Source organism: Xenopus laevis, chromosome 9_10L (genome assembly GCF_017654675.1).
Source record: "Xenopus laevis strain J_2021 chromosome 9_10L, Xenopus_laevis_v10.1, whole genome shotgun sequence".
Lineage (NCBI taxonomy): Eukaryota > Metazoa > Chordata > Amphibia > Anura > Pipidae > Xenopus > Xenopus laevis.
This window is the reverse complement of record NC_054387.1, coordinates 93,976,326-94,220,118: the sequence shown is the minus strand read 5'-3', so window position 1 is coordinate 94,220,118 and position 243,793 is coordinate 93,976,326. Positions and strand designations below refer to the sequence as shown.

General features: G+C 38.1%; 6 protein-coding genes and 1 long non-coding RNA gene across 10 annotated transcripts; 4 read left to right on the top strand and 3 right to left on the bottom strand.

The window, feature by feature from the left end:
- Positions 1–295: 295 nt before the first annotated feature.
- Positions 296–46,273, bottom strand: nab1.L (NGFI-A binding protein 1 L homeolog). 2 transcript variants are annotated; one of them, XM_018236233.2, is made up of 8 exons: positions 45,062–46,266; positions 30,634–31,465; positions 14,843–14,976; positions 14,560–14,611; positions 10,704–10,823; positions 7,199–7,361; positions 4,206–4,355; positions 296–1,012 (listed from the first exon to the last, which is right to left on the bottom strand). In XM_018236233.2, exons 2-8 carry the CDS (start codon positions 31,450–31,452, stop codon positions 921–923), a joined length of 1,530 nt encoding a protein of 509 aa, XP_018091722.1. In that variant the 5' UTR covers positions 31,453–31,465; positions 45,062–46,266; the 3' UTR covers positions 296–920. The 2 variants fall into 2 exon arrangements, with proteins under 2 accessions (XP_018091722.1, XP_018091723.1); XM_018236234.2 differs by lacking the exon at positions 4,206–4,355 and having other exon boundaries at positions 45,062–46,273.
- Positions 46,274–55,082: 8,809 nt separating this feature from the next.
- mfsd6.L (major facilitator superfamily domain containing 6 L homeolog) lies at positions 55,083–89,550 on the bottom strand. Of its 2 annotated transcripts, none has more exons than XM_018236886.2 (7): positions 89,385–89,550; positions 75,812–77,353; positions 69,723–69,820; positions 64,993–65,154; positions 62,475–62,573; positions 59,573–59,853; positions 55,083–57,122 (listed from the first exon to the last, which is right to left on the bottom strand). In XM_018236886.2, exons 2-7 carry the CDS (start codon positions 77,296–77,298, stop codon positions 56,904–56,906), a joined length of 2,346 nt encoding a protein of 781 aa, XP_018092375.2. In that variant the 5' UTR covers positions 77,299–77,353; positions 89,385–89,550; the 3' UTR covers positions 55,083–56,903. The 2 variants fall into 2 exon arrangements, with proteins under 2 accessions (XP_018092375.2, XP_041433119.1); XM_041577185.1 differs by lacking the exon at positions 89,385–89,550 and adding an exon at positions 88,930–89,365.
- A 190-nt stretch (positions 89,551–89,740) lies between these two features.
- inpp1.L (inositol polyphosphate-1-phosphatase L homeolog) lies at positions 89,741–104,517 on the top strand. Of its 2 annotated transcripts, NM_001089805.1 has the most exon segments (7): positions 89,831–89,882; positions 92,618–92,824; positions 97,518–97,535; positions 97,538–97,578; positions 99,704–99,904; positions 101,236–101,410; positions 103,188–104,517. In NM_001089805.1, coding segments are annotated over 6 exon segments (1,014 nt in total). In that variant the 5' UTR covers positions 89,831–89,882; positions 92,618–92,807; the 3' UTR covers positions 103,750–104,517.
- Positions 104,518–108,188: 3,671 nt separating this feature from the next.
- Positions 108,189–138,433, top strand: hibch.L (3-hydroxyisobutyryl-CoA hydrolase L homeolog). Its single transcript, NM_001097905.1, is given in 14 exon segments — positions 108,189–108,263; positions 111,298–111,340; positions 113,068–113,208; positions 115,922–116,006; positions 117,032–117,112; positions 118,710–118,762; positions 120,978–121,056; positions 122,462–122,607; positions 125,107–125,193; positions 126,409–126,467; positions 129,265–129,346; positions 131,210–131,329; positions 132,495–132,528; positions 138,222–138,433. Coding segments are annotated over 14 exon segments (1,158 nt in total). The 5' UTR covers positions 108,189–108,231; the 3' UTR covers positions 138,338–138,433.
- Positions 138,434–146,797: 8,364 nt separating this feature from the next.
- Positions 146,798–159,457, bottom strand: LOC108701490. The gene is made up of 2 exons (XR_001933187.2): positions 158,246–159,457; positions 146,798–149,144 (listed from the first exon to the last, which is right to left on the bottom strand). It is a non-coding gene; the product is annotated as an uncharacterized LOC108701490 (long non-coding RNA).
- A 3,818-nt stretch (positions 159,458–163,275) lies between these two features.
- mstn.1.L (myostatin, gene 1 L homeolog) lies at positions 163,276–174,121 on the top strand. Its single transcript, XM_018236232.2, has 3 exons — positions 163,276–163,877; positions 171,131–171,498; positions 173,536–174,121. Exons 1-3 carry the CDS (start codon positions 163,514–163,516, stop codon positions 173,914–173,916), a joined length of 1,113 nt encoding a protein of 370 aa, XP_018091721.1. The 5' UTR covers positions 163,276–163,513; the 3' UTR covers positions 173,917–174,121.
- A 13,230-nt stretch (positions 174,122–187,351) lies between these two features.
- LOC108701488 (growth/differentiation factor 8) lies at positions 187,352–212,624 on the top strand. The gene is made up of 3 exons (XM_018236231.2): positions 187,352–187,834; positions 192,000–192,364; positions 210,619–212,624. The coding sequence occupies exons 1-3, from the start codon at positions 187,471–187,473 to the stop codon at positions 210,997–210,999; spliced, it is 1,110 nt and encodes a 369-aa protein (XP_018091720.1). The 5' UTR covers positions 187,352–187,470; the 3' UTR covers positions 211,000–212,624.
- Positions 212,625–243,793: the final 31,169 nt, after the last annotated feature.

Sequence of the window (243,793 nt, the reverse complement as noted above, 5' to 3'; positions counted from 1 at the left end):
ATATATATATATATATATATATATATATATATATATATATATATATATATATATATATATATATATATATATATAGCCAAACGCTTGCACTCTGAGCCAGTCTTGTATTAATGTGGGTGCTAGGTCAAAACATTTTATAAAGTTCAAGAGGACCTGCACTCCAAAGTCAGTGAATCATCATCAAGGACAATGATAAAGACCCTAATGTGGGTGGAAGTTTGAACAATAAATAATTATGATTTCAATAAATCCACTATTTTTTTCCTAAACACATGAGAGAGAGAGATATGTGTGTGTGGGCACTTTAATGCAAGGAGAAAAAATGCCTTATATTGCTGCATAGGAAAAAATGTCAGAAAATTCAGATTCTAGTAAGTTTTACGTACATCTCATTTAAGGTTTTTAAGCATTACTTGCCCCTTTAAGTCTTTTAAAAATAAAATATATATTTTAATTAACATTATTGCGAGCTATTGATCATGCCAGACTATTTCTTTTCCTGTAATCCCAAGAATATGTTTTTTATCCTATGATAAGCAATATGGTTGTCTAAAACAGAAGTAATAAAACAGACATTAAAAATTTCAAGTAAAATGAACCGTATTCACATATATTAAATTGAATACATGTTCTAACACCTATGCGTTTCATACCTTACACAAACACATTTTGTAATCCTAAACAATGAAAGCCCACTTGTATTAGTTTGTGAGCTTTGCCATTTTTGTAAAAGGCATTAGAGGAATGTTTGTCCATCATAAAGACTATATCAGCAGTCCTGTTTCTCTCATTACCAATTGTATCAGTCTCTAAGCTTTGGCTTTATATGTATTGATGAGGCAACACTGGTAACAGTTTAAGGCTTGCTTGTGGTGGTGGTGGTGGTATTATTCATTTAAATTAGAAGATTGTCTTTTCAGCTATCTTGTATCTTCTGGTTCAAGCTTGATGATCTTCCTCTCTGTATTGTTTAAGGCTGTTTGTGAGTAATCCTTTAAGATTCCAATGCTATCTGTAGATATAAAAAAGAAAAAAAATTGTTTTAGTTTATAGATGTCTATAATTATTTTTTTCAAGGGGCCATTAACTCTTTCCCTGTAAGTGAGCAAACAGCCCGACACCCGCCAATGTAGAATCTAGGTTTCCTGAAAAATCCCAAGGCAGCACCAGGTACCCATGGCTTAATATACCCTTCCGACTAGAAGGCAAGATGGAGGTAAAAAGAAAATCTCTCCACTGGGGGTCCTCCTCTTCCCTGTATTAACCCCACCAGTTCTTTTTCATCCTGATTCCTGGAGTTAGGATTTTTGGGAACTCTGCTCCCTAACACTATTCATTTTATTTACATTTTCTCTTTAGGACTTTTTATGGGCATGCTCCAGCGCATCCTCCTATATTTCTTATCCTCATGGTGTAAGGAGACATGCTTAGCACTATCACTAGTGCATCAGCGTTACTATCCTGCCTTTCCCCTACTGCACCACCTTGTACTGAACATTTTTTCCACCATTAGCCCATTATGAGTTTATGACATGACTTTAATGCCTTTAACACTCTGCTTTGTATCAACTCCAATCAAGCCTCATTCCCAGCAGCCCATTACATGCTTTAATTCTGTCACGGGCTTCCTTCCTGATGCACCTGAAGCTCACGTCCCCACAAAACTTTTAAATCTTGTGCCTTGTTTCACAAATCCCCAGATGGTCATTTTACTTTTTACAGACTGTGCAGTTTTACCACAGCCAACAGCTGGAAGATCCATTCCTCCACACTCCACATTTAGTCCATTATATTTTTGGGAGTCAAATTCACAACACAGCATCTTTCTTACCAATACAAGACACTTTTTCGGAAATGGCTCAACAACTGCAACCTACGCCTCTTCTGCACAAGAACATGCACGCGTCTCCTTGGCCTAACACCATCCTCCAAGCCCGCATGACCTCTATGTACGACATATTTCGATACATTTTGTTTTACAAGACAGTCTTTACAAAGGCTTTGGACTATCAAGGTCCATTTATCTGTCTTTTCAGTGCTTTTCCCAAAAGCAACTGGCCATGTTAAGCATTTCTCCAAAAAGCCAACCACATCAGACCACTACCCTTTTGAGCCCTTATGCTCCATTGATCTCAAACTTCTCACATGGAAAGCAGCATTCCTAGTGGGCTTCTCATCAGCTAGTTGGGTTTTAGAAATCAGGGCAATCAGTCTCAAGTCCCATAGTAGCAGTACTAGAAGTTTCCGCCCACGGTCTTACTTTTTTTTTTCTTCTTCTGCAAGGTGTGCTAGTTGCAACTGGTGGAGATGGGTTTAATACATTGAAGAGTTATTCTTTTACTTCCATCCTGTCTCCTAGTTGGAAATGTGTATTATCACATCAATACCCTGTGCTGCCACTACTATTTTGAGAAAAAGATTCATCAGTGAGTATAAAAAAAAACCCTTTTCTGGGTCATACCTTAATCAATAGAAGCAATCAAATAGCATCGGGAGCTTAGAAAGATTAATGTGTGAGAGATTGGTGTAGGGAGGAGGGATTTGAGTTTTTTGAGAACTAGGCTGATTTTACTGCTACATGTTCTTTGCCAGGGAGGGGCTTCACTGAAATGATGATGGTGAAGCTGCTTTGGAGGGTTGGAGGATGTTTTAAACTAAGCATGTGGGGTGGGAGTAGGGTGTAGTGAGTAATTCTGTGGAAGGTAAATAAGAGAAGGGGTTGGGCATAGTAAAAATGAGAGAAAATGGGTGCCGTGATTTAGATGGGGGTCATGGTAAAGAAAGAACAGAAACTGTATTTCAGCAAGTTATAAACTGGTACCACCATTAAATATAAGTTTACAAATACCTGGCTGATAAAATGGGAGAGCTGGAGGTATTGGCACTGGAGGAGAAACACAATGTAACTAGCATAGATGAAAATGCCTATAATTTGTGTCTTTTTGTATAGCAAGAATTTTACTCTCAATATAAAGGAAAAAGTGAAGGTTAAAAATTAATGAGCTGAAACAATATGGGTTTAACTTTTCACATGGGTCAACTTTTGTCAGGCAAATTAATTGTATGGCTACGCTACAGCACACAGTGTTAAAAAGGAATTACAATATAATGTAGTCGCCCTGCACTGGTAAATCTGGTGGGTTTACTTCAGAAACACAACTATAGTTTATATAAACAAGCTGCTGTGTAGCTATGGGGGCAGCCCATTCAAGCACAGGATACACAGTAGATAACAGATACGTTTTGAAGAATATAATTGTATGCTACGGAGATTTTCTGTTAACCGCTGTGTATCCTGTGCCTTTTCCTTTTTCAGCTTTGAATGGCTACTCCCCATGGCTACATAGCTGTTTGTTTATATAAACTATAGTAGTCTTTCTGAAGCAAACCATACTCTTCCTGGTGTGCCATACTCTTCATGGTGTGTCACTCTCTTCATGGTGTGTCAAACTCCTCCTGCCCTATGCTGCCTGTGTGTTCCATTCTCTGCCTGAGAATGCCATACTCTGCCTGGATATGCCATACTCTACCTGCCCTACTCTGCCTGGGTATGCCATTTTCTGCCTGCCCTATGCTTCTTGTGCCTGCCCTACTCTGACTTTGGGAGGTGAACTTGGTGGTTGTTTGTCAGGAAAATGCTTGTTGGGGGGTCCCCAAAGTTTAATTTAATCATGTGCTGGGGGTTGTTGTGTTATCCACAGGGGAGGAGGAAGCATATGAATTTAAGGCTATGTTTTAATATGAATTAAAATTTTCACATATTAGTGATGAGTGATATCCCTGCAGTGAGCACCAACCATTTGTTTTTTGTGTGTTCTGCTACCATTAATGTGGGTATAGTCTTGACTTTTCTTGTGATAACATGGGTGTGGTTTAAAAAATGGGATTGGTCAACATTGGCTTCCATTATCAGCCCTTGGTACCACAAAAGTTGGACAGCACAGGAGCAGATTATTCAAGGACAATACTATCTAACATGACCAGGTACTATCATTCTAATGAAGTGATGAGGGATCTAGGTTAAGTGGAATGTGCACAAACAGTATGCTTCAGTTACCCCTAACAGCCACCCATTGGGTGCATCTACAATGCTAGCAGCTGCCAGCTTGATTATTTTTCTGCCAGCATAGAGATCGTGTTTTCTTGCTGGTTAAAGGCTTAACTGCATTCAATTCTGCAATAAAATTCTGCATTCTTACACTCACCTGAATACTGAGCATTGGTCTCAGAAATGGAATAATGTCCCCTAAGTTCATTGCACAGCTGCTTCCCTAAATGCTGTTCTCCATCTGACATAAGTTGCTGTAGCTGTTGACTCTGATGGTTTGATGTTCGAAGGTTCAGTGGCCGTTCAACTAGAATTAAAAATTAAATGCCACTATTCAAGAAAAATACTCCTTAAAAGATTCTTTTAAGAAATGAAGGCAATATTTTAGGCTTCCTTATTGAAATATAAGTGGCTGTTTTGACTAAACATTATCTGTATTAAAGACACTGGAATGTTTGCATTCAAATGTCAACTGCCAGCTTCGATAAACACAACAAAATGCTTTACAGTGCCCCTATATAAAACCACATACAGAAAGGAGATTTCTTACCAGTAAACTCAATATCCTGAGAGCTCAAAATAAAGGTATAATCACTGTGGGGGTTCTACAATGTTATCCCCCCAGTGATTGAAATCAGTTACCTGAGACAAGGGCCAGTGGTATCGGTAACTGAAAACTGCACTGGCCCAGGGTACTTATGTAAAAGCAGCACACTGCCATCATCTTCTTCGTTCTTGATGTTCTCTATGTTCCGGTCCGTGTACTCAATAGATTAAAAACTGAGAAGCAAAAAGGCAGTCCACACTACTGCGCATGTATACCTGGTCTGGGCCACAAAGAATATTGCAATGTGGTGCTCCTACATAAGTAGGGCTGATGCACTTTTCATCGAACAGTACCCTGACCAGGGATCTCAAGCAAGTGATTATTATGATGGCAGGGGGCTGGGGTGTCTAACATTTGCCAGTGTTTATACCTTCCGTTCACCCTTAAGATACAGTATGGTCATTAGAATTATCCATAAAAAACCCAAGTCCCAAGCATTCAGTTAATAGATCCCATAACTGTACATCCAACTTGTCTGAATGCAGTAACTTACAAGCAATATCCAAAAAACTCCATATTACTGGTCATCAACCACAAAGTCCATATTAAGCAAATAATTGAATTTTTTTAAAATGTTTTTTTTCTCTCTAATAAAGCAGTACCTTGTACTTTATGGTAACTTAATTGCATACATCCACATCTGTGACAAAACAATCCTAGTGAGAATACCCCACAATTTGTGTGCCCGCCTTCCAACTGTGAAACAATCAGTGTAAAGATCCAGTCCTATGGACACTGAAATTACAAAAAATGCAATCGCCAACCCACATGCAGGTTTCTTCAAAAGAAAACCACCTCCTCCAAATAAGATAACGCTCACCCGCATATTAATGGAGTCAGAGAACACACCTTTTATGAGGAAAAACAAACTAAACTACAATGATTTAATTAGGATATATGGTCTGAAATAATAAATTCACTAACTTTAGTTAATGAAGTTATTGCTAGTGACCACAGGACCCAGAACTTACAACAAATTCAAATCAAAATACAATTCATCAACCATGTAATCCAGACTCTGGATCTTCAGTTACAACTAGAAAAGGCCCATGACAATCTAAAATACAGATCCAGAATGAAAGACCTCAGACTCTGGGATATCCTTGACGAAATCCAAACACTGCATTTCAAGACCATTTACCAGGGGTGCGACTTCCCAATTGGCTGTGCACACCAAGCCCCAAGACCTAGACCAAATATCAACACCACTTCAGGATGTTTAATAACACAACTGTACATATTTATCCATTCAAAATGCAATCTCTAGACAACCTGGTATAAGCAGTTGGTATTTAGCCAGGGGTGTTTAGCCAATTCAGTGCCAATTAATTTACAAAATCAAAAATCTAATATAGGTGTACAGTAGCTTTCTCTATACGCTTACTTACTCTAATAAAGGACTTTAATACACATAATAGGACATAGGCAAGCACTGAGGAAACTCTTCAAAAACTCAATGTAACAACTAGTGTTTTGCAAAAAAGGTAAATGAAACATGATCCAAACTTTCAAACATGATTTCAAACTTCCAAACAATTTCCCAGCTGCCCCAAGTCGTGTGACTTGTGCTCTGATAAACTTCAATCACTCTTTACTGCTGTACTGCAAGTTAGAGTGATATCAACCCCTCCCTTTTCCCCCCAGCAGCCAAACAAAAGAACAATGGGAAGGTAACCCCAAGATAACAGCTGCCTGGTAGATCTAAGAACAGCACTCAATAGTAAAAACCCATGTCCCACTGAGACACATTCAGTTACTTTGAGAAGGAAAAACAGCAGCCTGCCAGAAAGCATTTCTCTCCTAAAGTGCAGGCACAAGTCACATGACTGGGGGCAGCTGGGAAATTGACAAAATGTCAGATTTCAAAATTGAATATAAAAAAAATCTGTTTGCTCTTTTGAGAAATGGATTTCAGTGCAGAATTCTGCTGGAGTAGCACTATTAACTGATGCGTTTTGAAAAAACAGGATCCCTTTAATTTAACAAAACAATATAAGAATAATAAACTAGAGAAGAGAAGCATCTACTGGATGCTGTATCTCATGAGTAAAATAGGCTATGTGCATTGATGGTTATTTGAATAAAATATTCAGACCAGAATAGCCAATCCCTTCTATATGTAGCAGAATTAAAATGGTCCAGGCTCTTTTTACTCCTGTATAGTTTCTTCAAGCTACTGTGCTGGCTCCTCTGCCTGCTGTTTCTGTGCTAGCTGAGAAACCTTTGTTACTGTTCTCTCTACTGTTCCTGCACCTGCAGAGGAGGATGTCCCATCCATATCACCCTGATCTCTGGGCCCAAGGACTATAATGCTCTTGCCATCAGGACTGCAGATTTGATTGCCCCAGCACCTGAGCTGGAGGATTATACTAGCCTAAGTGACTTGAGTGGGATAGATAAACCAACTTTATTTTAAAGCTTGAGTGATCATGAAAACTGGAATTGTTTCCAGTGCTTGTGTAACAAAATTGACAAATTATAAAAGGACAGGAAAGCTAAGTATGTGATAACAGTATTCTTTTTAGTAATTTTTTTCAACTTACCTTGACTCTCTGAGCTATCAGAAGCAATGGTTGTTGGACTACTGTCTTCGGAGTTTTTCAGGTAATGTCCAGTAGAATGACACCTTTCTGTATTCTGCAGTCTGTCATATTCTGAGTTGCGTAATATATCCATCTGCTTTGACAACATTTTTTCAAGTTTAGCCTACAAAACAGGGCATGGAAATCAATGAAAAATACAATTAACTATATCAGATATTGCAATTACTGGTTGATGGGGTAAACAAGGGAAAAATTGGCCTACATACCAGATTCATATTTATGTTGTGTTATTTTGTTAACTAATGCCACGTGGGGGATACAATGCTGTAAATGCAAGCTCTGAGGTGATTTTCAGATATTTTATCAAAGCTGTTAAGTGTGGCAAAGCCTTGTGCCTTTGTAGTTTGGCGTACTAAGACAGGGTTACCCATATTGGAATAGGGAGAATATGTACTTTCCAATATGGTTTTCTGGGGTAAACATCTTTGTGGATTTAGCACACATACAATGCATTAAAGGTGTTGATTTTGGAGTAGCTGAATTGACCTCCATATCAGTTTGAATGCACTATTTTGACTCTACATTCCATATGCTATGGTAATCCTATGCATAGTGGGCATGAAACTGAGCAGTGGACCCCTGGCATTCATATTTATGATGTTTTATATTGGTTCCTAATGTGAGAAATGCAATGCTGAAAACTAAAAGCTAAGTAAAGTGAAAAACTAAAAAGTGTAGTAAAAAAAAATATATTTACTCATTTTGGATTCACCCTGCATGCATGCATTTCATGTGTTGTAATACCCCCTTACAAAGGACTGAAGAAAATGGCATAGCGCTTTTTGTTATGAGCAAATAACTAAATTTTTGTCTCATCAATCCAAAACACTTTGTTCCAAAAGGACTGTGGCTTGTCTAAATGAGCTTTTGCATGCAACAATCAACTCTGTTTGTGGCGTGAGTACAGAAAGGGCTTCTTTCTCATCACCCTGCCATACTGATGTTCTTTGTGCAAATTGCGCTGAATTGTAGAACCATGTACAGATACACCATCTGCAGCAAGATGTTCTTTCAGGTCTGTGGAGTGATCTTTGGGTTGTCTGTAACCATTCTCACAATCCTCTGCATATTCCGCTCCAGTATTTTTCTTGGACTGCCAGACCTGGGTTTTACAGCAACAGTGCCTGTGGCCTTCCGTTTCCTGACTACATTCCTTCTTGACAGTTTAAACCTCTGAGATAGCTTTTTGTAGCCTACCCCTAAACCATGATACTGAACTATTTTTGTTTTCAGATCTTTTGAGAGTTGCTTTAAGGATCCATGATGTCACTCTTCAGAGGAGAGTCAAACAGATGCACAACTTGCAATTGGTCATACCACTGTTATCTTTTTTGCTGTGAGTGGAGTAAATTATTATGCAGGCTGAGAGGGGTTCCCAAACTTTTTCATACGACTGTACGTATTTCTATTTCAAAATACCAAATAGCAAGTATTCATATTTACAATGATTTACATTGGTACCTAATGGCTTGTGAGCTTTTGAGGGAATTTCAGAAAATTGCCTCAAAAGCCCACAAGCCATTATGTACCAACATAAATCATTGTAAATATGAATACTTTGATATCTAGTATGCATAGGATTATGAAAGTATTTGGCATGGAGAGACCCCAAAATGAAATAGTAAATACAAATTGTACTGACAGTTATTTTAGTTAAGGCAAAAATCAACATTTTATGTGGAGTAAAAAAAAAATTCAAACCAGAAAACCATATATTTGTGATAATTAAATATTCTTCTGAATCCAAAATTGGTAATATGTCTAAATATTAATCTGTCTACTACTGTCTAAACAACCAAACTTCAAAGCTATGCCTTAATGCTTGTATTTTCCAGGATCACATGCTCTACATATGCAAGGTTAAAACATTCTTAAATTTAATTGGATTCACCTTGACCACCTTGCCACCTGTTTGTTTTTGAACCAGAAAGTCTGATTTTCACACAGGCTTTCCGAACTAAAACTGCTTGTTTGGGTTTTAGCATTTAAATCAGCATTCAGAGTTCCAATCCCTGTCCACCATGTCATTGCCAAGCCCACTTACATCATCACCCAGCTGGCCATAAGCTTGCAGATATATCCTTATGTCTGACGAACAATCATTTGTTGCAATCTCCCGACCTACCACTAACCATTCAGATGAAATAAAGGCAATACATGCAGAGATATTATTGTTAGCCATCAGAAATCTCTAACCTGTCCAGGGCCAGACTGGGGGGCCCAGGTCCCACAGGGGCTGCTGCCTCAGCAACCCCCCTCCAATGAAGTGTCCCGCCGGCCCAGTCCGACCCTAAACCCGTCTGATTGACTAAACAACCAATCACCATGGTACGAAAAATGTTGGGACGATCCACACATGGTCCAAAGACCTCTACAGCCATGCAGCTCACTCAAAACTTCCAGTACAAGAGGCAGTGCAGAAAAGGGGAGTGCAGTCTTTTCAAACTTACAAAAAAACATGGGATCAGACCAAAAAAATTAGGCTCATCCTTGGTTAAGCTGAGGCTGAACCTGTGTGAATCACTGTTAACATCCTAGGTCCATTCACCAATAATTTAAAGCAGGACTTTGACAGGGACAACACTTTTATTTAATACAAACTTTCCCACCAGAAGACTTTAAAGACAAAAAAATGAAATCCCATGTTTACTTTCTTTAATGAAAAAGAAAACTATCTCCAATATACTTTAATTAAAAAATGTGTACTGTTTTTATAAGAAACCTGACTGTATGCAGTGAAATTCACCCTTCGTTTTACTTGCTCTGACAGTTGCAGTTAGGAAACTTCAGACAGTCCGTAACTGCTGTGCAGGGAAACGATCATACTTTCAAACAACGGGGGGAGCCGCACCTTACTTCCCAGAACTCGAGCAGCTTTGTTTGTTTCCCTGTAACAACTATGTAAATTTGTATCTACAGACCCAGCGCAGTCTGTATATTCTGATTATAAATCAATTTTGCTGTATCAGCTTCTGGCAGATATTATTTGACCTGTGCTGTTTTACTCATTTATGACGATCCCTAAGCTTAACCTCCCAACTGAAGCCCAGACCACACTGAGCATGTGCATAGTCTTAGTATTGCAAAGATGTTTAACAAAGTTACAAGAAGACAGCCCCCTGCGCCAACTTTAAAAGCATAGATCATTTGTTTAATTGGGCTTCTGGTGCAGTAAGTTCATGTTTATATTTAGTATACAAAATACCGCATTTTTAACAGTATTCTATTTTAGATTTTAGTTGCCTTCAAAGAGAGTAAAAGTCAATCATAAAATGTTTTGTTATTTTAACCTCCGAAAAGGCATGACAAAATGATATTCACAAGAATTAAATTTCATGATTCCAGGGCATTGAAGCTGTGACAGCTCCTAGGGTCTCCATGCCATATCTAGTACCAAAGTACTCTTACAAAGAAACTGCTTGCATATTAAATACTCTTAACCAACCTGTAAAGTGTGAGCTGCTGTTTCTTCTCCCTTAGCTTTTGCAACAGCCATCTGCTCCTTTAAAGATTCCATTTGCTGGTGAATTGTGATTAGTGTTTCCTGATAATCAGAGAAGTTTTCCTATGGCAAGAAGTTAATTAAAGGTTAATTACATTTTACTTTCAATCTACATTAATACTTCACGAAAAGGAACAGATTATTGCAGATATATTTCTGAAAGTTTAAAGAATAATAGAAAACATATGTAACGTTAAAACTGATAAACTCCCAGCTGGAAATCCACAAACAAACCTACTTAGCCAAAAGCTGTCCACAAAAGTTTGAGAAGATATGCAACCCTTTGCTTGAATCTCCAGCAACTATTATTACCTAAAATTACTCCTATGCACGCTCCAGCTTCCATCTCTGTACTTTCCCTTTGCTTTTTTGTCTGCCTATCCCTATTACCTATCAATAAATAAAAAGTTACCTATTAAAGGGGTTGTTCACTTTTTTCAGTTCAATTGTTTTCAGATTGTTCACCAGAAATACTTTTTTAAATCACTTTTTTATTTCTTACTGTTTTTCCAAAATCTTTTCTTAAAATCTAAAAGTTTGAAATTTAATGTCTCTTTCTCTGGTGTTTCAATCTGGAATCTCAGTGATTCAGGTGTTACAATTTTGCAACATTTAGTTGATACATTTTTCAGCATCATCTCTGGAGTATTAGCAACTATTGTATCAATTCTAACACCTGCCTGTAATGAAAACCTGGGATTCTGCTCAGCAGGGCCCAAAATAAGAAATGTATCAACTAAATTTATTAATTTAAAGCAGTTAGAGAGTTTACCTCCCAGAAGGTAAAAATTACACTTTACACTTCAATATTAGAAAAACAGTCATACATAGAAAATAGAAAGTAAATAAAAAAAAGTCTTCATCTCTGGTAAACTATCTGAAACCAACCGAACTGAAAAAAGTGTTGGAAGGTGAACAACCCCTTTAAAATAAACATATATAACATTGTAATACAAAGATGCAACATAAGAAGATATTTTTAACTAACCTGGAGAATGTCATGCCTTGATACTCTTCTGATTGAAAAATATACAGTACTTTTGCTAATGCACCAGAAAGCCTAAAGTGGGAAGTAATGGGGCACATGCTTTAAAGACAAAACTTGAAGACTAGAAAAAGTGAAGACTAGTCAATACAGTTTGACCTAATATGTTTTGGACTAATATAACAATATTTTCATATACATTTAAAGGGATACTGTCATGGGAAAAAAAAATTTTTTCCAAAATGAATCAGTTAATAGTGCTGCTCCAGCAGAATTCTGCACTGAAATCCATTTCTCAAAAGAGCAAACAGATTTTTTTATATTCAATTTTGAAATCTGACATGGGGCTAGACATATTGTCAATTTCCCAGCTGCCCCAAGTCATGTGACTTGTGCTCTGGTAAACTTCAATCACTCTTTACTGTCGTACTGCAAGTTGGAGTGATATCACCCCCTCCCTTCTCCCCCCCAGCAGCCAAACAAAAGAACAATGGGAAGGTAACCACATAGCAGCTCCCTAACACAAGATAACAGCTGCCAAGTAGATCTAAGAACAACACTCAATAGTAAAAACCCATGTCTCACTGAGATACATTCAGTTACATTGAGAAGGAAAAACAGCAGCCTGCCAGAAAGCATTTCTCTCCTAAAGTGCAGGCACAAGTCATATGATCAGGGGCAGCTGGGAAATTGACAAAATGCTGGAGTAGCACTATTAACTGATGTGTTTTGAAAAAAACATGTTTTCCAATGACAGGATCCCTTTAAATGTATATGAAAATATTGTTATATTAGTCCAAAACATATTAGGTCAAACTGTTTTGACTAGTCTTCACTTTTTCTAGTCTTCAAGTTTTGTCTTTAAAGCATGTGCCCCATGTGCCGTTCTGCAAGTTGAAGTGATATCACCCCCTCCCTTCCCCCCCCCAGCAGCCAAACAAAAGAACAATGGGAAGGTAACCACATAGCAGCTCCCTAACACAAGATAACAGCTGCCAAGTAGATCTAAGAACAACACTCAATAGTAAAAACCCATGTCTCACTGAGACACATTCAGTTACATTTAGAAGGAAAAACAGCAGCCTGCCAGAAAGCATTTCTCTCCTAGGGGCAAATTCACTCACTAAATTCGTTAATTCGCTAGCGTTTGGCATTTTCGTTACTGCGCAAATTCACTAACGAACGCTGGCGTAGTTTCGCTAGTGTTACTTCGCACCCTTACGCCAGGCGAATTTTCGCTAGCGATGTAACTACGCAAATTCACTAACTTGCGCAGTGTACTGAACGCTACCTTTTACGCTAGACTTCCTTCACCACCTCAGACCTGGCGAAGCGCAATAGAGTAGATAGGGATTGTTTCAAAAAAAGTCAAAATTTTTTCTAAGTCCCAAAAAACACTGGCGTGTTTTCTACATTATGGGTGATAGGCTGAAAAAGATCGAAAATATTTTGGGGCTCCCCTTCCTCCCCCCTACATTTCCTGACTCATGGCAACTTACCTAGACAGTGGGCACATGTGTAGGGCAAAATAAAAATTTTATTTGATGATTTGAAGGTTTTCTAGGCATCTGTAGTGCTGATACGTATTCCTCCATTAAATTTGAATTTCGCGCCGTATGCAAATTAGCCTTCGCTAGTGTAACTTCGCTTTACATAGCGAATCAACGCTAGCGCAACTTCGCAACCTTACGCTACCCCTGTGCGCAACTTCGGATTTTAGTGAATTTGCGGAGCGCTGGCGAAACTACGCCTGTCGAAGTGCGGCGAAGTTGCGCCTGGCGCAACTTCGCATCTTAGTGAATTTGCCCCCTAAAGTGCAGGCACAAGTCATTTTTTCAAGAAAAATCTAATTTTCAAAACCCTGTGAATAAAATCAACCTGAAAACTCGATCAAATTCAATTTGAGTTATAAAAACTCGATTTGAGGTTTTTTTCCGAAAAAAACTCAAATGTCAGGAAGGCTGCAAAGAACTCTAAATTGATCCCAAGATGTCTCCCATTGACTAAAACAGCTATGTGTCAGGTTTTATGTGGCGAATAGTCGACTTTGAGTTCTAAAAGGGCCAGAGTATGATAAATTTCAAAAATTTAATTAAATTTTTTAAAAAAACTCAAATTGAATTTTAACAATTCCCTAGTCGAATTTGAAAGTTTTGGCCTCAAAAATGAAAAATTTAATTTTCAATTCAACCCTTGATAAATCTGCCCATAAATGTCTGGTTACCTTTGACTTAATTATACCAAATACAATTACAATTGTTTATCTTCTTCTGTCTCTTTCCAGTGAAAAATTATTGCTGTGTCAGGCAACAATTTATGTTTATTGTCACTTTTTATTCATGCACTCTCCTATTTATATTTCATTCTCTCATTCGAACCACAGACTGGTTGCTGGAATAAACTGTACCCTAGGAACCAGATGCTAGAATTCCGAATTGGAAAGCCGCTGAAGAAATGCTAAATTAAAAAGAAAATTGCCTCAGAATATCACTATATACATTATACTAAAAATAGGAAAGGCGCAGCAGAAGGAGTCAAGAGACTGAAGTACATATTTAGAGAAGGTCGAATTGGCAAATTGATATGGCAGCAAATAACTGAGGAGTAATAACTAGATACAGGGAAGAGAAGCCTCCAACTTAAAAAGATGACAAGGGTTGAAGAAGGAGTAAAAATGTATAGTCTAGAAATAGTGAGTATGGTTTCCAGTTATTTGTTGTTATATAGATACAGATCAAAATGGTCTGTGAACTATTTGAATTGGCATAATGCCTGTCCACATTCTCTTGAATGATTGGGTAACTGTCACAGTACCTCTATTTTAATTCTTTTGGGGGACAGTTCTTCTCGGTCTTCACATTTAGACCTAGGATTTAAAGAAATACCCAAGTTAATGGATGCTATTACATCATAATAAACATACATGGGCAACATTATAAAATATTACAAATATAAACTAAAAACATTGTAAAATCATTTTGCTGAATCTTAGTTAGTAAGGCAGAAAAAAAAAACTTTGCTGATTTGTGGTAGGAGAGGATCATGTTTCCACTTTACAAGGCACTTATATCACTCACTCATTTTATAATTGACTCACTTGGTGGTTCTGTAAGTGTACTTATATGTGACTTCTCGGGATATCTGCCGTGCAAGTGTAAACAACTCATCTCTTCTGGTGAGCAGAGCAATATCCTTCATGCAAAGTTGAGCAGCAGCTTCGTTCACGGTGAGCTACAAAATCAAATGATAAACATAACAGGTTTGTATATTTATAGACTGCAGATGCCTTACATGCATATACAACTAGAAAACTATCCAGAAATTACTATAATGAATGGCACGTTTGTGTGCTCAGGCTTGTGCACAGAAAGTTGCTAGGAAAGCAGGGGGGCTGCTTTACCTACAAGCATCTGCAATGTTTTGAAAATGTCCATTACTGAACAGAAGATAAAGATCAATTACAGTAACTTTCTTATAAAGTTATTATTTTGTGGTAACCCATTTCCCTGCATAAACACTTGGAAATCAAACAATGGGCCAGATTCAATTCAGTGAGAAAAAAGTTCTCATGGTTTATCACAAGACAACTCAAGGACAAGGTTCAATTTGAGGTGAAAAAATGTTTCTCCTAATGCAGTTCCAGTTTTTTTCCCATAGACTTCCGTAGAGTATTCAAGTGATAAACAGTGAGATAAGTTTTCTGAATTGAATTGCATCTCAAATTGAATCTCGTCCATGAGTTTTTACGTGATAAACCTTTTTCTCACGGAATTGAATCTGGCCCGATGAGTGTAATGTACCTGTCAGCTATTCTTCTCAAGATCACTAATTCATTGTTTCTGAAACTCTCCTGTATTTCTTATACACTCCTTATCAGCCTCTCTCTTTTTTTTCTTTTTGGGGTAAAGACTGTAGTTGCCTGCAGGAAATCCCCTCTACCCAATGTCCAAAAATACCTTCCGCTCTGGATCCATTTGCCTTTTTTTTGCATTTCCACTCAATAATCTGGGATTGCCACACATAGGGGCACGTTTACTGTATTAAGGGTCAAATTTTTAGGGTCAAAACTCTCAAATTTGAATTGTGAATTATCCAAACTCAATTTGAGTTTTAATTCAAATTTGGATTTTGAGATTTATCACACTCTGGCCCAAGAACTCAAATTCGACTATTCGCTGCCTAAAACCTGCCGAGTTCATGTATAAGCTAATTGGAGAGGTCCAGGGACCAATTTAGACATGTTAGTAGCCTTCCTGACATTTGAGTTTTTTCACAGAAAAAACTCAAATCAAGTTTAGTCGAATTCGAATTGAGTTTTAGATGTTTATTTTTTTTATATAAATAACACCCAAGTCGAATTTCAAGTACAGGTATGGGACCTGTTATCCAGAATGCTCGGGACCTGGGGGTTTCCGGATAACGAATCTTTCCATAATTTGGGTCTTCATGCCTTAAGTCTACTAGAAATTCATTTGAACATTAAATAAACCCAATAGGCTGGTTTTGCTTCCAATAAGGATTAATGATAATGGATCAAGTACAAGCTACTGTTTTATTATTACAGAGAAAAAGGAAATCATTTTTAAAAATTTGGATTATTTGGATAAAATGGAGTCTACGGGAGACAGCCATTCCGTAATTCGGAGCTTTCTGGATATCGGGTTTCCGGATAAGGGATCCTATACCTGTATATTCAAATTTAATAATTTTTACCTATAATATAGAATGCTCGGAACCTGGGGTTTTCTGGATAATGGATCTTTTTGTAATTTGGATCTTCATACCTTACGTCTACTACAAATAGTTTAAACATGTTTGTTTTGCCTCCAATAAGGATTAATTATATCTTAGTTGGAATAACATACAAGTACTATTGTTATTATTATTACAGAAAAAATTTAATCGTTTTTTAAAAATTTTAATTATTTGTATAAAATGGAGTCTTGTAATTCTGAGCTTTCTGGATAATGAGTTTCTCAATAATGCATCCCATACCTGTACTGTAATATCATATCAGAACATTACAGAACTGTTTGGGCTTTTTGGGAAAAATCCAAAAAGTTTGGGCTTTTTGAGAAAAACCCAGAAAAAAAATTCTAGTGATTTGGGAAAAAACTCAGAAAAAAATCGTACGATTTGGGTTTCCGCTCGATTTTATTGATTTTTTGTCCGAACCAATTAAATCAAGCTTTTAAATAATAAATAAGGTAAATCAAGTATGGGCATGGTTTTTTAATTATAATAATGAGATAAATTCAGATTTTAGTAAATAACCATCTTAAACTTGAATTAGGTTTATCAAGAAAGAATCCTTAAATGGTGGAAACATAATAAAAGTACATTTTTGAAAAATTCCTGTTTCAATAAAGGTTTTTGTTTTGTCTTGCGTTATTTCTAAGGAGACTACACAGATATATATTTCTTTAGTAGCGTTTTAAAGACATTGCATTTATGCATTAAAGGGGACCCGTCACCCAAAAAAATGATTCAAAATCCTATTTTATCACATTAGTCAAGCAAAATGAACTTTAATTACACTATATAAATTATTTGAATCTTGCTTCCTTCAGTCTGGGATTTCAAAATTATAGCAAGCAGGCAGGAGCCATTTTGTGGACACTGTTATTAATACAAGCCTTGTATCATCTCAGAATCTTGTTTGTGCACCAGAATGGGGGACCCTATGTCCATCCCCAATGCCCTGGCTACACAATTACAGTAAATGGTAAAGAGAATGGGGGAATGTGGGGAGAGCAGTGACATCTAGGAAGTGCTGAACGGAAAGTGAAATCAATTGTCTGCCCCGACTCTATGCCACTGGCATAGAGGAGTGGTAGACAATATTTGATTGACAGCTGAGATTTTTAAATGAGCTTACAACAGCTATGAATGCTTTAATAAAAAATAGAAATTGGATTTCATGTTTAGTTTGAAAAGGACTTTTATTATACAGATGTTTGTGTCTGGGTGACAGGTCCACTTTAAGCCTGCTGCAAAAAACTGCAATCTGAGTGAAACTGCAGTAATAACATTTCATAAAAAAATAGTACACAATAATAACACATTTTGAAGAAAAATGCTACTGTAAAAGAATTATTAATAGAGTGACAGAAAAAAAAGATATGCTAGAAAGAAAAGACACATTGAAGTAAGATAAAAGATAGAAATACAGTTCACCATGTACAGAAATCCAGCATATGAATTTGCAAGTATTGTAAAAAAAAAAAAAAAATAGGAATTTTAAAGAATATATATATATATATATATATATATATATATATATATATATATATATATATATATATATATATAAAGAATCCTGAGGACTGCTAGAGTTTGATAGCCGAAACGTTGAGGAATAAAATCACAGCCCTTGTGGCTTTTTTTCATACAAAGTCCTGTGAGTGCGGTCTTTTTTCACTCAATATATATATATATATATATATATATATATATATATATAATTCAATGTAAGACACCTGCACTCTATCCTCTGTAGTTCCTTGCCGGGTGCTCGGTCAAAAGGATATGTAACAATTGAAGATGGACCAGCACTCCGTTTTCTTTATCAAAAGTGTTTATTCAATACACTGTGCATCCAACGTTTCGGCCCGCATTGGGGCCTTTATCAAGGCCCCAATGCGGGCCGAAACGTTGGATGCACAGTGTATTGAATAAACACTTTTGATAAAGAAAACGGAGTGCTGGTCCATCTTCAATTGTTATATATATATATATATATATATATATATATAGGCACAGCAGAAGCTCGCACTAACAGGTCTTATAAACGAGAAAAAAGTGTTTATTTAGACAAAAAGCAACCATCTTTTTGGCTAGATCCCTAGCCTATATATATATATATATATATATAATCCTCGAAAAAAATGGTGCACACCGGAATTTGTTAAAGAAAAGTTAAAAATCCATAATTTTATTCAATACATTAAAAAGTGGCCAATGTTTCGGTCTCCATCTAAGACCTTTATCAAATCAAGTATCCTGATAAAGGTCTCGGATAGAGAACTAAACGTTGGCCGCTTTTTAATGTATTAAATAAAATTATGGATTTTTAACTTTTCTATTTAACTTTTCTATTTTTCGAGGATTATATACCACTGCATTGTTTGGTAGCACCTGGGTCAATTGTGAATGGAGTGTGGAAGGTCAGTTACTTAGACCTGGCCATTTGTTTCCACACAACAGTGTAATATCACAGTTACTCTAGTCAAGCCACTGTGAAAAGGACTACAGCCAGTAACGTAACCGGGTCCCCCGCCCCCCTCCGCGCATGATTTTTAGGCCGGATTACAGTGGCGCGCGAGCTGCCAGGGGCCCTGAGGGGGTTCGGCCCTGGCCCGCTCGCACCCCCTGCTCCCCCGGTAGTTCCGCCACTGACTACAGCTTAAATAAACTGCATGACTCCAAAATTTTATCCTGACTTCTAAAACAGGCATATGTGTTCTGATAGGACAAGAGCATTCACAGTTACATATAGTTACATAGCTAATTTGAATTAAAAAAGGCAAAAGTCCAACTCTTTCAGATGAACCACAATGCATATTTTTACATATAGACATATACAGACATATATATACTCTCACAACTTGATACCATCAGCAAAAATAGAGACAGTACTTAACAATGTAAATCTTAAGGACAAAAATAAACAAATTAAAACACAAAGTGCCAAAGACGGACCCTTGTGGTACTCCACAGACATCACTGGTACAATTAATCCAAATGTTCCATTCACCATCACTTTTTGTAATCTATGCTTCAGCCAGTTCTCTATCCATGTACAATTATTATGATCCAGGTCAATATTTCTTAATGTAATCAATAACTTTCTGTGTGTTTTAGCAAAATCTAGTAGTAGGAACCTGGGGTTTTCTGGATAATGGATCTTTTTGTAATTTGGATCTTCATACCTTAAGTCTACTACAAATAGTTTAAACATGTTTGTTTTGCCTCCAATAAGGATTAATTATATCTTAGTTGGAATAACATACAAGTAGATCACATCCAATGCAAGATTTTGCATAGTATGCATAGTACTGTGATTTGCAATACATTCAAATACTTTATATCTTCAGTGGAGTAATTAACAGGGGAGCAGGGGGTTAAACTGTACCCAGGCCTGCCCCCCGCTAGGGCTGCTGGAGTCTCTGCAATGCACTACAGGAAGACCCAAAGGTAAGATCATGCATGCAGTGCCTGTCCTGGCAGGTTACTCAACTGTATACTTTATTATACTTTATTATACACTGTACTTTCCAAAAGCTTTGTTAACACTGTTCTACAACTGACAGGGCTAGAGTCTCCAGGCTGAGCATGGGATTCCTATGCCCCATGACAGATTTCAAAGAATCCTGGAACATTATGTCATGAGGTTTGGCAATCACAGAGCTAATCTCTTTCAGTACCCTAGAATGAATACCATCCAGTCCTGGACCTTTGTTTCCTTTCACATTTTGAAGAGACCCTGAGTCACTCATCCATCAACAGTTACATTATTATAATTAGGTCCATTAAAAAAGGAACCCTTCATTAACTGGTTCCACAGTTGTGTAAACAAGTAAAAAATAACAGTTCAAAATTTCTGCATTTCTTTTGCTCTCATAAACCAATTTATCTTCCTCTTGCTTAACTTTTTTACTGTTCACATATTTAAAAAAAACTGATTTTATACATGCTTTATTGGCCTCTTTGTACATAATTAAAGTCTTAGATATCCTGGCTAACTTGAACGTGTTAAAAGCATTTTATTTTTCTGTTACCAACCTCAGTGCTAACACTCCTAGCTAGGGAAATATACTGACAAGTTGTTAATGCAGGCAGAAAATCAGTCCCTCCACTGCCATCAGCCAAGAATCAGCTCTCTGCTGGCATCAGCCTTCTCTAGATTCTGCAACCAGAGCCACTGTGTCTGGCCCTGGTGCAGACACACAAAGCTGAAATGCAAGCTCATGCATTTTGGCACCAAAATCCAACCCATGTGCCTACACCTGGGCCGGCTCCAGGTGCAATCACAGGAGAAGGCTTATGTCAACGGCCTGTGTTAATCCGCAAGCAAAATATCAGTCCCGTGTGGCAATAGCCTTATGTCTGCTCTGTCTATGTTGCTTGATAATAGAACTGATAATATAACACATTTAGAGAAGTCTTCCATACAAGTCATGCAGCATTGCTAAAAGTGGCCATCCAGATTCACTTCTTTAATGAGGTTGTCAAAGAGCAATCATGGGCCCAATTTGCCCAATGATCAGATCATCCATTAGGGCCTACAAGACTTACTGAATGAAAACCACATCAGTGTGTCAGCGCACTCCTTGCAAACACTATTTTCAAACTTGCCCTATTGATGATATCTACCCAAGTACAGTCATGTCAATGCACATAAATATGGAGTGGAGGGGGCTGTTTACATATATAAAGAGCTTAACATGTGCTGCGAACTAATGTAGTAGCCAGTACTGCATTCACTAATGTTTGTGATATTTTATGTGTGTGTGTCAAAAAGTTTGTTGTTACAAGCTAGCAAGGCCTCAGGAAACATGGTGTCAGAAGCTGGCAGAAACTTTGGTTGTGATTAAGCCACTAAAGTTCCCAAAAAGGACAGCAAAGCTTATAATATGACTCAGCAACAAGCAGGCACTGGGAAAGAAAATGGCTGCAAACACTTTCCCTATCCCAAGTCCTATGGACTGCACAGGAGATCAGACAGTTAACTGGGAATTCTTCAGATCACAGTGGGAGGATTATGAGGTGGCTACAGAACTTGACAAAAAAGACCCCAAGGTAAGGATGGCTACCTTACGTTCTGTAATGGGGAGAGACTGTCTGCACATTTATCAGCACTTCACACTCTCTGATACTGACAAGCAGGATTTACAGAAAACTCTGGATCCATTACAGAGCCACTTCATGCCTGCTCGGAACATTATATATGAGAGATACATATTTAATAGCATGCACCAAGGCCAGGCAGAGACTATAGACCAATATGTCACTAAGCTGAGACAGTGAATATTGAACATGAGGTGCTAAGAGCAGTGCACACTAACACTCAAAAACTCAAAAGACAGTCCCTAACATATGAACAGATCACAAAATACTAGATCTCTTTCATGGACTCGGATGTCTACCAGGAGAATATCACTTAGAGGTTGATACAACAGTGCTCTCAGTACAACACCATCCATGGAAAGTACCAGCACCTCTTAAAACTGAACTAAAAGAGGAAATTATTCGATTAGAAAAAATGGGAGTTTTAAAAAAGGACACAAGTCCAACAGCATGGATAAACAGCATGGCTGCAGTCAAGAAACCAGGCAAATTACGAGTTTGTATTGATCCTACAAATCTGAATAAGGCACTAAAAAGATCACATTATCCAATGCCCACAATAGAGAAAATACTGCCAAGCTTGGCAAAGGCAAAAGTGTTTTCAGTGTTGGATGCGAAAGATGGATTTTAGCAAGTTAAACTAGATAAAAGCAGTAGCTATCTCACCACATTCTGGACCCCTTTTGGCCGCTACCGGTGGCTAAGTATGTTTTTTGGGATTGCCACTGCTCCAGAGGAGTACCAGCGTAGGCAGAGCAAAGCTGTAGAAGGTTATTGTGGATAACATCTTGGTGTATGGGTGTGGAGACACTGCAGAGGAAGCCACAGTGGACCATGACAAAATCTGATTTTGTCTCTTAGAAAGAGCCAGAAAGCTGAAACTAAAGTTAAACAAACAAAAGTTAAGACTGAGACTATCCTCAGTACCTTACATGGGGCATCTACTGATGGCAGAGTGTTTACACCCAGACCCGGATAAGGTAAAAGCCATTTTGGAGATGCCTCAGCCAGAGAATGTACAAGCAGTCCAAAGAATGCTAGGATTTGTAAACTACTTAGCTAAATTCTTATCACACTTGTCTGATGTATGGGAACCATTAAGAAGGCTGACAGACAAAGACAGTTTATGGGTCTGGCAATCCAGCCATGAGGAAGCTTTGGACCAAATAAAAAAACTTGTAACAGCACAACCAGTCTTAAGATACTATGCTGTATATGAGTAAGTGACAGTACAATGTGATGCCAGTGACTAGGAGCAACTTTATTGCAACAAGGCCAGCCAGTTGCCTTTGCATCACGCACACTGTCCCCAACAGAGCAAAGATACGCACAGATTGAAAAGGAATGTCTGGCTATTGTGTTTGGATGTCAGAAATTTGATCAGTATCTACATGGAAAAAACCTAATCAGCATCGAGTCTGACCACAAGCCACTGGAAAGTATATTCAAGAAACCTCTACTAAGAGCCCCAAAACGGTTACAGCGAATGATGCTGCAATTACAAAAGTACAACCTGAATGTGACTTACAAAAAAGGATCACAAAAGTATATTGCAGACTTTCTGTCAAGAGCACCTTTACCCAAAACCCAAGTGAAATCTGATACCCCAGAATATGAAATACCATATTCTCTACCTATGCCAAAGATGCCTTTTGGAAGGAGCTAGAACAGATCAATTTTGCTGAATATTTAAGAGTATCTGACATACGTTTACAACAAATACAACACCATACTGAACGAGATGAAGCCTTACAATCATTAAAGACAACAGTTCTATCTGGATGGCCTGATCAAATGATCAAAAAGAAAAGGTACCCTTTTATGTTAGGGACTACTGGGGTTTTAGAGATGAAATCACCATGCAGAATGAATGTATAAAGGACACAGAGTCATCATACACAAGACTCTGCACTCAGAGATGATAGCAAGAATACATTCAAGTCATCTGGGCATAGATTCATGCCTTCGCAAAGCCAAAGATGTGCTATTCTGGCCACATATGGGACAAGACATAATTGAGGAAATAAAGGACTGTAACACATGCAATGAATACCTCCGCAAGCAGACAAAGGAACCACTGATGACACCCAAACTGCCTACTCTACAATGGAGTAAATTAGGAATGGACCTCTTCTCATTACCAGGGCAGGATTACTTAATAATCGTTGATTATTATTCAGACTTTAGGGAGATAGATGCAATTTCAGAAACCACCTCCAAAACCATAACTGAATGCTGCAAAGTGCATTTTAGTCGACATGGGATACCTGATACTGTCATTACAGACAATGGACCACAATTTGTCAGCTCAGAGTTCACCCATTTTTTCAGAAATTGGGAATGTGAACATGTTACCTCATCCCCCTATCACAGTCAGTCCAATGGTGAAGCTGAAGCTGCTGTAAAGATAGCAAAAACATCATAAAGAAAGCTAAAAGAGATGGCAAAGATCTCTGGAAAGCCATACTTGACTGGAGGAATACTCCTACTGAAGATACCAGCAGCAGTCCTGTACAAAGACTTATGTCACGAAGAACTAGAACTCTCCTTCCCACTGCTCAAAAGCTTCTGTTTCCGAAGGTGATAGAAGGAATAGTTGATTAACTTACACAGAAGTGCCGGAAAGCAAACGCTTATTATGATAGAGGAGCCAAAGAACTTCCAGAGCTAGACATTGGTCAAACAGTGCATATACAACCATCAAAAAATGAAATCACCGCTAACCAAGGGAAGGAATCAACTTCCGGTTCTTAGTGCAGCCCTCCATGCCGGTCCGGTACGGCACTATAGCGAACAAAGCAGGCACTGAAAGTGGGAAGGAGGGTGGCGTCCGGGAGGTCATCAAAAGCGGTGGAGCCAGAAGTTAAGTTAAAACAAATGAACTTTAATGAAATCCTTAAAATCGACAATACAAGCAGGCAGGGTGAGTGTAGCTTGACGCGTTTCGTGACCAATATGTCACTTCATCAGAAGCTCAAGCACCTCCCCGTGAAACAACAACTTTATAGACAACACCAATAAAGGAATGAATTAACCAATTAAAAGATCACGTTATTGCATATAAGCCATGTATTATATATATATATGTTGTATTAAAAGTATATAACAATCATAGTAATGATAATGGTAATAATAATTATTAATTAATTGTGGGGAATGGTCCAGACATTAGAGTTTTGTTTGGCCAATAGAATCAATATGGGTGTGAAAAATGATATACTGAACTCAAATCCAAATTAGTACTAGAAGATTAGGTCCTGAACCATAAATTAATTAATTGTAAATTAAATTAAATTAGATCAAATCAATTTAAATCAATGCAGTTCATACAGGCCCTCCAAATCTAATAGTAATGATCATAATAATAATAATATAATAGTAATAAGTGCAAAGAGAGAGACATTAGCCGAATCTATGTTATATAATAAATAGGATCCTCAAAAAAGATAACAAAGTATACGTATTTGAAAATGTTGCAACTCCCAAGGAAATGTAGATATCTTATCAGTTGCTGATAACAAAATAGATACAAATATGAAAACCTAAGCAATTGAGCTAAAAATAAGGAACAAAAACGCAACAAAAGAAAAAAGCCAAGAAACAGATATGAACCACCAATGTAACATATATATAGAAGACTAGTAGCTATTACGGCAGGATGTTCTTGATAACGCATAAAAAAGATCAACACGAGCACAATTGAGTAAGGAACTCGAACAAAAATGTTTAGCCAAAAGTGACAATGATAGTCATGATGGTAATTAATTAGAAAAATAAATAAATAATTTGGGCAAATAGCTTAGTCCACAAAACAATTTAGTTCCCATTCTCTATTTAATCCTTTTGGTGCAACCGTGCATAATTTATAGATCCAGAAGGCCTCCTTCCTCAGAAGTGAGGTCTCCGTTTCTCCCTTACGGACCCCCGGAACAACTCTATCTATAACCTGAAAATGAAGGCATAAATTGCCATTATGATGTTCCAATAGGTGTTTAGCAACTGCAGAACTGTGATCACGACGTGATACACAACCCAAATGTTCAGAAATACGTTTCCGAATGGGTCTTATGGTTTTTCCTATATACTGCAAGCCACACTGACACGTAATGAGATAGATAACATTTTTGGTTCCACAATTTGCATAGAAATCTATTTTGAATCTGCGGGGGCCATTGTTACCTACAAAATCCTTAGATGTCTTCATATATGTACAAGCACCACAGCGAGTAACCCCACACCTGTAACAGCCCTTGACATCTAACCAGTGTGTGGGTTTCTGTAACCTTGGATCCACAAATAAACTGGGAGATAAAATAGAACCCAAACTGGAGCCTCTCTTATATGTGAATTGTGGCCGTGAAGGTAAAATATCCTTAAGAATGGGGTCCAATTTCAAAATTTTCCAATGTTTTTCAATTGTTCTGCGGACAAATGAACTATCATGTGAGTAGGAGGTAATTAAGCGAGGGAAACTATCAATTTCGCCTGATGCCTCATCTGGAGGTCTTTCAGGTCTCTGTTTTCTTCGAAAATGTCTATTGGATCTTGTTGTGTTATTTATAGTCAGAAGATCCTCGCGGCTTGTACCCACGGCCCTGTCATAAGCTCTCTTGATATCCCAAAAGGGGTAACCCCTCTGGACGAAACGATCCCACAGGAGCATAGCCTGATCATTAAATGAGTCCCATGAGGTACAGATCCTGCGAAGACGCAGGAACTGTCCTATAGGGACCCCCCGTATCACACTGGAAGGATGACAACTGGCCGCATGCAATAAAGTATTGCGTGTAATTGGTTTGCGGTATAAATCAGTGACTATCCTGCCATTGTCAATCGAAAAGGTAATATCTAAAAATGATATATACGCAGGATTTTGGTCACAAGTAAAGGAAATCCCGCAATTAGTACTATTGCAATATTTTGCAAAGGCCTCCACTGAAGAAACATCACCATCCCATACTATGATCAAATCGTCAATGTACCTGTAGTACTTAACTATTTGGGTACGGTAAGGGTTGCCTTCACCATAAATGAATAACCGTTCCCACCACCCCATGAAAAGATTCGCATACGAGGGGGCAAACCGAGCACCCATCGCAGCGCCTCTCCTCTGGAGGTAGTAGGAACCATTGAACATGAAATAGTTAGTATTCAGGAGATAGTGCAAAGAGCGCAAGAGAAAATCATTCTGTATTGTTGAGTACAGGTTCGTGTGATCTAGCCAAAAACGGACGGCTGATGTGCCCAATATGTGATCTATGGAGGAATAAAGTGCTGCCACATCCATCGTGACCCACAAAAAGGAAGATTTCCAAGTCATGTTACAAAATTTGTTAATACAATCAGTACTATCTTTTGTAACATGACTTGGAAATCTTCCTTTTTGTGGGTCACGATGGATGTGGCAGCACTTTATTCCTCCATAGATCACATATTGGGCACATCAGCCGTCCGTTTTTGGCTAGATCACACGAACCTGTACTCAACAATACAGAATGATTTTCTCTTGCGCTCTTTGCACTATCTCCTGAATACTAACTATTTCATGTTCAATGGTTCCTACTACCTCCAGAGGAGAGGCGCTGCGATGGGTGCTCGGTTTGCCCCCTCGTATGCGAATCTTTTCATGGGGTGGTGGGAACGGTTATTCATTTATGGTGAAGGCAACCCTTACCGTACCCAAATAGTTAAGTACTACAGGTACATTGACGATTTGATCATAGTATGGGATGGTGATGTTTCTTCAGTGGAGGCCTTTGCAAAATATTGCAATAGTACTAATTGCGGGATTTCCTTTACTTGTGACCAAAATCCTGCGTATATATCATTTTTAGATATTACCTTTTCGATTGACAATGGCAGGATAGTCACTGATTTATACCGCAAACCAATTACACGCAATACTTTATTGCATGCGGCCAGTTGTCATCCTTCCAGTGTGATACGGGGGGTCCCTATAGGACAGTTCCTGCGTCTTCGCAGGATCTGTACCTCATGGGACTCATTTAATGATCAGGCTATGCTCCTGTGGGATCGTTTCGTCCAGAGGGGTTACCCCTTTTGGGATATCAAGAGAGCTTATGACAGGGCCGTGGGTACAAGCCGCGAGGATCTTCTGACTATAAATAACACAACAAGATCCAATAGACATTTTCGAAGAAAACAGAGACCTGAAAGACCTCCAGATGAGGCATCAGGCGAAATTGATAGTTTCCCTCGCTTAATTACCTCCTACTCACATGATAGTTCATTTGTCCGCAGAACAATTGAAAAACATTGGAAAATTTTGAAATTGGACCCCATTCTTAAGGATATTTTACCTTCACGGCCACAATTCACATATAAGAGAGGCTCCAGTTTGGGTTCTATTTTATCTCCCAGTTTATTTGTGGATCCAAGGTTACAGAAACCCACACACTGGTTAGATGTCAAGGGCTGTTACAGGTGTGGGGTTACTCGCTGTGGTGCTTGTACATATATGAAGACATCTAAGGATTTTGTAGGTAACAATGGCCCCCGCAGATTCAAAATAGATTTCTATGCAAATTGTGGAACCAAAAATGTTATCTATCTCATTACGTGTCAGTGTGGCTTGCAGTATATAGGAAAAACCATAAGACCCATTCGGAAACGTATTTCTGAACATTTGGGTTGTGTATCACGTCGTGATCACAGTTCTGCAGTTGCTAAACACCTATTGGAACATCATAATGGCAATTTATGCCTTCATTTTCAGGTTATAGATAGAGTTGTTCCGGGGGTCCGTAAGGGAGAAACGGAGACCTCACTTCTGAGGAAGGAGGCCTTCTGGATCTATAAATTATGCACGGTTGCACCAAAAGGATTAAATAGAGAATGGGAACTAAATTGTTTTGTGGACTAAGCTATTTGCCCAAATTATTTATTTATTTTTCTAATTAATTACCATCATGACTATCATTGTCACTTTTGGCTAAACATTTTTGTTCGAGTTCCTTACTCAATTGTGCTCGTGTTGATCTTTTTTATGCGTTATCAAGAACATCCTGCCGTAATAGCTACTAGTCTTCTATATATATGTTACATTGGTGGTTCATATCTGTTTCTTGGCTTTTTTCTTTTGTTGCGTTTTTGTTCCTTATTTTTAGCTCAATTGCTTAGGTTTTCATATTTGTATCTATTTTGTTATCAGCAACTGATAAGATATCTACATTTCCTTGGGAGTTGCAACATTTTCAAATACGTATACTTTGTTATCTTTTTTGAGGATCCTATTTATTATATAACATAGATTCGGCTAATGTCTCTCTCTTTGCACTTATTACTATTATATTATTATTATTATGATCATTACTATTAGATTTGGAGGGCCTGTATGAACTGCATTGATTTAAATTGATTTGATCTAATTTAATTTAATTTACAATTAATTAATTTATGGTTCAGGACCTAATCTTCTAGTACTAATTTGGATTTGAGTTCAGTATATCATTTTTCACACCCATATTGATTCTATTGGCCAAACAAAACTCTAATGTCTGGACCATTCCCCACAATTAATTAATAATTATTATTACCATTATCATTACTATGATTGTTATATACTTTTAATACAACATATATATATATAATACATGGCTTATATGCAATAACGTGATCTTTTAATTGGTTAATTCATTCCTTTATTGGTGTTGTCTATAAAGTTGTTGTTTCACGGGGAGGTGCTTGAGCTTCTGATGAAGTGACATATTGGTCACGAAACGCGTCAAGCTACACTCACCCTGCCTGCTTGTATTGTCGATTTTAAGGATTTCATTAAAGTTCATTTGTTTTAACTTAACTTCTGGCTCCACCGCTTTTGATGACCTCCCGGACGCCACCCTCCTTCCCACTTTCAGTGCCTGCTTCATATACAACCATCCCCTGCTTCAGTAGATAGAAGGTGGCGCAAAGGAATTTGCTTGGAGAAGGTTGCTCCACACTCATATAGTGGAGGCTGATGGTCATCTGTACAGGAGAAATAGGACATTTCTCAGATGCACTAATGAAACAAGTGATGTTAACACTAGTGAGGAGACCACACCAATTACAGAGTCCTCTGAGGACATTACAGACCAGACGTCACCTATAAACCCAGAGGTGGAAGCAAATGTAGAGAATAGGGACACAACAGCTTCCCCACGTTGCACTCGCACTTGAGAAATCAGAACACCTGCAAGATACAAAGACTTTGTTCTGTAATTTAAGAAACTTTGATATGGACAGTTCTCCAGTGTTTAAGTAAAACATACTGAAGTTTGGTATGGTTGTTATATATACAAAAAAAAAAAAAAGAAGGGAGATGTTTACATATACATTTACCCGGTACTGCATTCACTAATGTTTGAGATATTGTCAGTGTGTGTCAATAAAGTTTGCTGTTACAAGCTAGCAAGGCCGCAGGAAATAGGCCAGCAGAGAAAAGCCGATCTGCTGACTTGCGCTCCCTGAATGTACAAGAACAGGATTAGCGCACCAGCGGACATACACAATGGAGTTTGGCGAGAACAAACAAAAATATACAATCTTTTCTTCCCAGGATTAAAAGCAATCCTATAACTGGAAAAAATGTCAGACAAGGTATATTTTCACCAGAGCAGAAAGGCACTGAAACAGCCCAAGCCAATCTCCACTGAGTATAATAGAAAGCTCCTGTCACTGCTGCTACAAAAATGTGAGTACCAGGAGTGACAGGTTGTTTCCATTATGCTCCCTGGGGCCCATGTGTTTCTGTGCCAGCACAGGAATAGACTTTTCTGACATAAGTCATAGAATGACTGTTTATGTAACTAAAAAAAAACTGGCTATATTATAAGTATTATAAATATTTTTTTTCAATGTACAACTGATTTTAACTGGATTTTTCTTTTTCATTAGTAAACAAGAAGTAGTGCAGCAGTTTCTCTGGTGACAAATCTCAATCCGATGGCTAATGATATCAAGCAATAACATTTAAACTATATATAGACCCTCTTTATAATAAATATTCCAAGGATGATTTTAGTTTTCACATGTAGATACCTCGTGAAGTGTCAGGTGTTTCCCATCCTTTCTTTTCGAGTCAAACCTGCCATAGATTGCACTGTACTTGCGGATTTCCTCTTCCCTGTGGGGGTCTTCATCTTCCATTTCAAATATGTGCCCAATCATCTTTGACAGCTTTTTGTTTGTCTTAAGCAATTCCCTGACCTCATTTACATCGCTTTTAGGTAAGGAAGGGAACATCCTCTCCACACATTCAGCAACTGAGAGAGCAGCTGAAGCGTCCAAGGTTTCAGTTGTATCTCTAGGGGATGCAGGAGAACCAAGATCAGCTGGGGACAAACTGTGTTCGCTCTCTGTAGTATGTTGACTTTGCCAGTGTCTTCCTTCACTGTTGTTCTGCAGAGGAGAATTCCCTACTCCATCTGATTTCCCTGGACCCAAACTTTGTACACAAGTTGTAGCTGCACATTTTGGGATCTTTAGGTGGGGCTCTCTTGCATTGCTGTTTCTTTCATAACTATTGGAGTTTATACCTAGTAAAGAAGAGGAGGATTCGGGTAGCTTGTAAATTGGAATGCTGCTAACTGGCAGGGATGTGAGTGGTTGATTAAAAATTCCTGGGTTTGTGACCCAGTCTCTGAGTGCCTTCTGTAGTCTTCTAACATGGAGTGGTTTACTGGCCATTCCAACCAGAGCCATTATCTCAAGAAATTCTTCTTCCCCTGCCTCACAGAGCTGCTGAACATCATCTCCTCCCTGCTGGATAAAGGCATCAAAGTAAGACAGGAGGTTAGCACGCTGTAGTATTCTGTACAGCTGAAGCTCACCAAGGGTTCTTGGCAGAGAGGATGCCATGGCAAATCAGCAGCTGGAATCAGAAAAGAACAAAAACTCTTAAAATTGACAAAACAAATATCTTGTACTATATCATGGACAGCATCACAAAATGATCAAAGATGTGAAGCTCTGTATGTAACAATGTGCAAAATATATCATCAATCTAAATCAAAGATTCGCAAGGTGTGGGTTTGCCACCCCCCCAAAAAAAAGTAGCAGATGCATCCTGAAGGAGGTTTTGAATGGCATATAAAAGCATATTGCATGCAGTACTTAATTTAAAGGCTAGTCATAGGTCTATCCATTTAGAAACAGTGCAAAGGCCTGCACAGTGTGCAAAGATTTGACATCAAAGCCATGCAACAAATTTTTGATGTAAGTATGGAGTGCAATTTTGGGCCCAGTCCTAAAGAAGAAGTACAAGAAATGGACATTGAATTATGAGGAAAGCCTATGAAAGTTACAGTTGCTTTCTCTGAAAAAAAGGCACTTGGAGTACATAAGAGGATATTATCTGTTTTTCAAATAGAAAAAGAACAAACAACAAAAGGTCACACTTATATTTACACTTGAAGCAAAACATATGGTTCTTCATGGTGAAAGCAGTGAGGTTGTAGAATGCTATGATAGGTTATATAAATTTGTCTCATATCAATACTAGAGATGCACTAAATCCACTTATTGGGATTCAGTTGAATCCCAAAATGAATTTAGGATTCAGTGCATTCCTAATCAACGCCTACATCATAATTACACCTAACATAAAAACTTCCCCTTTAAATAATAAATCAGCCTATTCTGTTAGCACAGGATCTTCATTAAAGGGATGAAAAAGAAAGAGAAAGAAATGACCCTTTACATTGCACCTTCCCATCCATATGTTGTGAACAAACAAATGAAGTAGTGATTAAAACTTAACTTTTAATATGACCAATAAAATTATGTCTAGATAACAACATTAAAATGTTGGTTAGGCAGGAGGCTGATTGACTGATAAGCCAGGGATAGGAGGGATAAGGTCACCTGAGAGTGACTGTCGGTTGGAGCGAACCACTCAGTCCTTGCGATTATTTGACGATTAATGCTATTGGAGAGATATCAATTCCCCACATGCCACCCCTTCTCCCACCTTAGGATCCCTCCCTTCAGGTCTACAAACACCCTGCAGGGTGATTGATATGTCGAGGCCTAAAAAGCAGTTCCGTGGGGCGAACATACTTGCTAATTACAATTTACAATCACTTGCCACTAAGGCTGCTTTTTAGGCCTCGACATATCAATCACCCTGCAGGGTGTTGGTAGACCTGAAGGGAGGGATCCTAAGGTGGGAGAAGGGGTGGCATGTGGGGAATTGATACCTCTCCAATAGCATTAATCGTCAAATAATCGCAAGGACTGAGTGGTTCGCTCCTATCCCTGGCTTATCAGTCAATCAGCCTCCTGCCTAACCAACATTTTAATGTTGTTATCTAGACATAATTTTATTGGTCATATTAAAAGTTAAGTTTTAATCACTACTTCATTTGTTTGTTCACAACATATGGATGGGAAGGTGCAATGTAAAGGGTCATTTCTTTCTCTTTCTTTTTCATTATTAACTATTATCTGACCCTGCACACCATCTTTCACTTTGGATGATTGGTGCTCCCCAACTCTCTACCTATTTCATATTTAGTTTTTTCCTCAATCTCTCTTGAAAATCCGGGTGTAGCACACGTCCCTTTGATCTTATTGGTTGTGTTAAAAACCATGGCAGCACCTTTTGTTAATATGCAATCCCGGTTTGAGAAATGGTCTACACAATTATCTGATGTTTTTCTAGTAGACACTGGGAATCAGAGTTCACAATCAGAAGGTAGTTGGAAACACCTGTTATCTGAATACCAGCAATATCAGATCAGATTGACCAAAGCGTGGTGGTCAGTGTCTACATATGATAAATACATAGAAGGGAATATCATTCCCAGGGGTTTGCGAATTAGAACACTCCCAACTTTTGACACTCGGGATGAGAATTTCAAAAAGAGATGGGAGGAGGTGCTACATAATTGCTCTATGCAATTGCTTAACCTGACTCGAGAACACGAGCAGTATGTGGTAACAGATCTAACAACCAAGATCAATGATATTGAAAAACAGTTGTCTGAATATACTCACAATGAATCGTACATATCACGCATGTCTAGAATTAATGTGGAGATAGACCGAGTTGCACAGGAAATTATTGATAGAAAAAAACAGAAATATTTCAGAGACACCACCGACTACGCCATGGGGACAGTTTATAGATGGGGGCGGAAGATGAATAATCGCAATATGTCACAGAGTGATCTCTCAAGATCTGAGAGATCAGACGATGAGACCAGCTCAAATCCTACCAAATCCAATACCGCTGCACCTTTTTTAGGTACAGACAACATAAGAGAATTAGAAGGGGGGGAAGAGAACTCAGAAACAGAGACAAATGGGCCTATCGGCGCCAGAATCACTGGGAATGGGGATGGCACAGGGGGAAGAGAACCCAGAGACGTTAAATATCATCAATCTCAGTGATCATATTCTCTCTGAGAGTCAAAGCTCTGTTTTAAAGAGAGGATTATCTTTTTCTCCCAGTCATGATTCAAAACCCTTCACTCTTTACAAAGATCTCTTCCTGTTTTGTAGAAAACTTCTACTTAGAAAACATTTTTGTAGTGAGTCTACCCACAATGACCAAGTGTTACTTAACCCCTTAATGGCCATGCCTGACCCAGCCAATCCACATGATCTGACATACCATGCATCTGACATTGGGACGGAACAAATAGCCTTCGATCAAGCAGTATCAGAGCTGACTGATTTGTTGGCTGAACAGAGTAATGTTCAGAGATCTTTGAAACCGAAAAGCAAATACATGCCCCCTAGAAATATAAGCTCAGCAGTGATCACTTTTGGTGAATTAGTCATGAGGGATTTTATGAATATACCCAGTCAGGGTTGTGATAACCTTAATCAGGAAGAAAGAGTGGCTATACACCAAATATCTACATGGCAGGATATAGTTATCAAACCCTCTGACAAGGGTGGCAATGTGGTCTTATGGCCACGAGTGATGTATTTGACGGAAGCACTTAAACAGCTCAATGACACGGCATGTTACCGCAAACTAACAGGTGACCCGACTGTGGGATTCAGAACTTTATATAACAATTTGATTTCGGATGGTGTACAGACTGGTCTCATTACTGCAACTGAATCAAAAGCATTACATAATATTGTATCTGTGACCCCAACCTTCTACATGCTCCCTAAAATACATAAAAGTCTAATAAAACCCCCTGGGCGTCCAATTGTATCAGGCAATGGCAATATGTGTGAAAAAGCGAGCCAATTCATTGATATGAAATTACTCCAATTTGTGATCACTCTTCCTTCCTATATCAGGGACACTGGGGATCTGCTACAGAAGCTAGTTGAAGTGAGGGCTGATAATGACACATATATAGTGAGTTGTGATGTAGAATCACTATATTCTTCCATCTCTCACAAACATGGTTTACAAGCAATACGTTATTTCATGGAAACAGAATCGGATTGGGATGGTCAATTTATTGATTTCATGGCAGACTTGACTGATTTCTGCCTTAATCACAACTTTTTTGTGTTTAACGATAAATTCTATTTACAAATAAGGGGTGTCGCCATGGGTGCGGCCTTTGCCCCCACATATGCCAATTTATTTATGGGATGGTGGGAGGCCAACAATGTATTCGGGGACCAGATGGCTCAATACACCCAACACATCTCTCATTGGTTTAGATACATCGATGACCTGATGTTCCTATGGACTGGTACCAGAGATGACTTGAGCGAATTCCTACAATGCCTAAATGATAACTATCTAAACATCAAACTCACTCATACCATCAGCAAGGAAAGCATTGACTTCCTTGATATTACCATCATGATTAAGGAGGATGGGACCATCGGTACTGACTTGTTTCGCAAAGCTACTGCGACAAACTCCATCCTTCATTTCCAGAGCCATCATCCAATGGCCACAAAAAGAGGAATCCCGGTGGGTGAATTCCTCAGGCTACGCCGTAACTGCTCTGACTTTGGTCTTTTTCGTCAAAGGGCAAGGGAATTAACGGCACGGTTGATGGATAGAGGATACTCAAAAAATGTTATACATAAAGCCTACACTAGAGCAGTTAAGACACCCAGAAATTCTCTACTGAGGTCACACAAACGTAATTTGCAAAACAACAGTCAACCTATTAGATTTATAGGTACTTTCTGTAAACAATGGCCCGCCATTGATTCAGTTCTAAAAAAACACTGGCACATTTTACACACTGATCCAGTCCTTTCGACAATAGTAGGACCACGACCTCTGACTTGCTGCAGACGAGCACCGAATCTCAGAGATCGACTAGTAAAGAGCCATTTCTCCAGACAATCCAAGATAATGGTGAATGGAACTTTCATATGTGGCAAATGCAAGGTCTGTAAACATATGCACAATCAGAATCCGGTGATTGACAGATTTGGCAAACGCCATAAGATTACTGATAATTTCACATGTAATACCGACAACATCGTTTACATGCTGACCTGCCCTTGTAATAAGATATACATTGGAAAAACCAATAGAGCTTTTAAAAAGAGACTGATGGAGCATATCCTTAGCATTGATAATGCATTGGATCTGATGAAAGCCCATAAAAAATTACCACCGGTAAGTCGCCATTTTCTTGAAACTCATAATCACTCAAGCTCCGGTCTAAGAGCAATGGGTCTCTCGAGAGTAACACTGGGCATAAGAGGTGGAGATCTCGAATCAGCTCTTTTATCCAGAGAGAGCGAGTGGATATTTCTGATGAATGCTCTTAGCCCCAACGGCCTTAATGAGAGCATCACAATGAATATATTTATCTAACTAATCCGGGAATTATTACCCAATAATACAGGGTTCACATCTTAAGATACAGACTATGCACTATAAGCTACATTATTGTCATAATTTGGTTTCAATGTAATGCCAATAACATATTACCTTTTATTCTATACCCATATGAACTGTCTAATACAGGACCGTTTAGGACAATAATATTAAGTAATAACTCTGAACAAACTTCCTCAAATAGTTAAATGTATCTATCTATTCTTGGGTACAGAGCTTTATACAATGTGTCTGATTTTGCGACTTAAACTATATGTGATACACTGTTGCACTCAGCCTGGGTGCCTGGGGAAGGATTTGATGTTCTGACATTATAGACAGAATTACTCTTGAGAGTATAGAATGTTTCCGGTTTTGGTATTCCAAACTACATTTTAAACTACATATGATACACTGTAGCGTTCCGTTTTTTGGTATTCCAAATTATATATGATACACTGTAGCGTTTAACCGGATGCCTGTGAAAAGAACTGATGATCTGACATTTCAGGCAGAACTGTCTTTGACAGCATCGAACAAACCCTTTGCCTATGACGCAAAATTCCCTTGCGACGCTTGTAAGCTCACTCGCTACTGAGACGTGACGCTAATTACGTCACTGCGCTCTCTGATTGGTCCATTTGAATCTGTACCGGCTGTCTCGCGGTTATAAATAGAAGTGCAATGACGGCTCTCCATAGATGCCTTTGACAAAGCCCGTGACTGAACGGGCGAAACGCGCGTCAGGCGCAATTTTAGTTTTTGGCTAGGCAGGCGTCGGATAGAGACAATGCTCATAGCTTGGGAATAACGGATCGGGAGGGTACGTCTTGAGGGTGAAGGGGTTGGTTATCGGATGATCCGTGGGGCGAACATACTTGCTAATTACAATTTACAATCACTTGCCACTAAGGCTGCTTTTTAGGCCTCGACATATCAATCACCCTGCAGGGTGTTTGTAGACCTGAAGGGAGGGATCCTAAGGTGGGAGAAGGGGTGGCATGTGGGGAATTGATACCTCTCCAATAGCATTAATCGTCAAATAATCGCAAGGACTGAGTGGTTCGCTCCAACCGACAGTCACTTTCAGGTGACCTTATCCCTCCTATCCCTGGCTTATCAGTCAATCAGCCTCCTGCCTAACCAACATTTTAATGTTGTTATCTAGACATAATTTTATTGGTCATATTAAAAGTTAAGTTTTAATCACTACTTCATTTGTTTGTTCACAACATATGGATGGGAAGGTGCAATGTAAAGGATCAATTCTTTCTCTTTCTTTTTCATTATTAACTATTATCTGACCCTGCACACCATCTTTCACTTTGGATGATTGGTGCTCCCCAACTCTCTACCTATTTCATCTTCATTAAAGGGATACTGTCATGGGAAAAAAAAAAATTTCAAAATGAATCAGTTAATAGTGCTGCTCCAGCAGAATTCTGCACTGAAATCCATTTCTCAAAGAGCAAACAGATTGTTTTATTTTCAATTTTTGAAATCTGACATGGGGCTAGACATATTGTCAATTTCCCAGCTGCCCCAGTCATGTGACTTGTGCTCTGATAAGCTTCAATCACTGATTACTGCTGTACTGCAAGTTGGAGTGATATCACCCCCTCCCTTTTTCCCCCAGCAGCCAAACAAAAGAACAATGGGAAAGTAACGAGATAACAGCAGCCTAACACAAGATAACAGCTGCCTGGTAGATCTAAGAACAACACTCAATAGTAAAAACCCATGTCCCACTGAGACACATTCAGTTACACTGAGAAGGAAAAATAGCATCCTGCCAGAAAGCATTTCTCTCCTAAAGTGCAGGCATAAGTCACATGACTGGGGGCAGCTGGGAAATTGACAAAATGTCTAGCCCCCTGTCAGATTTCAAAATTGAATATAAAAAAATCTGTTTGTTCTTTTGAGAAATGGATTTCAGTGCAGAATTCTGCTGGAGTAGCACTATTAACTGATGCGTTTTCCGATGACAGTATCCTTTTAAGAATAATCACTGGTTCAGGTTGCTTTCTTTTATTATGAAACCAGTTAACCATAACTTTCTGAATTCACTTCAAGATTGTAGAATGACCTACTGGGTGGTGTTTTTGGAAGGTCTATATAAACAACAGGAGGAGGAATGGCACAGGCAGGAAAGGCTATGGGCAGAATCATATTAGACATCAGAGTCATATTAAGATATATTAAACCATTATGAATACATTACAATGTGCATACCTCCCAACATTTTGGAAGTAAAAAGAGGGACAAATTTTTTTTTTCGCATGTAGCGCATCACATTTTTGACCACGCCCCTTTCTGTGGTCACACCCCCTAATTACCATGCTCAGTTTACAAAATTTGGCAGGATATGAAAGTTTGAAAATATTTCTCCTTATCTAAACTGTTTTTTTGTGTCTCAAAAGTATCTTATTTGCAACTGTTAGATGTTCTGTGCTCTCTGCTAAAAGCCAATTAAGTGAGAAACTTTGTTTCTTTTTCTGGCTGTTCAGTACAGAGAAAATAGGGACTTTCCAGTACAAATCAGGGACTGCGGGTTGAGCTGTCAAAAGAGGGACTGTCCCTCTAAAAAAAAGGGACAGTTGGGAGGTATGCAATGTGTTCTTTCCAAAAATATATGGTTTTCTGGAGTCAACTTACTGTTAAAGGTTCTTATGACACACAAAATACAGACTTTATGCTTGCTTTGCAGCAGCAAAATATCAGACATGAAAATGTGCATGCATTATAAGAATGTCAGCTGGAAATGGCACAGGTTTAAAGGCCACTAGATCTTCATTGTTTACTCAATTTGTATTGCCATATACGTTATGTGTCTGAGAGCCTTCTAAATTTGTAGGATTCTCCCTCTCTTTCTAGGAGTACTGCACAGGATTCTCTCTCTCCTCCCATAGGTACTGTGAAGAAACTATTACAGTACATTCTTCTCTTTCTTCACTGGGAATTGGAAAATTTTAACTGAAAGTGGCCACGTAAAATAGAGGCAGTTCAAGCTGTTATATGCTTAATTCTGCAGCCTAAGAGCACCTACGGTCTCCAAGCCTGTGTCAGCTTAGTTCAGGTCATGAAAGATGGTCAGGTGGATTATGGTTCTATTACATTTTAAGTACCCCTTTCATTGAGTTTGGCCTATTTAAAAACTCACGGACATATCGAGAGACATTCAAAATTAGGTAAGATCTAAACTCTTACTCAGCGTGGGAGCACACAGCAATTTAACACTCATTTTCTATTTTTGTCTGCTTTTCTACTTTAGTGGGGATATTAAAATTTTTAGACATATTTATACTGCTAGGCAGGCTTCATCTCAACTGAACCCTATGAAGGCCGAGAGTTCCCACTAACCTGTGTGTGTACTTTCTGTATTCAGGTAATCCTAGCTTCACTGATATCAGCTGAGCCAAAAGCCTGGTGTAAGTGATCTAATAATAGAAATAACTCAACATACCACTAAATATAAATTATAAATTGCAAAAGTATTCAGGTAAGTAAACAATAATTACATTTTTGGGTTTAGATCCCAGTTGGCAACATTATTTTAAAAGCACTAATGGAGAAATGTAATAAAAGTTGCATAGCAACCATTAAGACGTTTATTACATTACCAATTGAAATATATAAGCAAGGGGCAGCAGTTCCCATGAGTGGGGAGAATACTGCTAACAGATTCAGAACAGCTGCGTTTGACACAAAACGCCTGCAGCTGGTAAGTTTTAATAACTTATTATCTATTTCTTTTTTTTTCTTTTTTTTTTTAAAGGACCAGTGACACTGACATTTTTTTAGTATATATTATACTTTCACCCTGCAAAGCAATTATTGTACAGTGTATATAAATGTATCTGCTGTGTAGCTATGGGCATAGTGGAGTAGGCCAAAAAGGTTTATGTTTATAATGCAGATAACATATAAATTGTGTAGAATACAATTCTTTTAGCTCTTAGAAAAACAAGATGTTGGCTCAAATGTATTCAATACAAACTTCGTACAGCTGTAAAATTCCAGGAGTCTGTGTAACACTCCTAAAGTAATCAGGATAATTCTTGTAGAAAGAGGAATAAACAGCTTCAAGGCAGTGATTTCAAACTGCAAATATTCTTTTATTTAGCATTATAATACACTGTAATTTAATGTAATGTTTTAGCTCTTACACAGGAAGATAAACAAGAGGTCAAATGCCATCAACTGCTATTATGATAAATGAAAATTATTTGTTGCAAACAGGCCTGGATTTGATTTGTGTCAGTAGACTGGAGCACTTGCAAATGGGTGCTGAAGATTTTGACAGCTTTATTTTATCTCCTGCACGACAAGTCCCCAGTGGCGGGAAAGTAACATAAGAACAGATGGGGGGGGACGACATGTTGGGGTTGATCTGTCTCTGTGAGTTGGGGCTGGACTAGGGACACCAAGTTAGAAATCTGGCCCTTGGTGCAAAGATACAAGGGCTCACTTGTGTCTGCAAGTGCAGTGAATTTTGAGTGCCCTTGCCATGTTTTTTCCCCCACAGTGCAATGTTTTTTCACAGAATACCAGTATCCCTGTGGGTGCAAAGGGGCATTAAATCTGATGCAATAGCACCTCTCGCAACTGTGCCCGATTTGCCAAAATGAATGCAATTACGTGTGCACCTTTTCACAAATAGGATGCAGTGGTGCCGGATATTTTTGGGCTGTCTGACGTAATTTACAGAGTTCGGCGCACAAGTGACTTCTGGAGCAACTGTGCTGCAGCAATTGATGCAGGGCACTGTCAGAATCCTGGAGCAACGCTTAGTCAGGAGGTAGTGGTAGCTCCAGCGTGCCCTGCGTTAACAGGTGCAGCCGTGCCTCATTCGGAATAAAAGGTAAAACTCACTAAGTGAAAACATTATGTAGTGTGGAGAGAATACTTTGATGCAAGTACATTTTGCACCCAACTCACTGTGGGGAAATGTGTCCTATAGTATTGGCAGGAACTCTGAATAATTTTGACATTGTAATGACAAACTATTCTTCTACCAAAAAAAGAGAAAACAACAACTGGGTACACTTGCCTCTTGTGACCAAGTCAGAAATGTATAGGTTTGAAATAATCTCCCCAATACTTCATTGGAGCTTATTCCGATATTAATATGTTGGACAAACTTGGCCAAAAATTCTGCCATCTGACCAGACAAGCAGAAGTTTTCTGTAAAACCAGCTCAAGCTCATTTTTGTCTTCCAACAAGAAGTCTGGAGGCTCATATTCTGTCAGTTCAGAGGTGTACTCCAGTGTTGGACTGACCCACTGGGATACCAGGAAAACTCCTGGTGGGCCCAGGTGTCAGTGGGCCCTCCTGCCTTTAAACATTTGGCCTATTTCATGGTCATTCCCTATTTCTATGAGAACAAAGTGGCTAAATAGTTGGAATAATAGATTATATTATGTTAAGAAAAGAAACTAGGAGAATAGATGTTGAGTGAGAAAGGAAGAAAATAGTACTGAGGGTGGGCACCTGGTCTAAGGTTTTTTGGTGGGCCCCTGGTGCCCCAGTCCGACACTGGTGTACTCTAACATACTTGCTGACAAGGCCTGCTAAAGTGCGTCATAAATGGAACAATTTAGTAAAGACAATGCTCTTGTTTTTCTCATAGCCTGCACCTAGATACAATAAAGACTATGGTACTAAAGGCATTCCTCTCTACTGAGCTCCATAGCAAAGGGGTTGTTCACCATTGAGTTAATTTGTAGTATGATGTAGAGATTGATATTCTGAGACAATATGCAATTGGTTTTAATTTTTTATTATTTAAGGGTTTTGAGTTATTTAGCTTTGTATTCATCAGCTCTTCAATTTGCATTATAAACAATCTGGTAGCTAGGGTCCAAATTTCCCTAGCAACCATGCATTAATTAAGAGACTAGAATATAAATAGGAGAGGACCTTACTAGAAAGATGGGTAACACCATGTAGCAGTAATAATAAGTGTGTAGCCTTATAGAGCATTTGCTTTTTAGATGGGGTCAGCGACGCCTATCTGAAAGCTGGAAAGAGTCAGAAGAAAAAGTTAAATAATTATAAAACTATATATAAAAAAAAAAATAATAAAAACCAATGGAAAAGTTGCTTAGAATTGACCATTCTATTAAGGGCTCTTACACATGAGCGTTCTGACCTGCGCTCCCCTGCGTTCCGTTTTTTGGCGTTCAGCCGCAGGGGAGCGCAGGAATAGACGCAAGTCATTATTTGAAATGGGGCTGTACTCACTCAGGCGCGTGTAGGCGCCAAACGCAGGAAAAATGCAGCATGTTGCGTCTGAACCTGCGTTCGGCGCCTACACGCGCCTGAGTGAGTACAGCCCCATTTCAAATAATGACTTGCGTCTATTCCTGCGCTCCCCTGCGGCTGAACGCCAAAAAACGGAACGCAGGGGAGCGCAGGTCAGAACGCTCATGTGTAAGAGCCCTAAATACTAAAAGTTTACTTAAAGGTGAACCACCCCTTTAGGTATAATGGCTACATATAGCTGATATGTATTAACCCCGTGGCAACATAACCTATTGGTCATAGTGTCATTCATGACAATTGGGACTGGGCAATTAAAGGGAATAAAAGGCAGGTATAAACAGGGATATTGGCACTATATGACCAATCCGCTATGTGCCAAATGCTCATATATTGTTTAATATGGCCACATGGATGGTCAAACAGCATTTGTTTGTCCAGCTGCAGAAATAAGCATATCTGAATGGAAATTGTGTCAGGAGCTGTTTAAAAAGATCATTTAGGTATGCTGACATATTGCATATTATCTAACTGCCGACACACTATGTAGTCTTGTGCATTAGCAGAAAAAGATGAAAAGCCACACCTTCCTACAATTCCAATTAACTGGACTGTCTGCTTAAAGTGATACTGACACTAAACATTTTCTTTTAAAAATATTAATCTACATTAAAAGTTGCCTATGGGTCATCTTGATAGTTTTTTGCCGATAGTTCTGTTTTTGTAAGTAATTGATAATTGAAGTTCCAAAACCTGACTATTTTGCTAACCTGACTGATTCTCAGCTTGTCATTTAGGGTTTCTAATGCTAACAGACTCCTGCTGCACAAATATGGCAGCCCACTCATACAGGAACATGGGGGTAAGAAAGGTAATGTAAAAGCATCACACAAATACTTTTATGGCAAAATTATAAATACCATTCAAAAACAATGTTAAGACAAATACAAAAAAAGGTAAATTTTCTGGTGTCAGTATCTCTTTAAATGAACAGAACAACAGAAGGTGGTCACTGTATGTGGATAGCCTCTAGTGTGATCTATTTGTTTAGTTTGTGGGCAGATCAGTATAGTGGAGTATCAGTCAGTAATGATATGCAGGTCTACTTGATGGCAGGACAGATTTTTTTAAAGTATTTTGCCACTTTAGAAAAATCCCCAGGTATATCCCACCCACTCAAGTGATGTCTCTACCAATGTCAACCCTACTTCTGACATAACTAGAGGGGACAGGTGGGTATAAAGGGGGGATCAAACATTGGGATTAGGTCGATGTGGGTACAGAAAAGGTGGGTTTGGGTGGAGGTGAGTCAGGAAATGTCAAACCCAAGCATCGCCCATCAGTCATTGTATGGCACTCAACATTCATTAGGTTCAACGAATCATGCTGGCCAAGTTATGTTCAATTTCCTTAAGCTATGAACATTATTCTAGGAATAGAAAAGTAGAATACAGTGGGGAGTGCCAATAGGAACCCTTAGACCTCAGCTTAGGCTACGATACCTGTGTGCACTGTGCTGGCATCTTCTGGCACATACAAGAGGTCCATTGCAACAGCTCAGCTCATGAGCCGTATAGCAAAATCAGAAACCTTACTATCTCTCCAACCTATTTTGCAGTGTTTTGTGAAACAGCAGAGGGATATAAAGTGCTCAGAAATGAATATAATCCGAAACACGGGGTTGGTAGATCATGTATATTAAATAAAACAACATTTAAACAAGCCTAGCAATTCAGTTTCCCTGTAAAATCAACACATTCCTCCAATCAACCAAAAATGGTTGGATTGGGATGAGTTCCATGTCATTCTCCTTCCAAGCAACACAGAGGTGTAGAACACACAGGTTCCAGGCAGAGATGGCATTGCTGGCATGATGGACCCCACCAGGAATAACCCCAATTACATACAAAACACAAAAGCCATGTTGCATATTGTTTTCTATTGAGTATGACCTTGATGCACTGAGCTCTGCAAGGATTCCCTGTACCCACACACAGTCACACACCCACAGTGACATGCACACATACACCCACACACACACACACCCACGGACACACACCCACAGTGACACGCACACACAGTCACACACCCACAGTGACATGCACACACAGTCTCACTCACACACACACAGTCACACAATCACCTGGAGAACTTTGTGTGTGGCGCTTGCTCTCTATCCCCACACACTGCAAGTACAGCGCTGGACTGTTCCACTGACATTTCCACACATGTCCATATTCCTACCTCCTTCTAAACTTTTAGTTGCAATTGACTGCCCACATGTAACTTATTCATGGTACTGACAAGGACAAGCGCGTCAATAAATATATGCCTTAACTTTTGAGCCTGACTTCCAGCTATATTGGCAGTGTTGCAAGAAATAGTGCTGCTCCATTCACACGGAACCTGCGTCGGCTCCATAATAATAAGACTATACTTACCGTGCAGCCCCAGCTTCTGGACCCCAGTAAAAACACTACGGGGGACGCTTGTACTTTCTTTGGCAGTAAAGGCACGTGAGGCCCGTGCAGTCACCCCACAGCCACCCCCTCTATGTGACTGGGATATTCCGCTCTTGTGAACTGCTCAGTTTTCTCGGTCTCTCTGCCTGCCTCCCACACGAGCCCCGTGACGCAGATCCTGGCGTGGGAGGCGGCCGGGGCGTGGGTGGCTGCTGCTGCTGCTTGCCTGCTGACTGGAATACCAAACATCAAATCTCACACCGAGGGAAAAGTAACAAAACTGTCACAGAGAAGAAGAGAAAGGGAACGTTTAAGCAATAACGGGGAAAACAATCTCTTGGGTAGTCTGTTTTAAGAACTCTGCCCATTTTGGTTGGGAAGTCATTTAATTTGTAGTGTCCCGCGTTATTTCATATCTCTATACTTATAGCGACCATTTAGTCGCTGTCCGCGACATACATCTGCTGCATTACTTCTCCCTGTTCTGGCCTTCAACTGTAGCAGTTTGTATAGGAAGCAAAGCAAGGTGTGGCAGGTACATGGAGCAGGGAGGGAATTACTATTTAATTACACTCTGGAGCTGGTGTTGTGAAATCTCAGGGGAGATACAGAAGGCAAGAGGTTTTTGATGGTGCAAGGAGAATAATTTTGAGGGAGGTGGGGAAGGGCTGATAGAGGAGGCCTCACAACTATAATGCTGGACTGACTTTGGAGTAGAATGACACAGGGAGATGGAGGAGGCCGACTACTAATGCTGGACTGACTTTGGAGTACGTTGGCAGTTGGCACAGAAGGATGGAGAAGGCTTGGCTACTCTGATGCTGGACTGACTTTGGAGTAGGTTGGCATAGAGGGATGGAGGAGGCCTGACTACTGATGCTGGACTGAGTAGAGAGTAGGTTGGCATAGAGGGATGGAGGAGGCCTGACTACTGATGCTGGACTGACTTGGGAGTAGGCACAGAAGGATGGAGGAGACCTGATTACTCAGATGCTGGACTGAGTAGGGAGTAGGATGGCACAATGAGATGGAGAAGGCTTGCTACAAGGCATTGCCAAATGCCAGCAGAGCAAGCCAGTGACAGGAGGGAGAGCACATGGAGGATTGGAATATCTATAAATCCCTGATCAATTAGAGGACGGAGAACTGAGGGAAGGAAGACACACATTGGGGGTCCTAAAACGGACGCACTAACTTAAGGCTATAAAAAAGTAACAAGTGCATGGCACTTTTACAAAAACATTTTTATGTGGGTAGCATAATATCGTGTAGTTAGTTTCAACCATCTAGTTACCACCTCTGTTGAATAAATTACTCAAAAAAAACAAAAATATGTGCAACATTGAAACTTTCCCTAGAAGTAAATTCTGTCTCCATGCATTGATGGTAAATTTGCCTACAAATGCTGCAAACGTGTACCACATAACAGCACATGATGAAGAAGCAAAATGTATTTAGTATCGGACTGGTCCAATTGCCATCTGGGAGTCAAGAATGAATTTTTTCCCCCTCAGGCAAATTGGAGAGGCTTCCAATTGGCTTTTCTTTTGCCTTCCTCTGGATCAACTAGCAGTTAGGCAGGTTAAAATATAGTTAAAAGGTTGAACGTGATGGATGTGTGTCCTTTTTTCAACCTAACTTACTGTTACTATGTTATTTTATTCAAAAATACATCATCCCTGAAATGAGGGCTACTTATAGCATATAGGTAGCCATGAAACATATAAGGCACATCAGCCAATTCCCAATGCTTTTTGCACTTACGCTGTAGTTCCTTGTTGGAGGATAGTGTTCTGGTATTGATTTGGCATGTACACCATTGATGTACTGATTACAATGTACGTATAAAATCACACACACCATATTATTGCTAATGAAATTGTGTTTAATTCCACAAACAAACAATAATCAAACCAACCCACATGCTCAGTTCCGAATAACACTTTTGCTCTAATGCCACACACAAAATGGCACTCTTAAATCTGAAAGGGGTGGTTCACCTTTGAGTTCACTATTAGTATGACGTAGAGATTGATATTCTGAGACAATTTGCAATTGGTTTTCATTGTATATTATTTGTGGTTTTTGAGTTATTTTGCTTTTTATTCAGCAGCTCTCCAGTTTCCAATTTCAGAGATCTGGTTGATAGGGTTCAAATTACCCTAGCAACCATGCACTGATTTAAATAAAAGACTGGAATATGAATAGCAGAGAGCCTGAATAAAACTATTAAGAATATTAAAAAGGAGGAATAACAATACATTGGGGTCAGTGACCTCCATTTGAAAGCTGGAAAGAGTCAGAAGAAATGGCCAAATAATAACAAAAAAACTAAACAAAATTAATAATGAAGACCAGTTGAAAGGATACTTAAAATTAGCCATTCTATAACATATTAAAAGTTAACTTAAAGGTGGGAATAGGACACCAACCACTAATGTAACAATACACTTAAATTAAAAAACAGTATTACACTTATTAGACTTACCATACTGTATATAAACTGTATGTAAACAGGCATTATTAATTGATACAGATCTTAGCAATGACAAAATGTATACAAATAACTTCAATACAAAGTTTTACATAAAAGCAAACAAAAAAAGTTAGAATTTATTGTAGCCTAATAACTAAAAACTAAAATAACTAAAAATAATCAAAAGGCGGCGAGATCCAGATTGACATTCAATTAACGGGACAGCAAACTATTCACACTGAAAATCTAAAAGGTTTCCAATACATTGATCACCTTGTTTAGATTAGGAGATAACACCAAAAAACACTGTGCTCTGGGGGTTTCTGGGTTGTTAGTTTGCCATTCTTTATAATGTCTGGGGTGACTATGTTTAGTTCCATTCAGGGACGGACTGGGCCAGTGGGACACCGGGACAAAACCCGAAGGGCCCCAAGATCCAGACCTTCTCCCTGTGCAAAGCCTACTGCAGCTTTCAAATTTCATGGTCCCCCCCTCGCACCTGCTAGAAAAAGAAGGTAGGTGCGTGGGTGCCGGAGGGGGGGTTGCGGCTGGGGCCTGGGGTTGCAGGGGGACCCCGAGGCAGCAGCCTTGGTGGGCCTCGGGCCCACCAGTCTGATTCTGGTCCTATTGGTCCCAGTATTACAGGTGTGTTCCCCTATCCTTTTCTCATTTGCTGGCTTTGAAACCCCACTAACATATTCTTTACATTTTTGGCTTCTCTAAAACATGCTCTCAGTTTATTTCCAACCTCTTACTACAGGATCCTCCAGCACCGAATTCCAATTTATTTGTTTTATTTATCTTACCAATGTCATTGTATCTAATGCAATTGTGACAACTCGCCCTGGTGGTCTAGTGGAGGTGCAACAGGGACGCCCACTGCGTTTCGCTCACTTCGGCGATGTCTTCTTGAATGCGCCTCTTCTTCCGGGTTCGCACCACTCATGTAGGCTCAGCTTTATCCTGAAAGTGACAAACATGACGTCATCGATTGACATGAAATTTTACATTTTTAAGGGATCCTTTCTCACTGTTCATTGCCCAACGTAAAATTTTATTCGTAGTTCCTCGGTTCAATTTATGTTTACTTCTGAGTTGTCCCTGCCTGATCTTGACTAAGTTCTGTAAGCTGCCTGTCCCAACCTCTGCCTGTACCTTGTACCGGATTCTGTCTAGTCGCTATATATTTGGTATTCTGACCCGGCCTGTGATCCCTACGCTCTTGTCTCCCGTTACTGCACCACTTTGTCCACCTGGTATTCTGACCCTGCCTGTGACCCCGACTATGCTTTGTCTCTTGATATTGTACTACGCCGTGCGTTTGGTGTTGACCTGGCCATTGATTCCGACTACGCTTCCTGTTCTCCAATTCCGTACCACGAGCGGTTCCCTTGCCTGGCCAGAAATTTCTCCCTGGTCCTCTCACGATAAGGCCTGGCAGCACCTGAGTAGCAGAGGGCTTCTCCTGAAGTGAAAAGGTGGCTGATAAAGGCGAAAGACTGAGCCGGGACCTTGAGGGTTTGTTCTGGGTTTGGGACCAATCGTAAAGGCAATAACCTGAAATCCAACCCCTCTGACGTACCTTTTCACTTAATACAATAACAGTACAATAATAATGTCCTATTCAGGGGCGATCCTGGCCCCTCTGCCGCCTGTGGCAACATTCATAAAAGGAACATCTGATCAATCTTTCTTAACGGGGTAGTTCACCTTAAAATTAACTTTTAGTATGATGCAGACAGTAATTTTCTAAGTCAATTTGCAGTTGGCCTCAATATTTATTTTTTGTTTTGAATTTTCTAGGTTTTTGGTCTGCAAGAAAAGGCCATTTTATTACATACTGTACTAAAATTTAACCTAAAGGCAGTCCACCCATTAACCTATTTGGATCCATTTCCTTTCCCTAAAAACCCAAATTCTAATTGTGCACATACATTATTAAAATCCATTTTTTTAAACAACACCTTTTAGCCCACATACACAATCAAGAAAATCAAGTTATTATCATATCTAAGAGACTATTTCTTAGATATGGTTATAATGTGATTTTTTCATACCCACATATGGCATGTAAACATCTATATCACTGGATTAATTTAAATTTTCCATAATCTGCAAATAACCTTAACATTTAAATAATTTATGCTCAAGGGATCCAGCAAAGCTGTACATTTTCAGTTGATTCAGGCTGCTGTGGGATCCTTGTAGTTACAGTCAATGTCGGAAGTAGGAGCCACATTCACCAATTATTGCAGGTGCTTAACCCATTTATTAAAGGAGAAACAAACCCTCGAACCGGAAAACGAAGCGTCACGTGTGTCATAACGCAGGCGACTCTCATTACAGCCAGCGCAGGAGAAGAGGAAGTGGTTCAGGGAGATTAGTCACCTCAAAGAAGATGCGATTAGTCGTCAGTAGGGATGTAGTGAACTGCCGATTTGGTGTTCGCGAACGCCGTTCGCAAACACCGGCAAAAAATGCGAACGTTCGCGAACAGTTCGCGAACTTCGAACACCCGCTAAAATCGTTCGATTCGAACGATCGAAGGATTTTAATCGTTCGATTGAACGATTTTCATTCGAATCGAACGATCGAAGCATTCGATCGAATGCTTTTCATTCGATCGAATGCTTACAATCGTTCGAACGAATGGAAATCGTTCGATTTTTAGCGGTCGAAGGAATTCGAATGGTCGAACGATTTGTATTCGAATCGAACGCGAGCTCAAAATGCGAACGTCGCGCGACGTTCGCGAACATTCGGCGGACGCGAACGGTCGAAGTTCGCCGGCGAACAGTTCGCTACATCCCTAGTCGTCAGGCGCTAAATCTCCCCGAATCCCTGGTGTGGACTAAGCCTAACAGTCAATAAATATCAGGTGCTGAGAGAGGTTCACTTTTAGGGGCCCATTTATTAAACCACAATTTTTTTTTCTGGTTGAGGTTTTTTGGGGTAAAACTATTTTTTTGTGGAAAAAATCAATAAAGTCGAGTTTTCGGAACGTCAATTATACAATACGACTTGACGCTCAAGAAAAAGAAAGAAGAGGCGATCAGTCGTCAGGGCGCTAAATCTCCCCGAATCGCCTGGTGTGGACTAAGCCTTAGATCCAATATATCTTATAGGGGGGCTCTTTTTGCCTAGAAGATGTATTAGAGCTCATTCTATTAAAATCACCAGATATCCTGTCATTCTACATGCAGGATTTGGCAAAAGGCAGTTATTTTGTTAGATTTAGTTTGTACTAGAATCAGTTATTTGAGTGAACTCTAATACATTTTGTTTGTACTAGAATAAGTTATTTGAGTGAGCTCTAATACATCTGCTAGGAAAGGAAGCCCCCCCCCCCCTATAAGACACATTGGATCATTCATCTGACTCCCAAATGCTGCATGAAGACAGAATGAAGAGAAAAAAATGCTGAGAAATAGTAAATATGCACTTGATTATTTCAGGAGAGATGCAGAATATTTAATTGATTGTATTGAGAAAGTTTCTTATTTCAGTATGCGGAAGCTTATATAAAATTCTCATTTTCACGATACTTCCCCTTTAAGTTATGCATCAGGATAAAAAGTAGTCACATTCTCAGAGATAACCAAATATCCCAGATGGTATCAAATTTGTTGGGGCAGCTTCTGTCAGTTTATGCTAGTTTCTTATACTGTAGTGAGTCATCACAAGTTTTTGTTTGGGATTTAATAAGTTCCTCATTTTCTATTTTTGCCTTCCATATTGCTGCTTTACAACACTTGTAGTATTTATAGGTACTAAAAGAAATGCCTTTTTTTTCATTCCTGTTAACTTATTTACATTTGAGTTAAGATGGTACGGTGGTCTTTAATGCTTTTACATTACTTCTTGATGCAATACAGTTTTAAATGACAATAACTTTGTTTTTAACTGGAAACCCCGTCCCAATCACCCACTGAAGTAAGGGTTTTAGGTTGTTAAAGTTTGCTTTCCTGAAATTTCAAACATTTGTTGCAATAAGAAATTTTCTTTTTTTTATTCCTGAGTTTTAGGAAATCGGGGACGTACCTTTGCATATCTTGTAAGCATGTGCATATCATCCTTATAGGGGCAGATTTATTAAAATGTGAATTTATATTTTGATAAATAAAAACGTACCCACGTTCAATTCATTCCTATGGAATTTTTGGAAGTGTATTTATCAAACGGTGAGTTCTAACTGTCACCCATTGATAAACATGCTTCCAAAAAAAACAAAATGAGTTTATCTTTATTAAAATATAAACTCACATTTTGATAAATCTGCCTCATAGTTTAAAGCAATTTAATATTCTGGTTTAATACAACTGCCTTGACATTTTATGTTGGCAAGTTGATTCAGTGTGTGAAGGATTTGATTACATAACATAAATCAACTATTAAATGTGGCTATGCACCACTTTCCAAACATTTTCAATTAATTGGCCTTTCTCGGTTACAACGGAGACTTCACGTTTTTAAAGACACTCCTATTCCATCTAGGGGTGGTGGTAGGGTACTGCTATATAATGGAACGCAGTGTCAGAATCAGTATCTGTATCAATAGCAAACGAACAAAGAACAAATCACCCAGTGAATAAATGAGGTGAAAATGAACCACTGCTTCCAATAAAAAACAAAAATTTAATAGAAGATAAATCAATTACAGCAAAATTTTTAAATACAGAGCATGTTCTTATCTTCGTGCTTTCATTCAATGTAATCAAAATAGATAATTTCTCTTTAAAGGAATGTCTGCATTTCAAATTACATGTTTTCATTCTAATGCCTTCTTGCCAACTCAACTGAATTAGGAAAACTAGACAGGGTTGTCTTTTTTTTCAACATGTAAAAAAATAAAGCTTTCGTAATGGCTGCCATGAATACAACTAGAATATGAAGCATATGCTTCAGAATGTTTCAGTAATATTACTTTTATGTAATAGGGCAACATGGGTAACAATGTTATCTTTGATTTCAGCCTGTGGTTCAAGAATCTCTCAACTTCAAACATTTTCCAGCCACAAAAGTAAACTTCCATTAACAGGATCTAGTAAGTCATTTAATAGTTTGAACCCTATTCCTTTAGGACACGTGAATGGAGAGAGAGAGGAACTTGTGGGTTCAAAGTGGAATGATTAGAAGGTTTCAGTTAAAGTTTGGCTGTCATATACAGTATACACTTTGCAAGTGATTAAAACCATGGCATGTAAAAAGTATTGCCCTGTATTTCCATACAAAATCAACCAATAGGTAAGAGGTAAAGAGGGGCATTTTAAATGGACTGTAGCTTTAATTAGAATGTACTTTGTGTAGTTACAAGAGTTAACCTTTGTAACTTGTTCCTCGCATATTTTTGGTTATATTATAAACACTCTCCAAGCCCTCCAAGTCATGCACTTGTGTGACCAAAAATCTAAGATCACAACCCCATTTCTTCAAACATCGCCATCATTTCAATTCAATTAATTTCCTGCATGTGTTTTCATCAGAAACAATCCTCCTCGCCCTTAGCAACTGACTCTAGGTAAGACATGAAAACTGAAGCGGTTCCTCTTAGTCTATGTAAGAAATAAATGTGTACTTTGTACATTCCCTTGCTTTTTAATTAATATATCCAAGAAGCGTATCTTCTCATCATAACCTAAAGTAAATTCCAAGGTGGAATGTAAGTAGTTCATATTTGTCTCACGTTAACTTGCCCCTGTTTGTCACCATGCTAAGTGACAAGAATATGTCATCCACAGATCTATAATTTTTATGTACATGTATATCTACTTAATATAGATATTGCAATATATTGGAATGACTGGGTGATTGGCAGCTGTGCTCTCAATCTCAGCAGGGCACCCCCCCTCCAGGTGTAGGAAATGAAGTCAATTAACGAGAGCTGAGAGAAAAGCAAACAAAGAGGCAGAACTTGCTGCTAGGTGCTCTTTATTGCACACCATAGTGTGCAATAAAGAGCACCTAGAAGCAAGTTCTGCCTCTTCATTTGCTTTTCTCTCAGCTCTCTTGTTAATAGATATTGCAATAAAAGTGATAAACAGTCGGGGACAACATTGCTGCCCATTCTTATCCCTTGACTCTGTAGGTAAATGGTTTCACCAAAACAAAAAAGTCATATTAATTCAACAAGAACAAGTGTTCTAGGGCATCCTCCCAACTTCTGTGGGCAGAAAACAAGTAGAAAGAGACTGAATGTCAACTGTGCTTCAAAGCATTCACCCCAACATAAAGTACATTCAATCTTAGGGCTCTTACACACGGCTGTTTTTTCCTGCGCTCCCCTGCATTGCGTTTTCTTCCATTCAGCTGCAGGGGAGTGCAGGAGCGCCAAATGCAGGTTGGGACGCAGCATGTTGCATTTCATCTGCGTTCGGCGCATACATGCATCTGTATGAGTACAGCCTCCTTCAAAATAATTGAGTGCGTCTACTCCTGTGCTCCCCCTGCGGCTCAACACAATAAAGCGCAACGCAGGGGAGCGCAGGCAAAAACGGCCGTGTGTAAGAGCCCTTAAAAAGTCTGTTGTGTTCTTTAGACAGCACTTTATCTCCATTATCAAAGTTTGTCAGTTGTTTTTATTAGTGTGGCTTCTGTCACACAGGAAAGTGACCCATAAGTACTTGCAGTCTCCTCTTGTTGTTGACCTAGTTCTTTCCTGTTTCTTGATGCTGTTTGATAGTGTAAGCACTGAGTAAAGGGTATCTTGCATTCATTATAAGAGATTGATTTTTTTTTACAGAATTTTACATTTGGATGTCATTGAGATTCCGGAGTATCTGAGAGAGTGAGTGCCTCTAAGAAGGTGCATAACTACAGCGGAAGCAGACCCTGCAGCTGCAGGAGGGCGCAGGAGGTATAGGCGGGACCCATGCGGCCGTAATTAATGAGCAATACATATATTGGTAAAACAGGACAACCTCTGGATATGTTGGGGGCCCTAAAAATAATTTGCTGTGGGGGCCAGTATAATCTAGTTACACTACTGCCTCTAAGAGCCTTTATCAAGAGCTATAAATTGGCAAAGCTTTCAAAGCTTTTAGTGTTCAAATGAATAAAGGCAGGTGCACAGAAAAGGTCAACCATTTAGGTGAACATAGATACAAAGGAAGTGCTAGCATTAAAGTAAGGGCAAATACGTGTTACTTGTTGTATGTGCCTAGTTTCATGTATCAAATTAAAGTTCATTCCTTATTAAATTTACATTGATTAGAATAAACATCACAAGCATATCTTAATTTACATATATAGTACATGTTCCTAACTTCCATTATGAAGGGCAAGGACTGACGTTCTATAAAAAATACTAGGATGTTCTAGGATGGTCTGTTTTCTTAAATTGTTGCCTCTCACTATTAACAATCATGTGCTGAATCAAGAATCAATATTCACTGTTATTTCTAAAGAGGCACTCAAACTTGTTTACAAAGATAGCGCAATGTATGCAGCTGCTTCCCTTTGGCTTATTACACTCAAGAGTTTTTCTTCTTTTCACAAAGACACACAAAAAACCTCCCCACACACTTGGAATGTAGACTTCTTTTTATGCAACAATATTTGATTTTTCCCAAAGTTTGAGTTTTATCTCAATATGGATTTTAAGGGCTTTTCTATGTTTTTTGTGCATTGCACTTTAGAAATAGCACAATATTTATTAAAAACACAATATAAAATATATTGTCTTGGAGTTTTTTTTTAAGAATCTGTTTTAAAAAACTACTTTAAAGGAGAACTAAACACTAAAAATGAATAGAGCTAGAAATACTAAATTGTATATAATGAACATATCAGCTTAAAGGTTCAGGTTCCCTATAGTAGTAATGAACCAGGCCTTCAAAGTTGTCACATAAGCACCTCATCTTGGATTTTGGCATGACACTGCACAGAGCTACTACATACTAATAATCTAATCATTCTCATATTGAGACATTTATACATACAAACATATAAACATATAAACTATATATTGAGAATTGGCCCCTAAGCTCAGGTAACTAATGGCAAGACAGAGCATGTGCAGTGAATCAGCAGAAAAAAAATGGGTTGCTACAAGGGCATTTTCATGGGCACAGATCTTAACTGCTAAAGGGTTGTAGTTGCCTTGGGCTGGTACAGAAGCCCAAAACATAATGTACACCATTTCTGCCCTACTTTTTTAGTTAAGCTTTAGTTCTTATTTAATGCATTAAGAAATGAAAAATCACAAAAAGAAAAATTGCATTTAAAAACAGGAATAAAACAGAACAGACATTTACGTGTATACCTTCATAACAAAGACACACAGCACTGATTGTTTTTTTGCATTTATCAAGCTTCATATTGCAAATTAAATGGAAGAATGCCTTTAAATAGCAGGTAATATTCCTGTGCCCAAAACAGGAATATATGCTCATTAAAGGAGAACTAAACCCCCCGTTAATCAAAAATCCCCATCCCCTTTCGTCCATTGGTCCCCCTCACTGCTTTCTCCCTCCTTAGTAACTAAGTGGAAAAAGTATCCCTGTCAAGTACCTTGGCATAATTATGCAGAGTAGCACAGCGGAGCTCTTCGGCGCCATCTTCTGTATCTTCGGATACTCTTCTTTTCCTTCTGCAATCTTTGGAGCCTTCAATGCATGCGCAGTAGGCACGAATACCAGAATGGTCCCAACTGCGCATGCGTGAAAAAGCTCTGTGCTGGCGCTCACTTCCGAGAGGAACCAGAAGGTACAGAAAAGGGTGCCGGAGAACTCCGCTGCGTTACTCTGCATAATTATGTTAAGGTACATATTTTTCCATTGAGTTACTAAGGAGGGAGAACGCAGTGAGAGGGGCCAATGGATGGAAGGGGATATTTGATTAACGGGGGGGGGGGGTTAGTTCTCCTTTAAAGAGAACACCTGGGCAAAAAGATACAAGTGTGACTTGCTCAGCCCTCGAGTGTTACCTGTCGACGAGAGCTCTACTGCCAAAAAAATAAAACAGAGAAAGCTTAAAATCCAGAGGAGGTAAAATTGGGGTTCTACTGTATTAAGTTACAGTAAATCTCACAACTGTAGTTTGGGTAAAAATGGAGGTGAAAACGGGACATACCCAGGATAAAACAAAAAAAGATATGAACAAGTCCTTTCCCAACTGCTTTATCCGGTATTGCTACATTTAAATTCAGTTCATTGTTTGGTGCTTAGCAAATAAACAACAACGGGAATAATTTTCCACAAAACATTAACTTAAATATGGTTCTCGTAACCAGTCGAGACATTATATTAACTTTAATCTTTTCCTGCAAGGCCCACAATATATTATAATAAAATATATATATATATATATATATATATATATATATATATATATATATATATATATTTTTTAATGCTCTGTATCTTCTGTTGGAGACATTAGAGCATTGCTGCATGGAAGGTTTGAATCTATTTCAGTTGGATTTTCATTCCTTTCTGGGCAAGGTGGTTTAACGTGTTCTTGAATATCAGCAGGACCTGTAGCATACGGCTGGACAGCAGACTCTTCATTTCTGACCAGTTTTGGAGATTGTATTATTTGACGATAATTAGGGTTCATGTTATCTTCCTAAACAGAACAGCACAAGGAAAATATTAATGAATATATTTAAATCTCGCCAACTAAATGTCAAACTGTGCAATGTTATGTTTATGCATGACTACATGTAAGATGGGTTACCTTATCACTTGTAATCAATAATTTGATATAGAAATTGTTTACATACAACCAACTCACCACTGTAAAATAGGTCTTCACCACAGCAAAAAAATGAATGCAATCGTTTGTATATGATGAATTGCCGCCCTGGCCTAGACTTTGGAGCAATAAGTTAGCAGCACAAAAATACACAAAAGAAAAAAAAAATACTCATATATCTTCTATCATATTATATCATATTATATAAGTCATAAATTACAATGGCCCATGGTATATATATTTTAAACAAAGTCCCACCACTTATAATACCTTAAATTACTTGGTATTTTAAAGAGCATTTTAAAGTTGTACCGTCCAGCTTCTTAATCTACACAGTAACATGATATGTAAAGGGGTTAACTTTTAGTATGTTATAGAATGAGTAATTCTAAGCAACTTTGCAATTGGTCTCCATTTTTTCTTTTTTATAGTTTTTATAGTTTTTTAATTATTTACTACCTTTCAAATCTTAAAAACAAATGCTCTGCAAGGCTACACATTTGTTGTTATTGCAACTCTTTATTACTCATATTTCTATTCAGGCCTCTCCTATTCATATTCCAGTCTCTCATCCAAATCAGTGCATGGTTGCTAGGGTAATTTGGACCCTACCAACAAGATTGCTGAAATTGCAAACTGAAGTGCTGCTGAATAAAAAAAAGCTAAATAACTCAAAAACCACATAATAAAAAAAATAAAAACATTTGCAAATTGTCTCAAAATAACACTCTACAGCATACTAAAAGTTAATTTAAAGGGCAAGGGCAATTGGACTGTTCCCCCTAATCAATCTATGACATGTGTTTTTACTATTGTTGTTGTTATTATCTTGCTGCTGTAATCATGGAATGGGCCGCATTTGTACAAAGACTGTAATCAACAGACAAAGCCGCTGTATTAAGAGTACCTACCTATTTTTCTCTCTCTATTTTATATGACCTTCTCTTGTTTTTTGTTATGTTAAAAACAATAAAACATTATTTTTAACCACATACATATTAAGAGTGTCTGCATAAAATCTGTATATACAGTTATTGGCTAATATATAGAAATATAGCTGTAGAAGGACAGCAGAAAACATCAAAGACACTTAATAAGGCAAGCCATACAACTGAACAAAAATACTTTTGTGTGGACAGCAAATAATAGTGCAGAGGGGATTATTATTCATTTGTTTGCAGCTTCATCGTGCTTGCTTTATTTTAAGAAAAGCTATATTTCCTGCCAGTTATTTATAGAAAGCTCATTTAACCTATGTTATGAACTAAAGGTAAGATATTACCAGCTCCAAATTTTACGGTGATGTCCTGTGAAATTAGTTCAATATTTGTAGAAATACTTTAATAAAAACAATAAAAATTCTCAGTTTTAAAATCTGAAAGGATAAGACTTATTTTAAAATCCCTAAAAAGACCCTAAACAGTCCCTAAAATGACTTACCTCTCTCTACATTGAGTCGATTCATGAGAACCTTCTAATTATTATTAGGATGTTTTATCCTTGTATGATATGATATGGATGTTGAGCAGCTTCAGTATATCTAACTATAAAGGTAGCGATACATAGATACTTCATTTTCTTATCTTTGCCAGCCAGGAGGCCTCCCACCCACATTTTAGTAATCTTACTCATTTCAGGGAGGCACAAGCAATGCTCACTAGTGCTTCCTTTCCTCAGGGTCGGACTGGGAGGCCCGGGGCCCACCGGGGCTGCTGCCGGGTGTGTGCTCATGCGCCGGGTGTGTGCGCATGCGCCAGTGTGCCGCAAGTTCGCACAATGTTTTTATCATTAAGAAGCTTTTGTCGCAAATGTGGGTGCAGATCTGGGCCGGCGGGGCCCACAATAGCTGGAGGCCCACCAGGTTTTTTTCCCGGTGTCCCGCTGGCCCAGTCCGACCCTGCCTTTTCCAGTCATTGATTGATTAGCTAAATCAAGCCAGCCAATCAGATCTTGGAAATGTGAATCAAAGGGGAACGATATGTGCAATAGAGATTAATACCTGCTCTTTCTCTGCTCTGCTGGTCTCAGATATACCCTGATTTATTAAAAATGTTCCTTTTGATTTCAAATTTAACCACATTGCAAATAATTTTTAAATTGGCCGTAATATATTTATTTTCAAAAACTGTTAAATAGCTGAACATAACTTTTAAAAGGTTAATATTTACTGTAAATGTTGGAGGTATTAGCAAGATGTTAAGTTGTTAATGTGATTTTAATGCCTAACTATTTATTACAAAGCATACACTTCCTCGGCAAAACTACACATTTTGCTCTAGTGTACTGCTAAAACAGCCATTGTATATATGAAAATTTTGTACCTGTAGATGCTGGTTTTCAGGAATCTTTTTGTCTTTGCTAAGTGCCACCATTTCTTTGATTTGATAGAAAACAAATACAAGGACAACCCAAGGAGAGGAACTTATGCCCCATGCAGGCCTACTGACATCCTCTTGCTCCTCTTGGTGCTTTGTTTTCTTGGGAGGAAGTTTGGGTTGGATAACAGGCATTATATCCTCACTCTGCTGTGGGACCAGGTCAATAGTTGCTATTGGAACTGGACTGGAAGGAACGGGAATCCTTTCGGCCAGCATGGATGCATCTAGAGCATAAAACACAAAGGTAGAAAAAAAGTATCTTAGCAATTGAAATTTTACGTGTGTATATCCTTCCTGCTCTCTACGTTTTTGTACAAATGTCCCTCCTGCAGAGTCCGTTTTTAATGGGTCTATGTCCCTCCCATTGTGTGCCTTTTTAAGAGTGTACAAAACTTGAGCTGTGAGCATTTTACAAGTGTACAGTATATTTTTAATTAAAGAATGAGCATTTTACTGCTTGTCTGTTTATATTTCTCCTACTGGCATTTTATCGTTTTCTTAAAGTCACACTATCATAAAATTTAATATAAGCTTCACCTCATGAAAATTTCACCTCATGAAACTTTCTAAATATGATCACTTTAAAAAGCTGTCCCATTAATAATGGTAATAATCGAGATACACTTTTTGTACCTTCCTTTCAGTAATACGTCTCTCTACATTCTCTCTGATAAAGATTGACAGAGGGGTCCCCACTTTCAAAATAGTGTGTAAAAAGGTGTGTGTTAAAACAGCCAGCCCTCTCTCTCAAACTTTTTGGCTTTTGGCGATTCCAATTGGCAGTAACAAGAGGATGTAGTGGCGGGCAGAGATTTCTGGCTATTAAAGGAGAAGGAAAGTCATTAACCACTTGTGGGTGCCAAATGTTAGGCACCCCCAAGTGAATGTAAAGCCCGATCCGGGCCGGTGCAGTTTTCTGCTGATAGGAGCACCGGCCAGGATCGATCCTCTTTCTTCAAATTTCCCACGGCAGACACATGCGCAGTAGAAGTTTTAGTTAAAGTTCGGCTTTTCACTCTAAAGCGCATGCGCAGCCGCGAGAAGAAAAAAGAAGCCGGAAGAGGATCGGCTTTGCGGTGGTCACCAGAAGAACCCGGGCCGGTACAGTTTTCTGCTGATAGGAGAACTGGTCCGGGGTTTCAGGTAAGTAAATACATTCACTTGGGGGTGCCTAACATTTGGCACCCCCAAGTGGTTAACGACTTTCCTTCTCCTTTAACCTGGGAATCTCTATGCACTGCATACATGTCCTGTAATTTACTGGTGCATATAAGCCAATAACCGTATACAAAAGTATCTGTTCTGGCAGGACTCCTTTGGACTTATATCAAGTGCAATGTATTTTTTTCAATGAATGTGAATATCAATGTAAAGTACTCTATGATTATTTGGCTTCACTATTAGTGTGGCCAAAGTCAATGGAATGTTCTCCCTACCCATCCCTTTACATGTGGCAATAAGGCAAGGCCCGCTGCCCCCTGTCTTATTTGCACTTGCAAAAGATCCATTAGCTGCTTAGCAGATCAGCAATTCAAAATATATTTGAGAATTATAAATGCAGTCAGACCCTAAAGTGTTACTTGTATCCCTTCTTAAAATGATTGAAGTTTTTGGGAAATAGTCAGAACTTCAGGTCAATTGGGATAAGTTATTTTTGGCTTTAGTTGAGGCTTAAAGGAGAACTAAACCCTAAAAATTAATATGGTTAAAAATGCCATATTTTACATACTACGCTTATTGCACCAGCCTAAAGCATCTCAATAGCAGCAATGATCCAGGACTTCAAACTTGTCACAGAGTTCAACCATCTTGGAAAGTGTCTGCGACACTCACATGCTCAGTGGGCTCTGAGCAGCTGTTGAGAAGCTAAGCTTATGGGTCGTTGCAAATTTACAAGCAGAAAATTATGTTTGTAATATAAACTGATGCTACAAGGCTTATTATTAAATTCTGATGCTAGTTGCACTGGTTTCTGAGCTGCCACCTATGTATTAATTACTAAACAGCCGTAAACTGTGACATTTCTATTCTATGTGTACTGTGTATTGTGAGTCAGTCCCTAAGCTCAGTAAGTGACAGCAGCACAGAGCATGTGCAGTGAATCAGCAGAAAAGAAGATGGGGAGCTACTGGGGCATCTCTGGAGGCACAGATCTTCCCTGCAAAAGGGCTGTGGTTGCCTTAGGCTAGTAAAGAAGCCCAAAACATAATGTACAACATTTTTAGCCTAATTCTTTAGTTGGGCTTTAGTTCTCCCTTAATAGACACCAAACATGCTAATTAAAATGGTTTAACCTCCTTTATCTTTGTATAACCATCCACTTCACCATGTCCTAGTGATATCCTCTCCAGCAGCAAATTTAATACAATAGATTAAACTCCCACTTTCAGTATGGGGCCATATTTATTAAATCAAACTCATACATGTGCATCATTGTCTTCTAGCTTTAAAAAAATCTCCTAACCTCAGAGATTGCTTAGGAACACTAAACTAACGCCTGCACCATATGTGGCATAGTAGGGGCCATTTTCTTTTTATATGTTATGGTCCTTGACTGTATAATAAATAAGCTGTATAATAATAAAAGTCCTTTTTAGATTAAACATGAAACTTAAATATTTTTTTTTAATTAAAACATCCATACCTGTTACAAACGTATTAAAAAGTCTCACCTGTCAATCATATATTGCCTTAGGCATAAAGTAGGGGCAAGAAATTACTTTCACTTTCCATTCTGCACTTACTAGAAGTCAAATGTGTCTTTAAAGAGTTATTATAGTGTAATTATTTTACACATATCTTTGTGTGTGGTTTATTTTTTGTAACACAAACCATATAAAGGTACCTTCTTGCTTTTGAGATACAACTAGCCATTGTATCAAAGCAAAGAGCAAAAGAATAACCAGACATGCCATTCCTATCCCTCGAAACGTTTCAGCAGCACCTAGGGAATAAAAGAAAACAATTCAAAGAGATACCACATGGACTATATATTGTGACGGTTTCAAATGCTTATTTTCTATGCTAATTTTACAGAGGATAAAATAATATATAATCACATTTAGTGATGGGCAAATCTGACCCGTTTCATTTAACCATAAAAATGAGCAAAACGGCAAAATTCACCAAAATGCATTAAGTCTATGGGTGCCAAATTTTTTGACGCTACAAATTTTTGACACACAAAATTTTTTGTACCCATTACAGTCCATGCACGTAATTTTCGCGGCAAAACTTGTCGCTCATCATAGTCACATTCAGTGGCAGATTTATCAAAGGTTGAGGTGAATTTTCTAATGAAAAAAATTTGAATTTGGAGCTATTTTTTGTGTACTAGGGAATAGTCCAAATTCGATTCGAATTTGAAAAAAATTTAAATTTATTATGTACTGTCTCTTTAAAAATTTTGGCTTCGACCATTCGCCATCTAAAACCTGCTGAATTGCTGTTTTAGCCTATGGGGGACCGCCTAGAACCTATTTGGAATCATTTGGTGGACTTTGAAAAAATCTAGGGGGGAAACTTTGAATCGAATTCGATCGAATATGCTATTCCTTCAATTCGAATTCAATCGAAAACGGACCTATTCGATCGAAAAACAAACCTATTTGGCCATAAAAAATCTTCGACTTCATTTCGGTTGGTCTTTCTGAATTCGAATTTCGAAGTTTTTTCAATTCGAAATTCGACTCTTGATAAATATGCCCCTCAATGTAATATCATACATCATGTCATGCAAATTCAGCTTAAAACAATTTACACTATTATGTTAAGCATATAATAAAACAGTATCTTACATACTTACATAAAGAACATGCTTTTTAAAATGAGCAATGCTAAGATATCTGCAGCCTGATTTTGAGGTGTTGCTTGGACTATTACTATTAAAAGATAGAAACACAACATATGGGGCGCACCATGCACTTTAACAGGCAACAAAGTAGAATCTATCTGGATGACAAAATATTAAAAGAGTGCCAGCATTCATTCATTTAAATGGAAAACATCTTTTTGCAGTGCAGCATGGCAGTGATACATTTATAACATTTAAATGGATGGTAAGTATGTATATGCAGTCAAAGCCTAAAAAGCTACTTATATGTAAAATTCCTGAAACATAATCAAACACTAAAGGGGAATCTCTGCAACAAATAGGCTTTCTTTCTAAAGGTTTTTATTTTATTCATGAATAAAACAAAACAAAATACAAACATGGTACAGTTAAGATATAAGAAGTTTGCAAGCATTGGAATGACATAGAACATGTTTCAAGGAGACTTGAGTCAGTCAGTCATTTCATATTCCAGTTACCTTACACAACTATATATTTGTCAAGTTATACCCTCTATCAGGTATAATTTTGAAAAAATGCACTGGCTATCCCAATCTGGTTAGCACCAGATTTTTTTTCTTTGACCATTTTAAAGGGGAACTATCGCGAAAATAAAAATTTAATATAAGCATTATTGTGCTAAAATAAGAAATTTTCTAAATATAATCAATTACCAATTTCTGAAATAATCAAGTTAATATTTGCTCTCCCCATTTCAGCATCTGTCTCTCTTCATGCAGGAGTTGGAAGTCTGATTTTGAATGACAGTTGGGTCCAATGCAGCGTTTGGGGGGCTCCTTTTGCCTAGAAGATGTATTAGAGCTCGCCATTTTAAAATCACCGGAAATCTGGTCTCTCTACATGCTCGATTTGTGCCAAAGTCGGGTTTTTTTTCAGATTTTGTTTATGCTCGAGTCAGTTATCTGAGTAAAATCGAACACATCTGCTAAAATAGGGAGCCCCACTAAAATATATATATTGGATCGAACGGTCAATGAAAATCTGACACCCAACTCCTGCAAGAAGACAGAATGAAAAGAAACAGATGCTGAAAGTAAGGATGTGAAGATAAGCTTGATTATTTCAGAAACGGTACACAATTTTTAATTGATTATATTTAGTACATTTCTTATTTTAGTGCGATGAAGCTTATATTCAATTTAAATTTTGTGATAGCTCCCCTTTAATACAAGTATACAGTGGAAAGACATGCAGCTAAATACAGCAGCAGCTTCGAGGGGTTACCCCCCCCCTTTCCTGACTGGCCCATGCACAAAGACTGCCCTGTACATGGACTGGGAACAGTCAGGGAAAAAGCCTGAGGTGAGCAAGAATATAGCACTGACTGTAGCCTCTTCATGCTGAAAATCAAATATGTAAATAGAGCAATAAGTGAATAAAAATTGGGCACATATTTGCCTCTTAGTAGTAACTGCTTATCTTGAGTTTCTAGCAGTTTTCTATTCAGAAACGATATTATTTTGTATTATATCTCTGTAAAAGGCAAAGAAACACATTTTTTATGACTTACCGAAGAAATTTACCATAACACCTCCTATCATGGCACCACAACCCCTTCCAAGTCCTAAATGGAGGCCCTGGAGGATTCCTTGTGCAGAGGTTCGAAGTTCAGACGGGACAGCAGCACTTAGATATGAAATGCAAGCTGCCCATATTGCTGCATGAGTCACGCCTGCAAAAAGGCAAAAGATATAAAATTAAATATTTCCATTCAGATACAGATACTTAGATTCTGAGTATATTAGATCATATTCCCCACACTAAACAATCTCAGATTTGCTACTGGCACAGCCATGCAGAACTGAAGGTTCCTATTGCTGAATATATCTCCACCATTTATTTATTTGCATAATGAAAGAAAATCCATTTCTAAGCAACTTTCCAACACATCATAATTCAACACTTTTACCTTTTTTGCTTTTACAAAACATTTTAAATGGTTTAAAAATTGTTGTCTCATGAAAACATTGGAAAAAGCCAACTTATTAACATACCAGGCTGGAGCTTGCCTCTGCTACACTAGATCAAGAATCAGAACCAGTAAAGGACAAAAAATTGTCTATATTTATTTTCTTGAACAAAATATTTGGTTGAAGAAAATAAACCTGTAATGAAAAACTGTCATTTATATATGAGTAGTATTATAGCCAGGGCATATTGCAGCAAATTGCCCAATCACCCAGGAGCCAAAGTGAGACACAACACCTAAGGTGGCCATAGAAGCAAAGATCCGCTCGTTTGGCGACATCGAATAACGAGCCGATCTTTCCCCGATATGCCACTAACGGGCATGGCTATATCGGGGGTAATCTGAACGTTCGGCCCTATGGCCGAACGATCGGATTACGATGAGAGTGCAATGGGCTCCGGCGTGACAGTTGGGACAAAATCAAACCTGTCCGATCTCCGCTGGGCGAAAAATGTCGGTCCGAAAATCGTACGAATCTAGGATCTTTGCGTCACCTCTATTCTTGTTGTTATCATCCAACCTTTAGAGGAATCTGAGTGCCAAAACTGGAAATCACAACACATCTGCCTTATTAGATTGTTATTTAAGTCTGGTGAGTTAAGGTGGCCATAGACGTAACAATTACGATCTTTCTTGGAAAAGATCTTTCCAAGAAAGATTGTTCCTTTCAATACACACGTGTAGAGCTGAATTGTCAGATATACAGGTAGTAACAATAGAATTCTACCTGTATCTGACATTTCAGCACTAATAATTGGCCGATGTTTGGGTACCTTCAAAGGCACCCAATCAAAATTGAGCCGACCGATATCCAAGTCTTCTGCCAATATCGGTTGTTTCTTTTCCCACCATACACGCACCGAATATCGTACAAATATTAGTTTTGTGCGATATTATCGGTGCGTCTATGACTTGTGAGTCATTTGTTATCAGGAGATATCAAGGCTATCCTACAGCTCTGCTCTCTTTTGAGACCCTTGTGGATCTTGCATATATATATTGGGACAGTAGAAGTGTTGGAAAGAAGTTTCACGGACAATCATTCACCCATGTTGTCCTGGACTGCTGGAATATATTTCACAAGTAAAGGTAGTAGAGGTGACCCCCTACATTGTTAGTGGGAGGACACTGATCCTGAACTGGCTCTACCAGTTTTACCAATCACCCAGAATAATTTTGCTCAGTTAAGGCAGTGTCGGACTGGCCCACCGGGATACCAGGAAAACTCCCGATGGGCCCAGGTGTCATTGGGCCCTCATGCTGCTAAATTTGGCCTATTTCATGGCCATTCCCTATTCTTTGAGAACAAAGAGGCTAAATAGAAAGAATAATTGATTATTGTATTAAAGAAAACAAACTAGGAGAATAGAGGTTGATTGAGGAGATGAAGAATATTCGTACTGAGAGTGGGCCCCTGATCTAAGGTTTTATGGTGGGCCCCTGGTCTAAGGTTTTTGGGTGGGCCCCTGGTGTCCCAGTCCGACACTGAGTTAAGGTATCCCATGTTAAAAGGATTGTAAGATCTTTTAGACTGGGCCCTCTTCACCTATTGTATCAGTTACTGGTGGCTATGTATGTAAATCTGTACGTTCAATTTATACACCCATTTATTGTACAAAGCTGCAGAATATTTTGGCACTTTATAAATACTTGTTAATAATAAATATAATGATAAGTAGAGTTCTACAACAGATAAAGGTTCTATGTGGAATATCCCAGGATTAGGGAGCTGACAAAACTGCCCCCCCCCTTTAGTATAGTAAGTAAAAATAAGGTCTTATTTCAGGTGTTTGTGCTGATTAGCCTCACCCATAATTAAAGAGGCATGGTCAAGCAGTTATCTGTATCAGACTTGGGAGTGGGCTGTGTAACTAGGGCTGCTTGGAGAGCTAGGAAGACTGTGTGTATGCTTGTAATGTTTATTTTGTTGGATTGAACTTTGTTCTAATGGTGGGTGTGGATCCTTTCAACAAGCACAGGATTGCCAGTTAGTTCCCCGTTTTCATGTTAGTAGGATTGCCAGTTGTTTTTTCCACAAAGGATTTAGTAAATCAACATGTGTTTTGTATGATTCTGCTGTGTGATAAAACAAAATGAATGAACTTGAATGAACCCCACCTTTACTGGAGGGGAATCAAATTTTTTCCACCTAGTGGGAGTCAGGAGCTTAGCAGGGTTAAGCAGGTGGCATTCAAGTGCTTTGCCCAGTACATGATGTTCAGTGTCTGTGTCTCAAATGTAATATATGGGCCTAAGGCAGGGTATGGCCAAATATATCATCACATTTCATGAATACCTTATGACAGTATGGTTGGATAACATGACATTTCAGAAAATGTGCAGAAGGGTACCAGCTTCTTTCATCTTTCTCCAACAGACCTTACTGCTTGAGTTTATGTAGAGGGTAATAACAATACCACCTTGTCAATATTCTGTGATCAAGTTCTTTTTTCGGCTAATTGGTTTATCAGCAGCGTAAACAAAATAAAAGAAGGTTATGATTTCTTTAGAAGCCACAGATGGGTTAATAATTAGGAAGTGTTCTAGTAATTATATAAATATATATGTGTATATATTTAAAAATAAATAATTTTAGATTTGTTTTATTTTTGCAACAACAACCATTTTATTTTCAATTTTAGCATTCCTGTTTTTTGCATGCTTTGACCAATGGCACCTGGAACTAGAAATGATAGAGCCAAACATGGCAGTCACCAACCCTGCTGCAAAGCTATGCATTTTGTCAGCAGGTACAGTATGTGGAAACTGTTATTTTGGAGGGGGCACAAGGGCTGTGCAGGGGTATGTTAAAAAAAATGATGGAAGTGTTACTTCCCTTTGTCTGAGGCAGCTCCTGCAATGCTGCCCCCCCCCGCGCGAGCATACCTTTTCTGCGCAGGAAGGGGTCCGGGGGGACATATTTGTAGTGCGGAGATGCAGCTCTTAAAATTGCAAGTTTTTCAACTTTCCTCATTGGTGCAGCGCCCCTGTCCCTTTTAAAGGGGTTGTTCACTGTTAAATTAACTTTTAGCATGATGTAGAGAGTGGTATTCTGAATCAATTTGCAATTGGTTTTCATTTTTTATTATTGGTGGTTATTTAGCTATTTATTCAGCAGCTCTCCAATTTGCAATTTCAGCAATCTGGTTGCTAGTAGGGATGCACCGAATCCGGGATTCGTCCAGGATTCAGCCTTTTTCAGCAGGATTCAGATTCAGCCTTGTGCCTGGCCGAACCGAATCTTAATTTGCATATGCAAATTAGGCGCGGGGAGGGAAATCGCTTGACTTTTGTCACAAAACAAGGAATTAAAAAATGTTTTTCCCTTCCCACCCCTAATTTGCATATGCAAATTAGGGTTCGGATTCGGTATTCGGCCGAATCTTTCGCAAAGGATTCGGGGGTTTGGCCGAATCCAAAATAGTGGATTCAGTGCATCCTTAGTTGCTAGGGTCCAAATTTCCCTAGTAGCCAGGCATTGATATGCATAAGAGACTGGAATATGAATAGGACAGACCATAAATAAAAAGAAAAGTAACAAAAAGTAACAAAAAGTAACAATAACAATAAATTTGTAGCCTTACAAAACATTTGTTTTTTAGATGGGGTCCGTGACCCCCATTTGAAAGCTACAAATAGTCAGAAGAAGAAGGCAAATAATTCAAAAAACAATAAAAAATTAAGGCCAACTGAAAAGTTGCTTATACATTCTAAAACATATTAAACATTCATTTTAAGGTTACCCACCCCTCTAAAGTGATTCTATAAATAGGCTTTACTCCGCCATTGAGATTGTAGATTTACAAAACCTACTCCTTCAAACAAGGAATAAACAGATGCTGTGCTTTCAGCCACAAATCATTACTAGCAGATAGAACCTCAGGAATTGGTAAAGGGTCCTGACAGACAAGGCGCTTCGTTGCACAAAAATGCCTCTTCTGGGCAATTACCAGGATCACCTTATTTAATGTATTTTACATGTGTCGATTTAAACAAATTCAAAGGGGAAGGTATTGTCGGGTGCTTCATCATTGTTATTAATTTTGTGAGCCTGTCAATAAATGCACACAGGCAGTTATTTAATTTAACTGCTCTGCACATAAATAGAAGAAGAATAGAAAATGCGCAGAGTGGATCTTAGAACATGTGAGTAGTGCCCAGCCAGCTTCGTTTAGAAGTGCATTATCTGACTAACCCTAATAAGTTTTCAGCAATAAAAATGAATTAGTCACATCCTTGGCAACTTCCTTGTTCATCTGTATTTTTCTTACCTTGTAGCACCTCCATAGGTAAAATGGTCCAGGCATTTTCAATGTATGAGATATACAGGTAACGAGCTGTATTACAAGCAAGCCCAATGTAAAGTACCCTAAAAAAGAAAAAAAAAAAATATGAACATGTAGATCAAAGTTTATATTTAAGAATTCATTATTTAAATATGGAATTGATGGTCAGCTTCCTGGCTTTATAAATCTGTTTCTAGGTCTAGCATTCAGTAAATGACATTTTTGAGCTGCTGAAAACATGAACTGCAACATAAACCAGCAGATGCCTTTAAGTCATTTATTGCAGAAATGTGGCACGAACTTTTGGGGAAAAACCCCTTCTTTAGGTGCAATACACACCTAGAGGTTCATTTTAGTGGTATTAGAGCTTTTTAAATCCATGATTGAACTCTATTTCTCTAAAGTCACAAATGCCATGAAAGTTCTTAAAAGATCCGAATATAGTAAAAATGGAGAAGTGCAGAAACAATACAAAAATCTCTAAAACCTCTAAAATTTGAATTTTTCAGATAATTACTAGCAGGAAAAAAATCCGAAAACCTCAGTCTGAATGACTAAAAAAAAATCCAATAGGATCAGAGCAGCTCTCATTGACTTTTAAATGACTTTGCTTTTACGTGGAGAAGTTTTTTATTAAAGTTTTTCATGGGTTTTTACACTTACATCTCATATTTTTAGGGTTTTAGAGAAATTCTTTTAAAAACTCAAATTTCAATATAGAAAGCGGTAGGAGCCAAATTCAATTAAGAAAGAATTGGAGGACTCCCGCAGGTTTGAAAAAGACTATGCAAAGAACAAAAAAAGAGAATGTTGTGATGTAGGGAGTTGCAGTTCCGCAGTAGTCGGACAGCAATCCCCCACCCACTAGCAAACCAGTTCGGGCTGGTTTGCTAATGGGTGGTGGATTACTGTCCGACTACTGCGGAACTGCAACTCCCTACATCACAAGATTCTCTTTTTTGTTCTTTGCAAAAGCTCAAATTTCTAAAGTTAAATATACTATTCATGAAAAAAAAAGGAAATCCAAAAGCTAGCAAATAGTATCCATAGTGAACCAAATTAGATTAAACACCCTGCATATCATGTGATGCTAAAATGTGACTCATTTAACCCCATCTTGGTCATGTTATCAACAATAGTCCAATACAACCACTGCACACACCAGATATATGATATTCTAAGAAAAATCCAAGTTCATCGTAGCATCTATAATTGATTACCTGTAAATATGTAACAATATATAAAGTATCACATTAAAACTACAATTAATACATTATATTTACAACAAAAAATATAGATATAAATATAAAGTGCACCTTGTGGGAAAAGAAAATCAAATTTTTTTTATCCATGCGGTTTCACTATTCACACAATAGCGGTTGGCTTAATTTAGCACCCCTAGGTATATTGATCTGTTCCATTATTGTCCACCTAACTTAAGTAATAGTATGTTTGTTACAATAAAAATGTTTAGCCACCGATAACTCTGATATATGTTTCTTTGTATTTCTCTGGTGTATAATTTTGTATATTACATTTATGTTCATTTAAAATCTACTGAAGTGCATGCCATTCAGATCTTCCACTTTCTTTTCGTACTGTGGCCATCATTTGCAGACAACCTTCAACAGCCTCCTCTGCCACCTTCCTGACTGACAAGGAAACATGGTGTTCTTTCTTTTGTATTGCTGACTGGGAGATCGGCAATCGCCGTCAATTTTGGTGCATGCGCTTTTGTCGCAAATTGCTCCAAGCGCGCATGTGCCGACATATCTCCCAGTCAGTTTACAGAGGACCCAGAAGATGGATGCCGTAAAGTCCGCTGCCAGAATCTGCGACGAGGGGTAAGTATAGAGTATGGGGCATTTCCTGGGGGGGGGGGTCTACGGGGTTTTTTTCTACAGGGTTTTATAATATCTCTTTCTGAAGTTAACATTCCCCCTTCTTACTATAATCTTATTGCATCTTACACTCTCCTACCTTATCTACATGTCTTAATCAATACATGTGCTATTAACCTCTTTGTCCTGAGCTCAAATCCAGTCTCTCCTCCCTTAGAGATTCATTTGATCCAAATACTCTGGTCAGTAACTATAACCAGATGTTCTCCTTTACCACTGACTCAGGTGCCTTACCTGTGTTGCTGCAGCCCTCTTTGCTCCTTTTTGAGCCAAAAGTGAGGATAGGGCTACCGGTGCCTCCTAAAGCTGCTTTCTAATCCTTGTGCCAGATTTAAAGACAGACTCCAGTTTACCTGTAAAGCACTCTAGTACTTGCCCCCAGGGTATAGTAAATGACACCTGTAAAAGGGCAGTATAAATATGTCCTATTTGAAATACTCTTTAATAGGTCACTTCATTCAGAACATTATAGTTTTTAATTATGCCTAATACAAGGCAATGAATCCAGAATACTGTACAAGACAGGTAAAAAGTTCTGTACAGTCTAACAGTAACTAAGGTTACAATCAACTTGCCATCAGTCCAGTCCATAAACTTGGATTTATTATGTGCCTCTAATTTTATAAAAAGTATGTTAATATTTTCAATAAACATATGGGGTTGTCCTTGCTTGCATTTTCTGGCTCTTGGTTGTATTCATCTGGCTATGCAACAATATTTTCAGACCACACCCATATGCTGTGTTGGCAACTCTGCTATACCACACAGGACTATCTGTTCCATAGCTCCGGTAATTCCAAGCAGTGAAGTGTTGGTAAAACATGCGCAGAACAGTTACTGAAACACCACGGTTCCGCACTTCCGGAAAACTCTGCTCACACGCAAGTAGGATACCGGAAGCAATGATACAGGGTGTTGCGGCAATGCAGCGGGTAGGGTGTTAGGAAGGGAGGGTTTGGGCACTTTGCTCTAATAACTTTATTGCATCTAAGCAATTTGACATTAGAAACTCATTAATGGCACGATATTGATTACAAGGCTTTCAGCACCAATAGGAGTTCAACAACAACTTAAAGGCAGCATAATTACAGATCTCCACATGGGTAACTTTGTGTGCACAGGATCCCAGACCTCTTTCTGTGTCCCTCTATCAGAGCTCCTTGAGAGACTGATCAGCCTAAGGACCACTGATTAGCCACCTGAGGTTACTTACACCCTGCTGGTCACCTTGTAGCACCTCACTCTGCTACACCTATCCACTGCAAAAACGACTTTTCTTCTACAGTCAACTCCACTCTCCTGTGAAAAGAGTGTCAGCTTTTCTCCAACTGGCACCTCCCCTAAATTAAACAATTGTTTTTTTCTCCCCACTCCTACCTGCCCCACATGAAACAATGTCTGCACTGCTTACATGGAATCCTCCTCTCTGTTAGAATGGCAGCTCCAGTGTTACAACCACTTCACATATACAAAATCTCACATCATCCCTATGAAACAATATTAGCTCTACACTCTTGCTGCTATCCCATAAAACAATGTGCGAGTCCTTCTCCTACTGTTCTCTCACTGTCAACTTACTTCTGCAATTTAATATTTGTAAACTGGGCTAGATGTAAAAGAATTATAGCTCTGCTTCTGTTAACAAGGCACATCTGCAAAATGTAATCATCAGTTTCAATCAAATGTTTAGCTTTTCATGCCCTTATTGTCTTCTCCATTTCTCCCATTGTCACCTCAATTCATTCAGTGCCAGCTTTTCAAATACTGCCTCACCCTTCTTTAAACAGAGTCTTGGCTTTTCTACCATTGACTCATACAGTTAGTGAAATATTATTGACTTTTCTCTTACTGCCTCATCCATTTGTTAAAGGAGAAGTAACACAAAAAAGTGCTTATATATTTTTTTTTATGGTGTTAGCAGTCCTTTTAAAATAGTGTTAGCTCATCCCCCACAGCCCCATCTCCTTTTTAAAAGTGAAAATTAGTTGTAGAGGACTACTAATACACTAGGTATGATCAAGAACAAACAGGGGTTATAGTATCCTAAAAACAGAGCTCAAAAATGTTTAACAGAGGGCTGCCAGCAGGCTGAAATTAATGAAGTTAATGAAGAACTGGTAAGAATACTCTAACTTTTATTCTGTGATATGTTTATCTCTCAACTGTAAGTTAGTATCTATCTATCTATCTATCTATCTATATATATAAAAGAAAAAATGAAACCGCACTCCTAGGGCTTTAGTGAAAAACACGTGGTAGGTTTATTTCAACGTTTCGGCTACTACACTCGAGCCGTCTTCAGGAAGACGGCTCGAATGTAGTAGCCGAAACGTTGAAATAAACCTACCACGTGTTTTTCACTAAAGCACTAGGAGTGCGGTTTCATTTTTTCTTTTGTATGCTGTATATAACCAGCACCATCTATATATATATCTATATCTATATATATCTATATATCTATAGCTATATATCTATATATATACCAATTAGAAAATAAAGGTGCACACTGGGATTTGTAATGATATTAAAAATTCATCTTTTATTATTTACATTAAAAAGGAACTGGTCGACGTTTCGGTCTCTGCCTTTCTCAAGACGGTTCCTTTTTAATGTAAATAATTAGAGAGAGTGCCTGAACAGAAATGTTCTAGCTGAAGTACCGTACATTGTCCATAAAATGTAATACTACATCTTTAAAGTAATACAATCATTTAAAAAAAAAAGCTCTCTGCATTCCAAACATTTGCGATACTGAGTATTTCTCCATTGTTAATGAATGCCACGATCAAGCAACAATGCACTGCTGATTAGCTCTCTCATAGAAAGGAATGGCATGGCATGTTAACTGATGTTTTGTTAAACTTGTTCATACCCTAAGGAATGCTGAAATCTGATTGGTCAGATAAAATGGATGTTCATACCCTAAGGCAGGGATCCCCAACCTTTTGAACCCGTGAGCAACATTCAGAAGTAAAAGGAGTTGGGGAGCAACACTACCATGAAAAATGTTCTTGGGGTGCCAAATAAGTGGCCATTTAGTAGCCCCTATGTGGATTGTCAACCAACATTGAGACTCTGTATGGCAGTGAACCTAGTTTTTATGCAACCAAAAGTTTCCTCCAAGCCTGGAATTCAAAAATAAGCACCTTCTTTGAGGCCACTGGGAGCAACATCCAAGGGGTTGGAGAGCAACATGTTGCTCACGAGCTACTGGTTGGGGACCACTGTGTGTGTATTTTGCAAACAAAATTAAGTCATTGTCCTTCTCCTGGATGAGAGGATGGTCCCTGAACAGCTCTGTTGCATTCTGTAACCAAATGAGTTGCAAAGCCAATGCATGTTTTTTTTACACCAAGGTACCTGTTGATGTCCTTGTGGATAACAGCATGGTTCCCGATTTTTTTTTTTTGCATTTTTTTTACATGTTGCATTTTTTTTTACATGTTGCATTAGGTCATACAAAATCCAAACACATAAAGAACCTTCAAAACAGACTTTCTTCTTAAATATATTAATTTTGTTGGTGTGGCATATACAAAATAATCTGAACTGTGCTACATTTCTCCCTCCTCCTGAGATCCAAATGTTGATATGTCTGCTTTTAGCATGATATATACATTGTCATTCTAAGATAATTGACCCTCTTCAATTCATCTTCCTGTCGGACTGGTTGCCATGATAAAAAGGACCCTAGCAAACAGAAAAAAGTCCAAAGCAGAACAGAATTTAAAAGGGAACTATTGCAAAAATAACAATTTAATATAAGCATCACCATACTGAAGTAAGACATTTTCTAAAGATAATCAATAAAAAATCTATAATATTTCTGAAATAATCAAGTTACTCTTTACTATCTCCCTCTCAACAATCTGTCTTTAGGAAGGAGTCATGAGTCAGATTTTGACAGCTGGGTCCAATTTAGCCTTTTGTGGGTGCTCCTTTTGTCTAGATGATGTATTAGAGCTCGCTCTTTCAAAATTACCAGATCGCCTGTTTCTCTACATGCAAGTAGGATTGCCAATTATCTGCCAAAGCTTGGGCTGGTATTAAAAATGTACCAGCAATGTAGTTGCCGATTAATTTGTAATACCCTTAAGTTCAACTCCTGCATGAAGAAATAATAAAGAGAGACAGATGTTTATTTATATTTATATACATACAGTGGTTTCTTACCTTATATGACCAACTATTTCAATCAACTTGTGGCTGAAGAAATAAGCAGTAAGTTCAGATACGTGACTCAAGACGGAGCAGATTCCAAACAATGTTGTGGTCCCATTAAGGTCTTGTAGGTGCCAAAAAAGAAATGTGAAAACATATCCATAACCAAAACCCATAAACCAAGCCACAAAAAGAACGGAGCCATACTGCACTGTGCAAAAAATTTTGATCAAGTCCCGAAATCTGAATCTTTGATTTGTTTCCCTCTGCTGACTTTCATTCTGATTTACTGAAGATTCAGTCAGAGAACATGGTTCTATTGTTGAGCTCTCCAAGTCTTCTCTTCTGTCGTCTTCTTGTTTTAAGTGATGGTAGTAAAAGTGGAATTGTGTAGAAACAATTAGAGCCACTGTCATCAGGACACCAAATACAATAAATGCAATGCGGTAATTTTTATAATCTGGATCCAAACAACCAATGCCATCGATGATCACATCAATATGGGTGTTATCAATGCCTATACCAACAGACAACATAGCCAAGCCCCATCCAAGGGACCCCCACATTCTCTGCAGTCCATACCGATCTCTATGTTTGCCCAAATATTGTAGTGTCACTGTATCCACTATAGTGACAGCCGGGGCACTGAAAAACTCTCCTATAATAACCACTAGCAAGAGTAACAGGAAAATGGTTTCTACATCTTCTTTGTTATACTCTAAAGAAAACTGATCAGCAGTGGGAGACTTAGTTTCAGGCAATGCAACTGAAGTAGTTGTGGTAATTAAAATGGTAGAGGTTGTACTCTGTGTTGTAAAATTAATAGCACTGTCATTATTGATATCTCGAGCGCTACGGTATAGAAGAAGGTAATTTCCATCAAAACCAGAGTATTCCAATATTTCCCTTTTCCTCTTGTTTTGTGTGGAGTTTGAAATAATTCCAGTGATTGCAGAAATGGGCAGTGAGCTGGAGTTGGTAGGATTTACAGGCTCGAGATTACTGCTCACACAAGTCAGTGCTGCTGGTTTCACAAATCCAATTCCCAAATTAAATAAAACCCAACAAAGAACTGAAAACAGGAGGACCATCTTGCCTTTCTTAAAGCGATCTGCAATTACTCCCCAGAAAGGGGCACTGCAGAACTCAATAAAATACCGAATTCCTACAAGTAGCCCACTCTGAGTAGGATTCATACCCAGTTGTTTGTAGTAAACAGGTAACAGCGGATAGAGGGATCCATATGCAGCGTAAAAAAAGAAGTAGAAGACTTTAGAAATAAGAAGATCATTGTTAATTTTGATACAGTGTCTTTCTAGCCAGTCCATGTCCTGTTCAGCAGTAGACATTGTCTCAGCAGCTTGCGGGGGTTCAGTGGATCCAGCATGGTTATGGTCATGGTCATTTGAGATGCCGTTAAAAGGATCAGCAAGTACATACTTCCTTTTTTGGTCCTCCTCATCTTCAGATAATATTGCAACTTTATCTCCTGTCGCCATTGTTCTACAGGACCGCTAATAGCAACAGGATCCGAAATTGGAATGTGAAACAAACCTGAAAATTAAAAAAGCAAATGTTCAAAAATAGTAGTTTGCAAAAATCATGCACTGACTTAACTTAGCAAACGCCATCAAACAAGGATTGTATCTTAGAATAAACTCTAAACTTGCCCATACACTTGTGCATCTTTGTCCATCTGGCCACCCTTACTATGGGCCAAAGAAACCCATCAGTGAGGACTGCATTAATATGTTAGTATGATATAGGTATTCATATTTTGTCAGACTGCAACTGTTTTTTCAATTACATTTCTATTTATGATTAATAAAATATGGGTGCTGAAAACACACCAGAGTCCAGAGTTAATGACAGGGAAAGATCCATTCCAGTCAGCCACTCCAGGCAGACTGGTTTCCCAGTGAAGTAGCTGCCTGGAAATGAGACTACAGCTGTGCCAAAGGCAGAAAAGTAACCGATGCATCTTGGCTCAGCTGAGAAGGAATTAGAGGGAATGTTGGTGCCTTTCGTGTCGGACTGGGCCACCGGGGCTCTGGCCCTTGTGGGCCCAGCCACTCCAGACCTGCTGCTTGCCCTGTAGCGAGATTCAATTGAGGCCTCCACATGTAAGAGGAAGTACTGGGCTCTACTTGGAGGTACCTTGGATGGATTTGCACTGGTGTGGGGGCCTCCGAGTTTTGTGGTGGCAGCCCCGGTGGGCCCAGACATGTAAGTCCGACACTGGGTTCCCTTCTTGGATAATTTGGAGGATTTTGTATGCATCTCAATGGAGTGGGTAAGTAAGGATTTGGTTAAAAAATACTGACGTGTGTGATTGACCTGTAACTGCGTATGACCTGGCAAGACCTGATGCCTGCAAAATGCAGTGAGTTGATATATTTGCAGAACTATGTCTCTATTTTGGGTGCCTGTGAGTGTCACAATCTACCCAATCCACCGCTACCTGAAATTGCTACAATATACATATCAAACACCATATAGTTGCAAAATGTTTTATCCTCCTTAAACTCCATAAGATTTTGGTTAGTCCATCGGGACAACCCACCGTATGGGGAACTGGTAATTTACAATGCAGGATGTTTTGTGCAAATTGAAGAAAAAGATGGCAAACGGAAATTCTTTGCACTTTCCAATCTGTGTCCTGCTTTGTACAACTTGCTGAAGGCCCCTTGGATCAATTGCTGACTGCCAAGAGGGGCAGGAGGGTGTAGACGCGTAGGTGGGCCCCCAGCCGTGTTGGCAGTGCTGATCAGAACTGCATATGCAACTTCTCTGTAAAAGGGCAGATACACAAGCTTCTGTGTGAGCAGTAACTTGGTTGCTTTAAAGAACTCAGAATAAACACTTAAAGGAGAAGGAAAGGTTAAAACTAAGTAAGCCTTATCAGAAAGGTCCATCTAAATATACCAGTAAACCCCCAAAGTAGTGCTGTTTTGAGTCCCCTGTCAAAAGAAACACTGCATTTCTTTACTTCTATTGTGTACTCATGGGCTTCTGTATCAGACTTCCTGCCTTCAGCTTAAACCTCATTGCCCTGGGCAAGAGCATGCTCAGTTTGCTCCTCTTCCTCCCCCCCCTCCCTTCTCTACTGTAATCTGAGCCCAGAGCAGGGAGAGACTCAGGCAGGAAGTGATGTCACACCATGTTAATACTGCAGCTCCTATCCTAAACAAACAGTAAGTTTCTAGAGCTTTTTACTCAGATATGGTAAAACATTCTACAGAATAAATATAGCATTCCAGCTTGCACTATTGCAGCTAATAAATGGCAATAAAATGCCTCTGTAGCTTTCCTTCTCCTTTAAGCATAACATGTCTACAACTTTTATATTAAGAGAACACACGGGAAGATGAAAAACCACACAGGGTTACAGGTCAAACATGAAATTACGTTGCTAAGCAACAATAGACCCTTCCTGCAGTAAGTAATGTTTTGATGCACTGGAACAATCTCTGCCCCCTAACTTTAGCAACATTCAGACTAGCAAATTAGGGAGTGTCAGGAGGTGGAGCCAGGGCGGCACCTTGCTTCAGGTGGCAGTGAGTAGCCAGTAACCCAGGGTGACAAAAAGTTGCCTCTGGTAATTTTAAGAGCCAAATTTCTGTTTTTTAAAATTAAAATTCGTCTCTCCTACTGCAGAGAGTGCAATCACCCCTGAGTGTACCCCTTATTAGGAACCTGTCTTCTTGATACTGCTCTCACTTAAGCCCCCTACAAACATCATGTGTTTTAGGATTTATAAACGTTCCTTACACCTAATAGAAAGTTAAAGGGAAACTATGCAGCTAAACCAGGGGCAGACTGGCCCACCTGTAATCCCACTCCACAATCTCCTCTTGAAAAAAAGAGGGGGGGTGTTTTTTGTTGCACTGTGGAATGCCTAGCCATCCTTTTAAGAGGAATTTCAGCTAGGCAGAGAGAGACAAGCAGCATTGGGAACAGAAGAAAACTTTGCTGTATTCTGCTTGGGTAAGGAGATGCTGTTTAGCTATCAATTTCTGCCGGAATCTTCCTGGCGTGTCTGGGGTTAATGGAGTGCTTATTTTTTGTTGTTGCCTGTAATAGTAGCCCCATAATACAGTCTCATGTGTGTCAATTATTTTCTGGTATACAAACCTACACCCATATACATGCAACATAAAACATCCAAACAAAATATTAATATAATAAATATTAATAAACGGGTACTCAAAATTGATGTAGTCCTTCATAATTTTGCTACAGTCAAAGCATTACAAACATATCAATAAGGCATATAGGGTAACTGATGTCCTTTTTATGCTCTAAGCAGTTACTTAGTAATTTTGGAGCAGAAAAAATAGTTTATTGCTGATGGCGACTATACAGTGGCTCAAAAAAGCTCAAAATGCTGTGTGCCATTGGCATAAAAAGGGAACTTAAGCCCAGACAAAAACTGTAATATAAATACTTTACCTTATATTTCAAATTACTGTATCAGCCCAGATGAACATGCATGATTCTAATAGTTCCCTATCTTTCTCCAAAGCTGGTCATAGACGCAAAGATACTATCGTACGAAACAAAGGTTTGTACGATTTTCGGACCATGTGTGGAGTGTCCAGACATTTTTCATACCATGGCGATCAGTCATTCAGTCATTTGGACAGGTTAAAAGATTTATATCAGCTACCAATAAGATCTTTGCATGTAATGCCTATCTGATGAGATCAATGGGAGTTTGTTACTACTATTTGTCGGACATAACTTTAATTTTTGCTGCCTGTCAATTAATGGCCTGAGCATCGTGTGGTTTGTTCTCTTTACCACTTTATATTCATCTGAATGGGTAAGTTGCAGGTTGGCAAAACTGTAACGGTCGTTTGTTCATCCAATATAGCCTAATAATCTGCACATCTATTGTCAGCTTTACACTGATGCAAAACACGTCTTTTCTGTCCTGGCTGCTGTCAGTTAGCTCACTAAAGCAGAGATCAAAAGACCTACCAAATTAACTATAAAGCATGACCCATTATTCATTATTCTGCGGAGACCTGTCTTCAGCATACTTCTAAGCCGATCACTAATTAGCAAACCACCAGTTCATAACAAGAAAACCAAATCACAATTTTAAACATCTTTTTCCCCATCTTAAATGGTAAGTGCCCTCTTTAAAAAAGGGATTGTAAAAGAAAAAGCCAGACAATTAATTTTTCTCCTATGCTTTGTGGAAGCAAACTATGCAGCCATGAACAGTTTTAAAAATCATGAAAATGCAAACACCTGGGTTTGTAACACAAAACAAACAATGAGATGTTTGCCTTTAAAAGTTCACTGATCATATTGCCAAGAAGGAAGGCATTCTTTCACCCTTTGAGGCAAATTGCCAGAGGTTTTAGTTGGGGGTTTACTGCCTTCTTTTGTATGAATAAGCAGTTAGGCAGGTTTTATACAGACATAAAAGGTTAACTTAATGGAAATCAACTGTTTTCAACTTCAGTAAGTTACTAGTTAAAGGAGACATACTATGTTAAAGGAGACATACTATAGATGTTCACTGGGCCCTGTCTGTGTTTCAAATGAAGGGTGGGTGCGTCCTAATGGTCCCTGCCAGAAGCACAGTAGGACAACCAATCACAGTCCTGCAGTCAAACAAGCAAAGATAGGCTTAAGTTCCCTATCAGGTCAGCCTAGCTGCTGATTGGTTCCTATCCTACAGTGCAGTGTTCTGAGTGCCACTGGCTCCCCTGCACAGCCTGGGAAAGGAGGCAGCAGGAAGTGGAACAGATGACTAGTAGGGTTTTTGCAGAAACCTTTAATCATAAACAAAACATTTTAAAGCACATTTCTTCTATATCAAAAAGAGTTGAATGCACTGGCAACTGATCTTTTGCAAACTTTTGCGGATTTCATTACATTATTCTATTGCATTACCCTATCAATAGATTTAGGCACCCCATGCACTGCTGCTTTTTCCATTTAGCAGTGAAAAAAATCAGGCAGTACAAATTAGAGGGCAAGCTCATCCCTTTAAATTGATACTGACAGGAATTGTATCAGTGTATCAAAAATGAGGGCAACTACTATATTGTTTTTTTTTAATTTTTTTATTAGGAATGCTAAAAATACTAAATCCGTTAACGAAATATTTGGTCAAATACGGAGGACTTCTCCAGTACTACTATTGTCAGAGATATTACCCATTATTAATAAGTAGCTAAGAGATGGGAGTTGGAAGGCTTTGGGTGATTTCTCCATCAGCTTCAGGCCCTTGGCAGGGATGTGTTACACCTCTATAATGATGGTGCAGCTGTTTTGGGGAAAGGATGGCTAGAAGGTTGGAGGAGATTTTAAACTAGACATTGGTAAGAAGCAGTAAGAAATTCAATGAAATACAGGTTGAATGAGGATCTAGGCATAGCAGGAGACACTGTAGGTGAAAGCCGGGGTGGATATGTGGATAGAAATATCATAAGTAAGTGGACTAAAAGTCATATTTATATAACATAAATGCTGGGCCACTATTAAAGGGGGGGTTCACCTTCCAACATTTTTTTCAGGTCATTTGGTTTCAGATAGTTCACTGGAAATACTTTTTTCAATTACTTTCAATTTTGTATTTCTGACCGTTGTTCTGATATCGAAATGTAAAGTTTAGTTTTTCATCTTTCTATGTCTTTCTAACGCAGCTCTGGGAGGGGGGTCGCAGACTCTGTAAACGGTTCTAAACTGATACATTTAGTTGATACATTTCTTATCTTGGGCCCTGCTGAGCAGAATCCCTGAATTTCCTTAAAGGGATACTGTCATGGGAAAAAAATTTTTTTTCAAAATGAATCAGTTAATAGTGCTGCTCCAGCAGAATTCTGCACTGAAATCCATTTCTCAAAAGAGCAAACAGATTTTTTTATATTCAATTTTGAAATCTGACATGGGGCTAGACATTTTGTCAATTTCCCAGCAGCCCCTGGTCATGTGACTTGTGCTCTGATAAACTTCAATCACTCTTTACTGCTGTACTGCAAGTTGGAGTGATATCACCCCCTCCCTTTTCCCCCCCAGCAGCCAAACAAAAGCACAATGGGAAGGTAACCAGATAACAGCTCCCTAACACAAGATAACAGCTGCCTGGTAGATCTAAGAACAACACTCAATAGTAAAAACCCATGTCCCACTGGGACACATTCAGTTACATTGAGAAGGAAAAACAGCAGCCTGCCAGAAAGCATTTCTCTCCTGAAGTGCAGGCACAAGTCACATGACATGGGGCAGCTGGGAAATTGACAAAATGTCTAGCCCCATGTCAGATTTCAAAATTGAATATAAAAAAATCTGTTTGCTCTTTTGAGAAATGGATTTCAGTGCAGAATTCTGCTGGAGCAGCACTATTAACTGATTCATTTTGAAAAAAATTTTTTTTCCCATGACAGTATCCCTTTAAGGCAGCTGTTCTATTTCATATTTCTATTGCTAAGATGCCAAAGATACTGCACCTGGATTTCTGAGCTGCCAGACTAAAACACCAGACACAGGAACAAGAAACTTTTGAATGATTTTGGAAAAATGGTAAAAAATAAGACGGAAAGCAATCTGAAAACAATCAAAACTCAAAAAAGTGTTTGGAAGATGAACAACCCTTTATAGTAATGCAGGAAGTGTGGCTGGGAAAGGGAGACGGTTAGTTAATTGCACTGGATGATGAATATGATGTAATTGCCATTTCTGAAACATGGCTAAATGAGTCACAGAAGTGAGCTGTAAATATACACTATTTATAGAGACAGCAGAAACAGTAAAGGTGGAGGGGTATATCTATATGATTTGAAACCCAGTTTAAAGAAAGACATTGTGGTATAAAATGAGATGGATTAAGCCTTGTTTATGAAAATGTTAACATATTGTAATGCACTAAGTTACTTGTAGGAGTATGCTACAGACCCCTCATGTATGTGAAGAGGCTCAACTATATAAGATAAGGCTGTAAGCAGAGTGGGGCCAGGCGTTGACTGATCACACATGTACAAACTGGCGCTCACACGAATGCGTAGAAGCTCAAAGATGCGGAGAAAGCACAGAGAATCGGTGAGACAGAGGACCAGAATGGGGGTAAGCGACAGAGAAGATATGTGCCTGCCCCCCCCCCAGTTTTCTGCCCTAAGTGCATACCTACTCTGCCTATCCCTAGTTCCGGCCCTGGCTGTTAGTTTGTTAAAGCAATTTATTCTTCAAATACTAAAAAGATAAAAAGGGGGTCTGTTTTACTTTGAAATACAGGGATGGGATCTGTTATCTGGAAACCCATTATCCATAAAACTACGAATAACAAGAAGGACATCTCCCCTAGACTCCATTTAAATCAAATAATGCATTTTTTTAAAATTAATTTGTTTTTCTCTGTAATAGTAAAAAGTACCTTGTTCTTGATCCCAACTATATAAGTAATCCTAATGGGTATTGTTTAAATTATTTTTTAGCAGACTTAAGTTATGGAGACAAAGATTCCTTATCAGAAAACCCCCAGGTCCTGAGCATTCTGGATAACAGCTTTCATAACTGTATAATATTTACTGTGTTTATGACAAGGGTTAATCATTGCATCATTAATGTTACACTAAGGGGGTCACATGCAAGACCTTACTGTCCCATCTGATGAACAACCTAAATACGTGATTTGTGCAAGTAAATGACATTACTCTTGGAAATTTGGGAAATTGCGAGAGTAGGCAATTTCCTCCGATAAGCCAAATCGCCATGTGTAATGTAATTTACTTGCAAGTTTATTGAAGGCATTTTCGGGGACAATCGTTGCCCACAGTAGAGAATTTTTAACGCAGGCAACAATGTGCCTATGTCATTGACCTTAAGGTTAGTCCACACATGGAGATTCGGGAAGATTTATTATAAGGAGATAATCGCCTCTTCTTCTGGGCGACAATGTCCTTGAACTGTCTTCGCATGTCTTCCCATCCGCTATAATGAAAAGTTGCCTGCGCTAAAGCACAAGCGGCGCTTCATTTTCCGAAATCGCCCAAAGTTGCCTCACAAGGTAATTTGTTCAGAGCTCCTTATCTCTCTGTACAAACAATCACCTCTCAACACTAGAGGCAGCAGCTATCGATCACCTAAATTATTAGAGGACTTCTACCGGTAAGTGGACTGGTAAATTGTACTCTGTATAACCAGGAAGGGAAAGTTCTAAAATAACACTCATATCATTTTCTTGTTTAGTGCACAAAATAACAGAACCCCTACATATTTCTTACTAAGCAAAAGGTATGTTCAGAACAAACCCTATTCATTGAGCTCATGTAGAAAAAGGGGTATACTGTCTTTTTAAGGACCACTATATAACTTGATTTAGATGTAAAGAAGTCAATAGGAAGAAACTACAAGTTAGAGGGTCAGAAACTTCTTTGAGAGCACATAAAAACTATAACAAGAGTAGATTATTTTGGTATGGATGTATTAAATGAAACTCAAGAATTCTTTGAAAATGAACATGTGGCCTTAGAACTGGAATCATTTTTATTATAATAGGGCACAGGAGTTGCCTCAATGTGTTCTGAGTGATACATAAAACACATTTCCACATGTCCTTAACCTCTGCTCTCATGAAAAGCCTGCATAAAAACCAGGCCCTGTCAGATAACAAATAAATGAATTAGAGAACAGCTTTTCCTTGCAGAGGTCTGGCCAAAAAGTTAAATGATGCTTAAAGGGAACCCACTGATTTTTCTGAAATCAGCAACTTAAACTTTCAGCATTAGTAAATACCATATGAAGGGTACATTATTCTGTATAGTACCCCTGGCGGAGGGCTGTGGAAAAAAATATTCTAACATCAGTTGCCCATTCGGAATGGAGAGCTGGAAATCGAACTTTGCTTAGATGGGGTTGTAAAAATGTTACGGATGGTTTGAGGGGCTGATAGGGAAGATTAAAGCTATACGGGAAAAGATGCTTGGGGGAGGTGAGGGCTGCTGGGTAATGAGTGCATCTGTATTGTGCACTGGTGAAAGAAGTGAATTCAATTTATGAACAAATTAACTTTATTGATATGGACAGGATTGCTGGAGGAGTGCCCAGTGAAATGGACAGAACTGTGGGGAAGCACACTGTGATATAGACAGAACTGCTGGGAAGCACTGTTATATAAAGAACTACTGGGGGTGTACAAGGTGAGGAGGAGACTTGTAATTCCAATAAGGATTAATTATATCTTAGTTTGGATCAAGTTCTTACTGTTTTATTATTACAGAGAAAAATGAATGGATTATTTGGATAAAATGGAGTCTATGGGAGACGGCCTTTACTGTAATTCAGAGCATTCAGGATAACGGGTTTCCGGATAATGGATTCCATACCTGTAGTACAATTATATAATAATGCGAAGGGCTGCACCATGGGTTAAGCTGTTCAGGGGCCTAGGACTAAAATAATATAGCTGGGGACGAGGCACAATGTCATAAAAATAACTAACATCACAACTTTGTTAGCGGTTTTAAAGGGAATGGAATGGCAGACATTCTCAATGCTTTTTCTAATTTAGTGCGCAATTAAACATGCATATTTTCAGCATGTTCACCCTCACTTCTTCTAAGCTGCAGTTCTTGGTGTGCTCCAACAACCGCCGAACAAATTGCTCAGAAGCATTTGCTGCTGCTCGGAACACCGTCCAATAGGAAGGCGTACATGTCATTGTTGATATTTCCTTAACTGCTGTACTATTTGCTAGCAGGTTGATGATATTTCCCTACTGTTTCCATTCTGACTGCAATGGGAAAGGTAACAATATTGTTACCGCTTGGTGAAAATTGCTGACATTTCATAAACCAGCTTTTCATTGCCAAGGATACTGGTCATTTGACTGTTTCTCTTTTAAACATATCTAAAGCGGTGCATTTAATCCTGTATAATGAGGTTAGACACAGAAGGGCAATTTGGGTGAGAATTCTCTACACAATTCTGTGACAAATATTCCCAAGACCGATTACCTTATTTAGCTTTGTGGGGAACATGTTTAAGAATGATATGGAGAATGTTATTTTCAGAATGTTATCAATGTGTCTCTGTATGTTCAGTTGCTGCTTTACTGATATAAAAAATATGCAGGTGGTTAGCGGATATATTTTATATACAGTGTATGTGCTGGTAACGTGAATTGACTTTATTAGTACAGCGACTTCAGGATCATTAAAGCAGGCATGTTCAAAATCACCTACGTGATTCCTTGTTTAAATGAGTAAAATGATGTTAATGGTTCAAAGAATGTCAGGCTGAATGGTCGGCCCCCACACATTTTCATTTCACCAAATCTGGCCCTCGTTGAAAAAAGTTTGGACACCCCTGCATCAAAGGTTCACCTTTACATTAACTTTTAGTATCTTATAGAATGGTCTTTTTTCTTATTTTATAGTTTTTAAATAATTGAATTCTTCTTTCCAGCTTTGAAATAGGGGTCACTGACCCCATCTAAAAACAACTGCTCTGTAAGTCTACAAATGTATTGTTATTGCTACTTTTTATTATTCATCTTTTTATTCAGGCCATCTCCTATTCATATTCTAGTCTCTCATTCAAATCAGTGCATGGTTGCTAAGGTAATTTGGACCCTAGCAACCAGATTGCTAATATTGAAAACTGGAAGCTGCTGAATAAAAAGCTTAATAACTCAAAAACTAAAATGCTATAGAATGATTAATTCTAAGCAACTCTTCAGTTTTTCTTATTTTATAGTTTTTAAATAATTGCCTTCTTCTTTTGACTCTTTCCAGCTTTGAAATATGGGTCACTGACCCCATCTAAAAACAACTGCTCAGTTCCTATGGTAATTTGGACCCTAACAACCAGATTGCTAATATTGAAAACTGGAAAGCTGCTGAATAAAAAGCTTAATCACAAAACCCCTAATTAATAAAGGAAATGAAAACCAATTGCAAATTGTCTCAGAATATCACTCTCTACATCATACTAAAAGTTAAGTTAAAGGTAAACAACCCCTTTAAATGGCAAAGACACATGGTCAGATTTGGCAAGATTAGTTCCCCGTTGACAAGTATCCTCTTCTTCTGGGCGACTAATCTCCCAGAACTGCCTTCCTGCCGGCTAGAATGGAAATCTCCGGTGGGATGGCACTCAGAGGGCTTGGTCGTCCAGAAGAAGAGGAGATTTGTCGCCTGGTAACTAATCTCCCTGAATCGGACTGACACACTTGATAAAGGGCCCTGCCCAAAACATGTAGTGTGCCTGCACTGCTAATAAAAACACATTGCAGTTTAAAAATACTGTCTGGAGTTGTTTGAATCTGCAGCCATAAGGAATCGAAAACCGGTGCCGGAACCAAGAACTTGTTTAGTATTGAGTAATATTTTCAGACCATTTCCAATTGGTCTTAATTTTGTATTATTTGTGTTTTCTTAATTATTTTACTTTTTTTTTGTCCAGCAACTCTCCAGTTTGGCATTTCAGTAGTTATCTGGTTGCTAGGGTTCAAATTACCTTAGCAACCAGGGAGTGGTTTGAAACCGAGGCTGGTGTATTACTAGGAGAGGGCTTGAATGGAAAACCATAAAATTCTAGCCTCACAGAGCAACAGTTTTTTTTTTTTTGGCTGTTGGAGTCAGTGGGGGATAATTTATCAACACTGGGCAAATTTGCAGTCAGATTGCTGCATTCATTGTTCTACTTGCAGCTGGATTTATAAAGCTGATTGGTTGCTATAGGTAACTGCTCATGGGGCAAATTTGCCCAGTGTTGATAAATGAGCCCCAGTGACTCCCATTTGAAAGCTGGAGAGAGAACAGGAAGGAGAAGGCACATACGTCAAAAACTATATTGAAAAAAATGAAGACCAATTGAATAGCTGCTAAGAATTGTCCATTCTATAACATACGAAAAAGCAAACTAAAGGGGAACCACTCCTGTCCTCTTTCAGTAACATTTCCAGCATATCATTCCCAACTGCCTTTTGACACCTTACTACAATACATTGAGGGAGAATTTTCAGTAGCCTGTGACACTTACAGTGTAGCCATGTCAGCACTACTTTCCCTCAGTAGCAACACATTATTCACACAAAATACAGTACAGTCCTGTCACACTGCGCTACTCTTCCCCTCAGAACTGGCTGCCCCTATTCTCCGGTTATACTGTACCTTGTTGTTGGCAGCAGCTTTGTATAAATGGCAGCAGCAGCAGGCATGAATCGGGTCTGAGTGACCAGCTGCGCTTATTGGCTGAATCAGGCCAATTTACGTTTGCGGAAGTGTCAGCAGTGGTGATGCATCAACAGGTAGTCCTGCACTATTAACAGCATCCATTACTTCTGCCGCTTCACTACAACAGCTTCCCATATTAGAGTTGAACAATTAAATATGGAGTAAACATTATAATTACTACTAATAACATTGGGGCATATGTAGGAGAAGTGCGCGCCTTCCAGCTGTTGTTGAATGAATGATATGATATCGTCTCCCCCTGCTGCTGAGAGTTGTCGCTTGACTTTGTGCACTCATCTAGTCGTCTGCAAACGATTGCAGCTGCCTGCTGCTACAGGACACGCATGCCAACAGATGGGCAGCTATACACAGCGATCGCTCAGGATACTCACATGTAGAACAAGTGGAAATGTTAAAGTCGCTATTCCAGGCTAACGTGGTGCCACCGCTGCTTCATTTCATCAGTCGTCAGTTCTATTACACACCGCCTCCCCACACTCTCAGCTGCAAACAGTAACAAAGTTGCACATCATACTAAGCAAAGGTGTACTACCGGTTGGACCAGTCACCCCTCCCTCTATTCAGAGGCTTGGGCTCGGCAGCAGGTAGAACCGCCCCCTCATTTCTGACGTCAGCGTGTCCCTTGTACTTGCCCCTCCCATTCTCTCTGTGGGAGAGTCGCGTCATAGCCGCTCTCCTACTGGCGTCTCACAGTCATCGGCTCCGTGTGCAAATCAGCCGCTACTGTCACAACACAGCGAGACTGGGCCCGAGGGTGGGGCTTTCTGTCTTGTTTGGCGTTTCATTGGCAGGAAATCTGTCACTTTGCGCAGGAAGTCATCTGTTGAGGAGCAGACACTACGCGGCAGAGCTTCTTACCATTCAGTCAGGTACGGAAATGCAACTAGTCTTTATTATAGGACATTTAGCAGCTGTCCGATACATAGCTTTTTATTTTATTTACGTTTTTTCACAAGCCAACATGAAACAAATGTTGACGCTGACTAATACTTTTTTCATTGGTAAGACTTTTGCCGGCTGGTAATCGCTTATATACTGGCTACTTATCGACGGGGGAGGTTTATATGTGGCGCTTTCTCCCATGAGAATGAAATCGTCAGGACTGTATAATGGCTGCCATAGGAAAGTGACGTTTTCCATTGCGGTGTGAAGTTTGTGCAGGGAACCGAACCACTTGGATCTCTAGCATGAGATTCTCGCTTGTTTAAAGGGGAACTCCGCCTTCCAAACCAAAATTAGATAAAGAGGCCCACATAACACAGAAACCCCTAATATACCCATCACACTTACCTGTTTCTTCAAAAAGTATGAATAAATGCCATTTTCTAGGCTAAAATCCCGCTGGTTAACAGTTCTTCTCCTTCTGCATCATTTTAAATCCTGTCAGGGAAGGACAGCATGCAGGAACTACATAACCCACAATGCTTTGCACTGTGATGTTCCTTTCCTTATTGAAATCACATACGGAACGCATTTTAGGACATCCTGCAGCGAAATACATCTCCTTCGTGCAATGTCCTACTTCTTCGGAGTGGCGCATTGGTTGCTTTTACCATCAGTCATCGTTCAAATCTGCAGTCACACCTCCGTCCTCTACCCTCCCTTCTCAGCCGTCAGTCATACGAACTCCGCCTTCAGCCTTCAGCCTTCCGCCCTCCATCCTCTGCCCTCAGTCCTCTGCCTTCCACCCTCAGTCCTCTTACTGACGCCCTCTTCCCTCCACCCTCGCTGCTCAGCTCTCCCCCCTCAGATCTCTCTTTTCAGCTGACAGTCATATCCATAACTTTCTAAAGTGGTGAGCAAGGGCGGAAGGAAGAGGACTGAGAGCAGAAGGCGGAGGATGGCGGTCTGAGGGCGGAAGGCTGAGGGCAGAGTTCGTATGACTGACAGCTGAGAAGGGAAGGTAAAGGACAGAGGTGTGATTGCAGATTTGAACGATGACTAACGGTAAAAGCAACCGATGTGCCATTCCAAAGGCATACAACATCGCATGAAGGAGATGTATTTCACTGCAGGATGTCCTAAAATGCGTTCCGTAATCACATGTGCAGGGCATTGTGGGGTTTGGAGGATGCAGGCTGAGGACAGATGGCTGTTGATACAAAGTAACAGTAGTCAGCCAGCTCAGCAAAGTAGTCAGAGAGATTAGCAGGAGAGCAGGGGGCTAGGCTTAAAGAACTGTACCAAACCATTAAAAATCATGAAAAGTCTGCATATTTTTTAATTTATGTATATTGCAAAGTTGCTTGAAATTGTTTACTTTTCATAAAGTTCCCCTTTAAGCTTTAGGCCAAGGCCAACGCCTTCTATTCCTGCAGCATTGGATCAGATGTTAAATGAAATGCTTAAATGACACCAAAAAATGAAAGCGTTTTAAAGTAACTAAAATATAATATACTGTTAGCATGCACTGGTAAAAGCTTTGTGTTTGCTTCAGAAAGACTACTATAGTTTATATAAACAAGCTGCTGTGTAGCCATGGTGGCATTTATTCAGGCTGGGAAAAAAAAGGCACAGGTTGCATAACACATAAAGCCCTGTCCAATACAATGATGTTTTAGCCGTTCTGCTTTGTAACCTGTGCCTTTTCTCCTTTTATCAGCTTTAATGGCTGACATCTGACATCTCAGTGCGGGCAGCCATGTTTAGTGTCGCTCATGCACATAATGAGAACTTCTTCCGCCAAGTGCCTAATGCGCACCCATGTGACGTTACATACATGTGCTTAATGAGCAAAAGGTGTGCCATTATTATTAGTGCCACAACATGGGCTCGCAAACCAGGAGTCGGAGGGCAAAACTATTGTTTCCTCCAACCAGAGTGTGGGCTCTATTAGCTGCACTCTCCTGTTCTTCTGCTATAAGAAAGCTGCCTGTTTTTAAATTTATGAGCTAATTAGAACTAATACAGAGTTTACAAAATTAGGTTATATGTCCGCTGTAAGTGCTTTTCAATGGGAAAAAAGACAAAATAACTTTGTCATAAAATTTATTTAAAATAGGTTTTGGTGATGAGAAAGCCACTTCTGCATAGATAATATTAAGCAGCATCTTTGCCAACTATTGCTCCTACTACTTTCCAGGTTTAATCTTCCTCCTGACCCTGTCTGCTTTATTTAACTCATTACCTAAGATCCCAGCCTTTCAACAGATAGTAGGTGCAAATTAAAAAACAACAACAATTTTGTTTAGGAAGATTTTATTTTAATAAAGTACCATAGGTCTCAGTTCATGTTACATTATATTTATGTGATTAACTCATTTGTGACAGGTGCATGTTAAACTATTAATGAATATATAGCGAATAATGTACATGCTGTTGTAAAATATAAGAATATTGTGAGTCACCAAGGAGTTCCATGACCATATAAAAGCACAAGACTGAAAGCTGAGTGGTTTTATACAGGTCATGGAACACTGAGATTACTTCTAATATAACAAAGCAAAAATTACATGACTAAGCACCAATTATAATGGATGACATCACAAAGCACTGTTTTATTATTAAAGATATAATTACAGGATATTAATGGCTCTTGCGTATTACAGAATTTTATTGGGGCTATGTCATTGTTTGATTATATATGCTTATGATTTTCAAGCAGAAAATGTTGGAGATCCTGCAAGAGTTGCTGCGTGCTTCAGAGAAAGCTGCCTGCATTGCACGTGCATGTAGGCAGGAGGAATCCCTTTTTCAGCTTTTAATAGAAGAAAAGAAAGAAGGAGAGAAAAATAAAAAGTTTCTCACGGATTTCAAAACATTAGCTGATGTCTTAGTCCAGGAAGTTATAAGACATGACATTGGAAAAAAGGTAAGGAGCTTGAATAAATAGGGGAAAAAATACTTTATATTATTTGTCGTCCATGTGATGAAGCTAAGTTAGTGCTGATTGTTTTATCACATTTCTTATCTATAGATATTCTTGAACTCTTAAACAGCTGCAGGAACAGAGCCCTTTGTACTACATAGGTCATAAACCAATGGGACCACATTGACTCTGTAAAGGCATATGAAACTTAATATGCAACACTCCACCTGCATTTTGTGCTTCATGGTGGTCTTATCAGTACTGTCCCTATAGCATAGTATGGGGTCTGTATTCTCATGTGCTGAAACACAAAAGCCACTGCATGGGAGCTCTTGTGAAAAAGCCCAGATATATGAGGACAAGCACTTTGGTGCTCCTTCTTGGGCCTGAGAGTGAGAAGACACTACTCTGGAGTTGCCAGAGAATACAGAGAGACACTCTCTGGGGGAATTCACAAATATGTAGTAAACAGAAATTATTGGAGAATATACACCATTTTGTGACTACTGTGGTTTTGTTGTTCTAGAATACTACATGAATGTGGACAAACCTGAAATACAATATGCTTTTGGAGTCATATTCATATTGTAATGTGAAATTCTGGCAACTGCCAAAAATTCCTTTAACACAGCTTTCACAAAAAAAAAAATAGTCATTCAGATTATTGTCAAACCAGATTTGTTTTCACTTCACTTTAGTGAATTGCCCACCCTGTCTGGAGCAAGCTAGTGAGCTGAGGGCTGCAACAACTTGTAACAGTAGCATAAATAGGCTTTTGTTTACTTTGTTTTTGAAATACAGTTAGTTTAGTTTTTGCCTAAAGGGTTATGATTAATTTTCAATGTTGTATGGTGTGCACATGTATATAGCAAGCAATTAAAACTACATATCCATGGGCAATGGGAATTTCTGTTGACATTTAGTGCAGTTAGCTCCATAAATATTTGGACAGTGACACCGTTATATAATTTTGGCTCTGTGGGTTTGGAATGAAACCGTTAAAATGGGAATAAGGTACAGACGTTAAACTTTAATTCAAGAAGTTAAAAAAAAAAAAAGAATTGTCGTTTAGGAAGTAGAGACACCGCCCATATTCAGGAGCTCAAGTAACTGAACAAACTAACACTTATAAATATAATGTAAATTGTCAGTACTTTGTTGAAAATCCTTTGCCAATAACGACTGCCTGTAAACCATGGACATAACCAAATGTTTTATCCTCTCAGAGGCAAACGGGAGAGACTTCAGAACGAATCGAGTAAACCAATTGCTGTGATCTGGCTTAATCTCAGGAAAATGCCTCCCTTTGCATTTTTCGACAATTAAGCCAGATTGACACTAAGTGTTACTTGCAGAGATTTTAATGTTATCCTATGGCACGTAATTTTTTTGCCCATGTTAGCGAAGATTTAACCGTGGGTGACAACGCTTCCATGTGCTATCACCATTATGGAAAGATTTACAGCATTGTTTAGCGTATGTTTTAGAAAAAAACAAGTATTGTGTTCTGGTTCTGTACACATTTAAAATGAACAAATATAATGTTATAAATATATCTGCCCACTCTCACGGTTTTTGAACAGTTATGTTTACACTCCCTCCCTTATAAAGGGGCTATTTCTCGGATTTGCAAAGTATTAGTCCACCAAATACCCCTGAATGAACTGAATTACTTTAGACAGTGGGGACAAGATCTACATGTATGTTTAGACGAAAACATCTGGCTTGATATTTTCCATTATATGATTAAATGTTCCCCAAGTATTTTTATACAGAAAATGTCACAGAAGGTCATGACTAGATTGTACCTAGTACCTCAGAGGTTATCAAAATGGTACCCATTTACTCACTCAACATGCTTCAGGGTTTGTGGTCAGGCAGATTATTTTATGCATATATGGAGGCATTCTCCCAAAAGCAGCTAGATTTTGGTCTAGAATTGATATAATGATTATGAGTGTTACTGGGCTAATACTAAAGTAATCCCCTTCAGAAGCCTTACTTCATGGCAGTGGGAATAAATATTTAAGAACACCAATTAGACACATATTCTCAGCAGCAAAGCAAACCATAGCGAAGGCCTGGAAAACATATTCACTTGACCTAGAACAGGTCAAAACCAGGCTAGATAACTATCTGGTGGTGGGGAGACTCACTAATATAGCCAAGGGTAAATTAGATACCTTTAAAAAGATATGGAATCCTTGGATCCAATATGGAGGGTTGACCTGGGAATAACATATTAGTTATCAGGCCTGATAATCACTAGTCTGCCCTCACCCACGAAGGTTTATCAACAGATATAATCCGTATCAAACTCACACAGTCCCATGGATACAAATACAGTTTATTTGTAATTGTATTGTTTAGGTTTGTCATGATTATAGTACTTCCAAGGTGTGGCTATCAGGGAACACTAACTCAGTCTCTCACCCACCTTGCGCACAGGTTAGAACACACCAGCAGCCAAACAGCAACCAACACCCACAAAACTCATGCAAAACTTGCTGCCACCACTTTCATACTTCTCCCACTGGTGATGAAAGATGCCAAGCACTTTAGTAGGTAAGGGTTAAGATAATTGGAACACTCTTCCTACCAGCAAACAAAGGGTTAACTAGCATACACACAAACTAGCATTTGCATTCAGCATGCAGAGGGCTAAGATTTACATGGTACACACTTTTGGGCTAGGGTCGTTTAGAGTATCAAAGACAAACTTATTACATTTTATGTTTAATATTATAAAAGGTGTAACAGTGCAAATTAAAGGGGAGGTTCACCTTTTGGACTATAGAGCTAATTTCACAGCCCATGTCATAAATTTGTTTGTAGGTAATTTATCTTTATTAGCTAAAATGTTTGCTTTCAGAGATACATACCACAGAAGCTATGGATCATCTCTGCAAAAACTCTCTCAATTCTCTCTCTGTTTTGGGATCGCCGACACACTGTGTAAGAGATGCAGGCTGCCGAATAAGAAAGTTATGGGCTGAATCTGCACTACGCATGCTCTCTCTCTCCTGCTTCCATTGGCTGGAAAGATTCAGCCAATCAGATCAAAGATATGCAAATGAAGCAGGAGAGAAAGCATGCTCAGTGCAGATTCAGTCGTGGACTTCCTTATTCGGCAGCCTGCATCTCTAACACAGAGTGTGTCCCCCAATCACTTAACAGAGGAGAGCACTGAGAGAGTTTTTGCAGAGATGATCCACAGCTTCTATGGTATGTATCTCTGAAAGGAAATAGTAATAAAGATAAATTACAAAAATGTGTTTTTATGACATGGGCTGTTTAATTAGCTTTATTGTCCAAAAGGTGAACCTCCCCTTTAACAAAAAGATGTTAAAAAAAGAAATACATTAAAATATACAGTCACAATCAGTTGTAAAATAAAAAGGGATAAATATAGAAACCTATACTTTTACCAAGATATAGAAGTCCTGGAGGCAAGGGGAAACAAACGGGATTAACTTCCAATCGAAATGGGTCTTCCAAAGTAAACTCAAGCACTGAGTCAGAAGAGCTGACTATTAAGAGTTTTCCAGGCATCAGGTAACTGGTCACTCCCCCACCCTCAAAAATGCAGAAGGGCGTCACCATTAGCAGGACACAATGTTTTTTATGACCTCCTGAGTGTATGGACGGATCAACAATATAATGACCATAACTCCTTATAGGAACATAGGAGAGAAATTATATTATATTCAGTGGCACTAGATTATTTTACTGATTTCATAGAGACCAATCATCACTGCTGTCAGATATTCCCATCTAATAAACCGAGTGCCCAAAGCTCATCATGTTGACAGGGAATTTTAAATTAAACCCAAACACAGCTTCTGATACCTCTAGTATAACAGGTATGGGCTCTAGGAGGATAAATTTATTTGAGGTTATGTTATAGAGCAGGGGTCTCCAACCTGCGGCCCAGCTTAAAGAAGAGAGAAAAGGAAGAGAAGGGAAAAAAGAAAGAAATTAAAAAATAAATGTATGGAAATACAGAGAAAACGAGAAATAACACTTTGTGCTTTCTAAGTCCAGACACATTAACCACCTCAGCCTGTCGTCTTGTTAGGAACAGGCTTATAATGGCAGGTTGTAACAATGTGGTGACCTATGGAGTAGGGAGTAGGGGGGACTCTAGCCATTGCGCAGTTAGTAATAATATAATAATAAGTCTATTTAACATCCAGGTGTCCCAAATAGCTCCATCTGGGTATCCAACTGGTATTGTAGTTCTTTTCTGTGTATTTTCTTTACTTTTACAAATCAAAAGTGTTTGTGTATTTCATGTGTGGCCCCAGACAATTTTTTTTTTCCAATGTGGCCCAGAGAAGCCAAAAGTTTGGACACCCCTGTTATAGAGTGTGCCCCTATGAGGGGCCTTAATGTGAATTCTAAGTACCCCCCTCCTTGGGCTTTCACTCCCCACCTGGAATGGAGTTATCAGCCAGTCGTAGAGCAGGGCACAGGTTGTGACCCCCCTTTACACATGGGCAGTTCCAGACCTTCTTGAAAATAAATATCTGTTTCTGGTACTTGCATAATGATTTTCTGGAATACCTTGGCTGGATTATTTACTAATACAGGCCTGTATCATATCAATGTTAGTTTCCTTCCCTTTCTTGTTCTTGGTGTTCTACAACATTCCTAGCCTTTTTTTTAAAAAAATTCACTTGTTACAATTAATCAGTTTCCAGGTCTGGAAAAAAACATTGCTGGAGAAGAATCAAATACTTTTACGAATGAACTGGGTAAGTTATTGATTGACACATACTTTCTTGCAAAGCCAGTTTTTAGAAGAGCAAGTCACTGGGGATTGTGTGCATGCAGGTAGAGTTGGGCAGTCTTATTGGTTCACCACAGGGCACAGGTTGCAAGTTTTCAGGGATAACTGTTATAGACATTTTATATAGAAGTGCACCTCTAATAATGAACATAATAAAGCAGGTTACATTTTGAGGTTCCCAAAACTTCAGCATGCTCCTATAAAAACCTCAATAAATAGTCAGCATTAATTTAAGCAAAAAAATCTGGCATTCAGTTGTCTATGAATATATTTAGGTCAAAGAGAAGGGACAGTTGTGCTGCACTACAGGAAAAGGAACGTTAAGTATGGATCCGTTTTTTTCTCTTACGTCTCCAAGGCAGCACAAGATATGTAAAGCAGTAGATTTGGAGGAGTGGGGGGGGGGGCAAGATGAAACGTAATGAAAGCTAAACTGAAACTGCCCTAAACATTTAATTTTCCATTAGAAAGAAGTCAATAGATGTCTATGGATTTAAAGATCAGTCAAAGACCAGAAAGCAAGATGTTGAAAGAAGTCCTAAGAACACCAGAATTTGATTATATAGGTAGCTCTTACCACTAATGCTGTCAGAAAGCATGACTTTCATTAGAAAGAAGCTGCACAAATTAGATCTAGAAACCTTTGCTGTACAGAAAGAACATCAGGGCAAGACTAAATGTCTATGAAAACCTAGGCAAAACATGGACTTCTGGAACAATGTGTTCTGGCCACAACGACAGAATACTTGTTTAGCAAAAACCGAAGATAGCATTTCACCCAGAAAACCAAATTAGGGTTCGAATTTACTTTGGTATTCGCCAAAATCCTTCATGAAAGATTCGGGATTTAGAGCATTTGGTGCATCCTTAGTTTGGCACCGCTTTACTTCATCTGGGCTTGGGGAGCTCACCATTATATAATCCAATATGAATTATTTATTGTACCAGAGAGTGCTTAAGGATAGTGTAAATCCATCTGTCAGAAAATTGACCTTGCAAAATAACAATTACCTTAAACAGTCCAGTAAATCCACCAAGGATTAACTGAATTTTTTTTATGTTACCACACCTTTAACTTTATACATTGAATGAAGATCAAATATTGTTATGTCTACTGGACGTTCTCACTATTTAACTTGGCAGTATCTCTACGAAATAAGCCATAGTCATATCATTAGTATAATGAGATAATTGGAGAAAAAAAACAACTTATCTGGCACCACAACAGCATTTATGATACCCATAGAATTTATGAGAAGCAGAGGTGAAGGAATCAACTAGGAAGGGGACACATTGCAAGATTCCTGATCAGAAACTTCCCGATTGGAGTTTTCATTTGGGTTTGCAGGGATTGAACTGACTGAGCCTTTACTGCTGTCTGTTGGGAGAGAGTGGTAAGGATTTGTGCATTTTTAGCAGACTCCTTTAAAAAGGTCAGCGAAAATCTGTTATGCTTCAAGAATATATCTGGCTACTAGAACTGTAAGACAATTACCCTAGTAATGTGTGTATAACTCTGCCTCCGATAGTTGCAGAAGGTACAAGAGAAAAATCAGTAAAGCAGTGGTGCAAGTGCAAATCAACACTAACCACTAGTGGGCGGTAACAGGCTGGCAAAAGGGGAGACCACCATTAGGCTTTTTGGCAGACTTTAAAGTGACTTCACAGATGAGTGATGCAGAGATAGCACAGGAATCATTGGCCGAGAGAAGCTAAATATGGTCAGGAAGGTTGGGTCTATCAGGAGTATAAGTGTGCTGAGGGGAAACAACAATATAAGGAACATAATTGAACAGATTTGCAGTATCGGGCAACTACAAAGAAGGAAACCAAAGACAAATCCTTTCTAAATGAATGAGAGCTTGACAGTCCTGTTTTATATATGTTTTTTTAATTGTTTTTACGATGTACTGTATGCAGTATAAATGAAAAGGGATTACAAATAGGTAGAAATTATTCAAAAATGCAACCTGTACTTTCTTAGATCGTAATTCAACTTAAGTTGTGAAGTGGTGTCTATTTACTTTACTTTATTTATTCCTTCCATAATTTGCTTGGCTTGATCATAATACCTTATTCTTTCTACCTAGGAGAAAAAATTGTAGTTCAGATTTGCCAGACAGAGGAAGAAACTGCCAAGCTCCTACAGACTGTTCTTGATAATAATGAGGCTGCAGCTAAGGCACTGGCAAGAGCTGCCCATCAAGATGTGGAGCTGTCAGTACCTACAGTAGATAATGTCATTCTGAACATTCCTCATAGTAAGATTGGCATGTGGGTGGACCCTATAGGTAAGTTGACACATTTGACAGTAAATTTTGAATTGTATTGCATGTTTTTTAAGGAATTTTAAGGCTCATTACACACACAACTGCAAATTTTTATGGGTCCCAGAATTCACTAACTGGGGGGGGGGTGCCTAACAACAGACCTTTTTTTTAGGGCTGTTATCCTTTCGTTCATTGGTGATCATTTATTATGGAGATAAATATCTGGAGAGATTTCTGAAGATGTTGCCCATATCAACCAATCAGATCGTTGCTTTTGTTTTCTTACTTAGAGGTGGCTGTTTTAATCTAGTTGCTGATTGGTTGCCATGGGCCACATCTCAGAAATCTCTCCAGATATTTATCTCCAATGTTAGTAAACATGCCTTGTCCTGGGAATGCCAAGTTGCACAACAAATATCACAACTGCCAAATATTCCTTCAGGATGTATCGCAGAACGCACAGGATATGTTCCAATGTAAAGAATAAACATGGAAGTTTATATTGTCAGCCTTTAGTCTTTGCAGCTAAATAGGAATTTCCTGCCCATTCCTGTCTGAATTTTCAGTATTTATAGACCCCCACATCCACTCATCCAGTCTGGTGATGTCAGAGATTGGGAGCGATTCAGTTCAGTTTGTCACCAGTTGGGAAGGAACATGCAGCCCGTAACCCACCAGTGAGCCGCTCTGAGTGATGCTTTGTCGGGCAGTATTTGCCTGGCCCACACATAAACCTGTGTATCACTATAAGTCACTGCATTGCAAATGGCTTTCTAGTACACTGAAGTTTATGGACAGACTGTCGTGCAATTGATTCCATGAAAAAAGAGACTAAAGTGAACTAGATAACTTTGTCACAAAACTGAAGCCCGCATCAAGCGCTCACCAACATAACCGCGGAGTCGCTAATGTTAATAACAATGCAGCTTTATTAAAATACACAATGTAATAATAATTTGGCAGTGAGTGTGCAAACTCGTACGCGTTTCGTGCCTCTATACTCCGCACTTCCACTGAGGGTCTGAAGAAGTGCTGAGTATAAAGGCACAAAACTCAGGTTTTTTGTCATTGGTTGTTTTCTGAAATAATGGCACCAATCATGTGAGACATACCCTCTTTATTCCAAAATGTAAATATTTTAAATGAAAGTAATGAATTCACTGCTAAATTTAAATGCTAGGGACTGAAACTAGCTTTTTGCATATATTTTTAGTTGCAGGAATATGAAAGGCACTTTAGATGTGCCTGAATTGGAATTAGTCATATTAGTATTTTATTGTGATACGGTAATCTTTGAAACCTGCTGTAAATATTGCCTGTAACCTTGTTTGATATTTTATTTTTTTTCCCAGATTCAACTTACCAATACATAAAAGGGTCAGCAGATATAAAAGCATGTAATGGAATTTACTCTAAGGGACTTCAGTGTGTGACAATATTGATTGGAGTGTTTCTGACTGATACAGGACTGCCAATTATGGGTGTAATTAATCAGCCTTTTGCCACAAGGGACAAAGATACCCTCAGGTAATCAAACATTTTTGTTAACACCTAGGGGCAGATTTATTAAGGATCAAGTTGTGTTTTCCATGAAAATTTTATGTTTTCAAGGTTATTTTTTTGGACAAAAATCAATTTTTCGGGTTAAAAAAAAATTTTGCGAGTTTTTTTTTTTTTTTTTTTAAACTAAAATTTTTCGAGATTTATTATATCCGACACTGGAAATAGCTCGAATCCGAAAATACACAATCTAAAACCTGTTGAGGTCATGTAGGGAGTCAATGCAGAGGTCCCTTGAACCATTTGAAGATGTTAAGTCTTCATGATCAAGTTTTTTTGTTTTTTTTTTTTGAGGGTTTTGCCTGAATTCGATTACATTTTTTTTTTCCGCAGGAAACCTGATCAATTTGAGTTCTTGGTTGTTAACCCCGAATCGCTGATTCAAGTTTTTTTCCATTAGAATTTTTTTATGTCGTCCATAATAAGAGAGACAGAGGTATGGGAACTGCTATCCATTATAAGAGAGAGAGGGATATGGGACCTGTTATCCATAATAAGAGAGAGAGAGAGGGGTATGGGACCTGCTATCCATTATAAGAGCGAGAGGGATATGAGACCTGTTATCCATTATGAGAGCGAGGCATGGGACCTGTTATCCATAATAAGAGAGAGGCATTGGACCTGTTATCCATAATAAGATAGAGAGAAGTATGAGACCTGTTATCCATAATGAGAGGTAAGGGACCTTTTATCCATAATGAGAGAGAGAGAGGTGTGGGATCTCTTATCCATAATAAGAGCGATAGAGGTTTGGGATCTCTTTTCCATAATAAGAGAGAGAGAGAGAGGTATGGAATCTGTTATCCATGATAAGAGCGATAGAGAAGGGGTATGGAACCTGTTATCCATAATAGCAGAGAGAGGGTATGGAACCTGTTAGCCATAACGGAGAGGTATGGGACCTTTTATCCATAATAAGAGAGAGAGGTATGGGACCTGTTATCCATAATAAGAGAGACCGGTATGGTATCTGTTATCCATAGTAAGAGAAAGAGGAATGGGGTCTGTTATTCATAATAACAGAGAGAGGTATGGGGACGTTTATCCATAATGAGAGAGCGGTATGGGACCTGTTATCCATAATAAGAAAGAGAGACAGGTATGGCATCTGTTATACATAATAAGAGAGATAGAGAGAGGGGTATGGGACCTGTCATCCATAATGCTTAGGACCTGGGGATTCCTGGAGGAGTTCAGAAACCGTATAACAATGAAGACTGACTGTGTGATCCTATCTTTTTCAGCGTTGCTTAGGCTAAGGCCACACTAGGCGATAGCGCCGCGATTTGACTCGCGGCGACTTTTCGCCGCGACTTTTAAGCCGCAATCGCTGGGGAAACTTTTGCGCTGGCGTCTATGGGGAATCGCGTAAAATCGCCAGCGTAAAAACACACGCGGCGATCTTTTTTCTATTGTCGCTCGAAATCGCCTAGCGAGGCAATTTCGAGCGACAGTAGAGAAAAGATCGCCGCGTGTGTTTTTACGCTGGCGATTTTACGCGATTCCCCATAGACGCCAGCGCAAAAGTTTCCCCAGCGATTGCTTAAAAGTCGAGGCGAAAAGTCGCCGCGAGTCAAATCGCGGCGCTATCGCCTAGTGTGGCCTTAGCCTAAAGCCATTTGAGTATTTCAGTATTGCAGTTAAAAAAACTGAATGTATATTTTATGTTTGTTCTTCTGCCTACGTTAAGAATATGACATGGGTCCTCTAACAGCTGTATGACCAATTGTTTTTCTGTTGTCAGATGGAAAAGCCATTTATATTGGGGATTGTCTTACATGGATATCAACATCTGCTCACTAGATGTTTCAGCCAGTGGAGGGATAAAAGACAAGACAAACTGTTCTTCAGAAAATGGTGGTGCCGCAAAGAATTCTTACTCGGCTGTCACAAGTTCTGCTGAAACTAAAGATATACTGAGCTCTCTGTCCACAGTATGTGGCGACAACCTACATTTTGCAGCTGGAGCTGGTTACAAATGTCTTTGTGTAATCCTGGGTTTAGTGGATTTCTATGTGTTTTCTGAAGACACCACTTTCAAGTGGGACTGTTGTGCTCCTCATGCCATCCTGAAATCCCTTGGTGGGGGTATTTTGGACCTTTCCAAGTATATGGAATCTATAAGGAAGAGGAAAATATTTTCAGAGAGGCCTCATCTTGTGTACAATGTGCCTGTAGATGGAGCTGTGGGAGCAGATATGTGGGCTAACGTAGGTGGACTTGTGGCCTACAGATCTGATAAACATCTAGAACATTTTATGGATTTATTTTTTAAAAAACTGCCTCTGCAAAGTGAGCTACATTGAAAGAATAAATTATATTTCTCATTTTTACAGTATTAACTGTATATTCCATACCTGCTCTGTATTTAAGACTTTTGATTGCATTATACAAATAAGGGACTAAAAGCTAAAAAGTAGGTAGATATTTCCCTGGTGTTTTGGGTGTTTTAATTGGGCCTCTGTTTAGGGCTGCCTTTGCGAAATAATGTAAAAATGAGAATATGATGTATTATTTCACTGTTACATAATTGTATATTCCATACTTACTATGTATTACATAATCATTGTTACATTATACAAAAAAAAAGGAACATTGCAGAAAAGTCATCAGAAAGCGCCCAAGTGTTGAACCTGATACATCGGCTGCATTGAATAGATCCTGTTTAGATCGAGGGTGTTGTATAGGACTCATGGAAACTCCTATAGAAAGAGAACATGGACCTGTTTGAAATTAATGCAGTTTTGTTATGTGGTCTATGAAGGTTATTCATTAACATCAAAATGAAAAATTGCCTCACTGAACATGGGCACCTTACTAAGAATTTTGTTTAGTCTTCTACTTAATATCTTTTTTCCCCAAAAAAATCTAATCGGACATTAGAAATAATGTCTTAAGACTCAAAATAATATATAAGGATATATTTACTTAAGTACCTTTTTCTATCTAATGTTTGTATCTCTCTTTTTTTTTTATTGTTTTTATTTATAATTACTGTATAAATCAAATTAAATACAGCAACATAATATTCTGTGTATATGCAAAAGTTAAAATAAAGTGATACCATCGCTGAAGCTGTAGTTTAGACATACCTCGATATCTGTATGATTGCTGCTTGAATATCCACCAAGAATGAAAATAATCCCAGTGATTCATACAATTTCAGAAACAAGCAGGTGTGTAGGTAGGGGAGAAGGTATGTTTCTGTACTAGGGATGCAACAAATACAGGATTTGGTTTGGGATTCAGCCAGGATTCACAGAATCCTTAAAACCACTTGATTTTTCGTCAGAGGAATAAGAAGGTTGAACATTTTAAAGGGATACTGTCATGGGGAAAAAATGTTTTTTTCAAAACGTATCAGTTAATAGTGCTGCTTCAGCAGAATTCTGTACTGAAATCCATTTCTCAAAAGAGCACACATTTTTTTTTTTATATTTAATTTTGAAATCTGACACAGGGCTAGACATATTGTCAGTTTCCTAGCTGTCCCCAGTCATGTGACTTGTGCTCTGATAAACTTCAGTCACTCTTTACCACTGTATTGCAAGTTAGAGTATCACCCCCCCCCCAGCAGCCTAGCAATAGAACAATGGGAAGGTAACCTGATAACAGCTCCCTGGTAGATCTAAGAACAGCACTCCAGGTCCCACTGCGACACATTCAGTTACATTGATTAGTGGTTTATTTTTTATTTCTAAATTACACTGTTTTCATTGCAAATAATTCACTCTACTGTTTAAAATGTTATCCTTGAACCAGCAAATGTATTTTTTTAGATGTAATATTGGTGTGTAGGCAGCTATCTCAGTGCATTGTGCCTGATTCTGAGCTTTGAGAAGGAGCCAGCACTTCACAAAGGAACTGCTTTGAGACAGCTATTGTTTCTCCCTACCCATTGCATTTAACAACCTAGGTTGTGGTGCTATTCTCATGTCTACCACTAGGTGGGAGCAATGCAAACAAATCCTTCAGCAGAGGTGTCGGATTAGTGAAAATCATATCATACTTACCGAGATTTTCCTTTCTTGGACTGGAGCACGGCAGTGGGCAACACTGGGTTAATCTCCCACCGTGCAATGGGACAGGAAATATCAACATAAAAAATTCAGCCATCTTTGAACTCCTTGAGTTTCCCCCAAATGAGGGTGGGAAGCTGTGCCCACTGCTGTGTTCCAGTCCAGGAAAGGAAAATCTCTGTAAGTATGACATAATTTTTACTATTCCTGCTCCTTCCACACGGCAGTGGGCAACAATGGGATGTATGAAAGAAACACAAAAAAAAGAGGGAGAAGTTAGGATTTAATTAGGATTTAATGCAGAATTCAGAAACTGTAGTTCCTTTATTTACCTTTAATCCACTCATGATTATTCATGAAGGGAGGATTGTGTGGCTATTTAACACTGTTGTTAATGGGCTGTTGTACACCTGATGAAGGGCCAGGCAAATGAAACGTTGTTGATCCTCTATATGACAGTATACAGAAGGGATACTTTTTAAATTAAAGGAGACATATAGGATAAGTGAACACTCCCCTTCCCTTTAGCATATAATAAATAAAATATGGTACTGGTTTCACTTTGGCCTAAAAAATATTATCTTTAAAAATGGCCACTATATTGGAGCTCCCTATACATCTGCTATGGTCCCTATCTGAATTTCAAATAAGGGGTGGGCGTGTCCTCATGGTCCCTGCCTGAAGCAGTACAGTAGGAGGGAGACAGCCAATCACAGCCCTGCAGTCACACAGGCTTCTGTTCCCTATCAGGTCAGCCTAGCTGCAGATATGTTCCTATCAGTGTGCCACATGCCACCAGCTTACCTGCATGGCCTGGAAAAGGAGGCATCATGAAGTTGAACAGATGGGTGTGATTTAAAGTTTTTTTTGAAGATATTATCAATAAATAAACCAAAATTTCCAGACACACAAGTTTTGAAAGTACATTTAAAGGGGTGGTTCACCTTTAAAGGGCATGTAAAGGCAAAAAAATAAAATCCCATTTTTACTTTCTTTAATGAAAAAGAAAACTATCTCCAATATACTTTAAATAAAAAATGTGTACTGTTTTTTTATAAGAAACCTGACTGTATGCAGTGAAATTCTCCCTTTATTTACTGCTGTGGATAGGAATTGTCAGATGGTCCCTAACTGCTGAGCAGGGAAACAATCATACTTATGAACAGCAGGGGGAGCCCCGCCTTACTTCCCAGCCGTGCAGAACTCAAGGCAGCTTTGTTTATGACGATCCCTAAGCAGCCCAGACCACACTGAGCATGTGCACAGTCTTAGTTTTGCAAAGATGTTTAACAAAGTTACAAGATGGTGACCCCCTGTAGCCAACTTTGAAAGCATAAATCATTTGTTTGATTAGGCTTGTGGTGCAGTAAGTTCATGTTTATATTTAGTATACAAAATACAGCATTTCTAGCCTTATTCTATTTTAGACTTTACATGCCCTTTAAGTTAACATTTAGGGGCAGATTTACTAAGGTTCGAGTGAATTTTCGAAGTACAAAAAGTATGTAATTTTTTGGATACTTCAACCATCGAATAGGATACTACGACTTCGAATTTACTTCGATTCGAAGTAAAAATCGTTCGAATATTTGTCCATTCGATAATGGAAGTACTGTCTCTTTAAAAAAACTTCGACTTCAATACTTCGCCAAAGTAAACCTGCCGAATTGCTATGTTAGCCTATGGGGACCTTCTACAAACTTTTTTAAAGTCTTTACACATCGAATAAAAATCCTTCGATCGTACGCTAAAATCGTTCAAATTGTTAGATTCGAACGATTTAATCTTTCGACCAAACGATTTTTATTCGATCGTACAATTGCCAAATTCGGTGAAAAAACTTGGAATTCAAAGTTTTTCAATTCGAAGGTCGAATTTCGAAGTTTTTTGTACTTCGAAATTCGACCCTTGATAAATCTGCCCCTTAGTATGTTATAGAATGGCTAATTCTATGCAACTTTTCAATTGGCCTTCATTTTTTAAAAATTATTTTCCCTTCTCTTCTGACTCTTTACAGCTTTCAAAAGGGGGTCACTGACCCCATCTAAAAAACAAATGTGCTGTAAGGCTACAAATGTATTGTTTTTGCTACTTTTTATTACTTTCTATTCAGGCCTCTCCTATTCATATTCCAGTCTCTTATTCAAATCAATGCATGGTTGCTAGAGTAATTTAAACCCTAGCAACTGGATTACTGAAATTGCAAACTGGAGAACTGAATAAAAAGCTAAATAGCTCAAAAACGACAAATAAAAAATAAAACCCAATTGCAAATGGTCTCAGTATATCATATCATCTCTCTCTACATCACACTAAAAGTTAGTTTAAAGGCCAACAACCCCTGTAATAAAGTCAAATGCACCGGCACATTCTTGTTTTTAACACAAAAGTCTCACATATTGTTAATCGATATAAATAAGAGTGAAACAAATTGTGCTGTATAGACGGATGCGAAGTAGCAAAATGAAAACATGACAAATAGAAAGAATATTATCATTTTTGTGCACGTGAATGCGGAGGGACAACAAGGGGGATAATGTAATGTACAAGTGGAAGTGATGAAGGAACTTCCCAAACGAACTAGTCACTGGGCGTGGAGAGCGCCGTACGGTTACAGTTCTAGACACGCCCCTACGTGACGTCCTCCCTCTCCACCAAACCTTAGTCACATGGATTTGACGTCACGACCTGCTCAATGTCACTCCATTGTAACGTGTGCTAGCAAACTAGGACTCATTCAGCACACAGGCACCTTCTGTTAGTACTAATATGAGTTTTGGACGTCTAGAATCGCAGTTCAGGTAGGTTGGATAACGCATTTTCATGAATCCAGAAAAGTATTTTAATGCGAGTGTTACTGAATGATAAAGACATTATAGAAAAGTAAATATATTCCATGTATAATGTTAGTAAAACGAATATTATGTTGACTTAATTTTTTCATCTTAGTCAGTATGCCCCCCACTAGCACTGTTGACATTACAATGTGGCACCTGTCATGCCACCCTACCCCAGCAGCCCTGCCTTTGTTATCATCCTTTCTACAGCAGCCCTGCCACTGTCACACCCCCTCCTGTAGTAGCCCTGCCCCTGTCACACCCTCTTCTGCAGAAGCCCTGCCCCATCACGCCCTCTCCTGCAGCAGCCCTGCCCCTGTTACGTCAACCTCTTGCAGCAGCCCTGCCCCGTCACACCCTCTCCTGCAGTAGCCCTGTCATGCTTACTTCCTGCAGCAGCCCTGCCTCATCACACCCCCTCCTGCAGTAGCCCTGCCCCTGTCATGCTTACCTCCTGCAGCAGCCCTGCCCCATCACACCCCCTCCTGCAGTAGCCCTGCCCCTGTCATGCTAACCTCCTGCAGCAGCCCTGCCCCATCACACCCCCTCCTGCAGTAGCCCTGCCCCTGTCATGCTTACCTCCTGCAGTAGCCCCGCCCCTGTCATGCTTACCTCCTGCAGCAGCCCTGCCCCATCACATCCCCTCCTGTAGTAGCCCTGCCCCTGTCATGCTAACCTCCTGCAGCAGCCCTGCCCCTGTCATGCTAACCTCCTGCAGCAGCCCTGCCCCTGTCACCACTCTCCTGCAGCATCCTTGCCCCTGTCACGCCAACCTCCTGCAGCGGCCTTGCTCCTGTCACGCCACCCTCAATGCAGCAGCCCTACCCCTGTTAAGCCCCCTCGTGCAGTAGCCCTGCCCCTGTCACAGAACCCTCCTGCAGCAACTCCGCCCCTGTCACACCACCCTCCTGCAGCAACTCCGCCCCTATCACACTATCCTCCTGCAGCCACTCTGCCGCTGTCACACCATCTTCTTACAGCAGCCCTTTCAAAGAGTTTATAAAATTCCATTTGTGAAATGATGGGTCACCATCTTATTGGCGTAAAATCAGAACATTTGCTTTAAGTGTATGGTATATGTAGGAGTCAACTAGAAGTCATGTGGCAGATCTTAGTAGCAGTGGAAAATCCAGCTCTATGGCTTCAAAATTCATAACTTCTTGTCAGAATTTCTGCACATTAGTGCTTTTCCAAATAAGCACAGAAATTTAGCAGTATCTTGGGCAGTCGGCAGAATATTTTCTCCCCATGGAATGTCATTTCTGAGGTGTGAGTTTGGCAAATAATTTTGTATTATATTTTCTGGTGCCTATTAAGGGTTGGTACAGGTTGTTTATAATCTCATCCCAGTCATTGGGATCCTGATTGCGTCTGCTGGCCACTATTACTTTACCCAAGGCCGTTGGTCATATCTTTTTGTATTAAATGTTTATAGGTGTTTGAGATATAGCCTGAGCTAAAATGTATTATAAGTGTGTGTGTTGGATTTGTGGAGTAGTAGTTCAGGAGTGTGAACACTTCTAGTTTATCGGTGTGTGTCTAAACTTTAACAGTTCAGGCAAAGGAATTAATCATCCGCAATTAACACTGTGTTACTAGTCAAGTGTGTCATAGCATCCCATGCCATTTTGGTGGCATCTAAACCATTAATAATGGACTAATGCCATTTTTAGCTTCTGTACAGGGCATGGGGGTAATTATTCAATGAAAGTGAAGAATAAGACTTTTGGGGTTGAGACTGGGGTTTCTGTGTCAAACAACTTCTAGTTCTAGTTGAGAGGCCAGGTTGTATGTTTTATATTTGGTTAATGCTAGTCCTAATTGGTCCTGCAGGACATTGAGAGTAGCCCTGAAAACTGTGGGGGTCTTAATTCCCCAACAAATCCAGATGTTCATCTGTGCATCTCTTGAAGACGTGACTTACTTTTGTGACAGGCTGGTTTCTAAACACACCTTTCTGCTTTAAAAATGTGCATTTTAGGCACATTGTATGGACTGTACTATTTGGTATTCCTTCAGAGCACCTTCTGTGGCACACAGAAAACATTAGTCTCCTTCTCTGAGGACATTTTAGGAGCCTTCTCTCCTTGCAACTCTCTGCAATGCTCACTTTCCCAGTCTTTGTGGAACTGCAGCCACCAATCACCATCTCCCAGCTCCTACATAAAGACAGCACTTGAAGCATATTGTCACAGTCTCTTAAAGGCATTACCAGGTTCACCAGCCTTTTAAGCAGGTGTATGTGTCTTTAAGAGGATTGCCCACATTCAAACACCATGTTTAGGAGTCTGTTTCAACTGTTTGGTAGAGTTAACGCAGACAGGGATATATTCATCTTCCTATTTTCTGCTGCCAGAGAACCATCCTCTCTTATACACCAGTGCACACATCCCCACTCTGGCCCCTTGGCTCTATTTCTGACTTCAGTAGCCTCTCACACAGTACTAATGACCAGACCCATGTATCAGATGCCCAAAAGTGTTGGAGCTCTCCAGTTTGCAATTTTTGCAATCTGGTTACTAGCGTCCAAATTACCCTAGCAACCATGCATTGCTTTGAATAAGAGACTGGAATATGAAAAGGACCCGAATAGAAAGGTGAGAAATAAAAAGTTGCAATAACAATAAGTTTGAAGTCTTACAGAGCATTTGTTTTTTAGATGGGGCCAGTGACCCCCATTGAAAGCTGGGTAGACTCAGAAGAAGAAGGCATATAATTGAATTAAAAATAATTCATTCACAAAAATGCTCCTGCCTGCAGTGCCGGCAGAGGAGAGGACATAAAGATTTGAGGAACACCATTGTGTATCTTGGGAAGTCTCAGTCTCTGATGAGTGGCAGTCATGTTGGGGAAGCTATGAGATGGTAGGTTATGTCCAACCAATGCTTTTGACCATGGACCCTTTAGATCACCAAAGAAAAGAGGTTGAAGAGGTGCTATTAGGTAAAGAATCAATGTGATGTATGTTTTTGATAAGCAGTGTGTGTTTGTTTTCCAGGCTGAAGGTCTTTGGCAGACTGCAAGTAATTCGGCAACATTTGGTAAGTACAGGAGTCCACCTTGTATATTTAAGAAATAAGTATCTGAGGATGGTTCTTTTTTGTATAGTCATTATTGTAAAATAAAATAGACTTTGACTATCACACACGTATCTAGCAGCTTTATTTGAGGCTCAAATGATATAAAATAGCAAAGGTGAATAGGGGAGACAGGTAGGGGGAACTTTAGAAAGGCAAAAGCTTACCTTAAAATAAGGATGGAGCACATGTCATAACAAGGTTGAATACTACATTATCTCTGGAATAACAGTATCTTTTCTGTAACTATTGTTTTGTTTGAGCGAACCTTTATACCAGAATTAATAATTTGGTTCCCTTGTTAAAGGGGATTGTCAAGAGACAATGAAAATTGTTTGTTATAGCATAGTATTAGCGATATCTATAAACAGCAGGCTGTCCTGGTTATGATCAGTCCTTGCAGCTTTACTCCTTCCATCTACATCCATCTTACCATCGTTCCTTTATAAACAGGGCAATTTGTTCAATGCTTCATATCTAACTTTGAACAAACAAACCATGATTTCTTGGTAAAACTGTCCCTGGGTAATACCCCCCTTCCTCACTGACTGTCACAAATAGTCCCTGTGCAGTGTGTTCCTTAGGCTAGGTACACACGGGGGGGGGGGGGTGGAACTGCCCTACCGTGGCCAGTAGCCTCCCCTCTCTTCTGTATTGAATCGGCTCAGAGTGATCAGACTTGGCAGGTTTCAGTGAAGAACTACGAGTCTCTTCGTTTTGAGCTGAAATCCGCTAAAGTCTGTTCTCGACTAGCCAATGCAATGTGGAAGAGAGAGAAGGCTACTGCCTGCGGTAGGGCAGAAATCAGCTAATGGATTTCAGCTAGTGGTTTTTGTGACCCTAGAAGAAGGAGAGATATACCATTTCTAAAGAAGATTTTCCAACATTTTCTGCCTGGGTGCAATATTAGAATGATACGTATAACATATGAATATTGGAAAAGAAATTGCGAGATTCACCCTCTCTGGGCACATATGCAACAAAAGGATTGAGATTTTTAAGATAAGAGGAAAAAATCTCTCTCAATGACCTTTAGTGATATTAGTAGTTAAGTAGTTTAGTGTGGTTTAAATGTGAAATGGTGAAAATGTGCACATGACCTATACAAGTGGTTTTTTTTTTTTTTTTTTTGCTTTTGTGCGCAACACACCCAGTGTGTCCCTGGATATTATTCTGGCTACAACCAACAGATCTTTTTTGCTGCTATATTGCAAACATGTGACTTAGCTCCAAAACGGTTGATTAATTGCACTGTATTATATTTCTTAATTTTCACTTAGCTGTATATCACAAGCTTGTGGTTTGTAGAAATCTAATAATTTACCCCCCCCCCAAAGTACTGCTGTCTAATGGGATAATCTGCTTTCAGTTTGCAATCTACCAAACTATCTTAGATCATTTTATCATTGCACTCAACTAACTTCATAAGATCCTTCACTTTTTAAAACCTACTGCCTACAATATGGTGAAATTACAGGAAACCTTTCATTGTGTCATTTTATTGTCTCAAGAAATATGTATGGCTGATTTGGAAAAATATATCCTAATAACCTATACATTGCCTTGCTGGAGAGTATTGTCCCCATTAAGCCTAAGCGTTTTCATCTGTCCACTAATTTGTACTTAATAAGACTTACCTTGAAATATTACATACTGTACATTCTTGAATTTCATTCTAATATATTTTTTAGAGAATGTCTAATCACACAGTGAAAGATGGAGGTTGTCTGCTTACAAAGGCTGGATGTGCAGGAGTAATTACTTTGAACAGACCTAAGGCACTTAATGCCCTAAACCTTGGCATGATCAGACAGATTTATCCTCAGTTGAAGGTAAGTTTTAATTTGTAAACATGATGACACCATTTCTTTTTTGTTCTCTATTATGTGTTCTTAAAGGGGTTTTCAACCCAAAAAATGAATTGACGTAAACTTACTCAGGGTGCTTGTTTAATCACTTTTGCAATTTAGATTAATTTGCTATTTGTAGTGATTTTTGCAATTTTATACTATTTATACCATTGTATTTTGGCCCAACTCAGCGTGAACAACCCAAGGGTCAAAGATACCAACCTCATATGTAAAATGCCAGTTCTGCAACTATTTGGCTTCTGCAGTTTCTCCACTCAAGCAAGACACTTAGGGGGTTATTTATCAAGGTCAAATGTTATTTATACCTTGAATGAACCCACAACTCTAATGGTTTCTTATTTAAGAAAAAACTTGAATGGAAAAAAAACTAAATTCAGTGAGTTCGAGTTACGAAAACCCAAAACTCGAATTAATCACGTAATCGCTCTAATTGTTGAGTTTTTTTTTCATGGAGGCACTGACATCTTCAAATGGTTCAAGGAACCTCTGCCATTGACTCCTACATGACTTTGACAGGTTTTAGATGGTGTATTGACATCACAAAACATAAGGGAGATTGGATAATGACACAAGAAAAAATGTCTAGCATTTTGATGGATACATGATGGATTTTTGAACATTTGGACACAATGGTTAATATACAGATATGGGACTGACAACCCCATTGCACTTTTTAGTATTTAATCAATACTGTAACCAGTCTAGATATCAGTTACAGTAGAAAAGATTGTAGCTAGAAAAGTACTTCAGTTTATATGGGCCAAGACGCCTCCTAGAGTACGCCATACGATTTTAATATGTCCAAGAAATAGAGGCGGCCTTTGCCACATTGGGTATTTTACTATAAAGTAGCCCAGATTTCTCATATTTTAACCTTACACTCCAGAATAGATATCCCTCTATCTCTAGAAACTGCATACACACAACCCTACTCTCCAGCTGCATTGATATGGTGTTTCCCTCAACAGAGACCATTATCAGGTAGTGTTTTGGCGTACTCTAGGAGGCATCTTGGTCCATATAAACTGAAGTACTTTAGTGTCGCTTAATTCATCATGTTTCAATATGCAATAATGGTATACAGGTCACTCACCGCTCCTAGTCTCTGGTACGGGTACGACACCTCGAACCCGCAGCTTTGGGAGGCTTTCACAATCCATACGACACCCTTGCAGTGTGCACTCAACAGATCAGTAGACAGCGGTGAAGTTAATCAGTTTTATTAACCGGATAATCTTCCTAACGCGTTTTGTGTGATCCCACCTATGAGTACGTGTTAGGAAGATTGTTTGGTAAATAAACTACTGATCAGTTGAGTGCATGCCGCAAGGGTAACGTATCAATAGTTTTTTTTTTATATCATATTAAGTGGCATATTAAAGAATCTTATCAAACTGGAATATATATTTAAACACAGACCATCACAAAATGGAGGTTCAAGGAAAGAGATTTAAAAGGGCAATATTTGCTTAAATATATATACCAGTTTGGTAAGATTCTTTAATATACCACTTCATTTGATATAAACTATTAAAAATAAATTTTGGGGGTATAGTTTTCCTTTATTTAAATATTGCCATTTTACCTCTTTTACTTTGAACTGCCATTTCGTGATGGTCTGTGTGCTGCCTCAGAGATCACCTGACCAGAAATAGTGCAGAAACAGGAAGAAGTGTGTATGGTTTATTTGGTTTGGTTGTGTGCACCATGAATCCTAGGATCCCAGGGGGTGGCTCTTAGTTCTTGAAATGCCACATACTACTAAAAAATGTTATTATTATGAAAATTGTTTATTCAGCAGGGTTTTACACATGTATATACATAACAAAAAAGAAACAAGTGATATCATTTGGGGGAAAAAAGCTCCATCCAATCTTAATGCCACAATCCTAATTTATGGTACCAGCCAAAGTCAGACGGTTGCAGTCCGTGCCCACCAGGACTGCAGCATCTTGGTACAACTCCCTGCCCCCCAGCCCTTAACCCTTTCCACAACACCCCTCCACCCCCCCCCCCGCCAACATCTACCTTTTCTCTCTGCTCGTCACGATCAGGGCAGGGGGGGAGGATGGAGGTCAGGGTGTGCACTAATAGATTACGCCCATGGGTCTGGCCTGGGCCCACTGGGTTTCCAAAGGTTGGCTATAACCAACCTATAATGGCCGTATAGTATATATCCTGGGACAGCTAGAACAGCTTTTCAGCAGCTTTGGTGGCAACATTAAAATACCTTACCGACAATTCACAGAACCATAGAAATCAGAATTAATCTCGCTGCATTGCCTGCATCACAGCTGCACTGAACAAAGTACCTAGCAGAACAAGAGAAAATCCCCAAAAAATGTGTATAATAATGCCTTCCCTCTTGTGGAGCTACCAGGGAGAGGCAGGGCTTCCAGACCCACAGAAAGCAGAATAAAGTACATTACATTTCGTTCAACCCATCGGTACCCAACACAGTTCCACCTAAGTACACATACAGCCAGAGAGCCCCAAATCAGACTAAATACATTGTTTCTAGCTGCAAGGTCCCATCTGTATCCCCAGGCTGTTGTTGAATTACAATATTTTTGGGTTATAGGGTGACAGTTTCAGCACCTAATATAAATCTGTTTAAAAATATATTGCCATTACTCAACCAATTAAAGACAGTGCCCTACACAATATCTTTCAGCTGTGGGAAGAAGATCCTGAGACCTATCTGGTAATTATTAAAGGAGCTGGTGGCAAAGCATTTTGTGCGGGTGGGGACATCAGAGGTAAGGATATCTTTTACATTTAATGGATGCTAGCATGAGTGTGTTTGTGAGCCATTTAAGCCTCCAGTATTACCATCACGCTGAGTTAAAGAATAGGTATTTGGCTTATGATGGAACCTAACTGACAAGGTTATCCTGCCTCTGAAACCACAAGAAAATATCTTAACCATAAAATGCTCTTACCTAAACCCCATTATAGCATCAACTGCAAATTGCTTAGGAAAATTCATAAATCCATCAGATATAAATGGAAATGTTAGGCCAAGAGAGTGGTATATGACATCAATGTAAAGTGATACAGGAAAAAAGAGCTTAAAGTAGACCTGTCAACGAAACATAAAAAGCTGTATAATGAAAGTCCTTTGCAAGTTAAACATTAAAACCTGTATTCAGTTTTGGGAGTGTGAGTAACATGTAGGTCCCCATAGGACAGGACAGCAGGTGAGGCAGTGTCTGTAAATTAAATAAATCGCCTAGCGAGGCAATTTCGAGCGACAGTAGAGAAAAGATCGCCGCGTGTGTTTTTACGCTGGCGATTTTTCGCGATTCCCCATAGACGCCAGCGCAAAAGTTTCCCCAGCGATTGCGGCTTAAAAGTCGCGGCGAAAAGTCGCCGCGAGTCAAATCGCGGCGCTATCGCCTAGTGTGGCCTTAGCCTTAAAGAGGAAAGAAACACAGCAACAGGTGCAGGTTGCTTTCTTTGTTTTCCAGCTTTCAGAGTCGGTCAGAGAGCAAACCTGATTGGCCTGTGTTTGGTAGCCTTATTTTAGGGGCCTGTAAGACCTATAATGAAATAAAAATTCATTGCTGCTGCTCTTCTTCACTTACCCATCTGGCAATGCACCACACACACACTGACACTGATGTATTGGCAGATGATATTTTTAAACCTGCTCAAACCCACTGATACCCATAGTACATGGATATTGGTTGAGATCAATGAGCACGATTTGGAGTTTTTTTACTATGATTAAGGGGTTTGTAGAGAATGTTTAAATGTATAACTTTTTTACCCATCATTTCAGCTGTTACAGATGCAGGAAAAGTTGGAGACAGACTTGCACAAGATTTTTTCAGAGAAGAATATATTCTAAACAATGCTATTGGTAAGAAAAAAAAAATGTATATACATATTTATGATCCACTGATCAGCTAGAATCAGTGTTCGTTGAACCAAAACAGACAAGTTATAAAAAACTAAACATTTTTATTTTCTCACTGTCATTTTATTGAAGGGAAGTTGATGTAATGCCAATTTGTCAAAAGGGATTACAATCTCTGCCTGGCAGTTATAGACCCATGTATTTGACATCTGTGGTATGCAAGTTAATTGAAGGCTTGTTAAGAGATAAAATTCAAGATTATGTTCTGGAGAATGACATTATGAGCAGTAATCAGTATGACTTTATGAAGGATAGACAACAGAAAACGGGAATTCCCATTTCATGAAGGATTCGGGATTTGGCTGACTCCCCAAATTCAGTGTATCCCTAGAACTGGTAAATATTTTTTGTAACTATGCAACAAATATTGTAATATTCAGAAGTGATTTTCATTACAGAGAAACAACCACATTAAAATGGTGTTCTTTAGGCTTAAGAAGGTAGAACTACCCTGCAATATAAATAGATAAAATCAATGAAATGTGAAGAACCTGAATGATTCACTCAAATCTAGAAATTATAGTTCAAAGAAATTTCCAGAATGTTGATGTTGTAAGTTGTAGTTAAATGGTCGCAGGTGCATCAGTGGTGAATCAAGTCATACAACATCTAAAAAGCAAGAACAAAGCGGGACGTGCTCCTATAGTGTAAACCAGTAGTATAAATGTATTAATGAAATACAGTTGCACTTACAGGAGTGACGTGTACTGTATCTCAGATCATTCATCAGTGCAACATAAGTTGCTATGTATATTCAAATACTGTACATGTATAGTTCAGAAAGGGGCATCTACCTGTGTGCCATTACCCTAAATAAATTAAAAAAAAACCTCAATGAACTGTTTCTATTATGTACAGGCAATGTGAATTAAAATGTATTGATAGTAAAAACATACACATAAAATACCAAGCACACCTGTAAGCTTACAAGGCTTCAATAACAGCAATATTTAACTTGTTAGAGAGAAACGCCAATGTCAGCATACACTTATGTCTTAATACTGTACCAAAACACAGGCAAATATATATTGTATGAAGAGCTCAGTGGAGTTGGCTCTGTCCTTAGTGCCATGCATTGCTCCCTGGCCCTCTAAGAAATGTCTCCTCTTGGCATCTCTTATTTGGATTATACACACAATAGAAGCACTATGAAAGGTAGTATGATCTTTTAGCCAGTCTGCAGTAGTGCTAAGCCAGTAATTACCTTTACAAATCATCAGAGAACCAAAGCAAACAAATGCTAAATATTCAGCAAACCCAAAGGAAACATGAGAATTGAAGGTATACTGACCCTTTAAAGTTGAATAGGTACTGTTTTATTACTATGGAGAATGTCGCCAAACGAGCGGATCTTTGCTTCTATGGCCACCTTTAGTTTTGAGTACAATTAAGTGAATTTATAGTAGAATTAAGGTATGAAGATTCAAATTACAGAAAGATCCCGTATCCAGAAAACCCCAGGTCCCGAGCATTCTCGATAACAGGTCCCATACCTGTACTTATAATGACATGTAAACGACCTAATGTGTCTCTTCTATAGGTACCTGCAAGAAACCTTATGTTGCAGTTATCGATGGCATTACAATGGGAGGTGTAAGTAAACAATTTTATAATAAATGTATATTTGTCCACTACATATTACATTTGCATATCAATGCAGAGTATGCAAGCAAGAGAAAGTGACATGCCGGGGGTGTGAGATTTGGTGCGATCAGTGACATAACAAAAATCCCATCCAGCTATCCTTCAGGACCCTGAAATAGGGATATGCAGATAGAAGAGTTATGTGCCTAGTGCCCCCCCCCCTCCTAGGTGCATTACTCACTTGCGGTTTGGCGATAGTCTACATAACAGATGACTGATACTATAGCTATTATTAATAACATTGGGATCAACCATCATTTTTACAGGCCGGTAAAATACCGGCCAGGTGGCAACACTAACTACAGCAAAGTGTGGAATGTCATGTGCATTCTCTGCTTGTAAGAAATGGTGATTGTTGGTCAGTACGGGTGTGGGATATGTAACCCTTTTATTCAAAAAATCCACATGCTGGCAGTGCCTTTTATAATAATATACTCTTTTTATTTTCTCTCTAATAGTAAGACTGCTTTGTACTTGATAGGTAATTAACATGAATCTAAGTAAAAGGAAAAACAACTGTTTTTGTATTCTAGTGTCCCATATCCGTTCACTAACTGAGCAAAATTAGTGCCTGAAAAAGTATTTTAAGAAGTTTTGGTCCGGTTTAGGAGACCTTTTTCAGAATTAAAATATCAACTACTATAAATCTGCCTGTCCAGCAAAAGTCTTAGGAGAGTATCTTATTTAAGGTAAGCACCCAGGTTATGCTTCAAAGACTGGAAACAGATAAATAGACATACTAAGACACACACAAATACATACACAAACCTGTCTGTTTATGCATATGTATTTGTAGAACTGGGCAAGATGCCTGGGGTTAGTGGTAGGAAAATCTGACCTGAGAGGTAATTTAGAATTGGATAGAATCAAAGGGTAATTGAAAAAAAGAAGCAAAATTAATTAGATTCTCTCTGAGAATTAAACTACTATTTATAGCCTTTTTTCGGCAGGATCCTATATTTTTGTTAAATATTTTTTCCCGATTCTGTGCTCCTGTGATTCAGGCAAAATTGTCGACACAAATAAGAATGTTATGTATTACAGGTAGCACTTCAGGCTAAGCTTATGTAAAAGCATTAGTATCTTGACAAAAGTTGTGGTAGCCTGAAATAATGCTGGTGAATTGGAAGACAGGCTAAAATATAGGCTTTTTACAGGGGTTGTGCAAGTTCAGTTCAGGTGTTTTTAGATACATAGTACATCAGAAATAAAGAATCATTTTGATTGCTTTCTATTTTTGTTCTAAAATTATAGTTTAAAATGTATTGTTCTTTTCTCTGGTTTTCAGTCTAGTGTCTCAATAATCCAGATGTAGGCAGATGCAGATGAACTGTTACAGTTTGCTACATTAGTTGATACATTTCTCAGCAGCATCATGTCAACAATATAACTGCTGCCTTCAATGGGAAAATTCACATTTGAATTAACTTTTACTATGACATTTAGACAATTTGCAATCGGTTTTCAATTTATTTATTTTTTTGTGTTTTGTTCAAGTTATATAGCTTTAATTCAAAAGCTCTCCAGTTTGGCATTTCAGTGGATATCTGGTTGCTAGGGTATTGTTTACCATGGCAACCAGGCATTGGTTTGAACGAGAGACTGGAATATGTATGGGAGATGAACTGGATAGAAAGATAAAGAAAAAAAGTAACAATCAGTAAAGTAAATTAAAAAGTCAGTAGGAATAGGACATTCTGTAACATAATTAACGTTAACTTAAATGCGAACCACCACGTTAATGAGATTATTTTCAGCAGTTCTAAAGATAAGACCCTTTGGAGGGCCTGAAGAGAGAGAGATTGCAGTGGGACCCAACAGCACCCACTCTGACTCTGTTCTCCTCTGCCCCACCCACTTGATCATCTCTGTTGTTGTTCTTCATGGTGCCATGTATTTTATAAAATGTACTATTCCCATTTACACTCCACTGCATGATGTGCCAACCCATAAGATTTACAGCTGGCATGATATTCTTCAACTTAAAAGCCTCGTAGTTTTTTCTCCATACATAGCGATGATCATTTTGGCCAAACAGTTCTATTTTTGTTTCATCTGACCAGAGAACCCTGCTCCAAAAGTTTAGGTCTTTGTCCTGGTGATCACCATAAAGTAATATGTATATATATTACCTCTACTTATATGCTACTTTTTCTCTTTATAGGGGGTGGGTCTGTCAGTCCATGGACATTTCAGAGTAGCATCTGAGAAGACTCTCTTTGCAATGCCTGAGACAGCAATAGGTTCGTTGTTACTTTAATTTGTTTAAATTTGTTTTTTTTAAGTTTCATAATTTTTTTTAATAATATTAGGGATTATAATGTATAGGAATAAGTCACCTACATAAGTAGGTTTTTTCCATCAATTCTAATGCCTTCTATGTCATAATTATTAAGAGAAGAGTTTCCTTGGTGGCCCATTGTCAAGACGTTACAATCACGGGTGATTATGGGCATCCCTGTCTTGTTATAGGGATGCAAATTAGGGCCAGGAAGAGCAAAAGAGAACTACACACTGGGCTTTTCCTTGTTTGTGTCATGAAAAGTTATGTGATTTTAAGGATTTGGATTTGGTTTGCCAGACATTGGATCCGCCGAATCCTGCTGAAAAAAGTTGAATTCTGGTGGATTCATGCATCCCTCTTCCTAATACAGTATAACCCCCAATTTACGTCCCTGGATTTAATGTTTTCCCGCCTTTTACACCATTTTATTGGGGTCCAGCCAATTTTAATGTATTTCTATGGGCTCCTTTGCCGGGTTTTTTTTCCATCTCCCGCATTTTGCGCTGTTTTTCTGAAGCAAATCGCTTAATTTTCAGCTCAAAATACCTCTTGCTTCAGCAATTAAAAGTTCCCCCGTATCTTGCGATCGTAGACACCATATTGGGAACATCAGTTGCGCCATTATCGCCTACATATTTTGTAAGCCTACAAAACAATGTAAGAGTTGCGCAAGCAGCAGATTCTCTGTGGTCTGTGTGAAATTCTTGTGTTAATTAAATCTAGTTCCCAAAAATACATGTTTTATACGGTTAACATAAAGTATAGAGTTATGACCAATAAAACTCAGGCATTGTGCTATGCTACAAACAACTGAGTATCCCATAAACATTTTCAGGTGTAATGACTTACAAATTCAGGCATTAATATTCTTTAGAAGATATATAAACTTTTAAAAAATGAATGTAAAATTGCTCAGGGGGCTCACTTCTAAGCCCATTTGCAATGTACAGTATTCATTTTTGTTTTGCTTTAAAAGCTATTAATCACTATCATGCCTATATGTTACCTTAACTCATGGGATTTGCGTATGAAAAGTTACATAATTAATTTGATTCAAAAGACATTGCGATAATAGATCAATAGAGGTACAATAATAGAATACAAATTAATACACAATGCATTTAAATTCAGAATTACGTGCCAGATGTTGAGACAAGAGGAAGGAAGTCCCTGCTCTGTAGTGCTACACCCTCATACATTTCTTTCATTATTTCTTACATCCTTACAATGAAGAACTGATGGTTTAATATACATTTGTGCATGTTGTCTGTTTATCTATATTCAATGTTATGCTCTTTGCATACATATTACATAACCTACTTTTGCTATCTGATATTATCACAGTATATCATTTTGTTACACAGGGCTCTTTCCTGATGTTGGTGGAGGATATTTTTTGCCTCGACTTACTGGGAAGCTCGGCTTGTATCTTGCGCTTACTGGATTCCGATTAAAGGGAAGTGATGTACAGAAGGCAGGAATAGCAACCCACTTTGTTGAATCAGAAAAGGTATGTATCTAGGTTGTTTGAAAGTATTTAAAATAATGAATAAAGTTATATATATATATATATATATATATATATATATATATATATATATATATATATATATATATAGTCAACTACAAGAGGTCCTCTGCACTCAACCCATTATCAATATATTTAAGACAGAGACATTTTGTGCATACTGCTACTAAAAAATGCCTTACCCTTTAAACAAAACAGGGATGTTTGTCCATATATTGCAATATATTTAAGCTGGCCAACTACGTCAAAGTCATCCCATATCTGGCCAGTCCTACGCTTAATTTTCATCTGATTCATTAAGAATTCAATTGCTTATACATTTTGCAAAGGGACTAAGTTTTACCTGCAACTTACTAGCTGCTTTCAAAGTAAAACTCCCAAACTTGGCTGCCCTTTTATTAGACACCAGTGGGATCACCTGACTATAGCTGGGAGGGGTGGGAGCTACAACATAGAGCTGGTCACTGCTCCTGTATAAACTATAACAAACAAGGGAAAGTTGTGCTCACCACTATTTTTTAAAATAGTATTTATATATATATATATATATATATATATATATACATACACAACCTTCATGCCCAGAACATACATTTTTATAAGACTGAGAAATAGTTTGTGGTTTTACACTTTCTATATTTTATGGGAGGAATATCATAAAAGTCATAAGTGTAAAACATTTACAAAAAATTGTATTTTGCAAAGTAACCTTGTACATTAAATTCTTGAAATGATGATAAACAGCACATAGCACAAGTTGGTATGGTATTTTGCTGCATAATACCTTTTCCAATACAATGTTTTATAATATTCACTTTAGTCACAAACAAGATAAGGGAGCACCACCCATCAATTGAGAAATCCAGCGGATGGTGTGCAGGGTTAAGGAGATAAATATTGAGAAAAAGGAAAAGAAAAAGTTAACCCTTAAAGTTGCACCACCCCATCCAGGAGCCCAGACATCCACAGAACAATATTAAAACTTAACTTTTACTACTAATTAATTAAAAAAAAAAATTTTTTTTGTATTGGTCCAGAGAAGTATTTAAAACCAGGTTAGACACAGGGAGACCATGAACTCCGATCAGGTAAGGCGAAATTCACCAGTCCTGGGTCAAATATGACACTAATGTATAGAGTCTGTAGCAAGCCACTCTAGTTTACACTGAGTAGCTGTAATGGCGTGGTGTAATACACAACTACGGTGCTTGCCAAAAGCAAAAACAAAACAAGGGTCTCACAACCTGTGAGCAATATAAACGACCTGTCAATTATCCCCTTGTAACATCCACCACCCAATAATTCATGGTCTTGAACAGGTCCGTCACCTATTCACCATCCACCATACCCCCCGTTGTCAGTGAGGAATTGCTACGTCTAGGTGGCATCAAAAGTTGACCCACTGATTAATACTACAGAGTCTATGGCTGTAATTTGTCGGCGTCCATTTAAGCTACCCAGGCAGCGGTTCTGTAGATCGCCCACCCCTTCACCCACAGAGATTCCCTCCCATTCGTGGAGCAAAGCGATAACCTGCAAAATTGTTGATGATTCAGTCACCCTGCCTAACCAAACTAAAATGCGCCTGACGCGCGTTTCACCCGCAATACGCAGGCTTTGTCAAATATTCACTTTACCCTAGTTCAAGTTTAAAAAAACAAGCACAAGTCCTGGTCACTTAACCATATGATTTCTATCAATTCTAAATGAATATTGATAGCTTGTGGACTCCAATAGTAAAGCAAATGGAAATATACTTTCAACAATTCAAGTTTCCATTAGTTAAATCCATAGGAAAAAGCTATAGTGTTTCTACCGTGGTTTTAAAGAACTTTCCCCACTTTACCACAATCATAAACAATATACATCGAACCTGATTCGGTGGATTTATATATATATAATATATATATATATATATATATATATATATATATATATATATCTCAAACATATAATTACAAAAATGCAGCTGGCTTACTTAAAGAGATGCTGTCACCAGAGATTAAATTCTTTTTTACATCTCTCATACTATTGCCTTTGAAAGCTACTTATAACTTTGCCATAAATTATTTGTCCAATACTTTTACATTACCAAACTGACTCACTATGATCCAAGGAGAAGAAAAAAACACAGCGGAGCAGCGAAGGAGTCCAGTAGAAGTATTATAAAATGAAATTTTTTATTTACGATACATATAAAAGCAGATTACAGCAGCAGTGAACCTTGGCTGCCCGCTTAACGCGTTTTGTGGTGTCCTGCCACTTCATCAGAAGCTTCTGAAACTGTCAGGTTTAGGAACTTCAACTAACAATAACTTACAAAAAACAACTCTCAGCAAAAAACGATTTGATCGATTTGATCACCTCAGATTTTCACAAAGCACCATAGTATATTCAGACATGTACCCTTAAGTTTGTTAGGTGCTTTTTTAGCATACACAAATTTATATATTTTGAAATCCTTTCTTTTATTTTCATAAGCTTTCATCCCTTGAACAAGATCTTGTTGCCATGAAGTCCCCTTCAAAAGAGAATGTTGCTGATGTGCTGGATTCGTATCAAAAAAAGGTATTTGTTTATAACATAACTTACAAACTTACAAAGCAGTCTTTTTTTTAATGCTAGCTATAATTTTAGAATAAAGATAAGGACTAAAGTTAAACTAATATTGGTTTAAAGCATGCAATTTTTTTTTTGTATTTCGTCTGTGTAACTTGAAATTTGACAATACACAAGTTCTGTTACCTTCTGGCCTTCAGTGTTAAATCTAGTCCAAGTTGTTGAGAAATATCAGTGTTCTTCCTGCTATTATATTGCATGTCTTTTTTCATACTGATGCACCGAATCCAGGATTCAGTTCGGGATTTGGCCTTTTTCAGCCTGGCCGATATTTGCATATGCAAATTAGAGGCAGGAGGGAAATTGCATGACTTTTTGTCACAAAACAAGGAAGTAAAAAATGTTTTCCCTTCCCACCCCTAATTTGCATATTCAGATCAAGCATGGTTGCTAGGGTAATTTGGACCATAGCAACCAGTTTGCTGAACTTGCATCTGGAGAGCTGCTGAATAAAAAGCTTAATAACTTGCCCCAGAATATCACTCTCTACAGAGTCTACACCATGCTAAAAGTTAATTTAATGGTCAACAACCCCTTTAAGGATGGGTACTCACACACTCCACTTTTGATAATAGTTTTTCAAAAATTATATTAACGTACAATGATGATTGTTATCCACATGCTTTACATTGAAGTAATACAGATAATACATAGAAGACAAGACAATACAGATGCAGCCATAATAGTGACCATAATGATGTAATTTAATGTTTGTTGCAAAAAGCAAACATACAGTTTTGAGAAAAATTTGAGAGACGTTTGAGAAAGGAGTACATTATTCATTATGGCCTGTAGTAATGCATGTATGTATTTTAAGTCAAATCAACTGAGAGCTTACTCCTTTAGCTGAAGAAGAACGTGTGCTGCAAATTTGACATAGGTACTTATTTAGTGATAATTGCTTATATTAGGTTTTTTAGAATAGCGGCAGGCTGTGTCCATTGGAAGAGAGTTCTCGAAGGGATCATCATAAAAAAATAATGCCGGGAATGACTGTGGCAGGCAGAGAGTTAACAGACAACCATTTGATTATTATAGAGATTCCTCAGGGCACTGCTCCTGTTAGAAGACTCTGAAGTCATCTGATGAGAAACTGTGTCCTTAGTCACAAAAATAAACAATTTCATCTTTGCCAGCGTTAATCTTACACCATTTCTTTTACAGAGTTATGCTGCTCAGGACAAGCCATTTGTACTTGCAGAAAACATGGACAAGATAAACAGGTAGAAGCCAGCAAAATTTCTGATGACTATGATGCAGTCAAAGCTGTTGTATAATTATTTATTTTGCACAGGCAACAAAACATCCCATCTGCCATTACCCTAAGTCAGCCTTTCACTTTATATTACTACACAAAAGGAGAGTGAGTTCTTTAACTTTAAAATATCACATAATTGGATAGGTTGTTTATCCTAGCTGGAACTATATAAAATCCACTATATTGGTGTATACAGAGGGCCAGCCAGCCAATATTTTATACATGTATTTGGTGGTTGATAGTTAATCAATGATTTCTATTGAGAGACTTGTTGGTATACTTTAAAAGCAAAACTGGCAAACAGAAGCCGAGCTGACAGTCAATGGAGAGACTGAGCCAAAACATAATAGACTTTATGGGAAGTGATATGTGAACAATAAAAGCAACAGAATAAATACAGATTTGCTGAGACTGGTATGTGGTGGTACCTTGGTGTAGCAGCCACAGGAGCTATGCTCCCACTAAGTGTTGGTTTTAAACAGGTGCGCCGGGCAAATGAGACAAGTTGAAAAACTCACCTCAGATAGCAGCACCAAACTAGTTACCAGGAGCAGCAAAAAAGCAGAATTTCCAGTTTTTAAACTGGAGATCACTGACCCCATCTAAAAAGCATATGATCTGTATGGCTACAAATGTATTGTTATTGCTATTTTTTAAAATATCTCAAAATATCACTCTCTACATCAAGCTAAAAGTTAACTCAAAGGTGAACAACCCATTTAAGTGTACATTTCCCTTGCCTGCCCAGAACTGTCACCTTGGTTCACTCACTTTAAGACCTGGTGGCAGTGGAGGGCGCCTCCTGAAGCGAAAGGCGGTTGTTATAGGCGGTAGTATGAGCCGTGACCGGAATCTTGATGTCTGTTCTGGGTTTGGGAAACCAGACATGACATTTTGTTTCTGTTGATTAAAAGGAACAGTACTGTAGAAAGAATAGCAACTAAGTTAATAATGCCAGTCAGCATCAGGAAGAGCCAGCAAGATACTGTCATGTTTTACATACATACATAGTAACATACAGATGAAGATTGAAATCACCAGACATCATGTCTCTCTACATGCAGAATTTGTGCAAAAGGCTGTTATTTTGTTAGATTTTGTTTATACTGGAATCAGTTATTTGAGTGAGCTCTAATACATCTGCTAGGAAAGGCAGCCCCCCTAAAATATATATTGGATCATTCATCTGACACCCAACTGCTACATAAAGACAGAATGAAGAGAAATTAATTTTATGGGTAAGAGTCTGTTTTTAACTTCATTTACTATGTATTACTATTTTCTAGGAGTTAATAATTCCGGTGTGAGCAGCACTTTTATCAGCATGGGGATATCATGTCCTGTATCCAGCCTTGCATGATTTGTTTATAAAATGTTGTGCTTCGTGAAGCACACAAATAGAAATCTGTCTTTATCTGGCAGTTAAAGAATCAGCTGTCTTTACATGCTATCTCAGTACGCGGGAAATACTGTGACCGTGTCTTTGTGTACTACAGATCAGTTATTCGATTTGTACACAATCCATTATAGTCAGTAAGATATCAATTACTGTTATTTTGTAGAAACCTGCTTTTTGTTCAGCTTTTCTGATCAGGCTGTCTCTAATAGACTCCTTTTTATCCAGATTATCCAAATTTTAATAAAGGATTTCCTTTTTCTCTGATAATAAAACAGTATTGTGTAAACTAAGATATAATTAATTCTTATTGGAGGCAAAACCAGCCTATTGGGTTTATTTAATGTTTACATGATTTACAAGTAGAAATAATGTATGAAGATACAAATTATGGAAGGATCAGTTATCCAGAAAACCCAAGTCCTGAGCATTTTGGATAACAGGTCCTATACCTGTATTTATATAGTTTTATTTTAAATATTTAGCTTTTTGTTCAGCAGCTATCAATCCACCAACCAGGCAGTGTTTTGAGAGACTAGAATAGGGGTAGGAATGGGCCTGAATAGAAAGATAAATCGTAACAATAACATTGCACAATACCTCAGACTGTTAAGATGGCCATAGACGCACAGAACCTATTGTATGTATTGTCCGATTTTCGGATCGTGTGTGGAGAGTGCCGATGTCTTTTGTCTGGCGGAGATCGGTCGTTTGGTCGATCGGACAGGTTTGATTTTGACTGGACCGATCCCGCCGGAGCCCATCGTAATCTGATCGTCAGCCATAAGGCCGAACGTTCAGATTACCCCCTATATAGCCATATATTGGGGAAAGATCCGCTTGTTTGGCGATGTCGCCAATGAGCGGATCTTTGCGTCTATGGCCACCTTTAGATTCTTTTTGTCTGCTGGGTTTAGCGACCCCCATTGGAAAGATGCAGAGCAATGCAGCAAATATACAAATGAAGACTAGTTTGAAGTTTCTAAGAATAGTACATTCTGTTATAAGGTGAACAGTGTCTTGTACAATGAACTGTCTGCAACTGCGGAAGGGAAATATTGTCACACTCTTGACACTTATTTTTCTTTCCGTCATAGCGTGGTCCCATTGCTTTTCATAGACAAAGAAACTGCAAATAACTTTCTATGCACATAAATATAAATATAAAACTCCTTAAATGCAGCATAAGTGGGAAAAATGTGGAAAAAAGCATTTGCCGAATGTAAAATTGTGCATGCAGCAAGTCCAGTTCCTTTACCCATCACCCTTAAGACATGCATCAAAAAATAATAAATGTAAAACAAAGTAGTTGTCTATCTTCAAATTGTTAAGCAATGCTGTTATATTAATTCATATTTCTCTTTAGCTTATTCTCTGGCAACACTGTAGAAGAAATCATGGAAAATCTGAAAGGTGACGGCTCTTCTTTTGCAATGAAACAGCTCCAGGTAATAATACAGCTATTAAAATGTTTCTGCTATGGTTAAAATATATTTGTGACTTAGAGAAACAGATAACACCAACACCATCTTTTCACTCAGAATCTGTCCTAGACCTGCAGAACATTAAGAATTTTAAGAATTAAATTAAGAATTTTAATGGGTTTTGGCTGCTATATTTTTCATGACAGATAACATGGAATTTTACCAACAACAAAATGATCACGAAAGGCCCCTATTGCTGTCTATGCACATTGTGTGAAAATACCTGCACAGACAATTTCACACAATTGCTTTATACAATTATGCTGCATTATTTAGCATTTATTTAGAAGAGAATGAGGTACAGCCACAATACGCATTTTGTAGTGCATTTCAAGGGCAATGTATGTAAACAGTGGCGTAACTAGATATTACTGGGCCCCACAGCAAATTATTTTTCAGGCCCCCAAAATGTTTAGAGGTTGACTTGTTTCTCCAATATTTATTGAAATTGTATATGAAATAGTGCCTCGTGGGGCCCCTATACCTCCTGGGCCCCCCTGCAGCCGCAGGGTCTGCTTCCTCTATAGTTACGCCCCTGTATGTAAATTCCTCAATTCAAAAGTTTGTTTCCTGCTTGGAGCCAACATAATGTTTTCATCTGTTTTCAGTAGCAATCGAACCCGGGCCTGCACCCCCTTGGGGCCTGCCAAAGCCGAAATAGACAATTATTGCAGGTGGATTTTTTTGTTTTGCAGGTGTTGCCCTGCATCTAGGCTCTACTCTGTCTAAATTTACCTGGTTCCTCCTGATACAACTGCATAGATGCCAGGGTAATTTAACTTTAACAACCACATAGCAGTTTAAATGCTGGGAGCTGCAGAACAAAACAAATCCTAATTGTAAGGTGAATTTAACACTCCCCTGTGTGTGTCTGCCCTATGCTCCCTGTGTGTTGCATATTCTTGTCTGCCCTATGCTGCCTGTGTGTGCCTTACTCTGCCTGCCCTATGGTCCCTGTGTGTGCCATACTCTGCCTGCCCTATGCTGCCTGTGGGACATGAGCCTAGTAGGGGCTTGTTCTGGGGATTTGTTAGCATTTGAAAATGTTTACTCATGTGTTGGAAGGGGTGCTATGTTATTCACAGGGGAGGAGGAAGCATATGGATTTAAGGGTATGTTTTAATTTGACTTTAATTTTTCACATGAGTGAAGTGATGAGTGATATCCCTGCAGTGAGCACTAACCATTTGGGTTTTTTTTGGTTCTACCACCATTAATGTGGACATGCTCTTAAAAGTTCTTGTGGTAACGTGGGCTGCAGCCTTTGTTAGGCTTATCAATCAGTAGCAGCTGATAATACAGAGGGTTTTTCATTGAACTGATACATTTCCATAATTTGCACATTAAATGTTAGAAACATAGATATTTCTTAAACAAAACAAACAGTATACTCATCACAAGCGGAATTTATAATTAAAGCTGAAAATAAGAGGCAGTTGCCCTTAGCACTGCACATAGTGGGTCACCAAATTGCAAGAAGTGTTGGAAGTCTAGAGAATAGCAAATCGAGAAGGGTAACTTGGCAATTATGGGGCAAGATGTTGACAATAAATCTTTATGGAATTGTGACCCAACTTTTGGGCCTGCAGGTGTTGAACTAGTACTGTAACAGCTGAAAGCATTTGTGGTACTGTGAGTTCTGTGGCCATAGGTTTTAGAGCTCCCGTTTATGTGAATAAAAGGGTCCCGCCAAGTTTGTTTTGCCCAGAGCCATAATACAACTGAAGGCAGTCCTGGATTGTATGACAAATGCAATAGGTTATGTGAGTTAAAATTTGTTTTCTTTGAGTCTTTGCAAATATGTAATGTATCTTTCCTCTGTTACAGACGCTTTCCACAATGTCACCAACATCCTTAAAAATAACATTCCGGCAGCTCAAGGAAGGTGCTTCCATGTCATTACAAGAAGTACTTACTATGGAGTATCGCCTCAGCCAGGCCTGCATGGTAAAAAATCCTCTTTTTTTTTTAAATAAATTATGTTTCAATTTGAGATCCGCATAAAGAACACGTTTATAAAATATAAAGCTGTGGTCAGGTTCTATGGCCCCAGCAAGAGACTTTTCAAAAGTAACAACAGGGCCTAAATTGTGTTTTACTGAGCAACCATCTTTGCAAAAATGAATAGATTCCTGCACAGTGACTTAATTCCCAGGGAAATATCCAATACAAGTAGATGTAATTTAAAAGGTTGACAGTTCCTCCCTTGTACCATGAGGTAATGACCAAAACTATTTCATATATACTGTAAGTACCTTTTAAAGCGCTAGCCTTATTCCATGTTGTTTGATCAAAACCTTAACCCAAACCTCTTTACATGACTAGTTGGCGGGCTACCTTCCATTTTGTTTTCTTACTAGCATGACTACATTTCTTTGCACCAAAGAAGACAAATGCTTTTTATTTTATGATCTGGGCATTTTAACAAGAATCTGAGTAGCTGCTGTATATTTGTAGCTCCTCAAAGTTTAGTTCAAATGGGGGGGGGTCACAAAACTGGCATTGAGATCATTTTGGTCATAATTATTTTTTTTTATTCTTGAAAATTCGAATTCACAAGTGTCTGAATGCCAGTTTTTTATTTACTTCACCATACCCCAAAATGTGTTCTTCATTTTCCAAAAGGTTGGGGTAAACCAGATTCCCCGGTTTTACCCACTTTATGAATTCCACATTGCAAATGCAAGTGAAATATTGCACCAAAAAACTTGGCTACATTTAAATTGTCATGGGTTGTACTCCATACAGTCATTTGGTACTCTAAATTCATTAAATTGGCATCCATAATCACAGTTTATGCCAAACCTTACAAGTTCAAGATTTTGTAAATTTTACATTTTTTTTAACCCCAATTTAAAAGTAAATATTTCTTGCTCCAGTTTCATTTGACCCCCACAAATATGAATCCCTCCTTAAGTTATTGGAGAAGTAAATGTTTATTGTTACCATATTCACTGCATTTCTGATGATCAAAGGAAGCATATTTCGACGAGAAACAGAATTAGCTGTATGCAGTAACTTGTATATGTAAGTGAACCACATATTTATGCTACACTGTGCAAATAAATAGTGATTAATACTGAAACAGCATATTTTATGTTTGTGTTTATAGAACGGACATGATTTTTATGAAGGTGTAAGAGCTGGTAAGTAAATCCAGATAATATTTTTTACTGCTGATTGATGTATGTTGTGTGAAATAGGACAAGGTATTGTTTCCTTTAAAATTTATATTAATAAATAATAAAGGAAATATACATATATATCACTAATTTGCAAGTGACAGTTCAACCAAATGACAGTATATTTTTGGAACATCAACATGTCAAATTTAGACAACATATGAAATATCAAAAGGAAGCATAAATGGTAATTTTTAGAGTAACATGATGAATAGTAAACTACAAAGCAAATACTAGATGCAACACGTGAAGATACTGTAAAGCTGACTCTCTAATTTCCATAGTGGGTGGCACCTGAAGACCTGCAATCCATCACTTCATAATGGAAAAGGTGCTGGAGGGGTTGCAATTTAATGTTACTAATTACTGCAAGCACATGCAGGTTTTCAAGGTTTCCTACAATCTGTGGATTTGTTAAAGGGATACTGTCATGGGAAAAAACATTTTTTTCAAAATGAATCAGTTAAATCTGTTTGCTCTTTTGAGAAATGGATTTCAGTGTAAATTTCTGCAGGAGTAGCACTATTAACTGATGTGTTTTGAAAAAAAACATGTTTTCCCATGACAGGATCCCTTTAAAAACAAACATTTCCAACATATTTTTGGAAGTTCAAACAGTGTTTATGTACTTTTTTTTGTACATAGCCCCAACTGAATGAGCTCATGTCAAATAAACTAAGTAAGCTTTATCAGAAAGGTCTATACAAATACACCAGTAAACCCTCAAAGTAATGCTGCTCTGAGTCCCCTGTCAAAAGAAACACGCATTTGTTTCCTTCTATTGTGTACATACAATATCAGACTTCCTTGTTTCAGCTTAAAGCTCCAGGGCATGGCATAAGCACGCTCAGTTTGCTACTCCCCTCCCTGCTGTAATCTGAGCCCAGGGCTATGAGTGAGCCAGGAGAGACTCAGGCAGGAAGTGATGTCACACCAAGCTAATATGGCAGCTGCTCTCATAAACAACCAGATAGAGCTTCTAGAGCTGTTTACTCAGGTATGGTAAAGCATCCTACAGAATAAATATAGTGTTCTAGCTTGCACTATTGTGGCTAATCTATTGGTAATAATCTGTCTCAGTAGCTTTCCTTCTTCTGTAAGTACCAAGTGTTTCTCTGCTTGGCCATGTGAGATGCTCAGGAACTGTGCATTTGTCAAGAGATCCCAGTAAAGTAGGCAAACAACAAATATATAGAAGAAAGCATAACTCACCCAATCCTACATATTGGGAAGCAATAGAGAATTTGACAGACAAGAAGGAGTGTTACAGAGAATCATAAATTGGGGAGATTAAAAGTAAGAAGGGTCATCAAATGGAAAGGGAGTTAAAGGAGAAATCAACCTGTTGTGAAAAAAACCCTACCCCCCACCCAAGGTAGACCCCCCTCCCTCCTCCTCCCAGGCTAACAAACCCCCCCCCCGGGGAGATGCCCCATACTCCATACTTACCCCTCGCCGCAGATTCTTCCAGCGAAGTTCCACGTGTCCGTCTTCTGCATCCTCTGTAAACTGACTGCGAGATCTCTCAGTCAGCTTAACGAGGACGCAGAAGAATGACGCGTGGAACTTCGCTGGAAGAATCTGCGGTGAGGGGTAAGTATAAAGTATGGGGCATTTCCCCTGGGGGTAGTTAGCCTGGGGGGAGGAGGGTCTACCTGGGTGGGGGGGGTACAGGTTTTTTTCACAACAGGTTGATTTCTCCTTTAAAGACAAGGTCCAGTGAAGTGGGAGTTTGGAGATGGGACATTTGAGGCAAATGAGATAGACAGGTTTGTCCAGTTATAAGAGGAATTAGGGTATGGAAAGGCTGATTCACAGCTAATACACATATAAACAGATTTGCCATTTTGGGTGAAGATGTTGAGAAAACAGCTCTGAACTGGCATGTATGGCATATTTATCAAGGGTCGAATTGAAAAAACTTCGAAATTCTAATTCAGAAAGACCAACTGAAATTAATTCAAAGTTTTTTTGGTCTAATAGGTCAGTTTTGATCGAATAGGTCCGTATTCGGCCGAATTTGAATCTAAGGAATATAGCATTTCCCAAAAAAAACCTTTGATTTTCAAAGTCCACCAATTGACTCCAAATAGGCTCTAGGAGGTCCCCCATAGACTAAAACAGCAATTCAGCATGTTTTAGATGGCGAATGGTCGAAGCCGAATTTTTAAAGAGACAATACAAATATTCAAATTTTTGCATTTTTTTCAAATTCAAATCTAATTTGGATTATTCCCTAGTCGAAGTACACAAAAAATAGCTCGAAATTCAATTTTTTTTCATTTGAAAATTCACTCTGCCCCTTAGAGTACCCTGGGCAACAATTGCTCTTGTATAGGCGGGGGGAGAAGTTCTAGGAAGAAAAAGCAGGTTGTATGAAAAGGGTATGGAAAATATGCAGTCTGAGAGCAGCGCTTGGCCTAAGTCTTATACCAAGGAGTCTGGCATGGCACTGACAAATACTGTGCTGATCCTTTGTCACTTTGTGCAGGTTCCCTTTATAGCCAACAAAATAATAGCTTCCTCCATACTAATGTGTTGCTGTTAATCACTGAGACTTGAATGCTCTCCCCTGGTAAAGCATGTACAAGAGATACACGTCAAAGTTAGATGTATCATTCCACAATTACTTTTTCCATATTGCAGGAGACACGCCTTTGTGTTTCTCAGACCAGGCAAGTTTCCGAGCTGCTACGTGACCCTTTAACCCTGTCACTTCTGCACTGATTCAGTTGTGCTTTGTTATGTGGCACACTCATTCTTCCATTACGCAGGCTACTTGTCCTTTTATACTTCTCATCTGACCTTAAACTTACTCTGTTAGACCTTTTATGTTTAGAGTTCTCCCCAGTCTAATGTTTTCAGCCTCACATCGTCCTTGAAATGAATATATAAGTACTGGGAACCCAGTGTTGTGCACAGATACATTGCCTTTTAAAGGGGTAGTTCACCTTTCAATTAACCTTTAGTATGATGTAGACATTGATATTTTAGAACAATTTGCAGTTGGTTTTCGTTATTTTGTTTTCAGTTATTTACAGTAGCTTTTCTTTAGCAAGCTCTCCAGTTTAGTATTTCAGAAGCTATCTGGTTACTAGGATCTTATTTACCCTAGCAACCAGGCAGTTGTTTGGTTTTGGCTGCTGAGGTCAGTGACCCCTTTAGACCAGAGGAAAAGAACTTTCATTTGAAGCAGTGTAGGTGGTTCTTCACATTGAGGACAGTGAGGTTGAGGAATGCTCTGTCGGATGATGTCGGGATGGCTGATCCTATTAATGCTTTTAAAGAAGGAAAGCTACAGAGGCCATTTATTGCTAATAGATTAGCCACAATAATGCAAGCTAAAACACTATATTTATTCTGCAGGATGCTTTACCATACCTGAGTAAACAGCTCTAGAAGCTCTCTGTTTGTTTAGGATAGCAGCTGCCATATTAGCTTGGTATGACATCACTTCCTGCCTGAGTCTCTCCCTGCTCACGTATAGCTCAGCAGGAAGGGGGGAAAGGGAGGGAGAGAGGAGCAAATTGAGCATGCTCATGCCGTGCCCTGGAGGTTTAAGCTGAAAACAGGGAGTCTGATACAGAAGGTGTTTCTTTTGACAGAGGACTCAGAACAGCATTACTTTGAGGGTTTACTGGTGTATTTATATAGACCTTTCTGATAAAGATTACTTCATTTTAGCCTTTCCTTCTCCTTTAAGAGGGGCTTGGATGATTTCTTGGACAGACAAATTATCCAAGGCTATTGTGACTTGGAGTAAAGTGAACTAACCCTTTTAAGTAGTACAGGTATAGGATCCCTTATCCGGAAACCTGATATCCAGAAAGCTCCGAATTAACGGAATGGCTGTCTCCCATAGACTCCATTTTATCCAAATAATCCACATTTGTAAAAATGATTTCCTTTTTCTCTGTAACAATAAACCAGTACCTTGTACTTGATCCCAACTAAGATATAATTAATCCTTATTGGAAGCAAAACCAGCCTTTTGGGTTTATTTAATATTTAAATGAATTTCTAGTACATTTTCCTGCATTATTCAACGTTTATTTGCAGTCCCATGCTCGGTTAGTTTTTCCCAGATTTTATGTTCTACTGTATATCCCAGAGATTATGGAACATCCAGGGAGGGACATTAAAGATAATTATTAAATTAGCCTGTTGTGATGTTTCCAATGAGAATATCAGTGAACTGGCTTTGTTTCTCCTGAATATTTTTAGTGACTTAATAGGCAATTTATTTTCATTGTCTCATGTAACTAGATGTCTATAAATGTATTCTCCATAGCACTTCTTACATACAGAACCCCACAAAAACCAAAGGAATCCTAAATTAGCATGGCCAATGTAAGAGCAATGAAAATGTTATCAAATGCAGACATAGAAAAGGGAGACAATAATAAGGAACTTTTAGGGGCAGATTTATCATGGGTCGAATTTTGAGGTGATGGGAGGTTTTTTTCGATTCGAATTCGGATCGTATTCGATCAAAGTATTTTCCAAAAAAAAAAACGTTTTCAAAGTCCATTAAATGACTCCATATAGGTTCTAGGGGGTCCTCCATAGGCTAAAACAAAAACAGCAATTCGGCAAGGTTTTAGATGGCGAATAGTCGAAGCCGAATTTTTAAAGAGACATTACATGATAAATTTCGATATTCGAATTTTAAATTTCTTTTCAAATTCGATTCGAATTTGGGCTATTGCCTGGTCGAAATTCGAATTTAAAAATTCTGATTTTCACTTCAACCCTTGATAAACCTGCCCCTTAAACTGTGAAATATGATAATATCTAGACAATGTAAGTATATATAGTATGAGAATAACAGAAGCCATTGAAAAGTGTCTGTGTTAAAGTAGTTGTTCGCTTTTGAGTTAACTTTTAATATGATTTAGTGAATGATATTCTGAAACAATTTGCAATTGGTTTTTATGATTTGTGGTTTTTAAGTTAGCATTTTATTCAGCAGCTCTCCAGTTTGCAATCTGGTTGCTAGGGTGCAAATTGTCCTAGCAACTGTGCATTGATTTGAATAAGACTGGAATATGAATAGGGTCTGACTAGAAAGAGGAGTAATAAAAAGTAGCAATAACAATACATTTGTAGCCTTACAGAGCATTTGTTTTTTTAGATGGGGTCAGTGACCCCTATTTGAAATCTGGAAAGAGTTAGGAGAAGGCAAATAATTTAAAAGGTATAAAAAATAAATAATGAAGACCAATTGAAAAGTTGCTTAGAAATGGCCATTGTATAACATACTAAAAGTTAACTTAAACGTGAACCACCCCTTGAACATAAAGCAAAGTATGTGGCGAAGCAAAGTGAATATGAGATGATCATATTTTGAGTCAGAGTAAAACCAGAATAGAAGTATTTGATGTAGTCAAGTTGTGTGAGATGCGTGGTCTATAATGTACTATATTATATACAATATAATCGTCCCTGACATTACAGAGTGACTCATTTTAGGATGCACTTTATAGTTCTCCATTATATTATGTGTGCTTGTGTGTTATCTAACAAATTACAGGACAAATGAGGATTGCGTAAAGATTTTTGTTTTGTCCATGATAAAAATGTGCAATAATAATATAGAATAAAAGAAGTTATTTAGAAATATCAGACCTATCAATTTAATTTTTTTTTTTTTGCAGTTTTGATTGACAAGGACCAGAAAGCCAAGTGGAAGCCTGAGTCATTAGAAGAAGTGACAGAGGATTATATAGATAGCTGTTTCACATCCCTTGGAAGTCGAGACCTCAAGCTGTAATCACATTTTCCATTTTCTTTGTAAGAAGCCTTTATGTGGGAGTAGACGTAGATATAAAACCTTTCACAATAAATTTGCTAATTTAATATTGTCAAATAAGTGTCTGTCCTTGAATAACATGATTTGTGGTAACTGCACACTGCATTGTATCTCATTGCAATTTTGTATCTTTAGGTTATTTCTCTGTGTGTCATGTCAGTCTTGGCTTCTTTTGTATGTTCTTTTTTGACATTTTACCTTATGTCAGTGCTTCCAACTTCTGTGGTACTGAGGACCGGAATTTTTCTGGCCTCCATGGTGGACGGCTGATAATAGAAGCCAGTGTTGACCACTCCCTGGTTTTAAACCACACCCACTTTAAACCACACCCATGTTACCACAAGACCATGTCCACATTAATGATGGTAGCACACCAAATAGTTGGTGCTCACTGCAAGGATATCGCTCTTCTAAGTTAAGTGATGTTAAGACATACCCTTGAATCCATATACCTCCTCCTCCCATGTGGATAACACAGCAATCCTCAGCACATGACACCTTAAGGGCCCCTAACAATAATTTTCAAATGCTAACAAACCCCCATAATAAATACCAGGCTTATGTTCCACAGGCAAAGCAGGGCACACACAGGCAGTGTATAGCACACACACGGAGCATAGGACAGGCAGAATATGGCACAGGGAGCATAGAGCAGGCAGAGTATGGCACACACAGGGAGCATAGGACAGGCAGAGTATGGCACACACGGAGCATAGAGCAGGCAGAGTATGGCACACACAGGGAGCATAGGACAGGCAGAGTATGGCACACACAGGGAGCATAGAGCAGGCAAAGTATGGCACACACAGGCAAAGCATGGCACACAGGGAGCATAAGGAAGGCAGAACAGAGCAGGAGGGAGGGAAACCTATCAGGACCAGTCTAAAATGTACTATATACAATGACACAGTGCTGGTGCCCCTCAAGCAGTTTGTATGAATGTGAACAGGTGAACAATATGGGCAGCTTCAGTCTGGGTCTCAGGTGTGAACAGTACAGGGTTTTAGGGTGTGAACAACAGAGGTGTTACAAGTGTGAACAATGCAGGGGGATTACATGTGTGAACAATACAGGGGATTACAGTCTGAATCTGGCTCTGAATCTTCATCTATGTACCTTTGACTCCCCTTATTGTACCAATTATTGGTGCGCATGGTATTTTCTCTGCTGGAAAAACCACTGATCTGCATTGCTCCCTGTCTCGTTTTACTTCTTTCTATCGGCTCTGCTACCTGCCATATTCCTACTACCTCTTCAAAGTCAGTGGATGAGGGTTCACTGTGCCTCTGTTAACACAAGCATTTTATTTTAATTGAAGGTCATTGCATGCCCAGCAGAACTACACCAAGGGGCAAATATTCTCAGCTTCTACATTAAGAATCAGATAACCCTAGTACAGCCCGTACTGGCCCTGTGCAGACTTGCCAAATTAAAGTCTTTTAAAGAAACTGTCAATCTTCAGACACTATGCAAACCTTTCTTAGCCCAAGCCATTCCCTGACTAGACATAGACAGAAGATTCCGCTGGTATAACCCTTGTCGCTGTGTCTAATAAGAAAGCAGCTGGAAAATCTTTGCATAGCAAAAAATGTTCAATAGAGTTACAAGCATGAATGTGCCATGTTGATTCAGTGGTAGTATGTGGCAAAGCCCGAGAGATGCAAGATCTTGAACAGAAAGATGTGTGGTTCTGCAGACCAAATCCTGCAATGTAAATATAGATTTAAGATCAGTTATCACGAAATTTCTGAATTATGGAAAACAATCTCCCATAGACTCCATTTTAATCACGATTCACATTTTTCAAAATGATTTCAGTTTTCTCTGTAATAACAAAACAGTAACTTGTACTTGACCCCAATTAAGGTTTAATTAATTCTTATCGGAGACAAAACCATCCTATAGGGTTTATTTAATGCTTATATGCTTTTTTAGTAGACTATGGTGATCCAAATTACAGAAAGACCCCTTATCCTGAAAACCTCAGGCCCGAGCATTCTGCATAATAGATAAATAGGCCCTTCAAGACTTGTTAAGGGACTTGTTTGAAAACACATGCATCACAAAGTATTGTACTCAGAACATCAGGACAGGTTCAGGACTGGAGGTTGGAACCTTCTTTATTTTAATCTGAATGGGTGACCTTGCATACACTGGAAGGATCTGCTGGTGAATAAAGATTTAGATGGTCCTCTTGTATATTAATAAATGTATAAAGGACCAGTAACACCACACAATGAATGTGCTCCAATTGAGGCCTTTTTTGCACTTTGCTCACTGCATGCAGGTATTGTGGATGAGCCCTATAGATTTTAATATATTTTATTTATATATTTATAAGTGCTTAATCAACAGATGCAAGTTTTAAATGAACAAAAATATATTTTCACTTTTTGACATTATTGGTACAATGCCAAATTGACCATCCTATCCCTATTACTGAGACAGTCCATAGATTTTATCACCTTGGTTGCTTTTCTTTGGGCTTTCTCTATTTCATTAATATCCTTTTTGAGTACTGGAGCCCAAAACTGCACTGTTTATTCTAGGTGGGGCCTTACCGGTAGCCATCTATGAGGGGCTGAGTAGAAACCTTAGCACAGGGTCGGACTGGGCCAATGGGACATCTGGAAAAAACCTGGTGGGCCCCACCAGCCCCGACCTGCTCCCGGTACTGCCGCTTACCTCCCTGACCCCTGTTGCGAAATGTAGCAAAAGGAGCGCACACGCGCAGGGGGGGAGGGTGCAGTTTGTGGCTGTGATGGGGGCTGGGGCTGCAGGTCTGGTGGGCTCTGGGTCCCCCAGTACGACGCTGGAAACCTATACTCTGGGATGGCACTAAACGTGATCTACTGTACATATAAGCCTACTGATTAAATTAAAGAATAATACCCTGGAACATAATATTTGTACTGATAGAGAACTGGCTGAAGGATAGATTACAAAGAGTGGTGGTAAATTGAACATTTTTTAATTAGACCAGTTCTGTCTTTTGCTTTTTAACTTGTTTGTTAATGACCTGGAGGTGGACATTGTAAGCACTGTCTCTATATTTGCTGATAATACGAAAACTGTGCAAATCTATAAATTCCGTACAGGATGTCGCCACTTTGCAGGGTGTTTTAACTAAATTAGAGAACTGGGTAGCAAAATGGAAAATGAGGTAAAATGTTAAGTGCAAGGTTATGCACTTTGGTAAATATTACATATGCAAATTATATTCGAAATGGTAGTGTGTTAGGGAATTATCCTTACTTGAGGGGGATCTGGGGATTTTTGTGGATAACAAGCTATGTCATTATAGGAAGTGTCATTCAGTGGCTGCTAAATAAAATAAAGTATTTTTTTGAATAAAAAGGGCATTAACTTAAGGGGTGAAAACATATTTTTGATTCTTTATAGGTCCCTGGTAAGGCCTCGCCTTGAGTATGCAGTGCAGTTTTGGACTCCAGGATCTTAATGAACTGGAGAGAGCAGAGAGGTGCAACTGGACTAGTAAAAGATATGGAAGAATTAAAATATTAGGAAACACTGTCAAGTTTAGAGTTGTTTTCTCTGGAGCAAAGGCAGGTACAAGGGAAAATGATTACTTTTTTCAAGTCCTTTAGAGGATGTTATAGACAGATTGTAGGAGATGTTTTATCCCTCAAACAATGAAAGGTCACCCCTTAAGACTTGGGGAGATGATCCTTCATTTAAAGCAGGTGGTTCTTGACAATGAGGGCAGTGATGTTGTGATGGCAGATTCTATTAATGCCTTTATGAGTGGCTTGGATGACTTCTAGAACAAGCAAAATATCCAAGACTATAGTTGTCCTAAAGGAGAACTCTCACCCCCACTCCCCTCCCCACAGAGTCTATAACACTCAAAAGAGTCCCTTTGTGAGCCTGACTTAAAAATTCAGAGTTGCACAGTGAAGTTCAAAAGTCTCATCTTCTGCCTGTCTGGATCCTCTTCTGTAAGTTTGTCAACACAGAGCCTGCAGAAGCATGCACAGCTAAAACTAGGTCTGGGATCAGCTTCAACTGTGCATGCTCCTACTGGCTTAGTGTTTAATGTGCAGTTAATGAAGAGAATCCAAAGATTGTATATGAACTGCACTTTGCAAGTCAGCATTCTTATAGCAGGCTCGCAAAAAGAGATAATAAACTCTACAAGGTGGGAAAGGGGGAGGGGTTGATTGAGTGGGACTGGTGTTTGGGAGGGGTTTGCATTTTTCTTTACGACCTACAGTTGGGGCCTATTTATCATGTAAAATTGTCATAGAGCACATTTATAAACTTGTTTCCATTAACAGTGCTGGTAATACCCCTTCTCCGTTTTTATTTCCCCAACTCATCTAAAACAAAGAATTACCTTCTATATTCACCGAAATTCAACCATGTTTAATCAATGCCAATAACGTCATGCTTCTCATTTAGTACAACTACCTCCAGTTCTCTCATTTTACTAGCTCAGCTTCTTGCATTAATAAACATAAAGTTAAGATTGGTACCAGTTTTTATATTTTGTGTATAAAACATATTTTCTTCCCTGTCATACATATCACATCCCCTTATTATGCCCAAATCCTCATCTACCCTATCTTATCTCACAGTCACTTCCCCCATAACTTGTTAAAATCTCCTCCAACCCTCTAGCCATCCTCTTCTCCCAAAGGAGCTCAACCATACTCATTAAGGTGCAGTCCATCCCTGGCAAAAAGCCAGTTCTCCAAAAACTTAAATCCCACCTGCCTACACCAATCTCTTAGCCACACATTAGTCTACCTAAGCTTCTGCTTCCTTCTTAATGTTGTATGTTGCCCAGGGAATCTGTGATATAAGTACCCAGGAAGTCCACTCCTTCAACATTTTGCCCAGTTTTCTGAAGTCATCCTTTAAGGGGCTACCCTCCCCCTTTCTCATATTTGTTATTGGCACCAATGTGTACCACATTCATGCCAACATCCAATATTCTTTGTGGAGGTTTTGTCTAAACTGACCGTATTGTACTATGCCCCTCTTCTGTCTCCGGTAGCCTGTATTTATAGTTATGCACCTGATCTACCTCACCCCCTTTATGACATCAGACATGGGCGCATGTTTATAAATAGAGGTGACCCACCAGGCTGGGCATGGGTTGGAAGTGGAAGGGCTAAGGCCAGATGTGGGGTTGACTTTTTGTTGACCTACACATCACTAGAAAGTATAATCAAATACTACCATGAAACTCTCAACACCAGCACATTGTGCCTAGGAATGGCAGTGTGTGGGGGTGGGAAATACTCTGAGAAAGCCTCTGCCCTAAAATCCTTCCATCAGGAAATGATTCCATGATAAAAAGAGAATCATCCTTTTATTTACATTTCCATCCCAACTGTCCATGGTTCTCTGATAATCGATAAAGCATGTCAGCTGGTTAATGCAAATCATCTGGAATCCATTATTTCTCCATAATATTGCTACTTATAGCTCTGACATCATGTAACCATTGCACTGCCACAAACACAGAAGCACGAGACAAGGTGCCAAACATGATCTACAGGAGACAATCCTTAAACTGATTATGCTTTAGCATTGTACAGTGCTTGGAAACAATTGTATTTCATGCATCTCCTTCTCCATTTCCTGCAGTGACTGTGCTATTAACGTTGAGCACTGGCAGAAAATTGAGGAAAAACCATTTATTATTTAATAGCATGCAATTAGATATTTAAATCATTTGTAGATGCTATTTACCTTGAATTGTGTTCTTTCCTATCATCAGTCAACGTAACAATTTTTTAAAAATTCCTGTTGGCTGAGAAAAGATCACTGACACATTTTTATTATATCCAAAATAACATGCGGATCCTATGTTAAATGCAGACTTAGAATGTTGACACAATGGTAACAATAGCTTTTACTGTATGCTCTTTAGTAAGTGCTGATTCTCTATACCCTGGAGCAGTGATCCCCAACCAGTAGCTCGTGAGCAACATGTTGCTCTCCAACCCCTTGGATGTTGCTCCCAGTGGCCTCAAAGTAGGTGCTTATTTTTGGATTCCAGTCTTAGAGACAAGTTTTGGTTGTATAAAAACCACGAATACTGCCAAACAGAGCCTCGATGTAGGTTTACAATCCTCATAGGGGCTACCAAATGGCCAATCACAGCACTTATTTGGCACCCCAGGAACATTTTTCATGCTAGTGTTGCTCCCCAACTCCTTTTACTTCTGAATGTTGCTCATGGGTTCAAAAGGTTGGGTATCCCTGCTCTGGAGAGTAATATAGTGCTAACAAATACAGAGCAAAGGTTTTCAGATGATTTTAGTGTTTACTTTATGCTAGTTAATAAATTACTTTAGTTCCCCTTGTTTTTTGGCACTTCCCCCTTCACTGATAACACAGATCACTATATTTCCCTTTTTGTCCTATATAAAGCAATCTACTCTATTACTTGTGGCTGGTACAGTGGAATTTATCAGACATATTTATAGCAAGCAACAAGTTAATCAACATTGAACAACAAAGTAGCAGGCGCTCACAGATGCCACAGACAGGTGTGGTAAAATAACAGTAGATTTTGTTTTAAACAAATGTAGAACATTCAATAGCCTTACACATTTCAAATACACAGCACTTAATCATAAGCCATACAAACTGACAAAATACAGGGTATATAAATGCACAGCCCTCCCATGGGTGAACCCCATCAATTGGTGATGGATCTCACAGATCTGTGAGTGCAAGCTACTATCTCGGGCCTCATGTATTTTTTTTCCGATAAGAACCCCCCCAATACTACTAAGGTAGACACCACCTATTTTAAACCTATTCATTGTTTTCATTGGTTGGCCATCCTACATGATATGCCTAACTCTAATAATCTTGATGCAAAGCATTTTTTTGTCCAACATCCCCTACCTACATATGCTTGATCTCAGCATATAAATAATAGTATGGGAGCTCATCTCTCTTCACTCATTGCTTATTCTTATTCTAACCCAGCCTCTGACCCTGTAATTTATATGCAAAACGGCTTGCCCAGGGATCTGCTTAACAGGAAAAAAATGCATCGTGGAGAAACATATGGTTTTAGAGGGAATTAGCTGCTAGTCATAAAATCGTTATACAATAAAAATGTATTTATTCTGACAATGATCACGATAAGTCACTGCAGAACAGAGAACTGCAGGTAGGCCTCCAAAAAAACCCCATCTTTCTATAGCAAGGATTACAAAAAGTATAACGTGTAGTGTATAAGTGTAAAGGGGGTGTCTGGGATTCCCGCTAGTGATAATGTTGCCCCGTTGCTGGTGAAGCAGTTGTAGCTTGTAAACAATTTCCCCAGAAACTCTACAAGGTGGGCTGCAAAAGGGGCGTCAGACAAGATGCACAGTACTATTGTGCAAAGTGATCTTACAACCCTGGGTTACGTTTCATGCGGTGTTTTGGAATTTATCCAAACAGTGTTGTGTTAACCAGATTTGTAATAAACACTGGTTTTAAGCTTTATACAAACTATGGGTAGTATATTCTTCAAATATGTTTGCAGGCATGTATTTAATTTGGGGTTTTTTGCCTGGAATTTGCAAATTGCATAATCTGCTAAACACATTTAGAGGGTTTATTTATCAAAGTCCGATTTTATCTCAACATTTTCTGCAACAAACTCCAATCAAATCCGCTTGGGTTGATTATGCTTATTTATTACATTTTCCCAGAAAATTTGCTTTGCGGGAAAAAAATCTGATTTTCTGCAATTTTTTTTTGGATTTTATCGCCTGCTTTTTTGCCCGAAAACTCCGGGGAATTGCACGAAACTCAGCGCACATCAAAAAACCATTGGGACTTTTCCCCTCTGATTTATATGTAACCTTGACAGGTCTGAGATGCCAGATTTTCTAATTCAGACTTTTCAATCCTCGGGGGTTTAATAAATTCCAAAAAATTCGTGATTTTTTAAAAATTGGATTTTATAAAAAAAAAAAACACACACATTTTCGTGATTTTTGCTGACAGAGTTTAGTAAATAACCCCCTACGCATGTCTTAGGTTATGGAATAGCAATTGTGCTGGGGCCATAACTGATTGAGGTGTTAGATGAGCAACGGGGCCCCTGTTTGTGGTGCATGAGTACTCCATGAGATGATTTTCTCTCTCCTGCTGATGCTGAGGTTTTTCTGGCACCTCAAAAGGTCACCGTTCAGTGCAGTTACTGAGGCTATCTATATTATTTATGTAGGTTTCAGATTTTTTTGTGAAGTGCACGTTCAGGATTTTTGTGCGTAGGCTTGCAAAAAGTGTAAGGCTTTTCTAGCAGATTGGGGCCGTTTGCATTTGGTTTAGGCCAGTTGCAGTATTTCAATAAATATTGATGGCACTCGGTTTTGTGCTGGAGGCATAGATGACTAACAGGACAAATGATCAGTCTTTTGTGGTGAATCCATGAGATAATTTATTCTCTCCTGCTGATGCCACAGGCTTTTTTGTGTGCACACTTTAGATACATTGCAGAGACTATCTGTATACCTGTACTACATTTTTTAATTACTTTTTTTACCGTATAAATGCATAGTGGCAAACACCTTCATTATTGTGAAGGTTTTTAATTTGTTACAGTTTAGGAAAAAAAATAAAAATGCCCTAGGTCTTTCCGGGTCTCTTATTCCATTCTCCTCTGGACGTTTTGCTAAATAAATCAGAATTCCCAAAAAGTGCCAGCACTTATAGTTTAGGAAAATGTAAAAAATAAAAACAGTGTTGCCTCAGGATACACAATGAAAAACAATGAAATTTGCCTTTTCATATTTGGCTTGGATTAAACAGTATTTTTAAATTAAAAAAAAAAAATGCTACATTTATACCAGGAACTATGCTACATCTAAAACCTGGAGGTATGTACCAAACTAATGGGGTATTTTTAGTACAACATAGTTAGTTACTTATGCCACATTAACCAATAGATGTGCTTATCCATATGGTTTTACTGTAAAATCCTACAAAAACGGTATTATTTTTGGGGTGTCTCCTGGACAAGCAAACCACATATTTGGTATCTATATATTCAGAAGAAACAAACGTAAACATTTTTCTTGGATAAAAAAACACAAAATATTTATACAATAAAACATATAATAATATATATTTTTTGCCTAAATTTGTGTTACATGTCAAATTACAAAACTGAATGCAATATCCCAGTTTGTTCTGATGATATATAATTAGTCTTGGAGGTTTACCTGTGGAAAAACATAATCAACTGTAAAATGAGCAAAAATTGCTTGGCAGTAGATGTATATGAACGTGAAAAATCAGCAGGCAGTGAAAGGGTCAAACAACAATGCCAACCACTAGAGCAGTCAGCTGCATTCCAGAGGATTATGGGAAAGAATATTTTTTAAAAAATGCCTCTATAGGAACTGCTGTTTATGAGCCCATAAAATCTACTATTAATCTGTATCCATCTGTTATAGTTCTTTTTGTTTGTACTATGCAACTGACATGATTATGTAGACGCCATCTGTTAAGGGAGGGGGGGGTTACAATTTTGTCCTTCGGAGTTGCTTTTATACCTTCAATATGTTTATGACTATATCCTGTCTGATTAGAACGATTTTAAATATAATGGGGAAAAGACAGAGAATATCTTTTTCTCTCCTTATACGAATTGGATACATGTAAGAACTATGAATTCACAAATTTAAAGATCTAGTTAATCCGCTGGCTGCCAAAGAACCTTTCTTCTTTCACTGTAAAAAATGTGAATTCCAGCTTTTTTTTATGCCAGACTACTCCTTTACATGCCCTTGACACGTGAATCTGTTTTAAGTGTCATTGAACTTTCATTTATTTTCCTTTACACGGTGCTTTACAGAGATTGCTCATCATTCACATCAGTCCCTGTCCCAGTGGAGCTTACAGTCTACGGCCCTATTGCATTTGCACAGACTAGAATCAGTTGTATCAGAATCCAATTAACTTGCCATCATGTTTTCGTGTAAACCCAGGCAAAGGGAGAACACTCAAACTCCTTGCATTATAACATCACAGTTGTTTAAAATGAAATCATTTCAACTAGATGCTTCAGTGTAATGAACTGAAATTTATTTCCCATCAGCTACCTAAGGATTTCGTATTGTATTCTTCTGGTTAATTGAGACAGCCCAAACATGAACTGCTATGAACTGCTTTGCATAGTTCAAGAGGACAGCAAGAGGACTAATTCAGTTAACCATGTTAGCCATATCTTCATGTCTCACTGTTAAACTGGGGTTCTTTTACATTTGGAACATTCCAAGGAGTATATTATAAAATCCATTTGAATTGTCTTTAACAATTTTCCTACTAAACAAATTAGTTGCAAACCCATTGATGGCGAAGAAAAATGTGAGTGTCTCATTTATATGACAGTTCATATTGCATCGCTCTCTATATATGGAATATCACTGTACTTGCTGTCCACTTCTGCCCACTGTCTCACAGCCTTGTTTACAATATCTTCTGATAGCCGGTGGGCATACTCCAACAGTAGGGGACTAGCAGAGCATGAACACAGTTTACTGTCTTCCTGGTTAGCTTGGACCAAACCAACCAACTCTTTATTGTGCATCTCATCCTTCTCCTGGTTTCTCGTCAATTGAATAGTTTTGTGCACAGTACAATCTTGCTTGGATTTTATGCATCCCATAATAATATAACAGATAATTTTAACTGCAGGTTGCTCCTTGACTGTCACTCTTTAAGCAAATTTTGTTTTTGACACTGAAATTGCTGAAAGGGTCTCCTCTCATATGAATCTGACCTGCAAAAAAAATATATTAGTTGTAAAGTACAAAAATTACAGTAAATGTATTCGCACTATGCACAAAATAATCCTATATGTCCAATAACTGACTTCTGGCTTACGATGTGAAGCGTGCACGTAGGATAAAGCGGAGTGCATGACGCCATATTGCCCTATTTCTGAAGTGTGTAGGTTGACATATCTTTTTATACAAAGAACAATATTGTTAGCCTCTGAAAACTTTTGCCTTTTATAAAACCAAAGTTCTCTGGAGGGCTAAAACTATAATACAAATGTAGGTAGGGATTGTGCTAGCCTATGAACAACTATGAGCAAATATTATGGGAATTTAGTGATAAATTGTGACATTTTATGAAAATAAACATGAAATGTCTGTAGTTATTATGCGTAAACTGTCAAACAAGAACTGATCAAAGAGGAATAACAACAACATGGGATGTGGTCACTGCAGCTTCTGAAGGCCAGAAATAACAGAAGGCCCTTACTGATGAGGACTCTCATGATATATATATATATATATATATATATATATATATATATATATATATATATATATATATATATATATATATATATATATATATATATATATAGTCACATTGAGTATCAGCACTCACCCAATATTCAGCCAAATCCCGGGTGCAGTTCCCAGAGTATACAATAATTGTAGGAGGTGGAGGCACTCAAGGGTTTTAATATTGATGAATTTATTAGAACTTTCACATATTTCCCCACATCAATGCGTTTCGGTTTGATGTGGCAAAATATTTCAGTCAGGGCATATATGTATATTTATTAACTGATTATCTTTCTAAAATATTAAGGAGCCATAAAATGTTTTAGCTGTAGGGCCCAGTGAGTCCCAGTTACTCCACTAATCATTCTTATTGTGGATCTCCATGGAAGCCATTTCACATTTCATCACATTACAAAATGGTGAATGAAAGGTTTATTCAGAACAGGAATGATGTTGAGTGCATTGAGCAGCAGTGAAATATTATCTACTCTTCATTAAGCAATTTGCTCCAGCATGAGACACATGTTGATGTGAAAGCATTCTTGCTTATCCCAGCACATTTTAAAGTACACAATGAATCTGGCCACAACAGCATTATCAGTCCCTTGTTTCATGCATTATTAATGCAAATACCCTCAAAATCACCCACTGGCTTTGAGTATACAGAAGTATAGAACAATATGTAGTATTTCTCATGCCCTTCCCTCTGAAAAAACATTTAGCATAAGCTCTAACCCTTTGTTGAATCCTAAATAAGGGCAAAACATTCTACTTATAAACTACTCTAACTTTAAACAGAAGTGGACTAGTGTTAATAATACAGTGTATAATGATTGCTATTTTGCTATAGAATCATATAATCCTTGCATAAACTTGATTCCTATATCAGTTATTTGTATAGCATTGGAATATTCCAAAACCTTGTACAGAGATTATACATCTTTTACCACTCCAGTAGAGCTTGCAATCTAAGGTCCCTTATCCACACACACTAGGGCCAATTTATTAGGAGCTAATTACCTTTCCTGCATGTAAGTGTTGGATTAAACCAGAGTACCTTATACTACAAACCATTCCAGACACGGGGAGGACATACAGAAAGAGTTTAAAGGGGATGTAATGGCAAAAAAAAAAAATCCCATTTTTACCTTCTTTAATTAAAAAGAACCCTATCTCCCATATACTTAAAAAACGTGTACTGTTTTTATAAGAAACCTGACTGTATGAAATTCCCCTTTCATTTACTTGCTCTGACTGCCGAGGATAGGAAACTTCAGATGGTCTCTAACTGGTCTGCAGGGAAACGACCATACTTTCAAACAGAGCCCCACCCACCTTACTTCCCAGAATTCGAGCAGCTTTGTTTGTTTTCATGTAGAGCAGCCGGCGTGTAGAGATTCGTATACATAGACCCAGTGCAGTCTGTATATTCTGATTATTAATCAGTCTTGCTGTATTGGCTTCTATGGCAGATATTTTTTTGACTTGTGCTCTTTGGATAATGTATGATGATCCCTAAGCTTAGCCTCCCAACTGAAGCCCAGACCACACTGAGCATGTATGTGGTCTTGCAAAGATGTATAACAAAGTTACATGCTGATGACCCCCCGAGGCCAACTTTGAAAGCATAAATCATTTCTTTAATTAGGCTTCTGTTGCAGTTCATGTTTATGTTTAGTATACAAAATACAGCATTTCTAGCATTTTTCTATTTTAGACTTTAGTTCCCCTTTAAGTTAGAATCAAACTTGGGACCCCAGGTTTCTTCTACTTGGAAAGTATACCCTTCTGTTCTTTTGGAAAAGAAACTAAATTAAAGGCTAATTTTCTAATATAAACAAAGTGGAGAGTATTTCTAGGTAATTGATATCCTTTTATCCGCTATTTAGCTGCTTGTGCCTCATTCAGACATGGAAGTTAGGGAGTGGCAGACATCACAGGACACAACAGGACCTTGTCCTATACACCTGCCAGCAACATACAATTCCACTTAAACATTTTCCACTGATGTCACTGGATCACACGTTCCCACCTACCTGAATCAGGTCAATGGAACCATTGTGACTGGATGTTACTGACTATATTACCTGTATTAATAAGGGTTTTTCAAATGCCAGGAACTTCCTACCACTGAGTCGAGCTGCTTGGATGAGTAAAATGCTTTCAGGTCTAGTTCTTTTAGACATCACTATTAGATACAACATATCATGACCTGGGATAATAAAAACTGTCATACATCAACTACAAGGAAGCGCAAACTAAACTTCTCACAGGGTAGTATGTTTCCAAAGTAACTTAAAACCGTCATATAAGTAACAACACCCTGCAGCTTGCCACAAGTTATATCCCTTGTACTCATCAAAGGGAACATTCACACTGCTAAGACTCAAAAGAAAGGTTATAAAGGTCTGTTTTCTGGAAATCCATATAGCTCTGAATTATAAGAACATCACCTATAGAGTCTATTTTTAACAAATATTTAAATGTTTTAAAAATGATTTCCTCTTTCTCTTTAGTAATAAAATAGTGCCTTTTACTTGATCCCACCTTAGTTAGCATAAACTCATATTGGTAGCAAACTAATGGTAGACTAAGGGGTGGATTTATTAAGGTTCAAGTTGTGTTTTCCACGAAAATTCAAGTTATATTTTTTGGTCAAAATTTACGTTTTTGGGTTAAAAAAAACTTGAATCTTTCGAGATTTATTATATGTCGACCCTGGAAATAGCTAAAATCTGAAAATACACCATCTAGAGTTAATGTTAAAAGCCTTCATGATGTTAGAGTTTTTTTGGAGTGATTTAACTGAAAACTTTGAGTGATTCGACTTTCATTCGAGTTTTTGGGTTTCACAACTCGAACTCGCAGAATCACGTTCTTTCCATTTGAGTTTTTTCTTAAATAAATTCGAGTTGTAAGTTAATTCAAGTTAATTTAAGGTATAAAAAACTCAAACATCAACCTCTGATAAATAGCCCTCTAAGTAGAATAAGGGGCTGATTTATCAAAATTTGAGTTAATGTAAAAAAAAATTTTTCTTTTTTTTCTTGAGCACTACCTTATTTAAGAAAAAAAACATGTCAGAATCGCGTTGTTCCATTCAGGCTGAAAAACTCAAATGTTTTAATAAACTAATTCATAGAGAATATTCCCATTAATTTCTGTACAACCTCAACAGCTTTACTAGTTTTTTTCATTACCGTATTACCAATCCTTGTCTAATCAAAGCCTTAACTCACCTATTTAATCTTTCGCTCTCAACTGGACTGTTTCCTTCTCAACTAAAACATGCTCTTGTCACCCCCATTCTAAAAAAACCCTCTCTTGATCCCTCCAATCTTGACAACCTCCGACCTATCTCTCTGCTACCTTTCATCTCTAAACTACTTGAGCGCCTAGTCTACAACCGACTTACCTCATTCCTCTCTGACAATAACCTGCTGGACCCCCTACAATCTGGTTTTAAGCCACAACACTCCACGGAAACTGCCCTGACTCGACTAACTAATGACCTTTTAACCGCTAAAGCCAACAATCATTTCTCACTACTAATACTGCTTGACCTCTCAGCCGCATTTGACACTGTAGATCACCCTCTCCTCCTCCAGTCCCTCCAGTCGCTTGGCCTTCGTGACACAGCCCTGTCCTGGTTCTCTTCTTACATCACCAATCGTTCCTTCAGTGTCTCCTACAATGGAGTATCATCTTCTCCCCTACCTCTTTCTGTTGGAGTTCCTCAAGGCTCTGTCCTGGGACCATTACTATTCTCCCTCTATACTTCCTCCTTTGGCAAATTAATAAATTCGTATGGTTTCCACTACCACCTCTATGCTGACGATACTCAAATCTATCTCTCATCTCCTGATCTCAACCAAGAACTCCTAACTCGCGTCTCCTCCTGCCTGTCCGCTATCTCTACCTGGATGTCGCAACGCTACCTTAAATTAAACCTCTCTAAAACTGAAATGGTTCTCTTTCCTCCAAGAAACACCAGTAGCATCCCCGAAGTATCCATCATAGTTAACAATTCCACTATCACCCCCTCTCCCCAGGCCCGGTGCCTTGGGGTTATCCTAGATTCTGCCCTGTCATTCACTCCTCATATCCAGTCACTTATTAAATCATGTCACTTCCACCTAAGGAACATATCCAAAATACGATCATTTATCACCCAAGACGCTGCCAAAATTCTTATTCACTCTCTCATCATATCGCGTCTAGACTACTGTAACTCTCTTTTAATTGGCCTCCCCCTCCAGAGACTGTCACCTCTCCAGTCCATAATGAACATTGCTGCGAGGCTCATACACCTCAGCAACCGCTCATCCTCTGCCTCGCCATTCTGTCAATCCCTGCACTGGCTTCCGTTACCTTTCAGAATCAAATTCAAATTAATGACACTGACTTTCAAAGCACTTCACAACTCTGCTCCACCCTACATCTCTGAACTCATCTCTATATACTCACCCACTCGCTTACTTCGCTCCTCTACTGACCTGCTACTCAACTCTTCTCTCATTACCTCCTCACATGCTCGCATTCAAGACTTTGGAAGGGCTGCACCCCTCCTCTGGAACGCTCTCCCACGATCTGTCCGACTTTCTCCCAACCTTTCTGCTTTCAAAAAATCTCTGAAAACGCACTTCTTTCGAGAAGCCTACCCTCACTCTGCTTAACTACCAAACGCAACACCACATACAACACCACATTTCTCACCCACTTACTTCGATCTTGCCCACTCCCACACCTTGTGTATTACTCCCTTCCCTTTAGACTGTATGCCAATGCATAGGGCCTTCCTCACCTCTTTGTACATGTATTGATTGTGATGTTTGTTACTCCATATATTCTATGTATGTAATTCATGTGATGTAGTTGTATAATCACAGTTACTTTACAGTGCTACGCAATATGTTGGCGCTATATAAATACATGTTAATAATAATTAATAAATGGCAATTATTCAAGGTTTTATACATTTTTTCTGCCAACACGATTTTTAATAAATCAGCCCCTTAGGGTATTCAAAAAAAACTTTTATGCAGAATATCCAAGGTCCCAAGCATTCTAGATAATAGTTTCCATACCTATATTTACATTCCATACCTCCCAACATTTTGGAAAAAAATATTTTGAACACGCCCATTTTATGGCCACACCCCCTAATTACCATGTTCATTTTACAAAATTTGGCAGGTTATGGGATTTTAAACATATTTCTGTGTTTTTTTTTGTTCCAGTTATTACAGTTTTGCTAATGAAGGTGAATTGCCCTTTAAGCTGTGAGTCTAACTTCTCCCAAGGGATCTGTTATCTTATATTGTTACAATTACTTATTTGCTTATCTCAAAATTGTTACAGAAGTATCTTATCTTGCACTGTGGTTGTTCTGGGCTCTCTGCCAAAATCTTTTTCTGGATGTTCAGTGCCAGTACAAACGAGGGACTGCGGGTTGAGCTGTAAAAAGAGGGACCATCCCTCTGAAAACAGGACAGTTGGGAGGTATCACATTCCACAACCCCTGTTTGAGATGTATCTTAAAAAAAATGGGTCACTGACTTGGGAACTAACTAATTAAAGATGGATATAAGATATTTAATTGTAAGAGATTTTATAGAAAGAAAATGTAGAGATTCACATTGACATCCATGAAATTGCATTTTTGGACATTTTGTCACCTGTGACATTTACCGTGGGTGACAAAACGTGGCATCTGCTGTCACCCCATGACATATGATGGATACAGTAATTAATGGCAGGATGCAGAATACTATTGCTTCTGCACTCCACTATATGGCTTTAAAGGAAAATTAGATGCTAATCTTATATGATTAAATGATTGATTATCTGTGGGATGAGTGGCATTTATGTTTTGAATAATTATAAAGGGGAAAGGGTCCTCTCCAGTTTAATGTTAGTGTTCCAACCTAGCCTCTTTAAAGACAGCCCTGCAGATAAAAATAGTTTCCTTGTAAAATATTATGCCATAGAAAGAGAAATGCACGTATGGTCTTTCTCCCCCATGGCACAAAAGAAGAGTGGCATAAATGTCATACCTGGCTATCTATACTATAACTATACTAACTATAGAGGAATATTATAAAGTAAGCGTCCAGGACTCTGAGGTTCCTACTTTAGGCTGCATTTTTCTTCTTTCACTTATTTAGGCATTACATAAGGACACTGCCTTGAACTTACCTATAACCAAAGGTGTCTCTTTTTCCCTAAATGCAGACATTTTGTGGGGCAGTGATACTTGGGCATTCACTGTACAGTTAAACTTGGTGGAGAGATGTATTTTTCAAACCTAATTAAATAAGTAACGTTCCTGGAGCAGACCAGTAACTTTCAAACCTAATTAACTAAGTAACATTCCTGGAGCAGACCAGTTACTCCCCAGAAATTAAAGAATCAGAGCTGAGCCGGGTGGTAAGAGTTTCCAAGGTCTTAAAACAAACCTCATCCCCAACAGCCCCTCTACGCGCACAGGCTCGTTGGAAGGAACCCAATGCTGGACCAACTGACTTCCCCATCTCACCACTACTTGTGTCAGACCCTCTACAGTGATCAAGAGTGCTCGGTGTAGAGAAGGATGAGCAGGAAGCAGTAGGAACTCTACAAACCCCCATAATGTGCCCTATGCACCCCTAGTTCTGGCCTTGTAAAGAATAATGTGAATAGATGTTCCGGATAAGGGAAATGTATATAAAATTCTGCGTGAAAGAATAATTTTTCTCAGCTGCATCCTGAGGCATATCAGAAGTCTTACTTTTTAGTTTATACTTTTTATCCATATTTAAGGTGACAGGACAAAAGAAGTTGACCAACATTCATTCCCAAATATGTAAATTCTAAACTGATAGATACCTCCACTGGGGTCCTTCTCCTCACCTCTGCCATCCATAATATAGTCACTCTACTTTCTCTCCGGACTTGCCAAATTCTCCAATTACAAGTGCCCAGAGTCCTTTGCATGTCCATATAATTTGCATCCAGTTGTGCTTTTTAATGGTTTTAATGGTTTGAGTACCACTACTATTAACAGTCACAAGGATAGCCAACCACCACAACACTGTTAAATAACTGCAGTTATGTGATTGTGGACCCATCATATATAAGCACTAGTGATGTGCGGGTTTACCCAAAACCAGTGTTCACTGATTGGAAGGGTGTGCGTTGAAATCTGGCCAACCATTGCAGGTACAGGTTGAGTGCAGGTCAGACAGGGAAAGTACTCTCCTCCAATACACCTGATGATTCCCTGTCTTGGAACCAGAGGCACTCACAGAAGTAATGTACAGAGAAAGAAGACTAGGCATGGGTTGGATGTGGGTCCAACAATGGCAACATATTGTGGGTTAGTGTTGGGTGCAGATGATTTTTTTCCTGACCCGCACATCACTAATAAGCACCCTGTCTTGTGTAGAGAACATTATGAAGGCCCTAAAGGATGTACAAAATATTAAAATACATGTGCAAAACACCTCAGCATCCAATGGCTTTGGGGTTGGAGACCCTAAAAATATTTTATTGTAGTAAATGCCAATTATTCAATAGTCCCTGTATTTTAGAAGACAAGTCTATAGCACAACTAGTGATGGGCGAATAAATTCACCAGACACAAATTTGCTGTGAATTTGCAAGTTTCCCCGCTAGCAAATTAATTTGCAAAACTGCACAGATAAAAATCCGCTGTGTCAAAAACAAATGGCCGCGCGTCAAATTTATTTGGACGCCCATTGACTTTAATGCATTTGGACCAAATAGTCGTGCGTATAAAAACTGTTGCTCGTGTTAAAATTATTCTGACGCCCATTGACGTAAATGCCTTTTGCAAATTTTTCCGCTGTTTCGCTAATTTCACGGTAACAGCACAGATTAGCCCATCACTACAAGTCACCTAAAATAATGTCTAGTCAAAGCATTCACCCAGCTGGCCAGAAAAATGACACAACCAGATTCAGGATAGCACCTAGGCTAGCCACCTGGCCGGTGTTTTACCAGCTTGGCCGGTAAAAATGATGGTTGATCCTAATGTTACTACTAGGAAAATATGATAAATATATAGGAAGGCCGGCAACCCTAATAGCACCTGACAACAAAACAGTGAGCCAAAATGCATCGCACTTTAGCTGGACCTTACAATGCAGCAGCAGTGGCAATTGGTACCAGATCACATCTAATCTGGAAGTTGTACAGCTTGAGAACATTCTGTCCCAGATTAACCCAAACTTTTCAGGCCAGTGAAGGCTTTTATGAAGTGCCACTATCTCTGCTGACACGAGCGAGCACGAGAATAATAAGCACAGTTTCATTAGTATTCTGGAATTCACTAAACAGCAATTTTCTTATCCACTTCATTGGTAATGCTGCAACAAAGTGAAGTGATAGCTGGAGCTGAGCCATAAAAACCCATCGAGTGGCTACAGGTACAGTAACATTATTTCTATAAAACACATGTCATACATACCTAACAAAAACAGCTAATTAGCAAAGGATATTTGCAGCACACACTAACAGGAGGCACCTCTCCTCTCTTACACAACATGCTTATTTCTGTATCCCTCTTTAACATCCTTACCATCAGAGCAGGGATGGAGCACTTTCTGGGCATCACGTGACAATTACTATTTTCCTCTAATCAGTTGGTCAGTGTCAGATTCTTTTTCTACAGTAAAAACTTCCCAGGAGAAATGATTGGTGAAAACAGTGACAACAGTTATATAGCACAGGCAGTACTCACTGTTGATGGTTATGGTCATTAAAATGTCCAGTGATTTTGGAGGCAGTGACGCCACAGGCCACGACACAGCATGGGGGTGGCAATATGTGGCACAGTCTTTGTGGTAGCGGCTACTGCGCCTGCGCACTCTACATCTAAACTTGCCCACAGCGTTAAAGTCTCTTACCCGCCGCGTACTCTGAACAATAAAAGCGATCTCAAGCTCTTCTGTCGCATCAGCAGAGTTTTCTTAGAAACATGGATGAAACGTAAGCTCCACAGTCGGTACAATCACAACATAATCAACACAAACAGCAGAAATGCTGTTTCAGTCAGACAAGCAGCGGCTGTTTAGTGAGGGTGGTGGCTGGTTGAGTAGGTAGCCAAACTTAAGCTGCTAGAGCGGATTTTCGGGTCTTCTTTACACAAGGGCAACTCTTCTTCCAGCTCTGCCACCTGCCGTTTGCCTCAGTCTGTATCCTGTTTGGCATCATGGCTAATTGGCTAAGCAAACAATAGCGTCGTGTTCACTCGATTACCTTCAGAGATGGGACAACATAAAGTGTGTTCTCTGTTTTGCCAAACCTGATATTATAGCTACTGATTCTTTTCATTCCCCACCCAAAATAACACGATCTTTGTACGCACTTTATTTTGATTAACAACCTTTTCCCTGAAATTCTGGCGCCATCTGCTGAATACTTGTATCACCTCAGCTATTGTTAAACTCACCCACATGTCGGTGCGGAGCGGGCCTAATCTAAAGGTTTATAATGGAGAGATATTGTCTGTTCTTTAATTATTCATAGTATATTCAGCTAGAAAATAAATATATTTGAATTCAAACTTTTTCTGAGGTAAATCCTGCCTAATACACTAGCTGAGGAAGTTGGATAAACACAAGGTGAAGCCATGTCCATTTTGCCTCAGGTCACTAACCATTGCTTACATAGTGCTGACATATCCCACCGTCCTTTTGTAGGAAATAGGGATTATATACCATTATATACCATGCACATCAATCTCTGCCTCAATGGTGACCTCACCAAACGAGTGGATCTCTCCCCCAATATGCCCACCTTGAGGTGGGTGATATCTAGGGTTGCCACCTTTTCTGGGAAAATAATACTGGCCTTCCTATATATTTATCTTTTTTCCCTATTTATAAAATTGGGATCAACCATAATTTTGCCGGCCATTCTGATAAAATACCAGCTAAAGATTTTATTTTATAAAAAAGATAAATATATAGGAAGGCCAGTATTTTTAATCCAGAAAAGGTGGCAACCCTAGTGGCAGGCCAGGTGCCTACTGGTTTGGGCCGGTACTGGGGGAAACACAAATTCTTTGTGGTTATCGTGGCTGGAGTCAAACCTAGGATCTCTCGTTTGGTGCCCACTTTTTCACGCGTTATTCGCATCTTTGGTGGTATATGTTTGGATTGTGGCGTATCCACTTGATGACCTTGTGCTTTTATGGATTTGTAATTGTTCAACTCCCAACCCCTGTTTTATACAGTTTTCACATAGTAATCAAGTTGTTTTTCAGTTGCTTTTTTATTTTTTTATAACATTAATGTTCCTTTTTCTAGTGTTTTAGTCTGGCAGCTCAGTAATCCAGGTGCAGACTCTGAACTGTAACAATTTGCTACATTAGTTGATACAATTTTTAATAGCATCTGTGGGATATTAGCAACCATTGTATTAAATATATCAGCTGGCAATTAAAAATATATAAGCCGCTTAAACCCTTAATGGGACTGAGTCAGGCAAATTATTGATGAAGAATGACCTATGTGTTCACTCGATTACTCTATATTAGCAACCATTGTATTAAATATATCAGCTGGCAATTAAAAATATGTAAGCCGATTAAACCCTAATGGGACTGAGTCAGGCAAATTATTGAGCAGAGCATTTGTTTTTTTGATGGGATCAGTGACGTAAAGATGAACCACCCCTTTAAATAAACTGAATTGAGTCTATTAAAAAGATTTTGTTTCATAGCTGTGTAAACAGAAGAAATTAAACATTGTGTAATTTTTCTCTACTTTCAGACACCAATATATCTCCTTATGGAGGACTGAGCACTAAGGAACCACTAAGAAAATATGCACATGCAGGAGGGTGGGGGGGGCGCCGGAGGACGCTGGAAATCCCCACGTGCATACCATATTAAGATGGGACCTCCTTTTTTTCTGATTTGAATGTATGTCATATTCCCCCACATCAACATGTTTTGGTTAACCTCGATTGTCTTAGTGACGACGGTTCAAGAAGAAGAAAAAAAAATGATGCTGGAATTCTGGGAAAAGCGGTTGTGGAGAAAAAACATGGCAAATTGCATATAAACTGCAACTTCATTATGCAGATTTACCAAAATGTCAGAGAGTTTACCACAGAAAAATTCACCCACTTTCTATTCGTTCCTATGGGATTTTTAGAAGTGTATATATCAATGGGTGAAAGTTAGAGTTCACCATTATATACTCTTCTAAAAATCCCATAGGAATGAATAAAAAGTGGGTGAATTTTTAAGTGGTGCAATCCAGCTACCAGTCTTCAGACAGACCAGCAGGGGGTGCAAGAATCCCATAATTAAAGCATGTAAACACAAAGCTTTTTATTGTTTCAGTATATACTAAAAATCCCTTCCCCGTGATTATGAAGCGGAATCATATATTTGCCATTATTTTATTTAACATCCCCAATGCTTAATGTAACACATTTGCAGCCAGAAACATACTGTATCCTAATTCTGTATGTCCACTTTTGGTTTCCAAAAACATTTAAAAAAAATCAGGCATGACATTAGTATAAAAGCAATAATGTTTACAATACATTTTGCAATCACTACATCTTAATGCAGTGGCTGAAAGAAATGCAATTGGAGAGGAAAAATGTTACTTGCTAGTTTGAACTTAAAAACAGTCAATTAACCATTTATGTGGCAAGTATTTTGTTTCAGTGGTGTGTTGTCAGTAAACACATAGTGTGACATAGCTCAATAGGAAACCCGGAAATGTAAAATCTTATATATTTGTACTTTTTTTTTTTTTTGGCGAGGTCATCCATTCCGATTAGTAGAAAAGAGGTTCAGCCTAAATATTCGGAAGGGTTTTTTTTTTTACAGTGAGAGCTGTGAAGATGTGGAATTCTCTCCCTGAATCAGTTGTACAGGCTGATACATTAGTTAGCTTTAAGAAGGGGCTGGATGGCTTTTTAGCAAGAGAGGGAACACAGGGTTATGGAAGATAGCTCATAGATCCAGGGACTAGTCCGAAAATTGGAGAGGCTACAAATGGGGTTATTTGCCTTCCTCTGGATCAACTAGCAGTTAAGCAGGTTAAAATAGAGTTAAAGGGTTGAACTCGATGGACGTGTATCTTTTTTCAACCTAACTTACTATGCCTTTCTGTAATTTGGCACTTTCTGGATAACAGATTTCCTGATAACAGATCTCATACCTGTATTATAGAAATGGGAGTAAAGAGCTGTTTGTATTTATTTGCAAAAAGCAAAAGCTACAGTGATCATTTCAGGTTACTGGGATTCTTTCCTGGCTCATAACAATGGATCAATGACATGTAAGTGTATACTCCATTTGTCAATACATAAATTTTGATGTGAATACATTATATGTGTGATATACAGCAGAAAAGCCTTTTAATGTGAAAGATTCTTCCATATACATCCCCATAATTGTTGTTACCATTAAGTGAGGAAAAAGTACACAAAAGAATCACAGTGAATTCATAGATGATGGAAACCTTTTTACTTTACACCAAAATTAACATTGGAGAAACAGAATGGCTTCTCAATTGTACTTGGAAACAAGTGATTGAAGCAGCTTAAAGGGATACTGTCATGGGAAAACATGTTTTTCCCCCAAAATGCATCAGTTAATAGTGCTACTCCAACAGAAATTTGCACTGAAATTCATTTTTTCAAAAGAGCAAACAGATTTTTTTATATTCAATTTTGAAATCTGACATGGGGCTAGACATATTGTCAGTTTCCCAGCTGCCCCCAGTCATGCGACTTGTGCTCTGATAAACTTCATTCGCACTTTACTGCTGTACTGCAAGTTTGAGTGATATCAACCCCCTCCCCCGCGCCCAGCAGCCTAACAAAAGAACAATGGGAAGGTAACCAGATAGCAGCTCCCTAACAGAAGATAACAGCTCCCTGGTACATCTAAGAACAACACTCAATAGTAAAAGCCAAGTCCCGCTGAGACTGATTCAGTTACATTAAATAGGAGAAATAGCCTGCCAGAAAGTAGTTCCATCCTTAAGTGCAGGCACAAGTCACATGACTGGGGCAGCTGGGAAACTGACAATATGTCTAGCCCCATGTCAAATTGAATATAAAAAAATTGAATTGAATTTCAGTGCAGAATTCTGCTGGAGTAGCACTATTAACTGATGCGTTTTGAAAAAAAACATGTTTTCCCATGACAGTATCCCTTTAATTGAAGCAATTCTGGCTAATGGAGTATACTCACATCCCCATTTAATTCAAATGGATTAGTGGCCCAGGCCAGGGACCAAGGTTAGCAATTGTATTTACTGTGGAGTGAATAACACTTTACTTTTAATCAGAAATTTAAAAATCTCAAACAAATAAAACAGATTCCTTCAATAAAAAAAAAACCCCCACATACCCTGTAATGTTGGTGCAGTCTTCAAATCTGATTCTGGTCATCAGATAATGTTTTTAGTAAAAATGTAGCTGGATAGACTGTACATTTATACAATTATTATGTGGATCTAACAAAATATTTCAGATCATCTGCTTTTATTTTCATTATTACCGAATACAAATTGAAAACAATATTTACGTATATTTACACAATACTTGTATTTAGAATTATGAGTTCCTGGATTGCATTTAATTGCCTTTCTTGTGAGACTGGGGGTCTGTATTCTGCTAGCTGGATGCATTGTCTGTGGGACAGCCAATCACTGGCTCCGATGACACAAGAGAAACTCAAGTTGGGCTATAAAAGTTCACTTGGAAAAAACAGTATTTATCATGGAAAGGTCTTTTCTGCTTGGCTTTTTATTTCTGTAACTGTTGGTTTTACCAGCTGAAGAAATAGCAAATTAGAGGACTATATGAGAACATGAATAGGTTACGTGCATGGGGTTGCATTTATCTGTGTTTGCTGGTAGCATTTAGTCCAGTGGATCTGACCAACAGCAATAAAGCAACAGACAAAGATACATTGTGCAGCGCCTGTACCTGGAGACAGAACAGCAAATCTTCAAGGCTGGAAGCTATCAAACTTCAGATCCTTAGCAAACTTCGATTGGAGCAGGCACCTAATATCAGTAAGGATTCTATAAAATATCTTTTACCCAAAGCGCCTCCGTTAGAAGAATTAATCGACCAGTACGACCTCCAAAGCGATGACAGCAGTGAGGGGTCTTTGGAAGAAGATGATTACCATGCCACCACTGAAACAATCATTACGATGCCGACAGAATGTAAGTAAAACGTGCCAGTAACTGTATAAAGCAGCTATCTAGTTTCTCATTCAGGGCACAAGTTTAAATGGGTTTTTTTCCTCCTTTCCTCTTTCCTACTAGCACACAGTTGGCTATTATGCAGAAGGGTGGGGAATACAGTGACATTTTCCAATCATACTGACAGTGTTTGAATACATGTAATTAAATGTAATATATATATATATATATATATATATATATATATATATATATATATATATACGTTTGTCCTTGAGAAAGGTTCCTGTGTGGAACCGAAACGTCGGTTTAATAAACCATCATCTTTATTTATCAGATAACCTTTTTCCTCCCTTTTTGTGCAAATCCTGTGAGTGCTAGTACTTGAGACTCTATATATATACACACAGTAGAACCCCCATTTTACATCCCCTGATTTTACGTTTTCCCTCATTTTACATTGTTGTTTTGTGGTCCCACCTATAGATATATATATATATAACACATTTCCCTGATTTTACATTTTCCTGGATTTTACCCGATTTGGAGGTTCTACTGTATATATATATATATATATATATATATATATATATATATATATATATATATATATTTATATATATATATATATATATTCTTTTTTTATTAACTATAGTTTTTATTGAAAGTATTAGTCTTCATGTAATTTTAAATAAAAAACCAAAGCTGTTAGTGAAATGTTTTGATATTATACAGTACTGGAGATTAGATACACTTTGGGGCAGATTTATCAAGGGTCGAATTTCGAAGTGGAAAATACTTCAAAATTCGACCATCGAATAGAATTCTCCGACATTTGAATTCGAAGTCGGAGGATTATATGCATTGTACGATTTTATCGTACGATCGTATGATTTTCCTTCGAAACCCAAAAATTTTGAAATATGCTCTGGCAGGTCCCCATAGGCTAACATAGCACTTCGGCAGGTTTAAGTCAGCGAAGTATTGAAGTCAAAGTTTTTTTAAAGAGACAGTACTTCGATTATCAAATGGTCGAATAGTCGAACGAAGTAAATTTGAAGTCGTAGTATACTATTCGATGGTCGAAGTATCCAAAAAATTACTTTGAATTTCGTATTTTTATACTTCGAAAATTCCCTCGAATTCACTTCGACCCTTGATAAATCTGCTCCTTTGTGTATATGTTGAAGGCTAATTTTAGGTTGCAGTTGGTTCAGTTGGGGGCAGAAATGCCATGATCTTATTGCTTTTCAGTATGTATGCATGTAAACATAGGTGCAACAGCTCTAACACAGTCAGTATTATTAGTAAGTGTTAATATATGTTTCAGTGCTGTAGAAGAAGAGTAAGAAAATATGCAAAAGTACATGCAAATTACTTACAAATAAGACCCAAATGCAAAAAAAAAAAAAAATACACCTTAGAGCTTACAGTAGTATATATATTACAGGTATGGGATCCGTTATCCAGAAAGTTCAGAATTATGGAAAGGCTGTCTCCCATAGACTCCATTTTTTTTAAATCCAAATTTTTAAAATTATTTCCTTTTTCTCTGTAATTATAAAACAGTATATTGTACTTGATCCAGAAGCAAAACCAGCCTATTGAGTTTATTTGATATTTACATGATGTTCTAGTAGACTTAAGGTATGAAGATCCAAATTACGGAAAGATCCATTATCCAGAAAATCCCAGGTCCTGCGCATTCTGGATAACAGGTCCCATACCTGTACAGGTATCCATTATCCGGAAACCCATTTTCCATAAAGCTTTGAATTACAGGACGGCCATTGATTTCCCTTCTCTGTGATAATAAAACAGTACCTTGTACTTGATCCAAACTAAGATTTACAAATATTGTCAGTACACAAACAGTTACTGCTCAAAAATATTCAACCACCTGGCACATTTTGTAAACTTTAGATGAATGTGTAATTTGGTTTAGGATATAATTATGGTTCGAAAAAAAAGACAAAAGCCTGCCTAAAGCTATGGGCTCTGGCTGTTATCAGCCTACATTGATTTCCCTTTTCTCTGTAATAATAAAACAGTACATTGTACTTGATCCCAACTAAGATATAATTAATCCTTATTGGAAGCAAAACCAGCCTATTGGGTTGGCTGAACCAAATTAAGTAACCATCCCTTTTGCGAAAACCCCCAGGTCCCAAGCATTCTGGATAACAGGTCCCATACCTGTACTTTAAGTATTAAATCTAGTGACACAAGGATTAAATGTTTCATGTCATTACTATGCACATTGTGTATTATTAATGCTCCTTGTTATATGTGTTGTTGCAAAAACCAGAAGGTATAAAATTATGAAGCTTGATATTACCAAATCCAATGTAAAGGTTGCATACCTTTGAGTTTTTGAAGTGAAATATACTCGCCAGCAAAAGAATATAGTTCAACAAAAAGGGGCAGCATAGTTTTAGAGAGCCGTGGTGCTGTTAAACAGGCTTTGCACCTCTACAGCTGCTTTGCCCAGCCAAATTGAAAGCAATGAAAATACTGCTACAAATCTGCTGGAAGACTTAAACTCATGGAGCACAGCCATTTCTCAGCACACAGAAAAGCTTGCTTGCAAACTCAGAAGACATGCTGCCATTTGCAGCTTTTCTGACTATAACAATGACTATAACGAGAATGCACGTTTGCTATTCAGTTTCTAGAACCTTTGCTAGACTATTTCCAATCTGACCACCACAGTTTTGAACATCACATTGAAATAGTTTAAATAACTTTGCCAAAGTCAAATTACTATGGTAAAATGTTTTCCTATCCACATTGCTTGTATCCATCAATATGTTTGCTCTCTTGAAGATGAATGTAATGCTATGTCACAAAAATAGTCATATAATAGTTGTGTTTCTTGATACCGTGATCACATTGCTGACATGAAATACATTACCGGTTACCTTTAAACAGCACTATTGTCAATTAATACTTTTATTTCTGCAGTTTAAAAACTGAATGTCATTTATTAATATAAACCATTTTGTTGTCTTAAAGGAACAGTAACACCAAAAAAATTAGAGAGCAATGAAAATATCATGTAGTGTTGCCCTGCACTGGTAAAACTGATCTGTTTGCTTCAGAAACACTACTATAGTTCATATAAACAAGCTGCTGTGTAGCAATGGCTGCAATTGAAAAAAAAGGCAATATGGCACAGGTTAAATAGTGGATAACAGATAACACCATTATGTTCTACAGAACTTATCTGTATCTGTTGTTTAACCTGAGTATTTTCTTCTTTGAATGGCTGCCCCCATTGCTACACAGCAGCTTATTTATATAAACAATAGTAGTGTTTCTGAAGCAAACATCCGTTTTACTAGTGCAGGGAAACACTGCATTATATTTGAATTACTTTAAAACACTTACATTTTTTGATGTTACTGTTCCTTTAAATTATTAGGCACCTAGGCCTAGTTCAGGGGTAGGCAACCTGAGGCTCCAGAGCCTCATGTGGCTCTTGATCCTGCTTGCTGTGGCTCAGTCTTGCGGCTTTGCCTGTCACGTCGGCTATACAGCCCACACCTGCTGGCGGCTTCTTGAGTGCGTGACCGCAGTAAGCTAGCGGTTAGCTTACCGCGGTTGCACACTCAAGAAGCCACCAGCAGGAGCGAGGGCTGTAAAGACGTCCCAGGAGTGACAGGCAAGACTGAGCCGCAGCAAGATGATTCCTCATGGACCTTACCCTGGTCACACACTCAAGACAAGAGAGGGAAGATTAGCACGGAGCTTCAGAAACAGAAGTCACATTAAACAGATGAAAACACTAGCATTTAATAGGGCTATTTAGTGTTTTAAAAGTTTATAAGCTATGTTATGTTTTGTGGCTCCAGACTAATTTTCTTTGGTGGAAGATGTGGCAAAATGACTCTTTTGATAGTAAAGGTTGCTGACCCCTGACCTAGTTAAAACATCCGGGCCGCTTCTGCCATGAGGCAAGGTGAGACCCTTGCCTCAGGTGGCAGCGAGCGACCAGTTACAAGGGGCGGCAAAAAGCTGACGAACTTCCGGGTTTTAACCCAGAAATTCGGCTCCGCTAGTGCAGAGAGCGCCATTGCGCTTAATGCACTAGCGATACTGCCCCTTAGACCTGCTCCCACGCTAATTTTTAAGCGCGGAGCGGGAGAGGAGGGGGGTGGCATCTGGGCTGCTGCCTCAGGCGGCAACGACACATGTCATAGATTAGTACTTTTCTGCCATATGTTGATATACTGTTGCAGATTGTTGAGAGTTTGATTATGACTTTTACATCTTTCTCTGCATCAGCTTGAAACCAAGGAGCAAATTTACTAAAGGGCGAAGTGACTAACACTGGCGAACATTCGACCAGCGTTACGTCATTTCGGTACTTCAGCGATCTACTAATGGGCGCAGGCGTAACTTTGCTAGCGAAAGAGACTGACGCTAAAGCTCATTCGCACTCAATCGCCAGGCGAAGTTGCACTCTGGTGAAAGGATGTAACTGCACAAATTCATGATGTTGAATTTATTTTTTTTTCTAAGTCCCAAAAAACACTGGCTTCTTTTCCTTTTTTCAGGGTGATAGGCTGCAAAAGAGCATACATTTTTTTTTGGGGTAACCCGCTCCCCCGCATACATTTCCTAACATATGGCACATAAACTATATAGTGGGCTCATGTGTAGGGCAACATAACAACTCTATTTTATTTTATTAAGCTTCCCATGACTTGTGTAGTGTAATGTATTTGCTGCAACATATACGTCCATTTAACTTTAACTTCCAGCTGTATGCAAATTAGCCAACGCTAGAGCAACTTCGCTCTGCTAGTTGAATGAACGGTATCGCAACTTCGCCATCGTTTGGCGACAACTTCACATGTTAGTGAATTAGTGTTGTCTGAGCGAATTCTCGCCTGGAGAAGTGTTGCGCTGCTTGCGAGGCCGTCACTGGCGAACCCCTGCCCGCTATTTGCTAATTTTAAGCATTTTTTCAATAAAGCCGCATATATTTTACCATATTGGTTCGTACCTGCACTTGACTTTCGTCCGGTTGAGTCCACCATTGCCTGATTTGGATCACACTGAAGGTTTTGGCTATCAGCCTACATATTTTTGAAGGCTGCGAGAATTTAATTCTCTATTTTGTAAGGATGGCGTAGCTTCAATTTTCCTTGTTTGCTATGTATAGCTCAAGAAATAACAACTGAAACAAAATACATTTAGCTCAAGCAGGGCCGGATTGCAAGATTGTGGTTGCAAGATTGTGTGCCCTTTACCACTATGGCAGGCAGTTCAGTTCTGCATTCCACCCTCAGTGATGTATCTTGTGCCAGATTGAGAAGGTACACTGAAATCTTCTGCAATTTGATGAGGGACCCTTTTTTTCTGCACTAAATATTAGGAATTTTCCTGTCATTCCTTTACATACAGGATAATACCTTGCTGGCTGCTAATTGGCATTGCTTGTCTATGAAGATTCTCATTTATACATGATATATATACAGTATCTAGTAAAATTAAGCCAAAGCAACTGGACATTTAGGGGGTTATTTACTAAAACTTGAATGTATCTAAAGTTTTTTATTAAACCAAGCTCAACCAAACTCCAATCCACGATTTCATCTAATTTATCAATAAAATAACTTGACCCCCAGATTTTTAAGATTATCAGACAAAACCCAGGGCAGATCACGATATCTTCAAATAGTGAAAGGGACAGGTTGGAGATGGCAGATTTTCTGATTCAGACTTTTTGCAGTTTCGGGGTATGATAAAATATTCTATTTTTTTCTCCTCTAAAAATTCAAGTTTTTGGCCAAAAAACCTTGACCAGAAAAAAAAAATCGAGTTTAGTAAATAACCCCCTTAGATTGTATAATGTATAACATTACAAAAATTGCTTGTCTTTTATATGGCACTTAAAGTTCAAGCCCTACCCTTTTGAAAGAATCAACAGCCATAATTAGGACAAATGTAATCTGTCAAGACAAAATAACACTTTAGGTGATTATTTCTTGGTATTTATATAGCAGAACTTTACAGAGAGTTACGTGATAAATAAGGTTTCCTTTTTCCAGGTTTTACACTCATTATCTTCTTTGACCTGTTTCAGGATCATGAGATCCCAGCCAAAACTTGCTAAGTATTTGCTTTTCCCTGCTGGAACTTGCTAATAACTTGCATTCCCCTGTTCGAACACAAACTAGTATCTGATTTCCCAGTTTAAAGGTTCTAACCTTGGCCTGAGCTTCTTGGGTCCATTATAAATGTCCTTTTACAATTGGTATAACATTTCCTATCCAATCTTGCTTTGAGCTACATGTTCTATTACATTTACTCTCTTGCTCTCTGGTTTCTTTAGTAGTACAGTATCAAAAAGACCCTTGGGCTACATGTTCTATTACACTTGGGCTACATTTTCTATTACACTCACCCTCTTGCTCCCAGGTTTCTTTAGTAGTATCAAAAATACCCTCAAAAAGACCCTAGTGGTTGCATAATTGGACTGGGTTGCTATATGTCTGGCTTTCAGCAGTGCCAGCAATCTATTTGGCCTTGATCCCCAACGTAAAGCCTGGTTTAGGCTTAGCCTAATGAGCTCTTTAGAGATTTTAGAGTTTGGTCTAATTCTTAAGGAAAATAATGTTTTGTATGTTTTAGACCTGTCCACGGGTTTAAAAATGCTGAAAACACTTTCTTAGATAAATCATATGTGGACAGATTAGAGCATATAAATAAAATCAATATCTACAAGAAATAGCCATTAATTTTCTAAATACCAGCATGTACTGTATGATGTGGATATTTATTTAGATTGTAAACTCTTAGGAGCAAGGCCAATTTAACCAGCTTTACTAATAAAGACATCCATTCAAATTAGAAAATAGGAAATTCCATTTTAAGTTGTGGGCATGGGGCACATAGGCATCCCTCCTCCTACCCCCTAATTTGCACACTATTAGGAAACATGGGGTGCACGCCTATGGCTTGCCTATTTTAATTTGCACATAAGCTTCATTGGCTGTTAGACTGGAGGGTGTGTTTAGTAATATGAGCATGCTCATTAGCAAACTGCCAAAGTAAATTCCTGAGGGAGGGGCCGCGTGGGTTAGAGGAGGAGAAGGAATCCTAAGTGAATAAGTGGACGCAGCAGCCTTAGGTGGCATGTGTTTTCAAATAAGACATACACTGATTACATTATTTTTGTGAGGGGGTTTACATGTCCTTTAAAAATAACTGTTTTATTCTACCAAACATGTCTTCTTAATGAATTCTTCTGATTTATTTTATAGCTGATTATGCAACAGGAGAAAAGACAAAATGCTGTTACTTTAAATTCAGTTCTGTAGTGCAATATAATAAAATAGCAAAAGCTCAACTTTGGATATACTTGAAGCCTGTCCAAAAACATACTACAGTATTCATACAGACCTTCAGACTTCCAAAGTCTTTGAATGACGGAGCACGGTCCACTGGAATCAGGACTCTTAAACTTGAGATGAACCCAGGCCCTGGAACTTGGAAAAGTATTGATGTGAAAACAGCTCTACAAAACTGGCTAAAGCAACCTGCATCTACTCTAGGAATTGAAATTAAAGCTTGTGATGAAAATGGACGTGATCTACCAATTGCATTTCGTGGTTCAAATGAGGATGGACTGGTAAGAGCATAAGTTATGGACAGATGTACAGCAGTACACCTATATGTGTCACAAAATGTCATGTGACCAATAATGAATAGGATCACAGATGTTATTTATGATTTTTTAATAAAAGTGGAGTATTGTGGAGATAAAAAAGTGGTGGAGTTGGGCAGTAAGTAAGCTTGCACAGGCTGTCAAGCTTTCAAGTGAAATTAAGCAGGCGGAGGACTCCTATATATTAAATTTACATATTAAATTTACACAAAGATCAAGATTGAAGCATAGCATTGATCTCCCGCATACAGTATCACCTTCATGGGTTAACTTGACCATAGCAGGTAATAGATTGTGTGCAGTGGTGTAACAAGCCACATGCCACTCCCCCCCCCCCAAGATTGTTTGACTGTCCATTTACTTGTAGTTGGCATCAAGAGGTGAGGTGGCATCAAGAGGTTGGCATCAAGAGGTGAGGTGGTAAAGCTGGTGGAACCATTGAGTAGACCCCATGTCCATTCAGATCCCTCTCCCCTAGGCCATATGCTGTATAGTAGAATAATTATAAATTAAGTCCGATGCATATGTAGAATGCAATTAGATTGCATGGCAAGAAAAAGCTTTAAATCACTTTATATTAACTCTCCACAGCAAAGTATTCCTCTATAAGTTCTTGAGGAATAAAAAAACAATAATATTAATAAACCTAAACTATTTTATGCCTATATCTCCACTACAGCTATGACCAGGAATGTCAAATAGCAATACATAGTGAGAACTACTGCTTTAACTGATAACACAAAGGTTGTAGTGAGTGCCTGAACTTTACTAATGCAGGGTCTACTTTTAGTGAGGTTGTCCCATTATGATCTACATCTATAAAAGCTTTGTTAGTGTTCCATGGAAATATTACTTAAAGTTATATTGCTATATTTAAGAATTGAATTATTTATTTTATTTAAGAATCCACTATTTCTTATGTAACAGAATAAATATCTGAATAAAAAGAATGAAAGAGAAGGGTAATTTAATACAAGCTAAAGGTCTGCTGGTAGATCCTGATCTACCTTTTGGGCACCCCTGGTGTAGGAACACTGTAGCTCTCATCAACGAATGTTGCTGAAAAACTGTATGTGCATTAAAGACATTCCTAAAGGTAATTGTGCCCATATACAATCCTTGCAGTTGTGAGTACTGCAGAATCATAATGCCAGAAACAATTCCATGGATGCCATTGGCCTAGTTTCCAATGGAATAGGGCTGAATCACATTCTAATAACATTCATGGGCGTGTCATAACTGTTCACTGAATCCCAAGCCTCCAAGCCTCCAAGCCTCGTGTTTTTGGAAACACTGTCATGTGACATTATATAATATTTGATGGGTTCAGTTACCACTAAACCACTGAACTGTTGAAGAATACTCCAAGGTTATTTAAGGCAACCTCAAACTCTTACTGGTTTACTGCTACTTTCATAATGAAGAAGCATTTTGGTGAAAAATGTAGACATTGGCCTAAAGTAGAGGATTGGTGAGGACAGCCTAATGTTACTCAAGGGAACATATGTTTCTCTGTGATCTTAATAATATTTATCAAGATATACCTCAAGGAAATGTTGTGTGGCAAACTGGCAAATTCCTAGTACAATAATTGTGGGTGTTTTTGATTCCTCTCATTACTCTTTGTTGCCTATTCTTCAGGACATGTATGCAAGAAGCCCCAGGGAATGCTAGTAGTTCCAAAGCCCTATACTACCTCCCTAAGGCAGGAATTTAGTATTGGTCTTCCTTGGTAGTAGTACATTCTGTAGCTTGCACCAGATTTTTAATCGGACACAAAGCACAGAGTGCAGCTTGTCCTACTTATGGGTAAAGTGTAGGAGCTTAGTGTATGGGGCTGTTAGATAATGTCTTCTCAGTAGCATATTATTTACTATTTTGACATGGGGTCATCACATTTTACAGAAAATTACAAATAACACTGCAGCAAAGCAAATGTATTTAATATAACCAAACAAAATGAACAAGCATTCTATAATGTGTTTTCTTTTTTAACACCAGAACCCATTTATAGAAGTTAAAGTTATGGATACGCCAAAAAGATCTAGAAGAGATTTCGGACTTGACTGTGATGAACATTCAACAGAATCGAGATGCTGCCGTTATCCATTGACTGTGGATTTTGAAGCTTTTGGATGGGATTGGATCATTGCACCAAAACGATATAAAGCTAACTATTGCTCTGGGGAGTGCGGCATTGTCTTTATGCAAAAGTACCCCCACACACATCTTGCTCAGCAAGCAAACCCCAGAGGTTCTGCCGGCCCCTGCTGCACACCAACCAAAATGTCCCCAATTAATATGTTGTATTTTAATGAAAATGAACAAATCATTTATGGAAAAATTCCAGCAATGGTAGTAGATCGCTGTGGATGTTCATGAGTTTTGATGATATGATAAAATGAAGGTTTCTTCCATATATTCATGAACCATGACACATTCAGTTCATTAAGCTAAGCACTGGCTCACCATACAGGGTAAACAGTTACACCAAGAATCCCTCTTCATGGCTACAGGAAGAACGCATTGTATGCTACGATGCCACTAAAAACCTAAAGGACAGTCCAAAAACTTATTTTTAATATTATAAAACGGTTACATATTGTTTAAATATAATGTTTTCATAAAATGAATAAAGATAAAGAAAACATTTATAGCTCTTCTTTTGATTTTATAAGCAACTTACATTATGCAATATTTAAAATAATATAAGTTAATGGATTCATCTGGGCATATTTCTTAAGGAATTTTCTTCTTATCCAGCTCGTTAATGGAGCTACTATGTATGGTCTAATGTATGGTCTAATGAATATATAATAACACATGCCATTCCTACAAACCAATCTTCTATAACCTTCTATTTTAGGCACAGGTGGCTTAATAATGAAAATTCAATTTTAAACAATGGTGGTTGTTACAGCGACATTTTTAAATGCCCTCCTTTTCCCTAAAGATGTGGCAAGTATAAAAAAAAATCCACCCTTTTTTAGAATCCTTCAGTTCAGCATACAGTTGGCACAGTTTCTGTGATGTAAGTAATTTTGTACATAATGCCTATAAAATCAACCCACTTGGCCAATATTATTGGCACATGCGGTGAAAAAAAAAATATATATATGTATATAAATACACCAACAATTAGTACCGTAACATCCTAGCAAGGCCAGACACATTTGGTATGAAACTATTTGGTTTCTGCAGTAACTTAAAGGGGGCATATGTTCTTTTTTTAAAATATTTTTTATGATATATGCAATAAATAATGTGTATTTAGATGTGTATAGGATGTGGATATCAGATGACAGCTCTGCATTCATAAAGGGAAAGATGCAGCTCCCACTAAGGTCCACCTACCCACAGGTTGCCCGTTCACCTAATGGGGATTGGTTGCAGGGACATAACTTTAACACACCCACACGCAACCCCCCCCCCCACACACACACACACACAAAGTTTGAGAAAGCAGACAGCAAGACTTTGATATTTTAATAAGTACAAAACATTTAAAGCCATTCCTTCTATTTTATTAGTGTATAATGTTCTTTATACTACTTGTGAAAAACACAAAAGATGGCATAACTGAGGGAAAGCTACTGTAGTATGTTTTCAGCTCTTTTATGTCCCAAATAGAGCTTAAATATTCAATAGAAACAGCGTATTTCTATTATGCGCTATGTAGTGAAAACTTGTAGCTAAATAATACTGTACACAGAGGTATAAAATACAGAATTACATTCCCCCTCATATTTGTATAGCACCAATATGCTCCAATATGAGCCATATGTGGGAAATAAGTCAGACCTACTATTAGGTCAAAACTGAGAAAATACCCCACATGTGCAAAAAAATAAATGTTTTCAGCTTTTTTCTCTTAATTCTAGCTCATTTAAGAAAAACCTTCAACCGAATACAGGTATGGGACCTGTTATCCAGAATGCTTGGGATCTGGGGTTTTCTGGACAAGGAATCTTTCCAAAATTTTGGTCTCCATATCTTGTCTACTAAAAAATCATTAAAACATGAATTAAACCCCATATCTTAGTTTGGATCAAGTCCAATGTACTGTTTAATTACTAATTAGTAGAGAATAAGAAAATAATTTTTTAAAATGTTACTTATTTGATTAAAATCAAGTCTATGGGAGATAGCCTTCCCGCATATTCAGAGCTTCTGGATGATGGGTTTCCGGATAATGTATCCCATACCTGTAGCCGAGTTTTTGTAGTCACATTTTCAATGAGGCTTAAAGGGGTTGTACACCTCTGAGATAACTTTTAGGGGGTTATTTATCAAAGTCCAATTTTATCTCAATATTTTCTGGAAAAAAAAACTCAGACCAAATCTGAGCCCAGGTTTTTGGACTTATTTATAAATACACTTACCCGGAAATGTTGTTTGCGGGAAAAAAATACGATTTTCACGATTATTTAAGGATTTCTCACCATTTTTTTTGGATTTTTCACTCTGAAAACTTCAGGATATTGCTAAAAACCCAGCGCACATCAAAAAATCATTTGGACTTCTCCCATTGACTTTTATATGCAACCTCAACAGGTCTGTCGGATTTTCTGATTCTGACTTTTCCATCCTCGGGGTTTAAACAATAACGAGAAATTTGTGATTTTTGAATTTGGAGTTTACTAAATAACCCCCTTAGTATGATGTAGAGAGTGATATTCTGAGACAATTTGCAATTTGTTTAACTTTTTTATTATTTGTGGTTTTTGAGTTATTTAGCTTTTTATTCAGCAGCTCTTCAATTTGCATTTTAAGCAATCTGGTAAATAGGGTCCAAATTACCCTAGCAACCAGGCATTGTTTTGTATAAGCAACTGGAATATGAATAGGAGAGGCCTGAATAGAAGGATCAGTAATAAAAATGAACAATAACAATACATTTGTAGCCTTACAGAGCATTTGTTTTTTTAGAAGGGAGTCAGCGGCGCCTATTTGAAAGCTGCAAAGAGTCAGAAGAAAAGGGCAAATAACTATAAAACTATAAAAAATGAATAATGAAAAGGTGAACCACCCCTTTAAAATAAGTAAAGAAAACTGATTGAGACTATTGGCATTGACTTTTATAGAACCTAGCCAGCGTTTACTTGCCTAATTTTATATGACAAATTTCAGTTTTTTCTTTAATAAATACCAGCTATTTGAGGTTTTAGAAAACACTTGAAAAAGTATTTACGTTTTTTTTTCTAAGCTCAATTTTTGACAAATAGTGTCATTTCCTCCTGTGAATATGCAATAATTGAGCACTCTGTATTTTACTGACAACTACCACAGTTCATAAAAATGTTTTTGCATTTATAAGCAGTCTTTTAGGGTAAGTCGACACAGGGCATTTTGGGGAGATTTAGTCGTCTGGCGACTAATCGCCTTGTTTTTGCGGGACCAATCTCCACAATCGCCTTCCCTGACTCTGCGCCAGCTCAAATGAAAAAACGCCGGCGCTAATCACACGCGGCGATTCGTTTTCCGAAGTTTCCTCGTGAGGCAACTTCGGGTGACTTTGAAAAAAGAACCGCCGCGTGTGATTAGCGCCGGCGTTTTTTCAATAGCAGACTCGGGGAAGGCGTTTGGGGAGATTGGTCGCCACAAAAATGAGGCGATCAAATCTCCCAAAAACGCCCTCTGTGGCCTGACCCTTAAGGTCATCTTTATGTAGATCCTCTCTCACATATTAATCAACTCACATATAAAATCACCCAGCATGTTCTGAGGAATGCGGGAAATTTTACACAATGTGTAAATCACAATTTCAACACAAAGTTTCAGCCTTTAGATATTAAATGCATGCTTTTTATAATTGTCATTGGCTACAAATATTTGTCCTTTTTTTGTACCAACTTCACATTCAACGAAAAACCTCTGTGCACTAATCTACATTATTATTTCGCTTTACTGTTTATTCTATGCAGATGAAATTCAAAATATATCTTCTTGCTGTTCTCGGCAATGTTTTCATTGTCAACAAATGTAAATAATGTTTACATTTTAATCACTGGGAAAATGTCTGGCATACACCTCACGCATACCTATGCTACAAAAAAGTAAAAAATATAGTTAATAAATAAATATACCATATGAGGTGTGTGCAGATTTATTTTTTTCAGCATGGAAGATATGTACACAGAATGTCCATGGTTTTTATCTAAAATGTTTTGTTCTTTGACTATAAACATTATTCTGAAGTGAAGTGCTTCTTCATGTGTAATGGCGTGATCATTAAATTAATTTCTGCAAACATTACTTACATAAACACTGTGTTTCCATTTGCTAAAATATGCTGGCTTCCCTGATTCCAAACAAAATGAAATGCTAGAATAAATGAAAGGATCCTTAAAGGGGAACTATTGCGAAAATAAAAATTTAATCTTAGCTTCTTATACTGAAGAAAGAAACTTCCTAAATACAGTTAATTAGAAATTCTGCATTGTTTCTGAAATAATCAAGTTTATATTCACTATTCCTCTCTCAGCATCTTTTTCTCTTCATTTTGTCTACATGCAGAAGCTGGGTGTCAGATGAATAATCCAATATATCTTATAAGGGGGCTCACTTGACCCTTTCCCTGCCAGCCGTTTTGTCCTAGATGCGAACATCTACTGCCAAGCAGTTTTTAGACATTTTTTAGTTTACCCAGGAAAACAATATATTGTTTTTTTCAGGACAACCTGAACATTCAAAATATGCAAGAATTGGTGTAATTCTTCTTCAGTAAAAAAAATATAGGCTTCTAAGTGTCTAATAAAATGAAAACATAGAACAATCACATATATCAGAAACATCATTTATTTTATGTACAAGAACACAGCCGATTTGGAAAGGTCTATGTCTCCTGAACGTGGCAATACCAAATATATATAATTTTATGGAGATTTCTCACTTGTATAGATCAAAATCTACAAGCAGTACACTACAAAATGTCTAAAGCACTGCTCCCCAAATGGCATACTTCTGATTTCAAGGCCAAACATTCCACTAACAGTAGGTTTACCCTAGAAAACTACCCATTATTAGAAAGAACAGATTCTAGTGAATCAAAAATGGGTAAATTTATCTATGTACTCCAAACTACCAAGTTGCAATTGTTTCCTAAAGTTCTAGGGGCAAATTCACTATGCGCCGAAGCGCAATTCGCTAGCGTTGGCCATTTTCGTTACTTTGCAAATTCACTAACGGACGCTGGCGTAACTTCGCTAGTGTAACTTCGCACCCTTACGCCTGGCGAATTTGCGCAATGGACGTAACTACGCAAATTCACTAACGCGCGCATTGTTCTGAACGCTACCTTTTACGCTAGACTTCCTTCGCCACCTCAGACCAGGCAAAGCGCAATAGAGTAGATATATATATGTATACCTGTAATGAGGGAAGTTTTTGTTGAGACTTTTATATATTAAATGGTGGCTCATAATAATACTTTGATAAAAGTTTTTTATAAAACAGTTCTGTAGAAAGAACTGTTGAACACTAAGGGGATTTAGCAAGGGTTGAATTGAAAATTCTAATTTGAATTTTGATTTTTTTTATGGTCAAAACTCTCAAATTTGACTAGGGAGTTAAAAAAATTTGAATTAGATTTTCAAGATTTATCATAATCTGGCCCTACTCTTGACTATTCACCACCTAAAATCTGCCAAATTGCTGTTTCAGTCAATGGGAGAGGCCCAGGGATCAATTTGGAGTTGTTTGCAAATTTAGTTTTTTTAAATTTGATTTGAATTGGAATCGAAGTTTTTGGGTTGATTTATCTGAATTTTAAAAATGTGATTTTATTAATAAATTTCAATTGGTCAAATTTCAAGTTTAGGGGAGTTAAGGGGAGTTTTAAAAAAAAAAGAATTCGAAATTCAACCTTTGATAAATGTGCCTCCAAATATTCAAATATACTTATAAAACAGTTTTGTAAAAAGAACTGTTGAACTCTAAATATTCAATTATCGTTTGGCATGGTGCTCTGAATGTCAATTACATAATGGGTTTATGACTTCTGAAAGTTCTCATAGAAACTTTTTTTTAAAGTTAGGAGCAAAATATTTACTCGAATTATAATTACATTGATAAGGGAAGCTCTTGAGGTCTGCCTTTGGGTGTGTTTGTTGGGAACCTGGCCAGTTCCTGATGAGTGCATTAAAAGCGAGACATTTTGTTGAAGTGGTTTTGATAATTATATGAGCTCATTATTTATTAGAGCATATAAAAATGGAAGGTCCCCTTTCGCTGGCATAGCGCGTGCTGCCCATCGTCTTTGCCGACTGATGCGGGATCTGCTTGGTGCAGATGATGCCTGTTTCATTGACTCAGATGGTGATGTATTTTAATTATCTTTTGATGCTTTTAACTTGCTGAAATAAACTTTTTTGTTTTAATCAACAAGTGGAATACGGAGTGCTTGCCAGATTTTTGTTCTATTTTTTATTATCTTACACATTTTTTTTTGTAATAAAGTTTTGCTAAGCATCTTAGGTGTGGTTTTTAAATTATTTCCGAGAGATTCTAACTGGGTAAAACATTTGCATAGTCGGCAGGATGAACCCTTTTGGTGCTGTGAAGTGCAGTAATAATTTTGCAGAAATTGTAGAATGTATAGTGTAACTTTGTATGGTAGTTTAGTGGCAGCATTGTAGTAGCTTTTGCAGGGCAAACATACTGTTGAAAGATAACGAAAAATGTTATTTTGGTTGAAAAACAATGTTAGAGGGGTAGATAATAAAACCAGCACCCTTCACATGCGGGTTAGTTCCGACCCTGGACCCACATTGCTTGGGATTTGTTAAAGGAGAACTAAATACTTAATGAAAAAAACCCTACCCCCCACCCTACATAGACCCCCTCCCTGCTCCCCCCCCCAGCCTAGCTGCTACCCCTGGTAAATACCACTAAGTCTTTACTTACCCCTCAGTACTGATTCAGGACATCAGAGTTCACAGGTGCCATCTTCTGCCACTTCATTAATCTTTGGGTCTTCTTCCTTCACTTCGGCAATTTCTGTGACTTTCGGTGCATCCCGAGTTGTCGCTAAATGAAAGATTGCTCCAACTGCACATGCGCTGATACACCGCTCTCATTCCAAAGATTACCAAAGAGAACAAGATGGTGCCCATGAACTCCGATGCCCTGAATCTGCACTGGGGGGTAATTTAAGAGTTAGGGGCATTTACCCAGGGTAACACCTGGGCTGGGGGGGGGCAGGGAGGGGTCTATGTAGGATTGAGGGGTAGGTTTTTTTTAAATTACGGGTTGAATTCTCCTTTAAGGTATCAGGTCTCAGGTGGGTTTGTTGTGCTTTCAGGCACTCAGGAAGGAGACAGTTTAAAGAGAGGCAGTTGAGCTTGAACTGCAGGCAGTTAAAGATCAACTAGTCACAATGAGAGAATAATTGCACTCTTCAGTGAGGAGTTGGTAATAGAATTATCAAAATGTGAGACCTCTTGTAAGTAAAAGACTAGGGGGTGTTAGCCCAAGAGAAAATAGTATAACTGTAATTATATAAAATATATAGAATGTATTGTTTTTAGTGAAAAACAAGTTTGGTGAGAGAACAGTTGTATGCTGAGAGTAAAAACAGGATTACAGCTGGTCTCTGCCCCCTCCCTTCTCAGTTTGAAAGAAAAGCAGAGGTAGAGTTGTTCAACTGAGGGAGTGATTCCAGACTCTACACAGAGAAACAAAAGAAATGTTAAATTGCGTTACATTGTCGTGTATGTTAATGCAAATTGTTAATTTGTTTCTTTCCTGTTTCAGGATTAAAGAATATGATCATTTTGTGTTAATACAAGTTTTAATTACAGGCATCAAGAGTTGTTTTTTAATCAATTATTTTTGATACAATTTTGTTTTGTTTTTTTAAGACATATTGATTTAAATAAAAATATATATTTTTTAAAGAACCCTGGTAGAACACCTAACAATGAAACTTGTAAGTTTCTAAAAAAAAAATTTTTTGTTTTGTATGTGTCTGAGTGTGTGTGGGCCGAAATGAATGTGTTATGTGTTTATATGTATTGTCTTGTCTTACATGTGACAGCAACTTCAAACCGATGCTGCCTTGATCTTTGTTTTATAGATGGTTAACATGACTACAATAGCTGCATTGACTGAGAAGAGTTGATTGCAAAACAATGGACAGCAAAACAAAGATCTTCAACAGACATCAGTTCAAAAGATTGTGGGATTTATTTCAAGGTGAATGGAAAACTTCAATAGACATTGGTTTATTTTAAAAGTCATCGTGGATTTTACAAATGAATATTTGAATGCCTTTTGTTTCAACTGGTTCTACAGAGTGAAATTTACATGCATTATTGTATTATTGCTAACAGGATTGTTATGGCTTATTATATGAATTTTTGAAGTGCTAACTAGATATTTAAGTGCGTTTTGGACACAGACAGCACCACTGAGCTGGGTATCTGACCTATGGTATATGTTATTGTGCAGCTTAAACCTGAGTTATGGAGTGTAACATGCCTTTGAGACATTACAAAGTCAGTTTGTGAAACGCTCTGGTTATAGATGATCTTGAGGGAAAAATAATGATAATCATAATCGCTATGTGAAATCAACAATGTCTGTAAACTAGCTATTCTTGACAGTAAGGTATAAGAAATGATTGTATATGTGTGAATAGGGTAACATAATATCTGTAATGTAATAGTAATGTTAAGGGGGATGGTTGAAAATGAGACAACTCTAGATAATGCATAATACTGGAATGTACAGTAAAGTATATATAATTCTGCTGAATGACACTGTGGTTTATAAGAAGCCACAGTTAGACTTGATAGTATCATCCCAAGTGATTTGAATGCTCTGGGTGATTTGTGCCCTTATGGGTTGGAATTTGTAGTTACTAGTGATAGACATGTCACACATGTCAGTGGCTATAAATTGAATTCAAGTAGTATTAGTCAATGACAGAACATTATGAATACAAAAATACAGCCAATGAAACTTGCAGTATCAATGAAGTAACATGAATAAACTTTCAAAGTATACAAACAGAAAATAAAAACAAATACAAAGCAATGCCATGACTTCCAAAATGAATCTCAAAGTTAATAGTTACATCTCAAATGAGAGATATTATCTCTCTTTTTTGTTTAGTAAATCAAAGTATGGTAACCACTTTATCATATATTATCTTCTATATTTTTCCATACTTAATATACATTTGATACTCTCAAACAAACAGAGATCATAAAGGAATATAAGAATGTCTGATTTCTTGGGTGGAAGAGGATTAATTCAATATTTTTATATTGACCTCGCACAGCTGCACAACTAGTATTTGGAGGAATTTACTCGGATTCAATCTTTCTTTTGTTCTAGAATATTTAAAAGATTTCATAATATCAGTTGGAAGGCTTAATAAACATATTTATGGATTAAGCTTCAATTAGATGTTTAGGGAGGAAGAAATCATCCTTTCAGTCTCTAGAAAGAAAAAGAAACTAATCAAGGGAGAAGACCATAGAAAATGAAAAGTATCTGGATTAAGACAATTATATTTTGGGCAAATATTTTTAATATGACTAGTATTTGAACAACATATAAAAATTTTATAAGCCAAATATATGAGGCAAAAACGTTGTTCCCTCCATATTTCGGTGTCAATTAAATTACTGTAAGCTCTCAAAGATGTAATCAGATGTTTGGGAGAAATGGAAGTATCAAGAAATAGAGACAGTGTCGGACTGGGGAAGTCCTCAGTCACGAAGTTCTCAGTCTCTGCACTCCTCCCGCTTATGCACCTCTCTCTCTAGTGCGCACACCTCTCACTCTATTGTGTGCATGCACACCTCTTTCAAAGATCGTCAGTGTCAGGGAGCTAAGGAGAGGGAATTGCAGTGAGCGGGTCTGGGTCGGCGGGGCCCAAAAGAGCCGGGGCCCACCAGGTTTTTTGCCGGCGTCCCACCGGCCCAGTCCGACCCTGAATAGAAACCATTTAGCACTAGTTTTGTCTAGCCAGCGTTTAGGGTCAAGAAGCCAAGTAATTTGTTAAAACTTTTACAGGAATAATATCTGGGGTATTTATATGTTTCAAGTGCACTTAAAATAGGATATTGTTCTAAAGATAACTAATTGGAATTCGTTATGGACCTCTATGCTGGTAATAAGCTAATTCATCACTGTCTAGAAGAGCATACTTATCTTTAAGAGACTGCCAGGATATCAAATTTCCATTACTAAACTCCACAACATGCTTTAAGAATTTGATTACCTTTGCCTTCCATGATGATTTCAAAGGCCAGCCAAAGGAAGTGTTAAAATTAGAATTTTCTTGTAAAGGATGAAAAGGAGTATATTGATAATTAGTATTGTAACACTTGCATAAAAGTTTCCTCTATAAAATATCTATATCTATCTATATATATATCTATCTATGTATATATATATATATATATATTATATAAATATATATATATATATGTGTGTGTGTGTGTGTGTGTGGAGTATAATTGATTTCACAAAGCATATATAAATATATATATATGCTTTGACATATGAATCAAGCTCAGTCAAAAGCAGCAAATTTTAGGACAGCTAGTGTCCAATGTTTAATGTCCAATGTCTTTGTTTCATGTATATTGCTGAGTAACAGAATAAATAAACAGACAGCAGATAGACAATAAGCTATCTAGACAACTTATTTTGAGTAACAAATAATTCCTGTTTGTTATCAAATGTATTACTCAGAGCCAAGGGGTGAAATGTAATGAGAGAAGTTCAGCTTTTTATATACGTATTACTGTAAATGGTCAAAGTAATACTTCGATAAAGTTTTTTTTTATAAAACAGTTTGAGAAGAACGGTTGAACTCTAAATAATCAATTACAGTTTGACATGGTGCCCGAATGTCAATTACAGAATGTGTTTATGACTTTTGAAAGTTCTCATAGAAACTTTTTGTTATGAGAGTTAAAAGTAAAATATGTACTCGAATGCTAATAGAGAAGATAAGAGAAGCTCTTGAGGTCTGCCTTTAAGTCTGTTCGTTGGGAACCTGCCCAATTCCTGATGAGCACATTAAACGAAAGATATTTTGTTGGTCTGTCCCAAGTAGTTTTGATAACTATATGAGCTCATTGTTTATTAGATCATACAGAAAAGGAGGGTCCCATTTTTCCAGCAGAGATCTCTCCTGTGGAGCATAAGCGTGTGCTACCCGGGTCCTTTTGCCCTTTGAGACGTCTCTGCAGACTGAACAAGGATCTCCCAGTAGCTTGGTGCAGATGATGTCTGCTTTGTTGACTCAGATGGTGATGTATTCTTAATTATCTTACTAACTTTATTTGTAGTAAAGTTTTGCTAAGCAACTTAGGTGTGGTTTGTAAATTATTTTTTTTAACTTACTGGTTAAAACAATACAACTCACTGGTCTAAATAGGTTTTAATATTTTATGAATTATATCAGTAGTGTGCTGATTAGGTCAAACCATGCAAAGTACCAAATGATGAGGAGAAAACGTAGTCAGCCAGATCTAAAGTCATCTGAATTGATGAATAGGCAGAATAGGTTAAAACAGTGGACAGGCAGAGATCAAACAATCAGAAACAACACCAGCATCTCAAAGAAGGTAACCCAATAACAGCATTGCAGGAAGCAGCAGACATCCATAAATAGGCCCAGAAGAGATGAATGCAGGTGCAATGTTGGCTGATACAATGGGGCATGCACATATGTAATCACCAACTAAAGGGATACTGATGGGCGCTTTGCAGGGAAATTCAAGAAACGGCAAAAAATTTGTAAAACACATTAATTAATGGGCGTCAGAATAATTTTGACATGAGCGACAATATTTATACGTGTGACTATTTTGTACAAATGCGAAACGCGGAAATTTGCTGTGAATCCATGCCTGCCGCATTTAATCGCTCATCATTAGCTGCTACGTGTTACTGCTGAGGTGCAAATTTACCCAGTGTTAATCTGCCCATAGACGTTGAAATTATAGTCTATGTCGAACGAACAATCGTTTTTGTCAATCTTCTGACCTGCAACTAACCATTCAGATTAAAATAACGTAGTAAAGAGAGCAAATCACAAAATGCTTGGGCCATTAATTGACAGACTGCAATCGTGAGAAATCGTACTACAGATATGGGATCCATTATCCGGAAACCCATTGTCCAGAAAGTTCCGAATTACAGAAATGCTTTCTACCAAAGACTCCATTATAAACAAATAATCCAAATTTTCTTTTTCTCTTTAATAATAAAACAGTACCATACACTTGATCCAAACCATGATAATGAATCCTTATTGGAAGCAAAACCAGCTTAATGGGTTTATTTAATGCTTACATGATGTCCTAGTAGAATTAAGGTATGAAGATCCAATTTACAGAAAGATCCATTATCTGGAAAACCCCAGGTCCCTAGGATTCTGGATAACAGGTCCCATACCTGTACAAATAGTAGTGACAGTTTCCAGTTGATATCATCATCATTGCTATACGTGCAAAGATATTATTGGTAGCCAATATAAATCTTTTAACCTGTCTGATCGACTGAATGACCAATCACCATGGTATGAAAAATGTCGGGACACTCCACACATGGTCCGAAAATCATAAGAATCTTCATTCGGACAATAGTATCTTTGCGTCTATGGCCAGCTTTAGTGAATGAAGCCCATTGGCTTTTATTCCTGTATACTACACAGATAAATTTGACATTCTTCCCTCTCATGTTAGGGCAGCTTTTATTAACTATCTTTGCTTTAAACAGAATAGAACAGAACTATGATATCTTCCTAATTACTAAAAATTAATATACATATATATATACATATGGGACCTGTTATCCAGAATGCTTGGGACCTGGGGTTTTCCGGATAAGGGATCTTTCTGTAAGCTGGATCTCTATACCTTAAGGGGCAGATTTATCAAGGGTTGAATTTCGAAGTGATAAATACTTCGAAATTCGACCATCGAATGGCTTTACTTCGACTTCAAATATCGATGTCGAAGTTTTTTTCACAGAATATGACCGTTTTGCGGTCAAAGTAAAATAGTTTGATCGACCGATGAAATCCTTCGAATCGAACAATTCGAAGGATTTCATCCAGTGATCTAACGATTTTTCTTCGACTTTAAAAAACGTAGAAAACTGCTCTAGAAGGTCCCCATAGGCTAACATAGCACTTCGGTAGGTTTAATTTGGCGAAGTATTAAAGTCAAAGTTTTTTTAAAGAGACAGTACTTCGATTATCGAATGGTCGAATATTCAAATGAATTTACTTTGAATCGAAGTCGAAGTCGTAGTATCCCATTCGATGGTCGAAGTATCCAAAAAAATTACTTAGAATTTCAAATTTACTTCGAAAATTCCCTCAAATTCACTTCGACCATTGATAAATCTGCCCCTAAGTCTACTAAATATAATTTTAACATTAAATAAACCCGATAGGATTATTTTATCTTCAAAAAGGATTAATTGTACCTTGAAATAAAGTAGTGTTTTACTATTACAGAGAAAGGGGAAATGTTTACAATTATTTAATTAATAGTCTATGGAGGATGGCCTTTCTGTAATTTGGAACTTTTTTGATAACAGATCCACTAACTGTACAACTTAATTCAGAATTGACCATTCTACTAAAAATATCTTAAATGCTGGAAAACTAACACTGGCATCTCACAAAACTTGCTCTCCTCATGACAGCAAACGTCCTTTTCCAGCTTAATTCATTGTTTGTGTGGCAGCCAATCGACAGTTCTGATGACACAAGCGTAACTTAAGTTGGACTATAAAAGTACATGTGGACTTTGCATGATTTATTAGTGTGACAGACCCCTCTCTTCCCTTTGGCTTTAAACTTTCATTAGGAGTCAGTTTGACTCCACAATAAGGCAACAGGAAAATAAGGGGGGAAAGAAACAAAACAAAAGCCCCAAGAGATTCCGACTACATGAGAACATGATAAATTTACGTGCATGGGGTTGCATTTACTTTTGTATGCTGGTAGTATTTAACCCAGTGGATCTAACAGACAGCAACCGAGCAACAGACAAAGATACATTGTGCAGTGCCTGTACCAGGAGACAGAACAGCAAATCTACAAGGCTTGAAGCTATAAAAATCCAGATACTTAGCAAACTTCAACTGGAGCAGGCACCTAATATTAGCAAGGATACTATAAAATATCTTTTACCCAAAGCACCACCTTTACAAGATTTAATAGACAGATATGATGTTCAAAAAGATGAAAGTAGTGCTGGTCACTTGGAAGAAGATGATTATCATGTCACTGCTGAAACTATTATTATAATGCCTACAGAATGTAAGTTGTGCATGTTTGTTTTTATACTTGCATACAAAATAAATATATGAGATATGTATTGGTTTCCATGTGCATAATGTGACAGTAATTATAACATAATAAATGCATGTTCGCCTTTATTCTCATGCTATTTCTTTAAAATGGGTTTCTATCATATATGATATATATCATATAATTGTTTGAAGCATGCACTGGTTCTTCAGCATTTCCAATTGACAACTGCCTGATATTGCCCTTCCAGGCAATTGCCAAACAAGAGAATGGGAGGTGATTTTGCATCCCTCACCCATGAAGTCCCTTTTAACTGCAGGGACAACGTTTTTAGTCAATGTATCAATACACTTAAAACTGAGCTTTAATACCCAATGAAATGTATGGATGAATTTAGGAGCCCTTGAAAGTTAAAATTCAAAGTTCTGGCACTCTAAACAAAAGTAATACATATTCATTTCCGTTTTTAATATAATATTTGAGCCCAATAACTGATCCTGTCTGTGGTTACTAGAAGCTGATTCTTACAAATGAACCTGGGCCACATTCCATGTCGGTCTGTCCATGCCTTCCTAATATGCTTTCTTCCTTCTCCTGGTATGTTTTTTTCAGGTTAATAAACATCATCTTTTCCGCATTTACCACTGAAAATATTTTCTATCACTAATTCCTTGCGGCAGATTTTTTAAGGTTTGAGATGTGTTTTCCATGAAAATTCGAAAAATTTTCTCGTTTTACTGTACCCCAACCCTGGAAATAGCTTGAATCCGAAAAAACACCCTCTGTCGAGGTCATGTAGTAGTCAATGGCAGAGGTCTCTTGAACCATTTGAAGATGTTAATAGCCTGCATCATGTTCAAGTTTTTTCGGAGGGCTTTGCCTGAAAACTCAAATGATCCAAGCGTTTAGAGTTTTCACAGAATCAAGTTTTTTCCATTTAAGTTTTTTCTTAAATAACTTTGACCTTTGATCAATAACCCCCTAAGTCTTTTCATTTGATGAAAATTCCAGGCAGTCTAGGTTTTACTAATTATTTTTGGTTACTGGAAAGTATTTTTTTACAGAAAACCTGAGCGCAGAGTAATGTATGTTAATTCACTGCACTGATTGCATATGGCTTATCAATGGCAATTTCCAGCAGGTATAGCATGCAGGAATAGTTATTAGCCAAATATACACCCACCAACGTAGCAAAAAATCTAGTCTTCTTTTCATGGAAGAACTCACTTCAATGATTTTGTCAGGATTTAATGGATTTTAAAATGCTTCCTTCACTTTTATAGGCGGATTAAAACAAGCACTTGAGCTTCAATTTGCATTAATTTCTAACATTGCCAACATTTTCTGACATTGCCATACGCTGAAGTGAAACATTTTTTAAAAATAATCTGCACATTCCTTTCTTGTTTAAACAGTGTATAATAACCTGTTTAAAATAAATTGCTGGATTATGAAAGCAGATACTGTATTTACAATTTTTTAGTTCAAAGTATTGATAATTTAACAGAAATATTGTTTTCATAATACAACTTTTTAGCAGCTTAAACTGATTGTCTTCATATGGTATAACTTTTGGCCAGTTGACTAAATTGTGCCCTGTTTTTGTTACTATTTAATTGGACACAATTACTAGGGTACTTTATCCCCTAGGGATTTGGTCTTTTTATGAAAACATCTGTTTACATGTGAATTCACAATCAGTAAAGATGATGTACAATATAAGTGGATGGGAAAGTGCAATTTTGTTTTTTTCTGTAGTAGTTGTCTTCAGTTTATACTGACCTTATACTACCTTGGGGCAAGGTAAACTTGTGTTGGTAATTTGTGCACATATTCACAACAAACTGTGGCTTATAAAGCTCAGTACTATATTATGACTGAACCTATAAATACAATTTGGTATGGTACATTGTACCTATTGTCCCATACACCATAAACACAGGTTTTTTTTAAATGATATGCTGGGGCAGGTATTATTAGAAATAAAACTAACAATAATTTAAAAATTAGATATTCTTGACTATAGGTGTAACTGTGTGTAAAATACATATTGAGTGATCTCTACTATAAAAGTTTTGTTCGGACCAAAATCAAAGACTACTAAAGGCTCATCTGTTTTTAACTTTAGTGAAATGATCTTTTTCAAAGATGAAACTTAATTGAACATAAACTAAATAGACAGTTGTTGCTATCTTTTTGGATAACACTATGGAATATATATATATATATATATATATATATATATATATATATATATATATATATATCTATATATATATATATATATATATATACATATATATATATTAACAATTACAATTTGCTTATTAATCAAGGTTTTAAAAATATGAAGAACCTGCTCCATTACAGTGTTAAAGTGAGTTTTTGGAAGCTTGAAACCTTGGCAAAAATGACAGTGGCATTTAGAATGGAGTTTAGCTGAAGCAATATATTCAAATAGACTAAATGATTGACGACACCCATGTATCTCTATGAAACATTAAAAGGGAAGTAGCCTTAAATCATGTCTTGTTGAGTAGCATGTAGTCTTAGAATTGGAATGTAACTGTTATCTTGGCTGGGGATTCAGCTGCTTAGATATAATGCAGGCAGAAGTGATAATGCTTTTCAATCCAAAGCATCTAAAACATAGTGATCCAGTACCAAAATATGTTTCAGCAATGTTTCATTTACATAGCTTAATGGTCATAACTCTTTTTATGATTTTCCAATTGAGACAGACAGCACCAGCTGCACTACTACCGTGTATGCTCAAGGCTTGTGCTCTACCTTAAGCACAGAATTAGTTGTGCTTCTTAGAAACAGGTAACTTGATGTACAAGCTAGAACTGGAAAACATCCAGTGCCCCACGTCTTCTCAATTTCATCAGTTATAGGCAAGGGCTAACATTTTTATCTGCTGCTATGACAGAAAAATAAATAGCAAATCTGTTTGCTGATAATAAACTTTTCAATAAACTTTTGGAGTGTACAGACCTTCCCATGGCTACTTTCTCAGATTTCAGGTGGTATCCTGTCCCAATTTGCTGTAGTATAAGGGTTCCTTTAAAAAGAGTAATGGCACGGCCAAAGCCATCCAACTTCAAAAAGTTTAATGTTGTTTTATTATTTTTTTCTGCACTACATGTTTCGGATCAACTGATCCTTTATCAGGTGATATACTTTTTGACCTGGGCAGTGTCAATGCCTGTGGTCGTTCCATAATGAATATACGCTCTGTATTACTTCCCCACCCTTGCAACCTAAATAAAATTCACACAGAGTCAAGGATGGATATGAAAGGCCACAGCTTTATTTACATATATAACACTAAACATCAAAATCTGAGGTTCTAAACAGTGCAATAGAAAATCACTATAACCAGCAACTCATAAATGCCTGCAAACCAGAACGCCACCATCCAAAAGGCACAGTCATGCTACTATTGGCAAGGGAAAGTGTTACCCTTACCTGCACTGCTACTTCCAGGAACCAATGCCCATGGAGGTACTAAATACTAAGCAGGGGAAAAATGTGCTCCTTGCCATCTTGCAGGTATTCCCTCCCATTACCAAACTGCAAACCAAACAACAACCCCCCAAACCTCAACAGAGGTGGGAGGGCATTATGTTTCTCCCTGTACATCTAAAATGCAAGAGGAAGAGGAACTTAATGCAACCCCCTCTTATCTCCTCCCTAGCTAGTCCTCCCCTCACCCTTTGCAATCTACCCTTAGTCCCTGTCCTCCCTAACTTACTAGCCCAGTCAGAGCTCCCCCTTTGCCCCTTGGTGTCCAGGAAGCTCGAATACATAAGTATCATGGAATTAGTCAACGGGTTTTCTCCTGCGTATAAACACTAATAATCTTGGGTTTGCACTTTCTAACCACTATACTTGTTTGTGGTGGTCTCCCTACTTTTCAAGTGTTTTTATTGAAAATGAAAATTCTGGTAAAAAAAGGAATTCAGTAAGTGATAATATTTGTGAAATATGCGTGTACTCATACATATATATATATATATATATATATATATATATATATATATATATATTGGGCAGGACCTCATTGTGTATAATAAGTATTGATACGTTAGGTATATATCCTTTCAATTTAGAAATGTAAAATAGGTATACATCATATTTTTACACCAATCTTTTTTTTTTCATTTTACAGCTGCCATATCCATTGACATGAAAGAAAAACCTATATGTTGCTTTTTTAAATTCAGTTCTAAAGTTCAGTTGACTAAAATATCGAAAGCACAGCTCTGGATACATTTAAAGCCTGTTCAAAAACCTACAACAGTTGTTGTGCAGATCTCGAGACTCATTAAGCCTTTGAAAGATGGTACAAGATACATTGGAATCCGCTCACTAAAACTTGAAATGAATCCAGGTTCTGGAACTTGGCAGAGCATAGATGTGAAAACTGTACTGCAAAATTGGCTGAGGCAACCCGAATCCAATCTAGGCATTGAAATAAGAGCATTTGATGGAAATGGGCAGGATCTCGCAGTAACCAGTAATGAAGATGGGCTGGTAGGTCTAACATATATATATATTTCAATTAAGTGAATTTTACAGTGAAATAATCTTATCTTACAGAAATATGCAAATGTTGAACTTTCAGTGGGGATTGAAAACATTCTTTGATTGAATTTGTGAAGGATTAGACATGCTTCATCAAACAATTTTTATTCTGACTGCATCATCTATGGAAAAACATATTTGTGGACATTTCCATTCATTCCAACTTAATGCAGCTAATACCCATTTTATATAAAATCAATGCAGCCTTTCAGAAAGTCATGTTATGCATCGTTTGCCACCAAAAAAACGAACGCACCAACACAGCTACAAGTCTGATATGTTTTGCTCTAAATCTATACCATCTTTAATCCAAGTGGTTGATTTATCCTACAATAATTTTCAGTCTGGTAATGAGTTTCTTTACTAAAGCATGTGTGGTATAAAACTGCCAAGAGATATGGATATAGGGATAATTCTATATGTGCAGTTGCCCTTGTTCCTCAGGATTATGCAAGTTAAGTTCAGCTGAGAAGTGGTAGTGATTTGCATCCATATTGATGCATGTTGGTTTGCTTCTTGTATTTATATCAACTTACCGTTATCTTAAATTTGACTTTCTGCGGCTTTTGTATTATATACACTGTGCTTATGCAGTTTGAGCGTTTGCCAAAAAAGTAAAGTATTTAATAAATTGAATTCTAATTTACAATGTAACTTTATTGATCCGGAATGCTTTAAGTAAGGGCTTACTTATAGTTATTCATACAACCTAGTCATTTTTGTTTTTCAAAGTGTATTTATAAAGCCTGCAGTTGTGCCAACTGCCAATTCCTTTTACAAATGGCATGAGTGTTTTTTGTTAAACATCTTAGCTCTGCTATAACAGTCAATCAGTTGTAACCATTATAATGTACAAGGCTGACAGAGTTATAGGATATAAAATTGTTATGGACAGAAATATGTCCTGAGAGTATCTGTCCCCTCCAAATTGTGGTGAATAAGTTCAGCTAGCTGATAAGAAGGAATGACACTGACACAGACAGTTCAGTATACAAAATGCTTCTCTGCTTTATTCTAAGGCACACAAAGGTTATATAGGCTAAGTGGGGGTTATTACACCCCCGTAAGCTTGCGGTTTTGCTGTATAGCTTCAAATGGAAAAAAAGGTACAACTACAGGGTACTTTATGCGGTTTAATTTAGCAGTCGTCTTCAGGAAACAGGTGCAGAGGGGCATAACCACAACCGTCGTGACCTTCTTAGCACGAGTCTGTTTCTGTGAAGAGGTTCCTCTTCGTTTCATCCTAGCTTGCATCGATATATGGTTTTTGCAAATAGCTGAGCAAGGAAATATAGAAGACACAACACAGTATAACAGTAAAATAGAGTAGTAAAATAGACTTTTTAAATGATAGTAAACAGAATAGACTGACCAGTCCACCACAATCCCCCCTAAAAACGTCTATTTTGCTGTCCCTACCTAGATAGAAGTTAGTAAGCTGCTCCAGAGGGAGTACACCCTAGTGGTGGGTATGATGCTTCAGCGTGGTCTGGAGAGACCGGCACAAAATCAGTGACCAACCCTTCCAACTCAGCTAACAGCACTGTCCTTAAACTAAGCGAGGGAGGGGGTGGGAGTGGGTGGGGTCATAGGAATGTATTGGGAGAGTACAGTGGTCGGAATGTAAGGTAGTGATTGAAGGGCATCAATGAGGGCAGGATCAGATTCATTATCGCTATCCACGTGTGTATCATGGGCATAGGCGTGTCAGAGCCTACGTAGAAAGTGGGTGTGGATAGGACAAAGGTAGGAGTATAGTTAGAAGCAAGGCAAAGTTTACGAATACAAGGGATAAAACAGCAAAATATTAGAGCACATAGAGTAAGAACTATCAGCAGAACTACACCTATTTCAGCAAGCACTTTCTTCCAACCAGTCATCCAGGTGAAAAACTGATCCCATGGGTCAGTGATGCCGGAGTTCCTTTTTAGTTCCTCAGACAGTTCCTCTAATTTCTTAATTGCGATGGAGACAGAGCCATCGGGGCCAGTGTTATCAGGGATATAGGTGCAACAGGTGGAAGATTTGTCAAGGATCTTGCACACCCCACCCTTTTCGGCTAATAACATGTCTGGGGCCAGGCGGTTTTGGAAGGTCATGTGAGAGGTAGCATTTAACTGGTCTGCGATGCCGCGCACGGCATCTCTGGTGTAATTAAAAAAACGTTGTTGGTTATAGTAAATATAGTTAATCCAATCTACATTCTTATTGACTGTAATGAAAAGGAATTGAGATTCAAAACCAGCTGCTACCTGATCCCTGGCTTTAAATTCATTGGGGACACCTCTAGGGACCCCAATAGCGTCAATATATATATGCGGGTCTAAACTACCAAACGGTGTGACATCACGTTTGGTAACAGAATGGACATGAGGAGCGGTAGCGGGAGCGAGTTTAGTCCATGGGATGATATGGAGAGGAATTATGGCTTTGCTTAAAGCACACTGGCCATACCAAGGACTGGGCAAGAGGTTACGGATTTTCATATCACCACATATCCAAAAAACATCGCTGAGCGCCTGGGTTTGGTTTTGCAAGTCAGGGAGTGTACCGTTCAGATACTCGGAACAATAACCGGTTGAGAAATTACCTAGAGGTAGGGCAGAGGCAGAGTACGGGGCCGTGAAACAGGTATAATTTCCAGGATATATAGAGATGCCTGGTGGTGGTGGGGAAACGGAAGGGATGATTGGATAATTAAGCTTCCAGAACTCACAATCTGAATGATTGGTAGAACGGTTAGAGAATAGGCTGATGAAACAATACAGTTCATCTACAGGGATGTGTAACGGGACGGAGCCAAGATGGGGTCTGGCTGCCCCACAAACAAAACAGTTGGTCTTATTATGTTGGGCAGCAGTAAAGTGTATCCACTCCAACCAAACGTTGGAATCACTGAAACCAGTTTCAACAGCTAGGGTATCCGTGAAGGTAGGGTTGGAAATTGCAAGCATACCGGGGAATTTGGGGGTGGGCAAACGGGGGCTAGAAGGTTGTTGAAATGGTGGTGGAATAGGTCCCTTGTATAGATGCATGTCTTGTAGCCGAAATCGAATCAGGAAAGTAGGATAGTTATACCAATAAAGACCGAATACATATGTATCTGAATCTATCGGACTGGGGTCTGTAATGGTTAGAGTAAATTGGGAACTACCCGGGCCAGGACGTAATGTCATGCGTATGAGAAGGGAGCGGTCAGATACTCGTTTGTTTTGAGCACTTTCTGGATAGTAGCCCCAATTGGAATCCCCAGAATTCCAACCAACAGAACCCCAAAATTTGCAATCGTCTCCAAATTGATGGTCAGTAACACAAATGTACCCAGAAGTGGTTCTAATGAGGTGGGGGGTAAGGCTGGATGTGGGAAATGGCCCAAACTGATTACCCAGACTCAAAGGGGAGAAAGTGAAGGATGCGACTTTCGTGTTGGAGGAGTTGTACCAAAAAGTACTAACACCCGACCCATCCTTAGTTATGGCCACCTGGCCAGATGGACGGTTGTAAATAACTAATTGCCCCCCCCCCGGCCCCACAGACCAAGAAAAGGATATAGAGGAAGTTCATGGTGCTACAGGGGAGTCCGGAGGGACAGACTTTTTGCAGTGGGATGCGTGGATCCAGGTGGTTTTGCCGTCCAATTTCACAGAGGTGGCTGTAGTCAGTAGGACTTGGAACGGACCGTCAAATCGGGGCTCGAGTGAGGATTTACGTAGAAATTTCTTGACAAGAACCCAATCACCTGGAACCAACGAATGGGAACCTTCCACAGAAGTAGGATCTGGAATAGAAGAGAACACCTGACCATGCACTTTAGATAATTCATTAGACAATTGACATATATAATCAGTAAGAACATCAGATTGCAACTGTAGGGTTTGTGGGAAATAACACCCTAGTCTAGGGGCAGATCCAAACAGGATTTCAAAAGGAGAAAGATTGTTATCCCCCCTCGGTGTGTACCTAACACTGAAAAGGGCAATAGGCAGGCTGTCAGGCCACAACATACCCGAGTCCTGTGACATTTTTAACATTTTGGTTTTGAGAGTACCATTCATGCGTTTGACTTTGCCACTACTTTGGGGGTGATAAGGTGTATGGAAATGAAGGGTTACTCCAAGTGCTGTCCAAATGTCCTTAGTGACAGATGCCGTGAAAGCTGGACCCTGATCGCTTTCGATCACTTCGGGTACTCCAAATCGGCAAACAATTTCAGAAAGTAATTTTTTAGCAGTGGTTTTTGCGGTCATATTGGCCACGGGAAAAGCTTCTGGCCATCCTGAGAACATATCTACGATGACTAACACATATTCAAATCTCCCGCATCTCGGCATCTGTATATGATCTATTTGTATGCGTTGAAAAGGATACTGAGGTTTAGCTAAATGCGAGACAGGTGGTTTTTCCAGACGTCCTGGGTTACATTTGGCGCAGATGGCGCAGGCCGCGGTGTAATTCCGGGTGAGGGTAGTGATTCCTGGAGCGAAATAAAGTTTGGAGATCAGGTTATTCATCAGATTCTTAGAAACGTGCGTAGGGCCATGAGCCCATTGAACTAGAGATGGATAAAGGTTTCTGGGAATGCACGGTTTCTTGTTGCAGGAATATAAACCGTCTTTGCAAGTCGCGCCTTTGCTTAGCCAGCCGTTGATCTCCTCGGTGGGGGCCGAAGTTTGGCAGACTTTTAGTTTGTCAATACTGTCCAAAAATGAGACTTGGAGTAAGGGTGTAGACATGGCCATAGCCGGTGGATCGGGTAAAGGAGCAACAGCGATTTCCTTAGCAGCTGTATCAGCTAGATGGTTTCCAATAGCCTCGGGCGAGGTGAGCCTGCCGTGAGCTTTTATTTTTAACACGGCAACTTGTGAGTCAGTGCTTCCATGAGATCGGCGACGGATTTGCCAGTGGGAGCTGAAGGGACCGGGTGGTGGGTTTTGGGGATCAGGAGGGGGTGGAGGTGGCCAATGGTCGTCATTGTTGCGTGGTTGATATGGGCGTCTGGGGGCCTTGCAGTCCCGACTTACATGTCCGAAACGGTCACAGTTAAAACATTTTCGTTTAGCTTTGCAGTCCCTGGAACTATGTCCCGTCTTCTTACAATTACGGCATGTCACATTCTCGCCTTTTTGGTTCCCACTAAGACTACTATCAGTTAACATCAAGGGAGTAGCCTTGTTGGTCATCTGCTGAGAGGCTTCTAAACCCTTGGCTACCAGGGCCAGCGTCTCAATGGGTAAAGTACGGTATTCTGGTCTGGCTGTAATTAGACCCTTACGTAAGTGTTCCTGCAGGCCAGTCACGAAGGCAGAGGACAACATCTGCGTATGGGTCTTATTGTGGCGACTAAATCCTAAGTCTATGAATACTTGCAACATCCGGACTTGGTACTTCTCTACAGATTCGAATTTGTCCTGGACCATGTCGTGAATGCTAATGGCCTGATCTGCCAGCCTATTCTGAGCCCAGGATTTAATTTGATCACAGAACTCCACCCCTGACTCGTAACTAGTGGTGTCCCTGCTTCGACATGGGCCAAGCGCCGTTTGCATAACGGGCCAATAGGCATCCCCAGCTTTTATTTCGCATAGACTCTCTAGATCTTTCCAAGTAGCTGAATAATTTTTCTGGATTTGGGACAACCTGCGATAGAATTGCATGGGTTGGTGATCGGGGTCAGGTAGTTGGGCCAGGAGGGTAGACGCTTGGGAGGGGGTAAAAGTGACATATAAAGCAGGTCCACTCATGGTTTGCATCCCTCCTCCCCGTCCATTATTCGAGGCAAAAGAGTCCTCATCACCGGGATCGAAAGCAGGTAATACATAAGGTGAACGATCCCTGAGGGGCTCCTTTTTATTACCCGACTGGAGGGGAGTACTCATATGTGTTAAGGTCTCGCCTATCTCATTCAAAATCTTCCACTGCTCCGCCCTTGCATCCCTTTGTAATTGGGCGACCCTCCCTTTCATCTGTCGGTCCTTGGGGATGGTTCCCAGAAGCCCTGGAGTGGTGGAAGTAACTCTAGACCCCCCGTCATCTGAACCCCCCCCCTGTAGCCCCATCCGCCTCATCACCTGACAACATAATGTGAGTTAAACTCGACACCGGTAGATAGTACGCGCCTTCAGGAGTCAAAACTGGATATAATGGCGTTACCCCACCCTTTGTCAATATGCTGGTGGGGGGCCCCTCATCAGTAACAACCTGTGAAGTTTCAGTAACTTTTGTTTCTTTATCAACAGGAAAATCAGGCGGACCATGAGGCAACTCTTGTGATCCGTCCTTATGGAGTGGAGCGGGGTTGGGAGCAGTAGTATTGACCATACAGTGGAAAGGGGGTTCTCTATGGTATAAATATTTGATATTCCCATCTGATTGGACAACTCTTTGTTCTGACCACCCCTCCCTCTGCAATCCCTTTGCAACCCTGAACCACGCTTGTGCACTGGATAAAAGACCTTTATCCTGGAGAACACCCTTTTGTTCTCGCACTATACTATACCAGGAATCCGGCTGTAGCCGGGGTCCCTTTAAGTTCAGATTACATAATTTGGCCAATTTAATGTAATCGTCGACCGGTTTTTTCCCTTCCCGACGTTTGACTATTTCAGACGCCGAGATCCCTTTTGGGTCTGGTCCCCCCCCTGTTTTTGATTGCTCATTTCCCATTACTTGCGCAGTAAGCCTTCGCAAAATGCGTTTGCACTTGTCAGGAGTTGTTTAGCCTTACTGCACCGTACGCGTATCAAATCTAATATCTCTGATTCTAAGTAATCGGTAGCGGGATGATAGGTGCAGACCGAGGGACTGAGTCCGTGGTCAAAAGCAGATTTCCTTATCTCAAATAGACTATGCCCCCAATTGTCATCTAACTCGACAGGGAAATGAACATTAAGTCGATACACATGAGTTTCTGAGATGTCAAGGAATTCGGGCCTGTTTCGGGAACGATGGGATGTCTGCCTAATTCTTCCTTTAAATAACCCTTAGTCTTAACGCTAGTTAAACGATAACCTCTCTCCGCTATGATGAACACAAGACCACACACGCACTCTGGACAGGACATCGGACACACAATACAATACAATGACGTCCACAAAAGGAACAACAACCTCGATACTGGTGGGTCTTCTGACTATCTCAACTAAAAGACAACAGGGACAAGCCGCCACGGAGTGGACACGTTTGTCCTTCCGATCAATTGACACGCTCCCACGTTTGAGAGATAACCAATTGACACGCTCCCACGTTTGGGAGACAATTTATATATACACACTTCCCGGGATCGACACCTTTGTTCGGGACACGTTTGTCCCTCCCCCCGGAGCAGACACTACTGAAACTCCTCGACCAGTATCTACTCAACACTTTGTTTCGGTCCCACGTTTGGGACACTGGGGCCGACACGTTTGTCCCCCCACAAAGTGTCAGAACCTATGTATATCCAGTTGTCGCCTGTTACCCGAAGTATTATCCTATCCTATCTTTCTATATTTCCCTCCACCAGTAAGGAGTTAACAGACAATAAACATGAACCATAGATTAACAGGGGACAAGATACTCTTATACAGGTTAGGTAAATGGCATCAGGCAAGATGTTACCTGTCTTTGCTGGCTGCTAAAAGTCGATATGGGCAACTGACACCATCAACAGTAGGTATAGGTATGACACAGGCAAGAAACTAATAACATAGGTCTTACCTGTGTCCCGGAGGTGATCAGTCTCCGTCCTTCCCTCTGCTGGGCGACTGCTGTCCGTGGCATCGGCTAGTGGTCAGCCAGAACCTGATGCCCCACGTTGAGCACCAATTGTTATGGACAGAAATATGTCCTGAGAGTATCTGTCCCCTCCAAATTGTGGTGAATAAGTTCAGCTAGCTGATAAGAAGGAATGACACTGACACAGACAGTTCAGTATACAAAATGCTTCTCTGCTTTATTCTAAGGCACACAAAGGTTATATAGGCTAAGTGGGGGTTATTACACCCCCGTAAGCTTGCGGTTTTGCTGTATAGCTTCAAATGGAAAAAAAGGTACAACTACAAGGTACTTTATGCGGTTTAATTTAGCAGTCGTCTTCAGGAAACAGGTGCAGAGGGGCATAACCACAACCGTCGTAACCTTCTTAGCACGAGTTTCTGTTTCTGTGAAGAGTTTCCTCTTGGTTTCATCCTAGCTTGCATCGATATATGGTTTTTGCAAATAGCTGAGCAAGGAAATATAGAAGACACACACAGTATAACAGTAAAATAGACTTTTTAAATGATAGTAAACAGAATAGACTGACCAGTCCACCACAAAAGACCACAGTGGTCCATAAAATAGTGATATGTGTTTTAAGTAAAATTTAATGTATATACACTTTCTTATAGCTAATTTTCTCTGCTTATCGCACTTTGATGGTGGTGTCACAGTTAGTTGTAGTTGCCATTTAACAAAGGCTGTGGATTGAGAGGAACAATTGTTCTCTTTCTTTAATGAATAGTTTGTGGAATCCGTATGTCCTGTGACTTTTCTCCTGCTTGCTTTCTTTCTCCTGATTCCGCTTGATTGCTCACTTTTCTGTAGTTTTGATACATTTATGATAAGCACTATGTTTATTCTACACTTCTGATCAATGTGAGGGCAATTTAATGTGTGAGAATCCATTATGAGGTATGCATTTTATTTTGGCACCAAACACCCAGACTAACACTTGGATTTGTTTAGGGTGTGAGTGTTGTGTTATCTTGATCTGTGCTTTAATATAGCTCTGTCTCATTTCGGAAAACTAGAGAGGGCTGTGGCTTACTTAGTATTCATATAAATATATATATATATATATATATATATATATATATATATATATATATATATATATATATGGATTCCAATGGTTCCAGCACGCCGACGCTGAGGTATAATATACCCAGGTGCTATTCCATGCCAAATATTCAGTAATCCGTAGAATCAGGAATGCACACTGGGAATTTAAAATATCTTCATCTTTATTAAATCATCTTTAAAAAGAACAGGTCAACGTTTCGGTCCCCTGCTTGGACCTTTATCAAGACCCTTGATAAAGGTCCAAGCAGGGGACCGAAACGTTGACCTGTTCTTTTTAAAGATGGTTTAATAAAGATGAACATATTTTAAATTCCCAGTGTGCATTCCTGATTCTACGGATTACTGAATATTTGGCATGGAATATATATATATATATAATGTAAATATGTATTGTGTCCCACTCAGGAGACCTTTTTAAGACATTTAGACCAAACACAACTTCCCCAAAACCTAATGACCCAGTGTTGCAAAAATCAATAATCAAATGGAGTGTACAAACAATTTTTTTTAAAACTGAACCTCATTGACTGTGTTTCTTGAATACAGTGTAAGTTGGTCAGTAATACAATAAATTTAAGTAAAATATCCCTTCTGTTAGGAGTTCAAATGTGTGCTGGAAATTATACATCAAACCACCAAAAGACCAAGATCAGTAAGACAGAAATCAAGAAAAATAGACAGTAGACCGGTAGACATAGGTCTCGAATACTAAATCACTCCCAGTCATTCCTGTCCATCACAGCTATGCCATCTTATGGTTTCATCAGGCAATCTGCCCTGGCACAATTCTATAAGCAAGCCACTAACATGTATAAAATATACTCACACAAAATTATGTTATATTAGGCTCACTCCATTTGATTATACAACAGATGTGTGACATGTTTTTGAAACTGTAGGTTATTAGGTTGAGAAAAAGCTCCTGAGTGGGACATGTTTGCTTAAAAACTGGAAGATTCCCTGGAGTGCTACGGGAAGGCCTTCTCCCATAGACTATATTTTAATCAATAATTCTAATTTTTAAAAATTAGTTCCTAAAAGAGTACCTTTTTGTTGACCCCAGTTAAGGTATAATTAATCCTCACTGGAGACAAAACAATCCTCTTGGGTTTAATTAATGCTTAGATGATTTTTTTATTAGAGTTAAAGTATGAAGATCAAAATTACAGAAAGATCCCTTTTCCCGGAAAAACCTGTATGTTCAACACAAGACCTATTTTTTGAACACATGCTGAACTAGGGAGTATACTGCCCCTTTAAGAATTTAATAAGAATACTTGTAACCAATGCGGAATTGAGCCTCAGTTCCTTATAAGGAGCACCTTTTGTATATGCTTTTGTTTACAGTTTTAAGCATTAGGTTTAATTTTTCAGTTCTTATGCATGTTACAGATTGCATTGGCTGATATGGGTTTTTACCATTTTTCTTTTATCTGCAACATGATCCGGGTTTCAGCTTTCACAAAGAAAGAAACTGTATGTCGATTGCTTAGAAGATGTACCTTACGCACGACAGGCCCCCTTAACATGGTCGGATAGATCAAATCAATCTCTCAAGAGATAATCTGTTATAGTTTCAAGGCATCTATAGATCAAGTGATATTGGGGGTGCCAATGTGTTAAGCACCCCCTCCAATAAATATAATCGTTAACCTTATACAGTGGCCTATAATAATTTTCTGATGTTCCAGAAATTCTCTGCTTTGTTCTGGATGCAGAGTAGAGTAAAAAATCACAATTCTAAGGGGCCCATTTGGTAACAATAGAATTTCTTACCAAAAAATTCATGGTTTTTAAATTTTTTTAAAACTTTTTAAAATAAAAAAGATTTATTAAGGGACCTTGATTTATTAAGGGACCTTGATTTTTTGTGGTCGAGTTTTTAAATGGGAAAACTTGAATTTTTAGAGATTTATGACCCAAAGCTGCTAAAAATCCAATATACTCCAGCCAGGTCATGTAAAAATGGCAGATATCCCTTTTACAATTTGAAGATGTTTCTTGACATCTGCGCTAGTTTTCATACCAAATTGGGGTTTTCGGGCAACAACGATTTGGTGTCAAATTCAAAAAAGCTGTATTTTTCTAAATTTTGTCAAGAATTTACCATCACTGACTTTTTTGAGCTGATTATTTGATAAATGAGATCAATTTGTGGATGAGAGTTAGGCTGACCTTGTTTTAATAAAAAAAGTTAGATATATTCGAGTTTTATTAAATACTCCACTAAGTGTAAAAACCATGAAAACTTCTACTACAAAATTTCACTAGGTAAAAGTTGTCAAGGTCCTATAGAAGTCAATGGGAGCTGCGCTGATTCTATTTGACTGTTTTACATCAATTTAGACTTTTACAATTGTCCAAAAAAAATTGATTTTTTTTGAGGATTTAGAGGTATTCATATTTTTTTCTGATCATATTTTCTGATCGTATTTTCTGTTCATACTGTTTTTATTCAGATCTTGACATAGTTTTAGAGAAAGTGAGTTTAATTGTGGTTTCAAAACCTCCTTTAAAAATAGGCCTCCACATTGGGGATCTTAATTTACTGCACATAAGCACTGTCCAAGACTCTAGAGAGGATCACTGGGGGTGGGGTTTGTTAGTGGAATGTGTTAGTGGAATCTGGGTAAACCACAAATTTCTTGCCAGTACTGTTTAATCCACATGTTTAACAGCTAGATTTGCAGTAAGTGTTTTGGGGTGTCCAAATTTCTATTTCTTTGTCAACCTTGTCTCCTAATAATCTTATATTTTTTACATAATGAAGCCCTGTCATTTTATATATTTGGTTTATTATAAACACTAAATTTGCAACTGGGCAGTAACCATAGCAACCAAATCACAGAAACACTGAAATAAATCATCTGATTGGTTGCCATTGGTAACTGCCCAGGTGCAAATTTGCCCAATGTTAATAAGAAATGAGAGCATATGAGCAGAATAAATAATCAATAGCTTTCATTATTATTATTTTTAAATTTGAAAAGTCCAGATGTAGGTACATGACCCATGAGTCCTTGAACTTGCCACATGCAAATAGATTAGTCCTTTCTCTCTGTGTTTCTCTAATGCTTCTCAACAGGTAACATCCCCATTCTGGTTGTTAGACTTATAAATATTGCAGATATATATATGTGATCTAATACCTGTGTGTTTATGTTTGTATACAATATAAATATAGTGCATATAATAGGAAGCCCTTTGTAGTGTGAATTATCTGTACAGTAGTATAAGTCTTTATTCTGGATATATAAAAGGACAGAGTTGTGTTTAATAATTCATTTGGCAATTTTTTATGCCTTTTAACGTGGAAATTAATTAATAGTAAGGTGTCTGTTTAAGTACACCAGATTTGGACAAAACCTAAAACCATCACTTAGGATTTTGAAAAGCTTGCACTGAATCTGAATAAGAAAATTATAGCAAGGAAGGGGAAAATAATATTGCTATTTCTTCTGATTATGTGACCTGCTATAAAAGGCTCGGATTTAGCTCAATCTGTGATTTGGTACATCGCTAGTTTATATCAAAGGAGTTGTTCTTTACATGTCATATTTTGTGATGACCCTAGTTAATGGTTTATCTAATTTATATATGTTACCATAACATTAAGGGGTGATATTTACTAAAACTCAAATTTATCTCATCTATATATTAAACTAAGCTCGACCAAACTTCCATTTACAATTTTAACTTATTTATTAAAACAGCTTGAAAAATTCATTGCGAGAAAAGACTCTATAAAATCGAGCAAAAACTCGAATCGTACTAATTTTTTCTGATGCCTGAAACACTTAATTTTTAGGGTTATAGCCCAAAAACCCCAAATCTTCTCACTGGAATAAAAAAATATTTTGCATCTCTTTCAATAATGTGTGTTTAAGCACAGAAGACCAACACTGCATTCCACATGTAGCCTTATTGGCCTAATTTTCATTAACTTAATCTCAAAGTAACAAAAAAACCTAGCTGAGAGGCCCATAGCAGCCTTACATACTTAGTAGATGAGGGAGGCTAAAAAAGACACCTGTCTTTCAAGTTTAACCTATATGACAAAGTGAAACCATCCTAACTACTAGTTGATTTTGAGGAAGTTGTAAAAAAAAATCCTTTACAGCAGCAAAAATTAATAAGAGAGGGAGGATATACTCACAATTCACCCCAGTCCACAGGTGCAAATCCATGAGATTTGAGCCTACGAGTAAGTGCCCCAACAGGCACGAAACATGTTAGGCTGCTGTCTACAATGTCTTAATAAATATTTTGTACTTTTTTACTACTTTTACTGATTTTTGGAGGGACTCACAATTGTTATGGTTTCTCGCAGTCCTTGGATCAACTTCGTACAAGAGTTAATTTCAGTGACTTGGTATTTTCTCAACTTTCTAAACGATCTTTCTAGAAACTATCTAATGTATCAAACAATATAACAGGCAAAAAAATCTTTCCACAACTTAAAGGAGGTGTAAAGCTTAACTAAAGAAGTAGCTAGAAATGCTGTACATTATGTTTTGTGCTTCTGTAGCAGCCCAAGGCAACCACAGCCCTTTAGCAGTAAGCATCTGTGTCTCCAAATACACCCAAGTAGCTCCCCAACTTCTTTTTTGCTGATTCACTGCCCATGCTCGTTGCTGCTGTTGGTTACTGAGCTTAGGGACTGGCTCAAAATATACAGTACACATACAATATAAATGTCACAATATAAGGCTGATTAGTAATTAATAATTACTACATGGTTAGTAATTATTAATTACTAATTAGTAATTAATAATTACTACATGGCAGCACAGAAACCAGTGCAACTAACATAACAATGTAATAATCAGTCCTGTAGTATCATCTTATATTACAGACCAACCTCATTTTCTGCTTGATAATTTGCAACAACCCCTAAGCTTATCTTCTCAACAGCTGCTCAGAGCCCACTGAGCATGTGAGTGTCGCAGACACTTTCCACAATGGTGACCCCCTGTGACAAGTTTGAAGTCCTGGATCATTGCTGCTATTGGAAAGCTGAAACTTTAGGCTGGTGCAATAATTTCAGTATATAAAATCTGGTGTAGTTCTCCCTTAAGATGGAACCTCCTATCCTTTTATCTGAATGGATAACCTTGTGATCACTGTAAGGACCCAATGGTGAATAAAGTATCCGAGAGTTTATTTTATGATCCCCTTGTATAGTTGATCATTTCCCTCCTTAAGCACCTCTTCTCCGTTGTATCTATACGAAATGGTCTATATGAAAAAGTGTAAATAGAAAGTATTACTAGTTTATATACAGAATAATATGAGGATTTTAAAAGTAACCCTGGAGTTCAATGACCTATACAAAACCTTGATATGGTGGTCATGGAACTCCTTGGTCACTTATAATATCCTTATAATACACAAAAGCCATGAATATCTTGTAAATTCTATCCTTATAAACAGTAAGTTCTGATGTCATCAGTTATAAACGGTGAGTTCTGATGTCATCACATGACACACTGAAACTTGTGTATTATAATAAATAAAGTACCCACAGTTGCAAAATATGAGGATATTAGAGGTTACCTCGGAGTTCCATGACCTTCGGCCTTGTGCTTTTATATGGTCATGAAACTCCTCTGTAACTTATAATATCCTTATATTTTACAAGAGGGGGTACTTTATTCACTATATGATTTACAATAAGGGCTACTTTATTGCCTTTCTAATTACAAATTTTCATATAAACCACTGTTCACAGAAGATTGTGATTGGGAGGACTAGGGGAGTATTGCACATCAAAATCTTTTCCTGCATCCTGCCCACCTACATAAAATTTCAGAACCAGGGTAAAACTTTTAGAAAGGGCAAAACCCCCCTGGTTTCCCCAGTTCATTATCCGATCTAGGTCATACAGTGGACTTTTTGAACTTAAGATTTACCTTATTATATAAGTGGCTGCTTGCTTTTGGTATATAAGGTGTTAAAATTCCCAAGAAGGAAATGTACCTCCCTATTATGTGCTATTTATTAAGCACTCAAAAATGCTGCTGAAAGAACTTGAGGCATAAGCAAACATGTTTTTTTATTTATTTTTTTTATGTAAAAATTCAGGGAAACCCACTTCCACTGTCATATTACAGGATTTGTATAACCTTTAAAGTATATACTATAAGTTAAATTACATGGGGAGGGTTATTTACTAAAATCCAAATGTATCTAATTATTTAAAAAACCACAACCAATACCCGATTTGACCTTATTTGTTATTAAAAAAGCTTGATTTAATAACTTTAAAGGGGTTATGTACTAAGATCGAATTTATCTCACTTTTTCAATTAAAAAAGTCCAACCAAACTAGAATCTACGATTTTACCTTATTTATTAATAAAAAAGCACAATGTAATCGGTTTGGGTAAAACTTTGATAAAATTGAGCGAAAACCTAGAATTTTTCGGATTTTTGCCTGAAAAGCCTGAAATTATCGGTTTCCAGGCTAATTCCAGTGCAGACAACAGAAATGTCCAAATAGGATAGGGACCCCTCCTTTTCACTTTTATACAACCGTGTTAGGTCTGAGATGGCAGAATTTCGGATTCTGGATTTTTGCAGCATCAGGTTTTTATACAGTAAATTTTAATATAAATTTGCCCCATGAAGCCCGACGGGAGTTTAGTAAATAACCTAAACATCAGTGCATAACAATCTCCTTTCTGTGTAATAAGAAAAGGATAATAAAATAACAGGGTGCTGCTCAGACTGTGCAGATTTCTCACACAGCAGCCATCTTGGGATGCACCATGTGCCCCGTGGGGCTTCACCAGGGCCGCCATCAGAAATCACGGGGCCCCGCATTGCAAAATTTTCTGGGCCCCCTGGCTCCGCCCACCCCAGATCCCGCCCCCACCCCACATTAAAAAGTCCACACAGACACCAGCGCTAAAAACATCATCTTTCTATTCAGGTCCTCCCTTATACATATTCCAGTCTCTTATTTAAATCAGTGCATGGTTGCTAGGGAAATTTAGACCCTGGCAACCAGATTATATAAATGGCAAACTGGAGAGCTGCTGAATAAAAAGCTAAATAAGTCAAAAACCACAAAAAATAAAAACCCAATTACAAATTGTCTCAGAATATCCCTCTCTACATCATACTAACAGTTAATGTAAAGGTGAACAACCCCTTTAACTGACCTTCAAGCTAGGCTTTTTATTTCTTTAGTAATGGCTGCTTACGGTTCTATTACAAAAATTTTACTTTTTTTTAACTGATAGAATAAGCAAGCAACATGATCACTAGAAAGATCTGCCAAATAATAAGTACAAAAGACATACTAGGATAGAATGACAGCAACACACTAGGCTGGTGCTAAAATAATTACACAAATACAGGCTGGAAAGAGAGGCTTCCAGTGCCAATGTTACAATACCTGACTCTTGCTCAGTTTGGAGTTACAGGGTTAAACGTTTCTGCTCCTTTCCCCCTCCCTCCTTCTCTCCCCGCCCACATCAGCCTCAGCCTGTCAGCAGCAGCAGCAGCACGGAAGAGCAGGGGAATGTACTTGCCGCACGGAACTTAGTGAGTGACAATTCAGCAGCGTGAGCAGCAGCAGGTCTTTGGCGCGGCTTTGGATCTTCAGCTGCACCGTGACCTTCGGCGCTGTTAAGGGGGGCCGGCTAATTTGAAAAGTGTAACACCGCCGAGCCGGGCCCCCCTTCAGCCCCGGGCCCGGTACAGCTGTACCCCCAGTGCCCCCCTGATGGCGGCCCTGGGCTTCACTATAAACTATCCTGCAATGCAAACTCAGTAAAGTTGTTGTACAACACACAGTGACTATAGCAGAGGCTATACAACTTACTGCAGGGTTAAAATTAGAACGGAACATGACACTTTTTCATGAACAGAACAGTGACAGAGCTATTACCTCATCCATAGATTTTGGAAGGGACCAGATCATTTGCCAATATTCACAAGGAGGTTTAGGGAAAGCCCATTACAAAGTTTGGTAAATATTCTGGTAAATATTCTTCACTGATTTTGTCTATGATGTTAAACAAAGATGTTTAACTTATGTCAGAAATAATTTTTAAACTGTTTGGTCCTAATAAACAGTAACATAATAATTTCACAGGTTGCCATCCTGACAACATATTGGTACAAGCCAAAGGCTTTCCTTCCTATCACTGATTTAACTTTTAACAAACTAAAAATATTTGGTGAAGATACATTCACTCGGTTAGATTTATATCAAAGCTGCCTAACGGGAAGGCAAAAAAAAACTGAAGCTTCTCCAAACTGGTGATAGTTTCAGATACATTTTTTTTGTCTTCTAGATAAACTAGCATTTTTTACGAGTTTGACTTGGATATAAAAGTTGTACTTGATTTCCCCTCAATTTCACCCACAATGTCACTATTTGTTTGCTTTACTGAGCAAGGGACAGTTTGGGAAAGTAAGATTAATGTCAAAATGTAAGATTAGACCTCACTACAGAAAAACTCACCCACTTTCTATTCAATCCTATGGGATTTCTAAAATCGTATTCATCAATGGATGAAATTTAGAGTTCACCATTCCCACAGGAATGAATAGAAAGTGAATGAGTTTTTCTCTGGAAAACTCTAATCTCACATTTTGATAAATCTGTTCTATACTGTTTTGGCTTGTTAATGGCCCTTTTCCTCTTAGGACCATATTGAATTTGATGAGAATAATAATATTTTATGGGTTTTTATAGAATTTTGAGTGATATTTATAGGGGAACTATCGCAAAAATGAAAATTTCAGCATACTGAAATAAGAAACTTTCTAAATACAATCAATCAAAAATTATGTACCGTTTTTGAAATAATCAAGTCTATCTTCACTATCCCTCTCTCAGCATCTGTTTCTCTTCATTCTCTCTTCATGCAGCAGTTGGGTGTCAGATGTTCATTGACAGATCCTTTTGCCTAGAAGATTTATTAGAGCTCATGCTATTAAAATCACCATAAATCCTGTCTCTCTACATGCAGAATTTGTGCAAAAGACAGTTATTTTATTAGATTATGTTTGTACTGGAATCAGTGTGAGCTCTAATGCATATGCTACGAAAGGAAGCCTTCTTATAAGATATATTGGATCATTCATCCGACACCCAACTGCTAGAAAGTTTAGAAAGTTTCTTATTTAATTATGATGAAGCTTTTATGGGTTTTCCCATAGACTTCAGCAGAGTTTTCATGTGATAAACAGTGTGATAAGTTTTTCTCATTGAATTACATCTGGCTCTAATCTATTGGCTCCATGAGAAAATCTGGAATTAAATTAGAGATAAGCTTTTCTCATCAAACTGAATCTGGGACTTAGTATATAAAATTATTTTATTTAATTGAAAAAATTACATGACTGCTTTTCTTCCTTTCCAACAGAGTCCATTTATGGAGGTCAAGATTATAGACACACCAAAACGATTCAGAAGAGACTCAGGTCTTGACTGTGATGAGTATTCAACTGAAACAATGTGCTGCCGATACCCATTAACAGTTGATTTTGAGGCATTTGGTTGGGACTGGGTGGTTGCCCCAAAGAGATATAATGCTAACTACTGCTCTGGAGAATGTGGAATTGAATTTCTACAGAAATACCCACACGGTCATGTTGTTAATCAAGCTAACCCCAAAGGTCCTACAGGTCCATGTTGTTCCCCAACCAAAATGTCCTCCCTAAATATGCTATATTTTAATGATGATGCAGAAGTGATCCAGGGAAAGATTCCAGCCATGGTAATTGATCGTTGTGGGTGCATATAAGCATTCCTATTGTCCATCATGCCATGAGATAAAAATGATAATTCAGGCAAGTATACACTTCTTTTCATATAATAGATATAATACAGAACAGCATATAGTAATTGCTGTAGCACTGCGAGAATTCTATTTGGAGCTGTAAGAAGAAACCATACTACCATATAAAATACAATTAAAAATGTATAACATAATTGTTAATAATATCACTCAGCTTAACTATGAATATTACGACATTTTATAGTAACTTCACTTTTGAAAGAAATTTCCAACACAAATTCATAAAAAGTATATCTATATGTCAGTGCACGTACTTCTAAAAAACTTGAATACATAACACGGAACAAAAATTCCATGCAAGTAAAATGCACACATTTCAGATGTATCATGGCATGGATAACATTTTATACTTGGCAGATATTACTTATACAGTATATGGTGTTAAAGACAGGTAAATTCTACAGTATATGGTTTGGCAAAATGAGACTGGTTAGCTAAAGACTGGTATTTTATTTTATTAGACAAATAGTAAGGGGATTAAGTTTATATGTGTTTTTTAACTGGCAAAATGGAGTATAGAAATAAATGTATTTGCTATGGTCACTTTAAATCGTATTGCCCATTTATTTGCTGGGTACATTACCCTTGAAAAACATGCATGTTGCAATTGTTTGGTCCACTTAAGGAAAAGTGGTATTTTGGTAAGTGTATTAACTAAAATGCTACAAAATACAAGCATACTTTTTTTTTTTATAGGTTTTAGTCATTTATATCTATATATAATATACAGCATATAAATTCAAATCCTTCCTTTGAATGGAATTGGAACATTTTTTTTATACAGGAAAACTGTTTTGGTGCTGTAAGTGGAAACCACCACCATGGGAAATGCCCATCTAAGAATGTTTATGCATCTAAATAAAAGTCAGAAAAGCTAATTTTGTGGCGCAATATACATTATACCCTTGTAAATTGGACTTCTAATGAAGTGTATTCTACATATTATTTTAATTTTAAAAAGATCTATATTTTGTTTTTATTGTCATTATTATTATTATCAATCATCATCAATCATTTTTATTTAACCCTTATTAAATTCCCCAACAATCAATTTGTTCAAACAGAGATAATGATAAAGCCCTGCAGTCCAAGCTTCAAGGTTTCAGATAAGGAGTGGCCCATTATACTAAAGAGTCGGTAGTTTATTCTGAAAACATATTGTATCAATTATTTAAATTTTTATAAAATCCAAAAAAAACACATATTGAGAAATAACAACACTTTGGGGTCTGTTTATGAAGCCTCAATTTTTCTCTTCAAGTTTTTAGGGGGAAAACGTAAGTTTTTTTCGAGATTTATTATGCTCCAAAGCTGCTAAAAATCGGAATCCAAAAATACTCTACCTAAAATCTGTTGAAGTCATGTAATAGTCAATGTCCCTTTTACAATTTGAAGATGTTTCTTGCTTTCATGATCTTCAAGGGTTTCAGGCTTGTTTTAGTTCGATAATCCAAGAAAGTCAAGTTTTTCTGGCGTCAAATCGAAAAAAGTTGTATAATTCGACCATCAAATCAAAAAAGTTGCATGATTTAATTTGACACATGATTTTGTTGTGACTTTTTCCCACGCCAACTTTTTTGAGTTTATTTTATTTTAGTAAAAAAAATGAGCAATTTGAGTCTTAGTAAATACCCCCCTAAATTTAACAAATGAAACATCTTAGGCTTTTTGCATGAAAATAATGAAAAAGTAGAAGAGTAATCATTGTGACCATAAGTTTGTTAGTGCTTGACCTTTATGATGATAGTGTAAGTAAAATCATAATGCTACCTGTTTACAACATTAAGGCATGCACAGGCATGGGAAGCTTCTAGGCATCCACAATTATATGTCCAGTGTATGACTAACTGGCTGAATCGTAATCCAAGCAAAAAGAAAAAATATAGATAAATCAGAAAATAAACAGAAAATATACTGCACTTGGTATTTTTAAGAACAAGGAAAGCGAATCTGTTAGGCAACCCCAATAAGCAAAATTGCTAATCTTTTGCGTTGGTCCAGTGTCCCTCTTCTATAAGAAAAGAACCAGCCTGGGATATAGTGTTGAAGAGTGTTGCACCCTTGTATTTCTTTGGCTCCAATGTGTCATCCCTGGGCTCAGTACATTCTGTATGCAGTGTAGGAAACATGGTCTGAATGGAGTTCGTATGTTCTCCCCGTGCTTGGTTTTCCTCCTGATTCCTTGGTTTCCCCCCACTCTCCAAGAACATACAGGCAGGTTTCCTGAAAAAAATGTACTGATGTGTAAAGCACTGCAGAATGTCAGTGCTATAAAAAGAATAATAATTCTTGCAATGCACCCTGCCCAGGGAACACCTAAGAGCCAGATAAATATTTTCCCTCCATGTTCCTTAGCAAAATTTTCATTTATATATACAAGAGGAACATTTTCCCTAGTGTAAGCAATTCAGCTAACTTGGAGGTGTCTAACAAATTTAAGTTGTCCTTCTTTTTCTTATTTTATTACATTTTACAGGTAAAAAATTCTTCAAACATTGTACAATAACAGTTCCTCATCTGTGATACAAAGTATCTTCATCATATATATATTAATAAGACTACAACATTATTATATATTTGTGATTTGCTATGTTTTAACAGATTAGAAAGAAAGGAGGAATTAATTGGGTAGGGGTAATATACACTCTCTCTATAAATTTCCAGATATTGTGTCCAGGGGAACTACTCCAACGAACCCAGAGGCCCTGTCCAGGGGTTGTTTTCTAATTGTTCCATTACATGTCCTTTAGGAGTATGATAATATGTTACACATTAAAGAACATACACAATGTCTGTAAGCAGAATAAGGCCTATTATACACATACACCTAGAGGCCTATTTATTAAAGGTCAAATTTCAAGTAGTTTTAGAAGTTTTTGAAACCATGACTAAACTTCCTTTCTCTAAAACCATAAATGTCATGAAATTTGTTAATAAATCCGAACTGAAAAAGCACAAACGGGAAAAGTCGAAAAAAACGTTCACTTTCAGCATCAAAAATACCCGAAATCCTCTAAAACCATAAATCAAAGAAAGATCTTCCAGTTGTAAAAGGGACATCTTCCATTGAATTTTACATGATGTTGACGAGTTTTAGCTGGGGTATTTTCATAATTGGAATTGTCACATTTTTGTCGCATAATAAGGACTGAAAATGTTGAGCTTTTTTTCAGTGACTTTTTGATATTTGGTGTCAAAAAGCTTAATAAATCTGCCCCATAATGTTTTCTCCATTGGTATAAAAACGTTGTGGGTATAAATCTGATCCAGGCTGACCTGTGTTGCGCATGCACTGGCACAACCTCAGGCCTTCAACATGTATACAGGGTGGAGTTTAGTGTGAAAATGCATAGTTTAATGTTATTGTGCTGAAATGTGTGTGTGCACTGATGTGCAGATTCCTTGAATACACAAAAGTAGCACTAAAAATCGTTTCGACCATTCGATAGTTGAAGTACTGTCTCTTTAAAAAAAACTTCGACCCCCTACTTACGACGACCCTACGCCACCTAAAACCTACCGAGGTGCAATGTTGTAGAGGTGCTTTTCTGGTCGTAGAAAAATTGTTCAATCAATGGATTAAAATCCTTCGAATCGTTCGATTCGAAGGATTTAATCGTTCAATCATACTATTTTTCTTCGATCGAACTAATTGCGGTAAATCCTTTGACTTTGATATTCGAAGTCGAATATGGAGGGTTAATTAACCCTCAATATTCGACCATATGTAAATCTGCCCCTTGGTGTTGGAGTATAGGGCTAATTCCATCCCCTAGAGCCAGATGCAATTCAATAAGAAAAACTTATCTCACTGTTTAGCACATGAAAACTCTATTGAAGCCTATGGGAAAAATGGAACTGAATTAGGATAAAAGTTTTATCTCCTGAAATTGAATCTAGCCCATATGTTTTTACATCATTTTATGGCCCATAGTTGGTAACTTGTACAAGTGCAATGCAATCCCTGCTTTCATTTTCTAACTTGTTATAGAGTGTTCAAAATGAATAGGTGATCAGGCTTATTTCTATGGTTTGAAATATTTTATTTGGTTTTCACAATAAACCATAAAAATCAATATGATAACAAATAGTAGAATAAGAAGATTAATACAATGACATATTATACAGAATGTATAATTTACAATGAAGTAATATGTAAAATAAAATAGAAACTAACAAGAACTAACTATCACTAACTAAGCCAGTGGACGCATAGACATTCTTAAAAGAAAAAGAAGAAAGAAAAAGCCCATTGTCTTGGGAATGTCAGATAACTCCCCCTATGAACATTTTACAATTGAAGAAATTTAGATACAGTATTTGACCAGGCTTATTTCTGGCTATCGCTTACCTTTCCTGCGCTGGAGGGGAGTTAGAGGAAGGGCACATCGCTAGTGTGGAGAACGCAATTGTGCTCTCTTGCACTAGAATAGCTTAATTTCCGGTTTAAATACTGGAAATTCAGCTCTTAAAGGTACCAGGAGCAGCTTGAGGAGCGCTGCCTCCTTTTCAACTCGTCTCATTGGTGATGTGCCCTGTAGATGATAGATTGCTATTAGCAATTGCACTTGTGCAATTTATCACCTATGTTCGTGAAATATTCTGTGTGCTCTATATTTATTTTACCATATTAGCAGTATAAGTTTTTTATTTCTGACTTCTTGGTTGTAAAATTAAACATTATACTGTGAGAAAAAATCCTTCTTTAATAGTCATTTCAGGAAACATCCTACCCTAATAGGCCATTAAGTCTCTGTATAGCTGTTGGATGAACTATATGAAAATGACAGACTCATTTTAAGCTGTATTGTGGCATTTAATATAATAAGTATGTTTAATAATCAGTTATGGTCTATTTTTTTCTGTTCTGCTATTTGCACTATAAAAACAAAATGCCCTGGACAATGGACATTTCTGGATACTATACATTTTGTAAAAAGAAACATTAATGGAAATAAACTTGTACAACTGGTACACTGCATATATTTGTAAATAAATGTGTGTTTAGTTAACATATTTTTAATATATTTGCCCATGTAAAGAGATACTTCTGTACGCTGAAAGACTTAAGCCAATAAATACCAATGCTTTGTAGTTTTTTGTAATATTTTTCATGTAAATGCAGGTTTATGTTGAACATACTACAGTATACGACACCAAAGCATATACACAACACACTATAAACTGTATACAGTATTCACTATATAGTGTTCGTATATATTGTACATAAATATATTATTTTTACAATCAAGGGAGTATAACTATTACCAATTGGTTAATTGCTTGAGTATGTAAACTGCACAAAAGCAATTTTCAAGGTATAGAAATAACAGGTATAGAAAAAAAAAGAATATTAATGAAAGCTCAATGAGTTAGAAACTGCACAAATAAGTGGGTGAGCTGTATAGTGAGTATTGTGAATAAGTGGTAAGCAGGTATTTTTTAAAAAAAAAAAAGGCATTAAAATCTAAAAACCCATTATCTGTCTATGCTAAGAGTGCACGGTGCAGGATGGAATTAAGCAGAATAAACATTTTGGCTGCTGTGTTTTTATGAATCACCTGTCTGATAGGGATACATTACCTCCCCCCCCACCGTGTGCTAAAGTTTGGAATGGGGCTATTTAAATACACAGGCAGTGGTCTAGTAGATGTCTTAAAGGTATACTGTCATGGCAATTTTTTTTTTTCAAAACGCAGCAGTTAATAGTGCTGCTCCAGCAGAATTCTGCACTGAAATACATTTCTCCAAACAGATTTTTTTTTATATTTAATTTTGAAATCTGACATAGGGCTAGACATATTGTCAGTTTCCCATCTGCCCCCAGTCATGTGACTTGTGCTCTGACAAACTTCAGTCACTCTTTACTGCTGTACTGCAAGTTGGAGTGATATCACCCCCTCCCTTTGCAGAACAATGGAAAGGTAACCAGATAACAACTCCCTGACACAAGATAACAGCTGCTTGGTAGATCTAAGGACAGCACTCAATGGTAAAATCCAGGTCCCACTGCAACACATTCAGTTCCATTGAGTGGGAGAAACAACAGCCTGCCAGAAAGCAGTTCCATCCTAAAGTGCTGGCTCTTTCTGAAAGCACATGACCAGACAAAATGACCTGAGATGGCTGCCTACACACCAATATTACAACTTAAAATACACTTGCTGGTTCAAGAATGAAATTTTATTTGGTAGAGTGAATTATTTGCAGTGTAAACAGTGTATTAGAAATAAAAATGGCATCATAAAAATCATGACAGAATCCCTTTAGGTATCCCTTTAGGTATCTAGATATTTCTTGAGATTCACAAACATATCTGGAGAGCTTTACAGGAAACACAAGCAGCTTCTCATCTTGCAGTCATATTGCTGATACACTCAGTTCATTGCCGGAGTTAATTACATTAAACGTATGGGGCATAAGTACTGGGATACTAAGTAATTAAGCAACATGCAACATAATAAGATCATATCAATGCTTGCAAATAACATACAGCTCTTTGCTGATACACTCAGTTCATTGCTGGAGTTAATTACATTAAACTTATGGGGCATAAGTACTGGGGTACTAAGCAATTAAGCAACATGCAACATAAAAGATCATATCAATGCTTGCAAATAACATACAGCTCTTTGGATTTTACCACTGAGTGCTGTTCTTAGATCTACCAAGCAGCTGTTATCTTGTATCTTGATAGTGTATATTCTTACAAGAATAAACATAGCCAAAGTCATATTGCTTTCAAATGTTTTAAAATGTTTTAAAATAACTCTGTCATATGCTTTGCTTTACCCTATATGTCACATGAAGATAAGTCTCATATACTGTAGGACTGTATAGTCTATGGGTTCTAACCAATAACCACTTTTTACTGATGGCAGCAAAGCTCATCTATTTGGATATTTGTATTCATGCTGAGGTGGCTTCTGCTTTAAGGTGACAGATCAGCAAATTTTTTTAAGTTTCATCCAGAGGCATTCTTACTTGGGTTCAATAGCAATATTCTTGATAAAATCCATCTGTTTAATGCTTAGAATTCACATGCATTACATTATCCTGTGAATTGCTGTTTTTTTGTTTTCTTTGCATACAAAAAAAATCGAATCTGTGTCTGTTGGTCTAATGCGAGGACTAATAAATATTGCTGCATCTGTATTGAAATATCTAAGGGAATAAAAATCTTTGGAAACACTGATGAATTCTGTCTTCTCCACAAGCTCTTAACTCCACTGATAAAACTGTGGCAGAGGGATACACCAGGTTGAGGGTTTCTCAGAACAGTAGTAATTAAACTGTGCATTCCTGAGGTCTTCCAAGAAATGCAAGTTCCAGTATTACATGGAAAAAAACAAATGTTTTTCAGATGATCCACAAGTACTTAGAGGCCTATTTATAAAAGTCTGGATTTTAGAGGTTTTTGAAATCACTATTAAACTCACTTTCTCTAAAACCATGAATGTCATGACATTATTAAAAGATCCAAAATAAAAAAATACAAACGTGAAAATACACAGAAAAATATGAATACTTATAAAAATTTTCAGACAATTCCTAGTGAAAAATAAATCTAAAAACTGATGAGAGCAGCCGGCCGATGACGGGTAATTGTCTGTATAAAGGGCCGATAAAATATTATAAAAGGTTAATTGTACCCCCAATCCCTGAATACACAGAGGCTAACCTAATCCAGGTGGTAGGAAGGGGTTAATTTTGGTCTGGTAGGGCAATATAAGACTTTGCTCATATAATGTCAAGGCCCTGCTACCAGAGGTCAAAGGGTTAAGATCAGTTGAGACACGAGGTCGGACTATAGCTACAAACTGCACGTACACCCTGTCTACAGTTGATAGAGATTGACCACAAGTCTTGCACCATTCATACCTAGGAAACTGATATATTGGGCAATAGGTATTCCAGAAACTGTACAACTTGACCTGTTGGAAGGAGTGTTTTTACCATTTATGGGAATCATTGTACCCCTTTTCTTATGGTAAATGCCCTGTCAAAGGTATATAAACCTGTCTTATAAGTAGGTGTAGCTTTGGAAGCCCTCGTGTCACACCTAAGTGCCACACAGCTATGTTTCTGTGACAGTTTCCCAGGCAAAACTCTTGCATTATTTTTCTTTGCCTAATAAACTATCTCATCTATTCTGAAGAACCTTGTCTCTGAATTTTGCTTTGTACTAAAGTTCTCTTGAGCAAATTACCAGCAAAACCTCTAAAAGTTTGAACTGATTTAGAGCAGACCAAAAATATCAGCCCAGCTCCCATGTATTTCTATAGGACCTCAACAACTTTTACCTGGCGAAGTTTTGTGTTAGAAGTTTTTTATGGTTTTTACAAATGCTCATATCCTGTGGCTGACATGAGAGCCTATGATTAAGTGCCCTATGTGGGTGCAAAACGTGTAGGGCGGATGGAGATGATATACATTTTTTAACTTTGTATAAATAAAATATATTTTTTAACTAATTCTCTCTGGTTCTCTGGATCCGTTTGAGTGTCGGTCAGCCCTGCTTCTATTTACCCCCAAGTGATTGTATTGACTTACCTGAAACCCCTGGCCGGTGCTCCTATCAGCAGACAACTGCACTGGCCCGGGGTTACTCCAGTGAGTACCACGGAGAGATCTTCTTCTGGCTTCTTCTTTCTACAAATTTTCGGCTTTTCGTTCTACTGCGCATGTGCAACCACGCAAAGAAAGAGGAAGGATCATCCGTGGTGCTCATTGCCCCGGTCACATAACCCCGGTCCGGTGCAGTTTTCTGGTGATTGGATCACAGGCCCGTGGATTCAGGTAAGTCAATACAATCGCTTGAGGGTGCCCTAACATTTGGCACCCCCAAGCGCAAACATACTTTCCTTCTCCTCCATGAGCTTTAGATAGAAAGCAAGACAATGTTTTGGTAAACATTGAATAACTCAATATATAAGTACATAAAAAATGCATAAAAATGGCAAATGGGACTGTATTATTATGATGAACAACACACTAACATTTTTTATGCAGGGTTTACTAACCCCTTAACACCTGGGCATATAGGACAGACACAGCTGGCAATTGGACACACATTCCTTTGTTTAGAATTACTATTAGTGTTCCCAATAGTTGCAGATGGTTATGAAACATATAGGGAAATGTCTCCTGTAAGCGAAATTGCAAATATGGAAATATTTATGTATGGAAATACAAACTACCACAGTTGAATGCAAGAATGTGAAATTCATACAAATGTGAACTCATTCTAAGTTCAGATAAAGCTATTTAAATAATTTCATGCCATAAGTACACAGTGTACGGCCAGAACGTGGGCAAATTAATGTAATGCTGTATTATTACAAAGAAAACTAAAGTTAGAGGATGGACCGAATGTACAATTGTTAAATTCATATTATCATTGCAATACATAATGAAAAAGTAAAATAAATAGGTTTCTACCTGAAAATATTGCAAAATAAATAAAAACGGAAGTGAGGGATAACTTCACTTCCTGCAAACTGCACCACTCAGAAAAAGGCTGGTGTTTATTAGTAGTATAACATCAACATCTGTAATTTATTATATAAAAATTCTATAAATCATAATAAAATGAGGAGGCAGCAAAGCAACAGGCATCTCATCAGAGCCAGGCCACCACACCACCTTCTGTGGCTCTGGCAAGAGGAGCAGTGCCTGGAATGTAACAGGTCCCTGGTTCGAAACCAGGGAGTTCCTGACACAGAAGCACAGGAAGGGAAAGAATATGCTACACAGATTTTAAAGGAGAACTAACCCCTAAAAATAAATAGGGCTAAAAATTCAATGTTTTATATACTGAACCTATTGCATCAGCCTAAAGTTTCAGCTTCTCAATAGCAGAAATGATCCAGGACTTCAAACTTGTCACAGGGGGTCACCATCTTGGAAAGTGTCTGCGACACTCACATGCTCAGTGGGCTCTGAGCAGCTGTTGAGAAGCTAATCTTAGGGGTTGTTGCAAATTATCAAGCAGAAAATGAGGTTGGCCTGTAATATAAGCTGATGCTACAGGGCTGATTATTCAATTCTGATGCTAATTGCACTGGTTTCTGTGCTGCCATGTAGTAATTATCTGTATTAATTACTAATCAGCCTTATACTGTGACATTTATATTCTAGGCGTTCTGTATATTTTGAGTCAGTCCCTAAACTCAGAAATCTGCATTTGCGTCAAATCAAACGAAGGATTTTGCAACCAAAGTAAAGGAAAATGATTGAAATATCAGGGAACAGAATAACACAAAGGAATTCTGGCATGTGTGGCACCAGAAGTGCAGACTGGAAGAAAATAATAAATGGAGTGAAAGGTTTACCGTCACTGACAGTAGCAGTCAGGGGCTTCTCAAGGAGGAAACAGGAGAATATTCAAAGAGAAGGCAAAGGATTATTCGCCAAATTTGTCTGCATCCACAGTGAGAGTAACCCGAAAACACAGATCTAATCAAAACTTATTAGGGTAAACAAAAATACTAGGAAAAAAATGACCTTTGCTATTACAGTAGAAGAAGAGGCCCACTATTTTACATCAGTGGAAACTTGGTCCAAATAAAATATAAAAGGGAATCATGCAACTAACTTTTACATAGTTACATATTCTAAGTCTAAGAAAATAACAGTCACTGCCACAGCAAAGTCAAGTCCTTCTAGTAGACACAAGAGCATTTTGTAGCTCAGAAGAAAGGAGGGTCCATAATAATATTTAAAACGTTTTTTTTACAGAGTTGTGACATTGTAGAATTCTCTCCCTGAGGTGGTTGTACTGAGATACATTAGATAGCTTCATGAATGGTTTGGATTACTTTTTAGCAAGTGAGAAAATAAATACAAGGTTACCAAATTAACTTTTAGCACAAAGTTGATCCGTGTACTAGTGCGAGGGCCATCTTAGGGTCAGGAAGGTAAGTAAGGCTTCAGATGGAGTTTTTCGCCTTGCCGTTGATCAGTTAGCAGTTTTAGACCTAAACTATATGGATTTGTATCTTGATTCAACCTACATTACTATGTTTCTATGATGGTCTGGAACTGTCCTTTGCCTTTTTATTGTGCTTTTGATTCATTTTTAACATCTGGAGCTCTAATTAAGAGCACAAACTGTACCTAGAGCTTTTCACTATTGTTGGATAAAGTGAGTGTTATCTACTGATACTGAGTGAATGCATAAATATTTCTCTGGAAGTATCCTCAGTACAGAATAGGATAGAATAGGATATATTGTGCTTCCTACAGAACCAAAACAGAAGCAGGATACATTAGAAGACATTTTTAGAATGGGAACATCTCATTCATAACCCTGCAAAAATATTACACACTGTATGTATGTCAAGAAGTGTATCCTTCTGCTTCTGTCTTGCATTTAACCCCCCATTTACCAGATTTGTATATTTGTGTTTTAAAATCCATTGCCCATGCATTTTATGCAGCGTATTTTAGAGTAGCGAGTGCTGTTTCTAAATATACCCACTGAACTCCAAATGACTTGTTGTATTAATGGCACATAACCAATTTAGGAGGGTGTTCAGAGCCAATATTTGGAAAACTAGAAGTGACATATGTCAACTTTTTAAGATAACCTACACTGGTGTTATATTTATTTGCATAACTCTGCCATGTGTTGCAAGCTTCTCAAAGCTGGTTTTCAAATTATGCCCCTTCACAATACAGTGATGTATCTTAGCTGCTGATATTTTTTGATTTATCAGTAAGAACATTTTTTCAAGAATATACAGTCACTTGATAAATAGAGCATGTAAAGATTAATGTATTAGGTAGGGAATACACCTTTTGTATATTCATATATGTTTACTAAACACCAGGGTAATAGCTTAGTTCGAAGGAGAAACATACTTCCTGCTGTTATACTATCTAAAGATTCTTTCTAAATGCTTCTTAGCCAGTGTTACAGTGTCAGTTCACATTACTCTGCCATTTCCAAGAATCCATCTGTGCTCAAGAGAAACTCAACGCAAGCCTTCTTCCCCTGATCAATTTTGACTCGAAATTGTCTTTTTTTGAAAGTAGTAAACTTATTCCATATTTATTAAAGCAAATTTTGAACGTCAACTAATTTTACCAAAATATTTCTCCAGCTCTGCTATATTGAAAACTATTACAGACATATGATCTATTATCCAGAATGCCTGGGACCCGGGGGGGTTATGTTTCTGTAATTTGTCTGATTGGCTTCTCAGGAAGGAATCTTTCCCCCTTTAAAGGGAATTTAAAGAGGTGAGAGAGCAGTTTGGCAGGTATTATAAGACAAAAAGGTTGAGCTTGATAGATCTTTTTCAGCCTTGTTTAATATGTCAAGAGGATGCGTATGAAAATTTTTAAAAAAAATGGCAACAAAGGAAAAGGTTCTGTGAAGAGGAATCAAGATTTCATAGGTTTTTTATAGAGAATTAATTAGGGCACCAGAAGCCAGTGCCTTTGTAACTACAGGTATCAGATCTATTATCAGCAATGCTTGGAACTTGTGGGTTTCCAGTTAAGGAATCATTCCATAATTTAGATCTTAAACATTAAGGGGCCGATGCATCAAGGGTCGAATATCGAGGGTTAATTAACCCTCGATATTCGACTGGGAATGAAAATCCTTCGACTTTGAAAATCAAAGTCGAAGGATTTTGCGCAAATACTGTGAACGAACGATCGAAGGAATAATCGTTTGATCGAACGATTATCCTTCGACCAAAAAAACGTAGCCAAGCCTATGGGGACCTTCCCCATAGGCTAACATTAGGTTCGGTAGCTTTTAGGTGGCGAACTAGGGGGTTGAAGTTTTTTCTTAAAGAGAAAGTACTTCGACTATCGAATGGACGAATAGTCGAACGATTTTTAGTTCGAATCCTTCGATTCGAAGTCGTAGTCGAAGTAGCCCATTCGATGGTAGAAGTTGCCCAAAAAACACTTCGAAATTCGAAGTTTTTTTACTTTGAATCCTTCACTTGAAGTTAATGAATTGGCAACCAAAAATACCCATAATTCTGAGATTTCTGGATAATAGGTTTCCGGAAAAAGGATTCCATACCTGTATAATCTAACCAGAATAAACTACATTGGATAGGAATGCTGGGTAATATAGCTCTAGTCTTAGCCTTAGTATCCAGGGCGAGACAGAACACAATGGTTTGTGTTCCAATTAACAGCTTTTTATAACATTCAAATGTGTTATAAATGATTGTTGAAGGCTTTGAATTTTTTTTATAAATAATTTCAATACTTAAAGTAAAAAAGATCCAAATGAAAAATGACTTTCCTATTTATGTACCTTCTGTATAAATTCTAAAATAATAATTCAGACCATTCCATTCATAAGGGCCTGATAGGTAATAACCCTTGAGAAAAGGCTATTAAAATGTCTTTAATATCTCTGAGCAACAGCTGCAATAAGGTTAATGTGGAATCACTATTTATTGTGGATTGTGAGAATATTTAGTTGTGGCAGAATGGATTAAAATATTGCTTTGTAACATTCTTGGACTTACTGCATCTGTTTACGGACAATAAAAAAAACCAGCTGTGAGGAGCGAGAGACTAACAGGTGGCTAACGTTCATGCTAAATTCTAAACTTAACATGCCTTTTTAAAAGATTTCTGTGCACCATAAATGCCTAAAAGATTCTAATGCTGCGCCTGTTGCCTCTATTCTTGCTTAAAAATACATTTGGATTTTCTTTCCAATGTGCACTTTTAAAATCTGGAACACGCTTTTGCTGAAACATTAGCAAATAAACCAGATTTTCCACATCTTGGTTAAACTGTTGCAGATGTTTGAAAAACCTGTTCAGTCCCACAATTCAGCAACTGTTCAATATCGGATTGACTAGCAAAATGATAATTGTTAAGTAAGTGTAGCACATTCATAACTCTAGCATGCAACAATTTTGTTTAGGTACTAAATGACAATTGAGCTTGAAATTATATATTTACTTTAACTGAGGCTCTCAAACTATTTGTAGCCGTGTGCTTAATTTAAGACTGTTAACAAGAGATAAATTGTTTCTGCATATTTTCTATCAATCATATAACACATTATACAGTGGTGACATGCCTGCAAAGAAACTGAAGAAGCTGTAGTTTAATTTTCTTGAAGAGCAATATGTTTCTATATACATTACATGACCTCAAATAACTGCAGCATTAGCTTCAGTTTAGTACAGGTATAACAGGTCTGTTATGCAGAATGCTCAGGACCTAGGGTTTTCTGGATAAGGGATCTTTTCTTGTTTGGATCTTACCTTGTCTACTAAAAAGTAATTTAAACAGTAATTAAACCCAAAAGGACAGGTTTGCCTACAGTAAAGATTAATTACATCTTAGTTGGGATCCAGTACAAAGTATTGTTTTCATATTACAGAGAAAAAGGACATTTTTTGGAAAAATTTGAATCATTTGATTAAAATGGAGTCTATGGGAGAGGCCTTTCCGTAATTCGTAACTTTCTGTATAACAGGTTTCCAGTTAAAAGATCTCATACCTATGTATGCAAAATGTTTTCTGTTATTTCTTCTGTTATACAAAATACATATAAAACACCATTTCCAAAAAAGTTAGGTCACTTCACAAAAATGAAATGCAGTGATTTGCAAATCATGTAAACCCTATATTTAATTTCAAAATAGCACAAGGACAACACACAAAATGTTAAAACTGAGAACTGTTATTGGTTTGTGAAAGACTATGCTTGTTTTTAGTTTAATGCCAACAACAGGGGCATGTTTCCCACTGTGTTGCAACACATCTTCTTTTAACAACAATTGTTTGGGGACCAGTTGATGTAGTTTTGAATTTGAAATGTCCCATTCTTGTCTGATATAGGATTTCAGCAGCTCAACAGTTCGGAGTCCCCTTTGTTGTATTTTTCCTTTCATAATGTGCCAAATGTTTCCAGTGGGTAAAAGGTCTGAACTGCAGGCAGGCCGGTTTAGCACATGAACTCTTTTACTACAATGCCAAGTTGTAGTATAATCTGCAGAATGTGATTCGGCATTGTCTTGCTGAAATAAGCAAGGTCTTGCCTGAAAAAGAGGTTGTCTGGATAGCAACATAAAGTATGTTGGTCCAAAATCTGTATTTATAGTTCAGCATTAATGGTGCCTTCCCGTATGTGCAAGTTACCCATGCCCTGCGCGCTGATAAGTCAGATGGTCCTGAAGGCGCTTTTAATTATGGGATCAAGTTTGGGAGATGGAATTCTGATCTGAAGATTGTCACTGACTGCAGCAGCCAAAATAAAACTCTGTCAAGCTACAACTTTAATGGTATTGTTACTTTTAATCATTCATCTTTAAATTTATGCCCTCTCCTACATAGTTACATAGTTACATAGTTAAATTGGGTTGAAAAAAGACAAAGTCCATCAAGTTCAACCCCTCCAAATGAAAACCCAGCATCCATACATACACCCCTCCCTACTTTTAATTAAATTCTATATACCCATACCTATACTAACTATAGAGCTTAGTATCACAATAGCCTTTAATATTATGTCTGTCCAAAAAATCATCCAAGCCATTCTTAAAGGCATTAACTGAATCAGCCATCACAACATCACCCGGCAGTGCATTCCACAACCTCACTGTCCTGACTGTGAAGAACCACCTACGTTGCTTCAAATGAAAGTTCTTTTCTTCTAGTCTAAAGAGGTGGCCTCTGGTACAGTGATCCTGTTCCTATTCCTGTCTCTCTTCAAACCACTGCCTGGTTGCTAAGTTAATTGGACCCAAGCATCCAGATAGCTGCATAAATTCCAAACTGGAGAGCTACTGAAGACTAATAAAATGAACTGATAAAAATGAAGACCAACTGCAAATTGTCTCAGAATAACAATTACTACATTACACAAAAAGTTAATTTCAAGCTTTAATTTCCATGACAATGGGTGAAGTATTAATGCCATTCTTATTATTAGTGCCATCATTATTCTTATTATATTATTATCATTATTACTGAGTATTTTTTTAGTGTTTTTTCTTCACTTAGTCAGTGTTTGTCTGTTCTGGAGAAAGGCCACATTATGTTTTATGGAAAAGCATATACACACACATACAAATATACAGTATAAAACAAATATATGTAGGTACTTATAAATGCTTATAAATTATAGGTTTAGAATGTCACTATTTGTTGCCCGTATCCAGTTCTTCAAAAATGGCAAAAATAGTAACAGAATCTAATAGCATTATAGAGCTCCATCAGTCGATTTACTCAAAATGTTTTGACTTGAATTATTTTTAAAATCCACATCTTCAAAAATGTTACACCATCCCAAAATGAGTCAGTTAACTTCTTAAACAACTAACATGCATCATGATTATTCAACTCATGAGGTGAAACAGAATGCAAAATTCTATTAGGTTAAAAAGAAAGTAATAAAGAAAGTTATATACTTTTTTCACTTCTTGCAGCATTTAGGTAGAAATTGCTCTGTTTCTAATCGTTGACTGTGATCTGTTTAGCAAGGAACTGAACTGTGCTGCTTATTGCCAATTCAATGCATGTTTTATAATACAGTGTACAGTGTCAATATGGTTCTATCAGGTTTTGGCATATCTGCTAAATAATGAAAAAACAGATGATTATGGAGACAAGCTTTAGTTTCACTTCCAAGTTGATTCTTTACCCTGTGCATGATGTGGAGAACATCATCTTTGGAAAGGTTTAAAGGTATCTGGCGAGACAATCTTACAGCTTCTCCCTATCAAAAAACAGAAAAAAAAGAGTTAAAATTAGAAGAGAAAGAAGAAAGATTTAAATACATATGCAACTGCCTATGACTAAGTACTGGGAGGTATGAAACATGTACGGCGGAGTTTTGAAAACATTTTTATGGTAGAATCGGATTTACAGGACACTCTTTTCTCTATTGTCTACACTTGTTTTGTATGGGGTGCCGTTTGTCCCAAATACATTCTGTATACAAAACTATCCCTAATACACAGAATGAATGTCTCTCATGTTATAAAAGTATTTGTGACCATACACAGAGAATAACAATATACAAAAGACTTATTTCTATTAAAGAATGAAAACAAAATCTGGTTAGTGCACAAAAGGATGTCAGTATATCACAAACTCAATTCTGTACATTTTAGCAAGCAATCTGTTGCACAAATGTATAACCTCCATGTAACGGACACACTTATGTGCAGAGTTACTTACAGAATGAATTATGTAAAAACAAAGTTGGACATAATATATAATAGTGTAACTAACTAGTGCATGTCAAGCTAGATTTGACTGACAAAATAGATATCTGTGACAAAAAGCAAGATTTTATAGTACAGGATTCATTCTTTCCACAAAATGACAGTTTTAAGGCAAAGTATCTGACCTGCTATAGAGGGCGCCCTCTAATGTCCCCTGTGCTACATAGTAATAAACATGAACAAACCTTTCCTAAAAGAGCTGCTGTTAAACACTACAGGTTCATAAATGGAAGTTTTTACAAATGGCTGAGAAATATAATGCTGCACTTATAATGATTGTAGAGAAAGAAAAGTATGCAAAACCTATATAAATATGATCATTTTAGGTGATATGGCTATTCTTATTGTAGTAACCTGCAAACTTATATAAATATGATCATTTTAGGTGATATGGCTATTCTTATTGTAGTAACCTGCTTGTGTGGCCATTTAGGTTAAGGGCATTCCTGCTGTTTGCCATTATCTTATGACTCACTCCTGTTCCTCTTCCTGTCTAAGCTGAGAGTAATAATTGGACAGGCCACACCCACCTGCGATGTTGTATTAAATGTACCAGAAGTTACTGTGCTTGTCTGGCTGCTTTGCCTGACTCTCAGAGTCAGTTATAAGTTTTGTATATGATAGTTAGACTCCAATGTCTCCTCCTAGCTGTAATCTTGCACCAATTAACTTGTAGTAGTCTCTCAATAATGTGCTTAGCTATAGTTGAACTACTACATAATAGATTTAGCCAGAGACTTGGGACTGATCATGTGCACACACATTGTGTTTAGTATGATGTGTAGGTTATATGAGCAGCCACTCCTGAGTACTGTGTGTAAACAAAAGGCTTCAGGACTTCGGACTTCAACTTCACCTCCTTTTGTGAATTCGGGTCTTTTCGCCGCTTTGGGACTTCAGCTTCGTCTTTTCGGCACTTCCGCATTCTGTAATATGCGAAATGGCCACATGGCTCGGGCGCTCGTAAAGGGGACCCGGCTCTTTGAAAAATGCAGCACTTTTGGGCCCCCCTTCAGGCCCTCGAACACTTGTCCCCCCTGCTGGCGGCCCTGGACATGCATGTGACATGGGCACAGTTGTGCTCTCTGCTCTAGTGTTGTGCCCCCCTCGACCCACTCTGATGTGAAAGGGTTAAGCACTGGGCAGGTAAGGGGATGGCATCATTAGAGTCTTTTGTTATAAATAAATATAAAGCATTGTGCAGCTTGTTGCTTCTATATAAATAGATTATGATCCCCTAAAATTGCCCCTGCCTAAATGACCCCCTTTTGTTTACACACAGTACTCAGGAGTGGCTGCTCATGTAACCTACACATCATACTATAGAGAATGCATGGTCATACCTCCCAACATTTTGGAAGTAAAAAGAGGGACAAAAATTTTTTTGTCATGTAGCGCAGCAAATTTTTTTTGACCACACCCATTTTTGTGGCCACACCCTGTAATTACCATGTTCATTTTACAAAGTTTGGCAGGTTATAAAAGTTTGAAAATATTTCACCTTATCTAAACCATACCTCCCAACATTTTGGAAATAAAAAGAGAGACAAAAAATTATTTTGCATGTAGTGTAGCAATTTTTTTGACCACACCCATTTTGTGGCCACACCCCCTAATTACCATGTTCATTTTACAAAGTTTGGCAGGTTATAAAAATGTGAAAAGATTTCTTCTTATCTAAACTGTTAAAATTACTTATTTTCTTATCTCAAAATTGTTATAAAGCATCTTAGTTGCACCTGTTAGCTATACTGGCCTCTCTGCCAAAAGCCAATTAAGTTAGAAACTTTGTTTCTTTTTCTGGCCGTTCAGTGCAGAGAAAAGAGGGACTTTCTAGTACAAATGAGGGACCTCAGGTTGAGCTGTCCCTCTGAAAAAGGGACAGTTGGGAGGTATGTGTGCACATGAACAGTCGCAAGTCTCTGGCTAAAGCTATTATGTAGTAGTTGAACAATAGCTAAGCACATTATTAAGAGACTACTACAAGCTAATTGGTGCAAGATTACAGCTAGGAGGAGACATTGGAGTCTAACTATCATATACAAAACTTATAACTGACTATGAGAGTCAGGCAAAGCAGCCAGACAAGCACAGTAACTTCTGGTACATTTAATACATCGCAGGTGGTGTGGCCTGTTCCATAATTACTCTCAGCTTAGACAGTAAGAGGAACAGGAGTGAGTCATAAGATAATGGCAAAACAGCAGGAATGCCCTTAACCAAAATGGCCACACAAGCAGGTTACTACAATAAGAATAGCCATATCACCTAAAATGATCATATTTATATAAGTTTTGCATACTTTTCTTTCTCTACAATCATTATAAGTGCAGCATTATATTTCTCAGCCATTTGTAAAAACTTCCATTTATGAACCTGTAGTGTTTAACAGCAGCTCTTTTAGGAAAGGTTTGTTCATATTTATTACTATGTCATACCTCCCAACTGTCCCTTTTTCAGAGGGACAGTCCCTCTTTTGACAGCTCAACCTGCAGTCCCTCAATTGTACTGGAAAGTCCCTATTTTCTCTGCACTAAATAGTCAGAAAAAGAAACAAAGTTTCTAACTTAATTGGCTTTTAGCAGAGAGCACAGAACAGCTAACAGGTGCAAATAAGATATTTTGTAACAATTTTGAGACACAAAAAAACTGTTTAGATAAGGAGAAATATTTTCAAACTTTCATAACCTGCCAAATTTTGTAAAATGAATATGGTAATTTGGGGGTGTGGCCACAGAAAGGGGCGTGCTCAAAAATTTTCGCTGTTCTACGTGTGAAAAATTTTTTGTCCCTCTTTTTACTTCCAAAATGTTGGGAGGTATGCTATGTAGCACAGGGGACATTAGAGGGCGCCCTCAATAGCAGGTCAGATACTTTGCCTTAGCCATGTGGAGCAGAGCTGGCCACTTCTCATCTTGTTTGTATATGGCAATAAGCTTTGTTCTTATTGGTTCAGGAATGTGACTGACAGTATTGCTTCATAGAATGGTTATTTTATCTGTTTTGTGAAACAAAACTGTCATTTTGTGGAAAGAATGAATCCTGTACTATAAAATCTTGCTTTCTGTCACAAATATCTATTTTGTCAGTCAAATCTAGCTTGACAAGCACTAGTTAGTTACACTATTATATATTATGTCTAACTTTGTTTTTACATAATTCATTTTGTAAGTAACTTTGCACATAAGTGCGTCCATTACATGGAGGTTATATATTTGTGCTACAGATTGCTTGTTAAACTGTACAGAATGGAGTTTGTGATATAATGACATCCTTTTGTGCACTAACCAGATTTTGTTTTCATTCTTTAATAGAAATAAGTCTTTTGTATATTGTTATTCTCTGTGTATGGTCACAAATACTTATATAACATGAGAGACATTCATTCTGTGTATTAGGGATAGTTTTGTATACAGAATGTATTTGGGACAAACGGCACCCCATAGTTTTGTTGTCAATAAAGTTGTTTGGAAATTGCAACTGTTGCATGAAACCAACTGAACCTTACTTTTACTAACAGAAATAGATTTTTCTCAGTTCGCTTTGAATTTTGCATGCAGATGTCATTTCTTCTCATAATTAAGTTAGCTTGAAATACCAATCTTCAGATGCTTTGGTCTGCCTGGTCTTGCACTGGATGAAAATGACTTGTTTGTGAGAATCTTACAAGTACCCACTTCTTATTTTCAATCGTGCTTCAGTTTGGCTCTGGAATGTTAATTTAGCATTGCAGGCTTTCGTGTGAATGGGAATAGCCTGGTAGCCTCAGTTGTGTCCCATTCAAGTTCTCCAGCTAACGTGAACAAACAGAAAAAACAGTGCTCTTGGCCTAAAAGTTAAAATCTGTTTTCTGAGAACTTTCTTACCTTCCACAATTTAATTGGTCTGTAGTCACATAGCTCATTGCTTTTCAAAGGGGCAGATTTACTAAAGGGTGAATTGTCGCCAGCGACTGCTTCGCCCCCATCGCTACACTTCGCCAAGCGCATATGCGCTCAGACTACGCTAATTCACTTAAATGCGGAGTTTCGTCATGGGCGCTAAATGCTGGTGACTTTTCACTAGCGTTACTTCGGCAATGCGAGCATTTGATAGTGAAGATGCGCTAGCGTTCATTTCTGCCTAGTGAAACTTCGCTAGGGATCTTGCGCTCAGGTCAATTTGCATAGGGCGGGAAATTTAAAGTTGTAACGATGTTTTTATGTTAAATATTGGTGCATATACTTACAAATTACACTTTTAAAAACACATGTCCAGGGAACCTTAAAGGAATTGTTTAGTGTAAAAATAAAAACTGGGTAAATAGATAGGTTGTGCAAAATAAAAAATGTTTCTAATATAGTTAGTTAGCTATAAATGTAATGTATAAAGGCTGGAGTGACTGGATGTCTAACATAATAGCCAGAACACTACTTCCTGCTTTTCAGCTCTCTTGGTTTACACTGACTTGTTACCCTGGTTACCAGGCAGTAACCAATGAGAGACTTGAGGGGGCCACATGGGTCATAACTGTTGCTTTTGAATCTGAGCTGAATGCTGAGGATCAATTACAAACTCACTGAACAGAAATGTACCATGTGGCTCCCCTTCAAGTCACTGACTAACTCAGAGTTAGAGAGCTGAAAAGCAGGAAGTAGTGTTCTGGCTATTATATTAGATATCCAGTCACTTTAGCCTTTATACATTACATTTTTGGCTAACTAACTATATTAGAAACATTTTTTTTTGCACAGCCTATCTATTTACACCGTTTTTATTTTCACACTGAACTGTTCCTTTAATAAAGACAATATTAGAGGCTAATGCCCTACACATGTGCCCACTGTAAAATTAATGTTATGGCGAAAGAGGTAACGTTCAGTAAAATCTGCATTTTAGTGAATTATGGAGTAGCGGCAGTTACCCAGAGCGAAAAGTCACCTGGCGATAGAGTTTGAATGACCACTAGCGCCAGTCTCTTTCGATAGCGAATTTGCGCCTGCGGGTGTCAATGCTGGCGAAAAGTCACTAGCGTTAGCCACTTCGCTCTTTAGTAAATCTGCCCCAATGTTGGTATCAAACTTAGGATTTCCTTTAGATCTGAGACTCCATATAAAGGTAAGCTGTTAGCCATGGCTTCTATTGCAATGTGTTTCTCAACAGGTGCCTTCCTTAAAAAAACAAAGATATTGAACTTTAAGAGTTAAAAGCTGGACTATATAATAATAAGAAAAAGTGCAGTAGTCATTAAATTTTTCAAATATTTATAAATGGCTTGAAAAAAAGAGGAGCTTCAAATGACAGTGGCTGCAATAAGTAAAAGTTTCACTAAGAACCATATAAAATGCATTGCATTAAATAATTGTTTTTTCTATATTTAATTTACAGTATATTTAGTAGACACAATTTGCACATAAAACAATGCATAGAAGCTGTATATCATTAACAATATTAATAATAACTGTGGAATTATGACAGATATGGGCACATTGGGACCGGAGATACGCAGGAAGGAACGCTGACTAACTCAGAGTTAGAGAGCTGAAAAGCAGGAAGTAGTGTTCTGGCTATTATATTAGATATCCAGTCACTTCAGCCTATATACATTACATATTTGGCTAAATAACTATATTAGAAACATTTTTTTTTGCACAGCCTATCTATTTACACCGTTTTTATTTTCACGCTAAACTGTTCCTTTTATAAAGACAATAGAGTTATTCTAATGCCCTACACATGTGCCCACTGTAAAATTTATATTCTGGCGAAAGAGGAATGTTCAGTAAAATCTGCATTTTAGTGAATTATGGAGTAGCGGCCATTACCCAGAGCGAAAAGTCGCCTGGCGATAGAATGTGAATGAGCACTAGCGCCAGTCTCTTTTGATAGCGAATTGGCGCCTGCGGGTGTCAATGCTGGCGCAAAGTCACTAGCGTTAGCCACTTTGCCCTTTAGTAAATCTGCCCCAATGTTGGTATCAAATTTAGGATTTCCTTTAGATCTGAGACTCCATAAAAAGGTAAGCTGTTAGCCAATGTGTTTCTCAACAGATGACAGTATATTTACTAGACACGTTTAGTACATAAAATAATTCCAGGGGTCTTGCCCCTTTTGGAGAAATAACTATAATATATTGGCAACCGGGTCAGTTGTTGACTGGGTGTTGAAGTGTGAAAATGAGAATGTTTAATTGAGAGGAGATGTGAGAGTTAATCATTGAGTGTAACAGCACGGGGAATTGCAAACATGTGAGTATCCAAAGTATGAATGTGATGAGCATACAGAAGTGATAGGAAGTTAGTGTGTGAGCATATGACAGTGTGACTGTAAGGGGTTGAGATTTATCAAGAGTTGAGTTTTCATTTTTTCCACAATTCGAGAAAAAAATTAAGCGAAAAACCATGAGCACAAATATACTCAAGCAAGTAAAAGCTGGTGAGGTTCAATAGGAGTCAATTGGAATTGTCTCCAACAGGTGTAATTATGTGTTTATTTTCCCAGTTCATCAAAACATTCAAGTTTTTAGCATCATTGAAAATGAATGGAACAATGTGATTCTCGCTGGCGTGCAACTTTTTTTTGTGTGCGGAAATATTCTGTCATGTTTTTTTCTTAAAGAGATACTGTCGTGGGAAAACATGTTTTTTTCAAAACACATCAGTAAATAGTGCTGCTCCAGCAGAATTCTGCACTGAAAACCAAAGAGCAAACAGATTTTTTTATATTTAATTTTGAAATCTGACATGGGGCTAGACATATTGTCAGTTTCCCAGGAGCCCCCAGTCATGTGACTTGTGCTCTGATAAACTTCAGTCACTCTTTACTGCTGTACTGCAAATTTAATTTCCTGAGCCACGGTTCTCTGAAAAACCCATTATCCAGAATGCTCTAAATTATGGAAAGGCCATCTCCCATAGACTCCATTTTATCCAAATAATCCAAATGTACAAAAATGTTTTTCTTTTTCTTTGTAATAATAAAACAGTACCTTGTACTTGATCCAAACTAAATAATTAATCATTACTGGGAGCAAAACCAGCCTATTAGGTTTATTCAATGTTTGCACGATTTTCTAATAGACTTAGGGGCCGATTCACTAAGGGTCGAATTTCGAAGTAAAAAATACTTCGAAATTCGACCCTCGAATTGAAATCCTTCGACTTCGAATATCGAAGTCGAAGGATTTAGCGCTAAACGTTCGTTCGATCGATCGAAGGATTTTTCGTTCGATCGAACGATTAAATCCTTCTAATCGAACGATTCGAAGGATTTTAATCCAACGATCGAAGGAAAATCCTTCGATCAAAAAATGTTTAGCAAGCCTATGGGGACCTTCCCCATAGGCTAACATTGACTTCGGTAGGTTTTATCTGCCGAAGTAGGGGGTCGAAGTTTTTTTTAAAGGGAAAGTACTTCGACTATCGAATGGTCGAATAGTCGAACGATTTTTCGTTCGAATCGTTCGAATTGAAGTCGAAGGTCGTAGTCGAAGGTCGAAGTAGCCCATTCGATGGTCGAAGTACCCAAAAAATACTTCGAAATTCGAAGTATTTTTCATTCGAATCCTTCACTCGAGCTTAGTGAATCGGCCCCTTAAAGTATGAAAATCCAAATTATGGAAAGATCCCTTATTTAGAAAACCCCAGGTCCCAAGCATTCTGGATAACAGGCCCCTTACCTGTATTTGCTAATTTCTTCAGTGCTGCCTAAACAGCCATCTTTAATTGTTGCACATATGCCTTTTCTAATGCAATTAATTTTAATGAGACATTTTAACCTGATGGTCGCACCTGACTAAGGGGCCAGTCCCATAAACGATATTTGACCTTTTGTGACACGTCAAACATGAGGATCTAGCTCCCTATTGCGTTTGCCTTAGTGCGTCAGTACCTTTTTTTTGGAAAGCTGGAACCCTAATGGCCTTGTCATAATGAATAAAACACAAAAATGAGATTTTAGTTGATATATAAATGCTTTATCTGACCATTTGGCAATAGGAAAATACTGCAAATGGCAAACGTTACATCTACAATAACATTTTAAAGAGAGAATCATACATTCCAGGCCCACAAAAACAAAACATCTGGAGGGAGCTTTAAAATGTAAAAGCAATTTAATTATAAAGCAGTGCACATGAAAATGAAGTTGCTACAGTAGTCACCCTAGGTCAAATGTGCTCATGTCTGTCATATCCATATCCTGATCCATATGCAGATGAAGACTATACTGATAAAATAATATATGATCTCTTTTGGCACTTGCCTGTTGGCTGAATGGAACTGAACTTAGTTTTATACTTATTTGTAAGCAGAACTTGCCTGGTCCTTTTTCTGCACAATAGTAGTAGAAGTTAGCTGTTAAACAGACAAAAGCAAGCATGCAAGGCACTTTGACAATTGGAGAGCTGTCTTGGGCTACAATGTTTCTAAAGTCAAAACCAACAGTGACAAACAAATACCACTGTCTACTGCAATTACATTGATGAACAACTAACACCATTATTAATGAATAAGTGGAAAGTTGCTACATTTTATTTTATTATGCAGGAAACAAATAGAATCACACTCTCCTTCAAACGAATACGGAAATTAATACAGCTAAAGAAATAAATGATAAACAAATGCTATGTAGCAATTTACAGAAGAAAAATTTTATGTTTTTGCCCTATGAAAATGGACAGAGTTATAGTTTTCTAAATGGAATGATAAAACGTACTTTTAAGGATCTGCTAGACTCAGCAATGCAGAAGTTACAAAGTATATCTTCGCACATGCACATAACCAGCTGACTAGGTTCCGGGTAGGACCAACTGTATTTCTTGTAAAGTATTCACCAGAAAGAACATCTGATAATACATGCTCATAAACACTAGCATCTGTTGGGTTTTAGCAGTTCTCATGCTAGAGTGTTGATTTCAGTTATGGATGCTCGGTAGATATCTATATCCTGACAACTCTAATTGAGCCCACTACAATAATTCTCAGTGATATTTTACAGTTATGTTTGCTGTAGGGATGTACCGAATCCAGGATTTGGTTCTGCATTCAGCCAGGATTCAGCCTTTTTCAGCAGGATTCGGCCGAAACACGAAAACCAATCGTACAATGTCTCAGAATGTCACATTGTCTACATCATATCAAAAGGTGAACTACTCTTTAGGTGTGTCAGTGCTTGTAAAACCATTACTCAGTTTGAAAATTCCTTATTTATACTGAGAAAAAGTGGGTGAGCCAGAACACCAATTAATGTCTTTGTTTTCCCTAGGAAGTTTTGTTAGTGCCCAATGCAATGATTGATAGTACTGATCTTAAAGGGATACTGTCATGGGAAAAAAAAAATTTTTTCAAAATGAATCAGTAAATAGTGCTGCTCCAGCAGAATTCTGCACTGAAATCCATTTCTCAAAAGAGCAAACAGATTTTTTTATATTCAATTTTGAAATCTGACATGGGGCTAGACATATTGTCAATTTCCCAGCTGCCCCAAGTCATGTGACTCATAAGTGAGTAAGGTGGAGTTTTTTTCTATGTTAAATTCTTTCTGGCTAGTAAACATTTTAAGATTCTTTGTTCATAAAAAAAATTAGCTTTATAATGCCCTTACAATTGTGTAAGTTGTATTACGTTTCTAGGTCTCTCAGATTTGTTTGGGGGTTAATATGTGTATAAAGGTGCTGTTTTTTTCTATATGCTGTAAAGGCTATAAGATGGTCACTACTTAAAGTGATCAGGTATCCTATACAATGATAATGAAATAGTTCCCCTATATAACTGAAAGTATACTTTAAAGGGGTTTTTCACCTTTGAGATTAGTTTCAGTATGATGTAGAGAGGGATATTCTAAGACAATTTGCAATTTGTTTTCATTTTTTACTATTGAGGGTTTTTGAGTTATTTAGCTTTTTATTCAGCAGCTCTTCAATTTGCATCTTAACCAATCTGGTAACTAGGGTCCAAATTACCCTAGCAACCATGCATTGATTTGAATAAGAGACTGGAATATGAATAGGAGAGATCCTGAATAGAATGATCAGTAATAAAAAGTAGCAATAACAATACATTTGTAGCCTTTACAGAGCATTTGTTTTTTTAGAAGGGAGTCAGTGACACCCATTTGAAGCTGCAGAGAGTCAAAAGAAAAAGGCAAATAACTATAAAACTATAAAAAAAAAATAATGAAAAACAATTAAAAAGTTGCTTAGAATAACATAATTAAGGTTACCTTAAAGGTGAACCACCCCTTTAAGGCTGTATTCATTGCAAAATAGTTTCATGCAGTCACTATCATTTTTTTTAGTTAAATTTGGACATGGTTAAGATATCATATAAGCAGTATCTGTTTTGAGTATTATAATAGAAAATATGTACTGTGTATGGCTGAACAAAAGGTGTATTGGAAGCTTAACTTGCCACACATCAAACAAACTTATTGTAAGACGCACTGGGAGATCTTCCAACACTCTTACCTCCCGGCACATCTCTTCCGGCTCACCGTGCCAGCGTTGTGTCATTATGCGAATTTTGGCGCCAAAGATTCCCTTTAAATAGCCTAATTGCCATTTTAACAGTGCCCAAGCTGGCTTCAGTTTACTGATCCTTCTTAAGTGTTAATACTTTGTTTGAATTCCTGTTTTTTGTCTCCTGCCTATTTGATTTTGATTCCTGCCGACCTGCCTTGATACCTTTATCTGACCTTCGACTATGTCTTTTGCCTTATCCTTGCCGGTACCTCATTTTGGACTTGTTGCTACCTAAACGCATGTTTCCTCTGCGGTTCTGCAGCAGAAATCCTGGGGCCCCAAAAGGGCGTCGGTGAACACTGGAAACCCTAGTGCGTCTGAGCTTACCCTCTGTCTTCTAAAAGGTTCCTGATTGACGTGAACGTATTTCCTGCATGAAATCTTTAGACATAATATGGGTCATCTGATCTTGGACACTGGAGGGGATCTATCACTGTTAAAATCTCCCCAAGTAATTTGCACTGAAATGTGCTGACTTTTAAAATCCAATTTGATCCCTATTAGGTGAGTAAACACTGAAAAACAATATGAAAATATCTGCATATTTTATAATCACAATCAAGTAGTAACCCTTGGGTCACCAAAGACCTACAACAAGGACAATCCTTATGGATAAAACGGCTATGATGTAATATAAAATCTAGCAAATATTGTAACATAAAGAAGAAACAAAACACTTGTCTGCCAGTCAGGTATTTGACTATGATGTAGTGAAGGCTTCTTGGGTGGACAAGGGCCAGTGGAGAGCTATAGATTTCATTTCAATAAGGGCTGAAAACTGTGGCAGCTTTTGTGTAGGTGATATTTATACCCAAGTTGCTAAGAAATCTTTTTCTCTTTTGGGGATGCTATAAAATATAATATATAATGATATTTGTCCAAAGATTGTTTACCACCTATTTAAGAGGATTTCTCCACCTGTTTGTAATATTGTGCTACTAATCATGTAGGATTTCATGCTGAAATTTGCAGTTTACGAAGATTTTTTCCAAACACCATGTATTAAAATCATGATGGGTTTTCTTTATGATTGCACAAAAGCTCAGGCAATCATAAATGGGGGCCTACATGTAATGGGTTTTAATGCTCTCATATTAACCATTATTTGCCGACAAATTGGATTTAATGTTTGTGGAAGTTTAGAGAACTGGAAGAGAGTTTGCACGTGCAGCCTCCTTTCAAAGTAATATACATTCTATAAATACAGTTCTGCAGTTTTGCAGTTTTGTAGATTTCTAATAAATTTAAATTTGCTGGATGTCTTGGAATCAGCCATGACACTTGCTTTACTCAAAATTTCAACCAAGCGTAACTACAATACTCTTGACTCTCATCTCTAATGTCAAAAGGGAAAGCCAATGGGTAATAAATACACATATATATATCTGCTTACAGAGAGAGAAATCACTTCAGCAGCACCTACTCATTATTTATTGGCTGATGCCCCAAACAGATGATCTGCTTAAGATTCTGAAAGCAAGAATACATTAACTGTTTAGCAAAAAAAAAGTACTTTAGAATCATATATTAAAAAAGAAATATTGCCATTTAACTAATCTTAATGAGATAATGTGATATTTATCCTGTCTGTTACGAAACACAACTGTGAGGGGTCAGAAAGGCACTTACATTGACACACACTTTTTGCAGTTCATAACTTTGCAGCTCCCACAGTCTTTGTAAATGACGACATTCCTACAGTATATTCGGTTAACTAAAAACAGCAACAGCATCTTTGCACAAAGAATCACTCAACTTATACTTACCCTTTCATACATATCAGAAGCTCAGTTTCCAAAGAGAGTGAAAAACACAGTGATTAACATGGAACATGCTTGAAAATTATTAGCGGTGTCCACTATCACAAAGTTTGCATTTAATATGTCCTCAGGTTTCGCAGCTTTCTGAAAAGCTGTTTACTAAAGTGATCTTTTTACAGTTATGTATATCAGCTACTCAGGAGGTCAGGCAGTGTAATAACATCCTTGCATTAATCAGCAACCTAGATTTATTACTGTACCTGCACTCTTCCACTAACGTATAAGTCTTAATAAACAAGCACATGTTTATTTAAGTTGCAGATCCCCCTGAAATCGGCCCCATCTATCGATTCAAAAAGCAAATTTTGGATTTGAAGCACGTGGGTACGTTATAATGTCAGCAACAATTATTTTATCCAAACAGGTGCATAATATTTTATTGCAACAATTTTGACTAAAACAATGTAGTAACACAAACAAAAAGCATTTTAAGAGACCTCCCTCTAAATAAACTAGGGGATACTTATCAAAACATTTTAACAATCCACGTTTTGAGTCTATTGTCTAAATTTGAATTCTGTACACAGGGTTAGTGCAGCTTGATAAAGGAACCTGGCAAGGCACTCACAGAATAGCCCTTTATGTAGGAAGCTAACAGAAGTGCCATTGGCTTCTTTTACAGTCATACTGACACAGTTCCAGTGCTATGAATGATAATAATGGAGAAGGGCTAGTTAGAAGTTATTTTTTTAAATACACTCTAACTCAACCTCCACCCCAAGTGCAGCAATAGCTGTTCTCTGTGACACTTTTGTAGTTCCATGTAGTTCCAGAAGCACTGGAATGGTCAGTCATGCCAGGCTGGGAGCAATTGATCCTCCAATATACAGAAGTATTGTTTACATTTGAATTCTGCCCTCCTGGAGGATGCCACTTCCCTGGTCCAGAATGACAGCTCTACGGCTTTTGGTATGCATGTTCAAGGGTCAGGGCTATACAGCTATAACTGAGCAGAAAAGTTATGTAACCCTTGAAATCAAGGGCGTAATTATAGTGGAAGAAGAACATGTGTAGAGGGAAGCCCAGAACATATGTGGGGCCCACTGGGACACTGACTTAAAGGGCATGTAAAGTCTAAAATAGAATAAGGCTAGAAATGCTGTATTTTTGTATACTAAATATAAACATGAACGTACTGCACCACAAGCCTAATCAAACAAATAATTTATGCTTTCAAAGTTGGCTACAGGGGGTCACCATCTCGTAACTTTGTTAAACATCTTTGCAAGACTAAGACTGTGCACATGCTCAGTGTGGTCTGGGCTGCTTAGGGATCGTCATAAGGAGTTCTGCATGGCTGGGAAGTAAGTTGTGGCTCCCCCTGCTGTTCATAAGTATGACTGTTTCCCTGCTTAGCAGTTAGGGACCAACTGACAATTCCTTTCCACAGCAGTAAATGAAGGGCGAATTTCACTGAATACAGTCAGGTTTCTTTTACACATTTTTTTAATTGAGGTATATTGGAGATAGGTTTCTTTGTCATAAAAGAAAGTAAAAATGGGATTTAATTTTTTTGCCTTTACATGCCCTTTAAAGGAAAACTTTACTCCCAAAATTAATAATTAAGCAACAGATAGTTTACTGTATATCATATTAAGAAGCATATTAAATATATATTCCAGTTTGGTAAGATTATTTAAGTGAATATTGCACTTTTACCTCTCTTGCCTTGAACCACCATTTAGTAACATAGTAACATAGTAAGTTAGGTTGAAAAAAGACACATCCATCAAGTTCACCCTTTTGACTTTTTTTTAATCTGCCTAATTGCCAGATTATCCAGAGGAAGGCAAAAAAAACCCATCTGAAGCCTCTTCAATTTGCCTCAGAGGGGGAAAAATTCCTTCATGACTCCAAAATGGCAATCGAATGGTCTGTGTGCTGCCTCAGAGATCTCTTGATCAGAAATACTACAACTCTAACTGTAACAGAAAGAAGTGTGGAAGGAAAAGACGTGTGGCTCATGTGACCTAACATGTATGGTTTGTTTTTGTGCACTGTGAACAGTATGGTCCTAGGGGGGCGGCCATTAGTTCTTAAAATTGCCATTTTCTATCTATGATTACCCAATGGCACATACTACTGAAAAAGTATATAATTCTGAATATGCTTTATTTATATAAAGCAGGGTTTTACATATGAGCTGTTTTATATGGACCTACATTGTTTAGGGGTACAATTTTCCTTTAAATATGGTTTCTGATATGTCTTAATCCCAAAGTAGTCTCTAAAATGATTTTTGCTGTAGGGCCCAGTATCTTGTTATGCCGCTATTTAAAAAATTTGCTTACTGTTCTACCAGAATTTATGCACATGCTTCCTTTTACTGAAGGGGGGGGGGTGCTGGGGCTTCATTCTGAAATTGGAGGGAGGGAAGGTGGACATCCCTGATGGAAGCATGTCCCTATTGAACTAAGAGGCCTGTTTATTAAGGTTTATAAAGATGTAAGCTCTAAAAAGGTGAAAAATAACATTATATATATATATATATATATATATATATATATATGTTTATTTTTCCTTTCAGAAATGATCCATATAATGAAATTAATCATACAATTGTGAATTTTCTTTTATAGTACCTGAACACTATTCAAGTAGCAGTGGTGTATTTAAAAATTAAAAAAGGTTTACGGTCTGTCCGAGCAAATTTGAAAAAGTGTGGAAGCTGTGGGTCTTTCATCCTAACAGGCAGTGTTTGGGAATAACATCATTCTAACATATTTCATACACAACAAATAGGCTTAGGCAAGGCACCATCCTCACAGGCAGTGTATAAAAATGACACCATCCAACAAAACAGCATATAATGACAACATAATTCTACCAGGCAGCACATAAGAATGACAGCATCCTACCAGGAAGCACATAGAAGTTACACCATCCTACCAAGCAGCACATAATGACATCGTCGGTCTAGCAGGCAGCACTTTTTATATGCAGCTTTGTCTTTCGTTTTGAACTGACCCTTTGCTTAAAAGTAGCACCATTTTTTAGCATATCTGTAGCACATGCAAATTAGGGTATGGAAGGCTTAAAAATAACTGCACCAAAAATTCTTACATAGTTTTGTTCTTAAAACCTAAAGTCACATGGCTTCAAGGGTTTGAATTAGGTTCTTCCAGACACATAAATTGACCCTGAATCCTGGTGCATCCCTAGAACAAACGAACGACCACATATACACAACAGCA

Bases quoted from the DNA above. Each gene is read 5' to 3' on its own strand.
- nab1.L (XM_018236233.2), bottom strand. From the start codon at position 31,452: ATGGCATCCTCTCTGCCAAGAACCCTTGGTGAGCTTCAGCTGTACAGA. The intron at 14,977-30,633 runs GTATCTACATGT...TTGATTTTGTAG, and splicing joins AACACCTGACACTTCACGAG to CTCACCGTGAACGAAGCTGC. The intron at 7,362-10,703 runs GTTGGTTAAGAG...CCTGTTTTGTAG, and splicing joins CAGCAGCTCACACTTTACAG to GCTAAACTTGAAAAAATGTT.
- mfsd6.L (XM_018236886.2), bottom strand. From the start codon at position 77,298: ATGGCGACAGGAGATAAAGTTGCAATATTATCTGAAGATGAGGAGGAC. The intron at 59,854-62,474 runs GTACCTTTATAT...TTTATGCTCTAG, and splicing joins TGTATCTCAAAAGCAAGAAG to ATGCATCCATGCTGGCCGAA. The intron at 57,123-59,572 runs GTACAAAATTTT...TGTTCTGTTTAG, and splicing joins CTGAAAACCAGCATCTACAG to GAAGATAACATGAACCCTAA.
- inpp1.L (XM_018234188.2), top strand. From the start codon at position 92,621: ATGTTGGAGATCCTGCAAGAGTTGCTGCGTGCTTCAGAGAAAGCTGCC. The intron at 92,825-97,517 runs GTAAGGAGCTTG...ACAATTAATCAG, and splicing joins GACATGACATTGGAAAAAAG to TTTCCAGGTCTGGAAAAAAA. The intron at 101,411-103,187 runs GTAATCAAACAT...TTCTGTTGTCAG, and splicing joins AGGGACAAAGATACCCTCAG to ATGGAAAAGCCATTTATATT.
- mstn.1.L (XM_018236232.2), top strand. From the start codon at position 163,514: ATGAATAGGTTACGTGCATGGGGTTGCATTTATCTGTGTTTGCTGGTA. The intron at 163,878-171,130 runs GTAAGTAAAACG...TTTATTTTATAG, and splicing joins CATTACGATGCCGACAGAAT to CTGATTATGCAACAGGAGAA. The intron at 171,499-173,535 runs GTAAGAGCATAA...TTTTAACACCAG, and splicing joins GTTCAAATGAGGATGGACTG to AACCCATTTATAGAAGTTAA.
- LOC108701488 (XM_018236231.2), top strand. From the start codon at position 187,471: ATGATAAATTTACGTGCATGGGGTTGCATTTACTTTTGTATGCTGGTA. The intron at 187,835-191,999 runs GTAAGTTGTGCA...TTCATTTTACAG, and splicing joins TATTATAATGCCTACAGAAT to CTGCCATATCCATTGACATG. The intron at 192,365-210,618 runs GTAGGTCTAACA...CCTTTCCAACAG, and splicing joins CCAGTAATGAAGATGGGCTG to AGTCCATTTATGGAGGTCAA.